Raw genomic sequence first — 234,797 nt, forward strand, 5'->3', positions numbered from 1 at the left:
CAGGCCCGACTGGCGTTCCTGCACTGCTGTCTTTTCAGGTCATTGTGCAGAGGTCTCTCTCCGCCAAGAGTCTGTCCCACGCCAAGGGGGGCTCCGTCCTGGGGGGCTACCTGAAGATCCTTCCAATGTTCTTCATCGTCATGCCTGGCATGATCAGCCGGGCCCTGTACCCAGGTAAGAGCTAGTCTCCCTCTGGGCAAAGTTGGACCAGAGCAAGGGCCACACACTTTCTATTAAGAACACATAGTAAGGGCTTCCCTGGTGGCGCAGTGGTTAAGAATCTGCCTGCCAATGCAGGGCACATGGGTTCGAGCCCTGGTCTGGGAAGATCCCATATGCCACGGAGAACTAAGCCTGTGAGCCACAATTACTGAGCCCGTGAGCCACAGCTACTGAGCCCGCGTCCCACAGCTACTGAAGCCTGCACGCCTAGAGCCCGTGCTCCACAACAGGAGAAGCCACCGTAATGAGAAATTCATGCACCGCCACGAAGATTAGCCCCTGCTCACCCACAACTAAAAAGAAAGCCTGCGCGCAGCAACGAAGACCCAACGCAGCCAAAAATAAATAAATAAATAAATTTATATATAAAAAAAGAACACATAGTAAGTTCGTTAGGCTTTGTGGGCCAAACATACAGTATTTATATCAGTAGAAGAAATATTTATCTGAATGTCATTTTAACATCCTGCTTTCTCTCTATAAGGGAAAGACCAACTGAGGCATTCATGGTGCCTTATAAGGATATTTGCCTTTTATTAAGATATAAGGCCGGGCTTCCCTGGTGGCGCAGTGGTTGAGAGTCCGCCTGCCGATGCAGGGGACACGGGTTCGTGCCCCGGTCCGGGAAGATCCCACATGCCGTGGAGCAGCTGGGCCCGTGAGCCATGGTCGCTGAGCCTGCATGTCTGGAGCCTGTGCTCCACAATGAGAGAGGCCACAGCAGTGAGAGACCCGCGTACCACAAAAAAAAAAAAAAAAAAAAAAAAAAAAAATGATATAAGGCCTAAAACCCAGAGGAGTCTATCAGGTTTTGCAGGGTAGTATGTGGTTGAGAAGTCTACCAGACACTCTGAAATCACAGGACCCAACATCCACCTGCCCTTTGACCCTCTAGATGCTGACTCCCGGCACTCACCAGTGAACACTTTCCCTATGGGGTCAGAAAGCAGGTACTGGGCCAGCAGAGAAGGCACGGGATGATTTAGCTCTGACTGCCATCACTTCTTCTGCAGATGAAGTGGGCTGCGTGGACCCTGACGTCTGCCAGAGAATCTGTGGGGCCCGCGTGGGATGTTCCAACATTGCCTACCCCAAGCTGGTCATGGGTCTCATGCCCGTGGGTAAGTCCCATCCCCCCACACCAGGCTGCACACCAGCTTTCCAGCCTCATCCAATCCCCACTTCCCAAGAGGGATTGCATTAGGATGGTCGTGGATGGGAAGAGAAAATGAAAACATTCACCTCCACACCCCCGTTCCTAATACACACACACACACACACACACACACACACACACACACTTTTCACAAGCATCTGTAGGACACTACTCTGTTTCCTGGTTCTGGACATGCAGAGATAAAAGGCAGGCCCCTGCTCTTGGGCTCAATGCAGGCTGCAGGGTACCCAAGCAGAAGGCACAGTACAATGGGACCAGTGTGGGGACACGGTGCGGCTGAGGGAGCCCTAAGGAGGCACCTGACCCACTTTGGAGGAATGTGGAGGAAAGTTTCCCAGAGGAGAGGAAATGGAACTGAGTGCCGGGGCACATCTTAGGCAGACAAAGGCGGAGGGGCATGGGAAATATCATTCCGGGGATGAAGGCCCGCATGTGCAAAGGCCCAGGGATGAGAGAGTGTGAAGTCTGAACTGAAAGTCGCCATTGCAGGCTCAGATGCAGCAGGAATGAAGACCGCCTTCGTGGGGAGGACTTGGTGGCCATGCCCCACTGTGCAGCGTGACCTTTACTCTGAGGGCAGTGGAGGGTCACTGGGGGTTTCAGGCCAGCATGCATGATTGGATGTGTTCTTTAGAAGGATCACTCTGCATGGAGGATTCAGCTTAGGGGGAGGCAGGGAGGTAGATCCCGAGGGATTTTCAGTGGTCAAGGCAGTAGTGGTGGCTTGGACCAGGTCAGTGTCTTTAGGGATGGACAGAAAGGGTTAGATGATATTTGTGAGATAGAATTGGCAGGACTTGATGACTGATTGTATTTGAAGGACAAGAAAGACAGAGGGATCCAAACAGGGCTTGCAGGTCTTGAGTTTACAATGATATTGAGACTGGGGACATAGAAAGAAAGGGAGGTTTATGGAGGGAAGTTGAGTTATTCCCTCCCTCCAGTAAAACAAGAAATGAATAAAAGAAATAGTGGAGATGGGGGTGGAGACCCAGCTATGATAGAGCAGCCACAGAGGGACTGGCTGAGGGAGGTGGGGTAGGAGGAAGGCAGAGGAAGGGGTCCAGAATAACTTGGAGGTGGCTTGTTAGAGACCAGAAACATATCATTAATCAAAGGAAGAAGCAGGGGCCCCAGAGGAAGATGCTGGCCTAGATTTGGGAGACTTTGAGTCATGCAGGAGGTGGTTAAATATTTGGACTGAGGAGAAAGAGGACTGAGATGGGGCTGGCCAGGGAGTCGTGTTTCTAGATGCTTCCTCATCAGAATCATAGAGACTTGAGATATCAGTGGGCCCCCCCATCCCTTGTTACAGGTTGAAAACAGGCCCAGAAAGGGTCAGAACTAGTCCAAAGATCACACAGCTAGTTTCTTGCAGAACCAGGAAACAAACCCATGGCTTCTGCCTGTGGAAAACAGTATAGAGGTTTCTCAAAAAATGAAAAGTAGAACTACCGTAAGACCCAGCAATGCCACTCCTGTGAGTATATATCCAAAAAAACTCAAAAATACTAATTTAAAAAGATACATGCACCCCAATGTTTATAGCAGCACTATTTATAATTGCCAAGATATGGAAGTAACCTAAGTGTCCATCAACAGATGAATGAATAAAGATGGTGTATATATATATATATATACAATGGAATATTACTCAGCCATAAAAAAGAATGAAATTTTGCTATTTGCAGCAACATAGATGGACTTGGAGGGCATTATGCTAAATGAAATAAGTCAGACAGAGAAAGACAAATACTGTATCATATCACTTATATGTGGACTCTAAAAAACCCAACAAACTAGTGACTATAACAAAAAAAGAAGCAGACTCAGATATAGGGAAGGAACTAGTGGTTCCTGGAGGGGGAGGACATTGGGGTGGGAGACTGAGAGGCACAAATTACTGGGTGTAAGATAGGCTCAAAGATGTACTGTACAAAATGGGGAATATGGCCAACGTGTTGTAGTAACTGAAAATGGAAAGTAACCTTTAACATTTGTACTAAAAATTTAAATAAATAAATAATTAATTAAAATAAAACCTTCAAAAAATTCCAGGGCTTCTGCCTCTCAAGCTGGGGCTTTAGCCTGGTATCATAGCGTCAATGAAAAAGGTACAAAACACTGAAAAAAAACACTCAATAATTAATAGTCACCCTCCTCCCTATCAGGGCCCACTAACCAAATGTCTACAAGGTTTAAAACCCAGACCGAGATGTCCAGTCTGCAGAGAACCTTAAAGACCAGCTAGTCTCACATCCCTTAATAGTGCAGATGAGGAAACAGAGGCTCAGGGAGGGCAGATGACTCGGCCGAGGCCACAGGTGGCGGCAGAGGTAGCGTGTGGCCAGAACCCGGCCTCTAGTGCTATGGGTCTCCAGGATTCCTGGTTGGGCACCTCATTCAACACCGTCCCCATCCCTTCCCCTCCCCTACACTGATTCTGCTGGATGCTGGCAGCCTCCATGGTTGCTGGCAGAGCTGACCTTAACAGGCCAGCTGTCCACAGAGACCTCATCTCTCCCCAGGTCTGCGGGGCCTGATGATCGCAGTGATCATGGCCGCCCTCATGAGCTCACTCACCTCCATCTTCAACAGCAGCAGTACCCTGTTTGCCATTGACGTGTGGCAGCGCTTCCGCAGACAGGCAACGGAGCAGGAGCTGATGGTGGTGGGCAGGTGCGCTGGCCCATCCTTCCGGAGCACCCCCTCCCTGTAGGCAAAACCTCTCTCCCCTCTCCTCCCTGCCCCGGGTTACCCCCAAGGAGATGCGGCTGGGTCTGGGCCCTGCCCTGGCAGTCAGAGCCCCTGGTTCCTAGCGTCAACTTTCTACATGATCTCAGGTGAGTTCCTCCCCAGCTCTGGACCACTCCCCTCCCTCCAGGATAAGGAGAAAAAAATCTCTTCCCTGCCTGTTCAACTTTATCTTGGAACTGATCAAGAGGGTAAATGAGAGAAGCTGACAAAGCATTGAATCAATGAAAGATGAACTGTATCGATGGAAAGCAGTTAGCAAGCAGCTCGCCCCCAGTGTCTTCCAGACCAGCTCTGGATGTCATCCCAGGATAACAGGAAGACTATTTACTCCTTCAGTCTCACCCCGAGCATGCGTCCTGCATCATACCTTTGTGCTGGTGACACAGGGGCGACTTATATGGTCCTGCCCTGAGGGTGCACGCAGTTTAATGAGAAAATCAGAAACATGTAATTCAGTGAGGGGCCCGCATCGATGGAGGTGTTCATAGGAAGGTTGTCTCCCAAGGGTGCAGGGCTTTGAACACTCAGCTGAAAATTTTGAACTTTATCTCATAGGTATTCATTTTATGCCTTTCAAAATATAACTTGGTGGCTATTTTTTCTTTTTCTCCCTGGGTTGGGCATTTATAGCTTACACAAAGTTAAGAGGCCCTTTCTGAAATCTTTGCTTCATAATTTAAGGCTCTATCACTCAGGTTTCTGGACTAACGTGTTCATTCTCTACTTGAGTTTAGATAACTTGCTCTTTTCCATCTCCCTGCCTTTGCATTCACTGTTCCTTCCATCACGATGCCTTCTGCCTACGGCTGCCATGGATCCCTACGTCCCACTCATCTGTGCATCCCAGCCCTATGCACAGGGACTGACCATCAAAGGATCTGAGTGCAGGACAGATTGTACAAAGAGGTGGGGGATAAGAGGGGAGTGAACGGCAGGTTTGGCTGCTGCTCTAGTGTGGCCTGAGAGAGAGAAAATGGGAGGGAAAGGAGAGAAGAGGACAGGTGTGCAGAATCCTTTTATCTCTTTGCTCACCTGCCAAGTCTTACTGCACCTGATTTCATCAGTCAGTGAGGTTTGGGCACCATCTCCTGGCAATATACATCATTGCACCCAACACACCCAAGAAAAGTTTTTCAACCAGAGGCCATTTACTCAGGTGGGTGGTGAAGGGGAAAGGAACGGATTTCTTCCTGAAAGCAGATGGGCTACACACCTTCAAAGGGACCTAATTTAAAATTTTGGGGTTTTTGGATTCTATAATTCTGATACTCTGGGATTCTAAGAGTCTAACTTTCTGGAATCTTGGCATTTGTGATCTTGTCTTCTCTGATTCAGCGACCATGCGTTCCCCTCCTTTCTCCCTTCCTGGTTCCCGTACATCACCTTCACCTGCCCCCCTGCCATGCCGCTCTGAGCGCTATTCACGGTGCCCTGTTCTCTCCTGGCAGAGTGTTTGTGGTGTTCCTCGTCATCATCAGCATCCTCTGGGTCCCCATCATCCAAAGCTCCAACAGCGGGCAGCTCTTCGACTACATCCAGTCTGTCACCAGCTACCTGGCCCCGCCCATCACTGCCCTCTTCCTGCTGGCCATCTTCTGCAAGAGGGTCACAGAGCCTGTGAGTGCAGCAGCGCACCTGTCTCTCCCAGAACACCAGAGGGTCAGGAGAGCTAGTCTGTCCATAACCTGGACTGCCCCCTCCAGGCTTCCGTCTCCCCAGCCATAGCATCAGGTCTAGATTTATTCATTCACTCAGCAAACATTAATCAATCCCACTATGGAGGCTCCAGGGATGCAGTGGTTTACAAAGTTCACTTAGGTCTGCCATCACTGGGCCAGCGGGAGGAAAGAGGTTTCGATATGCAATAATAGCAAAGTATGATAGCTGCCATGAGAGCAAAGAGCAGGAACACCTAACCTATGGGACGCCTGGGAGGGGGGTCACAAAGTGACTTCTGAGCTGAGACCTGAAGGATTAATGGGAGAGGAAAGAGTCTTCCAGACATGAGGAACAGTGTGTGTAAAAGCCCAAGCAGATGGGAAGCTCTCTAACACGGTAGGGCTCTACGTGTCGGCAAAATAACAGCAAAGAGGGTGATGAAACAAAGTGTGAGCTTACAGGGGAGCCTGCACATGTGCCATTTATGAAACTGCCCTGAAATGTAACAGACCCTGGGAGGTACCAGGAGGGTAACCTTGGTCACTCCCCAGGATAGCCTAGAAAAGACATGCCCAAATTGCTGGCTGTACCTTGGGAAGGTAAGGAGCATCATGGACATGATTGCACAGGGGCCACGTGAGAGCCCAGGGTCATCAAAAGGGGGACCGTAGAAACCCCTCCCCCAGTGGAGTAGTTAAGCCAGGCCTCTGCTGGGTCTACTGTTTGCAGAGCTCGAGCCCCCTGCTGATAACCAGAGTGCACGCCAGGACTCGGTTGAATTCTAGAGGTTTCTGTTCATTCCAGAATTTTTGAAAATATAAGCCTTCTGACCCTTATACATGGGGAACAGGTAGAGGTTAGGGTCCAACAGTGCTACAGAGAAGATACAGGAGGTGTCAGAGCTTTTCTTTAAGAATAAAAAAGGAAGAGTTCTAATTCTGATTTCTGGTTTGTCAGAAACCTGGGGAGGAAGATCCTGGCTTTCCCTGCTGATTACAAAAGCAAATTCCATTCTAGTTGAATATTAAGCAGCTACCCTTAGTACTTATTAATTTGCTTATCATTGCATGCGAGTGAGGTCGAGTCACTGCTTCAGTCATAGTTCTGCAGTGGAGCCTAGTCTGACTCTGGAACCCATGCCTTTTCCAATAAACTGCTCTGCCTGCCTTTAGGTTAAGACAAAGCCTCGGCATTCATGGGGAACTTACTCAGGCAGACTAGCAAACACGGAGATAAACCAAACCGTGGCTTTTAGCTTCCTAGGGTTTCCCTGCTGGATCCCACCCCTGGACTGCCCTCTCTCCGCAGGGAGCCTTTTGGGGCCTCCTATTTGGCCTGGTGGTGGGGCTTCTGCGCATGATCCTGGAGTTCTCGTACCCAGCCCCAGCCTGTGGGGAGGCAGACCCGAGGCCGGCCGTGCTGAAAGACTTCCACTACCTCTACTTTGCACTCCTCCTCTGTGGGCTCACGGCCATCGTCATCGTTACTGTCAGCCTCTGCACAATCCCCATCCCTGAGGAAAAGGCAAGTGGAGTGTTCAGAACGAGTCCCCCTCCCACCAAGTGTTCCCCTACCCACAGTGCCTAGAATTCCACCATCGACTTTTACTCCACTGAGGTGTGATCACAGATGGCTGGGGATGGTGAGCTCCTTGGGCTGTTAATTCCCAAGTGAAAAGTAATTCATTCAATTGGAAAATTACTCAGTGGGCACCTACTCTGTGCCAGGCACTGTACTGGGCTTACAAAGATGAATGGTCCCTGCCAGCAACTGCCCGTGGGGAGCAGGGATGGGGAGGGGGGGGAGGAAGACCCCAACACCAACAGTTACTCTCCCAAGAGAAGGTAGAGAAGGCCCAAGCTCAAAGGGAGCGGCTGAGGGCAGAGGAGAGGTAGTCACCCCTGGGGGGAGGGGGAGGGTCCCCGACAATGTCACTTGAGTTGGACCTTGAAGAAACAGGTTTATGAGAAAAGAAACAGTCTAGCAGAGTAAGAGCTCGATTTGAAGCCCTCTCCGCTCCCATGCTGATGGATTCACCAGTCCTCAGACACTGATGCTCAGTCTTTTGAAAGCTTTTTTCTTTAGAGCAGAAGGGTATTAGTTTGCTCAGGCTGCCATAACAAAGTACAACAGGGTGAGTGGCTTAAATGACAGGAATTTATTTCCTCACAGGTCTGGAGGCCAGAAGTCAAGGGGTTGGTCGGTTTGCTTCCTCTGAGGCCTCTCTCCTTAGTTCATAGATGGCCATCTTCTCTGTCTTCACGTGGTCTTTCCCCTGTGCCTGTGTCCAAATCTCCTCTTCTAAGGGCACCAGTCATAGTGGTGTCCTTAGGGCCCACTCATCAGAACTCATTTAACCTTAATCACCTCTTTAAAGACCCTCTCTCCGAATACAGTTACACACTGAAGTGGGGGGTAGGACTTCAACATATGAATTTGGGGGAACAGTATTCAGCCCGTAAGAGAGCCCATGCCAGAAGTTGGTCCTTGAAACACTGGGTGGAAATAATTAATAACACTCCTTACCTTTAGAGTTTGCAAAATGACCTATACCCTTAGTGTCACGAATTCCTACAAACAAGCAGCGTATTCACAGGTGAGCCAAGAGACTGACTTCCCCAGGGGCTCACTCCTGAAATGATCTCCCCCCACTGCTTGATCCTTCAGCGTCCCCTTTGTCTGATGTCTCATTCCCACACTGAAATCCTTCCCAGTTAAAAATCGCCTCCCTGCTCCTGTTCTCCTCCAGGTACCATTGTCTCCCTCTCTGACCCTCAACAGCCAACTTTGTGAAGAGTGGTGTCCATCGCCAGCCTCCACTTCCCCCTCATCGACTCCTCGACCCGCAGAGTCGGCCTGGTCCCAGTGCCCTCCGGCATTGCTCACACCAACATTCCCAACAACCTTGTTACTGGTCACTTCTCCATCTTCATCTCAAGCGAATTCTGAAGAGAACCAGACACTATTGCCCACATCCTGCATCTTGGAGACCTCTCTTCTGCTCACTGTATTTTTTTCTACCCTTCTGACTGCTCCTTTGTCATCTTCATGGGATTTTCTTCCTGCCCCTTAAATATCATTGTTCCGTAGGGACCCGTGGACGTCTCCGCTCTGAGGTCCTCCAGGCTCTTCAAGCTTCTGCTGTGTGTGTGTGTGTGTGTGTGTGTGTGAATGTCCACTCCCCTGCCCCCAGGCTTTCTCTCTCTCACTCTCTCTCGCTCCCACCATCACCAAGCCCAGTCGTCCCCCTGCAGTCTCGAGCTCCATGAGGGGTCCCCCTACCCATCTGAAGGTCCAGGGCAGCCCTGAGAGCCACGGCGGCTGCTTCCAGTCAGTCACCACGGCCTGCAGATCTCACTCCTCAGCCTTGGCACTGCCCCCCACCCCGTGACCTCAAATGCTCATTTTTTCTGGTTTCACTTTTGCAACTGTCTCCAGGCTGGATCTCATCAGTTCGCTCCGAGAGATCTTCCCGAAGCCCAGAACTGAGCCTCTTCCCTCTGCTTCCCGCGTGCGGTGACTCTCCACTGCCTACTAGTTGCACGTAGTCTCAGCTTCTCAGCCTGACCTCGGGAGCTGCTGCTGTGGGCTGCCTGCCTCCCTGTGTCCGGCCTTGCTTCTCCCTGCCCGTGAGCTGTGGGAGGTCAGGGGCCCAGCCTGACCCGTGGTGTTTTCGGCCCCCGGCACGAGCCCTGTATGGAACAGGTGCAGGGAATTCAGATTTTCCAAGGACAGGGAAGTCGGGCCTCAGAGGCTGGCCTCGTCCTCCAGCCCTGTGCTCCTTTCTTGTTCTCCTTGCTGCTCTGCCGGCCTCCCGGGAAGGGGAGTCCTCTCTTTCTTTTTTTTTTTTTTTTTTTCGGTACGCGGGCCTCTCACTGCTGTGGCCTCTCCCGTTGTGGAGCACAGGCTCCGGACGCGCAGGCTCAGTGGCCATGGCTCACGGGCCCAGCCGCTCCGCGGCATGTGGGATCTTCCCAGACCACGGCATGAACCCGTGTCCCCTGCATCAGCAGGCGGACTCTCAACCACTGCACCACCAGGGAAGCCCGAGTCCTCTCTTTCTACAGCCCGACTTCCTTCCAAAGGTCCCTGAGCCGAGGCTGTTTGCTCTCCTCCAGCTCGCTCGCCTGACGTGGTGGACACGACACCATCCTCACCCTGAGCTGAAGACGGAGGCGCGGGAGAACACAGCAGGGGCAGCGGACATGCCCTCTGGGGAGGGTCCTACAGGGGCCGGAGGGACAGAAAACCCCAGGCACGGCCAGGAACAGCCTGCAGGTAGGCTGAGGGCACATGGGGGGAGCAGTGGGGATGGACACCAGGTCATGGGTCCCAAAGACCCCATCTGGGGGGTCACTGGGGATGGGGTCTCTAAGGGAGTCCCCAAAGTATCACCCCTCCTCCCTTCCCAGATGGCTATTCAACGCGTAAGGCAGATGAGAGTTGAAATATTGCCCTCATTACTGATAAAGCTTAGTGCAAGGATTTGGTTTATATCACTGTGAAGTGTGCTTCCTCACGTTGAGCTGCTCGGTCCTCAGGCCGGGCCGTGCGCTCTGAACTGGGTTGAACTGTGTTCGTTATCCTCGCCCCTTAACACCCCTCTCCCTGCCACACGGGGATGCTTCCGCTAGATGACGGTTTGGGGGTTCAGCGTGGCACCCCAGCTCAGCGCCCAGCCTGCGGCTGGCACCCGGGCTAAGCTGACTGTTCCCCCTGCCTCTGCCCCCTTCTGTGCGCCTCATTCCTTTCTTGGGTTTCTCGCCATCTCTGTCCTGGCCCTGCTCTCTCATCACCTCCTTTCTCCAAGCTCGCCCTGCCGCGCCCCTGCCTTCCTCCCCTCTGACTTCTGTCTCTCAGCCCCACGCAGGTCATGGGGACAGCTGCTCTGGGGCTGGCTGTGTGGGCTCTCGCCGGCCCCGGAGCAAGCGCTGAGCCCCGCGGAGAAGGCCGCGCTGGAGCAGAAACTGACCAGCATCGAGGAGGAGCCGCTCTGGAGAAGCGTCTGCAACATCAACGCCGTCCTCCTGCTGGCCGTCAACATCTTCCTCTGGGGCTATTTTGCGTGACTCTGCAGGCCTGGTATCAGCCAAGGCAGGTTAAACACAGCCAGGCCTGGCTGGCCGGAGACAGGCTCCCTTCCCACCTTGCTGTCCACACTGAGCCCTCAGAGGCTGAGCCTGCAGAAGCCCCTAAAGAGCACCCCATCTGGCCAGTACACTGACGGGTGGAGCCAGGAGGCCCAGAGAGGGCCCTGGGTCTGCTCAGGCCACACAGTAGGACTCGCACTGGGTTGCCTGACTCCATCTCTTCTCCACTACAGTACCTTTCACTCCTACCTCAAAAACACTATTTCTGCCTTCTGGTGAGTCTGTGCAGGAGCTTTTACTCTACGTGTGTCATGAGGTCAAAAAAGTGGAAGATACAAGAAAAAGAGTGGCAAGAGAGTTGCAAAAATCCTCATGCATCTTTGCTCCCTTCCTTGTCCCCCCTTCTCCCTCCTTTACTCTCTGGCTCCCAATCCCCGGTCACCTATTTCCAGCGAGAATCTCCCCAGGGAGGCCTTACACTTTCACTGGTGGCTCCGCATGGGTGGCTGTCAGACCTGAAGGAGCAAGGGACCGGGGTGGAGGGTAAACAAGGTGGCAGATGGCATGTGGGCAGGGAGCTCTCCTTGGCACCACTCAAATCTGCCTCTTCCTACCCTCACATCCAAACATGCACCAAGTCTCCAGGCCTCGAGGAACTTAGAGGCCAGCTGGAAAGACACGACTTGTTGGAGACCAGAGGATTCAAGACGGGCTGCTCGGTGCTATGAGCAAGCCCTGTGGAGGGGCAACACGGACAGCCTAGGAGGCCCCACTGCTGCGCCTGTGCCCCCTCCCTCTGCCTGCCAGATATCTGGCTACTCTGGAAAACACCATGACCTTGCCTGGCTGTCCCTCCTCCAGGAAGCTGCCCGATGCCCACAACTGGATCAGAGTCCCGTTCCTGCTCGCACAGCCTCTGGACCTGCTTCTGTGGCAGTACTGATCGCTGTGCTGTGAGGTTTGCCTCCCGGACCAGACTGAGTGCTCCAAGGGATAGGGACCAAGGGCCGCATGCCAAGTGACTTTGTACCCAGAAAGTAACAGGTGTTGCTTTAGTAACAGTAAATGTTGAATGGGTAATTCTCCAAAGTCCTGGTAGGCTTTGTGCTGCAGCTGGCTGGGTGGTGAGCTTGGGAACCAGGAGTGGGGAGGAATCTCCTTCAGTCGGAGTTTACACGCTGAGTCTCAGATGTCTAGAACAAAACCAGAGCTTCGTCCCATTGCCAAAGTCATCCGTGAGAATGTCCCTTCCTTCCTCTATCTTCCTGTCTAGGCTGTCCCTACTTTCATGGGATCCTCTTTAATGCTGCCCCTGATCACTTTATACTAATCACTCATCATAACTGAATACAAATAAAATTCTTGTTTTGAGGGTTTAAATACATCTGAGTCTATGAATACCTCCTATTGCTGCTGTCCCCTCCACATTTCTGTGTCCACTGACCTTTTCTCGTTCTGTGTCACCTCACGTGGCTGTGCAGTCCTCATTGTTTCTCGGCGACCCTTAATGAGAACTCAGCTATTTCCCCCAAACCATCTACATAAGGCATTTGTGTGCAACCGATCATTCTGAAGGTCGGGGGAGGGGAAGAATTGTAAACCACAGAAGCACAATTAAGATGAAATATTGAACACCCCTGTTTCCCAGAGCTCCTCAGAACTTCCCACAGGTCTCGCAGTGTCCAGCCTCCCGCTCCCGGCCGTGGTCCCCAGCCCCCTCTCCCTGCAGCCGCTCTCACTGAGTCCCTCTTCTCCTTTCTCTGTTGGCTGCCTCCCCCTTGGTTCCCCCTCCCTTTGTTATGCTGGGTCTCCTCTGGGCTCCAGACCTATGTGCTTTAACCCAAGGATTCATGAGCACGCTGTTAAACATAGGAGGACTTCAGGAAGCGTGGCCATTCTCCTTCCCTACACTCTTTGCCTGGTTAATTCCTACTCATTCCTCACATCTCAGCATAAAAGTCATGTCTCTACAAAGGGAAGCTATGTCATCCCAGTTACGACCTTACCTTGGCCACCTGCATCCCAGAGTGGATAAGTCTCCAGCACCCAACATATAGTCTCATGGTCCCCTGACTTTACCTTCAAAGAAAGTGTCAGAATGACATATTTTTATAAGTATTACATTAACATTTATCTCATCCCCTAGACTGTAAAGTCCCCATCACCTAGAAAGGTGCCTGGCCCATGTTGGGTGTTAAAAACTGTGTTGTGAATAAGTGAAAGAATGAATGAATGAATGAGTGGAAGATCATCCTTAGCAGAGGAAAGCAAATATTCACAACAGAGCTGGGGAAAATCATGACATAAGTAGGAAACAGAAAGTTGTTTAAAATGTCTGGATTGGAGGGAAGATCGGGCAGGGCCACTGCTAGTCCACATGGCTTCTCTGTGCAAGCAAGCAAAGGGCACCACCCTTCCTTTTTGTATCTGTGACGCCTCACCAGGGCTCAGGGTGGTAGCCAGAGCCCAGGCTGCATTTCTGCCCCCACTTGGCCCTTGGCCAGGTGCAGTAGTAGTAGCCCTGCCATGTTGGGGAGAGGCTGGGGAGGTGAGTGGGGATTAGTCCAGGGAACAAGATCCCTGCTAAACTTGGGACTTCGTCATCTCTTCCCTGGATTATTGCACCAGTCAAAACACTGTTATCTCTGTTCTCAATCTCTCCTCCTCCAAGTCGCCCTATGCACAGTGGTGAGAGTGATCTTTGTAAAACGCATATCTTGGGTCACCTACCTGTTTAAGATTCTCTGTAGACAATGTTTCCTAGCCTGGCCTGAGGCCCTACCAAAACTGCCAGAAATACCCCCAGGGTCCAGTCCTTGGTCCCCCTTCTCTATTCCGGTGAAAGAGAGCTTATTCTGTGCAGTAGTTAGGAGCAGGGGCCTGGAAGCCTGACCTTCTGGAACCAAATCCCAGCTATGCCACTTGCTGACTACATGATACTGGGAAAGTTGCTAATCTCTGCCCTAGTTTCCGTTCTACAAAATGGAGATGGTGATTGTAGCCACTTCATAGAGCTGTTGAAAGGATTAAATGAGTTAATTCACATAAATTATTTTAAAATGTGCCTGGAACAAAATTAAAGTCAATAAACATTAGCTATTATTACCACTGTTAGTAGTAGGTGAGATGGGCACTGCACAGTCATGTTAGAGCTGGCCCGACATGCTGTCAGAGCAAAGTGGGAGAGCAATTAATTCTTCCTGAGCAATCAGGAAAGGAAATAACAGAAAGTTCTTATTGGAGCTGGAGTCTGTAGGATGAATAGGAGTTTTCTAGGAGGTCATACAAGGTAGAGGGACAGCATGTGCAAAAGTGCATGCTGGGTTCTGTAAAATAAGGATACTATTTACTCATTTGCAAATACCAACCTGAACATTTCATTTCTCCTTATAAATCATGTTTTGTTTCGGCCTCTCACCTCTAAGGCAGTCAAAGTTTATTGACGGGGACAGGAGAGAATGAGCAGTTGGCGGGTGCAGCAGAGGGTGTCACTGCCCCACGCATATCCCCTTAGGCATGTTTGCTGGGTGACTTCCATTGAAAGACCCTGCAACTCTGCTGAGGGCTTTCCCAGCTGCAGAAAAATGCTTGACCCCCTGCATAGGACATAGGCTGGAAGTGCTGGGGAATTAAGAACCTGACAGCAGGCTTCAACCAACGACAAACAAGAGCTGGTGGGTAACTGTGGAACCACTAGTTCTTTGCCCCTCCAGTGGGACAACTCTGAGGCTTGTTTTAAACCATCTTCAGAGGTTCTCAGGGGGATTGAGCCCCAGGTGCCCACAGAGTTAACGTGCTCATTACCACATCCCAAAAAGCTGCCTTCTCTTCCCTGTCCCATGTCCCCACTCCCCTGCTATGTTTCCTGGGATCACCTCCTAAATAAACTACTTGCACTTGGTTTCATGTACTACTTCCGGGGAGACCAAACTAAGAGAGTCTTTAGGGACTAGAAGGCCCTCACGTCCTGGCTTAATTTTGCTACTTGCTTTGGGACACCCCATACCTCAGCTTCTTTGTCCTTAATAAGGGAGGTGCAAGGGTTTGAATTAGTTGAGATGAAATCTTGGGAGCCCTCTAATGCTGACATTGTGTGCTTCTGATTCAGTTTCACAGGGGTCTCCTCGGGGTCGGGGGCAGAGGGGTGAGCGGCAGTGGAGGGGGAACAGGGAAAGCAAGTCACGAGCTGGCACACTTGAGGGGAAACAGCACAAAGAGAAAAACTGAAAAGCAGTTTTCAGAGAACTGAAATGGGCTTGTCATGAGCAATAATAACATTAAGAAGCAGCTTTGGACGGTGAAAGGACGATGTTTAAAGACAAATAGGTGTTAAAAATACCATGAAGAAATGTTTCTTCAAGTGATTTGCAATTGAGCTAAGATCCCAAAAGCACTCAACTTAATATGTGAGACTAGTAACTATGTCCCTGCGTGTGAGAGTTCACATCAGTTAGAAGGGGGTGGAAACTGCCAGAAGCCCAGGCAAAACAGTGTCAGTTTTCCATCAACCTAAGTGTCTCTCTAGACTTCCAGCCCTAAGTAAGATGACTGTAATTTCTTCTTTTCTCCAGGGTGAAAAGTTGGGAGAACTTTAAAAGCTGATATAAATATAAATCCTAGAGACCTTCATTTAGGTAGTTACAGTTTACTTTCATATTTCAAGATCAAACTCAGCTTTAGCCAGGATTCACAAAGTAGAAATGTCAGATTTTTTTTACTGTGATCTCACATAAACTCTACAACTTTCACTTAAAGAGAAAAGGAAAAAAAACCACCATTATAACTTCCCCAGAATAGAATACAAAATCCTTGGTCCATCTCTTGGGATAGTTTGTATGTAACGTTTAGGATAATATACATCCAGAATGGGAAGGACCCTCAGGAGTCAGCTAGTTTAGCCTCTTTCCCTCCTCAGTCCAGGTCAGAATAGCTCTGACAGCTTCCCTGACAGGCAAGGTTAGCCCGCATCTGCTTGCCCGCCTCCAATGAAGAGAAACTGACTGCTCCCAGAGATAGAGCGTCCACCGTCAGGTGACACTGACGATAAGAAAGTCCTTTCTTTTGCTGCCTAAGCTTTGCATCCCTGAATTTCCACCATTTATACCACAAACCAAACAATGTTAAATGAACAGTTTACTCTAAAATTACACCCCCACTAGTTGTGATTTATTCTTTTTTTTTTTTTTTTTTTTTTTGCGGTACACGGGCCTCTCACTGTTGTGGCCTCTCCCGTTGCGGAGCACAGGCTCCAGATGCGCAGGCCCAGTGGCCACGGCTCACGGGCCCAGCCGCCCCATGGCATGTGGGATCCTCCCGGACTGGGGCACGAACCCGTGTCCCCTGCATCAGCTGGCGGACTCTCAACCACTGCGCCACCAGGGAAGCCCCGTGATTTATTCTTAAACAAATAATTCGCAAAACTGGGAACACCCTGCAGAAGTTCACGTTTATCTGGGATGGGAAGTACACGAAGACTAATGAAATAGGTCATTTTAAAAGCCCTCATAACTATTTTGTAAAGAGCACTTTCATTTCAATCATCTCATTTAGCCCTCAATCCCACTCTAGGATGTTGAACTATTTACAACTGAAGAAACAACTCAGACAGGTGAAGTGATGTGGCCGAGGCCTGCCACTCAGCAGCTGCGTTGGTCCTTGAAACCAGAATTCCGTCTCCACCTTCAGGCCTCCGCCCCTTGCACTACTCATGTGGGCAGCATTCTTGGGAAATGCCACTCTAGGTTCTGGATACGTGAAACAAATGTGCAAAAAATCTACAGCCCCAACAGAGGTCAATCTAATAAAAAAGGCAGATAAGTAAGTAAGTTATTGAAGTCCATTGCAATAAGGACTGAGATTAGAGGCAGGAACCAAGTACTTTGGGAAAACAGAGAAAGGAGCAACCAATTGCCTGGTAGGGTGGGGAGGGCTTCACAGACATGACACTGAACTTGGATTTTGAAGGGCGAATAGAGATTTCCGTGTGGAGAAATGGAATCAATTCTATTTCAAGCAGAAGACACAGCACAAAGTGAGACAAGGAGGGCAAAGGGCATGGCGTATTTGGGGTAGACTGAGGTACATGGTGTGACTGAATCATCTGGCGTGTAAGAGAATAAAGCAGATCAGCTCAGAGAAATCAGTAGATGTGATCCCGAGGACACAGAATGTCACTATGAATTGGGCGTGTGGTGTAACCAAGAATGGGACAGGGTCAGGGAGGGTGAGTAAAGGCAATGAACAGATCCAAGGAGCATCCTATTATTTGTTTTAGAAAGAGCATTATGGCCACAGAAAGAGAAGAACTTAAAGGGTCAGAGGCTGTTAAGGGAGGGAAATTTATGAGGTTTTTGCAGTATCACTGAAAAGAAATAAGGAAAAGTCCATTGACAGATGACTGGACAAACAAAATGTGGTGTACACATACCCTAAAACACTATTCAGCCATAAAAAGTATGACATTTTGATGTATGCTATAACCTGGATGGGCCTTGAAAACATTATACTTGGTGACATAAGCCAGACACAGAAGGACAAATGTTGTATGATTCTACTTTATGAGGTACATAGAATAAGCAAATTCAGAGACACCACATAGAATAGAGGTTACAGGGTTGGGGGAGAGGCAGGAATGGGGAGATATCGTTTAATGGGTATAGAGTTTATGTTGGGGATGATGAAAAAGTCGGCATAGATAGTGGTGATGGGTACACACAGTATGTGAATGTATATAATGCCACTGAATGGTACACGTACAAATGGTTAAAATTATGTTATATATTTTACCACAATTAAAATAATAAGGATTGGTGGATGGATACCCTAAAGCAAGTATTTGAGCACACTGACCTTGAGGTATCTGCAGGATAGCCCACCGGAATTGCAAAAGAACTTTTTGTATCTGTGGATCTGGAGCTTGGTGAAGAGATCAGGGCTTAAAACTTCCTTAAAATTCTTGCTTGGGAAAAATGTAACCTACCTCATAGAACTCGTATTAGATCTGTGCTTCTGTGTTGGGGGTGATAGTACTGCCTAGTGGTGTAAAATAATTTTAGGACTGTGAGTTACTTGAGACTTTATTTTGTGAGGGAAACTGGGAAAGGGAGGGGTGGAACCTCTCTTTGTCCAGTTAGACTTCCGGGAACTGGTTGGTTCACATATGTTATAATAGAATGTGGAGGTGGAGGGGGGAGACAAGGACAGGGCTTGTTGCCCAGCTGCTAGCAGTTCTGGGGGCAGGCAGCCCCAGCAGGGACGGCCTCAGCTGCACAGCCACCTTGCCCGGGGTCCCACCCGGGCAGATGTTTCAGCCATGAAACATGTTTCAGATGTTTCAGCCATGTCAGCCTAACGTGAAACAACTCTGATGGGTCATTTTGTTCCAGAGCCCCGCGGTGGGGTCGGCCAAGGCTGCTATCAGGTCTACATCACAGCTCAACCAATCCTCCATTCCACTGGTATGGATCCAGGGCACTCCCTCATAAACACCCTGCACGTTAAACTCCAGTCTCAGAGCATGAACCTCACCTGCGACAGAGGTCCAAATGACTAACCCAGCTCCTTTGACTTTACCTACTATGGTACTCACTATAATCCCAAACTATGCTGACTAGATCCCTGAAGGCAGCCCTTAACTCTGGATTCTCCACACATGTACTGGTGAGTAGCTAATGGCTGTTTTCTGTTTTATAAGATAGTGTTAACAGGCTTCAATTAATCCAGTTGGACAAGTAACAAAAAGACCATCATGTGTTCAGAAAATAATTCCATCCTGGCTGCCCCAAAGACTCCCCATAGCAAAAGCCATTAAACCTTAATGTGTTTTATTTTCTCTCCTGCAACCCTGAAGTGTTGGCTGACACTTGAAGTCTGGTAATAATCATTGTCCCCCAGCCATGTTTCTGAATCTTCAGGCAAATTCATGGCTGTCCCATTTTCTGAATCAGATGTTCTAATCAACATTCTAAACAACCTTGCTCCTGGATATAAAGAAGGAAGAAAAAATAAACCTCTTTAAACTTCAGGGTCACAAAATTGCACTAGAAAAAGTCCCCAGTGGAAACACTGGATAGTCACAGATTATAGGTTTTATTAATAAAAATCAATATAGTTGAGAAGTTCATGCATTTGGCATGAATCAAATGAACCAAGACGGAAGACAAAAAAAAAAAAAATTGTTCATTCAAAACCTCTTTGAGCGATTTAATGTTTTGGGTTTTGTTTTGCTTTGGTCTTTGGTTACTTCTTTCACAATACATTTTAAAGCCCAGTAAATGAAGCAAAGTAAATCTTGCATTGTATTTAAAATAATCTCAGGAACACATAGATTGATTAACAAGGATATATATATATATATATATATATATATATATACCCTTATAAAAGAAGGGATTTCAAATGCATTCATTCTTTAAAATTGTAGCTGCCTGATTAACAGGAGCAAATGTTTATTGAGCATTGACTCTGTAGCTACCATGCTAAATGTTATATATGTATTGTCTTGTTTAATTCCCCTACCCACCTGAGACAGGTAGGGCCTCTGGGTACAATGTGAGTGATGCCACCCACAGTTGTACAACATGGTAGCCCTGGGGATAGGTTCATTTTCTCTTCTTCTGATGAGGAAGTGAGGCATGGATGCACAGAATGATTCAGCACCTTGCCACCAACTCACACAATTGGTGCATGATACCGATAGGACTCAAAACTAGGCTGATTTAACTAAGCCAGGGCTCTTACTACATTATACTGTACCTTGTCCTCTGCTATAAGATACAAGAGCTCATTGTGGCAAAGGAGACAGTGTCATGTCTGTTATCCGACTTCCTCTTTGTCCTAGCTGTTCCCTTTGCCTACACTGTCCTTTTGCACATCTCTGTCTCCCAAGATCCCATGCATCCGTTAGGGTCCACAGAAAATGTCTGTAAAAATTTCCTGGACCCCCTCTTCCTGTAGCAGAATTAATGACACCTTCCCTTTGTCCCCAAAGTACTCTGTACCTGAATATTTTCTGGTTTTCCAAGATAGAGTAGTAGGAGCATTCAAAACTGTTTAATGGGGCTTCCCTGGTGGTGCAGTGGTTGAGAGTCTGCCTGCCAATGCAGGGGACACGGGTTCGAGCCCTGGTCTGGGAGGATCCCACATGCCGCGGAGCGACTGGGCCCGTGAGCCACGACTGCTGAGCCTGTGCATCTGGAGCCTGTGCTCCGCAACAAGAGAGGCCGCAATAGTGAGAGGCCCGTGCACCGCGATGAAGAGGGGCCCCCGCTTGCCGCAACTAGAGAAAGCCCTCACACAGAAATGAAGACCCAACACAGCCAAAAATAAAAAAAATAAAATTAAAAAAAAATGTTTAATGAATGCAACTCTAGTATTTGTAGCACTGAATTATCTTGTTCCTTGAGACAAGAAAGGAGCATTTTCTCTTGTCCCTTTACCCACCCGCCACCCCCCACCTCTCTCTTAACTCTTCCTTTAGCCTCTAGAATTCACAACTGGACTTGTTTATACTTACTATAGTATCTTCCTTGTTGAAGTGTAACCCACCTGTCTGTCCCTTTCTCCTTAGGACTCAATAAATCTTGCATCATAGGTTGTGTGTTACCATAGTTAAAAACATGAATTGTAATCCATCTGAGGGTGGAAGGTGTATGATATAGTAAATCATCATATAAAGGAAACTCAGTGTAGTCTAAATGCACTTATGCTTCTCTCATATTAAAACTTATGTGAAATTAGAACATTAGGCCAAAGTAATTTTATCCTTAGACATTCAAATGGATTTGGAGAGACTGCTAAGAGTTACACTAACACCTACACTCTGGACACAGCAGTTCATCCACGTGTGGATGGAGTAAGAAGCAAACAACTCCTCGTAATAGCCAAGTTGATGACATAAGATCAGTACCTAAAAGCTCCCGAACAGGACATTTTCATTCTTGTTTTATACAGTCATATCAAACTGGTAACCTGGTCCCCAAGCCCACTCTACATCATAAACAGAAAATCTGAGGAGGAAAGAAATTCTGAAATAATGAGACAAAGTGTCAACAAGGGAAGGACTAACACCAAAGCAGCATAAATGCTAAAAACTAAACAAAACAGAGTCAGAATAGTGTGGAGGCAGTCATTGCTGGCACAAATGGCTCTCCTCTACCTTCATAGCCCTGCATTTACATTGGCTGATACAATAACTGATGTTCAGATTGGGAAGCCAAAGTCATCAAGAATGCACAGAAATATATCCAGGATCCTTTGTTTTACGGAGGTTAGGAAATAATGTGAAACATTTAGAAGATATTCCAGTCAATAGTTAGAAGAATATTATAATTAAAGTATAACAGAACTATTGGGAAAATTCAGATATTCAGAAAACACTCATTAGGATTCAAACAGTAGAGGTTTTCAGTTTGAGGACTTTGCACTATGGAGAATGTCCTATCCTGACTAATAGTTTTCTTTAAAGGCAAAGCGAACTTTCTAATGCCATCAGCGCTAATCCCTTTTCCAATTCAGATTCAACTTGAAACATCATTGCTTTTTAACTTAGTTCGTCTCTGACTACACCTACTTTGAAGTGTAACACCAGTCATCTCAAAAACCACTTATATGGTGCGGACAATCCTGCAAAGAGACTTTCAGATGAGAGCATGATGGTGTGGGGCTGAAAAATAATCTGATTTTTATGCCTCCTGCCCCCTCCACTCAATCTTCACATTTGGTTTAAAAAATCAGTACTAAAGAATTGCAGTTTATATAGTGTATGCTATTGCCGAGCAGCATCAGTAGTATCTTAATTGTAATTATTCACATCTGGCAAGACTTCAGATCTCACTGGACACATTTTCTTTTCATATTTTATAAACATTAGGAACTTAAGAGAGGCTACATCCTTTAGCATCATGTATAACCTAACATGTCAGAGAATATTTGGTGTTTCCAGTTTGCTAGTTTAACTTCTGACAAGTTTTGTGAAAGAGACGGGAATAAAGCTAACTTGCATTACATACAAGATGCTGCCCACACAAATACCAGAAAAGGAAGCAAAATGAACAGCCAGAACATATGGCATGAGCTGACAGCATAAAGAAACTAGTTCTGCATGAGTAACAAGGAACATCTTGAAATGTACAAGACATATGTGTTTTAGGAAGAAGGCTGAAGTGTTTCATAATAAAAACAGGACAAAGTGAACCACGAGTGCTGAATAAAGTTTTAATTAAAAATGGGTTTTTAGCCTTCAATGTGAATATACAATATGCTTCGCAGATGGATCTTATATTTAAGTCTTATCCAAACCAAAAAGTAAGTGAGAAAAATAAAGCTTCTGAAAATGACACAGAGGCTAAAATGTATGTAAACAATAGACGATTCTGGTACAAACAAACAAGAAAGGAAGAACAATCCTTCTGTCACCCATTTTCTGCTTGCACATTGCATAAGTAGATCATATAACCTACCTTTGGTGCAAACATGTTTCTTCTTGGTTTAAATACATAATAGACACACACACTTAGGAAACAGCTGAAATGTCCAACCACAGAGGAATGATTAAATTAATTCATAGCACATCAGTGCAATGTGAGCTATTAAACATACATTTATGCATCATTTTAGAAAAATGAAGACATGTGTATGTGTCACCATTAAACTAGTAAGATATGAAATCTGTTTAAAGAAACAAATGACTGTAGAAATGCACAGAATACTGCAATAAAACATACAAAAATATTGCAAGTTATCTCAAGTTTTTATTGATACTTTCACATGAGTACTTTATAAATCTTCCAATTTTTATGCAGTATTGTTTTTTAAGATCAGAAAATAATAACATTTGAAAAGTCCAATTAAAGTTGCAATATTTTCCTAGAAAAATTGATATAAAAACAATGATTATAAGTTTATTGGAAAATGTTTTTATATTAATCTTTGATGTCTGACTTGTGGAACTTATCTATAGTTTTGTTCTTGGTCCAAGGTAAGAAAGAATTATCCCTAAGGTTCACTGGCTATGGGCAAACAATGAATGAAATGCAGATATCTAGCAGACAAAGACATGACAGTTATGCTCTTTGTGTACACAGGACCAATGGCTACACTTTTCTGTTTTTTCCTTGAAAAAAAAAAAGTCTAGGGGGCTTCCCTGGTGGCGCAGTGGTTGAGAATCTGCCTGCCAATGCAGGGGACACGGGTTCGAGCCCTGGTCTGGGAAGATCCCACATGCCGCGGAGCAACTGGGCCCGTGAGCCACAATTACTGAGCCTGCGCGTCTGGAGCCTGTGCTCTGCAACAAGAGAGGCCGTGATAGTGAGAGGCCTGCACACCGTGATGAAGAGTGGCCCCTGCTTGCCACAACTAGAGAAAGCCCTCACACAGAAACGAAGACCCAACACAGCCATAAATAAATAAATTAGTTAAAAAAAAAAAAAAAAGAAATGACCTATGGGCACTAAAAAAAAAAAAAAAAAAAAAAAAAAGAGTCTAAACCAAACATAAAAAGCTATCTAAAGCTCTTTCCAATGCATTTCAACAACTGAGTTTAAGCTGGAAAATCTCTGGCAATGATTTTAGTGTTTGAAAGTATCTTAGTGCCAGGAAATACTCTTCTATTACAAAATATTTATTTTTTAAAGTTCAGCTGCGGTTTGAGTTTTATTTGATATCTTTAAGTTGGATCAAAAGCAAATTCAGGAATAGCCTTTCTTACGAGGTTTTCTAAAGGTTTCATTTCATTTTGAAGCTGTATTTACTTATCGTCAATGCTCCTTCCCTATGTGAAACTCTATCCAGGCAAGTGATCAACTTGCTGTCCTCAAACACACTTCGTGAACCCTTATTTCCACACCTTTATGCCACTGTGCAATGTTTTTCCACTTAAAGTACTCTTCTCTTTTCCTAGCTATTCTAACCCAACCCATGCTGCAGACTGAACTCATATCCTTCCTCTGTACTCATGAAGCCTTTTCAGACAAATGACTAGTTCTCTCCATCTTTTGAACCCTTATTACTCACTGACTCTTCAGTAATTATAGATTCCTATCTCTTTACTGTGGTCTTTTCAAGTATTTATGTCATCTGCTAAATTAGACTGAAAATTACATGAGAACATTTAAGAAGTATTTTTTATGTCATCCAAAGTGTTTGACATGCAAGTGCTCAATTAATATGTTGAAAGATGAAAAATGGCTGGAGAAACACAGGTTAAAAAACTCTTACCTTTGGTCTTAATATGACCTTTGGGGTGTCAAATATATCTACTAATGATATTATGAGGATGAAATGGCATTACTTGAGCCCCTAAATATTTTTTTTGGTTTGAGTACAGAATTCAAATTCTATAGCAAGGCATATGAAGAAGTGCCTTAATGTAATTTCAACATACATTTCCCCCTTATCTTGGGCCCCCATTTCACCCTACACCCTTGTACTCTAACCACAGTGAACTCCTTGCAGTTCCTTGAAGATGCTGTGCTTCTTTCATGCCCACGCCAGCCCCGATGCCCTGCACCTCCTCTTCTGATGAAATCATCCATTAAGATCAAGATGAGAGACTGATTCCTTTGTGATGCCTTCCTTCACTCATTAAGGACGTGGTTGCTTCCCTCTTCCATGCTCCTAAAGAACCCACCCAAACATCTCCTTCATATATTTACTTGTATTATATATTTATAATATATATATTTGTTTATATATATATATATATATCTACAATAAACATTTTATAACAGACTGTATTATAATATGTCTGTGAGAGGTCAGGACATATTTTATATTTGCCCAATGCCACTCACAATATTTAGTTCATAATAGGTACTTGATGTCTGCTTAATGAATGCATAAATAAATGTATGAGCTTGATAACTGTTTAGATGAAGGGAGAAAAAAACCTGGTATTTAAAGGTTAGCCACTGATACCCCCAAAGGTATATAATTCACATGGAAATCAAGAGACAGCCATAAACCTTCTTGGAGCTCAAGGTATTTTGTGCCTACAATACAAAAACATTCAGATGATGAAGAGGTTAACAAAATGATAACATTTTAAGAAGGAGAAATTTAAACCAGCTGAAAAAAGGCCTTCTTTCTTCTTAATAGAGAGGAAGCCATGAAGAGGTGATAGACTCATGGTTCACCAACCTGGGCAAACATCACAATCACCTAGAGAAGCTCAAAACTCTTAAAGACTCTTTAAAAAAGTTAAAATTACTGCATCAGGATCTCCAGAGGCTGAGATGAGGAAACTGTTTTTAACTGCTTCCTAAGTGACTCTCATCAGTCAGGATTTGGAAATACTGAACTGGAACACAACCAAAATCTTTACCAGCTTTAGATCTGGATGGTACATAGTCATGCATGTTCCACTAATGAGATGAATGTTACGTACATCTCAGGTACTCTACATCTGCATCCTATGCCTGAGGAAAAGTTACTTCCAAATTATGACAATTTCCAATTATTTGTGGTAGCTAGATCACTGAATTCTTTAAATCCCATGGAACTTTTTTTTTTTTTTTTTGTGGTACGAGGGCCTCTTACTGTTGTGGCCTCTCCCGTTGCAGAGCACAGGCTCCAGACGCGCAAGCTCAGCGGCCATGGCTCACGGGCCCAGCCGCTCCGCGGCATGTGGGATCTTCCCAGACTGGGGCACGAACCCACGTCCCTGCATCGGCAGGCGGACTCTCAACCACTGTGCCACCAGGGAAGCCCCCATGGAACGCTTTATTACTAAATCTTTCTAGTAGAGCTGTTAACTAGTTATAAGCTGGCTAGTTTAATTTCCCTCACTGTTCAGTGGACTGGAGGTGTGTTCCTAAGTGGGTGAATTGGCCAACAAGTAGGGACAGAGCAGGGAGAAGGAAAAACAAATGGTTCAAGCTATTTACAAACATACCAAAAAGTCTGAATAATGGAAAATAAGCCTCCTCCATATATAGGGGTGATCAATCACTGAGAATCAAGTATCGTCTCTTAAAATTCAAGATGAAATCCAATACTTAAGGAAAATCAAGCAATAGTAGGAAAAAGTTCAATAGAATATTTATGAGAAAATACTAATATATGGGTTTAAGTACTCATTCAGCCACTTATACCCCGCACTGTGTGACCTGCAAGAGACATTTAACCCAAATTTGAGTTTTCTCATTTGTAAAAGTATAGATTACAACCCCTGCCCTACCTAATTCATAAACATGTATGGAGAAATAGAAGTTATTATTTATCACAAAAGTTTAGTGGAAACAGTTTTTCTAAATGTTTGGTGGATAAAAATTCACTGAAGTCAAATGTTCTTTTTCTTCCATTTTCCCAACATAAACACTTGAAAATACTTTCTAATTCAAAAGCTGGTATCTTTTCTCTCAGTTAGTAAAAACAATTACCCCCCTGGGTTTCCCGTGGAACTGAAATTAGTTTGACTGTTTTTGTTTAAGATTATCAACAAAAACCTCTCCAAATTATGCAGTTTCTATTGCAAAACACATTCTTTATGCTGCATAGCTGTAGGAATGTATCATAAGTGAACAACTGCTGGGCCACAAAGGACAGTCAAGATAGAATATTTTTTCTATCCTCCAGGATAACTTGAACTATTTTTAACACGTTCTTCTTGAGTGGTAGATTCCTTTCAAATATAGTTTTTTTATTTAGCAACAGAATATTATTATAAATAGAGAAAAGGAGGCTATACTAAATAACTGTTTCAGAAAACATACATGTTTCAGATGAGTCCAATAGATAATCAGTCAGCTATGTAACAACAATAATAATTGTAGTAAATCATATCGTTTATACAGCCCTTACCATGTTCAAGGCCTTGTTTTAAGCACTTTCTATTTGTTAACTAATTTAATATTCATAATGACCCCATGGGATTGGTAATAGTATCTTCATTTTATAGATGACAAAACTAGAAACAAAGAAATCAGGTAATTTGTCTAAGGTCACACAGTTATTAAGTGGTTGAAGTGTGATTGGAATCTATCAGTGTGACTCCAGAGGCTGTGTATTTAACCACTAGGCTATGAATAATTTATATGCAGTAAGATGCAATAACTAAAATATAACACTCATTAGCCAGCAATTTCCAAAAACATGTAAATATATTTTAAAATTTATTTTACGTATATCTTAGGTTGAGATCGCTAAAGAAAATTTTTGTAATTAACATTTTTTAAATTTAAGACTTCTAAAAAATTACCTGGTAAACCTTAGTCTATTTAAAAAAAGTTTTGTGTGCATGTGTATATGTATGTAAGTGCACGCGCACACACAAACACACACACACACACATACATATATCTCTGTGACTAGGGTCAAACAGTATAGTTTTCTGAAAAACGTGATTGCTCAATCACATTATTATAAATTCTTAAGACTTGCAGGGATGTGCATCTGGCTGAGATGATCCAGGGTTACTTCTATTGAATTAGGGTGATTTACTTTAACTTCTACCTCTAACATCCCCCAAATCAAAAGGATATGGTTAATTTACAAAACATAACTGTGCTAAATCCAAAATAAACGAAGGACAAAATAAACTTCCTACTATCAAAACTGGTTAATAGGACACACCCTCAAACTAAATTTATTTTTGTTTTAAAAATAATACCTTGACAAGTGAGAGAAGTCACATATAAAGTTGAAGTGGACAATATTCTCAAAGACTAAAGTCATGTGTTTAGTTTCACTTGTAAAATCTATGTAAAACCTCTACCGAAGTGCACAACATATACAAGGTTAACAGGATTTTAAATATTATAGTAAAAATAATGATGCTAAGGTAGCTGTCTATGCTTGGGTGGATTTATGCACAAAATGATGAAACTAATGAAAGGGAAAGGGTATTAAATCAATTTTAAGCATGTACTATTTTTCAGGTACAATGCTAGTCACTTTGCATCATTTACCTAATATGTTCTTCATAGTAACCATCCTAGGTAGGTATCATTCTCATTTTATAAATAATAAAATTAAGGTTTAATATCTCCAGACAGCACCACAGTATAGAATACAAACCCAGGTATATGACTCTTCTCATAATACTATACAACCTACATAAACTAAATACCTGGTAAATTTAAAAGCCATACCAAACAAATCTGAATAATTTGGTCTTATGTCTTAAAATAATTTTGAAAAAAATTTTACATTTATTCCATTTTTTTCCTCCAATCAGATCCTCAAGATCTTTCAGAATACCACCTATATATTGACCTGGAATTTTAGTTATTAAAGTTACCCTTTATTGAGCACCATGCAGTGTACAACATGTTCCACATGCATTAACTCTTTAAATGATCACAAGAAACCTATGAAAATAGCTTCCATTTTACAAGTGAGAAAACAAGTTCAGAAAAGTTAAGTAACACAGAGGTGACAAGGAAACAGAGAAAGAAATCTGAGGTCTGTTCAACTCTACAAACAACAGTATTGCTATTATGCCAGATGGAATATTTTTCAAACTGCAAATTTCTTTTCCCAGATCACTTCCAAAAAGTAATTAGGATAGTGCCTAATATATGTAGAAGAATGTCCACATTTACTTTCCTATTTAATCCTAATACTCTATGAGAAATGGAGGGCAGTGTTTATTAATATCCTTTTTCACAGGTAAAAAAAATGAGGTTCAGAAAAGTTGTGAAGAAAGTGCTTTTTCTACTATTCAATGTTGTTGTCAATGCCCTAGAAATAAAACTTTCTGAAAACATATATACATAAATCCTTCTTCAACATTTTATTTGCATATATCACTAATTTTACTAAAAAACAAACACACAAAAACTCCAGTGAAAAATGACTTTCACTGATAAAAGTAAGCCTCTAACAGGATACACTTAATCTCAATTCTATTACATATATAAGGCATTAAAGATTTTCTCTCACTTTATTTCTGAACTATATCATAAACTCAGAAAGCTAAACTTCTTTAAACTTATACTGCAACAGAAATGTAGTGATGCTTCTGACACTTAAAGTCTATTTTTTCTGATATTAATATAGGCACCTATGCTCTCTTGTTTACTATTTGCATGGAATAGTGTTTTTCCATTCCTTTATTTTTAGCCTATGTGTGTTCTTAAATATAAAGTGAGTTTCCTATAGACAGCATATAGTTGGATCTTGTTTTATTATCCATTCAGCTACTCTATGTCTTTTGATTGGAGAGTTTAATTAATTTATGTTTAAGGTAATCACTGATAGGAAAGGACTTACTTTTGCCATTTTGTTGTTTTCTGTTTTATATTTACTTTGTTCCTCGATTCCTCTCTTGCTGTCTTCCTTTGTGCTTTGTTGATTTTTTTATAGTGACATTCTTTGATTCCTTTCTTTTTTTATTTTGTGTATCTTCTTTATGTTTTTAGGTGTTTTTTGTGGTTACCATGTGGCTTGTTAAAATGTCCACTACCCAAAATCATATACAGATTCATTGTTATGCCCATCAAAATCCAATGACATTTTTTATAGAAATAAAAAAAAATCATAAAATCATATAGAACCACAAAAGACTCAGAATAACCAAAGTGATCTTAAGAAAGAACAAAAAAGCTGGAGGCATCACACTCCTGATTTCAAACTAAATTACAAACCCATAGTAATTAAAACAGTATGGTACTGGCATAAAGACAGACAAATAGCAATGGAACAGAATAGAGAGCCCAGAAATAAAGTAACACATACAGTCAACTGATCTTTGACAAGGGTGCCAAGAACATACAATTGGGAAAAATTGTCTCTTCAAAGTGGTGTTTGGAAAATTGTAGTATCCACATGCAAAAAAAAAGAAAAAAAAAGAAATTGGACCCTTACCTTACACCATACATAAAAATCAAGTCAATGTGGATTAAAGATTTAAACATAAGATCTGAAACTGTAAAACTCCTATAGAAAATATAGGGGTACATCTTCTTGACATCAGTCTTGGCAATGATTTCTTGGATATGACACCAAAAGCAAAGGTAACAAAAGGAAAAATAGACAAAGTGGAACTACATCAAATTAAAAAGGTTCTGCACAGCAAAGAAAACAATCAACAGAATGAAAAGATGACCAATGGAATAGGAGAAAATATTTGCAAACCTTATAGCATTTCTATCTATTATAGTACTTCTCTCACCGTTAATAAGTAAATGCCAGTCTCCTCCCACAAACTAGGGTCAGGAACTAGGTTTATGTTTATCTCTAGATGTCAGTCAGTGCCTTGCAGATTGCCCGAAACTGAGTAGACCTTCAATAATATTTGTTAAATGGGTGAATAGTCACAAGTTCTGGCTGTCTAAGGAACTTCATAAACTCAAAGTATATCATTCAGAGATAAATAATACTCATAACTCAATAACAGAAAGTTTGCTTTTCCCTCTTACCTCTTCATTTTGTACATAAATTTCTAGCTAGTTAGACAATCTGGGATTGGGAGGAGAATATCTTTCTTAATTTCTAAAAGGGTGGCCCTCAAACTAACTCACTACCACGATGGCCTCAGTAATAAGTAAAAAGCACAATTGCTTGGGTTCCACTACTCTCAGGGCGCCTATTATGGTCACATACAAATTAGGACATGAACAACATAGAGCTTTTGTTTATTTTGATCTGAATTCATTATTTTGATCTGACTTCAAAAATCCATTTTGTATTCTTGAGTTCGCCCAAGTTCTAGATCTTTAACTGATTACTGGATATTTTCCTCAATCCCACCTCCACCCTCATAAAAGCTGATCAATATTGAGTTCATTCCATCTTGGTTTCCTGTTCACAAAAGTCCTTCCCATCTTTCAACGTCCAGCTCAAAGGTTACTACATCTAATGCTGCTCCAGGCCTGTTGTTCTCTTTACGGTCCTCTTAACTTTCCCACCAAAGCGTTTGCAACCTTGCGCACAATCTCCAGCTAAAGCACTTGGAGCTTCCTGAACAATCATACTCTCTCCCATTTTCACACTTTTGCAGGTTCTGTTGCATCAAGTTAGCATGCCCTATCCTCATTCTTGCATTCTTATATCACAGAAGTTACCAAACCACTGTAAATGTTGAAATACACTGTTATTTGTCTCTCTCAATAGAATCTGCATGCTTGTGGAAAGATATATTTAAAAATTTTATACTCTATATCTAACACAGTGCTCAATAAATATGTGATAAATAGGTAAATGGGTGCTTGAATGTGTAACTAGCCTAAGTTCCTAAGGTAAGATAAAAATAAACATAATAATTGTAAAATGGTTGAGTCGCTTTGGGAAACAGTTTGGCAGTTCTTCAAAATGTTAAACATAGAGTTTCCATATGATCCAACAATTCCACTCTTAAGTGTATACTCAAGAGAAATAAAAAGATATGTCCTCACAAACTTCACAAATGTTAACAGTACCAGCATTTTTCATAATATCCCCAAAGTGGGAACAATGAAATGCCCACCAACTGAATGGATAAATAAAATGTGATATATCCATACAATGGATTATTTTTTAGTAATAAAAAGAAATGAAGTACTGATACATGTTATAATAGGGATGAGTCCCGAAAACATTATGCTACATGAAAGAAGCCAGACACAAAAGTCACATATTATATAATCCCATTTATATGAAATGTCCAGAATAAGCATAGAAACAGAAAGCAGATTAGTGGTTGCCAGGAGCTGAGGGGAGAAGGGAATGAGGAGTGATTGCTAATGGGTACAGGATTTCTTTCTGGAGTGATGAAATACTTTATAAATAGCTAGTGGTTACAGTTGCACAACTCTGTGAATATACTAAAAACCAATCAACTGTATACTTTTAAAGGGTGAATTTTGTAGTATATTAACTATCTCAAAAAACCTATTATTAGAAAATGAACACAATAATGAAAATTCTCCATTTGGTACAGATTTTTAAGCAAGGGCTTAATCTTTGAAATCACAACACAACTCTGCTGCCTAGAATTTCCTAATCTTCTATATTGATCAGTTATAGAACTAGAAAAATGTTGGAACATTAAAAGGTCATTCTAAATTAACCCCTTCCTCACTTTACAGGTAAGAAAACTGAGCTCCAAGAAGGATAAATGACTTAAAGTTATACAACTAGCAGTGAAACCAGGGAGAACTCATTCTCAGTCCAATGATTCATCTTTTTTCTTAGTTGAATTAACATTTTCCTTCCTAAAATTCCCAGGTTCTTTTTTTTTTTTTTAACTTAAAGGAAAAGTTACATTAAAAAAAAAGAAGGGCCTCCCTGGTGGCGCAGTGGTTGGGAGTCCGCCTGCCGATGCAGGGGACACGGGTTCGTGCCCCGATCCCGGAGGATCCCACGTGCCGCAGAGCGGCTGGGCCCGCGAGCCATGGCCGCGGAGCCTGTGTGTCCGGAGCCTGTGCTCCGCAACGGGAGAGGCCACAGCAGTGAGAGGCCCGCGTACAGCAAAAAAAAAAAAAAAAAAAAAAAAGAAGACAGACCTATTTATCTTTCATATTAAGCCTAGTAGCTATTACTAGATTTTAGGGGATATTAAAAAAAGATTAAGAGAAAAAACTACTGTACCTTTTTGATTCTTTCAATGAGAAAAGGCAACTATTAGTACTTAAAGGTTTTACTCTTAAAAGATAATACAGGGCTTCCCTGGTGGCGCAGTGGTTGAGAGTCCGCCTGCCGACGCAGGGGAAAACGGGTTCGTGCCCCAGTCTGGGAAGATCCCACATGCCTGGGAGCGGCTGGGCCCATGAGCCATGGCCGCTGAGCCTGCACGTCTGCAACGGGAGAGGCCACAACAGTGAGAGGCCCGTGTACCGCAAAAAAAAACAACAACAACAAAAAAGATAATACAACATAAGAATTCACAGTAATAGTTAAGGATAGCAACAAAAACCACTCTTTCCCCCAGGGAATGGAAATAGACACTTAGCAAAGATGTTACATATGTGGAAATTTACATCTGATCCTTCAGAGAGATGTCAAATTTAATCCATAAGAAAATGTCTTTCAAAATATCACTTTCTAAAGTTCCCCTTTGAGACCCATTTTTTGGTGGCCTTTGTATGACAATGGCAAATATAGGTGCAATAAGTAATTTTTGTGATACTTATTCACTCAGGAGATTTTATATGAGAGCAAATATTTTCCTTAAAGTTCGTATTTGTTCTTTTCACCAGAAGCAACTGTTAAAGGGAGGAATTTTTCATTTGTTTCTACCAAAGGGGAAAAAATACTAAGTTTCGTTGAACATATGATTTTTTTAAAAAAACATCATTCAGTGTTGACCTTCAAAAGCTTATACAAAACATCAACATATAACTTATAGTCAGAGGGTAGCTCAGTGATTGTGTAGTCCAGTATTTCCCTGACTGTGTCCACATGTACCTGCAGATGGCATTTCAGAGGAAGTATGGGGAGTTAGGGGAGGAGAATGGGAAGGGAAAGATAACCATAACAACAGATATTGTTACACACTCAATTTAGTTTAGGAAATTCTGGGTTAATTCAATAAATATTTAATGAGCACCAACTATGTGTCAGACTTTCTTCTAGATGCTAGAGCAAAACATATTTATGCCAAGATTTCTTAGAGCCTCTAATGTGCTACTGTTTACTATGACTAAGATGACCATATGTAGTTTGCCCGGACAGCTCCAGTTTACCACTGTTTTTTCAGCATCAGTAGCACCCCCTTTCACTCCTGTTATCATATGCACGACTCTCTAAGTTTGAGGGGTGTGAATATAGTGCATAGATTTTTCCTAAACTTACATGACCAATGAAATACTTATATTTCCTATAGACATCTCCTAGAACAGTGGTCTACAGAACATGGTTCAGGAAATGCTGACCCACTCCATTCTCTCCATTTGATAACTGAGGAAACTAAGGACCAGAGATCTAAAGCCTAGGACACCTGGCTCCTATCTCTGATGTGCTTTCCAATACCTTGCAGATTGCCGCAGATAAAACACTCAAACACAAAGTAAAAAAGTCTTATTATTGGATAACAAGTAGTATGTATTTTCTCCTATTACAAAAATAAATCCCCCTATTTTACATGCTGATTCCAATTTAAATAGAGCTTAACTCAAGTTTTTTCTTTTAAGATCATAACTATAAAATTAACCAAAGATGGAGTCAATGAGAAAACATTACCTTGTAGTCAACTCTTTAAGCTTATAAGCCAAGTTTACCATTTCCTATTCTCTGCTTTTCTTCCACTCACTCTGGTGAATACAAGGTAACGATTTCTTCATATCTTCAAAGCCTCACAGGCCTCACAGGTGTGTTTGGGGTGTGGGGGAGAAGCTAATTTTATCAACTAACAACTTTCTAGTACAAAGAGTTACGCTCTAATATTTTCCTCCCCTTTATGGTTCCAAGTGTCCTTTAAAGTAAGGATGCTACTTTCTTGGGCTATTTGATACCTATGAAAACTCTAAAGAGATGAAATTACAATATAAGTCCCTTATTCTTTCTGAGTCTCTACAGGCTTATTAACGAAGGCTATTTGCTGATTCTGGATGCACCAAAGATATGGCTCTAGAAGAAAATCATGCAAAAAATTCTGTCTTTAAAAATCAGTTATTCACATTGTGGATCACCCATGGCCATTCCTATTTCTAGCTAACTGTTAAGCATTTTAAGTAACTTAGGTAGTTCTTTTAGAGAAGAGGGAGTGAATGATTATAGAAACTTTAAAAAGAAAGCTGTATCTTAGGAGCTAAGACATATCAATAGCCTTTTCTGATGGAGCAAACGGTAGAAAATACTGGTTAAAACAGGGTTTAAACTCCTGGGAAATTCACCTTCGTACAGTGTATCTTTTTGCTCATGACCAAGAAAAGCGAGTTAATAATAATAATTAAATCTTAGACAAGATAACCAGTCAAGTAGGTGAAAAGAAAATTACAAGGTGATTAAGGCAGAAGAACATTTCTAGAGAGAATCTGTTTTTGGATTTGTAGCTGGTGATATGAGACAGATGTGACAGAACAGCCTTCTCAGAATCAGAATGGAGGTTGTGATTGTGTTGCAGAGCTTTGACTTTTAGAATATAGCATTCTTTACTGTGATTGGAAAAAGAAGGTTTGCCCATGATAGTTTATCATTTGAAGTAATAAACTTATTCAAGTCTAACTACTGTACTCAATTAGAACCACCTGTTTAAAAGAAAAGGAATACAGAGACTGATCACATCAAACGTTTTCATTGAGAAGTTGACAAGGACACTCATACAGTTTATCACCACTGGTCTCAGCAGCTTTCCTGTGTATGAGAAACAGAACTACAGGCCTTTTTGTATAAGTTCCTGTACATCTTCTCCATGCTGTTCTCAAAGATGGGTCGGTAGGATTTTCCTTTATAAGAGGCTGCCCTGTTGGACCAGTATTCGCCATCATCCAAATGGAGAGTGCCATGTGGCTGCTGAAGTGAGCTATGAAAAAGGATATAAAAGATTAAAACAATGAGGAAACAAAATGAGAGGTAGTACTATATAAATCAAATATTTACTAAGTACTTTATAGGTGGGTGGTACTCTGTTTGGGCTTTGAGATATAAAATGTGACAAGGCTTATGCCTTCAAAGAGTGACACTATTTGCATGAAACAATTACGAAACAATAAAATGAAAATGGTATGTGAGAGTTAAAAAGAAATTCTGAGAAGAGAGAGAGGTGCGGCAAGGTAAAAGCAGGGCACAGATGGTATGGTATGGCCAGTTGTGAGAGTGCTTGGCCTCTAAAGTCAGGCAGACCTGGAACTGAATTCCAGCTCCGTCTTTGTAAGCTGTGGGAACCTGGGCGATTTATTCAATTGTCCAGGGTCTCAGCTTCCTTTATTGTATTTTTGCAGTATTGTTGTAAATATGTAAAGTGAATAGTACAGTGCTTACCTGGCACACAAAAGTTATTAAATATAAGGCACTGAACTACTAGGTACTTTATATATATTTATACATATTTATAAAAAATCTTACAACCCTCTGAAGTTGGTAACTGTGGAAACTGAGACTCAGTGAAGTCAAGTGACTTGCCTAAGACTATTCAGGTAGTAAGCGGCAGAATGGAAAAGGATACCATTTCTGTGGCTCTAATGTCCTTTCCACTGTGGCATGCTATTGTCCTCAAGGAGGAGTAGAAAATTCGACTGAATATGAATCAGTTTTAGAAAACGGAAAACAAGGTGGAATAGTCTGTATTTGAAGCGATAGAGAAATACTGTTATTTTGAGGGTGTTGAAGAAAAAAGAGAGAGAACAGATAGAAGCTATAAAATAGACCAGGACTAGGCTCATCGTAATGGGAATAGAGAAGAAAAGGCAACTCTTTCTGAAGGCTTGATAGTGCTTTTTTTTTTAATTTGCTAGAAATAAAACATTGACTTTTTAAAAGACTGAGTTTATTTTATTTTTTAAACAAATAATGAACCTAATTTAACAAATTAAGTACTTGTTATAGATAAGACCTCTCAGGCATGTTAGAGATTATGGAGTTTGTGCCATATAAAACTGTATGTCCTTGCTATTAAATGTTACAAATATTGTCTTCATATATTTGGAATCTCACTCCACACAAAGCAAACAATTTCCTCCCTGACTTATCAGTCCCATGATGTTACTTGTGAATTGTGAAATATCAACTCTTGGAGCTGGATATCTGTAAAAAGAATTTGCTATTTCACCCGAAGTCAACCTACCACCTGAACTCAATAAAAGTGGTCACAAAAAAAGGCACAAAGTGGCTGTGTTATCATTCTTAGAGCTTTCCACAGTGTCAATGAGGATGTAAAGTAATGAGAACACTTACATACGTACTTTGTAAAACCATTTGGCATGAGTCAGTAAGGTTAAATATGCAACTTCAACCTAACCACTTGGCTCCTAGGTACCCTGGCAAAATTCTTGCGTATGTGTACTAGGAGACATGTACAAACATGTTCATAATCACACTCTTCATAATAGAGCTAAGAACTGCAAGCAACCTAAATATCCATCTACCTTAGAACAAATAAATCAAGTTGTAGTGAATGTATACAACAGTATAGTATACAGCAGAGAAAATGAACTATCTATAGCTACATGCATCAATATAGATGAAACTGAAAAATCAACTGAGTGGAAAAAAAGGAAACACAATACACAGTTATAATTACATTTATATAGAATAGTTTAAAACAAGGAAAATTAAATAATTTATTGCTTAAGGATAGATACATGTGTGGTGTAACTATAAAGAAAAAAAAGAGAAGGGTTATCAGAAAAGTCACAATAACAGTTATCTCTATGGAAAGAGGTGCAATTGGTTAGGGGCATAGGTGGCTTTATTGGTATAGGTTAAGTTCTATTTCTTAAGCTGGATGATGAGTAAATGGATATTCATTTTATTGTTGTTGTTATTTAGGACACACCAATCTTAAATATATTCCTCTGTTACAGTTGATATATTTTATAATAATATTTAAAAATTCACTTCTGTGAATAATGACAATAGGTCTATTTCCTGATGGCTTTGCTAAAATGGGATTCTACTTCATACTTTCCAGCAATATTACTAGATCCTATCAAACTTTCTTTACACCTGGCACCATCTCTTTCACACTGGAAAATTTTGAAAATAACAAACATGATTATCCTTATTTTTACCTTGTTCATTCAGCTTCAGAGAGGTAATTAACACAATTTCTAATAATGTTAGTATAATCTTTAAAATTTTTCAAAAGGCCTTAGCCAAGTCTCAAGGCTATTGCTTTCATATAGTTTCCACCTTTCTTTCATTAGCCTTGCTTAAGAAATAGTCTAGCCAACTGAATACAATGTCTTTCATAAAATTTCTCACCAAGCCTAACTCTTGCTGAAACAGTCACTCAAAACACTTTTTTGGACAATTTGAGTCAAGTGATAGAGAAATCACACACACAAATACATTAATAGAACTTCTTCTGCACGTACTTTGTACCTCTGCAAGTATATCTATCAGCCTAAGTCCCCACATTTGCCTCTGTTCCCTGATATTACTTCAGGAGTCCCACATGTGTTTTGTTTGTTTAGCTGTATTTGGTTTATTTATTGCTTTTTTTGTTTTATGTCAAGTCATGCACTAATTAATATTTCACAAAACACAGATCTGTCCCTAATCTCCCTGTTGTCCACAGTCATCAACTTTACTGCATACTGATGGTCAGATGATAATGTTCTTTTCTGAACTCTATATTTGCCGGGCTAGTTAGTTCTACCACAATAAACCTAGTCAACAGAAATTTGAATTTTTATTAAGCTACTACCCAAATCTCAGAAAGGTAAGTAATAGTAGGGCTGCTAACTTTAAAAATCATTGTGTAGGTTTTTCTGAGATTGTAAATCAAATTCCTATTCCCTGTCATAAATTATCATATGAATGAATAAATGAATAAATAAAATTCAGAAATCTTTTTAGGAGTAACTGTGAACCTGATAAGGGTCTGTAAAAAAGAGTTAAAGTGGCCAAAACAGACATCCTAATGCTTTTAAAATCTTGCAAGTTTTGACAGGAAGTTTATTTCTATTTAAAATTGCAAAATTTTCAATTTAGTAAACAGTACTGTAGTTCTCTAGAGAGAATTTGGGAATTGGCTCATCCTAGAAGTCTGAATTGCAAAACAGAGGTGTCTGCAAAACAGAGGTGTTTGCAGAACAGGTTCTAATATGCATGGACAGGTGCAAACAAAGAGTAGCAGAATCTTAAAAGCAACATTTACTTCTAGACATGGAAGTATCTGGCTATCTAACTAATAAACTGTGAACATAATGAGTCAGTTCTGATTTTCCATTATTGGGAATATTAATAAGTTTACAATGTGTAAGCGACACTTAAAAAGTCTTATTATAGTAACACTTTTAAAGACTACACTTCTGTATTTTACCATGAGTATCTCCAGCATTCATTCATTCAAAGCATTCAAAGTTCCTACTCTACAAAACACTGCATTAGTGCTATATAACATAAAATGATTATCTTTAAAGCAGGGATAAAATTGCTATTTTATTAAATGCAGTACATTTTTCGGCAATTTACTCTTGTTACTTGAATAGGGAGCCCTCTATTTAATAATAACAAAGCTATTAAGAAAAAAAAAGACAAAAAAGAACAGAGACCAGAATAATATCTGAGAACCGAGCACTTTCAAATCTTAAATGTTGCTAAGGTACAAATTATAAATTATATACAGAGAAGAGAAAGGTCTCAGGCAGCTTAACATGGACTAGGATACTAGTATTTTGCTTACAGAAGGGTAAACTCACTTGAAACCCTGACAGTGCTTTCTATATCAGTATGAAATGAAGACCAAGTACATACTACTTTACACATAGTTTTCAGATAAAATATCTATAAGGTGATATACATGAAAACGAAGGTCAGAGGGTAAGATGGATATGCCACACAGATAATATTAATTCTAATAAATAACTGGAAGGTCATGAGAATAAAAAAATTGGCCATTTGCCATTTGTACTCAAATAACTAGAGTTGAAAGTAACATTAAAAGATGATGATGGGGGCTTCCCTGGTGGCGCAGTGGTTGGGAGTCTGCCTGCCAATGCAGGGGACAGGGGTTCGAGCCCTGGTCTGGGAAGATCCCACATGCCGCGGAGCAGCTGGCCCCGTGAGCCACAAATATGGAGCCTGCGCGTCTGGAGCCTGTGCTCCGCAACGAGAGGTCGTGATGGTGAGAGGCCCGTGCGCCGCGATGGGGAGTGGCCCCCACTTGCCACAGCTGGAGAGGGCCCTCGCACAGAGGCGAAGAGCCAGCACAGCCATAAATAAATAAATAAATAAAAATTTAAAAAAAAAAAAGCAAAATTCCTTTAAAAAAAAAAGATGATGATGCATATTCTATACTTTAAACTTGTGATCTAAGATTCAATATAAAGACATAATATAAGAGATGAATTCCTTCCCATAATACTCTATAAAGGTTCCTATCAAGCAAAACTTTGACAAAACATGTACAATAGTACTGAGGATGTTATGTATGCTCTATAGACATTGAATGGATGGATGATGGATAGATTGACGGATGGATGGATGGAATGTAGGAAGGAAAATACTCAAAATCTTGGAGTTCAGAATAGATGATAGGGAGAGACTAAACTATGGTCTAATAAAATCTGTAAAGCATTTTGTATCTTTAAATACACCACACAAAGATAAAATGTCATTAAAGACATCAAAATTTACTGATAAATTATAGCAGTAATTCTCAAACTTTAACACACATCAGAGTCATCTGGAGGGCTTACTACAACTCACATTACTGAGCCTCACCCCCAGAGTTACTAATTGAGGATGTCTGAGATGGGTCTAAGAATTTGGATTTCTAACAAGTACCAGGGTCATGCTGATGCTGCTGGTCTAGGAACTACACTTTATAAAGAACTAAATTAGTGGCTTTTCTATAAAATTTTAAAAGCTTCAGGAAAAAAATTGCATGTTACCATTTATCTTCTTTTATTATTCACAGAAACTATACAGTAAACATTGATAGAAGTCTATTCAAATGAATATACTGAAGACTGGTTACTTATACGTTATTTACTGCCCTTCTCTGAGTGAGGATGTGCAGAAATGAGCCACTGACAACAAATAAGTTCTAACAGCTTTCATCATTATTAATTCCACTGTTGATTCCTTATCTAGAGATGTTATTAAATATCACAACCGTAATATGTGATATTTAATAATAAAGAGTTTCAGCAAATGCAACTGATCATTATTAATAAAAGACCCAATTATAATATTTGAACTAGTTTTTTTAAATTGAGCTCCTACTACATGTCAGAGACCTTGATGGGCAGTCAAAAAACAAAAGTAAGCAAAACATCTGTGCCTCACACTTAACAGAAGGGGGCAAAACAGACATATAATGAAGTGATCACTGTGAGATAAATATTGCTAATTGAAATTATATATGTGAGAGGAAGTGGCAGGATAAAGGAGAAAATGACTAACAGTCTGCTGAGGTCATAAAAGGTATCTCAGAAGAGGGAATAACTTGAATTTAGTCCTAAAGAATGAGTAGGCATTCATTAGATGAACAAGAAGACACTGGTTATTCCAGACATCATACTGTAACAGAACCAAGGCACAAATTAGTCTGAAATATCAATAAAAATACCAGGTAACAAAAAATCCAAAGAATTCAAATTAGATTTGAGCAATATTTTCTCACTTAAAACTGAAAGCTTATTCTTAGTTATTCAAGAGACTTTAAGTCTATATATTATTTAGACTTCTTTTCTTTCATTTATTAGTACTAAAGACATCTTGGTAAATTCATCAAGTTAATCAGATAGTGAGCAATGGGCAGGAAATGAAAACTATAGTCAATCTGTGTTATTCAAAAATATATAGTCAAAGTTTAAATTACTCAGTTTGAGATTCTATTATAAACAATTTCATAATTAAAGCATTTATATTGAGCATATTCTTACTGTTAATAACCTGCAAAACATGCACAATAGAAAACAGTTTATATCAATAGCTAGTTCCATAAAAGAATAACACAGCTAAAAATTTGGGGCAATAGTCATAAAAGGCCAAGTCATGTTCTAAACATGAAATTAAAATTATTTTTATCTTCCCCTCTCTTTTTGTGGCCAACTCCCATCTACATGAAGCATCACCTCATGCCTGGTCTTTAGTTAGGACTAATGATCAAATTGAATAATGATGCCAGAAGTGTACTACAGTATAGAGAAATTTCAACATCTTGAAAACTGAAGAAATTTGAAAAATATAGAGAAGGTACTAAAAGGAGAAAGAGCATCCCAGGGCCCTGGAAACTGGCAAGGCTACCATAGCAAATGTCTAAAATTTTCTGAAACATAGGCAATATGAAAGTTGAAAAGGATGTCTTCATGGGTAGTAAATTCTTTCCCCAATCCAGCTCTCAAATCCGAAATTATTGGACATAAAAGGTCACTTAATAACTCCTTGATAAGAGATTTCTTTCAAGAATTTCATTCTCAAAGGTGATGGAAAACACAGGACAGCTAGCATGGATAGGCTGATGCCCGGAAGATGAAATAACAAGCACTCTAATTTGCCATTCTGCTCTTCCTGCAGAAAACATGGAACATCTGCTGTACTCCATGGCTGATAGCCACAATGTATATCTAGATCATAAGATAAAGGATTGACTCCTGGGCATAGTTTTTACTGGGAAAAATATGAAAGAAAATAATTTCTATCTCTTCATGAATATTCTCTATTTGACTGTCATTATACTTATCTTTAGTTCTTTAAACATAGCTGCTACATCCCCAGGGCTGCCTCAGGGGGTTTCTAGTAACACATTTTTCATGTGTATGGATCACACTTTACTGTTTCTTTGCATGTCTCATAATTTTTTGTTGAAAACAACAATTTAGATAAAAATTGTAGCAACTCTGGGTTCTCACTCCTTACCAAGTTGTTTTGGATTATTTGTTCAGTGACTTGCCTGGACCTATGCTGTGAAGTCTGTTTCCCTTGCACTGTGTAGCTGCTGGTGTCTCTTCATTTTTTTTCTTTTTTTTTCAATTATTGTTTCTATTTTTAAGCTTGGCCTCCTAGGGGTTGCCCCTGCGTCAACACAGCTTGATGACCAACAAATGATTGGTCAGAGTCAATAACCCTATAACGTTTCCATCTTTTGCCAGTGGACCTATGTGTGGTTTAGGGAATACATTCAAAGTTTATCTGGTTGATAAACCTGCCCTGGAACTTGCTTTCTGCCTTCATAAGGCCTCACACTCAGCCATGGAGTAATGGCTCCCTAACATGCTCTCTGGTCTCTCCTGAACACATTTACAGCCTTATACATACACATAATGTTCTGGACTACCAGGGATACATAGAACTTAATCAAGGACAACTGTGGCTATCTTGTCCTTGGATTTTTGTTGTCTGCCCCAGTAAGCAGTAAGACCTCAAGCCCTCCCTTATTGTTTGCCAGTGGGATCATTATTGTTTCCATTAATCCCCCCACACATGAAATTTCCTATGCTATGCGCCATATAAAGTCAGTCCCCTCTAGCAGCAGAGTTGCCTGTCTTTTGGCGTGACTGCCCCAGTAGAACTTTTGTGCTGAGGAGCTGGGGGTTGGGGGGTGGGGACTGGAGCTCCAGGCAAAATGCCACAGACTCCTTCTGCCCTCATTGAGCTTCAGTAGATTTTCTTGATAAACGCTTCTTAATTTGTTATATTCCTTTGGTCAATTTCCAGAGTTCTTAAATTGTTGTTTTTGACAATTCTGTTCAATTTTGTTGCTTTCGGAGGAGAGGATTTGCTGAGCTCCTCACTCAGCCACTCCAGAGGTCCATGCAGACTTCCTCTTGACCCCTGTGTCAATGGATGTCTGCAGAGGGGTAATTTTTAGCCAAGATCTCAAGTTCCCTCTTGATTTCTGCTGATAGAAGCCTTAAGGCAGGCAAGTGGGTGACTACTTTGAGTGTGGGTTCTCTCATCTTTGAGATGGAAAGTAGAATGGGGTGACTTCTTGGCCTACTATATAATATGACTTGGGGATAAAACTAAAATAATACCCTGATCAGTTCAGTAGCTTCTGGAGCTAATATCAAAGATACTCTTATAAAATGTCTTGAAGCACTGACCACTGTGTCCTATTGGTCCAAGTATGTCCTACTGGTCCAAGAGAAGCAGCAAGGAATATAAAGTAATCTCAGAAATGTGTAAGCAGAACTTTCCTGATGCTCTGCTTAACTCTCTCACTTGAGAGGTACTAAAACAGTCTCAGGTGACCAAAAGCTTAGCCATTAACATTGCTTGGTGAACTGGAAAAAGAACCAATACTAAGGTTTATGGCAAACTTTAAATAGAAACCAATGTTTTTCAAAATATGGTCCTTATATTACCTTCACTAGAATCATTCATGATATTTTTTAAATTGCAGATTTCTAGGTCACACCTCTGTATGTTAGGAACCAGAATCTATGGAGGTAGAAAGTAGAAATCTATATTTTTAAGGAGCATATTATTCATACAAAAGTTTGAAAATCAGACCCTTTGCTTTATCAACCCTACTCACTTCTTACCCTAATTAGAATTAATTACGTGGATACAGAACCCAAAATTGGGATGTTAATACATATAAAGGAAATCTAAGAATTAGAAGTGTAAGTAACAACAATAAAGGGTACAAATTCTTCCTCAAGGTATGCACTTTCTTGGCCCTTCATTTTCCCATTTGGATTGCTTCTTCTTCAAACTCATTTAAAATACACTACTTTCCTTCATGAGAGACCCAGGTTTCCTCAAGGATGGGAAGCAGTAACTTTGGACAGGAGTTCACACTTATACTCTGTGTAAGGGACAGAAGGAAGAGTCCTCACATGTTTAAGGAATGCCTAGCCTAGTTTACCAGGGCAAAGATCAGAGATTTCAGTCCAAAACACCAGTTAGCAATAAAACATATTCCACTATCTGGAGCTTTTTTCTTACACGTGCTTTTCAGGAAACTCAGGAAGGTGGAAGCCATATAGTAATCAGTGGCATAGCATCAAAGGCCTCAGAGAAACTTTAGTTATATAAACTCACAATTTACATTCAGTTTTTAATACCACACTTATTGGCAATTAACACAAAGTTTTCAAAAGCTTTCATGAGATTTGCTAGTATAATTTTGAAAAAATTGTATTATTACTAACATTTCTGAAATTTTAGGCTAGAAGAACTGAATTTCTCTTATTAACATAAGAGAAAAATAAAAAAATAAAAATAAAAAAGGCTTACTCATGATCTAAATTTTTTTTTTTTTTTTGTGGTACGCGGGCCTCTCACTGTTGTGGCCTCTCCCGTTGCAGAGCACAGGCTCTGGACGCGCAGGCTCAGTGGCCATGGCTCATGGGCACAGACGCTCCATGGCATGTGGGATCTTCCCAGACCGGGGCACGAACCCGTGTCCCCGGACTCTCAACCACTGCACCACCAGGGAAGCCCTCATGATCTAAATTTTGAAACCTGTTGCTTCCTCATTTATTCAGGATGAGAATAAATACATCCTGAAATAAGTTCTGAATATGTGGATTTGCAAGGCAGCCAAATACACTAGAAATCTTAAGTAGGATGAAAGGCACCACCATTAATTGACTATATTTGTTTTCACTGAAAATTTTCAGTAAGGCAAACATTAAAATACTATAATAGGATTTTATATAGTTAAAATAAAATATAAATAAATAAATAAATAAATATTGAGTCTAAATTTGCCACAAATCCTGCAGATTAAAAAGCAGGTTATTTTTATACTAACTATGAGAAGATCTCTATATACTGTATTAATCAAGCTCATACCTATACTCTGGGTCACTGTCATAGGCAGAGTCTCTATATAAAAGACCTCTTTTCAGTTCCAGTTCATCTTCTTTTTCTGGGTCTCCCTCATCCTGAAAAATTTAAAGATTTCCATTAATTTATTTTATAATTAAATGATACTCATGTTTCTGTGGTAATTGTTCTCCCCCTCCCCCAATGTAAGGAACTGAATTAAATGCTAGATTTCTTAGGAAAGGAACAAAAGGGTAAGTGAGAATTTACTATTCTGTTCAATGAAACTAATAGAGTTTTATTATAGTATCACTAATATTGCTTATCAAAGAATAGAAACGCAGCAGATGTTTCTTGAATCAATGAATAAATAGGAATGGATACTGTGTCAAGATATGTAATAAGATGTGTAGTAGGTAATAGCTTACACATTGTTATGTAGACTCCTAAAGATTATACCTGCACTCTGAAAAATAAGTATTTGGGAAAACTATGTAAATCTAAGCATTTTAACACATACCTATGACTTACAAAGGAAGTGATTTAGAGTTATTACTTGTATACCAAAATGCAGTGACAAGCCACAAGAAGTAAAAATGAAAGGCAGGGAAGTTGGAATCAAAACACATGGCTCCTCCTCCTTCTATGGGCAGCCTGTTCTTTACTTCTGAGAGATCAACTCAAGGGCATAAGAAATAGAATTCTAAAGAGATAGCTTTGTAAACTATGTCATTCACAGTAAGGATGTTCTCACATATGGTAATTTTATATAATTTAGTATCAAATATCTTTCTCAACTACTAGCTAATACCCTTGTTCTGTAGTCAAACAGGAACAGAAATAAAGAGAACTGATGGTAAAAGGAACCAGTAAGCACAAACAGATTGCTGTAGGGGTTAGTATTAATAAGGTGGTCATTCACTTTATGTAAGAAATCAGCTGAACAAAGATTATCAAGAAAAATGATTCTAAAAATTTGGTGATGGCATGAAATTAGGAAGAGTTAAAAAATGTTAAGCAATAAATAATAGAGCAAGTTCAAAAATCACAGAAAATATGAATATATATTTAGAATTATTATAACTTCTAGGTGAACTGAGCCCTTTTACCGTTATGAAGTAACTCCATTTATTTCTATTAATGATTTTTCCCTTAACATCTTTTTGGTTTACCATTAATATAGCTACAATAGCTTTCCTTTAGTCAGTGCTTGGATGATATATATTTGTACTTTATTTTTAACTTTTCCTTATTATTATGTTTACATCTTTTACTTAAATAGTATATACATGGATGTTGCTTATTTTTGTCCAGTCTGATAAGCCAATGAAGTAGAGCATTTACTCCATTAATATCACAGAAAATATAATCAACTGTAATGAGTACAAAAGACACTGCAAAGGAAAGTGTAAGAAATAAGACACTATGTTAATATGTTTTCAATCTTCAGAAATAGAGTATATTGCAAGAAAAAATAAATGAAAGAGATTTAAATGATGTTGAATTTTAAAATTCTATCCTTGGAAGAAATATTAATTTCTAGACTATATGATAAGTGATATCAGACATAAACATAAATCAATATTCCTTGTTTAATTTTGTCAATACAGTTGAAAAAAATAATTTTTGACCAGGAGTAGTAAAAAATGTAGACTAAATTTTAAAAGTTTATATATGAAAAAAATACAAAAGGGCCTTAGAAATCTGAACCTCAATTATTCATTGAATAATATCCCTATTTTGAGCTGGGTACTTACTATCCTAGACTCTGAGGATAGAAAGATGACTAAGACATGATTCCTGCACATATGTGGAATAAAGTTTGTCTATTCCGTGAATCTCTATGAGTAGAATGGATCAACAGGTAGAATTATTATGAGATATAATAAAGGAAAAAATGAGGAAGAACTTCCTAGTTAATAGAGCATTCTAAAAACAGAATGACTGTCTTAAGAGGGAGTAAGATCACAATCACTAAAGCTATTCGCATAGAGCACTAATACCTATCTAGAATCAAGGAGTTCAGGGAGGGGAATTCTGCCCCAAGAAACAAAATGGACTATATGGCCTTCATGGTTATTCTCTTCAAATTTCAAGACTATTTTGTGACATTTATATATATTCAAACACATACATATCTCTTATAAGCATCCTTGTGTAAGCATTTTTTTAAAAGATCAAGTTATAAAAAAGCAGAGAGGCAACAAACATCATACCTTATCATAAGCCATTAACTATGACTAAAACAAGTACTAGAAGAGATATATCATTCCCATTAGTGCCAGAAAAATATATTTCCAGAGCATAGGGTAGTGATTCCCCTCTTATTTCTCATCAACATTCCCATTTGTCCACATGTAAACACAGGAAAAGATGGATGACACCAATATTTGTTCAGTTCCTTCACGGTATCTAGGACTGAGTTAGGTACTTCTTAAATGAATATCTTGTAAGCCTTCAATAACCTTATGAAAAAGGCACTGCAACTTGGAAAAATTAACAACATGCCCAAAGATACAAGTTATTAAGTGGCAGAGCTGGAACTTAAACCCAGATCTAACTTTATTTACATTATGCTGCCTCCTGAAATGCAAATAAGCTGGACTATAAAATCAAAATCTCCGTTCCAAACCATTAGATTATTTTCCTGTATGAAAATTAAGCTCAAACTCTTTCAGCTAATATCTCTTCAGTTAGTTTTTTATGAGGGTATTCTGAAATAATTTAGCCCAGAAGAATCTTTTTTAGGATTTCCATGAAGAAACAGTTTTCTTTCAGCGAAAGTCATTAATAAAATGACGTATTATTAAAAGAAGCTGTGGGCTCTCCTTCCCTGAAACTGGCAATAAGTTAAATGTTCTCTTAAGATTCCTGTCACCAACGATCACTATCTTATACATGTAACTGACATCATTCTTAGAACACCCCTGGAACAAAGAAATAAAAGATACCCATACATGCTTGCAAACTGAAAAATTTAGGACAAAAGTGATTCAATAGTCTATGATAGGGCTTCCCTGGTGGCGCAGTGGTTAAGAATCTGCCTGCCAGTGCAGGGGACATGGGTTCGAGTCCTGGTCCGGGAGGATCCCACATGCCGTGGAGCAACTAAACCCATGGGCCACAATGGCTGAGCCTGCGCTCTAGAGCCCGCGAGCCACACCTACTGAGCCCGTGCGCCTAGAGCCCGTGCTCTGCAACAAGAGAGGCCAACGAAATGAGAAGCCTGTGCACCACAGTGAAGAGTAGCCCCCGCTCGTCGCAACTAGAGAAAGCCTGAGTGCAGCAACGAAGACCCAATGCAGCCATAAATAAATAAATAAAGCAGCAGCCAATCCACAGCTGCAGTCAGTTTGAAAAAAAAAAGTCTATGTATGATAAAGCAAGAACTAAAAGGTAGTCATCTCACTAATTAAATAGTACTTAATAAAACATACACCTGTCATTCTCAAATGAAATTCTCATATATAGCTAAAAAACCTATAAGATGTGTTTCATTGCTATCAAATTCAAAACATTATTTATAACGAAGTGTGTACAAGAACAAGAATTCCAATAGAATTTAACCACTAGTTCTAATTTGCATTATCACCCTGGACAATTAATGCTTCAATTTCCTAAATCGTAATGTAGAGAAAATTTAGAGTTGTTCAAAGTCACAAAGATAAGAAGTTGCAGAGCCAGCCTTGAACCAGGTTTTTCTAATTCTATAAACTGATTTATATTGTAAGTATAACAGAGGATAATAAAGTCTAAAGGGAAGACCACTTAAAGAACACTTAAATGCTAATTTTTACAAACTTCTGGAGGCAGAGTGTGGAAAAGCACATGTGATGGTTAATTTTATGTGTCAACTTGGCTTAGCCATGGTACCCAGACATTTGGTTAAACATTATAATGGATATTTCTGTGGCACTTTTATGGATGAAATTAACATTTAAATCACTGGATTCTGAATAAAGCAGATTGCCTTCCATAATGTGGGTGGGCTTCATCTAGTCAGTTGAAGGCCTTAATAGAATGAAGACTGATCTCTCCCCAGGAAGAAGGATTTCTGCCAGCAAACTGCCTTTTTTTGTTTTTTTTAACTTTTTATTTTATATTGGAGTATAGTTGTTTAAAGATGTTGTGATAGTTTCAGGTGTAGAGCAAAGTGATTCAGTTATACATATACATGTATCTATTCTTTTTCAAATTCTTTTCCTGTTTAGGTTTTACATAATATTGAGCAGAGTTCCCTGTGCTATACAGTAGGTCCTTGTTGGTTATCCATTTTAAATATAGCAGTGTGTACTTGTCAATCCCCAACTCCTCAAACTATCCCTTCCCCCCACTCTTCCCCCCTGGTAACTATAAGTTTGTTCTCTAAGTCTGTGTTCATTTTCAGTTTCTGTTTTGTAAATGTTCATTTGAATCATTTCTTTTCAGATCCCACATATAAGGGACATTATACTATATTTCTCTTTCTCTGTCTAACCTACTTCACTCAGTATGACAATATCTAGGTCCATCCATGTTGCTGCAAATGGCATTATTTCATTCTTTTTAATGGCTGAGTAATATTCCATTGTACATATGTACCACATCTGCTTTATCCATTCCTCTGTTGATTGCATTTAGGTTGCTTCCATGTCCTGTCTATTGTAAACAGTGCTGCAATGAACACTGGAGTGCATGTATCGTTTTGGACCATGTTTTCCTCCAGATATATGCCCAGGAGTGGGATTGCAAGATCATATGGTAGCTCAATTTTTAGCTTTTTAAGGAATCTCCATACTGTTGTCCATACTGGCTGTACCAACTTACATTCTGACCAACAGTGTGGGAGGGTTCCCTTCTCTCCACACCCTCTCCAGCATTTATTGTTCATGGATTTTTTGATGATAGCCATTTTGACTGGTGTGAATTGATATCTCAGTGTAGTTTTGATTTGCGTTTCTCTAATAAGTAGGCATGTTGAACATCTTTTCATGTGCCTCTTGGCCATCTGTATGTCTTCTTTGGAGAAATGTCTATTTAGGTCTTCTGCCCATTTTCTGATTGGTTGTTTGTTTTGAAGATATTAAGCTGTATGAGCTGTCTGTAAATTTTGGAGACTAATCCCTTGTTGGTCACTTCATTTGCAAATATTTTCTCCTAATCTGTGGGTTGTCTTTTCATTTTGTTTATGATTTCTCTTGCTGTGCAAAAGCTTTTGAGTTTAATTAGGTCCAATTTGTTTAATTTTGTTTTTATTTCCATTACTCTGGGAGACAGATCAAAAAAGATACTGCTGCAATTTATGTCAGAGAGTGTTCTGCCTATGTTTTCCTCTCTTGACACTTTATTCAACATAGTTTTGGAAGTGCTAGCTATGGCAAACAGAGAAGAAAAAGAAATAAAAGGAATCCAAATTGGAAAAGAAGAAATTAAACTGTCACTGTTTGGAGATGATATGATACTATACATAGAAAATCCTAAAGACACTACCAGAAAACTACTAGAGCTCATCAGTGAATTTGGTAAAGTTGCAGGTTATAAAATTAATACACAGAAATCTGTTGCATTTCTATATACTAGCAATGAAAGATCAGAAAGAGAAATTTAAGAAACAATCCCATTTACCATCACATCAAAAATAATAAAATACCTAGGAATAAACCTACCTAAGGAGACAAAAGACCTGTACTCCAAAAACTATAAGACACTGATGAAAGAAATCGAAGACAACACAAACAGATGGAAAGATATACCATGTTCTTGGATTGGAAGAATCAATATTGTCAAAATGACTATAATACCCGAGGCAATCTACAGATTCAATGCAATCCCTATCAAATTACCAATGGCATTTTTCACAGAACTAGAACAAAAATATCTTAAAATTTGTATGGAGACACAAAAGACCCCAAATAGCCAAAGCAATCTTGAGAAAGAAAAATGGAGCTACAAAAATCAGGCTCCCTGACTTCAGACTACACTACAAAGCTATAGTCATCAAAATACTATGGTGCTGGCACAAAAATAGAAATATAGATCAATGGTAGGATAGAAAGCCCATAAATAAACCCACATGCCTATGGTTAATTAATCTACAACAAAGGAGGCAAGACTATACATGGTGGAAAGACAGTCTCTTCAAAAAATGGTGCTGGACAGCTACATGTAAAAAAATGAAATTAGAACATTCTTTAACATCATACACAAAAATAAGCTCAAAATGGATTAAAGACCTAAATGTGAGACTGGACACTGTAAAACGCTTAGCAGACTGACTTTGGATTTGAACTACAACTCTCTCCTGAGTAACCAGCCTGCGTATCAGATTTTGGACTCACTAAGCCTCTGCAATCACATAAGCTAGTTCTTTAAAATTTCTTTCTCTCTCTCTCTGTTATACACATGCACACACACACACACGCACACACACACATCCTGTTTCTTCTGTTTCTCTGGAGAACCCTATTACAGCATGAGAATGAGAAACTCCTGCCACATATCAGTTAGAGCCTTCAGTACCTCACTTTCAACAATGGATAGAACAATCAGAAGATCAACAAATAAACAGAAGACTTGAATAACACTATAAACCAATGAGACCAAACAGGCATCTACTGAACACTCTATCAGACAACAGCAGAATATACATTCTTCTCAAATATACATGGGAAATTCTCCAGAAGAGACCATATTATGTTAGATCATAAAATGAGGCTCAATAAATTTAAAAGGACTAAAATCATACAGAGATGTTTCCTGGCCACAATAAAATGAAATTAGCAAATTAAATCCATTATTGAAAACTGTCAAAGATGGGCTTATTTAAAACATTTAAGAAATAAATAATCTTACACAAACTCTTGCAGAGAATAATTGGGAATATTTTCCAACTCATTTTTATGAGGCCAGCCAAAACCTGAGAAGGACATCACAAGATAGGAAACTTACATACCAACCACTATCATTAACTTAGATGTAAAAATCCTGGGAAAAATATTAGCAAATTGAAACCAGTGGTATATTTTTTAAAAATTATGACCAAGAATTTTGTTCCAAGTATGCAAGTATGGTTTAACATTTGAAAATTAAGTAATTTACTGCATTAAAATAAGGAGAAAAAGCATATAATCACCTCAATAGATGCAATATGATAAAACTCATACATTTGTAATTTTTAAAAAATGCTTAGAAGATAAGGAATATAAGAAACTTCTGTAATCAGGAAGAGAATGCCCATAAAAAATCTACAGAAATCATCATACTTAATGTTGAATTATAAAAAGCTTTCTTCTTTGGATGGCAAACAAGACAAGATACCCTTTCTATAACCACTTTTATTGGATATTGGAAACCCTGGATAGTGTAATAAGGCAAAATAAATAAATAAATAAATAAATAAAAGGCATAAAGATTAAAGAGGAAGAAATAAAAATGTCATTATTTACAGATGTTATGATTACATATGTAAATACCCCCAAATCTACCATCTATTAACATTAATATGTGACTTTAAGGAGGTCACTGGATACAAGGTCACTATACAAAAATCTATTCTAAGAAGTCATCATACCAAGAATAAACAGATGACAGAATTTTGACAGATACAATTTATAATAGCATAACAAATATCAAACATCTAGGATTAAATCTACCGAAATACATGCATGCCTTCTAAAATAAATCTGTGACATAATTGGAAGAAATTCTTTAATTTTAAAAGTCACCATTTTTAGGAACTGAAAGACTCAGTGCTGGTAAGATATCAGTTCTCCCCTAATCAAAGCACAGATTTAATGTAATCCCAACAAAATCCTAGCAGGGTTTTTAAAACTGAAAAGTTGACTCTGGAATGCAGATAAAAATACAGAGAACCAAGAATAATCACAGCAATCTGCAAGCAAGAATAAAGCTGAAGGACTTATGCCATGGGATATCAAGAGTTATTATAAACCTACAGCAATTGAGAAAGTATGGTATTAATACAAAATTAGACAATTAAACCAATGAAATAGAAGAAAATTCAGAAACAGACTCGTATCATATGGGGATAAAATGAATCTTGATCCAAATCTCACATTATACATACAAATCAAATCCACATGCATTGTTGATTTAATGTGAAAGGCAACACAATTAAAGATTTTTTAAATAGGAGAATATTTTTAGAACCATGGTTAGCCAAAGTTTTCTTACATGGGGTAAAGAAAGTGCTAACCAAAATACTAACCAAAAGAACCAAAGTAACCAAAGAACCAAAGTAACCAAAAGTAACTTAGCTACATTAAATTAAGAACTTGTATTCACAAAAGGACTCTTGTTAAAAAAACAAATATGCAAGTCATAGATTGAAATATATTCATAATATAAAACATGCCCATCAGAAAATGCCCAGGAATGAAAATAAAAGACCTTAAGAGACATATGGCACACAGAAACCAAGTCTAATGTGTGCTTTTTGAGAAGCACTATAAATGTCAAACTGAATAAATAGAAAGAAAACCACACCTAAGTGTATAATATTTAACTGCTCAAAATATATGACAAAGAAAAACAAATCTTTTAACAATTGCCAGAGAAGGGTATTCCAGGAAGATGTTAGTGGCATTGTGGTGGGCAAAATAATGGTTCCCAATGGTGTCCATGCCTTAATTCCCAGAATCAGGGAATATGTTACCTCACATGGCAGCAGGGGATTTTGCAGATTTGATTAAGGTTAAGGATATTGATAAGAAGAAACTACCTTGGATTATTTGGGTGGGCCCAATCTAATCAAATGAGTTCTTTAAGGCAGAGAAAACTTTGTGGCTGTGGTTAGACAGAGGGAGATGTGACTAAGAATAAGAGTTAGGGAGATCCAATGTTGCTGGCTTTGTAAATGGAGGAAAGTGGCCACAAGCCAAGAAATGTGGGTGGTTGCCAGAAGCTGGAAAAAGCAAGGAAATGGATCCACCCCTGGAAACACTAAGTAGAAAACAAACACCTTGATTTTAGACCAGTGAGACACATGTTGAAATTCAGGTCTACTGAAATGTAATATAATTAATTTGAGCCACCAAATTTATGGTAATTTGTTATGGCAGCAATAAAAAACAAACACACAAGAGGTACAACTCTCCTCGTAAAACACATAGAAATTTTTTTTAGGTTAGGTGAAATAATTCATGGCAGACCAATGCTCTTGCTAAAAACTAGAAAAGCCAGAAAAAAATTAAAAGTTTATATTGTTTAAGTTATTAGAAAGGTGCAGACAAGTGGGCTAACGATATGCACTTCTGTTTTTCTTCAAAGCATTTGCACATTCTGAGCATGGACAAGAGGCTGAGAATCAGGGCTTGGATTAGGACAAGGGTCATTGCTGTGACAGAGAGAAATTAAGAAAGCTTTTGATGGCTGTAGGAGAGTGGGGTGATGAAACTAGAGTTTTATGAGGCCTTAGATATACAACTGGTTTCTCAATCATGACATTTATTGATTTATGAAGCTGCCTGGGACTACTAGGTAGATAACTCAAAAGTATCTGAAAAGTAGAGCAGATATTAGTACAGTCTTATGGTGCTTAAGAAATAAAGATCTGCCAGGGCAAGAGGCCTTAAAAACACAAGAAGCAAAAACTCTAAAAGTAATATTGACACTTAAGGAACTGTATTTTTAGACTGAAGACTCTTAACAATCTGGACTAGCTAAGCTAAAAAACTTGGTCTTGGCTCAGGCAAAGCTTATTTCTGGGGACAGAGTACCCAGCAATTTTTTTTTTTGTGGATCACACTAGGCTAGAGAGGTAAAACTGAAGACTAGAAGAGCCTCAAACACATGAAAGGTCCTTGTCAAGATATTTGCTAAATTTTGAAGGTGTGCCAGGTTGGGGGCAAAAAGTTAATCCAAAAATGACTGAAAAGCAAAAGAACTATCTCTTATAATCAGATAGTACTTAAAAGACAAACATCCATCAGGAAGAAAGACTTTGATAACACAGCAGGTGAGAGTTGAAAGCCCTGGAAAGTAGCGAATTGACAGTTGACCATTTGCAATCACATTTTCCCTGAGGACACCTATTTCTGAGAATAGCTGGAACTAGCCATAAAGCTGGTGCTGGTGGACAGAGAAACCAGCAGACATCTTGGTGACTATGCAGAACTGGTGTCACAAAAACAGAGACTAGAGGGGACTCAAATACATGAATAATTTCTGAAGCTCCCTGCTGTGGAAATATAAGGAACTAAGCCTAAAACCTCTGACAAGCAAGATGGAAACTGTCTCAGTTTCTTGGTACCGAGAAGACAAAGACATGAAAAGCTCTAAATTGAAAACACTGGAGGCTCATGCCTAAAAAAGAAGGCTGAACTGAGATTCAGCCAAAGTTTGATTAAAGGTAAACTGAGATTTACCAAAATATCAACATAGCCTCAACCCAATTCAGTCTCTTTTAAATCAAGGTTATCTGTCTATGATGCTACATGTCTAGTAGAGGAAAGAGGGAACCCTTTCATCACCTGGAAAAATCTGAACTTGTTGTAAACATAATATCTAAAATTTAATTATAGAATAAGTGGTACATAAAGAGTCAGAACAACGTGACTAGTAAGCAAAAGTAAAAAGATGAAGCAGATCACAAATTTAATCCAGGTATTGGAGTCAGGAAACAAGAACTTTAAAATAATTATGATCAACATGTTTAAGAAAATAAATGAAAATTTGGACAAAATAGAAATAAAGATTAAGGAGTTCAAAAAATTGGCATCTATAAAAATACATCAGAGCCATTTTATATCTAAAAATTAAGTAGCTGAAATAAAAAAAAACTTAATAGATGGGTGAACAGCATATTGGAAACAGCAGAAGACAACATCAGTGAACTAGAAGATAGGTTCACAGGAAACATTCACAAAAAAAGACAAAACAGAATGATAAATACAGAAAGGAATGCAAAACACATGTGGGAGACAATCAAAAGGAATAACAGATGTAACCGGACACACAAAAAGTAAGGAATAAAGGAGCAGTCATACAGCATATATGAAGAGATAACAGGATAGAATTTCCCAAACTAATTTATGTCAGGAATTTACATATTCAAAAAGCTCTGAGCATCCTGAGCATAAAACCAAATTTTTGAAAACAAAGGCAAGAGAAAATATTAAAAGAAGCCAGAGATAAAGGACATTACCTTCAACGTAGCAGGGGTAAGACTGACAACTGACTTCTCAAGGAAATGATAAAGCCATAAGATAACAGAATGACATTTTTAAAGTACAGGAAGAAAAACATCTGCCAACAATCTTTCACAGATTTAGTAAATATGTGAATAAATAATTAATAAATAGTAAGTAAATGAAAATAAGCAAATTTTCCAACTGTAGGCCTGCATCAAAAACACTAAAGAGAATTCTTCAGGCAAATGGAAAATGATCCAAATTAAAAAAAGAATCCAAAAATAAAGAGCAACAAAAAATATGAATATGTAGAACAATATAATTATTACTATAAAAAACAATATAGAGGCAAATATAAATGAATATTACTGTATATCAGTACTATCAATGCATTGTGGGATCTAAAATGCATGGCAACAATAACTTTAAAGGGGAAAGTGATGTAAATGGGGTGTAAGTGTTCTAAAATTCTAGCTTTATCAGGAAACTGGAAAAATAAAAAACTTAGACTATAATAAAGGATAGATATATTTTATAGTAAAACTATTAAAATAATAATAAGCAAATATATACCCTAAATTAAAAGGAAAAAAGGGAATAAAAAGTCTGCTTGCTAAAGGAGGCATGAAGGAGATAAAAGCCCAACAATATCAGTAAATTAAATGATGACACCAAATAAAGCAGGGGAAAACTAAATAATGAAAAACCCAACTATATAAGACACATACCTTAAATGTAAGGACAGAGAAAGGGTGAAAGTAAAAGGATGAAAAATAAAAAGCAACATTAACAAAAAGAAACTTGGTTGGCTATAATAAGTCAGATAAACACTATTTGAAGGCAAAATCTTTCCTAGAGATAAAGACATTTTACAACAATGAATAGGTCTATCAGTCAGAACAAAAACACACTCTAAACCTGTATGTACCCAATAATAGTTTTAGAATATGCAAAACAAAACCATGAGACATTATCAATTCATACCTTCTGGAATAGCTATAATGAAAACAAACAAACAAACAAACAAAAAACCTACAAAGTACAGTGAATTAGCAAGGATATGTAGAAATTGGAACTCTCAATCACTGATACTGGAACAATTTGAAAATCTCTTTGGCAGTGTCTTCTAGAGAAGAATATGCACATTCCTTATGATTCAGCAATTCTATTTCAGGTATATGATGAAGAGGAATATGTACACATGTTCATCAAAGAACATATACAATAATGTTGGTAACAGCACTATTAGTATTAGCCCCAAATAAAAAGTAGAATAAATTGATAAATTGTGGTATTATTATTAGAATAGTATTAAAACAGGGGCTGACAAACTCTTCTTGTGAAGGGCCAGATAGTATATATGTTTTGTATGTTATGTGGTCTCTATCACAATTACTCAACTGCTGTTGTAGCTTAAGAACAGCCATAGATAACATATAAATAAATGAGCCTACCAATGTTCCAATAAAATTTTAAATGAAATTTAAAACTCTGAATTTTGCCTATAGGCCATAGTTTGCTGACTCCTGCTATATAGCAATAAAAATGCAGTATATGCATGTCACAAACATAATGATCAACCAAAGAAACCAGATGCAAAAGAAGAAATACTGTGTGACTCCATTTACGAAATGTTCAAAACCACACAAAACTAATCTATATGTGGTTAGATATTAGAACAGTGGGGCACATGATGATGGAAACAAGGCACCAGAGGCACTTCTGGGGTGTTAGTAATGTCGTGTCTCTGACTCAGATGCTGTTCACACATGGGTTCACTTTGTGAGAACCTATGCTGTAGAATTTAGGATTAAAGTATGTTATACTGAAATTTTTTAAAAAGTTAAGGACCTAGAATATAGTACGTTAAAAAAATCAATGGAAAACATCTGCAACAAAATGAAGTGACAAGATATTCACATGAACCCCAAAATATGAGATGAGAACAAACCACAGTTGTTACAAGAGACATTTTGGTAACATTATCTCTGGAGGAGAAATCAGAGGAAAGCATTGAGGTATCTGATATATCAGGTAACTTCAAAATAACAAAAGAGAGTTTCACTCAAAAGCTCAGAAGTGGGGAAAAAAACCATCAGTAGGCCAATTTAAGAAGAGCAACTGGAAGAAGTTTTCCTACTTCCATAGTGATGAGTATGAAGGGTTTACAGGAAATTCTGAAGGAGCTAGAGCAGTCTGGGACCCATTACCTCTCAAAACTAACATGCCAAAGTCACCTTTCAAGATAAAACTTTACATTGAATAAAAACATCTGGGAAAAGAATCCAAATCGATCAGGGAAGCAAAATTAAAAGAAGAAAAATTCTATATAAAAGTTGGGAAGAAAAAGCAAGCCTGGAAATCTCTAAGTTGCCATATTTAGGAACAAATGACAAAAACAGAAGAAAAGAGCTCTCAAGCTACAAAGTTAGAAGAGTAAATCTAAATCATATGTCCCTTCTAAAAGTTCAGGAAAAAAAATTCACACACACACAAATCATCATACATGGGTAAACTTCATAAAAAGTTTTAGGAGGGGAAAAAAAGACAAAAAAATCTTCATTATGAAAACTAGAAAAGAGATAATTTATTTTGTTTCTCAAATATGGACAGTGCCACAGAGAAAACAAACAGATGAAGCAGTTTCTCTTTTTAGAAGTATTCCAGAAAATAAAGAATGGATGTCAAAATTGTAATAGTAACAGTTTTGTATGTCCTATGCAATGCATCTTGGAATTGGAATTGCTATGAAGAGACAGAGAGACATAGAGGTAGAGATAGAGAGAGAGAGAGAATATGAATGAATATGAATGGATCAGGCATTATATGGTCAATGATGAAAGACACACCATGACTCTTGAAAATAAAAACTGAATCTGATTAAGCTTCTAGATACCCTGACAAATTTAAAGGTAATACTGAAGACAAAAGAACATGTTTAACAACACCAAGGGAATGATATCAGCAAAATCTTATGAGAAATTCAACAGGACAAATGATACAGTGCTTTCAATAAATAAAATACACCAGAGGAAAATACAGTGCAGAACAAAAGAGAAATAGAGAAGGAGCCTATGGACTAATAGAAAATTAAAAGATACATTAAAAGAGGAAACAAGATGGTGGAGTAGAAGGACATGCTCTCATTCCCTCTTGTGAGAACACAAGAATCACAACTAGCTGCTGGAAAATCATTGATAGGAAGACACTGGAACTCACCAAAAAAGATACCCCACATCCAAATAGAAAGGAGAAGCCATAATGAGATGGTAGGAGGGGCACAATCACAGTAAAATCAAATCCCATAACTGCTGGGTGGGTGACTCACAGACTGGAGAACACTTTCACCAAAGAAGTTCACTCACTGGAGTGAAGAATCTGAGCCCCACTGCAGGCTTCTGAAACTGGGGGTCCAGAAACGGGAGGAGGAATTCCTAGAGAATCAGACTTTGAAGGCTGGTGGGATTTGATTGCAGGACTTTGACAGGACGGGGGGAAACAGAGACTCCACTCTTGGGGGGAACACACAAAGTAGTGTGCGCATCAGGACCCAGGGGAAGGAGCAGTGACCCTAGGGGAGGCTGAACCAGACCCACCTGCTAGTGTTGGAGGGTCTCCTGCAGAGGTGGGGGGTGGCTGTGGCTCACCATGGGGACAAGAATACTGGCAGCAGGAGTTCGTGGAAATATTCCTTGGTGTGAGCCCTCCCAGACTCTGTCAGTAGCCCCACCAAAGAGCCCAGGTAGGCTCCAGCGTTAGGTTACCTCAGGCCAAACAACCAACAGGGAAGGAACCCAGCTCCACCCATCAACAGTCAAGCAGACTAAAGTTTTACTGAGCTCTGCCCACCAGAGCAACAGTCAGCTCTACCCACCACCAGTCCCTCCCATCAGGAAGCTTACAAAAGCCTCTTAGATAGCCTCATCCACCAGAGGGCAGACAGCAGAAGCAAGAAGAGCTACAATCCTGCAGCCTGTGGAACAAAAACCACATTCACAGAAAGATAGACAAGATGAAAAGGCAGAGGGTTATGTACCAGATAAACGAACAAGATAAAACCACAGAAAAACAACTAAATGAAGTGGAGATAGGCAACCTTCCAGAAAAAGAATTCAGAATAATGATAGTGAAGATGATCCAGGACCTTGGAAAAAGAATGGAGGCAAAGACCGAGAAGATGCAAGAAATGTTTAACAAAGACCTAGAAGAATTAAACAACAAACAAACAGAGATGAAGAATACAATAACTGAAATGAAAACTACACTAGAAGGACTCAATAGCAGAATAACTGAGGCAGAAGAATGGATAAGTAACCTGTAAGACAGAATGGTGGAATTCACTGCTGTGGAACAGAATAAAGAAAAAAGAATGAAAAGAAATGAAGACAGCATAAGAGACTGCTGGGACAACATTAAACACAACAACATTGGCATTATAGTGGTCCCAGAAGGGGAAGAGAGAGAGAAAGGACCAGAGAAAATATTTGAAGAGATTATAGCCGAAAACTTCCCTAACATGGGAAAGGAAATAGCCACCCAAGTCCAGGAAGGGCAGCGAGTCCCATACAGGATAAACCGAAGGAGAAACATGCCAAGACACATAGTAATCAAATTGGCAAAAATTAAAGACAAAGAAAAATTATTGAAAGCAGCAAGGGAAAAATGACAAATAACATACAAGGGAACTCCCATAAGGTTAACAGCTGACTTCTCAGCAGAAACTCTACAAGCCAGAAGGGAGTGGCATGATATACTTACAGTGATGAAAGGGAAGAACGTACAACCAAGATTACTCTACCCAGCAAGGATCTCATTCAGATTCGATGGAGAAATCAAAAGCTTTACAGACAAGCAAAACTAAGAGAATTCAGTACCACAAAACTAGCTCTACAACAAATGCTAAAGGAAGTTCTCTAAGTGGGAAACACAAGAGAAGAAAAGGACCTATAAAAACAAACCCAAAACAATTAAGAAAATGGTAATGGGAATATACATACCAATAATTACCTTAAATATGAATGGATTAAATGCTATAACCAAAAGACACAGGCTCGTTGAATGGATACAAAAACAAGACTCATATATGCTGTCTATAAGAGAACCACTTCAGACCTAGGGACACATACAGACTTAAAGTGAGGGGATGGAAAAAGATATTCCATGCAAATGGAAATCAAAAGAAAGCTGGAGTAGCAATACTCATATCAGATAAAATAGACTTTCAAATAAAGAATGTTACAAGAGACAAGGAAGGACACTACATAATGATCAAGGGATCAATCCCAGAAGAAGAGATAACAATTATAAATATATACGCACCCAACATAGGAGCACTTCAATACATAAGGCAACAGCTAACAGCTATAAAAGATGAAATCGACAGTAACACAATAATAGTGGGGGACTTTAACACCTCACTTACACCAATGGACAGATCATTCAAAATGAAAATATATAAGGAAACAGAAGCTCTAAATGACACAATAGACCAGATAGATTTAATTGATATTTATAGGACATTCCATCCATAAACAGCAGATTACAATTTCTTCTCAAGTGCACACAGAACATTCTCCAGGATAGATCACATCTTGGGTCACATATCAAGCTTCAGTAAAGTTAAGAAAATTGAAATCATATCAAGCATCTTTTCTGACCACAACACTATGAGATTAGAAATGAATTACAGGAAAAAAAACGTAAAAAACACAAACACCAAAAAAAAAAAAACAAAAAAAATTGGGCTTTCCTGGTGGCGCAGTGGTTGAGAGTATGCCTGCCAATGCAGGGGACACGGGTTTGTGCCCCGGTCCGGGAAGATCCCACATGTTGCAGAGCGGCTGGGTCTGTAAGCCATGGTCGCTGAGCCTGCGCGTCTGGAGCCTGTGTTCCGCAATGGGAGAGGCCACAACAGTGAGAGGCCCGTGTACTGCAAAAAGAAACAAAAACAAAAACAAACAAACAAAAATACCCACAAACACACGGAGGCTAAACAATACATTACTAAATAACCAAGAGATCACTGAAGAAATCAAAGAGGAAATCAAAAAATACGTAGAGAAAAATGACAATGAAAACACGACGATCCAAAACCTATGGGATGCAGCAAAAGCAGTTCTAAGAGGGAAGTTTATCGCTATACCAGCCTACGTTAAGAAACAAGAAAAATCTCAAATAAACAATGTGATCTTACACCTAAGGGAACTAGAGAAAGAAGAACAAACAAAACCGAAAGTTAGCAGAAGGAAAGAAATCATAAACATCAGAGCAGAAATAGATGAAATAGAAAGAAAGTAAACAATAGGAAAGACCAATAAAACTAAAATCTGGTTCTTTCAGAAGATAAACCATTAGCCAGACTCATCAAGATAAAGAGGGAGAGGACTCAAATCAATAAAATTAGAAATGGAAAAGGAGAAGTTACAACAGACACCGCAGAAATACAAAGCTTCCTAAGAGACTACTACAAGCAACTCTATGCCAATAAAATGGACAACCTGCAAGAAATGGACAAATTCTTAGAAAGGTATAACCTTCCAAGACTGAACCAGGAAGAAATAGAAAATATGAACAGACCAATCACAAGTAATGAAATTGAAACTGTGATTAAAAATCTTCCAACAAACAGAAGTCCAGGACCAGATGGCTTCACGGGTGAATTCTATCAAACATTTAGAGAAGAACTAACACCCATCCTTCTCAAACTCTTCCAAAAATTTCAGAGGAAGGAACACTCCCAAACTCATTCTATGAGGCCACCATCATGCTGATACCAAAACCAGACAAAGTTACTACAAAAAAAAAAAAAATTACAGACCAATATCACTGATGAATATAGATACAGAAATCATCAACAAAATACTAGTAAACAGAATCCAACAACACATTAAAAGGATCATACAACATGATCAAGTGGGATTTATTCCAGAGATGCAAGGATTCTTCAATATACATAAATCAATCAATATGATACACCATATTAACAAATTGAAGAATAAAAACCATATGATCATCTCAATAGATGCAGAAAAAGCTTTTGGCAAAATTCAACACCCATTCATGATAAAATCTCTCCAGAAAGTGGGCATAGAGGGAAGCTACCAACATAATTAAGGCCATATAGGAAAAACCCACAGCAAACATCATTCTCAATGGAGAAAAATTGAAAGCATTTCCTCTAAAATTGGAACAAGACAAGGATGTCCACTCTCACCAGTATTATTCATTGTTTTGGAAGTCATAGCCATGGCAATTAGTTAAGAAAAAGAAATAAAAGGAATCCAAATTGGAGAAGAAGTAGTAAAGCTGTCACTGTTTGCAGATGACATGATACTATACATAGAGAATCCTAAAAATGCCACCAGAAAACTACTAGAGCTAATCAATGAATTTGGCAAAGTTGTTGGATACAAAGTTAATGCACAGAAATCTCTTGCATTCCTACACACTAATGATGAAAAATCTGAAAGAGAAATTAAGGAAACACTCGCATTTACCATTGCAACAAAAAGAATAAAATACCTAGGAATAAACCTACCTAGGGAGACAAAAGACCTGTATGCAGAAAACTATAAGACACTGATGAAAGAAGTAAAAGATGATACCAACAGATGAAGAGATATACCATGTTCTTGGTTTGGAAGAATCAATATTGTGAAAATGACTATACTACCCAAAGCAATCTACAGATTCAATGCAATCCCTATCAAATTACCCATGGCGTTTTTTACAGAACTAGAACAAAAATCTTAATATTTGTACGGAGACACAAAATACTCTGAATAATCACAGCAATCTTGAGGGAAAAAAATGGAGCTGGAGGAATCAGACTCCCTGACTTCAGACAATACTACAAAGTTACAGTAATCAAGACAATTTGGTACTGGCACAAAAACAGAAACATAGATCAATGGAACAAGATAGAAAGCCCAGAGACAAACCCATGCACCTATGGTCAACTAATCTACGACAAAGGAGGCAAGGATATACAATGGAGAAAAAAGTCTCTTCAATAAGTGGTGCTGGGAAAACTGGACAGCTACATGTAAAAGGATGAAATTAGAACACTCCATAACACCATACACAAAAATAAACTCAAAATGGATTTGTGACCTAAATGTAAGACCAGAAACTATAAAACTCTTAGAGGAAAACATAGGAAGAACCCTCTTTGACATAAATCACAGCAAGATCTTTTTTGATCCACCTCCTAGAGTAATGGAAATAAAAACAAAAATGAACAAGTGGGACCTAATGAAACTTAGAAGCTTTTTCACAGCAAAGGAAGCCATAAACAAGACGAAAAGACAACCCTCAGAATGGGAGAAAATATTTCCAAATGAATCAAAGGACAAAGGATTAATCTCCAAAATATATAAACAGCTCATGCAGCTCAATATTAAAGAAACAAACAACCCAATCCAAAAATGGGCAGAAGACCTAAATAGACATTTCTCCAAAGAAGACATACAGATGGCCAAGAAGCACATGAAAAGCTGTGCAACATCACTAATTATTAGAGAAATGCAAATCAAAACTACAATGAGGTATCACGTCACACCAGTTAGAATGGGCATCATCAGGAAATCTACAAACAACAAATGCTGGAGAGGGTGTGGAGAAAAAAGGAACCCTCTTGCACTGTTGGTGGGAATGTACATTATTGATACTGCCACTATGGAGAACAGTATGGAGGTTCCTCAAAAAACTAAAAATAGAATTACCATATGACCCACCAATCCCAGTACTGGGCATATACCCAGGGAAAACCATAATTCAAAAAGACACATGCACCCCAATGTTCACTGCAGCACTATTTACAAGAGGCAGGTCATGGAAGCAAACTAAATGCCCATTGACAGACAAATGGATAAAGAAGTTGTGGTACATATATACAATGGAATATTACTCAGCCATAAAAAGGAACGAAATTGAGTCATTTGTTGAGACATGGATGGATCTAGAGACTGTCAGAGTGAAGTAAGTCAGAGTAAAGTAAGTCAGAAAGAGAAAAACAAATATCGTATATTAAAGCTTGTATGTGGAACCTAGAAAAATGGTACAGATAAACCGGTTTGCTGGGCAGAAGTTGAGACACAGATGTAGAGATCAAACATATGGACACCAATGGGGGAAAGCCGTGGGGGGGTGGGCATGGTGGTGTGCTGAATTGGGCAATTGCGATTGACATGTATACACTGATGTGTATAAAATTGAAGACTAATAAGAACCTGCTGTATAAAAAATAAATTATAAAAAACACTAATACTAAACTTTCTTTGGGCTATTTGTATGGAAATATGTTAATATAAATGTTTCAGACATTACGTGAAATTCCTAAAAATGTTATATGTTCTGGTATAATGTTATAAGTCATAATTCTAGTTATTTTAAAATGTATATCTCAGAAATAACTAAATTCCCTTGTCAATTGCATTATTATGAACTTTCATCAAATCTTTAACTGTGGTCATTTTAAAGTCTTTTGTCATTTACAGATAGTTCTGGGTGTACTCTGATGCTTTTGCAAAAATATTCCTACAAAAGGGTTTCATCTTCAAGGAATTCATGGAAAAGACTCTGACAAGTACAGGTTTCTGGTAACTGATTATACTGCTGAACAGAATGAATAAGCATTTTCAGAATTCTAATGGAAAACTGATGAATTCATAAAAGTGCTAACAAAAGATCAAGATAAAAAAATTAATTACATGGGACTGAGTGAACTGATGAGGATGATTATAATTTTGTGACTTTCTGTTTGAATAATAAAAAAAAAATACATTAAGAATCAATATTGTTAAAGTGACCATACTACTTATGGCAATCTACAGATTCGATGCAATCCCTATCAAAATACCAATGGCACTTTTCACAGAAATAAAACAAATAATTTTAAAATTTGTATGGAAACACAAAAGACCCCAATTAGCCAAAACAATCTTAAGAAGAACAGAGCTGGAAGAATCAAACTCCCTGACTTCAGACTATACTACAAAGCTACAGTAATAAAAAAAAAATATGGTACTGGCACAAAACAGACACATAGATTCATGCAACAGGATAGAGAGCCCAGAAATAAACACACACCCTTATGGTAAATTAATCTTTGACAAAGTAGGCAAGAATATACAATGTAGAAAAGACAGTCTCTTGAATAAGTGATGCTGGGATAACTGGATAGCTACATGTAAAAGAATGAAATCAGAACATTCTCTAACATCACATACAAAAATAAGCTCAAAATGGATTAAAGACCTAAATGTAAGACCAGATACTATAAAACTCCTAGAGGAAAACATAGGCAGAACATTCTTTGATAAATCACAGCAATTTTTTTGGATCCACCTCCTAAAATAAAGGAAATAAAACCAAAAATAAATAAATGGGACCTAATTAAACTGAAAAGCTTCTGCACAGCAAAGGAAACAATCAACAAAACAAAAAGACAACCTACTGAATGGGAGGAGAAAATATTTGCAAATGATATGACGGATAAGGGATTAATATCCAACATATATAACCAGCTCATACAACTCAACACACACACACACACACACACACACACACACACATCCAGTTAAAAAATGGGCAGAAGAACTGAAAAGACATTTTTCCAAAGAGGAAATACAGATGGGCAACATGCACATGTCAATATCGCTAATCATCAGAAAATGCAAATCAAAACCACAATGAGTTATCACCTCATAACTGTCAGAATGCCTATCATCAAAAATAACACAAATAACAAGTGCTGGTGAGGATGTGGAGAAAAGGGAACCTTCCTACACTGTTGGTGGGTATGTAAATTGGTGTAGCCACTGTGGAAAACAGTATAGAGGTTTCTCAAAAAACTAAAAATAGAACTACCATATGACCCAGCAATTCCACTCCTGGGTATAAATCTGAAAGAAAAAGAAAAACCAAAAAGATACATGTACCACAATATTCATAGCAGCATTATTTACAATTGCCAAGATATGGAAGCAACGTAAGTAGTCATCAAGAAGTGGCCGTAAAGAAGCTGTGGTATAGATATATACAATGGAATACTACTCAGCCATAAAAAAGAATGAAATTTTGCCATTTGCAACAATATGGATGGACTTGGAGGGCATTATGCTAAGTGAAATAAGTCAGACAGAGAAAGACTAACACTATATGATAGCACTTACACGTGGAACCTAAAAAATACAACAAACCAGTGAATATAACAAAAAAGAAGCAGATTCGCAGATGTAGAGAACAAACTAGTGGTTTGCAATGAGGGGAAGGGTAATATAGGGATGGGAGAGAGGGATGTACAAACTACTGGGTGTAAGATAGGATACAAGGATGTATTGTACAATACAGAGAATATAGCAAATATTTTATAATAACTGTAAATGAAGTGTAGCCTTTAAAAACTGTATTAAAAACTTTTTTTAAAAAGAAAGAAATGCTCACTTGGGGGATAATATTATAAAAGTAAAGAAATAATTTCCATAAAAATCAGGATACTGGATTGTTCTTATGGATGAGGGAGGGTTGTGATATTAAGGGACTACAGAGAGGGCTACTGGGATGGCTGGCTAGATTCTATATCCTGATGGGACAGGTGGTTAAGATGCTCATCTTGGAAAAAATCATCTAGCAACATATATCTTATGCAATATTCTGTATTTGAGTTATAGTTATGAGTTTTAAAAGCATAAAAATTAAAAATGACGTGTTCAGGACTTCCCTGGTGGTCCACTGGCTAAGGCTCTGTGCTCCCAATGCAGGGGGCCCGGGTTCGATCCCTGGTCACAGAACTAGATCTCATGTGCCACAACTAAGAGTTCGCATGCCACAACTAAAAGATCCCACGTGCTGCAACTAAGACCTGACACAGCCAAATAAATAAATAAATTTAAAAAAAATGACGTGTTCAAAGTAGCAACAATATGACTGATAAGTTTACCAAAACAATAGAATGATAGCTTGAAAGTGCTGAAAGAAAATAACTGCCAACTTAGAATTCCATAATCAGAAAAAAGTATCTTCCATAAACTGAGTTAAAATAAACTTTCAAACAAAAGAAAAAACAAAACAATAAACCTGGGAGAATTCATCTGCAATAATGAATTGAAGGCTAAAGGAAATACTAGAATTCAATAATGAATTGCATGCTAAAGGAAATAACTAGAGTATTATGAAAGAGGAAGTCTGGAGATGCAGTGCAGAATGAAGAGCCACAAAATGGTAAAATATGATTAAATCTAAATGAGCATCACCTATATAATATATAATGATGCAATATGATACTTAAAACATACAAACAATAAAAACAGGATAATCATAGTATGTTAAGTGAGGAGGGAAATAAAATTAATATGTTCATTTATATTCAACTTTTAAAAAATACTTGTTTTAATCTTTAATGTAACCATCAAAAGAATAAAAAAAGAAAGTAGCACAAGTTAATGTGGTAGAAAATTAAATAATACATGCTCAAGCCAAAAGGGGGCAAAATAGAAGGAAATACAGAATATAGAATGGGTAGAATGAATAGAAAACAGTAGATTTATATCCAAATATATCAGTAGGTATGTTTAATATGAACAGACTAAATACTACAATTAAAACACAATGATTGCCACATTGTATAAAAATGTCAATATATGCTATTTAAAAAATCCCCTTAAATATGAACAGAAAGGTTCAAAGTGTAAGAATGAAAATATATATTTTCATTCCTCTAAAACACTAAGCATATAAAACTATTTTAGCTATAGCAATATCAAATAAAGCAGACCTAAAGAAACATTATTACTAGAAATAAAGACATTAAATAAATACTATAATTCCATTTATATGCATCTAATCACATAGCTACAAAATATACAAAGCTGAAATTGTTAGAACAGGGAAATTAAAACAGGCAAATTATATTGGGAGATTTTAAAGAAGTGTCTCTCAGTATCTGATAGAATTGGCAGACAAGAAAAAGTCAGTAAGGATAAAGAAAAACTGAACCACATTAGCAAATGTGACCTAGTTGTCAAGCACACTAAACTCAACAAAAACAGATATCATGTGTTTTTTTCTTAAGTGCACTTGGAATAAAAAATGACCATATCTGGGCATAAATAACATCTCAAAAATTTCAGAAGACTGAAAAATCAAGTGTTCTCAAGACACAGCGGAATAAAGAAAATATTTTTTTTAAAAAGAAAAAAATAAAATTCCCCCACCCAAAGAATGTTTGGAAATCTACCAATACACTTTTAAATAACCCAAAGGTAAAAGAAAAATTACAATGGCAATTAGAAATAGTAGTGAAAATATGACACTAGTTAGAAAGAAATCTATAGTCTTAAATACATGTATACATTAGGAGAAAGCTTAAATTTAATGATGTGAATAGTCAGCAAAAGTTTTTAAGAGAAAGATCAGCAAATTAATTCCAAAGAAAGGAGAAGAAAGGAAATTATATAGACCAAAAATTAATAATGTAGGAAAAATACATACAATAGAGAAATAAAACCAAAAGTTGGTTTTTCAGGGGAAAAAAAGTAATAAATTCCTTTGTGAGACTTATAATAATCTCCCTTTTATTACCATCATAGAGAAATGATTTAAAAAAAAGAGCAAACATTTATTAAACACTTTCTATATGCCAGTGTCATTCTAAGTATGTTACATACACTAATTCTACTAATACAAGAAGCCTATCAGGAAACTGTTAACAGAGGAGTAATTTGTTGAACAAACTGGTTCCAGACAGAGCCTTCATAAAACAGCACACAGCTGGTATGTAGTAGCAACTCAATTCATCTCAGCTAAACTAACTAATCAACTTCAAACTATTAAAATTTAAACCATACTATTCCCTGGCAAATCACATATGCTATCCTTCCTGATTTATTCTTTCATTATACTATTTTGGCATATTTATATAAAAATCAGTACTTTTAAAAATAATTGGAAGATCTGGCAACATTGTGCCTGAATACCTATATGGCAACACTTAACTAGGGCTGAGTAGTGGCTTTCTCCTGCAGAGAGGTCACAGACTACTTTCTCTATTGGTCACAGTACTCAACACCTACCCTAACTTTTGAATGCATCTGACTTTATGACTTCCTGGATTTCAGGATAAAGTCTATGCTTCCTATTCTGTTTTTTCCATGATTTGGCCCAACAAGAACTTTCTGCTTTAACTGAATTATACCTAACAATTTCCAGAATGAGTTTTATATAAAAACATGAATTTCTAGAGAGTATAGGCTTATAGGATTAAGCCACCTTCTCTTTATTTCTGTCAAAAGGCACCAGAAACTGGGGTTCAGATGTGATAGCAAAAGGACTGGGGTCTTTGTTGAAATGATATTAGATTTTGTTGAATTAAGTCAAAATGCTGAGTGCTTTCTCCTCATTCAACTGGGTTTTATTTTCAATAGGATCTTTTGTGATCACTGACTTCCATTAGCTTGTTTGACGTCGGTTCTCTTCATTTATAAATAATTGGCAAACTATGTTTTACACTTCTCTGTACTAATCAAATATTTAATGATTTTTGAAGGACTTTTTCAATGTCCCAGAAGAGGCTCATATTTAAATTCTTTGTGAAATAAAAATACTTTTTTTACTTTTAAAAATTCTTTGTGACATAATGTAAAAAAACCTAGTGTTTATATTTAATAAGCTCTACCTTTTCCTGTGAGTATCCTTCAATAGGACCAACGTGGACTTTGGTCTGACCTGTGTCTAGGGAGTGTGTTTCAGTGTACGGCTCACAATGTGTGTCTCTGGTATGTTACTGTTTGTTTCTGAACATGGATCTTGTTTTCACATGTTTAGGTTTAGGCATATTATTAGGCTTATATGTATCAGATTGTACTTTGTGGGTTTATCTCTGTAGAGCTTAGTGGTTAAGTTCAAAGAGCATTAATCTGGATTCAAATCTTGGCTCCAACCAACCTAAGTAGCCATATGACCTTATATAGAAGTCACAACTGTTCTGAGGCTCAGTTCCTCATCTTTAAAATAGTACTTCTTAATAGTACGTACTTTGTAAGATTATTGTGAGGATAAACTGGAATAATAAATACATGCATAGTGGCTGGACTATAGTGAGTGTTTAATAAAGTTATTATTCCTATATAATCAACTTCAATTTTTCTCTGGAAGAACAATAACATTTCCTACTTATGCTTTTTATTCATATACTTAATCGTATACTGTGCCACACTGTTTTAACCTTTCATATTCATTTTGTAGTTTATAAAATAATCATTGGATTATACAAGTTCCTTATGGAAAATGTGATTTCATGAAAATATCACCAGTGCTTTGCATAGCACAAGGCAGAGAGCATGTAGATATTAGATGAAAAAAGTTAAATATATACTTAATGAAAGAACATAGGCAAAAAAAAAAAAAGACTAATTTAAAGAGTTTGAGTTCAGGCTGCTCTTAATGTAAAACTATTTAAGATACTGAGATTTAGTGTCCAGTGTAAGCCAACATGAGCCACCTTACTGCCTTCCATTTGAGAAAGGCAGGTCAGGGACAAAACAAATTAAGGTAATTAAAAGAAGTGATGTGACACATGGAGGCTAAACAATACACTACTTAATAACCAAGATATCAGTGAAGAAATCAAAGAGGAAAAAAAAATACCTAGAAACAAATGACAATGAAAACACGACAACCGAAAAACCAATGGGATGCAGCAAAAGCAGTTCTAAGAGGGAAGTTTATAGCAATACAATCCTACCTTAAGAAACAGGAAACATCTCAAATAAACAACCTAACCTTGGACCTAAAGCAATTAGAGAAAAAAGAACAAAAAAACCCCAAAGTTAGCAGAAGGAAATAAATCATAAAGATCAGATCAGAAATAAATGAACAAAAATGAAGGAAACGATAGCAAAGATCAATAAAACTAAAAGCTGGTTCTTTGAGAAGATAAACAAAATTGATATACCATTAGCCAGACTCATCAAGAAAAAAAGGGAGAAGACTCAAATCAATAGAATTAGAAATGAAAAAGGAGAAGTAACAACTGACACTGCAGAAATACAAAGGATCATGAGAGATTACTACAAGCAACACTATGCCAATAAAATGGACAACCTGGAAGAAATGGACAAATTCTTAGAAATGCACAACCTGCCAAGACTGAACCAGGAAGAAATAGAAAATTTGAACAGACCAATCACAAGAACTGAAATTGAAACTGTGATTAAAAATCTTCCAACAAGCAAAAGCCCAGGACCAGATGGCTTCACAGGCAAATTCTATCAAATATTTAGAGAAGAGCTAACACCTATCCTTCTCAAACTCTTCCAAAATAGAGCAGAGGGAGGAACACTCCCAAATTCATTCTACGAGGCCACCATCACCCTGATACCAAAACCAGACAAAGATGTCTCAAAGAAAGAAAACTAAAGGCCAATATCACTGATGAACATAGATGCAAAAATCCTCAACAAAATACTAGCAAACAGAATCCAACAGCACATTAAAAGGATCATACACCATGATCAGTGGGATTTATTCCAGGAATGCAAGGATTCTTCAATATATGCAAATCAATCAACGTGATACACCATATTAACAAATTGAAGGAGAAAAACCATATGATCATCTCAATAGATGCAGAGAAAGCTTTCAACAAAATTCAACACCCATTTATGATAAAAAACCCTGCAGGAAGTAGGCATAGAGGGAACTTTCCTCAACATAATAAAGGCCATATATGACAAACCCACAGCCAACATCGTCCTCAATGGTGAAAAACTGAAACCATTTCCACTAAGATCAGGAACAAGACAAGGTTGCCCACTCTCACCACTATTATTCAACATAGTTTTGGAAGTTTTGGCCACAGCAATCAGAGAAGAAAAAATAAAAGGAATCCGAATCAGAAAAGAAGAAGTAAAGCTGTCACTGTTTGCAGATGACATGATACTATACATAGAGAATCCCAAAGATGCTACCAGAAAACTACTAGAGCTTATTAATGAATTTGGTAAAGTAGCAGGATACTTAATGCACAGAAATGTCTGGCATTTCTATACACTAATGATGAAAAATCTGAAAGTGAAATTAAGAAAACACTCCCAATTACCATTGCAACAAAAACAATAAAATATCTAGTAATAAACCTACCTAAGGAGACAAAACACCTGTACGCAGAAAATTATAAGACACTGATGAAAGAAATTAAAGATGATATAAATAGATAGAGTGATATACCATGTTCTTGGATTGGAAGAATCAACATTGTGAAAATGACTCTACTACCCAAAAGAATCTACAGACTCAATGCAATCCCTATCAAACTACCACTGGCATTTTTCACAGAACTGGAACAAAAAATTTCACAATTTGTATGGAAACACAAAAGACCACGAAGAGCCAAAGCAATCTTGAAAACGAAAAATGAAGCTGGAGGAATCACGCTCCCTGCTTTCAGACTATACTACAAAGCTACAGTAATCAAGACAGTATGGTACTGGCACAAAAACAGAAATATAGATCAATGGAACAGGATAGAAAGCCCAGAGATAAACCCACACACATATAGTCACCTTATCTTTGATAAAGGAGTCAAGAATATACAGTGGAGAAAAGACAGCCTCTTCAAAAAGTGGTGCTGGGAAAACTGGAAAGGTACATGTAAAAGAATGAAATTAGAACACTCCCTAACACCATACACAAAAATAAACCCAAAATGGATTAAAGACCTAAATGTAAGGCCAGACACTATCAAACTCTTAGAGGAAAACATAGGCAGAACACTCTATGACATAAATCACAGCAAGATCCTTTTTGATCCACCTCCTAGAGAAATGGAAATAAAAACAAAAATAAACACATGGGACCTAATGAAACTTAAAAGCTTTTGCACAGCAAAGGAAACCATAAACAAGACAAAAAGACAACCCTCAGAATGGGAGAAAATATTTGCAAATGAAGCAACTGACAAAGGATTAATCTCCAAGATATATAAGCAGCTCATGCAGCTCAATAGAAAACAAACAACCCAATCCAAAAATGGGCAGCAGACCAAAATAGACATTTCTCCAAAGAAGATATACAGATTGCCAACAAACACATGAAAGAATGCTCAACATCATTAATCATTAGAGAAATGCAAATCAAAACTACAATGATATATCATCTTTCACTGGTCAGAATGGCCATCATCAAAAAATCTAGAAACAATAAATGCTGGAAAGGGTGTGGAGAAAAGGGAACACTCTTTCACACTGTTGGTGGGAATGTAAATTGATACAGCCACTATGGAGAACAGTATGGAGGTTTCTTAAAAAACTAAAAATAGAATTACCATAAAACCCAGTAATCCCACTACTGGGCATATACCCTGAGAAGACCATAATTTAAAAACAGTCATGTACCAAAATGTTCATTGCAGCTCTATTTACAATAGCCAGGATATGGAAGCAACCTAAGTTTCCATCAACAGATGAATGGATAAAGATGTGGCATATATATACAATGGAATATTACTCAGCCATAAAAAGAAATGAAATTGAGTTATTTGTAGTGAGGTGGTTGGACGTAGAGTCTGTCATACAGAGTGAAGTAAGTCAGAAAGAGAAAAACAAATACCGCATGCTAACAAATATATATGGAATCTAAGAAAAAAAAAAGGTCATGAAGAACCTAGGGGTAAGACAGGAATAAAGACACAGACCTACTAGAGAATGGGCTTGAGGATATGGGGAAGGGGAAGGGGAAGGGTAAGCTGTGACAAAGTTAGAGAGTGGAATGTACATATATACACTACCAAACGTAAAAGAGATAGCTAGTGGGAAGCAGCCGCATAGCACAGGGAGATCAGCTCAGTGGTTTTTGACCACCTAGAGGGGTGGGATAGGGAGGGTGGGAGGGAGGGAGACGCAAGAGGGAAGAGATTTGGGAACTTATGTATATGTATAACTGATTCACTTTGTTATAAAGCAGAAACTAACACACTATTGTAAAGCAATTATACTTCAATAAAGATGTTAAAAAAAAAAGAAGTGATGTGAATGTCTTTAACTTCTGAGTAGTAGGGGGTTGTTTGTGTGTGTGTGTGTACATGTATACTTATATATATATATATATATATATATATATATATATATATATATATATTTTAAGGCATTAGAAAGCTGCTTAAACAACAGTACTAGTGATGCCAAGATTCCTGAGGGGAGAGGTGAGTTAATAGGCTGCAGCTGTTATTTTCCTGGGGGCATTTGTGGGTTCTGAGAATAGAACAAAATGTTGAGAATCTATGCTTTGTCCCAGGTCCACTGCCAGAGGACAAATAAACCAGCAGTGTTTTGGCAGTCTTACTATGCTAGATGGACAAAGTTAAAAATCTGAGGGGCCAAAACCCAATGAGACACGATGGGTGCTAAACTGAGATGATGGGTCCCTCAAGACACTCGCAGAATGTCTGAAACTATGCAGGGTGAAGGGACAAAAAAAGCTCAGCAAAAGCCTCTGAAAAGCAGAAGGGATTTTCAGCTGTCTTGCCTGAGAAGGTGAGTCATAAATAGTACCTATGAGAAGGAAGGGGCCTAGAACCACACCAACTCTCAGGTAAAAGCCCAAAGGGCTGAAAATTAAGAACTCGACAGTTTTGTTTGTTTGTTTGTTTGTTTTTTTTAAATATTTAGGACTTAGAGAAAAGCTGCAAAGATAGAGTTCCTGTACACAGGAACTTCATCCTTCACGCAGCTTCTCTTAATGTTAACATCTCATATAACCACAGTAAATTTTGCAAAAACCAAGAAATTAACATTGGTACAATACTATTACCTAAACTGCAGACTTTATTTGGATTTCCCCAGTTTTTCCAATAATGTAGTTTTTCTGTTCCAGGATCCAATACAGGATACCATGTTGCATTTAGTCATCATTTCGCCTTAGTCTCCTCTAATCTGTGACAAGTTTCTGTTCTCCGTGTTTCTCATGATCTTGACATTTTCGTCAGGTATTTTGTAAAAAATTTCTCAATTTGGTTTTGTCTGATGTATTCTCATGTTTAGACTAAGGTTATGGGTTTGGGGGAACCATATGACACAGATGTGCCCTTCACATCCCCTGATATCAAAGGATACATGCTATCAACATGAGTTATCACTAGTGATGTTAATCTTGATCACTTTGATAATAAGGTGGTGTCATTTGCCAGATTTCTCCACCTAAATTACTATTTCTTTTTTCCATGCTCTATTATTAGACATAAATCAAGTCCAGCCCACACTCAAGAGGAGAAGAATTAAGCTCTATCTCCTGGAGTGGGCAATATCAACAATTATTATTTAGGATTCTTCTGTAAGGAAGATTGGTCCATTCTCACCGTTAGTCATTCATTGTTTCACTTACATCAGTGTGGACTCATGGATATTTATTTTATTGTTTGGATTATAATTGATACTAATGCTGTTTATTTCATTGCTCAAATTATTCCAGAAATGGTCACTGGGGCTCATTCAGGTTACTCCTGTGTACTTTATTTTTTTGAATTTTAATTTATTTTTTATACAGCAGGTTCTTATTAGTTATCTATTTTATGCATTAGTGTATAGATGCCAATCCCAATCTCCCAATTCATCACCCCCGCTCCACCTTCCCCTCTTGGTGTCCATACGTTTGTTCTCTACATCTATGTCTCTATTTTGATATGCCCCTATTCCTCTCACCTTTCTTGAACAATTCCTCACTTTCCACATTACAAGATGTTCTATGCTAATCTTCTGTTTTTCCTGCTCCACCCCGAGAATTAGCTATTGCTCCAAGAAAAAAGCCCTGGTAACTTTCATAGAAAATAGGTATTTAGAAATACGTGATAGGTATTAGATCTGGGAGCTGGGTGTCCTTGTTGCTATTGGGTTGTCACTCCTTCTAGGCCCTTTCAGAGGGCAAAGACAGGAAATATGTGTGTATACTAACCCACGTATATTCATATATCTATATCTCTGAATTAACCTATCTGTATATATTAAAATGAACATGAATTAAAACTGTCATCTCAGACTCTAATCCAACTTCCCACGGTTCATTCTAGCTTTTTCCCATCCTGTTTCTTTATAACTTCTTTTTTCTGACAATAAGAAACCTGGTTGTTTTATCCACAATTTATTTACTTATTTATCCAACTCTCATATACATGTATTTTCAGAATTGTTAATCCATATCCCTGTGTGAAACACATTTATTTACTAGAGCAGGGGTTGGCAAACAGCTCCCAGGGCAATTCTGGCCCTTTGCCTGTTTTGGTATGGCTGATAGCTTTGAGTTATTTTTACATTTTTAAATGACTGGGGGGAAAAACAGAGTATTTCATGAAAATTACATGAAATTCACATTTTAGTGCACATGGATAAAGTTTTATTGAAACACAGTCGTGCTCATTTGTTTATGTGTTGTCTATGACTGCTTTCGTGCCGTATCAACAGAACTGAGTAGTTGTGACAGGGATCCTATGGCACACAGACACACAAAATATTTATATCTGGCTCCTTCCAGAAAAAGTTTGGTGATCCCTAAACAAGAATATAGTGATCATGTAGTTCTTTTTGGCTTTAGTGTTACAGTATCCAGCCAAAATACCATATTCCAAAGTAACTTAGATAAGCTAATTTAAAGATGTCTTGTATTTTTAATACTGCTAGTGTATTATAATCTACATTAAATCTTCAGAAGACCCAACATCACACTTTTAATTTTTAATACAATAAATTTAACTCTTTCTAATGTACATTTTTCTAGGAGTTTTGACAAATGCATAAAATTATATATCAGTCACACCAGTATATCAGGCAGCTCCTGTACCCTAAAAATTCTCCTGTGAGGCTGGTTTCTTTGTAGTCGACAGCTTCTGCATCTGCTAACTTGCTATTTTAACAATGTCATATAAATAAAATCATACAATGTGTAGCTTTGGGGTTCTGGCTTCTTTCATTTAGCAAACTAAATTTAAGATTCATCATGTTGTAGCATACATTAATAGCTCATTCTTTTTTATTGCTGAATTATATTCGATTGAATGGCTATACCATAGTTTGTTCACCATTCACAATTAAAGTGCATCTTGTTTGCTTCTAGTTTTTGGTAATGATGAATAAAGTTTCTATAAACATTCATGTACAGGTTTCTGTGTGAAGATATGCTTTCAATTCACTTGGATAAACAGCTAAGAAAAGGACTGCTGAGTCATATAAGTGTATGTTTAAACTATACAAAACTACCTTCAAATTGTCCTCAAAAGTGGCTGTACCTCTGAGCATTCCCACCAGCATTGAATGAGAATTCCTGTTGTTCCATATCCTTGATAGCATTTGCTACTGCAAGTTTTGCAGGGTTTCTTTACGGCGCTGGGGTCAGGGGATGTTTCTGTTTAACAAATTCTAATATGTGTGTAGTGCATCTCAGGTAGTTTTAATTTGCATTTCTGTAACGACTATTGAGCATCTTTTCATATATTAATTGGATAAAAATGTTCAGATCATGTGCCCATTTTTAATTGGGTTATTTATTTTCTTATTGTTGAGTCTGAAGAGTTGTTTTTATATATTTTAATTATGGATATAAGTCCTTAATTATAAATGTGATTTGCAAATATTTTCATTCAGACAAGGCCTCGTCTTTCTATCCTCTTAACGGTGTCTTTCACAGAGCAAAAGTTTTTAATTTCAATAAAGTTTAATTTATCAATAATTTTGCTTTTTGTTTATGGATCATGTGTTTGGTGTCATATCTAAAGTCATTGCTAAATATAAATTAAATGGATTTTCTACTAGGTTTTAGGTCTAGGATATATTTTGAATTATGTGTCAAGGAGTTGGGTTTTTTTTTTCGTTTATCAACAACCATGTGTTAAAAACACAACAAATGCAAAGACTCCATTTAATTGACTTTGTACTTTTGTCAAAAATCAATATTTGTGTGGGTCTATTTCCAGAGTATCTCTCCTATTCCTTGATATCTGTGTCTATAATTTAGTCAATACTACAGTCTTCATTGCTATGCTTTACAGTATGTCTTAAAATTAGGTAGTGGGTCCTCCAACTTTGTTCTTTTCAGAACTGTTTTGGTTTTTCAAGTTCCTGTGCTTTTCTATACATCCTAGAATCAGCTTGTCAACATCTATTTAAAAGCTTGACGGAGTTTTATGATTTCATTGAATCTAGAGTTCAAACTGGGGAAAATTGACATCTTAATTTGGAGTCCTCCAATCCATGAATATGGTATATCTCTGTTTAGTTCTATCTTCTTTGATTTCTTTCAATGGTGTTTTGTAGTTCTCAGAATGCAGATCCTGCATTAGGTATAATCCTGTTAGAATTATACCTAAGTACTTCAATTTCTGGTGCTATTGTAAACTGTATGGGTTTTCTAAATTAAAATTCCAATTGTTCATTGCTGGTATACAGGAAATATTACTTTCTTTGTATTTTGTGACATTGCTAAACTCACTTATTAGGAGCTTTTAGGTTGTTTGGAATTTTCTACATAGATAACCATATCCTTTGCAAATACAATTTTATTTCTTCCCTTCTAACCTTTATGTCTTTTATTTATTTTTCTTGCCTGTCTGCAATATCTAAGACTCCCAGTATGATGTTAAAGGAATGGTGAGAGAGGGCATGCTTGCCTTGCTTCTGAGCTCAGGGGGAAAGTATTTAGTCTTTCACCATTAAGTATAATGTTAGCTGTAGGTTTTTCAAAGATGGTCTTTATTAGGTTAACGAAGTATCCTTCTACCTCAACTTTACTAAGAGTGTTTATCATGAATAGAATTGAATTTTGTTGGATACTTTTTCTGCCTATTGAAATGACACTGAGAACAAATATGTATTTAATCTGTTAATAGGAGGAATTTACATTACATTTCTGGAATAAGCCCACATGATTAGGATGTATTTTCATTTTTATATACTGCTGGTTCTAATTTGCTAATATGTTGTTAGGGATTTTTACATATATGTTCATGAAGGATTTTGGTCTGTATTTTTCTTTTCTTGTAATGTCATTGTCTGGTTTTGGCATCAGAAGAAATGTTGATATCATAAGATGACCTGGGGAGTATTCTTTCTTCTATTTTCAGGAATGTGTAAAACTGGCATTATGTTTTCCTTAAAGGTTTGGTAGAATTCACTAGAGAAAGCCTCTGGGCTAAGGGTTTTCTTTTATGGAAGATTCCTAACTTTAAATTAAATTTCTTTAATAGATATACAACCATTGCAATTATCTATTTCTTTGTGAGTTAGCCTTGGTAGCTTATGTCTTTCAAGATGTTCTTGAAAGTTATGTCTTTCAAGAAGTTTCAAATAGTTTCAACAGCAATGTAAGCAGAGCAGAAGACAGGATGAGCAAACTAGAGGACATTTCAAAAGAAAGTATCTAAACTAGAAAGAGAGAGAGAGAAAAAAAGAATTAAAAACATCAAAATAAGCATAAGATACATATGATATACAGTCTAAAGACCCTATATAAATGTAATTGGAAATTCCAGAGGGACAGTAAATAGATATTCGGGCAGAAGCAATGTTTAAAGAAAGAATGAACAGGTTTTCCCAAACTGATGAAAGATATCAACCTAAAAGTTTAAGAAGCTCTGCAAACTTAACGTAGAATTGATCCAAGAAAATTACATCTAGGTATATCACAGTATGATTACTAAACACAAAGTTGAGCAAATCTTAATTGCAACAGAGGGGGGAAACCCCACATTACTGCAAAGGAATGACAGCTGACTTTTCAACTGACACAAATGAATGGCTTCTTTAAAGTGCCCAAGGAGGGAATTCCCTGGCGGTGCAGTGGTTAGGACTCCACTTTCACTGCTTTCACTGCCGAGGGCACAGGTTGAATCCCTGGTCAGAAAACTAAGATCCCATAAGCCATGTGGTGTGGCCAAAAAAAAAGTGCCAAAGGAAATAACCACCAACCTAGAAATTTATAACTTTATATCTAGGAAAACCACCCTACATAGAAGTAAAACAATGATGTTTTCAAACAAACAAAACTGGAATTCAAAGCCAGGATAATAACATGAAAGAAAGTACTAAAGGGAGTTTTTTGGGCAGGAGGAAAATGACTCAAAAATCCAAATGGGAATATGGAATTGCAGGAAAGGATGAAGAATAATAGAAAGGGTAAATATGTGATTAAAATGAATAAACATTACTATGCAAACAAAATTAATTTGTTGTGTGTTTTATATATGTAGAATCAAAATTCATGATAATAGATGTTCAAAAGAAGAGGTGGGGGCTTCCCTGGTGGCGCAGTGGTTGAGAGTCCACCTGCTGATGCAGGGGACACGGGTTGGTGTCCCCGTCCGGGAAGATCCCACATGCCGCGGAGCGGCTGGGCCTGTGAGCCATGGCCACTGAGCCTGTGTGTCCAGAGCCTGTGCTCCGCAATGGGAGAGGCCACAACAGTGAGAGGCCCATGTACGGCAAAAAAAAAAAAGAAAAAGAAGAGGTGGGTTAAAAAAAAGAGTTAAATGTTTTTAGGTCCCAACATTACTGGGGAGGTCAACAAAGAAATAATTTGTTATATATGCAAGTTGAAATCTCTAGGGAAATGAATAACAGAATAGTAAAAAAATGAATAACGAGTTAATAAAAAGGAAATGGATAATTAAAAAGTTACTAATCCAAATAAAAGCTGCATCAATCTACATAAAAATTATAGATTTTCATTATTGGAAAAAAATCTCATGTGCTATTCACAAGATATGCACTTTAAATATATTGATAAAAAGCAAAGGATGGAAATATATACACCATGCATATACTAGGGAAAAGAAAGCTGCTATAACTATACAACTAGTAGACAAAACATACTTTGAAACAAGAAATATTACTAGAAACAAAAAGGGAACCTTTACATAAGGGGTTTGTATCGTAGTCTGAAATCTGTATCCAACTAAAAATTTGGCTTCAAAATACATAAAATAAAATTAACAGAACTAGAAAGAAAAACAGACATATTCACAATCATAAAACTTGAAACTTTCGTGAAATTTGACACCTACCTACCGCTATACAGAAAAAAATAATTCCAACAAAAAGCCTTTAGAAGAAAACATGATAGAATCTTGAACTAGACTGATGGAAGAAATTTTCACATATTGAGGTATGGGGAATCATTCTGGCTTGTACATCATTTGGCTTGAACTTTATGCTAACTAGAGCAAGCAGTCTTATGGTCTGTCAAATGTACATTGTACAATTGTTTTAACTAAAAACAACAACAACAAACAACAAAAATGCACTTTGCACTTACTAGACTGTTTAGAATATCCACTTGGAAGATAGGGATAAATGTGGGCCCTTTCTATGACACTAATGCTAGTACTCCTTCGAAGATGCAGTTCCCTTCTCAGACACTGTGGTCATGCTGACTCGCTGTGTATGTGCTAATCAGTCTCTTTGGAAACTTTGAAGGACTGTACCCCTGTCATGTCTGATGTTTGTTCTTTGTTCTGACAGGATATGAAAATGCGGTTCAGGCATCCAAAATGGAGCCAGTTGGTCACTGTGGATGTGGTTTCAGACATGTTCCTGCATCACTAAGACCTTGAAATTTTCTGAACTGTATCAAACTCAAGGATACCACCAGCAGTTCTCAAAACAACATCTGCAGCAGCAGCCAGCTGCAACCTTAAGTTCTCAACGTCTCCCCCTGTGACTATACAGCCATTTCGGACCCTAACCAATCCTTACTTAACTCATCTATCTAACTGTAACTCTGCGGTTTTTGCTGATATAAGCCTCCTCCACTTTGTAGTCTGGCAGAACACAATTCAAGTGCTTCTCTTTCACAATTCAAGTGTCCTCGGCTATAGTCCTCAGTCTGGCTCTAATAAAACTCTTTTCTATTCCTATTTTGGATTGTTTATTATTTCTGTTGACAAGACAAAAATTGTAAAAACGCTAATAAAAAGATAAATTTGATTCATTGTACTTAAGAACTTCTTTTCATCAAAAGATACCATTAAGAGAATGAAAAGGCAAGGCACAGAATGGAAAAAGAAAACTGCAAAACATATACCTGACATACCAAAAATCAATATGGAACTTTAACAAAACAAAAAAAGAGACAACTTGGTACAAAAATGGGCAAATAACTTGAACAAGTACTCACAAAAGCAAATATCCAAATAGCCAATAAACATATGTACTAGTCATCAGGAAACAGCAAATTAAAACCATTATGTTATAAAACTACTTCTCACTAACAAAATGCCAAAATTAAAATACACACACACACACACACACACACACACAACCTATAGTAGTAGTGAGGACAAATTGAACTCACACACGCTGGTAGGGGGAGTGTAAACTGTTAAAATCACTTGGAAAAGTCTTTGGTGGTATCTAGTAAAGCTTAATGTTTACACACTCTGTGAGCAATTCCACTGGTAGGGACATACCCAAATAAAATGTATACAATGTTACCCAGGGATACATAAGCTGTTCATAGCAGTTCTAAAATAGCTCAAACCAGAAACAACCCAAATGTCCATAAATAGAGGAATGCATAAATCAATGGCAGTATTTTCACACAATGAAGTACCATGCAGCAGCAAGAGTGTACAACTATATAACAAGATGTCTGTATTGCAAAAATGTCTGAATTGAAAAAACAAAATGAAATAATTAAGAAAAAAAGGGAAAAGACATGGTTGGATGTCATTTGTATAAAGATCAAAAATATGCAATACTAATCTTGCTATTAGAAGTTAGGATAATGTTAACCCTGGGAGTGACAGTCACTGGGACTATCTATATTACACTTTGAAAACAAATTTAATTTAAAATCAATATGCATACAGAAATTTTCAACAGTACAAACTGATGTCAATGTCACATAATCCAGTTATATCCCCAGGACTAAGCTTGGTATCCAACATGACTCATGATAAACAATTGTTTTTAAATTAATGACTGAAACAAGAAATCAAACACAAAAAGAATAATATACTGTAATTATTTCCCAGCTGTTGTTCATATATATGTTTATTTGCCTTAAGTCAGAAAGTATTCTCATACTCATCTTCTCTAATATTAAAACTGATAAACCTGACCTCTTCTTTTCCTCTTTTAAGTTTTAATTAACATAAAAATCAGCTGGGAAACTTCTCCAAAATACATATGTCTCATCCCATCTCTCGTTCTACCATTTAATCAAATCTGTTTGCAGGAAATGGAATTGCTTTATTCTGGGCCACAAAACAAGGGTTCCCATATTTTGAAGGCTGTGAAAAAATTATCATAAAGTCACTAGCTACTGACTCTTTATGAGATAGTTATCACTAACATTTTTTATAGTTCACATGATCTGTGTCAAACATTTTGCATAATGACAGGTCAAGCAGGAAGTTAGATACATAGCCTTTAGCAAAACCACTGACTTCCATTAAATGGAGGTTGTATCTTTTCTATTCCTTCCCAGTGATTAAACTTTGCGAGTTTTAAGCATTTTGGGTGGTTTTCATGCCTAATTATAAAAAGCCTTCAAAAGAAAAATTTAGAAACTAACATATAAATGTCTCTGATGAGCCTGATGTGATTTCAAGACATTCTTTACCCGGTCATGGATCTCATCACAGTTTGAAGTTGAACACCAATCAGAATGGAATCTGTAGACATAAAAAACAAAGGTGACTTGTAGCCAGAGGGAGAGAAAAGTAAATCTTTCCAAATGCCAGACAAAGAAAGTTATTTTTTCTTATCTCTATGTGATAACATAAAAAGATTAAAATAACATATTTTCTTTCTTTGACTGAGGATGAGAGGCAGATATAAAATCAGGTACTAATTCTCAACTGTAGTATTAAGTCCTCACAATATGTTCAATTAACAGTCTTAATAATAAAGTTTGACATGATTTGGGGAGAGCATATCTATATATATGACCAATTTAACAATTTCCATATATAATTCTTTAGAGGTTTATCTTTAAATAAAGATATAAATTTTTATATTAGAGCAATAACTCCACCTATAGTGCCTTTAAAATTAGTTCTTATTTTCCAGTCTTGGAATTAAACATGTCAAAGAAGAAGGAAAGCAACTATTCCTCTTTCTCATGCCCTTCTCAAACTCAAAACTGGCACTTGTATAATTAAGCTACTTTATTTGTTTTATACAAGTAATAATGAAAATTTCCACATCCATCTGATTATAATGCATCTACATGACATATTCTTTTTTTATTTTTTTATTTAAAAAAATTTTTTTTACATGACATATTCTTGATAATTCCTTTATAAAGGAATGAGTACTAAAATGTTAATAGGTTGCTTAAAACTTTCTATCTCCCAGTTTGTTCTTACAAAGTTATAATTTTATGTCTTTACACAAAGTATAAACTGTTAAGCAGGATAAATGATTTACATAATATGTTTTAAAGAATGCAATCAGTAATGGATGATCAACTATATAAATTTTATCTCCTGCATTTGTAATAGGAAGTGTTGCTGCATTTATGGAAATATATTGGCAGACCTTGCTATTTGGTACATATGTAACACATCTTGAAAATCAGAGACCCAAATATGCAGCTCCAAGAGGATCTCTTCAATAATACTATGAGAGGATCCACTAGTCTGTGCTGTGGTATAAGAAATGATTACCTAGCAATCTAACTCCATTTACAAAAAGCAAAACCTTTAGCATGATTAAAAAGAATATCAGCTCCTTTTAAATTAGATTTTCTATTATTTCTTAGTCTGATTTTAGTAATAACACTACAAGCTAATATAAATTATAAGTCATAATATTAATATTTATACTTCAAGGAGAAAACTGCTTCTGAAATGTAACACTTATAATGAAAATTGAAACCCTTGTGTGGTGTGCTAACCCTACTGGAGATATTCTTTAAATAGGCTTAAAGCAAAAAGTACTTTCACTACAAATAAATTCATTTGCTTAGAGTCACTGATAAAGTTGTCAAAAGTCTGTTTATTCATATACATGATTAAGGAGTCCGCTTTTTACAGCAATCTTAGAGGAAAACTTATTTAATTTTAATGAATATTTACCCAGATAAACTAGAGCTGTATGTTCTGTCATATTCCCAATTTTGCCTGGGACATGAAATCTACATTTACATCAGTTTAAATTGTTTATTGATTCCAATGGATTGTATAAACATAGCATATTTCTCAGTGACCTAAAAGCCAGATCAGAGAATGTCTTACATTTAAAGATGTGGTACTGAGTGTGCTACAAAGAACAAAATGTTTTTTGTTCCTAGTAATGTCTTAAAGACATATTGTTTGACATATTTTACTTTATTCTATAGACTAGATCTAGATCTTTTTTAGAAAATACACTCAAAGTAGAGGTGTTCTACGTTAGTGAAAGTAAAAAAGTTTATTTACCCTGGAAAGTACCCCAATAAAATTTTATTAACTTATTTAGATGTATTCAAACTAAATTGCCATTATATTCTTTTATTTTAAAAGTACCTCAGATTTCCTCAAGTCATAAGTAAAATATGTAATGTTTAATATTTGAATCACTGACAGATATCCTTCTGGCAAAGAAATTATTTATCTTTATCTACTATCCAACATCAAAATAAATGTGTAAATGCTGTTACCTAATCTAAACCATCCCCTGCATTGAAATATGAAAAAGGGACAGTTGACTTTAGATATCTTCAATAAAGAATTTTTGAAAATAGCCTCAGTGAAGAATTTATCAACCTGGCTTCAAAAGCTGGGACAATTATATACAAGGATAAAATAACACAAGACTAAAATTGATATTTTACTATAGTAGTAGACAACTGGAGAGTTCTGCAAAATATGCAGAAAGGTAGAAAAATAAATCAATATTTATAAAAACATATCCAAGGAGATACAGGTAAAAAAAAAATTCTTGAAAACCTACAGTTATGGCAAAGAATCTAATCAAGAAAACCAAAAGTGTTTAGTTCTAAAAGTAGGGAAAAAGAGTGTAGCACCAACTGAATATCTGAACATCTGAGCAGACATGGAAATCAAAGAAAGTCCCTGATAAACTGAGATGCAAGTTACCAGACTTCAGTAGAAAAACCTCTCTTCAAGAGCTTCTCTTGAACTTTTAAAGCCTATAGATACATATATTTATATTAAATTTTTAAAATTAAATTAAATTTATTTAATTAAATAAGTAACTTTAAATAAATTAAATTTATTTAATTAAATAAATAATTTTTAAAATAAAATAAATTTATATTAAATTTATATTAAATTATTTATATTTATTTATTTAAAGCCTACAGACATATATCTCCCTATGTAAATATTCAGATGTATCTATCTATGTATCTATGTATGTATCTATCTATCTATGTATCTATCTATCTACCTACCTACCTACCTACCTACCTATCTGAACTTGACCTCTATGGGCATAATTCTAATACACTTGAAGGAACATTCATCAAAATTCCCTATCTCAGGATGAGGGTCTCTAGCATACCTTCATATGCCCATTTCGAATGCTTACAGGGCTAATGAGGAAACAGATAAATCTATCTGTTCAAGACAGAGATGTTTTAATACAGTTTCCAAACTGATATACTCTTGTTTGAATCATCAGTTTTGAGACGAACTTTTGATAGACTCTCTACAGCTAATTTAAACTTTCTTATTTATGCCTGGTAGCGCTAAGTATGCTGCAGGAATTTAGTGTGCTACTTTAGTTTTTTGATACCATTTGTAAAGATAGGTTTTATTTCTATGTGTTGAAGGCATATCTCTTAGGTTTTCAAATTTCTATAAAATTTCTTAAATACCCAGGGTGGGGTTTTTGGTTTTGTTTTTTAATTTATGACAACTCTTGTTTTTATGTTACTGTGAGGGAGGCAAGGAATTTCCAATTTGGATTCAACAACAACAAAAACAGATGAAGAGGAATTATTTCTTTCACATTCAAATTATAACAAGTGTCTAACTTTGTTTGCCAAAACATTTTTAGAGGGAGAACTAGAATCTTTACATAAGGTTAAGAAAGATAGCCTATTAAGATTCTCTTGGCAAGTTGGGGGTAGATAATTTGAGGAAAATAGGCGCCATGTACCAATAATATATAGTATCATCATTATCACTAAAAGGAAAATATAACCTATGCTATTTTTATACATAAGCCATGACTATAATATTAAATCTCTATGAATCCACTAAAAACAAACTATCATGTTCTCTATGTTTTACTTTGGGAACTACAACATTTAATTAGGGTTAGAGTGACCCTAATTAATAAACTCACTAATAATTAATAAACTCACTTTGAGAGAACTGGGCTGGGGAGGAGTATCTAACATTGTATAATATGCAATATGTTCTAAACAAAAACAATTTAAAGTAAGTCTCTTAAAATCAGATTATCCCTTTACAAATAATCACATCACATACATAATTACTGCCTGCTCTTTTCTAATGATGATTATTCAAAAATTTAGTACAGAAATAGAGACCAAGCATTACCTTTCCCTGAGAGAAGCACGATTTAACACAGGGCTTGGAGAATGCTTCGGCATTGCAGAGGGTGCTGAATGAACGAGTAAGGTCCTGGATGAATGCTGGGGCTTGCTACATGACCTTGAACTCAAATAGTCATCACATCTTTCCAAAGAGTCATCGAAGTCTCTCCCATGAGGTGTTCTGATGACCTGTTTAAAAATTTTTTATATATATATACATACATATATATATATATATATATATACACACACACACACACACACACAGGATATATATAGTGACATTATACACACACAAACACCCTTTGTAAAAGTAAAAAAATCAAATATAATGCCACAGCTATATTTGAAGGTAAATTTCAGAATGTAGCAATCATTACTACCACTATATGACTAGACATTAAATACATATGATTATTCATTCCACATGTCCAAAATCTACAGAACTTTATCAATTCCAATGGCTTTTGAGTAGGAATAGGGTAAAGGTAGGGATGTATATATAAAACAAAGGACAAATACACATGAACTAATGATAGTCTAGTTTATCTATGAGGCCAAACAGAACAGAATTCTAGTCCTTATACTCATTCATTGCTTCATAATAAATCAGGGTAGATAAATGAATAAATTCCTACCCTTGTAGAACTTATATTCTAGTAAAATTTACATTCTAGTAAGGAGAGAGAGATTTAAAAACACACACCTGGAGTCTGTCATACAGAGTGAAGTAAGTCAGAAAGAGAAAAACAAATACCGTATGCTAACACATATATATGGAATCTAAAAAAAAAAAACCAAAAAACATGGTTCTGAAGAACCTAGGGGCAGGACAGGAATAAAGACGCAGAAGTAGAGAATGGACTTGAGGACACGGGGAGGGGGAAGGGTAAGCTGGGATGAAGTGAGAGAGTGGCATGGACATCTATACACTACCAAATGTAAAATAGATAGCTAGTGGGAAGCAGCTGCATAGCACAGGGAGATCAGCTCAGTGCTTTGTGACCACATAGAGGGGTGGGATAGGGAGGGTGGGAGGAAGATGCAAGAGGGAGGAGATATGGTGATATATGTATATGTATAGCTGATTCACTTTGTTATAAAGCAGAAACTAACACACTGTTGTAAAGCAATTATACTCCAATAAAGATGTTAAAACACACACACACACACACACACACACCTGCCCGCCCAAAATAGATAGGTAAAATATACAGTATATCGAAGGAGGTAAATACCATGGGAAGAAAATAAAGGAGGTAAGAAGTGCTGCTGGGTGGAGTGGCAGGGGTATGTAGGGTAGGAGCTGTAATTTTAAATACAGTAGTCAATTGGGACCTCACAGAGAAGACTGTCCTAGTAAAGATCTAGGGAGTAAAGGCCTGAAGACCCTAGTGAAGACCATAAGACCTAAGTCAGGGGGACATTTGTGAGAAGAACATTCCAGAAAGAGAGAAAAATAAACACAAAGATCCTGTGGATGGGGTAGGGTGCATGCCTGATAGTTAGAAATAGCAAGGAAGCCAACAGGGCTAGACAGAATAGTAGGAAATAAAGTAAAAAGGTAAATTTTAAGGATTTAGCCTTCTATTCTAAACAGAGGAAAAATAAGCTCTTTTTATTTTTTTGTAAATAGGATCTCCTCGGCTACTGTGTCGAGAACAGTCTATAGTGGGCACAAGGGCAGAGGCAAGGAAATCAGTTAAGAAACTATTACAACAAAGTATGGAAAGAATGCTGCCTTGATTCTGAGTGATAGCAGTGGAGGCAAAAAGTGATCAGATCCAGAAGTCATCTGGAAGATACAGCCAACAGGATTTGCACAGACTGACTATCAATGATAACATCAAAGTTTTCTGGTGAAATCAACTGGAAGAGTTGAGTTTGTATGAATTAGCTATACCCTTCCAACTGGACAGGTGGAAGAGTAAGATATTAGGAGTCTGGTTTTGGACATGTTGAGCTTCACACATCTATTAATCATCCAAACTATTAGAGCAGAGGTTCAGGAGAAGAGTCCAGGATACACATACAAGCTGGTAATTTCCAGAGTCTAAATGGCATTTAAAAGTATGGCACTAGGTGATATAACCAAGGAAGTGAGCATAAATAGGAAACATCTGAAAACTGAGACCTGGGAAGACTCCATTGTTTAGAGGCTGGGAAGATGAGAAGGAAACAAACTGAGGAATGGCCAGGGAAGAAGTGGAAGAAAAAGGAGAATGTGTTATTCTGGAAGTCAATTAAATAATGTATTTCAAGGAAGAGGAGTAACTAGCTTGGTCAAGTACTGCTGACAGGTCAAGGCAGAAAAGGCTAGGAATGAAATTCTGGATTTTAGCAGCAGGGGGATCATAAATAATATTTATAAGAGTAGCTTTGGTGGGGGCTTCCCTGGTGGCGCAGTGGTTAAGAGTCCGCCTGCCAATTCAGGGGACACGAGTTTGAGCCCTGGTCCAGGAAGAGACCACATGCCGCAGAGCAACTAAGCCCATGTGCCACAACTACTGAGCATGTGAGCCACAAATACTAAGCCTGTGTGCCACAATTACCGAAGCCCATGCGCCTAGATCCCATGCTCTGCAACAAGAGAAGCCACCGCAATGAGAAGCCCATGTACCACAGCGAAGAGTAGCCCCCGTTCGCCGCAACTAGAGAAACCCCGTGTGCAGCAACAAAGATGCAACACAGCCAAAAATAAATAAAAATAATTTTTAAAAAAGAGTAGCTGTGGTGCAATGACGGGAGTGACAATCTGGAGTTAAGTTCAAGAGAGAATGAGAGAGACCTAAATGTAAGGCCAGACACTATCAAACTCTTAGAGGAAAATATAGGCAGAACACTCTATGACATAAATCATAGCAAGATCCTTTTTGACCCAACTCCTAGAGAAATGGAATAAAAACAAAAATAAACAAATGGGACATAATGAAACTTAAAAGCTTTTGCACAGCAAAGGAAACCATAAACAAGACAAAAAGACAACCCTCAGAATGGGAAAAAATATTTGCAAATGAAGCAACTGATAAAGGATTAATCTCTAAAATTTACAAGCAGCTCATGCAGCTCAATATTGAAAAAACAAACAATCCAATCCCGAAATGGGCAGAAGACCTAAATAGACATTTCTCCAAAGAAAATATACAGATTGCCAACAAACACATGAAAGGATGCTCAACATCATTAATCATTAGAGAAATGCAAATCAAAACTACAATGAGATATCATCTCACACTGGTCAGAATGGCCATCATGAAAAAATCTAGAAACAATAAATGCTGGAAAGGGTGTGGAGAAAAGGGAATCCTCTTGCAGTGTTGGTGGGAATATAAATTGATACAGCCACTATGGAGAACAGTATGGAGGTTCCTTAAAAAACTAAAAATAGAACTACCATACGATCCAGCAATCCCACTACTGGGCATATACCCTGAGAAAACCATAATTCAAAAAGTCATGTACCACAATGTTCATTGCAGCTCTACTTACAATAGCCAGGACATGGAAGCAACCTAAGTGTCCATCGACAGATGAATAGATAAAGAAGATGTGGCACATATATACAATGGAATATTACTCTGCCATAAAAGGAAACGAAATTGAGTTTTTTGTAGTGAGGTGGATGGACCTAGAGTCTGTCATACAGAGTGAAGTAAGTCAGAAAGAGAAAAACAAATACCGTATGCTAACACATATGTATGGAATCTAAAAAACAAAAAGAAATGGTCATGAAGAACCTAGGGGCAAGATGGGAATAAAGACGCCGACCTACTAGAGAATGGACTTGAGGATATGGGGAGGGGGAAGGGTAAGCTGGGACAAAGTGAGAGAGTGGCATGGAACATATATACACTACCAAACGTAAAATAGCTAGCTAGTGGGAAGCAGCTGCATAGCACAGGGAGATCAGCTCGGTGTTTTGTAACCACCTAGAGGAGTGCGATAGGGAGGGTGGGAGGGAGGGAGATGCAAGAGGGAAGAGATATGAGGATATATGTATATGTATAACTGATTCACTTTGTTATAAAGCAGAAACTAACACACCACTGTAAAGCAATTATACTCCAATAAAGATGTTAAAAAAAAGACATTAGGTAAATACCAAGGAAATCTGAGTAAATTAAGGACTTTAGTTAATAATAATATATCTATACTGACCCATTAATTATAACAAATGTACCATACTAAATAAGATGATAATAATATGAGAAACTGGGTATGGAGTATATGAGAACTCTCTGTACTATCTTTGTGTTTTTTATGTAAATATAAAACTGCTCTAAAAAAAAAAAAGAACTGCCATTTTAAAAAAAATTTAGAATTAAGCTATGCTAGGTAAAATTTTAAAATTTAACTTGCCCTTTTTCTTACATTTATTTTCTTTATGCTTCCAATCCACCAATGTTCTTTTTGTTCCTTTTTTATCTTATGGTTTTATCCCATAGTTCAGGTATTGTTTTATAATGCACATCCCTACTATATCATGTACATATCACAGAGAAAGTGGATTAGTTGTGTTGTAATACACAAAAACATCACCCTTGGGCAGACTTTTCATACCAGGCACATCTCATAGCCCCATCCTTTGTTGGTTGCCTTTGGGTTCCTATTCCTGATCCAATGGTGTCTGGATGATAGTGTTGACGTAACTCAAAACATGGTGACACATGGCTGCGTTTTCACTAGAGGCCCCAGAGATATGGCAGTTATCTGGTAAACCTAACCATCCTAGATCCTGATTAGGGTAGACTTCAAACCCTCTTTTGTATTGACCCAGCTTTCTTATCTCTTCTCTGGCATATATTCCCTGCAAATACTATGCCAATGTACCCAAGACACTAAATGCTTCTAGAAAAAAAATTAAATTAACCATATAGATTGGTTAGTTTTATTATGAATTTATTATTGTCAGTATGATATGGACACTCAAATTACTTTGACATTCTCCAATGCCAGCATCCTCATTGGAATTAATACATCCTTCCCATAATGTTCTTTAAATCTTCTGACACACTCTCACACAGATGTTTCTAACATGCTACCTCTGCTCTCCTGTGAATCTACTGATTCCAAACATGTATGCTCCCTTCTATCTAATCTCAGAAGTTTCTTCGATCCAAGAATAACACCTACCTCCATCTGTGCTTTATCCCAATTCTTTTTCACATCCTTTGAACTTCCCTCCATTAATTACTAGCATGCTATCTGTATTTCCAGCTTCTTCCCTTCAACTGGCTCCCAACTTTTAATGCAATTCATGCCTGATCTCTCCCATTTTTATGGCTCTTCTTTTGTACATTAAAAAAAACTCATTGAAGGTGCAGACTAAACATATTGCTGCTATTATTCTACCTTTCCTGTACTTATAATGTTTCATCAAAACCTACTCTTCCACAACTTATTTTATAAATCCTGTCCTTTCCTCCCAGTTCTCATACTACTTGGCCTCTGCAGCATTTGTCACTGATCAGTCCTCTTTTAGCTTTTCTCTTCTGAATTTCTCCTCCTCTGTTTCCTTAGTCACCTCTTTTTATGGTCCAGTGGACATTCTTCATCCTTCATCTCATCACTGAAATCAGTGGCTGTTCTCCAATGTCACACTTTCTGCCCCTGTCTCATGTACCTTCTCTTTGGTTGATTTCCTTTGCTTCTATTATCAAGTGTATAGTAATCTTTGAAACACTTATCTCTGGACAAGACTTAGCTTTCCAAGACTTATCTCTGGAAATCCAGAACTGAATATCCATTTCTCTGTTAGGCAGCTCTACTTGGATTTTCCACATGTAACCAAAACTCAGTAAATTTAAAATTTTTATCTCCACCATGCTCTTACATCTGCTATTCCAGATTTCATCATTATCTTAGACCTAAGCTAAAAATCCATAATTCGTATTTCCACAACACCAAGTATGGTCCATCTCTTTATTCACTCCAGAGCAAGCTATTTATGGACAACATAAATTTTAGAATTCTGCTGTCTTGAAATCTTAAATAAATTCAAGAAAATGTCAATTCTATCAATGAAAAAAAAAGAAAATTGAGATGATTGATTGAAAATGTAGGGGACCTGTCAGATCAAATGAAAGAACTGAATAAAGTAATAACTCTATAATATCATTTAAATGGCATTAGACATAGGAAAAAGTAGAATTGGCACTGGCTTTATCAAATTGACAATGTAATGTGCACAGTTTTGAACTTTCCCAAAATATAGTGAAAGAGTTAAAAATTCTAAGACTAGAAAAATTATTGAAAGACAAAATAGAAGAAAAACTTTCCTGAACTAATGAGATACATCACAGGGGATATTATGAACTAGCAACATTAATTAAAAGAACAAAAACACCACAAAAAAAAAAGAGAATGAGAGAGAGGAACTGAATTTAATTAACAAATATTTAACTTCCAGTCACCACGTTAAATGTTGGGATTATAACAGTGAACACAACGAAGTCCCTGCCGTTATGAGCTTATGTCTTAGCAGTTACTATCAACGAAATATTTGCCCTTTTAAGAAGGTCAATTTGACCTTTAATCTTTCTCAGACTCATTTCCCTTGTATGTAAAACAGGGTTAATAACAGCTACCTTACAGATCTTCCGTCATTTATTTAAAGTATCTTGCAGAATGCCTAGGTGTGTGAATTAGTTATACAACAAATATAAGTCTTTCATTATTAAGACACCATTCCAACACGGCTTCTTACTTCAACACTACCACAATTTTCACTGTTTTCCAGAATTACAGCAACATATGGTGAGCCAGCAGTCAGCTGAGAGAATCAAGCTTTCAGCCCAGAATCAAACAGCATGTAATTCAAATGACTCAGTTACAGTCCCAAATAACTGACCAAGAAATATGTGATCCAGATTGAATAAAAGAAAAAACTGAAAAGTGCTCTATTGTTGTTAGCTGTTCACAGATACAAAGTAAAAACACAGTGAATGTCAAAAACAAGATCAAAGAGGTCCATGACCAATAAATACAAGTGTATATATTAAGAGACTGATAGAATAGAAAAAAAAGTGCTATAATGCTGTTTCTAGAATTATATTCAAACATGAGCCACTTGGCTTATAGTAGAGAGATTATTTTCTCTTCATTAATTTCAATGCCATTTGAGTCATGCTGGCTGGCAGACCATTTCATTTTTTGTGTACTAAAATTTCTCCACAAACTAGTCAGCAACGCTTTAAATAAAGCCTCCTCTAGGTGACTACAACTGACTTTTTTTCTCTTTATCAGAATATTCACTGAGAATCTCTTGAACAACATGTTAGCTAACACACAGATCTAGAGAGGTACAGGGATTTGAACTCACAAACCAGATGAGACAGGGTATTAACACAAAGAAAACTGACAGTGAGATATGCTAGGTGGCAACTATATCCTAACGACAATATATGCAGAAGGACATTTATAGACTTCTAATGGTCTAAATGGTGGAGGTCTCATGGAGGAGGTGGATTGGAATCAAGCCCATAAGTATAGAAAAGGGGCAAACAGGGCATTCCAAGTAGAGGAAGAGGCACAAGGAAAGATAAACAATGAGTACAGTCACTTGGCTAGTTCTGTAGGAAAGTAATCAGAGAGAATATGACAGAGGTGGGGAGGGGCACACTGTAGAGAACCTTCAATGCTGCAACTCAATACTATCTGACATTTATTAAGCATCTTCTATGTATCAAGTACTGAACAAGGTAGGAGACAGTAGTCACAGGTAAATATAACAGGAGACCTCAAAGATACTACAATCCAGAATGAGAGACATGAAAAAACAAGTAATGATGAAACAATGAGGAAGGAAATTAGAACTAAATAGATATACAATAAGTAATTGTGCAGTGGGGACACAGCTGGGATGTATTATTTCCATGGAATTAGAATAAATATTTGTTTTGGAAAATTATTTATCTAAATGGGGAATGGAAGGTATAATAAGGGGGTAAGTCTTTGATAAGAATCCACTTCAAATTTTCAACCTTAAAACTCAGCTTAAGAAACGTTTTCGTAGCTCTTGTGAGTTTTCCATAGGTTGCTTATTCACTTCGAAAAACCAAATGGAATGTTATCTCTTTGGCTCATAACAGAAGAGTTACATTTCTTGGATGACTCCTCAAGAACCCTGCCTTAGAGTGTTCAAAGAACAGGGTTCAAATCCCTGCTTGTTATGTGACCCCGAGCAAGTCATGTACTCTAAGTTTTCATTTCCTTCTCTATAAACTGGGGAAATTATCTTACAGGTTTGCTACAGAAAATAAAGGAGACAAAATTAGTACAAACACAAAGCAGAGGGCTCGAGTTATGAAAGACAACAGTATTTATTTTCTCTGTTTACAGCAACCTTCATATTTAGCATAAACAGGTTTTTTTTTGTTTTACATTTATGGAAATAGTTCTTTAAATGCCATTTCTAAGATCTCAGAAATGTAATAATTCCAATATTGCAAATGTTGCAATGTATCAAGATAAAATCTAACATTTTTAAACCAATCTGAAATTGTTACAGTTAGAAAAGAAAATTTCATACCCCAAACTCATTGTAATTATATAAATGTAATGTAATTAAATGACATACTTTTCAAATATGTGATACATAATGGTTTGGTTATACCATACTTATGAAATAAGTTTCCTGAAAAGTTGTTTACACAATAAGTTCATAAGTTAAATAATATTTATGCCCATGAAAATTTTATATTTATAGGAACTTCAAGGTCAAATTAATGGAAGAGAGAACCACTAAGTATAAATAGGAACCAGGAAATTCACTTATCCAACAAATATTTGTTGAAAGCCCATTTAGTGCCTGGTACTACACACCATGCTTTAAAATTTCTCCTTTGTCATGGGACATAAAACTTAAGAAATAAATAAAAATAATTCTAATGGAATTTGCTGGGAAGTAGTTGAGAATGAAGACTATAGGAAAGAAGTGCAGTAGAGGTACTATTTTCAGGATAGTAAGAACAAAGCACAGTTCTGATTCAAAAGGGAGAGAAGCAGATATTGGCAACTGAGATCAGTTTCTCAATTTTGCTGAAAACATTCCTTTTGAATCCTACTGAAGGGAATGATCCATTCCTACCTTATCCAATTTAAAAATACATATGCTCAACTATCTGGTTTGGTTTAAGGAAGATGTACTTTCGTTACACTGAAGAAAAATTTAGAAGAAATTCCAAAATAATGCAATGAAAATGATAAGTAATTCCTAAGTGTGTCCATCTTTAGGGGGCAGGGGGAAATTCCTCCTTTCTTAGACCACTGTTCAATGCACTTATATAAGTAACTTGTTTAATCCTCACAACGACCCTATGTGGTTTTTTTTTTTTTTTCGGTACACGGGCCTCTCACTGTTGTGGCCTTTCCTGTTGCGGAGCACAGGCTCCAGACGCGCAGGCTCAGCGGCCATGGCTCACGGGCCCAGCCGCTCTGTGGCATGTGGGTTCCTCCCGGACCAGAGCACGAACCCGTGTCCCTTGCATCGGCAGGCGGACTCTCAACCACTGCGCCACCAGGGAAGCCCCCTATGTGGTATTTTTATTACCTACACTTTACAAGAGAGGAAACTGAAGCAAAGTCAAACAGCTATTAAGTGGTAGGGGTCCCAGGCCAGTGAACTATGAGAGATCCACAGCAGAAAAAAATGGAAAATTCCCACAGCCCAGGCCTCACAGGATGCCTATAAGGAAAGTTCCACAGAAGATGCACTAACAATCTGATTTACTAACAACCCAATAAAAAGAGCCAAGGAATAAACCGACAGACTGTTCCCAAGGAAGAAATAAAATATCCCCAAATTAATTTTATGATGTGATCATAACATTGCTACCAAACCACTCAAGAAAAGTACAAGAAAGGTAATTAGAGACCACTCTTACTAGTGACCATATGTGAGAAAATATCTTAAGTAAAATATTAACAAATTAAATTTAGTGATGTTCAAAAAAAGAATACAACATGATTAAGCTGGGTACATTCAAAGAATACAAGAATGGGTTATCAATAGAAAATCTATTAATTCACTATAGAAAAATCATTATCAACTCAATAGATGCTGAAAAAATTATTCAATAACATCCAACATCCACTCGTAATTAAAAAATATACATACCTTGCAAACAAGGAATTTCAAAGGGAACTTCCTTAACTTGCTAAAGGATATCTAACAAAAATCTACTGCAAATAACATTCATAGGTGTGAAACCTTCGACATGATCTTATCAAAGACAGGATCAAGACAACACAGTATTAGTTCATGCTGCAGCATATCAGGCTGCATTGAAAGAGCAAATTAAGTTTGAAAATTAGTGGCTTAACATAATAAAGGTTCATTTTTCCCTATGCTAGGTTAGCAAGAGAATCACACTTCACAAAATTGCCCAAGGACCCGGGCTGATGAGACAGGCTGAACAACTTATAGCTGTACCATCTAGAACATGAGACCTCATTATCACTGTTAACAAGAGAGAGTTCATATCAATTCTTCTATGCTGCACCCTGGAAGGGATCCACATAATTTACATGTATAGTCCATTGGCTGGAACTAGGCCCTATACACCTGCAAGAAGGCTTGAAAATATGGGAGAGGACATGAATAGCCAATAAGCAATAAATGTCTCTGCCACATCCTGATCACTACTTTCATTTAACAATGTATTGAAAATCCTAGTAAGTCAAGACAAATAAATAATTTGAAAGGCAGAAATAAAATTCATTGTTTGTTGAGGATATGGTTTTCTCTATTTAAAAAATTCAAGAATATCTAAGACAAGAATGTTACATAAAAATGTATTGAAGACCCATACATCAGTAAAACACATAAAAATGTAATTTTACATAATCTTTCCTAATGGTAAGAGAGAAGTTGGGAGTGGAGAGGGACAAGGCATTCTAGAGGTGACAGAAGAAATGACTAGCTTTCCATCACAATTCATCTTTCCCTCCTCCAGAGCAGAATTACTGCTGAGAAGCAATCCTTGCATCTAGGTGTGGCCATCTGATTAGTTCTTGGCAAACAGAGTGTAGGTAAAAATGTTATGTGTCAATTCCAGGCCAAAGTTTTTAAGAAAGAGATATGCCTCTTCAGATTCTCCTTCATTTTCCACCATGTGAAGAGGACAGCAAAGCTCTAGAGTAAGGCAAAGGCACAGAATGGGGTCACTGCACGGAAAAATAGTATGCAGATTAGAGGCACCCTAAATTAACTATTATGTGAATAAAAACTAAATTTCTATTATATTAACGTCCTGAAGTTTGTAGGTTTATTTCTATAGCAAATAGCATTATCCCAAACAATTCAGAAATCAGTATCTTACTGTACTGGTATTAACATAGACCTAAATATGTATTGGCTTGTAAGTCAGGAACAAGAAGCAAGGGAATAGATACTTGAGGATTGAAAATTTAAGATCCAATAATGCAGTAGCAAAATAAAATTGTGGCCTGCAACAGCTTGGAAGATAGACCACATAACTTTCAAGCTTATTATCTCTAGGAAAATAGCTGTAAAGGGCAAGAGATGTAGTGTTGGATTTTACTTATACTGAGCAAGGGATTTCAAGAATGACGAGCTCAGGAGAGATTGGTTTGAGAGCAGAAATGAAATAGTATAGAAAGATTTTAGTAATCGAGGGCCTCTCAGGGCCAGGAAAAGTGAGTGCCAACTGCATGTGGACACAAAATGTGGAAGGTTAAGACAGAAAAAGGCTTTGAGCTTTGAACAAAGGGCCATTAAAACTTTTAAACAGAGAAATGAAATCCTAAGACAAAAATCAGATTGAGGAGGTTGCTTCCCATCTGAGCCTACTTCAAAGGGCCTCAAGGTAAGTGCCATTAAAAGGCATAAGAACTAAAGAAATAAATCAGACTTCAGAATTGTATTTAGAGGGAAAAAAACAACTTTGTGTGTATTTACTGAAACATTAAACTGACTGGAGGCAAATAAATGAGAAGTTGATACTTGCCTAAGTCTATATTGCCTAAGAAATCAAGAACCTGGCCTTTAAGACCCTAAGTCTATAAAATAGCTCTCAGGCCCCAAAACTTTTAACAGCAGGAAGTGGGCTAGAAAACTATGCAGTCCCAAGAGATCAAATCCTCCAAACCCATTTCAGAGAGGATAACTCACTGCCATGTGGGATAATAAATGGACATGGAAAAACCAGCTGCAGGGTAGAGTCAGGGTCCATGGAGAGTAAGGTCTAAGAAAGGACATTCCTCTACTATCAGCATTTAACATTGCTGTAGACTAGTAACTGCTCTTCATTCTCTATTTCTCCCTTTTGCAAGTAAGAGCACCATTTTTTTCCAGTTATCCTATCCCTGCTCTAACAAAACATACCAGAAATGAGGTTCAGGTAGAGTGAGAAGGTGAGGGAGGGGAGAAGTAACTTGTCTTGGTTCACAGGTCACTGGATCACAGGGAGTCTACCTGGATCTGGCTTATCCAACACTCAAAGATCCTGAACTTCAAGCTAGATTCAAGTGGAACTTGAATGATGGAACTTCAAGTGATTTTCCTGGAAGAGGACAAAAGTATGTTCTGTGTGAGGGAAGAAAGGGATATTTGGTGGCAGATAGGCAGACTATGACAGATATGGTCAGTGGTCTACTAAAATCTATGACCCCTCTTCAGTGGAAAACAGCTGCCTAACTAGGATCTCTATTTGCCAGCCACCTTCCTCATCTTGCTTCTAGATGTGACTAGTTCTTGTCAATGGAATATAAGAAGTGAGTTAATTCACTTCCAGGGTTTTTTTAAAATTAATTAATTAATTTTTGGCTGCATTGGGTCATTCATTTGAATGTCTAGCAATGAAAGGACAAAGAAACAGGGAACAATAAAGATATAGGGAGGCAGGTTGAGAGGTGTGTTCTTTTTCTGAGAACTTTGTATTTATAGAACAGCTGATTATAATGCATCCAGGGTGAAGAGAGGTGACTTTGGCCAAAAGAACAGCTAATGACCAAGTAACTAGAAATCTTAAAGAGGGAGGTGGAAGATATAATAGGTATGAAGAAGTAGGAAAGACAGAAAATAAATATGTTAAATAGCCATTATCCCTCAATATATGCCCTCCACTCAAGCCAGACCAGTAGTTTCCCCCCTGCCTCCAGGACAATGTACTTAAACTCCAAGGCTTTTTCATGTTGTTTTCCTTCTAAGACATTTTTCTCTCTTTTCCCTTGCCTCTGCAGAATGTATTTCTCAACAGAACTCAGGCCAAGTCCCACTTTTCTAAAAAATTTTTGCAAGCACTCCTAGTTTCATAATTCTTCTCCTTGTAGAAATCCTATAGTGTTCCACTACCAGTTACTGTATGCCTATAAGAAAATAGCCCTTAAGTTTTTTCATAGAAAAGACAGAACTGTTCAATGCTGCATATGTATTTCTGTGAAAATCTACCTCTTCAATACAGAAATAATCCCGTGCACTTACCACCCACAGCCTTACAAAGGTAGTATGAATGATCAACTTCTACTCCAACTCTAAAAGTGAAGAATACAGAGGTGAGGGTGGGTGGATATTAAAGATAAATAGGGGCTTCCCTGGTGGCGCAGTGGTTGAGAGTCCACCTGCCGATGCAGGGAACGCGGGTTCGTGCCCCGGTCTGGGAGAATCCCACATGCCGCGGAGCGGCTGGGCCCGTGAGCCATGGCCACTGAGCCTGCGTGTCCGGAGTCTGTGCTCCGCAACGGGAGCAGCCACAACAGTGAGAGGCCCACGTACCACAAAAAAAAAAAAAAGATAAATAGAAGTGAAGTTCTTTTAAAGAGTTCATTTAGAAAAGAGGATTATAAATATATCATCTACCTTTAAATGGACCAGTCAATGTAGAACTGGATTATAGTTACCTTAGGATAAAGATTAGTGTCCTATAAACTTTATACCTTTCTCCCCATTCTATACTTTTGTATATTTGGTTTACTTGTTTTCTCTTCATAATCCACTCACACAACACATATTTTAGGAATCCACACTGTATATCAGACAATATCTAGCAACTGTCAATAAGCAAGATCAATAAGATCCTTGCCATTCTGGAACTTACAGATTAGTAAAAAAAAAACAAAGATGCAAATAAAGAAGAAAATAAATAAAACTTGTGAAACATGACTTGAAGATAGGCTTGTCCCTTAGGTATTACAACTAAGGTAACTTCCCTGGGCCCCATGCAAGACAATAAACATTATGCTTTTTGATGCGTGTGTGTGCGTGTGCATGCATGCACATATATATCACACAGATCAGTACCCATGTATGTGTCTGAATAAATTCCACATAATAGGGTGGGTCTGCACCAGGGGAATTATGCCAGGCCCACACTCCTCTAAGGACAGCCTTAAGCAAGGGCATGACCCTATACAAATGCTATACAAGGAACCGTTCTATTCAAGTGCCATATCCACGTCTATACTAGTAGTTCTCAAATGCCAATCCTTGGATAGACAGCAAAAGAGTTGCATAAGAATGACCTGGAAACTTGTTTAAAATAAAAATTTCTAGTCTACAGTCTCAACAATTTTAATTTAGTAGGCCTGGAATAAACTTTTATAAAGTTCCACCTTGATGATTCTGACAATCTGGTAGATCTGGCCCCTTAGTCACATGGTGCCTTGGCTTGTTCCATATTTCTTTTATCACAATCAAAGCATGGCAAAGAGCTATGCTGTTCAGTGCCAGTAAGCATGGGATAAATTGTTTTCAAGTAAATAAACAAGGGTTTTATAACGAAAGCTATGTTTTTTGTTTTGTTTTGTTTTCCCAACTATGATGCCTCTTCTTATTAAGAAGCTTACACTTAGGGACAGAAAAGAAAAACTCTGGGGCAGTGCTTCTCAAAATGTAGAACATGAACTACTAGTGGTATAGCAAATAACTTAGTATGGTACCCAAAATGAATTTAGATGATACACAAGATTATTTTATATAGCACATGGACATACACTAAAAGGGTACTGAATCCCAAAAGAAAAAATATATTTTCTTTTCAATTCTCTTTCAATCAGAAATCTTCAGTTAGCTGTTGGTATGTCTCCTATACCTGTCTATCATTGTTTATCTCATTTTAAGAAAAAGAGAACATGTCTCAGAGCCTTTGGAAAACAATAGTTTTCTAGCCAGAATTTAGTAACGTTGTTTTGTTTTTGCTGTATTTTTAAGGCTATCATCCATTTAAAGTATACGACACTGATTTTTCATTTACACTGGTGAAATAAATAAAAACAAGGTGAATTTTTAAAAGACAGCATAAATTACATGCAGGTATTGTAAAAATTATGAGGATGCTCTATGAATGACTGAAATTTAGAAATACTACTGTGTGAGGTATCACTAAAAGTAGCAACCAATTTCTCTCTGTCTCTGTCTCTCTCTCACAGACACACACACACATATGCACATACATAAACAAGTAATGAACAATCAAAAGTCACAAAATATTTGTAGCAAGACACTCAATGAAAAGTCTATCCTACCACCTGACAACATACACAACATAATGATATTCCATAATATGACAATTATTGTTTGTAAATTTCTTGACTAAATGAATATGATAATATTTGACCATACATATAAGAAATTTACTAATGCTCTAATCTGAAAGCCAGGATAATTACTGTTCTGCAATTTATACTACATACCTTATAATCCTTGGGTCGGTAGCAGCCAAGATGAGAATGATCTAAAAAAGGATGTACAAAAGAAACTATAAATATTTCCTATCAAAAAGAAGAAATTTGTTTTCATCTTTGATTTTTTCCTACAATCACTCTGTTTCTACAATTATACTTCATACAGCAGTTTTCAGAAATAACTTAAAAATTCTTCAATAATGTTACAAAGATGATAAGCAACAAGTTAAAATCTGTATCAGTTCTTCAGCAATTAAGTGATTTCAAATAGTATTTTCATTACAGTAGGAGATATCTGATACAGGCCAGATTAATTTTTAGTTGATAAACCAATTTGTCTACATGAAATGGATAATTTTTAGTTGACAAACCAGTTTATGATGAAATATAATTTGAATATATAGATTTGATAGATACTGCCAAACTACATGTGTTCCTAATCTTGGAGTCCATGCTTGAATTAAGTGAGCGTAATGGAAACAGGACCAGCTTTAGAGGGCGGGAGCATACTGTCCTGTAGTGTACAGCTCTTGCTGACAAATAGATGTGCATTACAGTGCAGGCTCCAGCACTTCCAATATGGCCCTGGGCACATTATCTAATCTTTCTAAGTCTCAGATTCCTCAATTTTCTAATGCAGGGGTCCCCAAGCCCCAGGCCACAGACTGATACTGGTCCTTGGCCTGTTAGGAACCAGGCCGCACAGCAGGAGGGGTGAGCAGCGGGTGAGTGAGCAAAGCTTCATCTGCCAGTCCCTATTGCTCGCCATTACCGCCTGAACCATCCCCCTTCCCCACCCCACCACCACCTCCGCCAGTGGAAAAACTGTCTTCCATGAAACCAGTCCCTGGTGCCAAAAAGGCTGGGGACCACTGGTCTAATGTACCTCTTCCGTAATATTGTTTTAAAGATTATTACATTAGATATTACATGTAAGGCAATACCATAAATGTTAACTATTATTACTAACAACATCATCAACATCATTACTATTGAATTCTAAGTCAAACAAGGCCAGGTTCAACTTCCACCACTTATCATACATGTTAGTTTCGTCAAGTTATACAATTAATCTGTTTTTCATTCCTCATTTTAAGAGTATGAAGACAATGCTTACCTTACCTCAGAGAGTTATAGTGATGATTAAATTATACAATTTATAAAAGTACCTAGCATAGCATCTACAACAGTGGACTATAAAGCTATTCCAAATCTCTCCCTAAGCCAAAGACCACTACATTGTAGATGCAGATCTGGGGTTTTACTCATTACTTGAAGGAGTCAAGTTTTAAGTATTATAATCTCTGTTATATTGATAGATAAGAAAATCAGAACCATAATTTGCAATTCTACTGCTTTACTAATACATTCCAGTCAAAAACATTCTATATTTTACCTTCCCAAACCACCTTGTACAGAAAAAAAAAAATGCTATATGGATAGAGACCCAGGATAGTCTATATTCAGTCAATTAGCTTTCATTTATAGCACAAGATGTTTGTTTTCCAAGTGTCCTGAGCCATTATAGAGGGTAGCTGAAACATTAGTGTCTTTCACACAAGGTCAACTTCACCATTTAATTCAGTAAGATCCAACTTACTTCAACTGCTTTTCAAAATTCAAAATAAAACTAACTCCCAACCTAACTCCTCTTCTGTAAAGTCTAATGTACAACATGGCCACAAGTAGCAGAAGAAATAAAAGAATGATAAGGACACACTGAGTCTAATTCTCCAAACATGCTAACTTTGAAAATTAAGGTAATAATTTCTATACATAATATATATTCGTTTTGGTAGCTAATGTAATATTCAAAATATCAATATATTAAAACACAGGAATGTCTTCTGCTCTCCACAAACCATTTATAAACTTATCCTAATTCAGACAATTTTATATAATTTTCTTTCACCTTTATAAATTAAGCTATTACTTTGATCTGAGGTTTCCTAATGTTCACATTTAATCACCTTTACCAACAATTAGGTATTAACTATATTCTAAATGCAGGAGATAGAGGAGATAAAAGTCACGGCCCATGGTCATGAAGTGCTTATAATTTACTTTAGTTAAGTTATACGAAGTTGAATAACAGCAGCATAAAAGAACAGGCTAAATCAGAATGGTACAGGCAATTAATGCTATTAAAAAGTCATATCAGGGATACATCTCTCAAAGTTGAAGGCCATCAGGAAAAACTTCCTAAAGGAGGAAAAAGTTGAGCTGGGCCTTAATGAGTGGGTCACACTTAAGAAAAGTATGAAGAACAAGAGCTAATTTAGATCGTGTGTGTGTGTGTGTGTGTGCGCGTGCACGCGCACGTGTATGCACGACCTTGAACAACTTACTCTACTTCCTTAAATCTCAGATTTCTTCATCTATAAAATGAGGATAAATAATAGCACCTAAAATTCTTGAGGTTACTGTGAGTAATTAATCAATAAAATATTAAGCATTTAGAATAGTGGCTAGCAGGAAACACAATAATATTAGTTATTATTTGATTCTCCAATAATCTCATGAAATCAGTGTTACAAACTGAATATTTGTGTCCTCCCAAAATTCATATGTTGAAGCCCTACCTCTCAAAGTGATGGTATTTGGAAATGAGACCCTTAGGTGGTAATTAGGGTTAGATGAGGTCATGAGGGTGGGGCCTCATAATGGAAAGAGTGCCCTTATAAGAAGAGACAGTCAGATCTTGCACTTGAGCTCTGGTGTGCTCACTCATTCACTCATGCTCTCTCTCCCCTTTTATTCTAAAAATAGATATTAGTGATTTCACAACTGTGCAAATTTATTAAAAATTATTTAATTGTAAACTTATAACAAGTGCATTTTATGATATATAAATTATACCTCAATAAAGCTGTTAAAAATGTTTTTTAAATAATAGAGAATTAAAGAAACTAAAAAAGGAGTTCCTAAAAATGACACTCTGCAAATTAAGGAGGCACACAAACAAATGAGATATTTTGCTGGTAAGTATATACATGATGATTACATGCATTTTATTCAGAAAAGAAAATATTACCATTTATTGCTATCTACTCAAGATATGACCTATTAGGATTTGGGATGTTATTTCCAATTTATTTGACATAAAAATAATAACCATTCTAACAAAGGGACTAGTGGAAGCTCATAAAAGATTACAGTCTTGTGTAGAATTGAAACTCATGACAGAATCTTCAAATGAAGAGAATAAGAGACGTTTCCTCCAAGGGGGAGACAAGAGTCTAATATCTTTCCTAAATCCTAAGCAAATTTTAAAAAGGCCAGGATGTTGCTCTTGATTTCCTCTTTAAAATGCACAAATGATTGGATAAAGCTTCCATATATTCTTGAGGTGTAAGAGATACTGAGTTTCTTCAAAAGGACTGTACAAATTACAATTAGAATTATATATCAAGGAAATTCCAGACGGAGAAAATTTGAAAATTTTATTTAAAAAAATACACTCAAATGAAAGTAGGAAAAGTGGTAGGAAAGTGGTGGAAAAGAAAGGAAGTTGGGGTTAGAAGACCTGGGTTCTACACTGTACACGGCTATTCTGTAGCTCTCCAAAATGTTACGTAACCTCTCTAAGCCTCTGTCACTCTTCCTGATCAAATATAGTTACATCCATCTTCACATTATTATGAGGACTAAATAAATCAATGTTGGTGAAAATGGTAACCTATAGGAACTTAAGAATTATTAGGCAAGATAATTTGGTAAGAAAATGTTCAAGAAGAATTTTCATTAAAGATAGTCATAAGTGAAAATTCACTATGTGTAAGATATTCTATCATAAGAAATTCACATATGTATTTAAATAGCTGATAAGAACCCAAAGCACAATTGCTCAACTGCCAACCAGAAAAAAAAAAAAAAGTAGTCCAAAGAATAGGGGCATTAAAATTAGAGAAATGAGAAGGGAAAACTCTTTATAGTAAAAGGCAAATAATAAATGTATAAAGAAAAATGAAATTTTAAAAAATATTTGGTAAACATCACTGTAATAAATTGTTTCAGGCAAGAATCATCAATGATGCTAAAGGGGTCGAAGTCGAAGAGAATTACATAGTTTCAATCTTCCCATAATTACAAAGGGAAGGAAGAAAATAGCACCTTCATGCTGGAGAAACCGAGCAGACACCATCTTAACCAAGTGAGCAAATCAACATCACCAGTAACAAAGCAACATCACATACATCCTGACATGATGCACTGAGAGTAATACATCACTTCTGTTGTATTCTGGGAGAAAATGAATAAATCTAATCATGAGGGAAAAAAATCAAACAAACCCAAATTGAGGGAGATCTATTAAAAAACTGGCCCTTATTCTTCAAAATTATCACACCATTAAACACAAAGAAAGACTAAGAAACTGATCCATATTAAAGAAAACTAAAGAAAGAGACATGGCAACTGAACCTTATGTATGTTGTGGAATTTCTTTTGCTATAAAGATATTACTAGAACAAGTGGCAAAATATGACTTAGGTTTACAGTTTAGTTAACATTATATCATTAATTTCCTGTTCTGATACTTGCATCACATTAAGAAAACAACTGTATTAGTTTCCTCAGGCTGTTATCTACCATAGACTAGGTGGCTTAAACCACAGACATTTATTTCTCATAGTTCTAGAGGCTGGAAGTCTGAGATGTGGGTGCCAGCACAGCCAGGTTCCAGTGAGATCTCTCATTCTGGCTTGAGGATGGCTGCCTTTTGGCTATGTCCTTACATGAGAGAGAGAGAAAAGCAAGATCTCTGGTGTCTCTTCTTATAAGGGCACTAATCCTATCATGAGGACCCCACTCCATAAACTCATCTACACCTAATTACCTCCCAAAGGTAATGACCCGTCTCCAGATACCATCACTGGGGGGTTAGAGTTTCAACATATGAACTTTGAGGGACACAATTCAGCCCATGGCAATGTCCTTGTCAAGAAAAGTTTATACACAGACACTCATACAGAGATGGAGGCAGGGAGGAGAAAGAGAGAGAGGAAGAGAGAAAAGCAAATATTAATATTTGTGGACTCTGAGTAAAAGGTGTAGGGGAATTCTTTGTACTATCTCAACTTTCTGTAAGTCTGAAATTATGTCAAATTAACAAGAAAAAAAAGCACCTCATTATTGACCTCTCTGATTGTACCTCTACACAGGCAGCTGACTGTTTTGATTAGAAGTTACCAGAAACTATAACAGTTCTGCTGGCAAATACATAATTGTCAAGGGAAATCAGACATTTAAGTGCATTCTACAAACATCTTCCAAAGAAATGTCTATATTGAAGCTATTTTCATTTTTCTGGTTCTGAAAACTTATTTACTCTATGTCTATAAATTTAGTCCAAGAGGGGAAACATCTGTTGGATGGGGAATATCCCTTGGAGGGGAAAGTCCAAGAGTATAACATCTGTTCCTAATTTCATATAATCTGCTATTCTGAGTATGAAAGACTTATTGATCACCCCATTTATCTCCCAGTTAGTGCTGAAAAAGCAAAATAAATGAGCACAAACTCTTCATGTTCTCAGATAAGAATGTTTCATATCCCAATTTTTAAAAACAGACAGATTATACACTAGCGTTTAGAAACAAAAAAGAGACAGAGCTCACTACATGTTGATTGTATTTTTTCACTCTCACTTTTCTATGCCTTTTTTTTTAGTGTGCAGTAAATTAACTTAAAGGCTGCTGGTAGATACTTGGTAAACTGACTAGCTAATGTCTACAGATATTAACACTTACATATGTCTAATTATAAAATACTATTTAATCTCCTTCATAAAAATCATCTTCATATTAAACTTAAGAAACATGGGCTTCCCTGGTGGCGCAGTGGTTGAGAGTCCGCCTGCCGATGCAGGGGATACGGGTTCGTGCCCCGGTCTGGGAAGATCCCACATGCCGCGGAGAGGCTGGGCCCGTGAGCCATGGCCGCTGGGCCTGTGCGTCCGGAGCCTGTGCTCCGCAATGGGGGAGGCCACAACAGTGAGAGGCCCGCGTACAGCAAAAAAAAAAAAAAAAAAAAAAAAGAAACAACTTATCTAACCATCAGGACCAGGCCTAAAAATGAAAAAAAATTATTATAAACTAAATCTAAAGGATGTTATCTTTCCAGAAATGTAAATAATAAGTATTATTTTGACAGCTGATATTTATTAAGTGTCCAGTGTGCTAGAGCATTTTACATGGTAATATTTATCATGTTATCATCATTCTTCAATAAACTAACTGATTATCAGAGTAGTTAAAGTGATTTGCTCAAGAGTGCCCAGCTTATAAATAAGTGGTAGAGAAAGTATTCAAATATATGTGTAAATGTATGTCCAAAACCTATAAACCTGAACTCTTTTTACAACGGTGTTTCTCAAAGCCTGTTCCATAAACTAAGTAATATATGTTAAGGAGAGGAAAAGCTTTCATGGTCAAATAAATTTAGAAATTGTTGAGCAAAACAAAAGGTTTTTAAAAAAAATTTTTTTACTAAAAGGTATATAGTCTTTAATATGCTAATATGTGTTTTGAATCTCAAAGATGAAGATGGTTTATAGCAGCACAGAAATTCTATTATTTTTAGAGAGTACTGACATGGGTGTCCCACAAGTTGTAAAAGGTGGCATTATACCATATTTTCCAATACAGCCAAGATTCCGGTTTTATTAATTGATGCCAAGATAAAGACTTGAATGTAGCCAAGAGAACTAAAACAGATGAAGAGAGATAACTTGTAGCTAACCATTGTGCAGCCTGGACCATCCATCTCTTTCACAGTCTCTGCCAGAAGATCCAAATAAAGCATCAGCCCTGGGACTTGGGGGATCAACCTAGAATAAGGAAGATTTCAATGTAAAAAAGAGCTTAAATATTTTTTTCAGTCTCATAGCATCAGAAAATCAATTGTAGTACATAGATCCCATATCATCAAGTTAACATGATACTGCCTATACAGTTGAAGGATGTTCCAAGATCAGAGCTTAGCCGAGTATTTTGCTGTTTGTTTTTAAATAAAATTTAAGTTAAACTCCAGAAATTTTAAATTATATTTTGAATCCACTCTAAAATGAACAGATTTACAGTTGAAATGTCCATTACTTTATTGCCTAGTTTGCTTCCTATTACAAAGTTAAAAACAGGGAAATCTTACTTTGCCACATTTAAAAAACAAGTTTAGCCATTTACTACTTATCTCCTTAGCATATAGATTTTGAATTTAGTGTCTTTACTTGGTTGTGTTCAGGAGTCAGCATTCTGAGTATAGTAATAAAAGATATTAACAGTTATCCACATTTTCTAACAAAAAAAAGTCAGAATGATATAAGTCTGTGCAAAAAAGACAGCTCTACTTACCAAAATTAAAAAACTTTGTACATAAAAGAACAATATCAAGAAAGTGAAAAGGCAACCCATGTAGTAGGAGAAAATATTTGCAAATCATTATCTGAAAAGGCATTAATATCCAGAATATATAAAGAAACATCTAAAACTCAATCTAAAAAACTCAATTAAAAGTTGGGCAAAGGACTTAAGAAGACATTTCTCCAAAAGATATACAAATGACCAATAAGCACATGGAAAATCATTCAACATCACTAATCATAAAGGAAGTACAAATCAAAATTCTAGTTTACCTCCATCAGGATGGCCATTATCAAAAACCAGAAAATAACAAGTGTCGACAAGGATATGGAGAAATTGAACCGCTTGTGCACTCTTGGTAGGAAGGTAAATTGGTGTAGCCACTATGGAAAACAGCATAGTGGAGCCTCAAAAAACTCAAAATAGGATTGTCATACGATCCAGCAATTCCACTCCTGGGTATATACCCAAAAGAATTGAAACCAGGGCCCTGAATAGATATTTCTATACTATTTTCACAGCAGTATTATTCACAACAGCCAAAAGGTAGAAGCAACCTGTGTCCGTCAACAGACGAATGAATAAACAAAATATGGTATATACATGTAAAAGATTATGCAGCCATAATAAGGAAGAAAATTCTGACACATGCCGTAACATGAGTTAACCTTGATGACTTTATGCTAAGTGAAACAAGCAATTCACAAATTGACAAATATTACATATATTAGGTAGCATTTATATGAGGTACCCAAAATAGTCAAATTCATAGAGACAAAAAGTAGAATGGTAGTTGCCAGGGCTGAAGGGAAAGAGGAATGGGGAGTTACTGTTTAACGGGTACAGTTTCAGTTTAGCAAGATGAAAAATGTTCTGGAGATAGAGGGTGGTGATGATTACACAACGTGAATGTACTTAATGTGTACACTTTAAAATGTACACTTAAAAATGGTTAAAATAGTAAGTTTTATATTGTGCATATTTTACCACAATTTTTTTAAAATTTAACTTTTAAAAAAGGAATGTGAAAAGACAAGCCACAGAATGAGAAAAAAATATTTGCATATCATATAACTGATAAGGATCTAGAATCCTAAATATATAACAGAAAACTTACAACTGAATTTAACAAAAAGGCAAACAACTCAATTAAAAATGGGCAAAGGACTTGAATAGACATTTCTCCGAAGAAGATATGCAAATGGCAACAAGCACGCGAAAAGATGCTCAGCATCATTAGTCATTAGGGAAATGCAAATCAAAACCATAATGAGATACCACTCCACACCCTCAGGATGGCTACAGTAAAAATAAAACAAAACAAAATGAGAATGTGGTGAGAATGTTAGTGAGAATGTGGATAAATTGGAACCACCACACATTGCTGGTGGAAATAAAATGGAGCAACCACTGTGGGAAACAGTTTGGCAATTCCTCAAGAAGTTAAACATAGAATTTTTACCATATGGCCCAGCAATTCCACTCCTAGGTATTAAAGCAGTTGGGAATTAAAACAGGTATTCAAACAAAAACTTGTGTATGAATGTTTATAGAAGTACTATTCACATAACTAAAAGTTGAAAACCCAAATGTCCATCAACAGATTAACGGATAAACAAAATGTACAATGGATTATTCAGTCATAAAAAGAATCGAGTACTGATACATGCTACAATATGGATGAAACTAGAAAACACTGTGCTAAATGAAAAAAGACACAAAAAGCCAAACACTGTACATCCATAGAGATAGTGAGCAGATCAGTGGTTGCCAGGGGCTGGGGCAAGAAATGGGGAGTGAATGCTTAATGAGCATGGGGTTTCCACTTAGGGTGATGAAAAAGTTCTGGAACTAGATAGTGGTGACAGCTGCACCACAATATGAATATACTTGATGTCACTGAATTATACACTTTAAAATGGTTGAAATGGTAAATTTTATGTTATGAGTATTTTACCACAATAGAAAAAATCCTATTCTACATAAATAAAAAAGCAAAGAATGCAGTTTAACTCTTATAGGATGGTTGTGCCAGTTTGAGAGAGTACTAGTTAGGTTCTTGAAACAGCTTCTTATTCTTTAAGATTACTTTTTATACAGTGTTTGTAAAACTAGAACGTCTTTCCTAAACATATTACATTTTGCATATTTACGTATCAAATTAAAATTTTGTTTGGTTACCAATTTTGTTAAGTGCTTTTAAAATCATGAATGCCTATGGGGCCAAGAGAGGCATACATTTATAAATACAGTTGGAAAAAATCTAGTCCTATACAATAACGTAAGCAATTTTCTAATTATAAGCTTAGAAGTATGTATTTCTTTCTGTTCAATGGAAAGCTGAAAGGGAAATCATTTAAATAAAAATGTGAAGATTTATACCAAGCATTATTAAAATTATTCTATTTTGAACAGTGACATGAAAATAATAATAAACATTTTAAGAGCAGTTATTTCCCTAAGCAACTTTTATGTGGCTAAAGCTCAAAATATTCCTGGTTATCTTCATACATAGGCATTTTAATTAAGATGCTAATATTCCTTCACATTAGAATTTAGCATGTCCTTTCTTTTCAATTTAATTTGCAATTATGAGCAAACAGAATTAAAGGCATTCCAAAACTGCTGTCAAACAAGCAAGTAAACATATCTGGATATTGTTCAAACAACAAAAAAATGTGACCAGAAGCTATAAACAAGTTCTATAGGAATAAGACAAGTATAATCACAATAATCTCAATAAAATATTATCATTTAAAAGTGTCCATATTATAAATTTTCTTTTTTACAATAAAAAATCTGTTACTTAGGCTAAAATAATAAAGGATTCATAGTCAAAATATGAAAATGGAATGAAATATTATTTAAGGCACAGCTAAATTTTTTTAAAAAGGTATCACAAAGAAAATCTGAACTCTTAGGTGGTGTATGTTAAAGAAGCTATTCGACCCTCACAGGAGCATGTTTACATGTTTGTATTGATATTTACATTTTAAAATTTGGAAAAAATGCATTAGAGACAAAGTCAGAAAGTGTCTCATAGACATCCCAAAAAGTTGTTTTGCTTCTATAGGCACTTAAATCTTCAAGTTTATTATTATATAAAGCAATTTTTATTAATTTGCAATCTTTTCTTAAAGAAATACTTTTAAGGTAAAATCTTTTGATAAAAATTAAAGGAATTATGAAGATTCTGAGAAAGTCTTTTATTAAATATTCTGATTATAGACCCTTAAAATTAGCCAGAGTCTATTTGACTATCATATGGACACAAGCTCTAAACTCAAACCATACCAAAACAGGCTTCCATATAGAAAGATTAGCAACTATGTTACCCTTGAAGTTAACTCTTTCTTTCAAAGCCCTTCCTCTTCCCATCAAATAAAGATTTACTTCAAAGATCCATTATATAAGGTTTATCCAAGGGACATAATTTCAAGAGAAACTTACTTTTCCATTATAATTTTTTAAAAGGCTGGGGGAGGAGGGTGTCTTCCTTTCCACAAAGAAAACTTGGTCCTCTTTTAATACCCTACTCTGCCATTTTAGAACTAATGTCAATTACATCTCGGTTCAATTTGTAAAGTTATTACACAGTCCACTGTATGAGAGGAAAGGAAATGGCTACTGAGAGGATTTAACGTGGCATTCATAATGGAGCTTGATCTCTGTCAGGTTAAAAAGGCTGCAAAAGAATGTTCTTTTATCAAGTTAATTTTCCATTTTAGATTGTTAGGCTAACAGTTCAGGAAAGAAAATTATTAATATAAGCTAGAAGTTGAAAGAAATTTGAGAATAATATTTTAGTGGAAGAACAGATTAGATCAGTTTCAAATGGAAATGTTTCAGAGAACACATACATGTCTAATCACAAACGGAGGTTTATCTGTTTCTTTTTTGAATTCATAGGGCCCCAGATTTAAATGGGCCAGCCGCTGCCTTGTGTCTTCAGATAGCTCACACATGCGTCTTTTTGTGTAAGGAGATGGAGAGTGTGATTTTGAAGAAATTGTAGGCTGTTCGTAGTTTTTTGCATTTATGCAATATTTATTTCTCTCAGGTGATTTGGATTTTTTCTTTTGTGACCTTGATGTTCTGGTTTGCAGTCTGCCATGTGATTTTTCAACTGGAGCCGTATGGTGAATAAATTTATCCTAAACATAAAAAATAAAAATTCATTTGGTCAGGAGAGATATATTTTATACATATTATGACCCTTGGGTAAACCACATATATATATATATATATATATATATATATATATATATATATATATATAACTACAGGTAGAAAAAACCTTAAAAAGTAATTTAAGGCACATATAATCTATCAAAGCCAACTAGATCAGGCTCTCTTATCCATGTAAATCCTGAGGGAAGTCAAATCCATATCCTCCGAAATAATTCTGTCTAGTAGTTAATAAAATATACTGTACCACACTTCTTAAGTATAACAAGTACTTTAAGAAAGTTAAAGCCCAATATTTAATCATTTGAAAAATCTAAGAAAAAAAGTTAAAAAAATTATTTTTTAGTATACTAAAAAACTAATGCAAACATTGGTTTATCATTTATAATTATGTATTCAAATAATTGGCTATATAATTTAAGAGAGTTTGTTTAGTAATCTTAGCAACACACATGTCTAATTAGTTGATTATAAAATCTTTATGGAGAAAACTATACGTTTCATTCATACTATTATGATTACATACATTTGCACAATGTGAAAATCTGAAGAAAAGCTTTATACATATTTTCATAAAATGTATAATTTGGATTACACAAGGTGATTAGGATTTTTAAGATCTCTTCCCAGCTAAAACTTTACAATTCAATGACAGATAACCATAACATCTTAATTCTGTATTTTTATAAAAGTAAAAATGTACAAAAGACACGTTACAAACTTTAATGACTAGTACTGTCTTCTAGTAAAACCGCTAACACTCTAAAATTTTAAACACAAATGATATTTCTAAATATTTTGTGTCATTAGGATACTTTATTCAAATAGTCTCTGCCTTAAAAAAGTTGGATTACAAGTAAATAATTTAAGACCTCGTCAAGCTTTGTCTAGATTTATAAGCTTTCCAATAGTAGAGAAAATGGACAGTTGAGAATCTTTGAATGTCCTAACTTTATCACATTAAAAAACCACCGGGCTTCCCTGGTGGCGCAGTGGTTGAGAGCCCGCCTGCCGATGCAGGGGACACGGGTTCGTGCCCCGGTCCGGGAAGATCCCACACGCCGTGGAGCGGCTGGGCCCGTGAGCCATGGCCGCTGAGCCTGTGCGTCCGGAGCCTGTGCTCCGCAACGGGAGAGGCCCGCGTACCGCAAAAAAGAAAAAAAAAAAAAACCCACCAATCCTACCTCCCCTCTTCTTCTCTACTTTCTCAATCCCCCTCCCTACTTGCTGAGGGTATCTATTTCTAAGTAAATAAAATACAAATGTGAAATAGGAGAAGAGTCAAATATTTTTTAAAGTAGGAAACTACTTTTTTTTTTAAACAGGAAAGAAAATAGGAAAACAAGAAAACATATTTTCCTGATTAGAAAAATAAGTCCACAAGTTTCATACAGACCAGCAGCATCAGATTATTTCATCATCTTTCTTTCTTCTCTAGCTCTTGTTATGCTCCTGGACCTTCTCCCACCTTGTTCAATGACTTCAACAAGTAATTCAGAATTTTTCATCCCACTTCACCCATCTCTATGACATCACACTGACTCACAGAAGCAGCATTATTAACACATGAAAAGAACCTTTGAGGTTTAATAAAATGTTCAAGCAATGGATCTTTCCAAGAACTTAGACTTTCTATTTCTGAGCTTTAACTGTCTTTTTCTACTTCATCTTAGATTTTATCATTATACAGATCCATTGCACCCTAAACTCTGAAAACCCCTTGCTGACCAAACCTTTTCCTCAACCTACTTCTTTTATTTTCACTGAATCTGTTACTTGTCCTCCCCATCTCCCTCAGCCCCTAGATCTCCTTTCCCCAGATCCTCATACATTTTTAGGATCTCTTACCTTTAGACCCGGATGAACCCATCATCACCTATTTCAGCAATGCTGTAAAGTTCCTTCTTGCCCACCTCTTGTTTATACCAAACTGAAAGGAACTCCATCTTCTTTTTTTGATTACAGCTTTTGAATGCTGAATACCACTAGAAGAAGTTAGAAACGGTGCTGTATCTACCACAGATTCATATTTTCTAACCTAATCAATCCTTAATGCATCCTATTAATGCCCAATAAAACTTAAAATAGTGGCTGTTTCATACTGTTTTACACAAAATGGCTCCCTACATCAGCCACGAGGACAATAGTACTTGTGACAAAAGGAGACTTGAAAAGTGCTAGTCTTCTTTTACTCCAGAAAACCTTCCTGCCCCATGTGAATGAGCTGAAATTGCCTGCTAGATGATGAGAGTCTGTGGCCATCACCCCAGCTGAAATCAAGCCAAACACCAGGAATGTAAAGTCCCTCTCACACCAAGAAGTCAGCCAACTGCCAGACATGCAAGTGAAGCCCTCCTAGACCACTCAGCCCTAGCCTAGGCAGCCCAGACCAAAAGAATCACCCAGCCAATCCACACAACTGTGAGAAACATCTTATTTTAAGTAACTAAGTTAGTGTGGCTTGTTACACAGCAAAAGCTACCTGATATAGATTATCAAACATATTAATAAAGTTACTAGTAATATTTAACTATTTACTAATAAATTCTACTTTGCAGTAGGTAAAATAGACTACATAGAAAACTAGATATATTCCAGAAAATCTCAATAATATATTTATTTTTTTCAGTCCATTCAATTGGTGGCAAAACATCAATTGTGACAAAAAATTTGAAAATAATGTGCCAAAAGGAATAAAGATCATTATAAATATTTATAAACCTAAATGATTTTAAAGAGTTTATTTCACTCACTCCTCTCTTAAAAACCAAAAATGGTTTGTCTAATTATTAAACTGTATTTGAACCTGAAAATGCTGTTTTATAGCCATTAAAATTTTAATTGTAACTAATATCCACTTGGAAAAAAAGTGGATTTAGCATGTTCTCAAATAAGATCAAATAAGATTAAAATTCTGGCTGTTACCATTCAGAATTTTAATGTAAAAGTGTATACTCTGTTGTGCCTACCATACAATGTCTTCATCTTATATTTCATCTATGTCTTCTATATCTCAATTATCTTAATCAAAAAACTAATAAGCTCGGGCTTCCCTGGTGGAGCAGTGGTTGAGAGTCCGCCTGCCGATGTAGGGGACACAGGTTCGTACCCGGTCCGGGAAGATCCCACATACCGTGGAGTGGCTAGGCCCATGAGCCATGGCCGCTGAGCCTGCGTGTCTGGAGCCTGTGCTCCGCAACGGGAGAGGCCACAACAGTGAGAGGCCCGCGTACCGCGAAAAAAAAAAAAAAAAAAAACACTAATAACCTCAGTAACAGCCACAAAATTTATTAATTATATATTATGTGCAGACATATATATTCTCTAATTTAATCTTTAAACCTTTTGAGTCTTTTGAGGAACTTGAACCCAAATCTGTCTGATTCTCAAGAATATTTTCTTAATAACACCAAAGCCTATTCTTCAACAAAAAATTTGTTCAACAAAAAACAAATGACAAACATTGAAATAGCAAGTTAGCCAAAAGCTTACAGAGGAAAATGCTAGTCCAATGAAACTACTAGTGGGGTGAAAGTTCTACATTTAGTAAGGAATCTTCCACCAAGCTGTACACTTAGAATGTGTGTACTCTTCTGTGCATATACTACACTCCTGACAAAAAAAGAAATTTCTACCCACCCGGTAAAGGCATACCCCAGTTTGGAGAGGAATCTTTTGTGAATCCAGAGGAAGCATTTCTGACAATTTACAAATGTGCACAGTGCATATCTCCAAACAAGTCAGTAACCCAGCTCTGCATTTGGCAAGTATGTATCATTAGATCTGTAGTAGCAGTGTTTCAGCTTGCATTTAAAAGATAAATAATTAGGCCAAACTCTAACATACCAAATGTCTTGCTACACAAAATAAGAAAGATCCCCTTGATAATCTTACAATTATATTTTACTTTTGTTAGCTTGTCAAGTTACCACCCTGAGCAAATTCACTCTGAAACTGATAATGCAGGAAATTAACATTCTACTTTTTCCACCATAGGTCCAGTTCTGCCCTGTTTGGGTCCTCTAGGCTTTATATATTACTGGCTCATCATCACAGGCTGGCCATTGTTACCTGGTCATAATGCAGTCACATATGTATGAGTGATGCCTAGACATTATTAGATAACCTGCGGTCAGGGTAGCAAGATGATCCTGTGACTCAGTAGGAAGTTAGACCAGAATGTAATATTAGATCCAGATATCTGAGTTTACTGAAGGCAGTTTTTACAAACATAAAAGGTACTTATTAGGCTGAAGTATCGAAGCTTCTCTTGATCTGATAGCACTAGAACAGCCACCAAACTAAGCAACAGTCCCTTAAGGAATTAGAGACACTCAAGAAGCTATACCCACTAACCACCTATATCCCAGCCTGAGAACCTCTGGTCCCATTTGCTAAAAAGGTATCCTTTGAACTTTAACTTCTTTAAGATTCATAGAAGCCTCCAATCAAGTTCTCTGTGGAACTTCTTGAAACCAACATCTTTCTGGCAGCCTGATTTCTTTCCATTAAAGAAAAAAAAGTACCATCTACCATGTATACCAAGCTTTTCACTTCCACACTTATTAACATGTAACCAAACAGCTAAATACCTAAGATAATTGTTTTACTTAAACTAGAGATTGATGAAAAAAATGTGAAAAGAGTTGTAGCCAAAATAAAAGAATAATGCTTGCCAAATGCCCAATAAATACAAATAAATTAAACCATTAGATATTTTAAATAAATGATTTTAACCTGAGTGTGGCACTTCCTTGAATTTATCAGACATTCGGTAATCACTGAGGTTGTAGAAAATTCCAGCTTTGGAGCAATTCCCTGAGGAAGAAAGAGAGGGTATTAGTAGATATTTTAATTTTTAAAAAGCTAATTATTACTGGTGAAAACACAACCTATAGTAACAAACACTTACCAAGGTTCAGCTGCTTTATTTGTTAGTTTGAACTTATTATTAAGGATAAAGACAACAAATGAATGTTAAATGTTATCAAGAAACAGTTTCACTGCTGATGATTCACTTACAAGTGATTATATCACTTTTATGGAAAAATTCAGATATTTTTCATTTTCAAGTATTTCCCTGTCAATTTTTTAAAGATTTTTAATAATATTAAAGTCCTAAATATTTGAAAATACTTAATGGATTCTGTCTCTTTTTACTTTTACAGATTAAGATGTACTTAACTACATAATCCATAAATACTTTGCATAGTCTCCACGTGTCAAAAAAAAAAAAAAAATCACAGCTCCTGGGTATGCAGTTTTTGAAAACAGAAGAGAGAGAAGTCTCTACCAATTCTTCCAACAGTTTTTCCCATAATGTAGCTTACATTCAGATATATGAATGAATGAATCTGGTTTCTATTTCTTGCAACATTTCAATCATCAGCTTAAACACTGTTTTGAGATAAGCAGAGACAAATAGTAAAATTCAAAGGAACAGTCCACAAAGCACCTGAGAAAATATTTGGAAGCACACAAGTTACATATTCACCAAAACACTAAAAGGTACAGTATTGTCTGTGCCCAGGGCAGCTTCACTCTAATATATTGGAGGTCAGATATCTTACCCAGTCTTTGACCTACTAACTTTAAAGTTTCAAACATTACACACTACAAAAAGGTTAAATATGAGTTACCTATGAATTAAATGGATGACTGTTTTTCTGCAAACATACTTTTATTGATAATGCTTACTTGTTAGTTATCCATTGCTGCATAGCATATTACTTAGCAGTTTAAAACATCAGTACATACTATCTCACATAGTTCCTAAGGTCAGGAATCTGGCAGAGGCTGAATTAGTTGGCTCTGGCTTGAAATCTCTCATGAGATTGCAGTCAAGATGTTGTTTGGGCTGTAGTTTTCTGAAAGCTTGACTGAGGCTGGAGGATCTGCTTCCTGAGATTCACACAGCTGTTGGCTGGAAGACTCACTTATTTTCTATATTTTAGCAAGAGAACTCAGCTCTTTATCACACAAATCTCTCCATAGGACTGCCTGAGTGTCCTCATGACATGGTAACTAGTTCACCCAAAGCAAAGCAAGGAGGAAGACATCATCCTTTTTATGACTTAGTTTCAGAATTCTAACACTGTCACTTCTGTCACATTCTATTCATTAGAGCTCTTAAGTACAGCCCATGTTCCAGAACAAAGGAAACTACCTTTTTAGCAGAGGAGTATCAGAAATTTGGGGGACATGTTTTTAAACCACCACAGTTCACTCTCTGACCACAAATTAAATTCCTCTCATGTGTAAACTAAACTCATGTCCTACTGAAGAAAAAGGAAAAGGAAAAGGAAAGGAAAGGGGAAAAGTCTCATCCTTTTATAACTTCAGCTTGAAATCCAGGATATTGGCATCTAAATCAAATTGTTCTTCAGCTGTCTCAGGTATGATTCTTTAAATACAGTTTTTAGGATACAGTTCCTCACAATTAGAAGACCTATGAACTAAAGAAACAAGTTATGTGCCCCACATATATTCAAGGTACACATGTGCAGCAGGCAGAGGATAATCACTATAGACATTCCTATTCAAAAAAAGAGAATATAAGAGGCAAATAGAAATCACTGGTCCACAGCAATTCTGAAATCAGCCAGGAAAATGTTAGAAGTTTCTCACTTAGAAGTTTAGTCCTATTTCTGCTCAGAAATAACTATCCATAGTTTTTGGCTCCACTCTCTGGGCCCTTGCTTCCATCCTTTGAATTATCATTCCTTTGCAACAAGAGGTAGACAATGTTTAGAGTTATACAGTGTTCTGAGCTTGGGTCCTGTCAATAGAATTTTGGGGGCCCAAAAGCCTTTTCATTTTGTAAGGTCTCTCTCAATTTCAGACCATGCTGGTGGTGCTTCTGCCAATATAATGCTCTTAAAAATGTATTTGGTTCTCATGTGAACATAATTGGAGTTCACTTCCTTAGACAAAAGCCACACCCACCTCTACAGGGCTTCTGCTGGTCTTCAATTGTCTTCAAGAACATATGTTTAAGCAGCATTATTTACAACTGCCAAGATATGGAAGCAACCTAAGGGTCCATCAAGAGATGAATGGATAAAAATCATGTAGTATATACATACACACACACAATACACTACTACTCAGCCATAAAAAAGAACAAAACTTTGCTATTCTCAGCAACATGGATGGACTTGTAGGGCATTATGCTAAATGAAATAAGTCAGACAGAGAAAGACAAATATTGTATGATATCACTTATATGTGGAATCTAAAAAAATACAACAAACTAGTGAATGCAACAAAAAAAAAGAAGCAGACTCACAGATACAGAGAATAAACTAGTGGTTACCATGGAAAGGGGGGAGGGCCAATATAGGGGTGGGGAAGTAGGAAGTATAAACTACTAGGTATAAGATAGGCTCAAGGATGTATTATACCACACGGGGAATATACCCACTATTTTGTAATAACTATAAGTGGAAAGTAGCCTTTAAAAATGTGATAAAATTCTACATCTTTTTATGATAAAAACTCTGCCAGAAAGTGGGCATAGAGGGAACACACCTCAACATAATAAAGGTCATATATGACAAACCCACAGCTAACATCATCCTCAACGGTGAAAAGGAATGCTGAAAGCATTCCCCCTAAGATCAGGAATAAGACAAGGATGCCCACTCTCATCACTTTTATTCAACATAGTTTTGGAAGCCCTAGCCACAGCAATCAGAGAAGAAAAACAAATAAAAGGAATCCTAATTGGAAGGAAGAAGTAAAACTCTCACTATTTGCAGGTAACATGATACTATACATAGTAAATCTTAAAGACACACCAGAAAACTACAAGAGCCCATCAATAAATCTGGTAAAGTTGCAGGATACAAAATTAATATACAAAACTCTGATGCATTTCTATACATGAACAGCAAACTACAGAGAGGGAAATTAAGGAACCAATCCCATTTACCACTGCATCAAAAAGAATAAAACACCTAGGAATAAAACCTACCTAAGGAGGCAAAAGAGCTGTACTCTGAAAACTATAAAACACTCTTGAAAGAAACTGAAGACAACACAAAAAGATGGAAATATATACCATGTTCTTGGATTGGAAGAATCAATATTTTTAAAATGACCATATTACCAAGGCAATCTACAGATTCAATGCAATCCCTATCAAATTACCATTGGCATTTTTCACAGAACTATAACAAATAATTTTAAAATTTGTATGGAAACACAAAAGACCCAGAATAACCAAAACAATCTTGATAAAGAAGAATGGAGCTGGAGAAATCACACTCTCTGACTTTTGACTATACTACAAAACTACAGTAATCAGTACAGTATGATACTGGCATAAAAACAGACATATAGATCAATGGAACAGGATAGAAAGCCCAGAAATAAACCCATGCACTCAAGGTCAATTAATCTATAACAAAGGAGGCAAAAATATACAATGGAGAAAAGAGTGTCTTCAATAAGTGGTACTAGGAAAATTGGACAGCTACATGTAAAAGAATGAAATTATAACATTATCTAACACCATACACAAAAATAAACTCAAAATGGATTAAAGACCTAAACGTAAGACCAGATACTGTAAAATTCCTATAGGAAAAGCATAGGCAGAACACTCTTACATAAATCACAGCAATTATTTTTTTGGATCCATCTCCTAGAGTAATGGAAATAAAGGCAAAAATAAACAAATGGGACCCAATTAAACTTAAAAGCTTTTGTATGGCAAAGGAAACCATAAACAAATGAAAAGACAATGTACAGGATGGGATAAAACATTTGCAAACAATGTGACCAACAAGGGCTCATACAGCTCAATATAGCTCAATATCAAAAAACAAACAACCCAATCAGAAAATTGGCAGAAGACCTAAACAGACTTAAACTGCCATCTGTATGTCATCCAAAGATGACATACAGATGGCCATCAGGCACATGAAAAAATGCTCAACATGACTAATTATTAGAGAAATGCAAATCAAAACTACAATGAGGTATCACCTCACACTGGTCAGAACTCCCAAGTTAGGAGTTTGGGATTAGCAGATACACACTACTATACATATAATAGATAAACAACAAGGACCTACTGTATAGCACACGGAGCTATATTCAATATCTTGTAATAACCTATAATGGAAAAGAATCTGAAATATATATATATATATATATATATATATATATATATATGTAGATATATAACTAAATCACATTGCTATACACCTGAAACTAACACAACGTTGTAAATCAACTATACTTCAATTATAAAAATTGTATGAAAAATATTTTTAATTAAAAACTTTTTTAAATGTAAAAAATAAAGTAAAATAAAACCTATGTTTAATTTAATTATTTTCTGAGGCAACATCTTGGATCTTTTGGAGATTTTAATAAAGGATTTTACAGTCACACCCCCTTGGTTTCACCATCAGACCAAAATTTCCTGAACATACCCTAGAATGATTTTTGCTCATAAGTCATTCCTTAATTTCAACATTATCTGCCATTGGGGAAGGCTGAGAATCCTCAAAAACAGTAAGTTCCAACTCCTTTTTGTGTTATTAACAGGCTTTCCTTTTGCTTCTCTCTCCCCTTATATTTTGCTATAAGCAGCAAAAAGAAACCAGACAGCCCCTCTAATACTCTGTCTGAAAGTCTCCTTACAAAGACCACCCATTCCATCAGGTATTTTTTTCTATATCCCACATTCCAGCTAAACTTTACACCATTACATAACAAGGGCTCTTTTCTCCCTTAATTTCCAATAAAATTTGCCTCATTTTCTTCCAAACACTCATCTGACAGTTTCTTCAAGGCTCTTCAAGCTTTCATACACACTCCAGCAAAGCTGTCCCAGCTTCTGCCCTCTCCAGGGGCTTGAGTGTCCTCACACATGGCAGTTGGCTTCCCCAGGAGTGAGTGATATAAGAGTGAGAGCAAGGAGGAAGCCACAGTGCATTTAATGACCTGGTCTCAAAAGTCTAAAACTGTCACTTCACCACAGTGTATCTGTTAGAGTCACTAAGTAGAGTCCATACTTAAGAAACTCTGCCTTTGGAAGATAGGAGTGTCAAATCATTTGTGGACATATTTTATATGTACCACAGCCTGGACTGCAACTTATCACTTTACCCCTCCCCATATATTGCTAGTCATATAGTAAATACTCAGTGTTTTAGCCATTATTTTTAGATCTTTCAAAACCCATGTGTATCAACTGGGGTTTCAGGGAAACAGAACTAACAGAATATATACACAGAGAGATATTTATTTTAAGGAATTGGTACATGCAATTGTGAGAGTGACAAGCCCAAAATCCACAGGGAAAGTTGGCAGGCTGGAAACTCAGGCAAAGTTGATACTGTAGTCTTGAGTGTGAAATATGTAAGCAAGCCAGCAGGCTGGAAACTCAGGATTTCTATATTACAGTCTTGAGGCAGAATTCCTTATTCTTTTGGAAACTTCAGTTTTTGCTCTTCAGGTCTTCAATTAATTGGATGAGGTCTACCTACATTATCAAGGGTAACCTCCTACACTTAAAGTCAAGTGATTGTAAATGGTAGTCAAATCTACACAATACCTTCAGAGTAACATCTAGCCACAACCTAACCAAAATAAATTTAAGCATCATACATCAGAAATGTCACTTTCCTCTATGAAGTCTACAATAAGATGCAATTCATTCAATTCAACCAAGTCATTTAAGTACATACAAAGATCTGTGCTAAGAGGTAAGATCAAAGATGAGAAAGTCACAGATTCTGATTAACATCACTGCCACCAACAACAGCACCTTGTCATGATCTCCATGGCCATCATCGTATCACTAACATTTACTGATCATTCTCTATGTGCCAGGTTGCCGGAGTCCAGCTCCAGCGAGTCCAGGGATACTTGAGGGATGGATAGCCTCGGCAAAGGAAATAATTCTATTACACTTCTTAAAGTATCAGCATTGCATGTTTCTCTTTCTCATTCTTTATTCTTCATTCTTCTTTATTGTTTACGATCACAGGTTTATATATTGTAGTTGATTACACTACCAGGTACGTGGCCAAACAACCTTAGCACAATCAAACCTCAAAATGTTCTATAAAGGTTTTTTAAAACAAATATCTCCTAGTTTCTAGATGTCCTATTAAAATATTTCCCCAAGTTCCCATTAATCACAGGTTGTTTCTTAGTAACCAAGCCAAGCAGTTATATGATTATTTCAATTGTAAAAGTTGGAGCTACTTGTTCCTATTTTTCTTCTTGCATGAGCAACCTTTTACAATGGTTCCATGAAAATATTTACAATGTACCTGCATGCTCTTTCCCGTTGTTTCCTTCAACTGAGACAGTGTTTTCTCCCTATCCTGGCAACGAATTCTGCTCTAGTCATTTGTTTTTCTATAATTAATCTTCCTTTATAATAGAACCATAAATTTCCTATGTCGTCATCAGGAACTCCGGCCCATGGCCTAACTCCATACTAGAGGGTGTTTTTCATAAAAACATCCCCTTAGTTCCAGGCTCTTAGTTCTTTACCCATTTCCCCGGAGCTTTAGTTGGTACTTCCCATTCTATGGTAGTTTCAGGAGGGGGAGTCCTAGAGGAATTTTTCTTTCACGTGGAGCAACATCCCCCCAAAACTGCCCCTGTATGTAAATTTATTATCATAGAACGTAACAACGGAGCTGTAGTCCACCTTCCTGGCACGGCACTGCCTTGCAGTTTCGCCTTCCGTTGCTCATGACTTTGTCATGGTGCAATGGCTCCAGGATGGCTTCCGACACCAGGTACTAAAATAACCATTTACAAGTTTTCATTAACCCACCAAACAACGTTATCTCCATGGTATAGTGATAGTTGTAGCCTGTGATAGTGCCAGGATTTAACCCCAGATGTGACTTGAATCCTTGCCACAGTGATGGGTTCAGGAAGACAGCCTAAGACTCAGATGTCTATGCAGAATCATCAGAATTCTGAGGAAGCGTGCATTGTTGCCTGCCAGGACAGCAAACTACTGATTGGAGTGTGTTGTCCACTCACATCTAAATACAGTAACTGATATGACTGAATTTACAACTGCTATTTTGCTGTTCAATTTATATATATGCCATGTCTTTTTATGCTTGTATTCGTTCTAGTGATCTCATCTGAGTATGCATAGCTTAGTGGTCATCCAATGAACGTGTAAGGGTTCCACTCTTTGTTGATTATCAGTGTGTGGGTTGGGGAATGCACTCAAAGGTACAGCAGGTCTCTAGTCTCCCTTGGCTTTCACTTTTTGCTGGACTCCCACTGTCTCCCCTGAACGTGCATAGTTTCAGTCAGCCAGGAATGAGTGGAAAGCTCATCTCAGCCCTTCTATTGCTCCCTTACTTCCAGGGTCTCCTGTCAACTTTCTGGCAGGTGTGCTGCTCACTCAGATTGGAACTGCAATCGGCTTAGCAAAGCTGTGGGTTTTTCTCATGCGCTTCTAACCGAATCCACCACATTTAGCTGGCAAAGACACAATATTTGCCCCTATGATTGTGACACCAATTCCAATGTGTGGGTTTTCCAACACCACCAAGAAAAGTCTCTGCGACACCATTTGGGTGTCCTGCAATTTAACTCAGCTCTGACACTACCTGGAGATAGTGTCAGATCCCACAGGTTAAGGGCTCAGTTCCACAAGACCACTCCTATCTGACTTCAGATGCACATCACAAGTCCAGGTTGTTACCCACAGGCTACAAATAAGAGGTTCCCACGACCCCTTCCTTGGGTTCGATCAATTTGCCACAGCTGCTCAAAGAACTCAGGAGAGAGTTTACTTAGTTTACCAGTTTATGTAAAAGGATATGATGACATCCAGATGGAAGAGATGTCTAGGGTGAGATATGTGGGAAGCGGGGAGAAGTTTCTGTGCCCTCAGCAGGTGAGCCACTCTCCCAGTACCTCCACGTGTTCACCAACATGGAAGCTCTCCAAACCCCATCCTTTGGGTTTTATAGCCGCTTCATTACACAGGCATGACATTAAATCACTGGCCATTGGTGACTGAACTCAATCTCCAGCACCTCTACTTCTCAGGGGTGGGGCTGAAAGTTCCAACCCTCTAATCACCTGGTTGGTTCCCCTGGCATCAAGCCCCATCCTTAGGTTCCCAAGGAGCTTTCCAAAAGTCTCCTCATTAACGTAACAAAAGACACCTTTATAGCTCTTAAACACAGGAAATTCCAAAGGTTTTATGAGCTCTATGCCAAGAATGGGTCAAGAAGACCAAATGTATGTTTCTTATTACAAATCACAGTATTACTGCGTCAAATTGATTCTGACCTCTCTGGTAGCAAAGCTACTCATTTTTGCAACATGCCCCAGGCTTAGTGAAGCTACAATTCTCACTGGCTATGCAGGGTATGAGAGCTGTCCTAGTCAAGATGACCACATACTTCTGCCATTTTTACCCAAAGTTTTAGCAGCTATTCAAGCACGGATACTTCTTAATTTGTCTTACTTGTCTTAACTGCCAATAAGTTTCCAGTGCCCTAAAACTGCAGCTTGTGACAATTTTGTCCAGTTTTATACTTGTGTGGAGAGAGTAATTGACAGCCCCTTCACACCATCAGCACCAGAAGTCTCACTTTTTATATTGTTAAAAACAACAGGCCCCAAATTGAGTTGCTTACACTAAGCCCCATGTCACCAAACAGATTTAAATTAATTCAGTTTCGGATCCCCCAGAAATGGAATTTTAAACCAGTCAATCAGGAATCGCCTGATTAGCACTCACTAGGTAATCCATCTAGATTAGACCCTCTGCCATCCCCTAAATGAAAGGAACCTTGCAATAATCAACATACTTTTTGGCCTAGTATAATTTCCTTGTTCCTGCTCCCTTCTGGATATAAAAATCTTTCATTTTGCACAGCTCCTTGGAGCTTCTTTCTACCTGCTAGATTGGATGCTGCTTGAATCAAATCAATTTTTGCTCAAATAAACTCAAAAATTTTAATATGCCCCAATTTATTTTTTAACAATATATATAGACTTTTTGCCTTAGTAATCCAAACTTTTTTGATATATGTGAAAGTAACTCAAATTAAGTAAAGAAAAATACCTGCTAATGGTCCATATTCTTATGTTTATATTGCCAATTTGGTATAATACAGCATTTTAAATTACTTTAAAAAAATTTTAATTTTAAAATCAGATTTTTTTTTTTCATTGCAGGCTTCTAGAAAGTCCCTGAAACATTCTTGGAAGACTTTTTGGGCTAATGGACACTGAAAATATCCCAAAGGAGGTATATTTTAATAGATTTGCTAGTCAACTTTTATACTTTCAGCAAGCTAAAATTTGTTATTTCCTACAGGAAATACATGAGAAGTTACTTAATTCACCATATTGGCTTATGAAGCACCCCAATTTCCTTACTGCTCTAATATCTCCTAAAGTTAGTGAAAAATATTTGTCCAAATAATTTCAACCTAGACAACTTTTACTTTTTTTTTCTTTGAAACAGCAGGGGCTTCACTCAGTCTCTCTAGGCAGAAGGCATTTTCAGGAATAAAAATATTATTAATTATCCAATAAAACTGAAGAAGTTGCAGGAAAAGATGAGAGCTGGCTATCACTTAATGCAGCTTTCACTTTTAGGTGTATGAATAAGTATTTCCATTACATGAACATATAATAATTATTCTATCCAAACTCCTACTAATGGACATTTCAATTATTTCCATTTTTTATTATTATGAACAATGCTACAAACGAACATTCCTAAGAAGGCTCTTAGTATGCCAGACAGAATACATCTTAAAGCTATATACCTAGAAGGTCATAGGCTATGAGAATCTTGGCCTTCACTAGATAATCCTGAATTGTGGTTGTTCCAATTTACATGACATAGCAACATATACAAGATTCCATTTTTCCATGCTTTTGACATTTGTCAGATTTATTAAATTTTACCAATCTTATGGCTATAAAAATGAAATCATATGATTGTTTTAATTTGAATTTTCCTAAATGTTAATGGGATTGCTCATGTTTTCAAATATTTATTGGCCATTCTTTTGGGAGAAAAATAAAGAGAAGAGAGACAAAGACATAGGGACAGTGGGGAGGGGAGGAAAGGGGGAGAAGAAGAGGAGAGAAATCTGAAGAATATAAAATAATGCTTGTTAATTTTGGAAGGTAGATGCGTGCATTTTGGTAAAGTATTTTCATTTAGGTTTCAGTATGTTTAAAATAACATCATAATTTCATAAAGCAATTATGTTTTAAACTAAATTAAACTTTGAATTAGGTCTTCACATTTCAGATATTGAGGGCTATGTGGTGGTTTTTGACAATGATCCTGCATCACGATTTGATTCAGAAAATAGTAAGCACTTACGCAAAGGCCAGAAATCCTCCTCATGGTAACCTGGCGGTTTGAGTCATGGTGTCCAGAAATTTGATTTGGACCCGGAAACATGAAATCTCGTGTATTCTCATCATATGTAGACAGTGTTTCACTCACTACAAGAAAGATATCCTATGATTCAAATTATAACAAAATATGCTATTTAAAAACAATATCATCAAGTACAAATATATAATGCCTGATGCCTTAATGAAATACCTGCTTCAGGGTCATGGACTTAATTTTTTCTCTATGAAAGGGAAATTAAAATAAAGTTATGTTAAATGAATTAACACATTTCCTTATTCAAAAATGTCATACATACTACTAATTCTCCCTCCCCCTTTTGTAGAAAGGGGATGTTCATGTAAACTTTTTAAGTGCATGAGTTCCTAAAAAAGAAAATCCTTTTAAACATATCAAACTGACATAACAGTTATACATATAAAACTTAATTACCATCTCCAGATTTTTTTTTCTATCTTCCATTCTTTTCTGCCTGCCATTATGAGATATTAGATTACATACTGAAAAAAATATAGACATTTTATAGAATTTGTGGTTACCTGAATTAGGTATACATGTGATATTCAAAAATTTTAGACTACTAGCTTTCAATAAAATATAGTTCCCTATTTCTCATATAAAATAAGGATTTATGATAGAGTCTTCTATAATCATAGAAATCAATAATAAAAATAAAACTATCCTTCAGATTTTAACTCTAACTACTGCAGAGGTCTGTACTGTTTATTAAGTAGGTACAGTTTTAATTCCCCTACATTCCCCAAAACAGTCAATACACAAAAACAAAGATAGTGAACTACTATATCAGCAAAAGCATATTGGTTTAGAAAAATCACCAAAACTTAAAGAAGTTAATTTTTATGAATGTCACATAATATGCTAGGATCATATCGGGTTATTTCCCACTTTAAATTATGACTATTCAATTTTAGAACAATATGTTCAAATATAATTTATGTCAATCTTTCTGTATATATTATTTTGGCCTACTGACATTTTACACATAGTAGACAAATGCTAGAGACTCGCCATTGCTCTTAATTTGGGAAGAAGGGGAAAAGATGAGATTTTTTAAAAAGCATTTCATTGAAATGAGTTCAGATGTCAATTATCTTATCAAAATACAATACAGTACCTGGTGGAACTAGCTGAATCAACTCAAACAATGCTGTATCATCTGAAAGTTTAAAGAAAAATTTCCTTAAATAAACAAATTTATAATAAACAATAACTAATTACTTTATCACAGAAGTACCTAAAAGCCAAAGTAATCTCCCAGTAGACTACATATATGTTTATATATTAGTATACTGTGTATATTTTTTGGTTGCTATGTATCTTGTGGATTTATTAATCTCTGGTAGAAATTAATCTTTCTAGGTTATTTTCTGATTTTTTTAAGGCTTTATTTTTTTACAGCAGTTTTATTTACGTTGACAACAAAATTGAGAGGGAGGTACAGAGATTTCCCCTATATCCCCTGCCCCCCAAAACATGCATAGGTTCCCCACTATCAACATCATTCACAGGAATGGTACATTTTTTACCAAGGATGAACCGACACTGACACATCATAATCACCCAAAGTCCACAGTTTACCTTAGGGTTCACTCTTGGTGATGTACATTCTGTGGATTTAGATGAATATATAATGACATTATCCATCTTTATAATATCATATAAAGTATTTTCACTGCCCTGCTCCTCTGTTCTCTGGTTATTTATCTCTCTCCTCCCCACAACTCACCCTCCGCCCACCACAATCACTGTCTTTTTATTGTCTCCATAGTTTTCCCTTCTCCAGAATGTCATATACTTGAAATCATACAGTATGTAGCCTTTTCAGATTGGCTTCTTTCACTCAGTAATATGCATTTAAGGTTCCTCCATGTGTTTTTATGGCTTGATAGCTCATTTCTTTTTTTTTTTTTTTTTGCTGTACGTGGGCCTCTCACTGCTGTGGCCTCTCCCGTTGCGGAGCACAGGCTCCGGACACACAGGCTCCGCGGCCATGGCTCGCGGGCCCAGCCGCTCCGCGACATGTGGGATCTTCCGGGATCGGGGCACGAACCCGTGTCCCCTGCATCGGCAGGCGAACTTCTCAACCACTGCGCCACCAGGGAAGCCCTCATTTCTTTTTAGTGCTGAATAATATTCCATTGTCTGGTTATTCCACAGTTTATTTATCCATTTACCTACTGAAAGACATTGGCTGCTTCCAAGTTTTGGCAATTATGAACAGAGCTGCTATAAACATCCACGTGCAGGTTTTTGTGTAGACATAAATTTTCAACTCTTTGCATAAATATCAAAGAGCAGTATTGCTGGATCATATGGAAAGAGTATGTTCAGTTTTGGAAGAAACCGCCAAACTGTCTTCCAAAGCGGCTGTGCCATTTTGCATTCCCGCCAGCAATAAGTGAGAGTTCCTGTTGCTCTGCATCCTCACCAGTATTTGATTCTGTCACTGCTCCAGATTGTGGCAATTCTAGGAATGTACAGGTATCTCGTTTTAATTTGCGTTTCCCTAGAGACATATGATGTGAAGTATCTTTTCATGTGATTATTTGCCATCTGTATATCCTCTTTGGTGAGGTGTCTGTTAAGGTCTTTAGCCCATTTTTTAAAAGGGCTGTTTGTTTTCTTATGGTTGAATTTTAAGAGTTCTTTTTATATTTTAGATAATAGTCCTTTATCAGATGTGATTTTGCAAATACATTTTTTCCAACCTGTGGCTGGTCTTCTAATTCTCTTGATTTTGTCTTTCCCAGAGCAAAAATTTTTAACTTAACTGCAATCCAGCTTATCAATTATTTTTTTCATAGTTTCTTTCAAAGACGACACTATGGTGTCTTTGGTGTTGTATCAAAAAAGGCATCACCATACCCAAGATCATCTAGGTTTTCTCCTATGCTATCTTCTAGGAGTTTTATAGTTTTGCATTTTCCAGTTAGGTCTATGATCCATTTAGAGTTAATTTTTGTGAAGGGTGTATGGTCTGTATCTGGATTCACTTTTTTTTTTTTTTGCATGTGGATGTCCAATTGTTCTAGCACCATTTACTGAAGAAACTGTCTTTGTTCCATTGTATTGCCTTTGCTCCTCTGTCAAAGATCAGTTGACTATAGAGGTATATTTCTGGGCTCTCTGTATATTTTTATAAAAATAAATTATGTCTATTTCTTAAGCAGAGTGGTGAGTACAGCTAGGTGTATTACATAACTCACACTTTTAATATGTCTGAAGTACTTTATAATAAATTTTTTAAATAAAAATAAAATATAAATTATGCCCTTTCTACCTTCTAAGAACCCATGAATATAATCTTTTTCTTTCTTTAAATTCTGCTATTTTTTTTCCAAGGGAAATCTCAGTCATTTAACCCAATACTTATATGTCCAGTTTTTGAAGAAATATTAAATATTCCTTGTGGCTTATCATTCGGGTCTGTAATAAGAAAAAAAAATTGGTAACAGTCCTATTCCTCAAGCACCTGACATTGTGTTGAAAAGGCAAACATTAAATGAAATAAAGACACAAATAAATATGTAATTATAAACTACAAGTACAATAAAGACATTCAGGTAGTGCTATAAGAGAGTATAACAAGATAATCTTGTCAGGGAGTCAGTGAAGGCTGAGGAAGAGCTCTTCAGGACTTGACCCATAGCATGAATAGGTGTAAACTAAGAGTTAGGGGGGTGGGAAACTAGAGATTTTCAAGCAGGAGGAACAGGATGTATGAAGGCTGTAAATGGAACATAGAAGGGTAATGTGGGAGATTAGAAGGTTCAAAAACAAACCTCCTGCTAAAATTGACTTGAAAAGGTAGATAACTAAAAAATCTGCTTGAAGGCAGGAGAAACCTAACAAGGTAAGTAAAAAAATTACAAGTCTGAAACTCAGTATATGAAGTAAACACAGGACTTACCTGGTGACGCAGTGGTTAAGAATCTGTCTGCCAATGTAGGGCACATGGGTTCGATCCCTGGTCTGGGAAGATCCCACATGCCACAGGGCAACTAAGCCCATGCGCCACAACTACTGAGTCTGCGTACCGCAACTACTGAAGCCCACGCACTCTAGGGCTCACATGCCGCAACTACTGAGCCTGTGTGCTGCAACTACTGAAGCCCGTGTGCCCAGAGCTCATGCTCCACAACAAGAGAAGCCACTGCAATGAGAAGCCTGTGCGCCACAATGAAGAATAGCCCCCGCTCACCACAACTAGAGAAAGCCCACATGCAGCAACGAAGACCAAATGCAGCCAAAAATATATATAAAATTTAAAAAAATCTGTATTATTTTAAAAAACAGAAGTAAACACAGAGAGATAAGCCTGGTATTTGAGGTTACTTTTCTTTTTGGGTATCTGACAGTTCTGACAGAGGTAGCTAAGAGGCTAAGAAGCTGAGTATAGATTTTGATAAGCTCATACAAAAATTGGAGTATCATGACCTTGGGAAGAGATGAGAAGGGAGGTCTGCAGGTAAGAGAAAATGGCCTGATAAAATGGCTAGGCTATAGGACTGAATCTTGAAAAGGTAAACCAATTCAAAAAAACACATGCACCCCGATGTTCATTACAGCACTATTTACAATAGCCAGGACATGGAAGCAACCTAAATATCCAGTGACAGAGGAATGGATAAAGAAGATGTGGTACATATATACAATGGAATATTAGCCATAAAAAGGAATGAAATTGGGTCATTTGTAGAGACACGGATGGACCTAGAGACTGTCATACAGAGTGAAGTAAGTCAGAAAGAGAAAAACAAATATCATATATTAATGCATATATGAAAAAATTGGTAGAGACAATCTTATTTACAAAGCAGAAATAGAGACACAGATGTAGAGAACAAACATGGATACCAAGGGAAAAAGGGGGATGTGGGATGAATTGGGAGATTGGGATTGACATATATACACTATTGACACTATGTATAAAATAGGTAACTAATATGAACCCACTGTATGGCACAGGGAACTCTACTCAGTGCTCTATGGTGACCTAAATGAGAAGGAAATCCAAAAAAGAGGGGAAATATGTATACATATAGCTGATCCACTTTGCTGTACAGTATAAACTAACACAATATTGTAAAGCAACTATACTCTAATTTAAAAAAAGTTTTAAAAAAGAGAGTAAAGAGTAAACTAAAAATAGATAACCAATGTTATACACTGAATATCTGTATCCCCTCAAAATTCATATGTTGAAATCATAACCCCCAATGTGATATTTAGAGTTAGGACTTTTGGGAGGTTATTAGGGAAAAGCCTTCATTAAAGAGATTAGTGCCCATTAGTGCCACTGGTGCCCAAAAGACCTCAGAGAACTTCCTTGCCCTTTCTGCTACATGAGGACACAGAGAGAAAATGGCATTCTATGAACAGAAAGGGGACACTCACCAGACACCAAATCTGCTGGCTCCTTGATCTGGGATTTCCCAGCCTTCAGAAGTATGAGAAATAAACTTCTATTATTTATAAGCCACCCAGTCTATGGTATTTTGTTATACCAGCCCAAATGGACTAAGACAGCCAACTAAGAACTTAGGCTTAAATCTGAATCATCCCAAATCCTGTCTAAATTAAGTTGATTCAGAATTGCTAGTGCCCTCTAGAAATAATCATAAATCTTGTCTGAAGGAAAATATCTTCATCTAAGGTTTCAAATTATTTCTAAAATTCTTACATACAAAATCTGACATTTAATGAAAATTGACCAGGTATATAGGAAAAAAAGACCATTGGGATCAAAACACAAGAGAAATACAGGAAATAAAAACAGATCAACAAGAGATCCAGAAAAATTAGTTATCAGACTGCAACTTAAAATATGCTTAATATGCTCAAGAAAATAAAATATAAGATTGAGAATGTCAGCAGAGAACTAGAAACTGTTACAAAGAACCAAGTGGAAATTTTTTAGCTAAAAAATAACCAAAAATTAACCACAATGAACGGATTTACCAGCAGATTACAAATGATCCAAGAGAGAATTATGGAACTGGAAGACAAAAATAAATATCTTGAGAGAGGCACAGAAAGCCTGAAGGTTGGAGTAACAAAAAAAAAAAAAGAAAAAAAAAAGGATAGAGTAAGAGGTTCTAACAATGTGCAACTGGATTTATAAAAGGAGAGAAGAGAAAAGGGCAAAAGAAATATTTGAGAAGTTAATATCTCAGAATTTATCTGAAGAAAGATACCAAGATACAAATACCAAGCAGAACAAGTTTTTAAAACACACACACACACACACACACAGAGTTGGGCACATCAAAGTAAAACTACAGGAAAACAAAGACGTAAGAGAATATGTTAAAAGAAGCCAGCAGAAAATGACAAAATACCTTCAAAGAAGTAACAATAAAATTAACAGATGATTTCTCAACAGAAACTAAGGGAGCAAAAAGACAATGGAACAGTATTTTCTAAGGGCTGGAAGACAGTCATACCAATATTCAGCAAAAATATACTTCAAAAAAGGTAAAATAAAGACATTTTCAGATAAATAAAAATCAAGATATGTATCATCAAAAGACTATAAGGAAGGAATTATGAAAGGATATTCTTCAGAAAGACACAATAAACTGAGAAGCTCAAAAAATGAAAGGAAATAAAGAGCAACCAAAAAGGTAAAATACAGTTGTAAAGTGAAATAAATGATGCCTATACAATAATAGCAATAATATTCTGTGTAGTCTCATTGCACACTAAGTTAAAATGCATAACAAAAAATAACATATAATCTAGAAGTTAAGTAGCTGTAGGTTCTTCATTGTCCTAGAAGAGGTTAAAATTAAAATATGTACACAACTCTGAAAACTCAAGCATGCATGCTGTAATCTCTATACTAACCATTAAAAAAATAGTTAAAGAACATGTACCCTCAAGCTAATAAAAGTGCAGAAATGAAAAAGCAAAAAATAGTTAATTCAAAGAAAAGTAGAGGACTTCCCTGGTGGTTCAGTGGCTAAGACTCCATGCTCGGTTTCTTTCCCTAGTCAGGGAACTAAATCCCACATGCTGCAACTAAGAGTTTGCATGCCACAACTGAAGATCCCTCATGCCGCAACTAAGGATCATGAGTGCCACAACTAAGACCTGGCACAGCCAAATAAATATTTTTTTAAACTATTAAAAAAAGAAAAGTAGAAACAGAAAAGCACTAATATTCAACAATCCAAACAAATAAAAAGTAGATATCAATATGGTAGATTTATACCAAAATACATCAGTAAAAACATTTTTTTAATTTAACGTTTTTAGATAATGAGGATTCACAACAAATTGTCAGAATGCAGAGATCCCATATACCCTTTATCCAGCTTCCCCCAGTGGTAACACCTTGCAAAACTATAATAAAATATATCACAACCACTGTGACACTGATACAATCTACTTATTTTATCCAGATTAAAAGTTTTAATTGTACTCATTTGTATGTGAATGTGTATGTCTATATTTAGTTCTATACACTTTTATCAGGTGTGTAGGTTTGTGTATTCACCACCACAGCCAGGATACAGAATAGCTCCACCACCACATGATCTCTTATGTTGCCCTTTTGTAACCACATCCACCTCCCTCCCAAACCCATCCCTAACCCCTGATAACCACTAATCCCTATAATTATATCATGCATTTTTAGAAGTACTCTAAATGGTCCAATTAAAAGACAGATTAGATTAAAACAAAACAAAACAAAACAAAAACCTCTCTCCAAGTACCACTCATAAGATACATGTAAAATGTAAGAATACAGAAAAACAGAAAACAAAAATATAGACAAATATATAACATGTGACAACTAAAAGAAAGCTGGTTTGGTTATACTATAAAAGATAAAGTCATCATTAAAGCAAAAGCATCAAAATAATAAAAGGTTCAATTCACCAGTTGATACATGCCTGGCAAGACTGGTCAAGAGAAAAGACACAAATTACTAATATCAGGAATGAAAAGAAAGACATAGAGATATTTTAAAATCCTAAGGCATTATGAATAATTTTATGCTACAAATGTATTGAATGTGTCTTATCTGAATCACTGTCAAACAAAATATGATTAAACAATTATAGAACAATTGGGGAAATGTGAGCTGAGTGGATATTTGATGATACTAAGAAACTGTTAATTTTTAGGTGTTCCTTTATTTTAGATATCCATATCTATAAGTGAAAGGATATATGATATCTGAGATTTACTTCAAAATAATCTGATATATTAAAAAAATCAAGTTCCTACAAAAAGGAAACTTAAAACTTATGCAGATATAGAAAAAACTGAATAGTTGTGTATATATATGTGTATATACAGATATATGTGTAGATGCACACACACATACACAATCCATTATTTAAAACCTTACAACAAAGAAAACACTAAGACAGATGACTTCATTGGTGAATTTTCAAACTTTTAAGGAAGAAAATAATGCTGATTACATGCATACTCTTTTGCAGACCAGTAAAAGAAGGAACACTTCTCAACTTAATTTATAAGCCCAGCAAAACCTTGATACTAAAACCTGACAAGAACCTTAAAAGAAAGGAAAATGACAGGCAATCTATTTCATAAACAGAAATGTGAAAATCCTATATAAAATATTATCTAATCAAATCCATCAATATATTAATATGGTTTAATATTCAAAACTAAAGCAACATAATTCACCACCTAAACAGAATAAAGAAGTATTTCATAAAAGTTAATAATCATTCATTTTCAAATAAAAATCTTAGCAAACTAGAAATAGAAAAGAACTTTTTAAATCTAATAAAGGCTATCTACCAAAAACCTAAAACAAACATCATACCAAGTGATGAAATGTTGAAGCTGTCTCTCTAAGATCAGGAATGAGACATTCACTTCATTCACTGCTATCACTACTATCATTCACTTCAACATTTTATTGGAGTTCTGAACCAGTGAAAGCATAATAAAGCAATAAAAAGAAATAAAAGATATAACTATAACAAAAGAGAAACTATAATTCTCATCATTTACAATGTGACTGTGTACATAAAAAGTCCAAAGGAATCTAAAGACATTTTTTAAATCAATACATATAGCGAGGTTGCTGGAAACAAGGTAAATATGTCAAATAATATTTTTTTATATATCAGCAACAGTTAGAAATGACATTATAATCTTGTTTAAAAGTGTGAAATACCTAGAAAAATAATGAATTAAAGATATTAAAGACTGATACATAAAAGAAAAAAATTAACAGAGGAATATACATGCTTGAGAGACATCAACCAATCATAATGTATGGACCTTATCTTTACCCCAATTCAAATAAAATACTTATTTTTTAAGTTATAAGATAGTTGAGGAAATGTGAACTGAATTGATATTTAATATTAAAAAATTGTTCATTTTTAGGTATGATATGGTACTGTTCCTATATTTTAGATATTGATATCTAATAGATAAAAGCATATGATGTCTGAGAGTTGCTTCAGAATAATCTGGAAAAGGGTGATGAAGTAAGAGATATAGTTAAAACAACATTAGCCATGAGTTGATAATTATTGAGCTGAGTGATGAGTACGAGGGGGTTCATTATTCTCTTTTAGTGTCCACTTTTGTATATTTATAAAATTTTCTCTAAAAAAGTTTTTTTAATGTTTTTGATTAGAGAAAGTTGTGTGTGTGTGCTCTAATAGCATCACCGTGAGAGCTCCCATTATGCTGTTTTTTGTTAAAGTTCTCTTCTGCCTTTTCCATCAGAAATTCTAAAATAAGAGACACACATTCTACATGTTCAACTTCACATTCCTCCTTCAAATGTTATTTAGTTATCTAAATAAAATCAGTTTAAAATTTTCAGAATTCCTCCATATTTCCTATAATTTGTAAACTGAACATATATTAATTTTTCTTTAAAATAACAATAATAAAAGTTTTAAAAAGAGGATAGTACAAGCACTAGGCTCTTAACAAGAAGTTAATCCTCTCCTTTTAGTCTCATGCCATCTGATTTGTCAACTGCTCATCCTCCTTCTCACTACAATCTCTTAACTTCAAGGTCCCTACCACTTTTTCACCGAAGATAAAACAGGCTTATCTTCCTCTCAAACCTAAGACTTGCCATAATTTTGAACAACGTCAACTTCCATGTGAATATTGTATCCAACAGTTCTCTGACCTCCTCAAATCCAGTGCACATATACAAGGATTCTGATTATTGATTTACATGTCTGATCCTTATTTTATTAAGATGGATGCCCATTTGAACCAACGGCCTATATTTTATTCACTTCTGAATCCCCTATATTCTCTCACAGTGACTGAATCTGCACAGGCAATCCAAAAGTTTAAAAAAACAAATTTTATCATAAGCCAGTGGATAAGCAAGTTTTGTTTTGGAAGACTTTTCTATCACCCCTTGAATCACACAGCATATTCCATGAATACATCATGCTGTTTCTCATCCTATTATCAATAAATGGAAGAACAGAAAAGAACTAATGCTAAAGATGATACTGAAATAAGAGATTGGCATTTAAGAAACTTGGTCTATTGCACTTACAATAATTTTAATATCTGATCACAAAGTAAAACCCTATCCTTTAGAAAATATCTGAACATAAAATTTTATTAGAAATCAAACAAATTAAACAAACTTAGGATAAACATACTAACACTATATTTTTTCTGATGTCACTTATTCTGTAATCTCAACTATTTGAAAAACATTATTACAAAGTAGAAAACTACATTTTTTAAAAAAGGATATGGGTAGTCAAAATAATAGTATTTACTACCATTTAGAGAACATCTTCTGTGTGTCAGGACTGACTGAGTTCCTATGAGCTTCAAACAAATCCCTAAAACAACCCTAACAAGCCATTATTTCCATTTTACAGATAAGAAATAGAGACTAATGGTTAAGGTTACCAAACATAAATTCCTGAGCTGAGATTTGAGCTCAGCCTGCACTGTTTTCATTAACAATTCTACTAGAACTAGAAAGCAGTAATTTACAAAATATACAGTGAGGTAAGGAAGTTATATTTTGAATGAGGAGTAGAATAAAGAGATAGGATAGTAGCTAAATGAGGGTGAGGATGAAGACAGGAAATATCTTTTAAAGATGTAAACATACAACATATTTATTTAGTGTGAGGGTTAGCAAGAGAGACATTGCAAACACAGAGGGAAAAAAAATCTAATGATCAAGATACTAGAGATGGTACAAGGAGATGAATAAGAGGGACAAGTAGAATAATCTTGAGCAGAATGCAGAAACCTCATCCTCCAGGACCAGGAGAAAGGCGATAAGAATGAGAAACGATGTAGATGACTTTTAGGACAAGGGAGCAGTGAACTGAAGTGATTCACTAACATGGCCTCAATTTTAGTTAGTGAAGTAGGAAGTAGTCATCTGTTCATCTTAAGAAGGCTGGAGTTTAAACAGAGACATCTAATAAGAGAAATGAATATGTTTAAAATATCTACAAGATAAATTTAAAAGGAAGTTCTCCAAGAAGTAAAGGACTGAAAGGTAGCACTGAGAAATAACTTGTGTTAGCATCAATCTGAACGTTATGAGAGCCCATCAGCAATACCAGATTAACCTAGTATAAAAAGCCAGGAAGGCAAGTTGTAGCACTGACCCACGAATGGACATTTATTAAGAATCTCCTATATGTCAGCATTGATGTAATACCTGACATAATGAAATAAATAAGTTAAAGTAAGATATAGAAAGTTTCAAATGTTTTTACCAACACAAAAAGGATATAACTTTTTAAGCAACCATGTCATGATTATATTTGATTCCTATCCCAGATGCTCAGGGAAAACATCAATAAATTCCAAGAAGCAGTAATATTATAGGGTGTGCTCTGATTGAAAGACAAATTAACAATATTTTTAATATTTAAACTAATCATGGATAAATATTTGAAATACACTGAAAAGACATTAGCAGTCTTCAATATGAAGGTTCAGCAAAATGACTGGATACACAAATATTTTTTATCACTTTCTGGTGATAAAAAAGGGAAAAAAGGAAAATTAGGTGAAGAACCTTATTCTCTAAGGCCACAAAATATATAACAGTTAGAAATAAACATAATAAGAAATGTATGGCAAGTATACGTATACACACACACACACACACACACACACACACACACTCACACACATACCCCAAAATCTTGGTAATATGTTGAAAGAAAGCATAACTTTAGTAAATCAATATACATCATCTATCTACATGGTAAGAATGAATAATGTAAAAATGCCAATTCTCCCAAAATACAATTAAAATTAAAATTCAAAGAGGTTTATCTTAGACCTTAAAAAATGATTTTAGGTTCATCTAGAAAAATAAACATGTAGGAATATAAATGTGTGTTTATTAAATGAAAAGAACATGGATTATATAAAGCTGTAATAATTAACTGTGCACTACTAGCCCAAATACAGATACTTAGAATAATTAAACAGATATAATGGGGGGGGGGGACAAATGGGAGAGTACACAGAGACAGGATGAGGGTAGAAAGGACATTAACGGGGAACAGGTTTCTGCCTCAGATAATGGCAATTTACATAAAGCAGACCAATCATCTTATTAGGAAGACTAAGAAAATCAGGTCAAGTTATTTTTTAAAATCCACTTGAAGTCACAGAGAAGATAATACGGCAGTGAAGAATTACAGGGTCAAGTTGTAGGAGAAGAAAGAAAAGCCAGGGAGATGAGACAAACACTGGAGCTGCTTTCTCCCCAAGGGCATCTGCTAATTCCAGAAATGGCAAATGAAGGATTGGTAAACTTAGCTGAGATTTTGATGGTCTCACAGACCTAGAAGCAAACTATCACTACAGGGGCTATACCAAGAAGGACAGGTCTTCATAAATTCTCCACAGTTTGGATAGAGCCTGTAAAAGACAACATCACAGGAATAAGGATGAACTGGAAATACCCTGGTGTTGTACACGGATTGAAGCCCAGCATCAAATCATCTTAATCTCTGACATTAGATTGACATGATTGAGGATTCTTAGTATCACTAGCAGCCTACAGAAGGGAAATAAAAGTCAAACATAAAGCCTACCTGGAGAATGACAGCATGATGTTATACCTCCAATTACTTCTATAATTTTTCACATATAATGTTCAGTACACAAAAGGAATTGTACAATTATTTTTAGGGAACTGTTCAGCAGTATCACCAAAAGCTAAGTATACACCTATTCTATGACTCAGAAATTCCACTCCAAGAGAACTAGTATAAATGTTTACCAAAAGATATTTATAAGAATATTCATAATAAGCCAAGACTAAAAACCATCCTCATTAACAAGAAATGAATAAATTACAGTACATTGATATAATGGAATACTAAAGAGCAATAAAAAAGAATGAACTACTGAAATACAACAACGTAGGTGACTCTCACAGACATTTGGCTGAGTGAAAAAAAAGCCATATTCAAAGAATACATATTCATGATTTAATTTATATGAAGTCCAAAACCAGACAAAAGTAATCAATGCTGACAAAAGTCAGAATAGTGATTATCTTGAGGGGGGTGTGACTGGTAGAGGCACAAGGAAACATTTTTGGATGCTGGAAATGTTCTCTATCTTGATGAATGGTGCTTATGGATGTACACAAATGTGAATAATCATTGAAGGGTACACTAAGGATTAAAATTAGTATACTTTAGACACTAAGAACAGTTAAGAAAATCTTCAAAAAGAATAAACCTGGGATAAACAACAAAGTCCTAATGTATAGCACAGGGAATTATATTCAATATCTTGTGATAAACCACAATGGAAAAGAATATTTTAAAAAAGAATGTATATATGTGTATAACTGAGTCCTTCTGCTGTACAGCAGAGATTGGCACACCAATGTAAATCAACTATACTTCAATTAAAAAATAATAAACAGGGGCCTCCCTGGTGGCGCAGTGGTTGAGAGTCCGCCTGCCGATGCAGGGGATACGGGTTCGTGCCCCGGTCTGGGAGGATCCCATATGCCGCGGAGCGGCTGGGCCCGTGAGCCATGGCCGCTGGGCCTGCGCGTCTGGAGCCTGTGCTTCGCAACGGGAGAGGCCACAACAGTGAGAGGCCCACATACCGCAAAAAGAAAAAAATAAATAAATAAATAAAATAAACAAGTAAATGTGAAAAAAAAGAATAAACCTGGAGGGCTTAAACTATGAGATACCAAAACTGAAGCTCCAGTAATTAAGAAAGCAAAATATTTATGCAAGGACCATGAAACAAAAATAGAAGATCTATTTTTAAAAATCCACATGTATGTAGGCATTTAATTTGTGATAAAGTAAACATTACAGAGCAATGGGAATAAAAGTTTCTTCACCAAATGGCATTGCCCAATTAGGTATACATAAAATAAAAATAAAATGTTATCCCTTCTTCATACCATATATAAAAATAAGAGCCAAGGGGACTGTAAATCTGAATGTATATGGTAAAGAAATAAGGTTTCTAGAAAATTATATAGAATATCTTCATAACTTGGGGTAGGGAAAAACAATTCTTTAACATGACCCAAGAAAAGCACAAAACATAAAGGAAAAGATTAATAAATCAAACTACATTATTAAGTCAGACTATATTAAAAATAAACTTGTTCACCAAAAGAACAAGAATCACTAATGGATTAAAAATGCAAGCCACAGAGTGAGAAGCTACTTGCAACACATATAACTGACATAAAGCTGTTAACTAGAAAATATAGAGAAGTCCTACAAATTAGTAATAAAGTAATAAACAACCAAAAGGAGAAATGAGTAATAGACAAGCATTTCACACACAAATACAAAAAGATGTCCAAAAAAGATGATGTCATTTATTTTCACGGAAATGCAAAATGAAACCACTGTTCACTCATCATAATGACTAAATTGAAAAAGTCTGGCAATGCCAGGAGTTGGCAAGGATGTGGAGAACAGAACTTTCATCAATGGCAGAGTGTATACTGATAGAGAAACACTGGAAAACTGTTTGGCATTGTCTACTCACATTGACCCTAAGACTCAGCAATTCCACTTCTATATATATACCAAATAGGTGTGCATGCTCATGAACATCAAGGCATGTAATCAAGAATGTTCATATCAACTTTATTCATAACAGCAAAAACTAGAAATAACCTAAATGCCCATTAATATCTGTAAATAACAGAATAAATGAATTGGAGTAGAGTCACATAATGAAGATACTATATAGCAATAAAGATAAATGAATTAGTTATCAAAACACAAATCAATTTCTCAGCAAAATGCTGAGCAAGAGAAGCCAGGAACAAAAGAATTTGCACATTACAATTCCATTTATTTAGTTTTCAAAAATAGGCAAAACTAAACGACAATATTAGACATTAAAATGGAAATTCCTTTGTGGAACACAGAGGAAATAGAGATTAGGAGGTGGTATAAGGAAGGCTTTCTGAAGTTTTGGCAATGTTCTAATTCTTGACCTAGGTTGTAGTTACACGGGTATTCACACTGTAATATTTCAGTGAGCTACAAATGAATGCTTCCAGTTAGAGACAGTAGGTTAAATGTATGCATTAGCTTTTGTTCCCTTCTGAACCCTCACTAAAAGAATAAAAGGATTAAACACACACACATACCAACTCACAATGACAAAACTAAAGAGAAAACAGTTTGAACAAAAGTGGTAACTGAGTTAGCAGCCTGGAGAAAGAATCTTAAGCCAATAGAGAGGAAAGCTTAGAAGCAAACCATTTTATACTAAGGAACTCCTAAGAGACGTAGCAATTGGTGGTGCTAGGTACCTCTGGAAATGACAGAATCAGTGGGGCTAAAAACTAGAGTAATAATTGAAAGTTGAAGAAGCAGTCAAACCCCAGATCCTTCTTCCAATTTACACCGGTAGGAAACTGCCCTTCCCCATTCCCAGGCAGGTGACTGGAAGTTATTCTCTAGAGAGTTGGAGCAGAGGTGGGAGTGAGGGGAGGAATGGAAGTTTATTAGGGAAAGGAAAAGAAGAAGGAGAGGGAAGAAGAGGGTTAGGAGGAAGAGAAAGAAGAGTAGAAGTAGTAGTAGTAGTAGCTGTCTTCATTGGAATGGAAACAGCAGGTACAACTGACAGCAGGGGTAATACTATATGAAAACAGGTAGATTAAGAGTCTGGGCTATACAATGAGATTTTACTACAGCTTCTTCCACTACAAGGTTCTATAAACAGGTCTCCAAGTATATAGCCTCTAGGAGAAATATGTGAATGATTCTTCTACTGAATATGACCAGCTGAAGAGAAAAGACATAAAAAGATAGTGACATAATTTCCAATAAAATGACCCAGAGAAATCACCTACAATAAAGTACACATTGACAATCTGCATCCAGGAGGAGCCCCAACAGACTTAGCAATTAGTGGTACCAGGCACCTCTGGCACATAACTTTCAAAAGCATTTCAGTCTTCTACTCTTAAATATGAATAGATGGCCAATGAGTTGATGAAATATGAAAGGCAGAATATGAAAGGCAGAAGCAAAAACACAAAACACAAAATAAAAGCAAAGACAAGATTTTTCAAGTCTCTCCAAACCTCCCTTCCATAAAAACATGTGCAGCAATTACACAGCAGAAAACTACAGACGTTTATAATAAAATAAGATGACAAGATATCTCCACAAACCCTAAGATAAAGCAGATGATGACAAACCACCAACAACCACAAAACCTGTGAGGTATCAGCATCTATCTATGCAGGAGAAGCAGAAGAAAGTAAGGGAGTACCTAAAGGACCTGGGAAGAGATACCCTAAATACCCAACTGGTACTCAGTAGGAAGTAGTAGATCAACCTGAGAAAAGCAGTTGAAATTGGAAGGGTATTTGCCCATTCCAATAGCGGGTGAATTCAAAAGAGTACAGTAAGGTCCAAAGGTGGTAAAGTAGTCTGGTAGCCTGTAAGAACTATAGAAACTGAACACCCAGGGTTCCTGGACAGGATGGAGCACAAGAAACCAGGAAAAACTGTAGAGAACAGAATACAAAATAAACAGGATAAAAATGTTGAAAGAGACAATGCAGAAAAAGAAACACCAGCAGAAAAAAACTAACAAAAGTGGAATGGAACAAAGGCAGAAAATTCCAGAAAGCAAGCCACCATACTTTGAACACTACATAAGGGAGCTTGGTGAAACTATAAAAAATTATCCTAAATCATGCTTCCTTCTAAGAATTCACGGGAAAAAATCTAAATTAAGAATAAGCAAAGAAAAGGATCACAGTCAAACACATACCAAGTTCCTGTTTAAAAGATAATAATAATGAGCAAAAGAAAAAAGTTCCTACAGTGAAAGCATCCAAAAGACATGCTTGCAAAATAAATAAAAACTATAATCTACTACTTGAAAATTAAGGAAGTAATATAAGATACTAAGCAACTACATAAATCAAGAAGAAAGATGGTATAACTTAGGAAACAAGCAGCAATAGAGAAGGAAGTTGTTTCAGAAATGAAGATTAAACTAAAACAAAAGCAAATAATCACAACAGATAGTATCTTAAAAGAAATAAAAGAACAAAAAGTTTTTTAATCAAAAAGAAACAAAAAGATTTTAAAATACGAGTAAAAATAACAAATACTAAACATGCAAAAAATATCCAACATAGACCCTGATGAAAAACACTAAGGCAAAGAAAGAAAATAAATATTAAATGGTATATATAGTTCATGAAACTTTACAGAAATGAAAAAAGATTACAAACTACAAATGAAGAAGAATGCACTGTACCTAAGAGTACCAAGCCATAAAAAGCATCTTTTCTAGTAACATTACTAGACTTTAAAAATAAATTAAAAAGTTTTAGGCCTCTAGGCAAAAAAACAAAAATGATTCATAAGTGAAAGAACACTAAACTGTGAGAAAATAATGTAAATACCTGAGGGAGAATTGGGGTTAAGCAAAAACAAAAAAACTAAAACTATAAAACTAAGCAAAGGAAAGTAATTTTTAGTTCAAGTGAAAACAAAATCCTTGCAGAAAAAGTATGATAGTATATATACCACATGGTTCAGCTATAATACTTTTTACATGATCTTAACAAGATAATCTAAAATTATGCTATAACTGTATTAAGAGAAGAGAAAGACAGAAAATAGGCATGTATATATTTTGAGAGCAAAGAGAGAACACATGAAAAGTGTTTAAATCCTCATTTTCCATAAGGGAAAGTAGAAATAATGTCCAATATTTAAAGATCAAACGTTTCGAATGCAGTATAAGCATGTTGGAGACACGGAGGTGAATACAAAGAAAAACAATTTAAAAAAAAAAGAAAAGCAGTCCTTAGGGGAGTAGGAAATGATGGAGGATAGGGATGTTACAGGACTGCTGGTTGCAATCAGCTCTGTAGACTATATGTAACTCTGCTATGAAGAAAAATAAAATAATTCTATAACCAATTAAAAATATAATTTCAATATAAGTAAAAACCAGACTTAAGACATTAATATTTACATATATGCATATATATGTATGTATATACCTTGTCTGAGAGCAAGTCCTACAGAATAATAAAATTAATTGCCTGGTAGTTCTCTGGGTGAAAAGTTCTAACACCATGTGCACAATGTGCTTATCCTTTCCAATCTGAAGAACTTGCCTTGCTTTGACACTGCAAATTCAGTACTTGTAAATTGGATAGAAGAAAAAGGTCCACTTTCTTTTCAAATAAATAAAAAAATATTAAAAACAAAAACCATTTCATAAAGGAAAGTAAAAGGCTAATAATAAAGCCAAAGAAGGAAATAGCCCTTTTATAAGGGATATAAGCAAAACAAAAGTACCCCACACTAGCCAGAATCATTCTGGAAGGGGCCAAACACAAGCAGAATATAGCCAATAAAACGTCCATCAAAATATTACATGGGTGTTTAGTATTGCCAGGTATTATTTCTGTGAACAAATTACAGTGAAGAAAGAAAAATAAACACAGCTGTTAACAAAATATATTTCCAAATATAGTTGTTAATTCCAGTAAGTTTGCTAAAGGTATCAGTGGTCTCAGAAGTATCAGTGATTTCAAGAAGAGTATAAAGTTTAAAAACAAAGGGTTTAAGTAGAAAACAAATTTAAGATTTGTGTCAATATACTATATACGTTCTGAATCTACCATTGACACAATGAATCACTGCCACACAAAGTGAAGTAATGAAATAAGCAATACAGGTAGAATTGTTATTGAAACTCCTCAACTGTAAAGAAGTGGCCTGAAAAGTAATTGCTTGGGTTTAATTAGTTTATATTTTATCACAAGAACATAGATTAACTTCTAAAGAGAAAACTATTTCCTAATTTCTATAAAGAATTTCTATTCTTTTATATTTAAAAAATATATATTTTGGCAAAAATACTTCAAGAAGAAAGGACCTTAATTTATTAATGGAAAAGTTTTTAGAGAACTAATGTGCCTGGAAACCAAATAGTAGGTTCATGTAAATTACATCTCCTGGAACATATAGTATAATTAATCCCATTTTACAGTTGTTCTTTCTTATAACTAAATAATGACAATTTCCCTCCTTCTTCTGTAAAAATTGTCATTTTCACATGTACTTTCAACCCAAATTACAAAGTAAATGTACTCCAGTACTCCAGAAATCTTAGTCACATGGAGCAAATCAAAAGCTACCATAAACACCTTGAGAGAGAGTGCCAGAATGCCATTAGCACTCTGTACCAGCAAGAGTAATTGCTATAACAATTTTCAATAAATGCCTATTTACCTGCCCTAACTGCAAGGGCGAACTTCTGGGAATGCATCTGCCATCATGGATTTAAAATATGAATCCTGAGTCCTACAAGCTCTCCTGACCATTGAGGCAGGGACTCTCTCATTCATAGACACTGAAGGATTTATTCTCAGCCTTCAAATCTTCACCTGAAAGCATTTTGAATACCCCAGACACCAGGTAAGCACTAATTTCCAGAAGCTGAAAAGCAGAGGCTATAATGAAACTGCTATATTTCCCTACAGGCGAGAGAAAACAATAGGGACAGCTAGTAATCTACTGCAATATAAATAAAGATTGCATCTTCTCTTTATCCAAACTAGAATGAAGCCAGAGCAGTTATTATTATATTACAAATTTTCAAATACAAAATACATTTCCTAGTCAAAGGATTATATACTACAAACAGGTATCTCTCAGTAGGACAGTTCCAACACTCATGAAAACAGTAATGAGAGGCAGTTCTACGATGCATTTATGATATTTTATTTAACTCCTTGAACATCAAATACCTAGTATGTGCCAAGTATTGTCATATGCACACAGCAGGTACAAAAAAGGAAAAGTCAATGCTCTTATGAAATTATCATTCTAATGAGAGAGAAATTTTAAAAAATAAATAATAGGGCTTCCCTGGTGGCGCAGTGGTTGAGAGTCCGCCTGCCGATGCAGGGGACGCAGGTTCGTGCCCCGGTCTGGGAGGATACCACATGCCGCGGAGCGGCTGGGCCCGTGAGCCATGGCCGCTGGGCCTGCGCGTCCGGAGCCTGTGCTCCGCAGCGGGAGAGGCCGCAGTGGTGAGAGGCCCGCGTACCGCAAAAAATAAATAAATAAATAAATAAATAAATAAATAAATAAATAAATAAATAAAATATCAGTGCTAGGAAGAAAAACAGGAGGACCATTCATCCATATTTGCCCTGAGCAGTACCCTTTTCACAGCTGTTGTCTTGGGGGAAATACTAAAAAAACACTCTTTTACTCTCAGAGTATTCTGATGTAGAAGATATAATAACCTTAAAGATAATGGGATAGAGATTGAGATATTGACCAAAAGGGTGAGCTATTTTTAAATACTTTGGTGAGAAAAGATCTCTCATTATAATGATAAATTTGAGGAGTGACCTGGAGAGAAGTGAGGGAGCAGGCAAATCCATATCTGTGGGAGGAGCTTTTCAGGCAGTGTATCTGTGGCAGTATGTAGCTGACCCCTGAACAATGCAGAAGCTAGGGGTGACCATCCTCCTGCAGTTGAAATCCGCATATAGATTATAGTCGTCCCTCCATATCAGTTCCTCCATATAAATGGTTCCTCCATATCTGCAGTTCCTCCGAATCTGCAGTTCAGCATCCACGGGTTCAACCAACCACAGATCGTGTGCTGTAGTATTTACTATTGAAAAAACTCCATGTATAAGTGGATCTGCACAGCTCAAACCCACGTTGTTCAAGGGTCGAGTGTACTGTGTACGTGTGACAGAGTATGTTTGTGTGTGTGTGTGTGTGTGTGTGTGTCTGTAGAAGAAAATCTACAAAGCTTCAGTGAGAAAGGATGAAACTCCAGTTTCAATAGGGTAGTCTATAAAGTAGAAAACTTTTCATTCTCTTTCTTGCCTAAAAATGGTTCCCAGGAAATGGCTTTAGTCATAATTAATTTTAGTCTGGTAGATTCCAGGATTAAAACCATTTCCCTAAAGAGAATGCCTTCTCTATGAATGTAAAATAGCCCTATCTGGCTTTTAATGTCATTGGCCCTTAATATCACTTTATATTTATATATCATAAATATATATTTCCCCAGAAGCTTGGTGATTCTAGGGTGCAGATATGGTATGAATGGAACTTGGCAGTTCCCCAATAATAAGAGTAATAATAATAACACACCACCAATAAAAATAAACAAGGGACATTTTAAGTGTTTACTGTGTGCCAAGGACTGTTCTAAGCATTTTATCTGAGGTTATTCAAGTATCTGACCATTTATCAGACTGCCCAATTAAGGGGGTCCTTGAATCTCCTTGAGCATTTGTACCATCTACCAAAGAAAAAATAGATCCTTACCTCGCAACATACACAAAAATTAACTCAAAGTGGACCATTGGCCTAAATGTAAGAGATAAAACTATAAAATTTGTGGAAGAAAAGAGAAAATTTTTGTGACCTTGGGTAAGGCAAAGACTTTGTCAAAAATATGATACATAAAAGAAAAAAACTAATAACCTGTACTTTATAACTTTTGTTCTTCAGAACACCCCATTCAGAGAATGAAAAAAATAAGCCACAGACTGGGAGAAAATATTTACTAATCATATATCTCATAAAGAACTTATATTTAGAATATTAAAAAAAAAAAACTTGTAACTCAGTAAGAAGACAAACTACCCAGTTCAAAAATGGGCAAAATATTTGCACAAGCATTTTATAAGAAAAAGCTACCTGAATAGCTCATCTGCACTTGGAAAGATGCTCAACATTATTAGTCAGTATTAAAATGCAAATTAAAAATACATTGAGATACCACTACACATCTATATATTCCAAAAAGACTAAAAAATATCAAGTCTTGGGGGGTGATATGGAAAATCTTCATACATTGCTGGTGGTAATGTAAAATGGTACAGTAACTTTAGAAAACAGGCTGACAGCTTCTTAAAAAGTTAAACATATACTTAGGATACAACCCAGCATGTATCCATATACTCATAGCAACATTGCTCATAATAGCCAAAAACTTGAAACAATCCAAATGTTTATCAAATGGTGAATGGAAGGGGAAAAAATTTCCATACAAGATGAATATTATTCATAAATAAAAAGGAATGAACTACTAATATGTAGAACAACATGGATAAACCTCAAAAACATTATTCCAAGTAAAAGAAGCCAGGCACAAAGGACTAAATGTTATAAGAATCCATTTATATAAAATTTCTAGAAAAGAAAAATATACAAAGATAGAAAATAGATCAGTGGTTGTGGGGACTGGAAGTGGGCATAGAGATTGAGTACAAGCAGGCGTCAGAATTTTTGGGGTGATGGAAACATGCTAAATTGGATTGTGATGACGGCTCACAACTATATACATTTTCTAGAAATCACTTAACTACAGTTACAGTGGGTAATTTTGTGATATGTAAGTTATACCTCACTAAAGCTATTAACGTAAGGAAAGGAAAGATGACACTACCTTTCCTACAAGAACAGTATTTCAGGGTCATCACATTGCTGATAAGGAAAATATCTTTTACAGAAGAATTCCAGGTAACACATATAGAAAAAATTAACAGTATTAGAAAAATCACATTTGGTAACCCCTAATGAAAAGATGGGTCTCAAGGAATGCTGAAGCTGTTTGATGAAAGGCAGTAGGGGAGGTTAATCATGGAGGAATCAGGCTGATGCTGCCTGGAGGCAAAAGATAAATCTTAATATCACTAAACTTAAGAAAATCAGACATTATATGCCACTTGATATGATGCAATAATAAGTACAGCTGTGCGGCGGCGGCGGCGGCGGCGGTGGCAGCGGCGGCGGCCTGGGCCCGGGCGCGGCGGCGGCGGCGGCGGCGGCGGCGGCGGCGGGGCCTGGAGCCGGATCTAAGATGGCAGGAACGGCGGCGGCGGCGGCGGCGGGGCCGGGCGTGGGCGGCCCGGGGGTGGCCGGCCCGGGTGTCACGGGGCCCTGCGGGGCCGTGTCCGTGTTCCCCGGCGCCCGCCTCCTCACTATCGGCGACGCAAACGGCGAGGTCCAGCGGCACGCGGAGCAGCAGGCTCTGCGCCTCGAGGTGCGCGCCGGCCCGGACGCGGCGGGCATCGCCCTCTACAGCCATGAAGACGTCTGTGTGTTCAAGTGCTCGGTGTCCCGGGAGACGGAGTGCAGCCGTGTGGGCAAGCAGTCCTTCATCATCACCCTGGGCTGCAACAGCGTCCTCATCCAGTTCGCCACGCCCAGCGGTACGTCTCCCTTCTGTCCCAGCAGCACACGGAGCGCCCAGAGCCAGGGGGCTTAGGCTCTCAGCCGTGGCGGGCGGGGGGCCTAGAGCCCGGGTAAATCATAGCCCATTCATCTGACCCAGCGAATGCCCCACCAACATCAGAAATATTCCCAAATAGAAATATGTCCACGGTAAGAGTACGTGCTCGCTGCCTGGACACTCTGCCCCAGACCTCGCCGGCTCCTTTGGGTCCTTCTGGGCTCTGCTTATATGTCCCCTCCTCTGAGAGGCCTGTCCTGACCTGCCCACACCCCAGGCCTCTTGGAGGAGCCGGTCAGATGGGGGTCAGGGGCCCAGCCCTCCCGCAGCAGTGGATGGGGGTGAGACAAGGTCCTGAGGTTGGCAAAGGCTTTGTTCCGAGTGCAGAGGACTCTGGAGGGTTCTAAGTAGACCCATCTGGGGGACACACGAGCAGGGACGGCGGAGCCCCAGGCGAGTGCTGCTGGTGACGCTGGGTGGGGGTCAGCAGTGGAGGTGGTGAGCCGCCCTGGGCTGGAGACCCCTCGAAGGGTCCAGCAACCGGGCTTGGTCCCTGCAGAGCCGAAGTCAGTGGGCCTGGTGGTCGGCACAGGGGCTGGGGCAGGAGAGCCCAGGATGGAGAGACCGCCTGCCCACGGCTGCCCCCAGCTTCCCCAGAGCCCTCTTACTTGCCTCAGTGCCCCCGATAGAGAGAGGAGGCTCCCCCAACCCAGACCCTCAGGACTACCCCCCATCAAGTGGCCTGGCTTCAGAGCTGAGAGAAGGCCGGGCTGGGAGAAAGCAGCCAGGTGGCTGACCACCTCCCGCCAGAAGCTCCACATTCCGTTTCCTTCTTTATCCAAAATCAATCCCAATTCAATGTTTAAAAAAATAAGTTACAGAAACACCACCAGGGTTATCATTAAGAGTTGATGTTTTAGATCCGCCTAGTCTTTTTCTGCTTCATGGATAGTTATATTCTGATTTTTTTCCTTTCAGTCCTATCAGTTTCTTAAATTGTGGTCAAGTACACATAGCAACAATTCTGCCATGTTAATAACCCTTTTTGAGTGTACATTTCAGTAGTATTAAGTATATTCATTGTGCACATTGTGCAACCATCACCACCATCCAGCTCCAGAACTGTTTTATCTTCCCAAACTGTATATTTTTAAGATATTGTCTTTTAGGTGGGTATTTTTTTTAAATTTATTTTTGGCTGCATTGGGTCTTCATTGCTTCACGTGGGCTTTCTCTAGTTGTGGTGACCGGGGGCTGCTCTTCGTTGAGGTGCGCGGGCTTCTCAATGCGGTGGTTTCTCTTGTTGCAGAGCACGGGCTCTAGGTGTGAGGGCTCAGTAGTTGTGGCGTGCAGGCTCAGTAGTTGTGGCGCATGGGCTTAGTCGCTCCACGGCACGTGGGATCTCCTGGATCAGGGATCGAACCTGTGTCCCCTGCGTTGCAGGTGGATTCTTAACTACTGCGCCACCAGGGAAGTCCTGTCTTTTAGTTAATTGTGTTAAAATACGCCTAACATAAAATTTACCATCAACCATTTTCAAGTGTCCAGGTTCCAGAGGTATTAAAGCACATTCATGTTGTTTTGCAACCATCTCCACCATCACCCATTTTCATCTTCCTAAACTGAAACTCTGTTCCCATTAAACACTAACTCCCCCTCCCCCACCCCCTCCCCTCCAGCCCCTGGCCCCCACCGTCCTATCTGTCTTCATGATTTTGTTTTGCTTCTTTTTCTTGATGCAATTTAGTGGTCTGTGTTAATAAACATAGTTCATTTGCCACGTAAAAAAATAATAATAATAATAAGTACAGAGCACGAATTATGAAGGATTCTTGCCAAAAAAACAAAATAAGCCTGAATCGAACCAAACCTTTAGGTCTAATTTTCAGTTTACATAATATAAGTGATGAATAAGCTAAACAACACTTTAAGGAAGCAGTAGCCAAATCCAAACTGTAGGACATTCTAAAGGACCTGATTTTTCTAACAAATTCACAGCATTAGAAAAAAAAAAAGTGAGGGACACTACTACAGAAAAAAATAAACTTAAGAGCTAAACAGCCATATACATATGTGAACCACACCTTGATGGGATCCTGATTTTTAACAAACCAACTGTATAAAGACATTTTGGTGGCAATTGGAGAAACCTGCATAATGACTAAGTATTCGATGTTATTAAGGAATTATTATTAATTTTGTTAGGTATGATACCAATATAGTGGTTATATTTTTTTCAGAAAAGCCTTTATCAATTAGAGGTCATGCCAGAATATTTGCAGTGAAGTAATGTATGTATAGAATTTGCTTTTAAATATTCCAACATTTTTTTAAGTGGCAGGGTAAACATATAATACAGTGGGCAAAATGTCAAAAACTGTTGAAGCTGACAGGTATATGAGACTTCATCATTCCATCTTTTCCACTTTTAGTATAGCTTTAATTTTTCATATTAATAAGGTTAGGGGACAACAAAAAACTGCAAAGCTGAGAGGAAAATAAAAGTAAAAGAAAAGGGGCCCAAAGCTTACAAGAGAGATCAGAATAAAGACTGCTGTGGAAGTCATCAGAAGATAGGTAAAACATGAAGCCAAGTCTTTGGAGAATATCATATAAGGAGAGAGTATAAACTAAGTAAAAAGAGATCAGAGAAGTGAAGCCAGAGGATTTGAGAAAGATACCAAAAATTGGAATGTCAGAGTAGAAACTAAGTAAAAAGAGATCAGAGAAGTGAAGCCAGAGGAATTTGAGAAAGATACCAAAAAGCGGAATGTCAGTGATGAAGGAGGAAACCTAAGAGAAAAACTGAATCAGGGAAATCAAGACAAGAAAGATTGCAAATAATAATAACCACCAAGTACTCTTAGAGACTCTGAATTTCAAATAAAATAGGAAAAATTATCTTTTTTAACAAAAGAATTTCAGAATGATAAGGGAAATAATTATCTTCATATTTTCTAAGATACACAATTTCCCAGATACTGAACAAGATGTTCAAGAAAATTAAAAGTCATTACGCACTGGCACCAAGTTGCCACCTCACTGGTCTGCCATAGTGGAAGACAGAATACCAAGTGCAAGAACAGCTACAAAAAAAAATACGATATTGACATTAGCCATAAAGAGTTCTTTAAACTATTAACTCCCTGATGGTAAAACAATGAGCCAGCCCTATTTCTACCCATATGCCCAGATTCTAGCATGGTTCCAGGCTGCATGTTCCTATATTGCTAGAGTCCCAACGGGGTGCAAAAGGTATGGAAGGGACAGTTGACATTGATGATGCTCAATATTGTTGGCGTTTTGAGCCACAATTATATATTAGACCAATATGGTAATCCCTAATCCCTTTCAGATTACAAGGATAAATAACAGAGCTTTTCATTTCATACTCAGAGCTCAAATAACGTATTCCCAAACGTATACCTTTGCATTGCTGCTCTCACAAAAAACTGGATCTTTTTATAGTTGATCCCTAGTACTTTGAAGAATTTACTGTTAACCAAAGCCTTGAATACGTCACTTTCAAATAATTTATTAACATATTGTATATAATACAAAATGCAAAAGCATATATATTTTAAGCTACTATTACTTCAGTCTTCTATTATTTACTCTCTTGATTTGCAACACAGTGAGGTTAAAGACATATTTTTGTTTGCAGGGCAAAGTCCCACCTAACATGAATCTCGGTTCTTACATCATTAACAGCCCATATCATTTTAATCAATAAATAGTTCAGATAAGTCTTTTTGTTATTCACAGATCAAACACAGAAAAAGGAAAAATTCCCCATCTCTCTGCAGCACACGTATTTTTTATTATTTCCAGGTATATTCCAAAATTCTAAAAAGCGTAAAAAACTTCTCACCTCAAGATTTTTGAAGTTCTTGTTTGACCCTTTTTGACTTTTATCTAACTCAGGATTAAAGAGCATGATTCTAAAATCTCTTAGAATCAGAAATTAAAAGTTGAAAACTTACATTCAAGCTGTGCAACCACATCTCCAGGGTCTACTGCTTCAGGGAACACCTAGAGTGAGAGAAGGCAGAGGGAAGCAGGATAGAGAAGAGAACGTAAAAGGAAGACATACATGAAATAGTTTTTGTGTTTTCCTTCTCATTCCCAAAATATTCCTTTCCCAACCAAAGAAACTTCTGACATTATTGAGAACTGTCACTTCCTCTCTGCTTCCCAGGATCACTATACAAGATTTTACCAACCAACAAAAATTACAGCTGGCTCTGCCTCCCTCTCCAATTTGATCTGCTAGCAGTCCTCCCTTTGTTACCATGGTCATACTTGCCTTCTTGGTGTTCCTCCAGCTCATCAAGCTTATTCCCAACAAGACACCTTTATATTTTCTGTTCCTCTGCTTAGAATGCTTTTACCCTAGACCTTCAAATAACTGATACTGTCTCATCATTCAGGCTCGGTTTCAATGTCATTGCCTTCTCTGACCACCCTTTAAAATAAACAATCCCCCTAATCCTTCTGTTCCCTTACCCTCCCTTTATTCTCTTCATGACACTTACTATTTACTTGATTATTGTCTGTTTCACCTATTACAATGAAAGCTCTAAGAGGGGAGCATGTTTGTTTTTTTTTACCCAGTGCCTAGAACAGTGCATGGAACAGAGCAGGTACTCAGTAACTAACTGTGGAGAAGAGGAAGGAGAAAAAGGAAGGAAGGAGGGAAGGAGGAAAGGAAGAAAGGAGGGAAGGAAGGAAGGAAAGAGGGAAGTAGACAAGGAGAGAAGGAAAGAAAAAAGTGAGAAATACAATTGGTAATAATTACCCAAAAGCACCAGATTCAGGGGGAAAAAAGAAAAGAGACTTATAGAAAGAAGCACCACATGACAGCCATAAGCAAAATATGACCTATTCTTACCTATTAATATCTCCCCCATCTCTTTTATGAAAATGATTACTTAGAATTCAAGGTGCTATATTTTATATAAAGACCACTAAGACAATTTTAGAAGTAAACTGATCCATCACGAAAAAGAGGCAACTGATTCAATGTATAATATAATGCATATTTATTTTCAAGCTTCCAGATTTAAGTTACAAATCTCCTTTTGAATTAAATCAAAGTGCATAGTCAACAATAGTAATATGTGTTATTCAAAATTGTGAACCACTTTGATTTTTTATTGGTTAACATTTGACTGGATATTTGAACTCACCTTTTCAAACACCATTCTGGCATTGAAGACCAGTGGAAAATTGGCTGGGACACATTGTGTCTTTCTGTATTGGCCAAACACACAGATGCTAAGATAGATGTCCTCCTTGTCTTTCAGCACCACTCCTGGGCAAGTTACCTGAAAGAAATTAGACAGATGAATGTGACTGCTTCATGAATTCCCTGAACTACTGTACTAAAATAACTTACCAAACATTACATAAAAACACTAGCCTGCTAAGCTAATAAAAATATGCACAAGTTTAAAAAAAAAAGAGATTCTAGTATTTACAGAGTTAAATGAAATGCCTTTATAACTTCCATCCCTCTGAGAAATCTATGACTTTCCACTTGGTTATTTGTGCTCTATGTACTGGCTCTTGGGACAGATACTAATAGTTTTAAACAGTAAGCCTCAGGCTCCCACTTTATGTAGAATGCTGACATAAACTTGTTCAGCATCATTTAATCACAAAGGATTAAGACTCAGCAGAAATAAAGCACAATACTAGAGGACAAAAAAAATACAAAAAAAGCACAAATCTGATCTGTATCACCCTAAGTCATAGCCCATACACACCCTCATCAAAAGAAATATGACAAACTTTCAAAGCAAGTGAACTGTAAGTTTCTAACCCAATGAAATATTTTTTAAATATAAAACTGCACTTAACTATTCTCAGGACTGACACAAAGTATAGGTATAGGGCCTCCCTGGTGGCGCAGTGATTAAGAGTCCGCCTGCCGATGCAGGGGATACGGGTTCGTGCCCCGGTCTGGGAGGATCCCATATGCCGCGGAGCGGCTGGGCCCGTGAGCCATGGCCGCTGGGCCTGCACGTCCGGAGCCTGTGCTCCGCAACGGGAGAGGCCACAACAGTGAGAGGCCCGCATACCGCAAAAAAAGAAAAAAAAAAAAAAAAAGTATAGGTATAAGATGTAGGGTTTCTAAAAAATACATAGCACAGTCTCTCCAGTTCCTGCCGTATTTCATTGTCAGTGATCAACCATACACTTAGTAGGCTATTGAAGATTCTCCAAGATTTGAATCCAACTTATCACATAGCAATATTACTTGACACCTCCTAAAAATACAATCAAAGTATATTTGTTATTGTTTTCTGAACACACACATTACTTTCTTGCCTCTCATTCTTCCATTATCTGGATTACTACTCATTTCTACTCCATGCCATCTCCTCCTCATCTACTTCTACCTCCCAAGGCTTACATTAACTGCCATCTCATACACAAAACTTCTCTTGATTCACCAACTATCACTATTCAATTCAATCTAATTCAAACATTTATTGTGAATTTATTATATTCAAGTAAATAGTTTTAAATTCTCACAGCATTTTATAGTTCTCTTAAGGCCCTAATTATTGTCTCTATGCATTTTAATGAAGTGGGTACACCTCACCTATTTTATTTGATTATAAATTCCCTGAGAACAGAAATTCTAATTTCCTCATCAATGTATCCAAAAACACAGACTTCCCATATTAAGAAGCAGCTTAGAAATTATCTAGTACAGCTTCGAATTTTTTATATAGGGAAACAATAGAGCCCCACTAAAGTGAAGGTGATTTACTTACTTAAAGTCACACAATAAATGAGTCAATACAATACATTCAAAGTACTTAGAACAGTGCCTGACAGTGCATTAAATAAATACTAGTGGGCTTCCCTGGTGATGCAGAAGTTAAGAATCCACCTGCCAATGAAGGGGATACGGGTTTGGGCCCTGGTACAGGAAGATCCCACATGCCGCAGAGCAACTAAGCCCATGTGCCACAACTACTGAAGCCTGAACGCCTAGAGCCCGTGCTCTGCAACAAGAGAAACCACTGCAATGAGAAGCCCATGCACCGCAAAGAGGAGTAGGCCCCACTCGCCACAACTAGAGAAAGCCCACGCACAGCAACAAAGACCTAACGTAGCCAAAAATAAATAAATAAATTAAAATAAATGTATTGAAAAAATAAAATAAAAAAATAAATACTAGCTATAGTTATTATTAGAATGAAAACCACTATCATCTACCATCTTAATATAGACTATTGCACTGAATAAATGACTAAGACTTCATGTCCCTCTGTATACAGCAGTTAAGATTATTTTCTATGCTAGCTATTTTGACTCCATCTTCCCCTTATTCTATTTTCTACTTCTGTTCTAATAATTCATTATTGATTATTAAAATCAAGGCCCTCAGAAATCTCATTCTGTCCATCAGCTTCATTTTCTACTCTGCCTGCCTCATTTAAACCAAACCTGTTAGAGTCCCTCTAAGTCTGTGTTATGCCTACAGATGTGGCTGGTCCAAATTGAGATGGACAGTTAATGTAAAATACAAGATTTTGAAGATTTCTGAAGACTTGTTCAAAAATATTTTAAAGAATATTTACAAAAAAAGTGTAAAAAAACTCATTAACAACTTTTATATTAATTACATGTTGAAAGGATAATACTTATAATATACTGACTTAAATAAAATTACTGTTAAAATTAATTTTATCACTTCTTTTAATTATTTAATGTAGCTAGGGGAAATTTTTAAATTATATCCTTGGCTCAAATTATACTTCTATTGGACAGCACAGCTCTAACTGTCCTCAATGGAAAATACTGAGTCTCTTTCCAATTTGTAGTATATTTAAGAAGACATGACATTTTTCCTTATCCACAGTTCTATAAATTCTGCCATTCTTTAAAGGAATACCATGGAAAGTTCCAAAAAGAAGGCATTAAAAGAGGGGTTAAAGAAAATCCGACGGAACAAATATAAAATAAATAGCACACTGGCTGGCTTAAACCAATCATATGGATAATTACATGAATGTAAATATCTTAAGTATTGTAACTAGAAGGCAGAAATTATTAGACTGGATAAAAGAGCAAAACACAATATGCTAGTCTGCAAAACCACAATTTTAAAGATTACGACATACATAGAAAAAGTATTTTCATAATAGTAGAGTAAATATCTCCAAAATCAGCCCCTCCACAGAGAAGCTGAATAGACATTTTTCCAAAGAAGATATACAGATGGCCAACAGGCACATGAAAAGATGTCCAACATCACTAATTGTCAGGAAAATGCAAATCAAGACGACAAGGAGATACCACCTCATGCTCGACAGAATGGTTATTACCAAAAAGACAAGAAACAACAAGTATTGGTGAAGATATGGAAAAAAGGGAACTCTCACACACTGTTGGTGGGAATGTCAACTGGTGCAGTCATTATGGAAAACAGTATATCGGAGGTTCCTCAAAGAACTAAAATAGAACCACTTATAGGATCCAGCAATTCCACTCCTGGGTATTTATCTGAAAAAAAAGAAAATACTAATTTGAAAAGGTATATGGGGACTTCCCTGATGGCGCAGTGATTAAGAATCCTCCTGCCAATGCGGGGACACGGGTTCAAGCCCTGGTCCAGGAAGTTCCCACATGCCATGGAGCAACTAAGCCCGTGCGCCACAACTACTGAGCCTGTGCTCTGGAGCCTGCGAGCCACAACTACTGAGCCCACATGCCACAACTACTGAAGCCTGAGCACCTAGAGCCCGTGCTCCACAACAAGAAAAGCCACTGCAATGAGAAGCCTGTGCACCACAACAAAGAGTATCCTCCCCCGTCATAACTAGAGAAAGCCCATGCACAGCAACAAAGACCCAACGCAGCCACAAATAAATATAAATTAAAAATAAATAAATAAATAAATAAATAAATATTTTAAAAAAGAAAAGATATATGTACCATGTTCATTGCAGCACTATTTACAATAGCAAGATATGAAAGCAACCTAAATATCCATCAATAGATGAATGCATAAAGAAGGTGATACACACAAACACATCTCCCCACACATACACATAGGGATATTACTCAGCCATAAAAAAGAATACAATATTGCCATTTGCAACAACATGGATGCACCTAGAAGGTATTATGCTAAGTGAAATAAGTCAGATACAGAAGGAAAAATACCATAAAAAAAACAAATGAACAAAACACAGACACATAGATACAGAAATAAACTGCTGGTTGCCAGAGGGGAGGCGGTTGGGGGGGGGACAGACAAAGTGGGTGAAGGGGATTAAGAGGTACAAACTTCCAGCTATTAAGTAAATAAGTAATGGAATTAATGTACAGCATAGGGAATATAGTCAATAATATTATAATAACTCCATACGGTGACAGACGGTAACTAGACTTATCCTGGTGATCATTTCATAATGTATAAAAATATTGAATCACTATGTTATACACCAGAAACTAATATAATATTGTATGTCAATTATAATTAAAAAATTATTGTAGCAAATGGTGAATATTTACTATGAGCCCTAAATTAGACACTATTGTATAAACGCTAAATTTATTGTGTGGGGGATTGTATTATAATTTATATAGGAGAATGTCCTTGTTCTTAGGAGACTTACCCTAAAATATTTAGTGGTAAAGTGTCTGAATGTAAGCAACTTCAAATGTTTCATCAATATATTTTTATGCCTATATCTCTACTTGTATCATAGAGAGAGATAAATAAATCATATGTGAAACAAACAAAAAATCAGCCCTCTGTAAAAGCAATGAGAACACCAACAAAAACTGTCAAAATCAACTTGTTAGAGGTCTAGAAATAAACCAGAAGTTTGCAACAATCTGAGGAGCATTTATTCAAGAAAAATAGCTGAATTTTGGTAAAAACAGTGATATTGTGGTGTTTTAACATACTTTATTCCCAATCTCCTCTACTCAGGTCTGCTATAGCCTTGACAACCAAGACCCTTACAATCATGGTAGCCATGAAAACTAGCAGCCCTACAGCCACTGTAGGAAATCAGGTATAAAGCTACCCAAAAGCCCTATGCCTAAGGAATTGTCAACCCCCATTCACAGGGCTTCTGTTTATTTGACTTGAATCAGAGCTTAGTCACAACAAACATCCTTTACCTGCAAGGCATTTGTCAGAAAAAAAAAAGCAACTATTGTTTAACATCATGGATGCCTGAGGCAGTGCCAGTTGGAGCAAACAATAAGTGACCAAAACACTTAAAAGGCAAAGCTGGAGAACTCTGTGTGTGTGTGTGTGTGTGTGTGTGTGTGTGTGTGTGTGTGTGTGTGTGTTGGGGGGCTGTCTTTGACAAGCTATGATACATTCTTGGCAATTCAGAAGGTCATGCACACATGCAGGGCTACAAGCATACCCAGAAATTACTTAAGGAAGTCCTAATCTCTCACCTCTGGTTGATCTTGAGGCTTTGAAAATGTTGGAAGTGAAGACTAAGACAGAGTTGTACATTACCTGCAGGGCATAGAAAGTATGTCCCAACATACTCAGCAATAGACATACTCAGCAAAGACTGGGGGACTCACTGGTTCAAAACATTTAAGGAAATATAAGCCCTGTCATTAGAGGGCCATGAAGCTAACTGAGCAGAGACTTCAGTGGCCACACACAACAAAGAACATAGACTTTACAGAATATAGACATTGCCTCAGGAAAGTAAATAAACAAACAAAAAGCAACAACAACAGCAAGAAAACAATAAACTCTGGGAAATAGAGGAAATCTGATTTACACCATTCCATATTATATTATTTAAAATGTCCAGTTTTCAACAAAAATTATGACATTTAAAGAAACAAGGGTATGACCTGTACATGGAGGAAAAGGCAGTCAGCAGAAAATGTCCTTGAGGAAGCCCAGAAGTTGGGCTTACTAAACAAGAGCTTTAAATCATCTATTATAAATATGTACAAAGGACTAAAGGAAAACTTATCTAAAGATCTAAAGAAAAGTATGGCAATGTGGCAAAGACGTCTCATCAAATAAGTAATATCAATAGATAGACAGACATTATTTTAAAAAATAGAGATTTTAGAGTTGAAAAGTACAAAACAAATGAAAAATTCACTAGAGAAACTCAAGAGCAGATATAAGATAGCAGAAGAAAGAATAAATGAACCTGGAAATTTGTCAATTGAGATTATCCAGTCTGAGGTACAGAAAGAAAAAAGAAAAATGAATAGTCGCAGAGACTTGTAGGAAACCATCAAGCACAGCAACATAGATATAATGGGAGCCCTAAAGTAGAGGAGAAACAGCCAGAAACAATGTTTGCAGAAATAATGGATGAAAACTTCTGAAATTTAAAGGAAAACAATCTATACATCCAACAAACTCCAATAGCTCCAAATTACACACATTGTAAACAGACTGTTCAAAGACAAAGATGAAGAGAGAATCTTGAAAGCAGCAAAAGTTAAATGATTCAGTAGGTACCAGAAATCCTCAACAGGAATAACAGCTGATTTCTCATCAGAAATATGAAGCCAGAAGAAAGTGCAATGACTTATTCAAAGTACTTAAAGAAGACTTTCAATAGTTCAATATCCAGGCAATTCTCCTTCAAAAAGAAAGACTATTAAGACTTTCTCAAACAAAAACAGATAATCCATCACAAGCAGAACTTCCCTAAAAGAATTATTAAAGAGAATCCTTCAGAGACCTTCAAGATGGTGGAGGAGTAAGACATGGAGATCACCTTCCACCTCACAAATACATCAGAAATACATCTACATGTGGAACAACTCCTACAGAACGCTGGCAGAAGACCTCAGACTTCCCAAAACACAAGAAACTCCCCCACGTACCCGGGTATGGCAAAAGATAAAAGAAAAAACAGAGACAAAAGAATTAGGATGGGACCAGCACCTCTGGGAGGGAGCTGTGAAGGAGGAGAAGTTTCCACACAATAGGAAGCCCCTTCCCTGGTGGAGATGGGGGTGGCAGCAGGGAAGCTTTGGAGCCACGGAGGAGAGCACAGAAACAGGGGTGCAAAGGGCAAAGCGGAGAGATTCCCGCACAGAGGATCAGTGCCAAACAGCACTCACCAGCCTGAGAGACTTGTCTGCTCTCAGTGGGTGGGGGCTGAGAGCTGAGGCTTCGGCTTCGGAGGTCAGATCCCAGGGAGAGGACTGGGGATGGCTGCATGAACACAGCCTGAAGGGGGCTAGTGTGCCACAGTTAGCCGGGAGGTAGTCGGGAAAAAGTCTGGAATTGGATAAGAGGCAAGAGACCACTGTTTCGGGGTGCGCAAGGAGAGGGGATTCAGAGTACCGCCTAAGCGAGCTCCAGAGACAGGTGCGAGCTGTGGCTGTCAGCGTGGACACCAGAGACAGGCATGAGATGCTAAGGCTACTGCTGCAGCCACCAAGAAGCCTGTGTGCAAGCACAGGTCACTATCCACACCTCCCCTCCTGGGAACCTGTGCAGCCCACCACTGCCAGTCCCGTGACCCAGGGACAACTTCCCTGGGAGAACACACAGCACGCCTCAGGCTATTGTAACGTCACTGTGGCCTCTGCCGCAGCAGGCTGGCCTCGCATTCTGTACCCATCCCTCCCCCTGGCCTGAGTGAGCCAAAGCCCCCTAATCAGATGCTACTTTAACCCCATCCTGTCTGAGCGAAGAACAGACGCCCTCAGGCGACCTACACACAGAGGCAGGGCCAAATCCAAAGCTGAACCCCAGGAGCTGTGCAAACAAGGAAGAGAAAGGGAAATCTCTCCCAGCAGCCTCGGGAGCAGCAGATTAAATCTCCACGTTCAACTTGATGTACCCTGCATCTCTGGAATACATGAACAGAAAACGAATCATCCCAAAGTTGAGGTGATGGACCTTGTGTGATTTTGTCTGTATAGCTTTGCTTTTACCATTTGTCCAACGGTTCTGTCTGTCCGTTTTTTTGTTTAGCATACATTTTTAGCCCTTGTTATCATTGGTGGCTTTGTTTTTTGGTTTGCTTGCTCTATTCCTTTTTTTTTATTACTTTTCAATATTTTTTATTTTTAATATTTTTTTAATTTTTTATTTTAATAACTTTATTTTATTTAATTTCCCTTCCTCCCTCTCTCCCTCTTTCCCTCTGTCCCTCCCTCCCTCCATCTCTCTCTCTCTCTCTCTCTCTCTCTCTCTCTCTCTCTCTTTCTCTCTCTTTCTTTCTTTCTCCCTCTTCTTCTGACCTGTGTGGCTGACAGGGGTCTAGTGCTCTGGCCAGGTGTCAGGTCTGTGCCTCTGAGGTGGGAGAGCCGAGTTTAGGACATTGGTCCAACAGAGACCTCCCAGCTCCATGTAATATTAAACAGCAAGAGCTCTCCCACAAATCCCCATCTCAATGCTAAGACCCAGCTCTACTCAACGACCAGCAAGATACAGTGCTGGAGACCCTATGCCAACCACCTAGCAAGACAGAAACACAACCCTGCCCATTAGAAGATAGGCTGCCTAAAATCATAATAAGGTCACAGACACCCCAAACCATACCACCGGATACTGCCCTGACCACAAGAAAAACAAGATCCACCCTCATCCACCAGAACACAGGCACCAGTCCCCTCCACCAGGAAGCCTACACAACCCACTGAACCAACATTACCCACTGGGGGCAGACACCAAAAACAGTGGGAACTACGAACCTGCAGCATGTGAAAAGGAGACCCCAACCACAGTAAGTTAAGCAAAATGAGAAGACAAAGAAACATACAGCAGATGAAGGAGCAAGGTAAAAACCTACCAGACCAAAAAAATGAAGAGGAAATAGGCAATGTACCTGAAAAAGAATTCAGAATAATGATAGCAAAGATGATCCAAAATCTTGGAAACAGAATGGAGAAAATACAAGAAACTTTTAACAAGGACCTAGAAGAACTAAAGAACAAGCAAACAACGATGAACAACACAATAAATGAAATAAAAAATAATCTAGAAGGAATCAATGGCAGAATAACTGAGGCAGAAGAATGGATAAGTGACCTGGAACATAAAATAGTGGAAATAACTACTGCAGAGCAGAATAAAGAAAAAAGAATGAAAAGAATTGAGGACAGTCTCAGAAACCTCTGGGACAACATGAAACACACCAACATTCAAATTATAGGGGGCCCAGAAGAAGAAGAGAAAAAGAAAGGGACTGAGAAAATATTTGAAGAGATTATAGTTGAAAATTTCCCTAATATGGGAAAGGAAATAGTCAATGAAGTCCAGGAAACGTAGAGAGTCCCATACAGGATAAATCCAAGGAGAAACACGCCAAGACACATATTAATCAAACTGTCAAAAATTAAATACAAAGAAAAAATATTAAAAGCAGCAAGGGAAAAACAAGAAATAACATACAAGGGAATCCCCATAAGGTTAACAGCTGATCTTTCAGCAGAAACTCTGCAAGCCAGAAGGGAATGGCAGGACATATTTAAAGTGATGAAAGGGAAAACCCTACAACAAAGATTACTCTATCCAGGGATGATCTCATTCAAATTCGATGGAGAAATCAAAACCTTTAGACAAACAAAAGCTAAGAGAATTCAGCACCACCAAACCAGCTTTACAACAAATGCTAAAGGAACTTCTCTAGGCTAGAAACACAAGAGAAGGAAAGACCTACAATAACAAACACAAAACAATTTAGAAAATGGTAATAGGAACATACATATCGATAAGTACGTTAAATGTAAATGGATTAAAGGCTCCAACCAAAAGACACAGCCTGGCTGAATGGATACAAAACAAAGACCCATACATATGCTGTCTACAAGAGACCCACTTCAGACCTAGGGACACATACAGACTGAAAGTGGGGGGATGGAAAAAGATATTACATGCAAATGGAAATCAAAAGAAAGCAAGAGTAGCAATTCTTATATCAGACAAAATAGACTTTAAAATAAAGACTATTACAAGAGACAAGGAAGGACACTACATAAAGATCAAGGGATCAATCCAAGAAGAAGATATAACAATTGTAAATGTTTCTGCACCCAAAATAGGAGCACCTCAGTACATAAGGCAAATGCTAACAGCCATAAAAGGGGAAATCGACAGTTACACAATCATAGTAGGGGACTTTTAACACCCAACTTTCCCCTTTGGACAGATCATCCAATTTGAAAATAAATAAGGAAACACAAGCTTTAAATGAGACATTAAACAAGATGGAATTAATTGATATTTATAGGACATTCCATCCAAAAACAACAGAATACACTTTCTTCTCAAGTGCTCATGAAACATTTTCCAGGATAGATCATATCTTGGGTCACAAATCAAGCATTGGTAAATTTAAGAAAATTGAAATTATATCAACTATCTTTTCCAACCACAAACCTATGAGACTACATATCAATTACTGGAGAAAATATGTAAAAAATACAAACACATGGTGGCTAAACAATACACTACTAAATAACCAAGAGATCACTGAAGAAATCAAAGAGGAAATCAAAAAATACCTAGGAACAAATGACAATGAAAACATGTTGACTCAAAACCTATGAGATACAGCAAAAGCAGTTCTAAGAGGGAAGTTTATAGCAATACACTCCTACCTCAAGAAACAAGAAACATCTTAAATAAGCAACCTAACCTTACATCTAAAGCCATTAGAGAAAGGAGAACAAAAAAACCCAAAGTTAGCAGAAGAAATCATAAAGATCAGATCAGGAATAAATGGAAAAAAATGAAGGAAATGATAGAAAAGATCAATAAAACTAAAGGCTGGTTCTTTGAGAAGGTAAACAAAATTGATAATAACCATTAGCCAGACTCATCAAGAAAAAAAGGGAGAAGACTCAAAACAATAGAATTAGAAATAAAAAAGGAGAAGTAACAACTGACACTGCAGAAATACAAAGGATCATGAGAGATTACTACAAGCAACTATATGCCAATAAAATGGACAACCTGCAAGAAATGGACAATTTTTTAGAAAAGCACAGCCTTCTGAGACAGAATCAGGAAGGAATAGAAAATATAAACAGACCAATCACAAGCACTGAAATTGAAACTGTGATTAAAAATCTTCCAACAAACAAAAGCCCAGGACCAGATGGGTTCACAGGCAAATTCTGTCAAACATTTACAGAAGAGCTAAGACCTATCCTCTCAAACTCTTCCAAAATATAGCAGAGGGCGGAACATGGGAGAAAATGGAAGAAAATATTTGCAAATGAAGTAACTGACAAAGGGTTAATCTCCAAAATTTACAAGCAGCTCATGCAGCTCAATATCAAAAAAGCAAACAACCCAATCCAAAAATGGGCAGAAGACCTAAATAGACATTTCTCCAAAGAAGATACACAGATTGCCAACAAACACATGAAAGGATGCTCAACGTCACTAATCATTAGAGAAATGCAAATCAAAACCACAATGAGGTATCATCTCACACCGGTCAGAATGGCCATCATCAAAAAATCTACAAACAATAAATGCTGGAGAGGGTGTGGTGAAAAGGGAACCCTCTTGCACTGTCGGTGGGAATGTAAATTGATATAGCCACTATGGAGAACAGTATGGAGGTTCCTTAAAAATCTAAAAATGGAATTACCATACAATACAGCAGTCCCACTACTGGGCATATACCCTGAGAAAGCCATAATTCAAAATGGTCATGTACCACAATGTTCACTGAAGCTCTATTTACAATAGCCAGGACATGGAAGCAACCTAAGTGTCCATCGACAGATGAATGGATAAAGAAGATGTGGCACATATATACATTGGAATATTACTCTGCCATAGGAAGAAACGAAATTGAGTTATTTGTAGTGAGGTGGATGGACCTAGAGTCTCTCATACGGAGTGCAGTAAGTCAGAAAGAGAAAAACAAATACCATATGCTAATACATATATATGGAATCTAAAAAAAAAAAAAAAGGTTCTGAAGGACCTAGGGGCAGGACAGGAATAAAGACGCAGACATAGAGAATGGACTTGAGGACACGGAGAGGGGGAAGGGTAAGCTGGGACAAAGTGAGAGAGTGGCATGGACATATATACACTACGAAATGTAAAATAGATAGCTAGTGGGAATCAGCCACATAGCACAGGGAGATCAGCTCAGTGCTTTGTGACCACCTAGAGGGGTGGGATAGGGAGAGTGGGAGGGAGACGCAAGAGGGAGGAGATATGGGGATATATATATATATATATATATATATATATAGCTGATTCACTTTGCTATAAAGCAGAAATTAACTCAACATTGTAAAGCAATTATACTCCAATAAAGATGTTAAAATAAACAAAAAAAAGAATTCTTCATATTAAAATGAAAGGACACTAGACAGTAGCTAAAATGCTCATGAAAAAGTAAAGAACACCAATAAGGGAACTACACTGGTAAATTTAAGACAGTATAAATGTATTTTCTCTCATTTAACCATTCTTATTTAAAATAAAATTACATAAAGCAACAATTATTAAACTGTGTTGAAGGGTGTATATGTATAAATATGTCATCTGTATGATTATAAAATTATAAGAAGAGGAGAGAGAACAGAACTAAATAAAAGCAAAGGTTTTATGTATTATTCAAATTAAATTGGTATTAATCCATACTATATTGTTAAAAATTAAAATGTTAATTGTGAGCCCCAGAACCATTACTAAGAAAATAACTCAAAAAACCTAGTAATAGAAACAAGGGAATTAAAATGGTCCACTTGATAATAGTTAACACAAAAGAAGTCACTAATGCAGAAACAGAGAAACGAAAAAGACATTAAGACAGAAAAGACAGCAAAATGACAGAGGCAAATCCTACTTTATCTTACATTAAATGTAAATTGACTAAACACTCCAATCAAAAGGTAGAGTTTAGCAGAATTGATTACCAACTATAATCCAACTATATGTTGTCTACAAGAGACACACTTTAGATTCAAAGACACAAATGGGAAAAAAATAATCTATGCAAGAAGTAACCAAAGGAGAGTTGCAGTGATTATCCTAACATCAGACAAACTAGACATTAAAACAAAAATTGATACTAGAAGCAAAGAAGGACATTTTATAATGATGTGACAATTAAAAACATAGGTAAATATATTCCAAGAAGACACAACAATATAACCATTTAAGTACTTAAATGAGCCCCAAAATACATGATGCAAAAACAAACAGGCATCTCTAAAGAAGATTCACAAATGGCCAAAAAGCACATGAAAATATGTTCAACATCATTAGTCATTAGGGAAATATAAATCAAAATCACAATGAGATAGCTCTTCATACTCACTAGGATGGCTATAAGTAAAAAAAGATGGACAAAACAAGTGCTGGGGAGGATGCCAAAAAATTGGAACCCTCCTACTGTGCTGGTGGAAATGCAAAATGGTGTAGTCACTGTGGTAAAAAGTTTGGTAGTTCCTCAAGAAAAGTAAACAGTTACCACAAGAACCAGCAACTTGCTAGGTATATATCCAAGAGCACTGAAAACATACGTTCACACAAAAATAGGTACAAGAGAATAACAGCGTTATTCATAATAACCAAAAAGTGGATACAATCCAAATGTCCATCAACTGATGAATAAGCAAGATGTGGTATATCCATACAATGGAATATTACTTGGCCATAAAAAGAAATAAAGTACTGATATATACTATAACGTGGATGAATTTTAAAAACATTATGCTAAGTGAAAGAAGCCAGACACAGAAGGCCACATATTGTATAATTCCACTTATAGAAATGTCCAGAGTAGGCAAATCCATAGACCTAGAAATTAGATTAGTGGTAGCCAGGGGCTGGGGGGAGAGGGAGATGACAGTAAATAGGAATGGGATTTCTTCATGGGGTGATGAAAATGTTCTGAAATTAGTGGTGATTGTTGCACAACTTTGTGAATATATAAAAATTTATTGAACTGTATACTTTAAAAGAGTGGATTTTATGATATGTGAATTATATCTCAATTTTTTTAAACTTAAAAATTCAGGACTAAAGTAAAATTATAGAAAAAGATACACCATGCATTCACTAATCATAAGAAAGCTGGGGTGGCTATCTTGATATAAAGTAGACTTCAGAAAAAGAAGGATTACCAACGTTGATGTGGAACATTTCATATCGATTAAAAATCGGATTTATGAAAAGATATACAAAATTAAATTGTATGCACCTAATAATACAATGTCAAAGTAATGAAGCAAAAAAAATAACTGAATTTTGACACTTCCCTGTCAATAACTGATAAAATAAGCAGTCAAAAATCATAAAGGGTATAGAAGATGTGGACAACAGCGTTCAAGTAATTTGACCTAACTGACATTTACATAATACTCCATCCAACAACAGAAGGATACATATTTTTTCCCAAGTGCACATGAAAACATTCATCAAGATAGATGATATCATGAACCGTAAAACAAGTCTCAATAAACAAAACGATATAGGGTCAATAGGCAAAAAAATCAACTTTATTTCTATATATTAGCACATTAAAAAATTTAATACCGGGCCTCCCTGGTGGCGCAAGTGGTTAAGAGTCCGCCTGCCGATGCAGGGGATACGGGTTCGTGCCCCGGTCTGGGAGGATCCCATATGCCGCGGAGCGGCTGGGCCCGTGAGCCATGGCCGCTGGGCCTGCGCATCCGGAGCCTGTGCTCCGCAACGGGAGAGGCCACAACAGTGAGAGGCCCACATACCGCAAAAAGAAAAAAAAAAAAAAAAAAATTTAATACCATTTATAATATCATTAAAATCTGAGACATGTACTACCTAGGTATAAATTTAACAAAATATGTGTAAGACATGTATTCTGAAAACTACAAACATCATTGAAAGAACCTGAAAACCTAAATAGATGGAAAAATATACCAGTTAATGGATTGAAAGGTTCATTGTTAATTCTCCCAAAAGTGGTCCATAATCTCAGTGAAATCCCAAGCACTAAGAAAAACAACAAAATTGACCATCAGGAGATAAATCCACTTTACATGAAAATTAATTTACACAATCTGAAAATAATTTTAAAATAAGTATTTAGAATCTTTCATCTAATAAGGGGAGAAAACTCCATAAAAAACAAAATTTATGTAATTAAAACAGGTAAAAATGTAAATATTTGGCATATGTTTAAAAAGAGACACTGAGAAATCATGGAATATGTAGTCAATGAAGTTAAAAATCTCAATAGAGAAGATTTAAAAATTTAATTTAATAAGTAAATAAGAATATAATACTGAAGAATTCTCCCAGAACAGGAGGATATAAAAATATTACACACAAAAAAAGCACTTAAGAAAGCAGAATAGATAAAAGTTCCAATATATGTCTAATAGCACTGTCAGAAGAAAAGAGAGAACAGCAGAAAAACAATATTCAAAGATATAAAAGCTAAGAATTTCCCCAAACTGCAGAATTCCATAAATTCTCAGATGGAAAGTACAAACTCAGTGGAAAACAATAAACAGAAATGAATCTATAGTTCTATAATCATAGTGTACTAGAATACAACAAGGATAAAATGAACATACATTATGATAGTAAAGATTTTAATATCTCCATTACAGTCTGGGAGAGATTGCATGCAGACAAAAAATTTAATATGGAACTGAAGATATTTCAGAGAAAATAAGTTTGATCTGATAATGGCAGATAGAGCCCTACATCCAACAAATAAATTTATATATTATTTTAAAGTACATAGAGAATATTCACAATAATTGGATTATTCATAAATATATTATATATATAATAATTGGATAATAACACATAAGAAATTGCCAACAAAAGTAATCAATATCACACAGACTTCATTCAATATCCCCAATGCAATTAAATTAAAATACTACAATAAAAGAATGTATGTATGTGTGTGTATGTATGTGTGGTGGGAAGGTGAGGGAGAAAAAGAGTATATACACACATATAAATCCTATACATCTTGAAATTAAAACAAACTCCTAAATAGCTCATAAGGTAAAGTAAAACGCATAAAATAAATTTTATAAAAATTATAAAATATCTAGAACCAAATAATTTTAAAACAGCTTCATCAATCCCCTTAGGATGCCAGTTAAGCAGCACTTGCAAGTAAATCCAATGCCTTAAAGACAGATACTAAAATGAGAAAAGCAATGAAAAATAGGGAGAATAACACAAAATTCATAGTAGTGACTAGCCAAAGGAAGAAGGGAGGAGGGATTCTATTAGAGAGTGAGATACAGGAGACTTCACCTTATCTGTAATGTTTTACATCTTAAGCTGATGGGGAGGAATATGGGTGTTCATTATGTTACTCTTTATAACTTTTTGTATGTCTGAAATATTTCAAAATAAATGTTTTAATAATAAAAAGCAAAAGTTAAATAAATATTTGACTTATAGAGCTAATATCTCATCTATGAACACAAATGAAAGATGCTAAATATAAAATTATGGATCAAATCCAACAAAATATAGTAAAAATAATACACCCTGACTAAAAAGAATCTATCATAGGAATGGAGAAGGTGCAACATCACAAAATGTGTCCCTTCTATAGAACATGGGAGCAATGTTATATAATAATCTCATTAGACTGAGGGAAAAGCATTCAATATAATTCAAAGCTCAGGATATTTTAAAAATTAGGGGGAATTCCCTGGCGGTCCAGTGGTTAAGACTCTGCACTCTCACTGCCGAGGGCCCAGGTTCAATTCCTGGGCAGGAACTAAGATCCCACATCCCACAAGCCACGGTGCAGCCAAAAAAAAAAAGAATAGAAGGGAACTTTCTTAACTCAATAAATGAAAATCCTACAGCCAATATTATATTAGGTTGCAATATATGAAATTGTCATTTTTTTTTAGTCAAAAAATGGCCCATTGTCAGCAATTTCATAAGATTCAATCTAATACTGGTGAAACATCAGCGGGATAACTTAAAATAAAATGACAAGTATATGTGCTATTATTCCCACTATTTAACATTATACTGGGGATTCTAATCAAGGACATAAGTAATAAAAAGGGGAAAAAAGAAAAAACATTGTACAAGAGAAGTCAAAACTGACTTTATTTACAACCATGATTTCCCACATAGAAAATCCAAATATCTTATATGAGATTTCAGCAAGTTGCTGAATACAAAATATGCAACAAAGACATGTACAAAAATGTTCACAGGAGCACAATCTGTAATATCTCAATACCGGAAGAAAAATGAAAATGTCATCAACAAAAGAAATGGAACAGAACAATTTTCCAACGAAGACATACAAATGGCCAATAGGCACATGAAAAGATGCTCAGCATCGCTAATCATCAGGGAAATGCAAATCAAAACCACAATTAGATATCACCTCACACAAGTCAGAGTTAACTATCATGAAAAAGACGAGATAACAAGTGTTGGTGAGGATCTGAAGGGAACCCTAAGACATTTCTGGTGGGAATGTAAATTGAGCATAGCCACTATGGAAAACAGTATGGAGGTTCCTCGAAAAATTTGAAATAGAATGACCATATGCTCCAGCAATCCCACTTCTGTATATACATCCAAAGCAAATGAAATCAGGATCTCATATCTGCACTCCCATGTTCACAATGGCATTACTCACAACAGCCAAGATATGAAAACAACCTAAGTGTCTGTCAATGGATAATGGATGAATGGATAAAGAGCATGTGATATATATGTACCAATATTATTCAGCCATCAGGAAAAAGGATATCCTGCCATTTGTGACAAATTGGATGGACCCTGAGGGCATTACATTAAGTGAAACAAGTCAGAGAAAAACAAATAACTGTAAGATATCACTTATATGTGGAATCTACAAAAGATAAACTCAGAGAAACAGAGAGTAGAATGGTATTTACCAAGGATTCAGGAGGTGGGGGAAATGGGGAGATATTGGTGAAAGGGTATAAACTTCCAGTTATAAGATTAACAAGTTTGGGTACCTAATGTACAGCATGGTGACGATAACTAATAACACTATTATATACTTGAATGTTGCTGAGAGAGTAGATCTTAATTGTTTTCACCACACACAAAAAAAATGGCAACTACGTGACAGGATGGAGATGGTAGCTAATACTATGGTAGTAATCATTTTGCGATTTATAAACATATCAAATCAACATACTGTACACTTTAAACTTATACAATGCTATCTGTCAGTTATATATCAGTAAAGCTGGGGGAGGAACAATAGAAAGGATAAAGAATTACTGCTTCACATAACAGCATGGATGAATTCTCACAAAGAAGTTATACGTAAACGTCGAAGGAGGGAGGGAGGGGAGGGAAGAAGGGAGGGAGAAAGAAAGAGGCTGACTTCAAAAGTTCAAAATTTGTTGTGATAGAAGTCAAGATAGTGGTTACCTCTGGGAGGGGAAGGGGGTGGGCAGGTGGAGTGGCTGGAAGGGATGGAGCACAAGGAAGCAACCTGGGGTGCTGATAATATTCTAATTATCCATTTGGGTGGTGATTACACACTTTGGATTTGTGCACTTTCTGAATATATGCTATAGTTCTGTAAAAAGTTAATTTAGGGCTTCCCTGGTGGCGCAGTGGTGGAGAGTCCACCTGCCGATGCAGGGGACACAGGTTCGTGCCCCAGTCCGGGAAGATCCCACATGCCACAGAGCGGCTGGGCCCGTGAGCCATGGCCGCTGAGCCTGCGCGTCCGGAGCCTGTGCTCCGCGACGGGAGAGGCCACAACAGTGAGAAGCCCGCGTACCGCAAAAAAAAAAAAAAAAAAAAAAAAAGTTAACTTAAAGACTCAGCATTCTTTGTTTACCAGCAACAATAACAACAAAAAATAGAAAATAAAAACAAAAGGCATTACTAAAAAGAGCAAAAACAAGTGAAAAATAAGCTTCAACTAGAAGATTTTTGACATTTACATTACATATAACCAACAAAGGTTGGTGGTGTTCAAAATATATTTAACAAGAAAAAAAAAACTCTTATGTTCCTAAAGGCAAAGGATATGAACTGGCTATTCACAGAAAAGGAAACCTCTAGGATTGGAGATTGGAGTTATGCAGCCCCATTCTGGAACTGCCTGGAGACACTGAAAGCTAGAAGAGCCTTCTAAGGGAGCGCTGCCCTGCCAATACCTTTGTTTTAACTTCTGGCTTGTGAGAGAATAAATTTCTGTCCTTTAAGACTCCAAGTTTGAGGAAATTTGTTATGGAAGCCCTAGGAAATTAAACCAATTCCCTAAGACTTGGTAGTTCCATTTCTAAATCTATTCCCTAGAGCACTGGGTCTCTACAAGATCCAACACCCTCCTTTTACAACTAATATTTTACAGTTTACCCATACACATAAGTAAAAAATAAACCAATGCCATAACTGAAAAAAATACAGAAATAATTTATAATAAATTATATATTTCTATGTGTAAACGCTCAGGCAGAACTAAGCTAGAAGATACAATATTTGCACTTATTCACAGAATCAACATGAACTGGTCTGTTTCAAAAGCTGAATGATAGGTGTCACGTATTGGCAGCTCAAACACAAGCAGAGTTGCCACTGATGCCATGATTTTCTGAAAGAGTAAACTCTTACCAGAGTTCCGAACAAAACAAAGTACACTCTTTCCTCAATTTACATGGTAATTGCATTACTGGAAAATTCACTGTATTTAAAACATTTTTTTCCCAAAAAAAACAGACTTTGTGCTTATACATAAAACAGAGTTATGTTCTTAATCTCTAATAATTATAAACAAGTTTTCATATACATATTCAATGGGACAGTCAAGTCATGCAGAATACCAGATAATCAACACCAGTAGGATCTCTCCCAACCACTATGGCAAACAAGGTAGCCCACAAATTTCTAGAATGCTCCCTAGGGCACAATACCTGCCCTTGAGAACAACTGACTCATGGACACCAGAAGGTATGTTCAAATATTCTCATTGCAACATTGTTTGTAATATTAAAAAAGAGGAAAACTGGTATTTAAAAGTCCATCAATAGGGGAATAAGAATTAAATCACTGTCATATAAATATACAGCATTACATAACAATTAAGGAAATTAACTAGATCTGTAAGAATCAACACTGACAAATTTCAGAAACAGTGAAGTGGAAAAAACAGATCTGCAGAAGGATATCTACAGTATGAAACCATTTGTGTAAAGTTTTAAAACAGAACAATAGTATACGTAGTACGTAGGCGTACACAAATATGTAGTAAGCTTACAAAAACCTGAATGAAAAGAATACACTCCAACTTCAGGATATTGATTATGTTACCTCTAGGAAGGGAGGGAGGAAAATTGGCTTCAGCAAGAGGTGCAAAGGAGCCTTAACTACATCTGTAACATTTTATTTCTTAAAAATAAAAATTTGCAGGAAACATGTAAAATGAGGATTTATTAAATCAGGATGGGGGTAGATCACAGTATTTAGGTTTTCTTTTTCTGTAAGTTTGAAGTACTTTAGAGTTAAAGTTTTTAAAAAGTCTGTATTCCAGGGAAATTTACCACCAACTGCAGCATAACTGAGTAAGGAAACCAGAAAACGATCACGAATATTCAGATGAACTGTGATTGAAAAGTACCCAGATCTCTTTGCCTCATTGCTATCAATAATTTGAGTGAGGTAACGAGGTGAGGTGAGTACAGAGAAGAAAAATGGGAATTATACAATACAGACTAACCCAAAACTGACACTATTCAGGTAAAGCAAATTGGCTGATTTTATTGCCCAGGCATTGGGCTTTACTCTTGTACCTCCAATTTCTTCCTTCTATATACCTAAAAACATCTCATGAAAACTTCACTACTGAATAAGAAGAAGAAGGTAGAGAGAAGAAGCAGCAAATATAGTTTTTCATATCAAAGGTAAGATGTTTCAAATATTAAAAGTGTAAGTGATGGGAAATATAATTTTTGGCTGCTCTTTAAAAACAAGTTACTTTGGCATATTACATCATTCTCCCAAGATTCCTTGAGAAAAGTCACACTTTCTTCCCAGCAATATATTTTCTCTCAAGTCACGGCTCTGTTGAGCAACACAAAATATTGCATTATACACCAAAACCTTTCATGTTTACTATGTTTTTGCTCTCATATTACCACAGTATTAAACATGAGATACCACAAATACAAGACTACAGCAAAAAAATAAACATGGAAAGGGGAGAAGGGAATGAAGTGCCACACTTTCAATAGGCAGGTAGAAATAAAACACCTAATTTCCAGTTTAGAAGAACAAATTAAATATCACCACGATGGGGAAAAATTCAGACAATAACACAACATGGGATATTCTGTATCCGAGCCTGGTCTCCAAAAGGTAACGTGCATAAAAAAACTTCTATAGGAATGAATGTTCATAGTAGTTTTATCCATGACAACCACAACTTGGTAACAACCCAAATAATCAACAATAAAGAGAATGGGTAAACATGTTGTGGTGTATGATAGAACATGATACAAACCATATGATAGAATGCTACCCCACAATATAAAGGAACTACCAATAGGCACAGCACATGAATGAGTCTCAAAAATACGAAGAACAAAAGAAGCCCACATAAAATATTACACATTATATAGCTCATTTAATATGATGTTCAAGTACTGGCAAACTAATCTTCCCTGATAGAAATCAGAAGAGGAGTTCCCTCTGCGTGGGGCTTAAAAGGGGGAACAAGGGAATTTACTGTGGCGATGGAAGTGTTCTAAATCTTGATCCAAATAATGGTTGTATGAGTGTGTGAATTTATCTAAATCCACAGTGTGGGGGAAACATTGTGGGAATGAAACAGTAGAACTGCTCTATGTTAAAATGGACTAAAACAACCTAACGACCAAATGCAACATGTAAACTTTGAGTGGATCCTTGTTTGAAAAAGTTAACTATACAAGCCATTTTTGTTGACAACTAGGAAAACTTGAAAATGGACTAGATACTAAGAAATTATGGATAATTATCTTAGGTGTGATAATAGTATTGTAGTTATTTAGAACAATGTCCTTATTTTTAGAAGATATATGCTGAAGTATTTAGGAGTCTCATGGCAACAATTTACTTTCATATTTTTAGTAAAAAATATTTATTATTATACATATACAAATATACAGATATATCAAATTAATGTACATAAGTCATGAAATATAGTCATTGTACTATTCTCCCAACTACTGTGTATGTTTGAAAAATGTCAATAAAAAGTTGAGGGAAAAGAAGATGCCCACTTACCTAGAGTGATCTTCAGGATACATTAAGGAAAGAAAACAAGCAAAGTGCAGACCAGCTTATATAATATGCTACCTATTGTGAAGGAAGGTAAAAAAATATATATGGGAAGGGGGGAGTGTACAGTGTGTGTGTGTGTGTGTATGTGTGTGTATGTATCTATTTGATTATATTACAAAGGGAAATACTAGAAGAATAAATCAGACACCAATAAAAATGGTTACCTACAGCAGATGAAAATAGATGGAAAATAGGTTTGAAAAGGGCTGGAAATGAGACTTCTCAGAGTGTATCATTTTATACAGTTTTGACTTTTATACCCCATAAATGTAAAGAATTAAATGAAATTGAAAAGAATGAAATTGAAAAGATGTTAAAAATATCTATGCTCACATTAATTCCTCCATTCAATCAAAGCCAAATCAATCAAGCTTGTTTAATGTGTGTGGTTATTAATGGTCTTTTTTGCTCCTTCTGCGCATCACAGTCATTTAATGGGGTTTTTCCTGGTCAGAAAACTTAGCATCTTGCTGCAGATCTGCCCCTAAATAGTTGCGCAAACCTAGAAAATATTTAGTCAAGCTAAGCCTCAATTTTCTCACCCATAAAAAGAAATTCAATCCAATGAAAGCTAAGATTTCTTAGAACTGTAAAATTCTGTAACTCAAATGTCTGTTGAAAAAAAAATGAAATAGGAATGTTTCCACCTGCATAATTTCTTAAGCCACGATGAACAACAAAGCTCCATTATACAGCCATTCACTTTCCGCCTGACAACTAATACTGGGGAGAAAGGGTAGTGAAATAACTCTCTCTGACCCCTTCAGGCAGTAGTCAGTACCACCAAGTGCTTGCTCTAAGCAGGTCTGGATTGGCCAAGGAAGGAAAGCAACATCCGGCCTGTCAGGCAGCTGCTCTCACCAGGCTGCTAAACTGCATTGGTTAGCAGAAGAGGAAGAAGCAGCCAGTAACAAAGTCTAAAGAGGCTGAATTCAGGAGTTTTACTAACTGCCCTGGGCGCAGCGGTTCAGGAAACTTCATGTATTCTTTTGCCAAATGAATCCTCCTTTACAAAAAGGCTGCCAAGCTTTGGCAGCTGTGGGATGAGAAAAACATCTGGAGCCAAAACTATAGAGTTTCTGACACTGCAGTGAGTAAGATCGCTGCAGCCTTAAAGATAAAGCGACAGTGCCAGAAACTTTCTTCTCCACGCCTGCCTCACACTCTGCCCTGCCCGGCCTTCCTTTCTTTAAGACCTAGCCAAAGACCTAAAACGGTCCTGTGACTTCCCTGGAGGTTTCAGGGACTGTGCTACAGCGGCCTCATTGTAATGTGAGGAAAGACAGCAAGGAAAGCAGAGGATGCTTTGTGGTGGGGGGATGGAGAGCCTTGACTGCAGAGCCTGAAGGAAGGAAGTGGGGAGGGCTACTCCATGCAGCACCCAGAGGAATGGTGTTGGCTATTTAAGCACACACACACACGTGCACACACACATACACACACACCCCGTTTTGCTGGGAGATCAAAGAGATGAGAAATAAAAGGACTTAGAGAAGTGGAAAAAGAAAAAAAGTACTGAAGGCGGAATTTTGTTTCCAAACTGCCTACAGGTCTAAAATGGAGGCATGGAAAGACTTTTGGGGGGGATTTCTTCTAGAAGAGAGAGGCTGGAGATTTCATCTGAAGAGGAGAATGAGAGGGTCCTGTAAAGAATGAGGGGGAAGGAGATCAAAACCCCTTGGAAGGGTCTTGTGAGATTATTCAGAGGAATGGCGTTTGCTCATGGCATGGAGAGGTCCAAGGCCTTTCACCTGAGGAAGGGCAGTGGGTTCTCTGCCTCAGCTGGATTTCCACAGCAAGCTGGGGGGACACTATCCTCTTCAGCATGTCTGGAGTGTGACTGGGTGGGGCTGAAGGTCCTCTGGAGCAAGTTTAGGGAATTAGTAGTGTCCCTCTAAAAGCTGGTGCCTTTCTTGGACTGAAGGGAAGGATAGGGGTTCCTTCTCAACATCGGGAGAGTTTGGGGGCTGGAGGGACCTGAAATGGTTTCCGAGGTATTGGCCCTGGGGTAGATGGCAAGGTGCTGTGTGCAATGCTGACACATTTCGGTTGCGGGGTGTGGAGACTCCACTTTGAGAGGAAAGGCCCCTTCACTAATCAGAAGCTTGTTAATCTGTCTGAAAGAATCCGCCAGCCGTGATCTGGGAAGAAAAGCACCCCTCCCCGCCCCCGAAGGCTGGGGAGAAGTCGGGCCAGTAATACTCTCACTAAAAGAACTGGAGCAGAGAAGAGGAATTTTAAAAGAAGCCTCTTCCCCCACCCAATTCACTGGAAAGTTAAGAGAGGAGAAAGGAGGACTTTCTAAAGTGGTTTGGAAAGGATTTGAAGGAACCCGAACTGGAAGTTGGGAGGAAGCTAGGGGAGCTGAGGTGGAGGGGTTCGGTGGGGGGCGTCAGGCCTCTGCGTGGCTGGAGTGGAGGGCGTTCGTGATTTTGAGGTTGGGGAAGAGCCAAATGACACGGGATCAAAGCTCCATAGGGACGATTCGAAGGGTGGAGGAGGTTTCGTGGTGACCCGGGGTCCTCGGAAGTGAACGGAGGCGGCGTCCCTAGTAAATTCCGGGGGCTGACGACACCCAGGCGGCGGCGATGGGGGCGCGAGCGGTACTCACAGAGTGGATCTCCAGCGCCAGGGCGCACTGCAGCGCCTTTACTTTCGGCATCCGCGCAGGGTTGGGGCGGCGGGGAGGGACCCCGGCCGCGGACCCGAGGGAAGCGAGGAGACGCGGGGCGGGGAGGGGAGGAGACGAGGTGGCGGCGGCGGTAGCAGCTGTGCCCCCAGGCCGGGGTCCGCGGTCCAGCCTGGGTCCCGCCCGAGCGGCAGCCGTGCGCGGGGCGCGGACTCGTTGTCTTGGCAGCCGGGAGGGGCGGGGCCGGAAGAGACGCTAGCGGGGACGCGCCGGAGCCGCCGCTCGAGGGCGAGCGGCTGGGGGCGGGAGTCAGCGAACGCCGGGCGGGGCGGGGCGGGGCCGCTCGAGGAGGCGGGGCTACCTAAGGGGCGGGGCAGGGCGGGGCGAGGCAGTTCGTCTGTGACGTCAAACTATGAGCCCAAAGCCAGAAGAAGAGAATAGCTGTATAATAGGACAGTGCGCAGGTCAGGGTGCTGGACTCAGGAGCCCTGAGTTACAACGTGGCAGTGGCAACTTGGGCTAGTGGCGTCCCCCCGCGGCCTCAATTCCCCAACTGTAAAGAATAATAACGATTATTCGTTCTCTTATTTGAATTTCCTTACGGTGTTCAAAGCCAGCATGAGAAAACAGGATTGGAGAAGAGACGTGCTCAATTCAAAGGCAGAACCAGGACTGGACCTCAGGAGCTCTCATGTAAAACTCAGGTTGCCTCCCTGAGAAGAGGGGCCTCAATCAAATCACCTTCCTCTTCAAAGTCTCCTATTCTGCGATTCTTTGTTAGTGCGTCGCCCCCCTCCCTTCAAGGTTTCCCGTCTAATCACCTGTGTATGCAACTCAGTGTATATTGTTTTAAGTTGAACTGTCAATGAGGGGCCAAAAATAGGTCCAGTTGCAAAGTGGGTGGGCCATAGACCATCGATGATTAAGGAAATCTAAGAGATTGCCCAAGCCAATCGTTTTAAAAATCATTTTTAGTGCGAAATACATTACACATACAGAAGTATATAAAACAATTTCATCTTAAACAATAATAACAATAAAGCACATACCTGTGCAACTAACACCCAGCTTAAGAAATAGAACGTTACGAGCACCTTAGAAATGTTGCAACCATTGCATTGCCTTCCTTGCCCTGGAAATAACCACTACCCTGACTTTTGTTACAATAATTCCCTTGCTTTTCTACATACTTTTGCGATTCATGATTGCATCTCTAAACAAGGTGTTGTTTAACTTTTTCCTGTTATTGATGTTATATAAACATAATTAATACTATATGTATTCTTCTGTGACTTGCTTCTCTCATTCTTCTGCTGTAGGATCCTCCCAACTTTGATGCTGTGTAACAGGAAGTTTTTTCCATTGTTAGAAAGTGGAATATGTCCAACATAACATATGAATATACATTGATTTATTTATGATTTTTACTATTGATGGTTATTTGTATTCTTTCCATTTTTAGCTATTGTCAACAATGTTGTTATGGACATTCTAGTACATGTCTACTAGTGCATGTATGCTAGAGTTGGAGTGATTGACTGGGTATTAAGTTTTGCACGTGTGGGACTTTAATAGGTAATGCCACACCATTTTCCAAAGTAGTTCTACCAATTAATGTTCCTGCTGGGAGTGTGTAAGTGTTCTTATTTTTCCACATCCTCACCAACATTTGGCATTGGTATTGAATGTTGAATTTTTGTGTGTTTGGACTTGTGTAGTCTAGGTATCTCATTGTGGTTTTATTTTGCATCTCATTACTTTTGAGGTTGAGCACCTTTTCATGGTTTTATGAGTCTTTCAATTTTCTCTTTGTGAACTGCTTAGTAGTTCTCTTGCCCATTTTTCTACTGGATTCTTTCCATCCCTCTCCCTCTCTCTCTCCTGAGTTCTTCAGATATTCTAGATACTAACTCTTTGTCTATTATATGTTGCATATATCTTCCTAGTTTGTGCTTGGTCTTTTAATTTTCCATATAATGTGTCATGAACAGAACATAAATTAAGTCATGGGTTATGAGTATTTTTAGTTTGACCAAATAATTCTAAGTTGCTGTCCTCAATGCCACACTAGTCTACACTTCCACAACCGATGCCTGAGTGTAACTATGCCCTCACATTCTTCCTAACCTTGGCATTATCAAGCTTTCTTGTTTCCCCTAGTGTAACAGATGTAAAGTACCATCTCATTGTTGAATTTCTCAGATTACTGATGCATCTGAGCATATCTTTACATATTTATAAGATTTTAGCTTTCTTTACGATCGTCTGCTCAGATTCTTTGCCCATTTTTCTATTGGAGGTTTTGTCTTTCTTACAAGAACTCTTCTGTACTCTAGTTATGTATCTCTTATCAGTTTCAGACATGCAAATATCTTCTCCCTTTTTCATCTGTTTATAAACTTTATCCAGGGTATACTTCAGTTAATAGAAATACCTAAATCAATCAATCATTTTTGCCTTATGTTTTGTGCTTGTGTTTCTGACATTTTAAAAGTCTTCCTTATTCCTAGGTGACAGAAATATATCCTATATTTTCTTCTATCAACTTCATAGTTTTACTTTTCACATTTTGACGTTTAATCCATCAAGCCTCAATTCTTGTACATGGTGTTAGGAATCCAGGATCCAGGTTTTATTTTGTTTTGTTTTTTCCACTAGAGAGTAAGCTAGATTTCCCAACAATACCTACAAAACATTCTATACTTCCTCTCATTTATTTGTGGCAGCACCTGTATCATATATTAACTACATAAAGTTCTGTCTTAAAGCTTCCTATTCTGTCCCTGTGTTCTATTTTTCTTTCTTGCAACAATATCACACTGCTTTATGTCTGGACTTAACATCCTGTTCAGCAAGTTTGTCTCTCTCTCTCTCTCTCTCTCTCTCGCTTTTTCTCTCTCGATTGTTTAGTTATTTGTGATCCTTTATTGCTTCTTTTTATTTTAGAGTAAGTTTATTAAATTTCTCAAGCAGCCCAACTGGAACTTTTATCATGATACATTAAATTTATAGAATAATTCAGGGAATTGACATCTTTGTAATATTGCATCATCCCATCCAAGAACATAAAATGTTTCTCTATCAGTTTGTCTTCTATGTTCTTTACTAGCGTTTTCAAGTTTTCTGCATAAAGGTCCTACTTAATTCCTAGGTGTTTAATTATAGTTTTTTCTTTCTACTATTGAAAACAGTTTCTTATTTTTCATTATATTTGCTAGTTATTGCAACTGTAGAGAAAATTTTATTTTTATAAGTTTATCTGTCAAACCTATTAAACTCTTACTGTTTGGAATATTTTCTCTGTTTGTTTCATTGTTGTTATTGATTTTTTTCTTACAGAGATGATATGCACTGTATTGGGTTTCTATTCCCACCATAACAAATTACTACAAACTTGGAAGCTGAAAACAACCCAAATTTATTATCTTACTGCTGTGTAGGTCAGAAGTCTGACACAGGTCTCGCTGGGCTAAAATCAAAGGATCAGCTGTGTTCCTTTCCGGAGGCTGTAGGGGAGAATCCGTTTCCTTTTCAGCTTCCAGATGCCACCAACATCCCTTGGCTCATAATCCCCTTCCTCCATCTTCAAAGCCAGCAAAGAAGAGTCAAGTTCTTCTCACAGTGCATCACTCTGGCCTACTCTTCTACCTCTCTCCTTCCACTTTTAAGGACTCTTGTGATTACATTGAGCCCACCCAGATAACTGCTGTTTCTCAAGCTCATGTGATTAACAATTCTAATTCCATAACCTTAACTCTCCCTTTGCCATTTTAGATAATACATTCACAGATCCAGGGATTAGGATACAGGCATCTTTGGGGGATTATTATTCTGCCTACCACAAGCACCAAAAGGAATGATAATTGTATTGCATCAAAACACATCAGATGTGTTAAAAATCCATCAGGTGGTAAAGTTACTCAAAGGGGCAAAAAAGCATGAGTCAGCTTTGGGTGATTTAAGAACCAACTAATTCTGAAATCTGATAAATAAAAAGAAAGAATCAAACATTCATACTGAATTTCTTGTTGGAACTATACCTCAGGGTGACCAAAGAGTTGATGAGTTTTCTTTATAGAAAACTCCCAGAGATAAATGAACAGGAAGAATAAAGAATAACAATATTTATGGCTATTAAAACCATCAGTGAAAAGCTGATGAGGATTTTTATCATGGGTAGGTCAGTCTGACAACACTTAAACACACTGACCAATCTTAACCTCACAAAAAGAGAGATAATCAGACGTTATGCCCCTTCTGGGATAATGCAATAAAATACCACCTTTCAAGCCAAAAAAATGAAACTTGAATCTGACCAAGCATCCAAATAAATCACCAATGTACAGGAAATACAATATTTAAAGTAACTAACTTGTTAAACAAAATAAGGATATAAGCAGCAAAATGAAGACAAGATGATTTTTTTCCAACAAATTGAAAAGGAAAAATAAAAACAAAAAGGGAGACCCTTGGACCCTGTGTATTAAAAGAGACTAAAGAGACATAACCTAATATAAAGTATTTATGAGGCAAGAGGGAAAATTTGAATGCTCACTGGATATATGAAGATCTTAAAGAATTTTTGATATTTTTTTTAGGAATAATAAGAGTGCCCAGGGTCTGGTTCTTAAAAAAAAAAAAAAAAAAAAAAAGGAGCCTTTATCTTTTATAAAGTCATACACACTGAAGTATTTATGGATGAAATATGATGTCTGGGATTTGCTTTAAAAACCTCCAGTGGAGGTGGGAGTTTTTAGTGATGGACAGTGGGTAAGGGTATGGATAAAACAAATCAGCCATGTAATTGTTGATGGCAGGTATGTTGGAGTTCATTATACTATTTTTTCTTTGTTTTTTTTTTGTATATACTTAGTTCTATATTAATTCATACAAAAGAAAGTAGGTGTTGAATAGTTTCAAATGCATTTTCTACACTGATTATTGAGATAATCATATGGGCTTTCAACTTTAGCCTATGTGTGAAATGAATTACATTGATAGTTTACTGATATTGTACCTTCCTTGTTGTCTTACACTGTGTTATTTTGTGAATATGCTTTTGTATTATGTTAGCTAATATTTTATTTAGTTTTTGGCATATATGTTCATAAGAAACTTGGACCTATAATTTTCCTTTCTTTGTTGTCTTGTCCTGGTTTGGGAATCTGGATTATAAAATAAGAGTATAGGGCTTCCCTGGTGGCGCAGTGGTTGAGAGTCCGCCTGCCGATGCAGGGGACACGGGTTCGTGCCCCGGTCTGGGAAGATCCCACATGCCACGGAGCGGCTGGGCCCGTGAGCCATGGACGCTGAGCCTGCGCATCTGGAGCCTGCGCTCCGCAACGGGAGAGGCCACAACAGTGAGAGGCCCGCGTACCGCAAAAATAAAAAATAAAAAAATAAGAGTATATATTAGACTGCATACTCTTGTCCACAGATCTCTGATGTTCTCTTCATTTTTCTTCAATCTTTTTTTTTCAAATCCTTTAGATTGTACAATTTCTGTTTATCTGTCTTCAAGGTAACTGACTCTTCTGCCGTCCCTAATCTGATGTTAAGCCCATCCAGTAAAATTTTCATTTCAGTTAATGTGTTATTCAGTTCTAAAATTTCCATTTAGTCTTTTTTTTTTTTTTTTACTTTCCACATGTCTGCTGAGATTTCATGTTCACTCATTAGGACCATATTTTCCTTTACTCCCTGAACATATTTTCCTTTAATTCTTTGAACATATTTACAATAGCTGCTTTAAAGTTGTAGTATGCTATATCTGACATCTGACATCTGACATCTATACCATGTCGAGTTCTGTTTCCATTAGCTGCATGTTTTCAAGACTATGAATCACATTTTCTTGTTTCTTTGTGTGTCTAATGATTTTTTTAATTGAATACTGGATATTTTGAATAACACATTGTAAGACCCTGGATTCTGGGTTATCTATTATCTTTTCTCTGAAGAGTGTTGACTCTTGTTTTAGCAGGCAGTTTAATTACTGGCTGATTACCTTAAACTGGTGGAGACTTAGCAATATGTTTTTACTGCAGGTATGTGGAAAGCCCAAGATGTTTCTATAGCCCCTCTAACTTGGTAGGACCCAGCTTTCCAAACTCTGTCTCTCCTATGGGTCTTGCCAGGCTTGGTTATAGACTTTGTTAAGGCAGGTCTAGTGTGGGCCTTACTATAGGACATGGTCCTTTCTTCTAAAGTGCAGCCTTTCTGGTGTATCAGCTGGATTCCAGGAGTATTAACAAAGTGTTAAAAAGGATCTCTCCACAATGGAAGTTTCAGAAATCCAGTGTCCCCTAGCACTGCTTGATCTCAAGTATCTCTCTTCTGCTCCCAACCCTGTAGCAGCTGCTAAGTGGCAAGCCTCAGGTGGTCTCACCTGTGCATGTAAAGCTCATCCCTCAGCCTTGAAGTTTTGGGGAAACCCCTCATCAGTTTCTGGGCTCTCTCTGCACAGCTCCTGTCTTCGTTCAGGCTGCTAGAACAGAACACCATAGATCGGATTGCTTATAAACCACAGAAATTTATTTCTTACAGTTCTTGAGGCCAGAAGTCTGGTCAGAAGTCAAGATCAGTGTGCCAGCACAGTTGGGTTCTGGTGAAAGCGCTTTTCTAGGCTTCAGATAGCCATTTTCTCGTTGTATCCTCACATGGCAAAGAGGGTGAGAGAGCTCTCTGGGGTCTCTTTTATAAGAACACTAATCACATTAATGAGGGCTCCATCCTCATGACCTAGTTACCTCTCAGAGTCCCCAACCACAAATACCATCGCACTGGGGGTTAAGATTTCAACATGTGTACTGGGGAGAGGACACAAATATTCAGTCTACATTGACTAGTTTGAAGGTGTTGCCTCTGTCACAGCCTTCAAGTTTCAGCCTCATGCAAAAATTCAGCTGCCAATTTCTAAGCCCCAGGTGTAGAATTTTTGGTGAAAATTCTAGCAGGCCTGAATAAAAGCATTGTGAATGGCACCACTATAATTAATGATATCTCAGGAAGATGTATAACTGCAGGTAGCAGATAAAACAGAAATAGTACCACTTCTACACTTCCTCTCCTTTTATCCTCTATGAAAATTTATGGGAAGTAAGTCCAATAAAAAATGTAAGCTCTTAATCTTTCCCAGAGATCCTACCTCATTTGATGAATACTTGGTGGGAATAGATTAGAACATTTTTTTTCTTTTTATATAGTCAACTTTGCATTTATGAAGTGAGAATGGTAACTTAGACTCCCTGGCTAAATGGTCAGAAGGTCAGAAACATTTTTAAAGACCTCTGTTATCTTTCATTCATGTTCAGTCTCCATAAAGGAACTGATGTAGTGGCAAAGTCAGTGTCTTCATTAGTTATAAGCCTAATAACAATAAGAATAGCCATAGTAACCATTCAGTGATGGTTCATTATATACAGGCATTGTACAAGGTACTTTATATACACAATTATATATCCCACACATCTGTACAAGGTATTTAAATCCTCATTTAACAAACAAGGAAGCAAAATCAGAGTAAATACTTGCCCACACTCACACAGATAGTACCTGGCCCAGCAGGAATGTAAACTTTAGTCTGCCCTGTTCCAAAGGTAGCCTTCTTTCTGCTATAAAATACTGGTTCTCATTATTTATTAGTTTAATATTATCAATATCAAACATGCCACTTAGTTTAAGATACAATACAACCAGGTAATCATGATGACAAAAGTAACTGTTATATTAATAGAATATGTTATATATATTATTATGATCTTGCGTCTGAATATAAATTTGTGTTTCTGAAAGTACATTTCTATCACTTAAGCTGATTCTCAAAATGGTTCTGTGTATTTTAAAGTAGAACTATTTCTAAACCTCTAAGGCTGGACTGCCGGCTTATTTATCACTGAGCATGGTATGGAAGGTTTACAAGAAACAAGACTTTTAAAATTTCTGATGGAGTTTGAAATGAAAAGATAAAGCAGGAATCACTCTGTGGTAAGAATTTTTTTATATAGAACAGTATGAATTGTACCCCTTGGAAAAATGTGTTTTGTCTTGATATGTATTATGCAGCTATAATAATACATATCCAAAAGAATACTTTGTTTTATTAAGCTTGTCTCCCTATGTAAGATATGCTGGTTCAGCCAATAATAATTAGATTGCCATTCCCCGGACTGAGTTTTAGAAAGTATTAAGCCAATGAGGTATCACTTCCAATTTCTCATACAACAGCCTTAGAGAAAATGGCCACGTAACAGGCCAGCTTACTTTAGAAAAGCAAGAAGTGGGTGTGGGAGGAGACACTGTAAAAGTTCTGAGCCCTAGTTACAAATTGGGTCTGCTGGAATTGGGATTACTTCCAATGTGGGGGGGCAGCCTCCTGAGACTGAACTGTACTGGCTCCATTGCAGGAAAGATAAGGACCTGGGTACGCGTATGAGGGTCCCCAAATAGCTACGAGCATTGCATTGATGGTAAGCCACATCCATCTTAGAGAAGACTTTCTGAACAAGGAAGGGTCCTCTTGTGACGTTGGAGCTAGGTAGCTGCTGGGGGAAGGAGGAGATGCTGATGTAGATATCATTTGGTTTTGTCCACAGCTACCAAGCTTTAACCTCCTGGAGCACTGAGTCCTCGTGGTGAACTGAATAATGGCCCCCTAAAGACATCTAAGTACGAATCCCTAGAACCTATGAATGTTGCTTCCTATGGCAAAGGACTTTGTAGATGTGATCAAGTTAATGACACTTAGATGGGGAGATTGTGCTGCGTGATCCCAGTGGGCCTTATGTAATCACAAGGGAACCAGGAGGAGTCAGAGTCAGATAGAGGGCAACGTGATAATGGAAGCAGAGGGGGAAAAGTGATACAGGACGGCTCGGAGGCCACGTGGAGGAGCGGCGGCATGGCGGCGGCGGCCGAGGAGCCGAGTCGGGGGTACTGGGACGAGGAGGAGGAGGAGGAGGAGGAGGAGGAGGCAGAGCAGTTGGTTCTGGTGGAATTATCAGGAATTATTGACTCAGACTTTCTCTCAAAATGTGAAAATAAATGCAAGATTTTGGGAATTGATACTGAGAAGCCCATTCTGCAAGTGGACAGCTATGTCTTTGCTGGAGAGTATGAAGACACTCTTGGGACCTGTGTTATCTTTGAAGAAAATGTTGAACATGTGGATGCAGAAGGCAATAATAAAACAGTGCTAAAATATAAATGCCACACAATGAAGAAGCTCAGCATGACAAGAACTCTTCTGACAGAAAAGAAGGAAGGAGAAGAAAACATAGGTGGTGTGGAATGGCTGCAAATCAAGGAAAATGATTTGTCCTGTAGACCCAACATGATTTGTAGTTTTCTGCATGATCATGAAGAGGATGAAGTTGTAGCTCCAGACCCAGATAAATCTTTGGAGTTGGAAGAGCAAGAGATTCAAATGAAAGATAATTCAACCCTGAGTTATGAACAGGAGAAACCACCGAACTTGGATATAGAGGATTCTGGTCCTTTTATTGATATCCCTTCTTCTGAGACAGAAGGCTCTGTTTTTATGGAAACTCAAGAAACTGCCTTAGAAATCACTCCTAGATGAAATGTTTCTCATAAAAACTAGTCATGAACTTTTTAAAGTTTTTATATAAAATAACAGGCTTTGTAGTTTTCAGTTCACAATTTTATTTTTTTTTGTTGGCTATATACACATTTCCAATTATAATATAGTTTAATATACTAGAATCATTAAGGACCAGATACGAGTTTTTAAAAATATGGTTTCAATGACTGTAGCGACCCTTCTGTGATGAGTCCTTTAAAATGGGGGTTTTACTAAGGTAACTGTGGGTTTCTATTGCAGCCATCACAAATTACCACAGACTTAGTGGCTAAAGTGTATTAAGCTACACAAGTGTATTGTCTTTTAGTTTTGTAGGTCAGCCGTCTGATATGGGTCTCACCTGGGCTAAAATCAAGGTATTTGCAGAGCTTCATTCTCTTCTGGATGTGGCGTGGGGGACTCCATTTCCTTGTTCATTCAGTTGTTGGCAGAATTCAGTTCTTTGCAGCTGAAGGATCATGGTCCCATTTCCTTGCTGTTAGCTGAGAGCCATTCCCAGCTTCTAGAGGCTGCCTGCATTCCTTCACTCATGGTCCCCTTCTCTTCAAAGCCAGCAATGGTCAAGTCCCTCTCAGTCTTTGAACCTCTCCTGCTTCTTCCATAATCCTATTGATGGTGGACCCTCCTGCCTCCTTTTAAAGGTCCATTTGATTACACTGGGCACATCTGGGTAACTTCCCTGTTTTAAGGTCTATAACCTTAATTCCATCTGCAAAGTCCCTTTTGCCATGTAATTTAAACAGGCATAAAACTGAGAATTATGGCATGAAAATATTTGGGGGGGCCATTTTCCAGTCTACCAAAGTCAGTATTACTCCTAAGAACAGAAAAAGAATTCAGAAGTGCTAAGGGTGAAGGTACAGTTCTGATATTCCAGCTGTAATTTCACTTCTTTCCCACTGAAGAAAGATGATTGGAATTCAGCTATAATATTCTACAATATTATGGTGATAACCTAGATCTACCCTAACTTGTATTTTTTAAGTAAATTAGTCACAAACTTTGATACAGGTTGAAATTATATGAAACTACCAATATTTGTTTCTGACTATAAAACTCTGCAATTTTATATGGTTTAACCTGGTACTAATAAGTTAAAACACTCCTCACGTTAATTATATCTCACAACTATTGGAGGTGTAACTTTGTTGTGACAGATTAGAGAACTAATGTTCTAGGATGAGGAATTTTTTCCTTCAGTAGGCTTTGTAAATCTTTACTGTTTATTTGGAAAACAACTTACCCTGATTAAAAGCATTTCCAAATCAAAAAAAAAAAAAAAAAGGTGATATAGGACCATGAGCTAAGAAATGAGGACAGCCTTTAAGAACTGGAACCAGAGGCAGCAGATCTGTCAACACCTTGATTTTACCAGACTCATTTCAGACTTATGACCTCCAGAAATGTAAGATAATAAATTTGTGTTGTTTTAAGCCACTAAATTTGTGGTAGTTTGTTACAGCAGCAGTAGGAAACTAAAAATGCAGTACTTACTTGATTTGGTCAAATTGCAGTTGGATAGAAATTCCCTGGCAGTCCAGTGGTTAGGACTGGGCATTTTCACTGCCAGGGCCCTGGGTTTGGGGAAAAAAAATTGCAGGTGGACTAAAAGTTAAAAAGGCTGACTGTGAATTTCTTAAACGAATCCAGAATTAATTTTGCAACAGAAATTACAAATTTAAAAATCATGACACAAATAGTGACCTCAGGGGACTTTTCAAGTCCTGCTCTCGGGAAACAAATAACTCCTGGCCAGTGTCTGTTGGAGGTGGTTTCCTAGCACACTAGGTGATAAGTAGCCCCTTCCAGTCCTTCCTAGGCACCTGCAAGTTTCAACAAAATGTAAGTCTAATACCAGTCCCAGAAAATAAATCAGGCCTATTAATTGAGAGTGTAGACAAAAAACATAAGGCCGTATTGGCACCAAATGACTGCCCTCCCAGCCTGTGCATCCCTGGGCATTCCATTTTGGATATTCTTTCTCAAACGGATGTGGCTGCCAATGCCTCTGGGCGTCTTCATTTCCCCTTGTTCTTATAAGAAAGAAGAGTGGAGATGAGTTGGGTCTCTCCCCATTTCCTGAACAAGATATGCAGCCTGACCCCTACACTGAAGACCCCTTTTTATACTGCTCCTCCCTCACTGTCTACCAATCAGAACAAGCCTGGCTTCTCACCTCTCCCTCAAAGTTCTGGGGATTTTTAAAAATAAATAAAGTTGGTTTAACCAACTCTCACTTAGAGAAATAATGGTTGACAATATGTAAAAATATATATCTGGTCCCACCCTGATTAATTAAATCAGCACCCTTGGGAGCAAGGTTTAGGCATCTATATATATATATATATATATATATATATATATATATATATATATATATATATATATTTTTTTTTTTTTTTTTTTTTTTTATTTTGCGGTATGAGGGCCTCTCACTGTTGTGGCCTCTCCCATTGTGAAGCACAGGCTCCAGACGCGCAGGCTCAGCGGCCATGGCTCACGGGCCCAGCCACTCTGCAGCATGTGGGATCTTCCTGGACCGGGGCACAAACCTGTGTCCCCTGCACCGGCAGGCATACTCTCAACAACTGCGCCACCCAGGGAAGCCCAGGCATCTATAGTTTTAAAATTTCTCCAGGTGATTAAAGTCAGGATTGAGAACCACTGATCTAAGCCAATCATGAACACCCTATTCCTGGACAAATTGTAGTCACCAGTATTATGGGCTGAATTGTGTCTCCTAAGATTCATAGGTTGAAGTCTTAACCCCCACTACCTCAAAATGTGACTGTATTTGGAGAGTGGGTCTTTAAAGAGGTAATTAAGGTTAAATGAGGTTGTTGGGATGAGCCCTAATCCAATGGTGTCCTTCTAAGAAGAGGATTTTGGGACACAGACACACACAGAGGAAAGACCATGTGAAGACACAGAGAAAAGATGGTCATCTACAAGCCAAAGAGAGAGTCTCAGAAGAAACCAATCCTGCTGGCACCTTGATCCTGGACTTCTAGCCTCCAGAACTATGAGAAAATAAAATTCTGTTGTCTAAGCCTCTCAATCTGTGGTACTTTTTTATGACAGCCCTAGCAAGCTGCAATCAGTAAAAAAATGGATCTCAAATCCATTGTACATTGCCATTCTAGGAACACTCATTTTCTGAACTCTGAACGTTAGCATGGGCTATACTTCTCTTTTTTTCAATCATAATAGCCTTCGTCCTAAGAAAATACCAAATACTCAGGTAAATTGCTTTTACTTGCAAATAACAGAAAACTCAATTATCATTGGCTTACAGAATAAAGATATTTAAGAGTTTCAAATAACAAGAAGCCTCGAGGTGGTCAGGAGAGGGATGTTGCAGATACTTACCTGGTTTGAAAACTCAGGCCTATCTTTCCCTTTCACTGTCTTTAGCACATTTTTGTTGATATCACTGTTGCTGTTTGAATTGTTTTTTGTCTTCATGCTGGCTGTCTTCAGGCTGGTTGTTCATAGTCACACCAGGAAAAAGGAGAAAGGGCAGCACCCATAAACCAGAATGTCATGCCTGTCCCTTTTTATAGGAAAATAAAAGCTTTTCCAAAAGGATCCCAACAGACCTCCATTTGCTAGGTCACACGGCTTCCTCAAGCTGTACAGGAGGCTAGAGCGGAATAGCTCACAAATGGGAAAAGAGTGTTACTGTCAGAGAACCAGTGGGTCTCAATCCTGACTGGAATCACCTGGGGGAATATTTAAACTATAGATGCCTGGGCTTCAGTCTCAAAGGTTCTGATTATATATATTATACATATATATATAAGTAAATTAAGTTATACATAATATAAATATTACAAATATATATAATTCTATTTAAAATTTGCATAAATATTGATATAAACATGTGATGTAAATATATAAAATATAATAGTAACAAATATATAGATATAAAAATACTCAAATTTAATATAAATATTAATATAAATATACAAACACAATTTTATATAAATATTAATATAAAAGTATAATATTAATAAATGTATAAAGAAATATAATGTTAATATTTAACATTTATATAAATATGAAATATAAATATATACAATTTGATATAAATTTATATAAATATATACAATTTGATATATATTTATATAAATATGTATAATTTTTAACTCTACAGCTGATTCTACTGTGTAGCCAGGTTGAGAACCACTGGCATAGACCAATTATTGTTCATCCCATGGTACCACCTGGAACAAAATTGGGACTCAAATAGCAAACAGGCGAGACAGGAAAATAACTGGATAGGAATTAACATCTTGTGGCAGACCCAACTAGAAATTATTTGCTCATGAAACAGGGAAGATGCAGCTGGATTTGGGCATATTTAGGTACTGTAAGACTAAAATGATCAATCAATCTCTTTCTCTGCTCTCTCTCTTCCTCTTTCATCTCCCTTCCCTTTCATCTCTCTTCCCTTCCATCTTCCTCCCTCTCCATCTCTCCCCCTCCCACTCCATTGTTTCTTCCCTTCATCTCCCTCTCCCTCTATCTCTAGTACATCTTCATAGCCAGGTTAGATCATTGTAAGCAGGATTTTAAAAAATATTCCCTAAAGAACTAAAACAGATCATCCAGTCATTGGCTGAATGCTCCCAGTGACAGAAAGCTCCCTGCCTTCCACGGAGTTAGTATATAAGATGGTATGAGTTATGCTCTGCACGAGGGCACCTGCCCAAAGTAGTGGGTGAGCGCTGAGTGCCATTGTGTCAGGCTTCAACCTGCTACAGAAAGCAGCACCTTTCTCTAATTCACATGAAGATGCCACAGAGGTTAGCAGAGGCCCTGGTGTTATGAGGCTACCCTTTCCACTGCTATATGGCTGTGACCTTTATGAAGTTCTCTTACAATGAGGCAAAACCTCCCTCCTCAGATAGTCCACTCAATAATCCATTTAATAGCTTGAAGCTGCTTAGAACACATTTGCTTCTTCCTCTCCAGTCTCCATGACATCTTTTCTTCTCCAGGTTTCTCAGCCCCTGTTCCTCTTCCTGCTTTAACATGGCTCAGATTTCCCGCCCATCATCTCCCCTCGCTCTTCTTTGGATACACTGTTCAGTGGTTAGTGGCCCTCTAAGCCACAGCACCCTGGCCTGACCATTGTAAGGGGGAGAGTCTGCCCACAGATGGGGTGACTTCATTGCTCTTGAAGGGGAGAAAGTGCAGGCCTCATTCACAGAGATCACCTTGCTGCCAGCCGTGAAGTAGGTAGACCTGGGAGGCACAAGAACAAGCAGCAGTTTTAGTGGAAGCCAATCAAGGAAAGGGTTTTCAGGGATGGGGTGTGGACCGTCAGTGCCTATGCTGTTAGGAGTTTGGTAAAGTGAGTAAAGAAAGGGCTTCATGGATGTGGAAATTGGTCATCAGTGACCTTCAGATAAGTTTCAGTTAATGGATAAATGCCAAATAAGGCAGTAGAGACAGCTCGTGCAGCAGAATGGAGAGCTTGTAGATGGCAGTTACAGGGGGCATATAGTCCAGGAGGTGGAGGGCAGCGGGTGTGTGTATATGCTTAAGGATGGGTGAGGTTTGAGTGTGGTTATAGGATGAGCAAAGAGAGGCAGCGGAGAGTTGGAGAGAGGCTGAAACTGGGAGCAGGAAGATGATTATTGGAGCTCTGCCTGGAGGACTCAGGAGAGTCTGAGGTCAAGGGCACAGGTGGAGGGACTGTCCCTGAACAGGTGGACTAACACATGTTCCTTAGAGCCTGAGGGAAGGAGAAATAATGTGTACATAGAAAAGGGGAAGACTTCTGACTTCTTTGAAATGAAGACACAGAAAGGATTACTTTTATAAGACAAAGAATCTCAGTGCCAATATGTCCCTCAGTCTCTCTCTTCTCCCTTCATCAAGTATTTATTGAATCCCTGCCTCCCAGAATTATGGATACAGAGAAAAACAAGACAAAGCCTTTGTCCTTACAGAGCTCCCAGTCTGGATAGTGACGGCCCTGCTCTTCACTTGTCGTTCTGCACCAAAGGGACCCAGCCCAGCACTGCGCTTGGGCCACTCTCCCCAGTGCTCACGACATCTTATTTCCTCTAAGTCTCTCTAGATGCTCTTGATTTCCTAATCATTTTTTCAAAGCTGTGCAGGAGAGAACACAGCTCACTGAGATGGCTGGATGAGGGAAGAGGAAAAAGTCAGGAATAGACTAAGTGGGGAAGAAATAAAATGTTATTTTAAAGCCGATGGCCTAAGTCCCCTTCTGGAGAGAACTGTGTGTGTTTGGAAAAATAATTTCAAGACCTCTCTGCAGGTTTGAAGAGGGAAACCCGGAGGACACACGCAGCATAGTCTAGCGCAGTGAAAAGAGGAGAAGTGTTTTACACAGGAAGTGGGATGAGTTCTGAGGCTTGGGTGTGGAGAAGGGGCCTGAGAATGCCTCAGGTGTGAGGCGGGGAAGGGAGGGATGGAAGCACCTCTAGAGTAAGGTCTGTGAGCTCCTAAAAATTCATATCTGAATAGAAAAACAAGCAGAATGCGTTGAGGGTTGGAAGTGAGGTAAAGACCCTGAACTTCCTGGTGACACTCTGTGTAATTGCTGGTTTGTGTATGAGGCTGGTCCAGTGACCTGGGAGACTCTCGAAGTCAGGGGCCAGGTCTTGGCTATTTTACGTGCAGTAGTTATTATTGAGTCTGAGTGGTTTGGGGTTTTTTGGACCCTGAAGCTTATATAATTTGGAGGTCCCTTTAAGAAAAAGAATACAAAATTTATAATGAAAAGTAAGAAAGTGAATATTTATTCAAAATGGAACAAATCACAGACTTTTTAAAAATTTCAAAATCCAGAAAAATCACATTATTTTTATTAATTGTCTGATATACCTCTAGACTACCTTTCTCCAGTATTTCCTGGATTTTCTCTTTGATCATCTCTTCATTTGACAACAATTTTTGTAAAATGATTTTCCTTTCAGAGAACAGAAAGATAATTTGGTCTTTCTTCTAGCATCATTGATCAAAATTGGATTTTTATTTTCCAGAATTCAGAAGAGTTCATTTTAGCTTTGGAACTCCTTACCTGTCATGTTTTGTAGAATTTTCAGACTGTTGCTTTAGAAACCTCTATTGAATTCCTTGTATTAGGTGCTATAAGAATTCAGGGCATCTTGCATTGCCTTGTGCAGTCCTAATCTTCACACTCTCTAAATTGACAGCACTCACTCATCATGTTGTTGCCAGTGTCTTTGTTCTTGAGGCCCTGAACCTTTGGTGACAACGTTTGGTGAGTCGGTCCCGTGGTCAGTGGCAGTATTCCTGGAAGCCATTCCTACACTGGGGATGGCTAACAATAACTGAACAGTTCACGGAGAGTGGCTGTGAATCACATAAACATAACCCACTAACCCAAACTTCAACTCGACTTCCTAAAATGCCTATGGCCACCTCATTGCCTCCGTATGTGAAGGCAAGTGAGGCAAAGGGGAAATTGGAGTGGAAGAGACAATGGTCTTAGAAGACTGCTGTTAAAATCTTCATGCTACTTACAAAAACATATCCTCAGGTGAACACAGAACAGGGGAAGGGTCTAGGGCTTCTTGAACATACAATAAATCTCTGGGCCTGGTACATAGTGGACAGGTGCTCAATGAGTGAATAAACATGAAAGGGAGGGAAAGGAGGAAGAAGAGGCTTGAACAGGAGCAATAGTGCTGATGCCTGAAAGGAAGGGGATGCCCGATACGGTTGGTTGTAGGTGAGGTGTCATCGGTACCCTGCCTGACCTCAGCAGGGAAGTTGGCTTTGCTTGTCCACTGGGGCTTCTGACCTCCTGGGTAAGCTGCCTGTGTTCCTCCCCTCCCTCCTCTTCACCCCTTCTGCTCTGGCCACACAGAGGGCTATATTCTTATCCCTGTGACAGAAAGTTTGCCAATCACCAAGGCCCCTGTGTACCTTTTTGATTTGCAACATTTAAAGGGCATGAAGAGATGCATTCAGAGGCAGGCTTTTAAATCTGAAGTTACCCTAGTGTGAGTCCCAACTGAAACATCCTCGCTGGCAGGCACCGCTGAGCGCAGCTGGACGGATGGCAGCATTTGCCCTATAAAACATTTGATACTTTGCCAATAAACTGTAAAGAAGAAAAGAAAGCCCCTGTCTACTTTGAAGTTACAGGGCTGCCTTGGAATGCGCTGACAGAAGCAAAATGTGCCGCTTGCTCTGTCAGATCAGAGTCCCCCTGCCCTGCTGATGAAAAGGAATATAGTTACCTACTGGTATATGCAGGCCTCTGACTCAAGTCCCCACTCAGCAAAGCCACTGGGACTCTGGAGCCTGCCCCAGATCTCTCCCTTCCCCACTGGGGCTGGGTGGTTTAGGGTGCCCTCAGGAACTACTGAAGCTGTTCAGTCTTGGGTACCACAGTCGCTCTCCACTCCACCTCTTTGTGGTCTTGTTTGTCAACTGGAACTACTACCACCACAATAAAGAATGGTGACCGGAACCTCTGCGGCCATTACTGTCATTCTTTTAGAGCTGTTTCTTCACTTGTACCCTTGTTTTTCTGTTTTCTCTGTAAAAAATTGTCCTTGAAGGGGAAGTCTCTCCAGCCAGTGAAAACTCCCTCAGTCAGACTTCAGAGGGTCTGGCAATCTACTGAAAACAGCTTTTTGTAAAGTTTACCAAAGGTTAATGCCCTTTCTGATTTTCATATCTATTCTTGATCAGTGTGGGTCATGTTATCCAGGGTCCGGTTGGAAGACAGTTAAATAGTAGCATCCGGTATCAAGTGCAAAACACCATTCCTCCCAGCCAACCCACAAATTACAAACATTCCAAGGCAGGAGCCATTGGTCTCCTACTTTAGGATGAATTCCTTGAGAACCTGAGCATTCTGCTGGAGGGCACTCTGCGAGATCCAGTTTACTTGTGGATTCAAGTGTCAGGAATCTGGGCTCAGCCATCAGGTTCAAGTCTCAGTCACTGTTTCTCCCCAGGAGACCTAAGAGAACTTATGTAAAAAGGATTCCTGGAAGCATTGCTCTCCCAGAGTTCCTGTCTTAGTTTGGGTTCCCCAAGAACCATCAGACAATTATTTGAGTATAAGTAGTTTATTGAGGGGTTGATCCCAGGAAACTAACCAGAGAAGGAAGGAGGCCAATAAAGGGTATGTTTTCAAGCAGGTTCCCATCATGGGCTACTGGGGTTAAAGCCCACTCAGAGCCAATGTACAGTATACATCTTACAGTTATCCTGTCCTAGGGGTGAAGAATCTGAGGTCTTTATCTATCCATTCCCATCAGCCATTTGTTGAGAGTGTTAATTCCAGCCCTTCTGGCCTGCCATGAGGGTTGAGTAGGCTCCAGCCACTGGAAAAAGCAGAGAATCACAGGTGTTGGCAGTTGGAAATCTGGCCAGTGAGCACAGACATGGTGCATACGAGGTAATAGTGGTGGGACACTGACATATTCCCAAGGGGACATGCAGGACCTCTCATGATCCATAAAGAAGACCATAATCAAGGAAAGGGAACTTTCATGACCTTCAGAGTGTGCTGACTGTCTGGATGAGACTCTTGAGTAATCTATTCAGGAAGGAACAGCTAAGAATATAGGAACTGGATCAACCCTACATCCCTAGGCCACTGTGCACTGATAAGAGTAAGGCAGGGAGTTGGGTTCAGGATAGAAATCCTAGTTCAAAGAGGAATTGGGATCAGAAGGAAGAGAAACTGAGGTATCGATCTGCATTGCTCTAGATGAGTGGTTCTTCATGAAGATGATATCACCCTGTAAGTATTTCAGAAATACGTGGGTCTTTTAAAAATGGCTATCACAAGGGCTTCCCTGGTCACGCAGTGGTTGAGAGTCCGCCTGCCGATACAGGGGACACGGGATCGTGCCCTGGTCAGGGAAGATCCCACATGCCGCAGAGCGGCTGGGCCCGTGAGCCATGGCTGCTGAGCCTGCGCGTCCGGAGCCTGTGCTCTGCAACGGGAGAGGCCACAACAGTGAGAGGCCCGCGTACCAAAAAAAAAAAAATGGCTATCACAATAGTTGGGGGGTGCTCCTGCCACTTAGTGGGAAATATTCAGAAAAGTCAGGTAGTCCTACACACCGAAGAATTGTCCAGCATCCCCAAATCCTATCCCTCCACATATTCTTAGAAGTGAAAAACTTATTTATAAATATCTAGAGTTCACAGCCCAACTTCATTTCACATGTAAAATCGAAGTCTTTTTCGCATGATTTAAATACAGAGCAGTTTTTCCCTAACCCTAACCCTGGGATAATGCGACTTCCTTTTAAATCAAGAGAAAACTACATTTTGTTCAGAACTCTATTGAGAGTTGTACAAAAGTACATCATTCTCAGTTAGTGGTAATATTTCAATCACCAATTCAACATACCTGCCTGAGTCAGTTTGCATTTGTAGGTCTGACATTAACGTAATTTTATAAAGAGATGAAGGCATATGCTCCTTTATTATATCTTTTTTGTAGTCCTGCCAGAGTATTTACATATGGAAAATCATCATATTCTATTTTACGTTACTCCTCTTTTATTTCTAGTTTATAGTGCGGTTAGAATAATAATTCTATTTTTAAAAGTTGTACATGTAGGCAAGTTTTATTTTCTGTGAATTTTGTATAGATAAGAAAGTGATCAAATATTTATTATAAAAAAGGAGTGTGGGGTCTGGTAGGGCTGAGAGGCACTGCTCTAAGCTAAATACCAGGAAGAGCAAGAGTAGCTCCAGACACTCCCTGCTGGTGGGGAAGCAGCAGCTGTTGCCATCTTCACCCTGCATTGTGCTGACAGATTCTGGAATTTGTTTTCAGATTTTGGTATCTGCTTTAAAAAGGCTAATCAATAAATCTGATAACTTCCAGATAAGAATGTCTAAGGTGTCAATGGACCTGAAAACCTTAACCTTAAAAAAAATAGTGGTTGCCAGGGATTGAAGACATTTACCTTGGAAATGTGATTCAGGAATGAGCAAAGGTGGAATGAGGGACCTAAATCCTATCATTTAATCTCTGAAGGGCTGAGATGGACAAACTGATTCCAAGTTGGCGGAATAGAGGAAAGCTAAGACTAGTGGTCTTATGACTGGAAAAAAATCTTCCAAAATATTAGGGTGAAAATATGGTCACTTTTTAAAAAAATTAAATAATCAAATTCTCCTTTCCCTCTCCCCTTAGATGAGTTATTTTCTGGAAGTCCAATATGTTTTTCTTGAGTCTTCCCTTCATTCATCTTCTTGTCTAAGTATAAACTTCAGAGATTGGTTCAAGATGGTGGAGTAGAAGGACGTGCGCTCCCTCCCTCTTGCGAGAGCACTGGAATCAAAACTAACTGCTCAGTAATCATCGACAGGAAGATACTGGAACTCACCAAAAAAGATACCTCACATCCAAAGACAAAAGAGAAGCCACGATGAGACGGTAGGAGGGGCGCAATCACAATAAAATCAAATCCCATAACTGCTGGGTGGGTGACTCACAAACTGGGAGAACACTTATACCACAGAAGTCCACCCACTGGAGTGAATGTTCTGAGCCCCATGTCAGGCTTCGCAACCTGGGAGTCCGGCAATGGGAGGAGGAATTCCTAGAGAATCGGACTTTGAAACCTAAGGGGATTTGATTGCAGGACTTCAACAGGACTGGGGGAAACAGAGACTCTACTCTTGGAGGGCACACACAAAGTAGTGTGTGCATCGGAACCCAGAGGAAGGAGCAGTGACCCAATAGGAGACTGAACCAGACCTACCTGCTAGTGTTGGAGGGTCTCCTGCAGAGGCAGGGAGTGGCTGTGATTCACTGTGGGGACAAGGACACTGGCAGCAGAAGTTCTGGGAAGTACTCCTTGGTGTGAGCCCTCCCAAAGACCACCATTAGCCCCACCAAAGAGCCCCGGTAGGCTCCAGTGTTGGGTCACCTCAGGCCACACAACCAACAGGAAGGGAATCCAGCCCCACCCATCAGCAGACAAGCAGATTAAACTTTTACTGAGCTCTGCTGAACAGAGCATCAGCCAGCTCTACCCACCACTAGTCCCTCCCATCAGGAAACTTGCACAAGCCTCTTAGATAGCCTCATCCACCAGAGGGCAGACAGCAGAAGCAAGAAGAACTACAATCCTGCAGCCTATGAAACAAAAACCACATTCACAGAAAGATAGACAAGATGAAAAGGCACAGGGCTATGTACCAGATGAAGGAACAAGATAAAACCCCAGAAAAACAACTAAATGAAGTGGAGATAGGCAAGCTTGCAGAAAAAGAGTTCAGAATAATGATAGTGAAGATGATCCAGGACCTTGGAGAAAGAATGGAGGCAAAGATCGAGAAGATGCAAGAAACGTTTAACAAAGACCTAGAAGAAGTAAAGAACAAACACCTAGAAAAATTAAAGAACAAACAAACAGGACTTCCCTGGTGGAGCAGTGGTTAAGAAACTGCCTGCCAATGCAGGGGACATGGGTTTGAGCCCTGGTCCAGGAAGATCCCACATGCCGTGGAGCAAGTAAGCCTGTGTGCCACAACTACTGAGCCTACACTCTAGAGCCTGCAAGACACAACTACTTAGCCTGAGTGCTGCAGCTACTGAAGCCTGTGTGCCTAGAGCCCATGCTCCACAGCAAGGGAAGCCACCAAAATGAGAAGCCCACACATCACAGTGAAGAGTAGCCCCTGGTCCCCAGAACTAGAGAAAGCCTGTGTGCAGCAACGAAGACCCAACACAGCCAAAAATAAATAAATAAATTAAAAAAAGAACAAACAAACAGAGATGAACAATAAAATAACTGAAATGAAAAATACACTAGAAGGAATCAATAGAAGAATAACTGAGGCAGAAGAATGGATAAGTGACCTGGAAGACAGAAGGGTGGAATTCACTGCCACAGAAGAGAATAAAGAAAAAAGAATGAAGAGAAATGAAGACAGCTAAGAGAGCTTTGGGACAACATTAAATGCAACAACATTCACATTATAGGGGTCCCAGAAGGAGAAGAGAGAGAGAGAAAGAACCCGAGAAAATATTTGAAGAGATTATAGTCGAAAAATTCGCAAACATGGGAAAGGAAATAGCCACCCAAGTCCAGGAAGTGCAGAGAGTCCCAGGCAGGATAAACCCAAGGAGAAACACACCAAGACACATAGAAATCAAACTGACAAAAATTAAAGACAAAGAAAAATTATTGAAAGCAACAAGGGAAAAATGACAACATACAAGGGAAATCCCATAAGGTTAACAGCTGATTTCTCAGCAGAAACTCTAAAAGCCAGAAGGGAGTGGCATGATATATTTAAAGTGATGAAAGGGAAGAACCTACAACCAAAATTACTCTACCTGGCAAGGATCTCATTCAGATTAGACAGAGAAATCAAAAGCTTTACAGACAAGCAAAAGCTAAGAGAATTCAGCACCACCAAACCAGCCCTACAACAAATGCTAAAGGAACTTCTCTAAGTGGGAAACACAAAAGAAGAAAAGGACCTACAAAAACAAACCAATAACAATTAAGAAAATGGTAATAGGAACATACATATCGATAATTACCTTAAGCGTGAATGGATTAAATGCTCCAACCAAAAGACACAGGTTCGTTGAATGGATACAAAAACAGGACCCATATATATACTCTCTACAAGAGACCCACTTCAGACCTAGGGACACATACAGACTGAAAGTGAGAGATGGAAAAAGATATTCTATGCAAATGGAAATCAAAAGAAAGCTGCAGTAGCAATACTCATATCAGATAAAATAGACTTTAAAATAAAGAATGTTACAAGAGACAAAGAAGGACACTACATAATGATCAAGGGATCAATCCAAGAAGAAGATATAACAATTATAAATATGCAGCCATATAAATATATGCACCCAATATAGGAGCACCTCAATACATAAGGCAACTGCTAACAGCTATAAAAGCCGAAATCGATAGTAACACAATAAGAGTAGGGGACTTTAACACCTCATTTACACCAATGGACAGATTATCCAAACAGAAAATTACTAAGGAAACACAAGCTTTAAATGACACAATAGATCACATAGATTTAATTGATATTTGGACATTCCATCCAAAAACAGCAGATTACACTTTCTTCTCAAGTGCTCATGGAACATTCTCCAGGACAGATCACATCTTGGGTCACAAATCAAGCCTCAGTAAATTTAAGAAAATTGAAATCATATCAAGCATCTTTTCTGACCACAATGCTATGAGATTAGAAATCAATTACAGGGAACAAAAACGTAAAAAACACAAACACATGGAGGCTAAACAATATGTTACTAAATAACCAAGAGATCACTGAATAAGTCAAAGAGGAAATCAAAAAATACCTAGAGACAAATGACAATGAAAACACGATGATCCAAAACCTATGGGATGCAACAAAAGCAGTTCTAAGAGGGAAGTTTATAGCTATACAAGCCTACCTCAATAAACAAGAAAAACCTCAAAAAAAAACAATCTAACCTTACACCTAAAGGAACTAGAGAAAGAAGAACAAACAAAACCCAAAGTTATCAGAAGGAAAGAAATCATAAAGATCAGAGAAGAAATAAAAGAAATAGAAACAAAGAAAACAATAGCAAAGATCAACAAAACTAAAAGCTGGTTCTTTGAGAAGATAAACAAAATTGATAAACCAGACTCATCAAGAAAAAGAGGGAGAGGGCTCAAATCAATAAAATCAGAAATGAAAAAGGAGAAGTTACAACAGACACCACAGAAATACAAAACTTCCTAAGAGACTACTACAAGAAACTCCATGCCAATAAAATGGGCAACCTGGAAGAAATGGACAAATTCTTACAAAGGTATAACCTTCCAAGACTGAACCATGAAGAAATAGAAAATATGAACAGATCAATCACAGGTAATGAAACTGAAACTGTGATTAAAAATCTTCCAACAAACAAAAGTCCGGGACCAGATGGCTTCACAGGTGAATGCTATCAAACATTTAGAGAACAGCTAACACCCATCCTTCTCAAACTCTTCCAAAAAATTGCAGAGGAAGTACACTCCCAAACTCATTCTATGAGGCCACCATCACCATGATACCAAAACCAGACAAAGATACTACAAAAAAAGAAAATTTCAGACCAATATCACTGATGAATATAGATGCAAAGATCCTCAACAAAATACTAGCAAACAGAATCCAACGACATATTAAAAGGATCATACACCATGATCAAGTGGGATTTATCCCAGGGATGCAAGGATTCTTCAATATATGCAAATCAATTAATGTGATGCACTATATTAACAAATTGAAGAAAAAACCATATGATCATCTCAATCAATGCAGAACATTTTTTGATGAAATTCAGCACCCATTTATGACAAAAACTCTCCAGAAAATGGGCATAAAGGGAACCTACCTCAACAAAATAAAGGCCATATATGACAAACCCACAGCCAACATTATTCTCAATGGTGAAAAACTGAAAGCATTTTCTCTAAGACCAGGAACAAGACAAGGACGTCCACTCTCGCCACTATTATTCAACATAGTTTTGGAAGTCCTAGCCATGGCAGTCAGAGAAGAGAAAGAAATAAAAGGAATACAAATTGGAAAAGAGAAATTACAACTGTCACTGTTTGCAGATGACATGATACCATACATAGAGAATCCTAAAGATGCCAGCAGAAAACTACTAGAGCTAATCAATGAATTTGGTAAAGTTTCAGGATACAAAATTAATGCACAGAAATCTCTTGCATTCCTATACACTAATGAAGAAAAATCTGAAAGAGAAATTAAGGAAACACTCCCATTTACCATTGCAACAAGAAGAATAAAATCCCCAGGAATAAACCTACCTAGGGAAACAAAAGACCTGCATGCAAAAAACTATAAGACACTGATGAAAGAAATTTAAAATGATACAAACAGATGGAGAGATATACCATGTTCTTGGATTGAAAGAATCAATATTGTGAAAATGACTATCCTACCCAAAGCAATCTACAGATTCTGTGCAATCCCTATCAAATTACCAATGGCAATTTTTATGGAACTAGAAAAAAAAATCTTAAAATTCATATGCAGAAACAAAAGACCCTGAAGAGCCAAAGCAGTCTTGAGTGAAAAGAACGGAGCTGGAGGAATCAGACTCCCTGACTTCAGACTATACTACAAAGCTACAGTGATCAAGACAATATGGTACTGGCACAAAGACAGAAATACAGATCAATGGAACAGGATAGAAAGCCCAGAGAGTAACCCATGTACCTATGGTCAACTAATCTATGACAAAGGAGGCAGGGATATATCATGGAGAAAAGGCAGTCTCTTCAATAAGTGGTGCTGGAAAACTGGACAGCTACATGTAAAAGAATGAAATCAGAACACTACCTAACACCATACACAAAAATAAACTCAAAATGGATTAGAGACCTAAATGTAAGACTGGACACTATAAAACTCTTAGAGGATAACATAGGAGGATCATTCTTTGACTAAATCACAGCAAGATCTTTTATGAGCCACCTCCTAGAGTGATGGAAATAAAAACAAAAATAAACAAATGGGACCTAATGAAACTTAAAAGCTTTTACACAGCAAAAGAAACTACAAAGACGAAAAGACAACCCTCAGAATGGGAGAAATATTTGCAAATGAATCAATGGACAAAGGATTAATATCCAAAATATATAAACAGCTCATGCAGCTCAATATTAAAGAAACAAACAACCCAATCCAAAAATGGGCAGAAGGGCTTCCCTGGTGGCGCAGTGGTTGAGCGTCCATCTGCTGATGCAGGGGACACGGGTTCATGCCCCAGTCCAGGAGGATCCCACATGCCGCGGAGTGGCTAGGCCTGTGAGCCATGGCCACTGAGCCTGCGCGTCCAGAGCCTGTGCTCCACAACGGGAGACGCCACAACAGTGAGAGGTCCATGTACCACAAAAAAAAAAAAAAAAAAAAGTAAAAAAATGGGCAGAAGACCTGAATAGACATTTCTCCAAAGAAGACATACAGATGGCCAAAAAGCACATGAAAAGCTGCTCAACATCACTAATCATTAGAGAAATGCCAATCAAAACTATGAGGTATCACCTCACACCAGTTAGAACGGGCATCATCAGAAAATCTAGAAACAACAAATGCTGGAGTGGGTGTGGAGAAAAGAGAATCCTCTTGCACTGTTGGTGGGAATGTAAATTGATACAGCCACTATGGAGACAGTATGGAGTTTCCTTAAAAAACTAATAATATAATTACCATATGACCCAGGAATCCCACTACTGGGCATATACTCAGAGAAAACCATAATTCAAAAAGACACATGCACCCCAATGTTCATTGCAGCACTATTTACAATAGCCAGGACATGGAAGCAACCTAAATGTCCATCAACAGACAAATGGATAAAGAAGTTGTGGTACATATATACAATGGAATATTACTCAGCCATAAAAAGGAACGAAATTGGGTCATTTGTAGAGACGTGGATGGATCTAGAGACTGTCATACAGATTGAAGTAAGTCAGAAATAGAAAAACAAAGATCGTATATTAACACATATATGTGGAACCTGGAAAAATGGTGCAGATGAACCAGTTTGCAGGACAGAAATTGAGACACAGATGTAGAGAACAAATGTATGGACACCAAGGGGGTAAAGTGGCAGGGGGTGGTGGTGTGATGAATTGGGCTATTGGGATTGACATGTATACACTGATGTGTATAAAATGGATTACTAATAAGAACCTGCTGTATAAAGAATAAATTAAATTTAATTTTAAAATTAAAAAAAAAAAGAAAAAGAATCAACTTCAAACTAGGGTCTGTTATGCTTTCTCAACCAAAGCGGTACAGAACCTGGCCGGGTATTCCGGTCCTGCTGTGCGTCTTTCTCCCACGTGGTGGCGCTGTTGAAGACAACCGAAGGGAGTATAAAAGACATGGCAGGTTAGTTGCAGCATTGACCGCAATGATTGCCCTGGTTTTTTGAGGAAAGATAACCCTCACCTAAAGTAACCCCGTACTTTGGCCCTGAAGTTTTCAGTTCTTAGTACTTGCTCTTTCAGATGAAATGCCCATTCCCCCTTTCAAGGAACAAGCCAGCCCTATCTGCACTGTGACTCTGGTGTCTGACTCTTCAGACCCAAATTTCTATCCCTTCCCCAGCCCTAGTTTTCACCCTGGCTGTATGGCAGCTTCCCCCTTGAACTCGCAGAATACAGAGTCTCATTCTCCCCATTTCTCAGAACATTTGCTATCCCTTCAACAGTTCCCAGCTCATTTCTCTTCCTGCCTATTCTGTGCTATCCGTTTCTCTTAATATGTGATTATGGTTATATAATAATTATACCTCTGGCAAAACATCATCTCTAGCTGGCACCTACCACAATTGATTCAAAGAGGGGGCAGATTTTAACTTAAGAAAGAACTTTTAAAATCCAGAGCTCTATAATGTCTGCCTCAAGAGGTAGTGAGCAGCTCCTCCAGAAATACTTAAAAGAGGCTGTTTGAGCATCCGTCCAGACCAATATCCCAACAGGCTTGCAAAACAGAGTCACCTGCCATCATGATGCTGTCTGTGCCCCAGAGAGGACAAGGCTGGCCTGTAATAACTGTCAAATCCCCCAGCTCCGTAAATGTGTCTACTGTCACAGTTTTACCCCTCTTTTGTCGAAACTAATGAGTCACGATTCAAGTAACGTTTTTCTATGGCTCCAAAACCGTTTTGCTTAATGAGGTACTAAGTCTTCATAATTAGGCCCAGAAGGGAATGAGGACGTGGGCCTTAAGAGCAATAATTATTTCAGTTATTTATGGTAATAAAAAATTGAAAATAGGAATTCTTCCTCACAATGCAACTATTTATTCTCTTACATATTTCCTAACAGGCAATTACCCTATTAAGGCTGTGTTTTATTGCTAAAGACAATTAATTGAAATGTAAATTAAATGTAAATCAGCTAATTAAATTGATACGTAATGAACTTGTCAGGCTGGCCTCTCTGATCAGATGCATTTCACTAATAAACAAGCATTGCAGCTGGCCCAATGAGCAGCTGGGGCCAAGGGTGCCTGCGCTGTTCCCCGCCAGACACTCTGGTGAGGAAGGGAGGGTCTGCATTATCCAGATCTTCAGGAAGAAAGGGGAAGAGTTCAGTCAGGCCCTCAGAAATATGTTTTCCTTCCGATACCACTCCATGGCCTCTTTTTTTTTGTGGTTTCAGATGCAATGCTTTCAGATGCAATAGCTAGAGAATTCAACTCAAGCTGAGTCAGGTAAATGGAACATCCAGAAGTAGGGTGAGTTTGGAGTGGCTCCTCAGGGATGCAGTTCCATTTCTCTCTCTCTCAGCTGTGCACTCCCTGTGTTGGCTTCATCTTTAGGTTGGTATCTTCATAGACTACATGCTTATCACATGCAGTGGAAGGGCAGGGTGTCGTTTATACAGTGACTGGAGGAAAATATTGTCTTGTGCCTATTAAACCAGGGCAGCTTTGCAGCTGGCATGCACTGGTACAGCTGTTCCAGTTGTTAGAATAGTGAAACACTTCCCTACAGTTGGTAAATAGCTACTTCCCCCAATAGCTGCTTTCCCCTTAATGGTCTCTCCCTTTCCCTGGTGCCTCCAGCTTCTCCCCCAGGACCCTTCAGTAAGAAAAGGATTAGGGTCTTCAGAACCCTGCTGTGGAGCCACGTCTGGCACCTATTCTGATTGGTTGATGTCCTTGCTCTGCTGCCCGTTAGATATTTGGAAAATTTTTCCATATTGGATCACTCCTAAACCAATCCCTGTGATTAGGGAAATTCCATTTACTGCCTAGCTACACCCCTGAATTCACACTGTGGCAACAGGAAGAATTTTCCTTGATGACTCTAGACTCTAGAGCAACCTTGAATGTGTACCAGAATCACGTGGAAGACTCATAAAAATGTAGACTACTAAGCCCCACCCCCAGAGCTTCTGATTCAGGAGTGGGTCCTGAGACTTTACCTTTCTATCAAGTTCTCAGATGATGCCAATGCTGCAGGACTGAGGACCACACTTTGAGAACCACTGCTCTGGGTCTTTGCCATCCTCAGGAGAATTGAGAGCAAGGTCATTCAAATCATTTTCTGTGTTGGGCAGTTCAAATGAGGAACCTGGTTGACAAAAGCTGTTCTAGTCTAGGCAGTCAGAAAACTATGTGCACAGACCAAATCCACCCTATCACATGTTTTTGTAAACAAAGTTGTTTTGGAACACAGCCATATTCATTTGTGTATGGATTGTCTCTAGTTAGTTACTTCTGTGCTGTGGTGGCAGAGTTGAGACAGAGATCTTATGGCCTGCAAAGTTTAGAATGTTTACTCACTGCCTCTCTCAGAAAAAAGTTTGCCAACCCCTGTTTTAGACTAATCAAGGTCCGCCTCTGCAGTTGAAAGTGAAGGGTCCATCTCATCCGTTAGCCTGGCTGCTACACAGCTGAAGACAAGTAAAATGGATGGAAAGAAAACAAGCCACGTTCACCATACTCCTCATCGGCTAAGTGGGTATGACAATCCTCGCTGTAAAGAAGGTTTATTTTGCAATCAAATGATCAAAGTTACAGAAGTATGAGCAGAAGCAAACAGAAAGGATTCTGTAGCGTCAGGGATATGGGCACGAGGCATAGTATGATTTACTTTAACCCAGTTCCCTAGCTAGCTCAGAGACCCATTCAGCAGCAGACTGGGCTCTCGGCTCTGTCTGCAAATCTAGCACCGCACAGGTCTGGGGAACCTAAGAACTTCCCTCAGACTTCTTCTACATACCATGTTCTGGGGAGGGAGGCATAAATGGTTCTTATCAAGACAAGGCATATCTGAAAACATTCTTTTATTTAACAAATATTTACTGAACACGTACCTGCTTTAAGGAAAAACTGTTGAAGGGACGAGGGATTCAGCAGTGAACAAAATGGATCATCCTGTAGTAAAGTTCACAGGCGGTTGAGCTTTGCCCAGATCCACAGAGCTTCCAAGCAATCTTTTAGTGACTACCCTTTTTAAATCTCATTTTTAAAACATAAAATGTAACACATCCTGGTAAAGAAATAGAACATTTCCAGCATCTCAGGATCAGCCTCCAATACCTCCTACCCCTGTGATCCTTTCTCCCAACATTCTCCTCTCCTTAGAGGTAACCACTATCCTGACTTTTATGAAATTACTTTCTTGCTTTGTTTTATACTTCTACAACCTAAGTGCATATGCCTAAATGAATCAATTTCATTTTCCCTGTTTTGTAACTTCATGTAAATATAATCGCACATTATATACTTTTTTGTCTTATTATTTTCAGTCAGCAATGTATTAAGATTCACCCGATTTTGTGAGTGGCAACATTATCATTTTTGAATAGCATTTCATCATGTGGATCTGCCACACTGTAGACATCCATTCTGCAGGTGGGATGTTTGCAGTTTGAGGCTATTGCAAATGGTGCTGCTATGAGCATGCTTGTGCATGCCTCCTGGACACTTGGGCATGGGTTTCTCTCGGGTATATACCCAGGAATGCAATTGCTGGGTTACAGTGTAGCAGTATCCTCAACTGTATTAGGTAATGCCAAATAGTTTTCAGTCTCACCAATTGACATACTTACTAACAGCGGAAGAATGCTCCCCTTGTTCCATATTCTTGCCAACACTAGATACCATCAGACTTTTTAAAAAATAAATTTATTTATTTATTTATTTTTGGCTGTGTTGGGTCTTCGTTTCTGTGCGAGGGCTTTCTCCAGTTGCGGCGAGCGGGGGACACTCTTCATTGCGGTGCGCGGGCCTCTCACTGTTGCGGCCTCCCCCGTTGCGGAGCACAGGCTCCAGACGTGCAGGCTCAGCAGCCGTGGCTCACGGGCCCAGCCACTCTGCGGCATGTGGGATCTTTCCGGACCGGGGCACGATCCCATGTCCCCTGCATTGGCAGGTGGATTCTTAACCACTGCGCCACCAGGGAAGCCCCCCATCAGACTTTTAAATTCTTGCTAATCTGTGTGTTTAGAGTCACCTCATGTGGTTTGAATGAGCATTTCCCTGATTACAAAGAAAGTTCACCTTTTTGTATGAGTTTTGGCCATTTGGGTTTCCTTCTTATGAACTGCTATTTAAGTCTTTTGGCCATTTGTCTAATGGGCTGAGATGCTGGATGTCTTTCACTTGCCCCTCCAGATCCACTCACAACTTCTTCACTCTGCTCTATGTCCTTGGGGGCGACCCAGATGGATTGCAGCCATGGGTTCCCTGATCCTCTGACTTCAGCACTGGAGCACTGGAGAGCACTGGAGGGAGAGACAGAGGGAGGGAGGGAGGGAGGGAGGAAAGGGGGGAGGTGTGGGGGGTTGGGTATTTAGTTCCTCAATTCTCTCTCTGCTGAGTCACGAGGGGCTGACTGTATCCTTTGATCCAAGGTCACAGCTCCTGGCAGGCAGCTCTCTCCAACAGCTCTTTCTGTTTCTGAGTTCTAGGAACTGTTACCTCTCCTTGTCCTTTTAGACTTAGAGGGCTAATCTTGTGATATCCCTACACAATGCTCTCAGCTTTGTAGATTGTCTATTTATAAGGCTTTCCACGAATTTGCCAACATGACTTTGCCAGCTGTTTGCTGATACAGTTGATTATCATTTTGTAATGAATTTTCAGGAGTCCTTTATTGTGTTTGGGATATACTTCTTTGTTGGTTATATGTATATAAGTATCTTCTCCCACTCAAATCACTTTCTTCATAGTGGTTTAAAAAATTTTTTTTATCGCAAAATAAAATGCAGGTATAGAAAATCACGTGAAACAAAGAATCACTTAATGGATTGTTTTAAGGCAGACACCCTTGTAAATACCAGCTGATGTCAAGTAATAAACTTCACCAGCTAACTCAAAAGCCCTCCCTGTACTCCATCCCAATCGCAGCCTCCTCTCAAAGAACCATTATCTTTCGTTTTTATAGTTTTTCACTCCTTTGCATTTCTTCAGAGGTTTATCATTTAGGGCGAATCCCTAAATAATTCAGATTAGTTTTGCCTGTTTTGTGTGTTTTGTGAGTCTCTTCAAACTAAAATTTCTCCCTCTGCCCCCACCTTTTGACTTGCAATTTATTTGTGGAAGAACTTAGGTTATTTGGCTTTTAGGTGACCTAAGTCTGGATTTTTACCTGCTTCCTCATGGTACAAGTTAATATGTTCCTCTGTCCTCTGTATTTCATGAAAATTGGTAGTTGAATCTAGAGGCTTGATCAAATTCAGGTTAATTAAAAATATATATATAGATAAAACAGAAAGTACATAATGTCTAATTTTCTTTTTGGTGTTAGCACATTTCCTAGTTTGCACAGGAAAGGCAGGTTAAATTTTTCATTCTTTCCCTCTATTTACCAGTTTTTGAGATAATGAGTTTTCTAAGATAATGAGATTTCCTATCTTTCTACAAAATTGAACTAATTTTTTTATGAACTAATAATGTATTTAAACATACTTGGTGTTTTCCAGCCAGTATAGTTGTTATTATCCTAAGTGAAGCCCATTCGTGAGGGCTCCAGCCTCATGACCTCAGCACCTCCCAAGGCCCCACCTCCTAATATTAGTCTGCTGGGCATTAGGCTTCAACACATGAATTTGGGGGGATGCAAACATTCAATCTGTAGCAGATGATATGATTTATGATTTTTTAAAAAGAGCACTTTGGGGAAGACGGACTGCAGGGGAATGAAGGTGAAAGCAGGATTCTTAGGGGAAGGTGTTGCATTCACACAGGTTGGAGATGGTGGTGGCTTGCTCTGAAGTGGCTCTAGAGGAGACAGGGAGGTGGATGGATTTCGGGTGTATTTTGTAAGACTGTTAATGTATTAGATATGAAGGATCAAAAGGGAAGTATCAAGATTAACAACAAAATATTTGGCCCAGGCAACCAGATGGTATTGCCTTTTGCATGGATAAGAAAGACGGGAGGTGATTTGGGGCAGGGATAAAAAAATACCTGGAAATCAAAAATTCTGTGTAAGTCTGAGATAGCTGGTGATCCACTGACTATATGAATCTGAATTTTTGGGGATAGTCTTAGGCTAGAGATGAGAATATGGAATTAGCACAATTCATGGGTTTGCAAGGTGGGGAACATCTAGATGGTTGGAGGTGTTATCACGGTGTCAAAGTGCTTGGGCTTTGAAGCCAGACTGAAGTATGTTTGAATCCTCCCTTTACCACTTACTAGCGTTGTGGCCCTGGGCATGTTACTTTTCGTGTCTCTGACTCCTCATCTACAAAATGGGGACTGTATACCTTGCTCTCAGGGCTGTTGGGAAGATTAAGAATGCATGTAGGGCTTCCCTGGTGGCACAGTTGTTAAGAATCCACCTGCCAATGCAGGGGACACAGGTTCGAGCCCCGGTCCGGGAAGATCCCACATGCTGCAAAGCAACTAAGCCCAGTGCACAACAACTGCTGAGCCTGCGCTCTAGAGCCTGTGAGCCACAACTACTGAGCCTGCTAGCCACAACTACGGAAGCCCACGCTCTTAGAGCCCGTGCTCCGCAACAAGAGAAGCCACCGCAATGAGAAGCCCGTGCACTGCAAGTAGCCCCCACTCTCCACAACTAGGGAAAGCCTGTGCGCAGCAACAAAGACCCAACGCAGCCAAAAAGAAAATAAATAAGATTAATAAATTTATTTTTTAAAAAAAGAATGCATGTAAATCTCCTGGCATTAGTAGTAGTAGATGGAGGCATGGGCACCATCACTCACCTGGTGAAAGCTACTTGAATTATAACCATAGTGCCTAGAAGTAAGTAAACTTGCTAGTTTTTCAAACCCAAATTTTTGAAATATTAACTCATGTTCCATACTACCAAAATAAAATCTAGATAAATGCTTACACAGGCCTGGCAGGGTATAGGAATCGGTGTAGATAGCTACCACTTAAGAACGGTTTTGAGCAGCTAATTCATACTTACTTTCTGGTGGTTGGTAAAGCTGTAAAATATCGACAGGAGAGAACACAGGGGAGAACAGGTCTTATAGAATAAACATGGATTTTGAAGTCAGACAGACCAGGGTTCAATCTCCAGTTTGCTTGACCTTACCCTTAAATGTGAACTTCAGTCAGCAGGGAAGGGCTGCAGAAACACTGACTTCCTATTGGTAACCTCCTTGGCATGACCAGCCTACATCGGCCCCTTCAGGAGCCACATATTTCTTAAATATGTCAACTGGCATCTTTGTCATTTTTACTCTAATGCAGGTCGTCAGAATCCTAGCATTGAGGAGCCCTTGAATTTGAAGCTTGTGGAGCAATTAAACTTCCTCCTGGGAGAATCCAGACCTGGAGATTGTCACTGCTTAGAGATAAGCAATTGTGTATTCATCTCCCTCTTGCCAGAAAAATGGACTGCTCCAGAGTTCATCAAGGACTTATATTTATTTCAATGAGCTGTATGTACATTGCATTCTATGTAATTAATCTAGAAAACTACTCAGCTAATAAACTCAGGGAACCGGCCCATCTTCTATTAATTTCCTTTAATTAGCTATATCATCAGGAGAGCACTGAATGTCTGCTTGAAGTGATTCCTACCCATCTGATGGGAATGGTCAGTAATGCTGAACCAACCTTGGTCTTGCTGATAAGCAAGGTGCTGACACATCCATGCTGTCATCTCAAGACAGTGTTTTGAGTCAGATGTGGCAGAGAGCATTATTCCCATCAGATCCTGGAGCTCAGAGAGATGAAGTGACTTGCCCAAGGTCACAGGGAGTTTTCGTGAATCTGTAAAGCCGGGTCATTAAAAGTATGGGCTCTGGACTTAGGCACATCTGTGTTCAAATCCCAGCTCTGGGGCTTCCCTGGTGGCACAGTGGTTGAGAGTCCGCCTGCCGATGCAGGGGACATGGGTTCATGCCCTGGTCCGGGAAGATCACACATGCTGCGGAGTGGCTGGGCCTGTGAGCCATGGCCACTGAGCCTGTGTGTCCGGAGCCTGTGCTCCGCAAAGGGAGAGGACACAACAGTGAGAGGCCCGTGTACCACAAAAAAAAAAAAAAAAAAAAAAAATCCCAGCTCTGATGGTTACTAGCTATGTGACAGATCTTAGTGGCCCCGGTCAGCACCCACCCCTACCCCCTTGCCCTTGTCATTGCAGGGAATACTGCCCAACTTCTGACTGCCAGCACCTGCATTTATGTGGCCTCCAGAGACTGCTTTGCTCCCTCCCCCAGCAGCCTAGAAGTGACAGAGAATTCAGGTTCCTTGGGAGCAACCTCAACCAAGACTGACTGGAGCTGGTGAAAAATACCCAGCTCTCTCATCCCTGGAGTGGGATAATCCTGAGACATGAGTACACTAGCTCCCCGAGCTTCCCCAGCAGGGTTAGGCTCTGGTTATCCACGGTGGCAACTTGCTTGCTAATAATGACCATTTCATTGGCTGCCTGCCCTCCTCATCTCATTTTCCATTTCTCTACTGTTTTTTCTTGAGATCCCTTCTTAAAGAAATCCCTTGTACTTGGGTCCTTACCCCAGGGCCTGTTTTAGGGTAACCTGAACTAAGTAACCTTTAACAAATCATTTAGCTCCTCTCAGATCCTCAGTTTCCTAATCTGTAAAAAAGGAATCTGTATAATACTCACCTCATAGGTTTGTAGGGAAGCTTAAAGGACACATTGCATATGAAGGGTTTTGCACATGTGTGTTCACACCAGCAAAATTTTAACATTAAAAAAATGGGAAATGACCTAAATGTCTAACAGGAGGGAATGCGAAAATAAATTAGGCTTTACCCATATGATAGAATATCACATAATCAGTAAAAATTATTTTCAATGAATATTCAATGACATGGAGAACTGTATATGAAAATTATATATTACACAATCCAACTGGGGAGCTCAATGGGGGGAAATGTCTAAAATTGTTAATATAACATTATCTAAATTTTGTTAAAATATATTTAAAATACATTGAGTTATCTATCTCTTGGTGGTGGTAAGTTATTTTCTTTAGGCTTTTTCCTATTTTTCAAATGTCAAAGTTTTCCAAACAAGCAGTATTATGTTCATAATCAGGATAAAGGAAATGTTACTTGTAGAAACTGATCAAGATTTCAACTATAATAAAAAATAAAGATGCCTACAAAATGTATAATATCCTAACACTTTGTTTTTATTTTCCTTTTCCCTGGTCAAATGCACTAATTACTAAAAAGAAATTCAGCTTTCATGCAATATCAAAGTGGACAGTAAGTAAGGGCAAGGCTGTGCAAAAGCCTAAAGAGTGTCTAAATCTGAGGTCCTTTGAGTCCAAGCTTCAGGCTACGGCCCTTCCCTGCCACCACCACCCCGCCCACACACACGCAGTCTCTCCCTCTTTTGATCCTGCCCTGAGACTACTTTTCTTCACAATTTCATTTCAGCCACTCTTCTGGCTACCATTTGTGGTGTGGATTCCAAGCTGAAGTATCAGGTTGAGGCAACTTCGTCAACAGGCCCAGCATCGATGATGACCCATTTGGTGCAGCTCGCTTGACTCAGCTCTAGATTTATTTCTTCTGAGGACTCCTTGACCTACTTGCCCATGCCCCATGCTGATCACCCCAGTACATCAAACTCTATCTGCATCCCACCTCCCCCAGCCTCCATTTACCCTCTACATTGTAGGTAGAAATTACTCTTACAAGGGAGAAAGTCCCTCTATCCATCCATATGTCCCGCTATCCATCCATCTATCCATCCATCCATACATACCTATATACATACATCCTTTCACTCAGCACATAATCACTGGGTATGCAATGCCGTGCAGACACTTGTTAGATTCTTGGGATACAGAGTTGACTCAGACACTGTCCCTACCAAACTTACCAGCCATGGGACAGCAAAGTCAATGCACTCAGGCCTCACTTGACCCTCTTGTGCCCATGTGTGGCAGATGCCTGTGCTGTCTGCTTCACATCTCCTCAGTTCACCTGATTTCAGCACAGCCGTGGTGGACAGTTCCATGCACTTGGAACGGGACCAGGGCTGCCTCAGGGATCAGCCTTACAGAGGAGCAACTAGGCAGTGAAGGGGAATTTACACCCAAGGGGGCAACCCTCAGTTGTTTCCCTGTCTTCTAGGGAGACAGCTCTGGGGAGTGCTTTTATACCAGTTCCAAGAAAGTTCCTGGAGGGATTGAGGCCCTTTCCCCTCAGTGGTAATTAGCTCATTAATACACACTTTACTGGGTTTTCTCCCTGTTCTGTCTCACTTTCGCCTCTCCCTTATATCTACTTCCAGGTATCACCTGGTGAATAAGCTGCTTGCTCTCAGTTTCTTGTCCAGGTCTCTGTTTTTGAAAGGACCCAAACTAAGATACCATGGCAGGCATTATGAATGGAAGGAAGGAAGGAAGGAAGGAAGGAACGGAGGGAGGGAGGGAGGAAGGAAGGGATGGAGGAAGGGAGGAAAGAAGAAAGAAAGAAAGAGAGAGAGAGAAAGGGAAAGAAAGGAAGATTGATGGTATTATAGTGAGAGGAGAGAAGGACACTGTTGGAGGTGGACCAATGACCACCTGCTGTTGATGAAGGTGACCCTGTCACCTCAGTATCCATTCACAATGAGGGACTGTGTGCCAGCCTGTTGGCTTGACTGATTACCTTAGAAATTCTAAGCCTAAGAGTCATGTGAATGTGACTAATAATAATAGTTACCTTTGAAGGACACTTCCACTTGCCAGGGACTTTATTTACATCATGTCATTTATTCTTCACAAACCTCCTGTGACCCAGACACTAATTAACCCCATTTTATAAGTGAGGAACCTGCAGTTCATAGAGGTGGCTCAAGGTCACACAATGGCAGAGCAGATCTCAGCTGGGTCTGTCAGATGCCAGAGTCCATAGTCCTGTGCTCCCCTCTCTATATGAGTCTATTACAGCATCCAGTCAGGGTCCCAATTCTCCAGCTGCTTGGCAAGCAATTTATAGCACATGCTCTTGAAATGCAGGTGTGCATTCTAGGGTAGCCTTAGTAGGGCTGTGCAGTGAAATGCAGTAAATAAAGCACAAGTCCATTTGTTACTCACCGTTAACCAACACTTAAGATAAAACATTGCTTTATTTATTCTCTCTGGCAGCTCAAACACGCTCCATGGTATCTATTACATGGTGATGTTAATTAAATCCACAGCATTGCACCTTCTGTATGCAAGGTTCTCCGTGTCACCCGCTGGTCCCATCTCTCCAGAGGCCTCTGGTTCAGCATCAGTTCTGAGGACAGAAAGAATCTTTGGGAGGCCCGCCTCACCACCAGTGTTGCTGAGTTGAGTATGAAAGTTTACTACCTACACATCCTGCCCAAGCATTGGTCTAGAAACCTGACATGGTTTTCAAGGTCGATATGAGATCATCTTTCAGGGTGGGCAACTGGGTTGGAGGGGTCCTAGAACTCCCCAAATGTCAGAATTGTAGGAGCCTTTAGGGATTGCCTAATTCAACAGGCTCATTTTATAGATGTGCGAACTGAGGTTGGGAGAGGGAGACTTACTTTTCTAAAGTTGCATAAATGCTAGTAGACTGGGATTTGATTCCAGGTATTTTTGCTTCCAGTTCAAGCTCTTTCTAATGGACCATTTCGAGACCCCCTTGCCCTCACCCCCCTCCACTTGTGTGGCTGTAGAATGGATGCATGTGGAGAAGGCTAGTTCCTTCTCCCCACTAAGTCCATTTCCCCTGAAGTTCCTTAAAGCAATCCCATGGATTAGGCAGAACACTCCTTTTTAATTCCATTCTGCAGGGGAGATTGAGTTTCAGAGGGAAGAAGACAGCAGCTGAATCAGGCTTAAATCCAAGCCTCTGAGTTAGCGCTCTTTCTAATAATCACATGGTCTCCTTAAGGATGAATGAATGAGTGAACAGAAGAAGGAATGAATGGATGCTAAATGTGCTAAAGAATGAATTTAGCTATGCACAATGAATAAGGCTTAACATTTGAAAGTCCCCATTCTGTGTATCTGCATTTCAGCAAAGTCAAAGTCTCAGGGCCCCTGGAGCTGCTCCGTGGAGCAACGAAGTGTATATTCACAGTGGCGCACTCTCCACTTCCAAACACCGACCAGGACTCAGCCTACTTTAGAGCAGGTCCTCAGTGAGTGCATCTAAAATTGAATAGAAGAGAACGTTCTGGAATCGTGGCTCTGAGCCATTCAGTTCCCCAGGAGCAGCTTGGAGAGGAATTGGGGTATTAAGGAGAGTAGTCTCTCCCTTCCCAACACTATGCCACAGTTGTGTTTTCAACCTTCAGTCGAGGCTGGACTGAAGAATGAGAAAGAGAAAAACAGGCAGAAGCACGAAGAAGGCTGAGATACAGGAAAGAGCCGTCGGCACGAGGCCACCTACTGATGGGGTTAGGAAAGGGGCTCTTGGTGAATTTCTTACCCTGAGGGACTGGTCTGGCTGGAACCCGCATCAGCCTTCCCCAGGACTGGGAAGGAGGAGAGGTGGCCCTGACATCCTCTGGGTACAGTCTCTGGGAGGCTGGGCAGAGGGGATGACCCAATAATATGGATGAAATGTCAAGAGATTAGATAGAATTTCAAACAGAAACTTAGCCCAGGACCTCAAACTAGGAGGCAATATAAAAACGTGCTTAGAATCGACAATGATCTATAATCTAATGCTGAGTTATGCAAACATACATTCACAACTACACAAACCCAAGTGTCACAAACTCAGATATAAGGAGGTTACTCATAAAAGCCTCACACACAATGCAAATATACCATTACACACACACACACACACACACACTCACACACACACACTCACACACACACACACACACACTCATGCACTTACACCCATCACAGTCACTTTACCTTTTCTACATCTCCCATCCCACTCCTTTCTTTTTTTTCTCTCCCATGAATGCTCTTAGCCTTAAAGTTTGACAGCTTTCTATATGGGCCTGTAAGCTAGGTTTGCTCTACTTTTCCCAGAAATTTAAGGAGTTGCCCTTATTTATGAACTTCTGGAGGGAAGAGGGTGTGGGAAGATGGAAGGAGGGACATGAGCCTCGCAGAAATGTTCTGCTTAGAGCAGGCATCTCATCTTCGGGCCCATCATCATCATTATCGTCAGCAGCTGCAGCAGCGGCAATACCTGCCAATTCTCAGTGAATGGTTACTTTCTGCAGGGCCTTTGTCTGGGCCCCGGGACCTGAGCAATGAGTAAGACTGGTTTTGCCATCTCTAATCCTCTCACCCCAGGAACAAGGCAAAGTAGAGCAGGGAAGATGGAGCTGATAAACAGGAGAAGTGAAATACCAAAGCCATTGCTAAGGGCCCGTGAAAGGTTTAGACACTAGTTCTCTAGAAGCTCAGAGGATGAGTTAGCACTGAGGGCTGGGAGGTCAGGGAAGACTTCCTGGAGGAGGGGACTTGAAGGACAGGTAGAAATCAGGGCAGCAGACAGAAATGAGAAGTGGCTAGCAAACACAGGTGTTTAATACATTTCGCTGGATGAATTAACAACAGAACAATCCAGGTCAAAGGCAAGGCATGGACCAGGTAGGGGACCTTTATGAGGTCTCAGAAAGAGGGGAGAAAATACTGGGAAAGACTTGTCAAAATACTGTACTTTCCCAGTTATCCTCTCTTTGTATCCTCACAATACTCTTGAGAGTAGGTTGGTTGAAGATTATGTCCCCATTTTAAAGAGTAAGAACCGGAAACCAGCCGAAGCTCTGGGGTAACTCCAGACAGGGCAAGAGGTTTTTTTTTTTTTTTTTTTTTTTTAATGTCATACAGCGAGGCAGTATCAGAGCTGGGAGCAGAAGCCTGTATCCCAGTGGCTACATTTTTAAATCCTTCTCCCTTTACAATTTGAATCCTGGGGGCAGGAAGTGGCTTGGAGTGGAGGAAGAAGAAGTCTGTAGGATACTTAGTGGGGAAACTCCCTCTAGCATCTGCTTTTTAATGCAGGAGGTGGGTTAACAGAGGCCTCCCCTGCATTACTCTATCCTGACCTCCTGGCAAAACCTCCCTCTTGTCGTTAGAACTCTAAGGGTAGTGCCAGCTCTGCCTGTAAGACAATCGTTTCTCAGCAGTTGTTTCAAAGGCAGAGACTCAGGCACGGAGGACGCGCAGGGACAGACATCTAGCTGCAGAGGAGAACGCCTAGAGCCAGGCTCAGGGGAATAAGGCAAAATGAGGTCGTACACAGGAACAAAGATGAACCGGTGAGCTCCCTGAGGCAGAGGCTTTTTATAACCAGCATTACATATGTATCGTTTTGTCAGTCTTAGGACTGTACACATAAAGGCAGAGGGGAAAATGGAAAGAATGGAAGCACTGGGGGTCTGGTGACAACCAGGCTCCTCTTCTTAGGAGCTGTGTGACTTTGGACAGGTTCCTTAACCTCTCTGAGCTTCTGTTTCCTTCTCAGGGAGCAACACCTGCTTCGTAGGGTTGCTGTGAGGATTACATGTAAAACAAAGCAACCTGGAGTGCAGGGCCTGGAGCTGAGCAGGCACTCAGCTGGGGCAGGGCAGCAGCAGCAGCAGCAGCAGTAGTAATGGTAGTAGTCGTAGTAGAAGATTAGCAGTAATGGTAGCAGCAGTAGTAACAGCAGCACCAACAGGAATAGCAGTAGCAGTAATAGTAGTAGTAACAATGGTAGTAGCAGATTAATAATAATAGTAGTAGCAGTAGCAGCATCAGCACCAATAGTGATAGTGGAAGCAGTAGTAGTAGCAGCAGAAATAGTAGTAGCAGTCATAGCGGCGCCAATAGTAGTAGCGGCACCAGCAGTAGTAGCAGTAGCCACAGAAGCAGCAACGATAGTTGTTTTTATGGTTACGAGAAGCATGATCTAATTGCCTTGGGCTCTAAAAGTGAATTTGGCCTTCAGGAAAAGACTGGAGATGAAGTATTGGGTTGGCCAAAAAGTTCGTTTGGGTTTTCCTTATATTGCCATTATTCTGCTTCATAAAAATAGTCTGAGCAAAATTCACCGAGCTTAATCCTTTGGAGCTACGATAAATCCAAAAAACTTTTTGGCCAACCCAATGAATCTATCTCCTCCATCTGTCCTTTGAGAGTGGAGCCTTGAAGACCACCCAGGACTTCCGACCGCAAGTCCAAAGCCCCTACCATGCATGCTGCCTTGCATGTGGAGTTGGAATTTAGTTCTGGAGGTAAGGGGAGCTATGGATGAAGTCTGAGCAGTGGAATGTCTCAGAGAGGTCAGTGCTTTGGGAAGATAGATTTGTGATTAGGATCCAGTTATTAGGATAAGCTCAGAATGGAATTTTGGATTTAAGATTTGTCCATTCTTTTGTTCTGTTACATTAACTGAGTGCCTCTGATATGTCTGGAGCTGTGTTGGGTGCCATGAGAGGTATGGAGATGAATAACACCTAGTTTCTGCTCTCAGAACTTAAATGATAATGAAGGAGGTGACTATCATCTCAGTGAAGTAATTGATAAATAGATAAGTCAGCAAAGTGCTAGGGGACACAGGAAAAGGAAGCAATTCATTACAACTCTGCGACTGGGGGGGATGATGTGGAGTTGGAATATCTGAGCTAAGTCTTGAAGGATGAGAAGGATTTTCTTTAGTTAAGAAGAGTGGAGATGGTAGATGGATACAAGAAACGCTGAGCAAGCAGAGCCAGCAGGATGTGGCAACTGATCGGCAGGGAGGTGAGAAAGACACAAAAGTGGCATGATAGCCAAGCTCCTGGCTCGGACGATTGATTTGAAAGATGTGCCATAAACATGGGGTCATGTTTTATAGAGATCGTGGACATTCCTTTGGAGAGAGGGAGAATAGATTAGAGGAGAGCATCGGAAGGCAGGGAGGTCAAGGAGGGGCTGTTCCAGCAACCCAGGCAGGACATGATGGTGGGAGTGAAGTGGAGGAAGAGCATGGAAAAGGCAGAGGAAGGAAAATGCACAAAAACCCTGCCAATAAGTATTATGTCCCCATTTTAAAGATGAGGAAAGTAAACTCTGCTTTAAGGGATTCACAGGACAACAATAACAAGTGGTGGAGTTGACATGAAAACTCAGGACTATCAAACTCCAAAGTCATGCCATTATACTGCTCAAAGGTAGACGCATCATAGAGGCAGAAGCAATGAACCTTGGTGACTGGCTGGCTGTGCGGAGAGAGGAAGGGATGGGAGTTAAGACAAGCACAAGGTTTCCAGCCTGGGCAACGAAGCGGGAAAAGAGGACACTAACCAAGACAGCTGGTGACAGAGAGAGAAGCAGGTTTGGATTTAAGGCTGACACGGGGGCAGCCAAAAAGAAACCTGAGGTCTTTGGGGAACAATTGCATTTTAAGCATGAAGGAGTTAAAACAGGTGTCATAGGAATGTCTTCCTGAATTGGTCAGCTTAGTGGTGAGGTTTGGGGTTGATCACAGAGGTAGTGGGATGTGGCAGAGTCAAGCGTGTACCCAGGTCCTGTTGTAGTTATTTACGAGCTGTGGACTATGGGCAAGGGACTTAATACACCGATACCAGTTTCTTCTTTCTGCAAAATGGGGAAAATAAGCCCTGTCCAGCATGCACCCTGAGTTTGATGAGAGCACATAGAGTTAATACAGGTGAGAGTGCTGCAGGGAAGTCCTGAGTTTCAGCTAGCAGAGTGTATTGGTATGATAACTTCACAGAGATGACCCTGGAGACATTGTAGGGTCAAAAATAGCAGAGAAAGAGCCTCTTATAAATCTTACTAAGATTTGTTTGTCGTTATTTTAATAAAGCTGGTATCTTGCAGAACCTCTACGCCCCTCTCTTTTTAGTCTTATCAGTTCTGCCTCAATTCAGTCTAGGAGAACATTGTGTCCAGCACTGTCTTCCCACCTGTTCTGAGCCCCCAGCTTACAAAGACACTGATCCCTCTGTGTGACTGTCATTTGCTAGATGCTTCTCTCATTCCTGTCCTGGGGGGGTTGGGGGGGTGCGTTTCTACTTCTCTCTGCACTTCATTTGGGAGTAAGAAAAGCTATGGCTTCAAGGAAAGGGGTTTCTAATCCTGGCAAGTTAAAGGTAGAGGTTGGGGAAAGAGTTCTACTCTATGCCAGGTATTTTAGAGATGTTGTTATAGTTTGAAAACAGCTTTATTGAGGTATAATAGATATACAAAAACCTGTATATATTTAATGTTTACAATTTGGCAAGTTTGGTCATAGGCAGGTTAGGTATCTGCCTATGTTGCCATCATCATAGTCAAGGTAACAGACATATCCATCACCTCCAAACATTTCCTTGTTTTTCTTCTGTCTTTTGTTTATTTGTTTTTTTTTGTTGTTGTTATAAGAACACTTAACATGAGATCTACCCTCTTAACAAATGTTTCAGTGCACAATACATTACTAACTAGAGGCACTGTGTTGTACATAGATGTCATTATATTTACTTTTCACAATAACTGTGAGAGGTAGGTATTATCATTCCCATTTTACAGATGTGGATCCTGAAGCTTAAAGAGGTTAAATTCTTTGCCCAAAGCCATACAGCTAGTTAATGGAAGAGCTAGGATTCACATTTCAGTTTACCTGAGCCTTTCAGCCCAGGCTGTCCCTATTATGTTATAATGTCTCCCCTATTCTGTCTGTCCTGGTACCCCAGTGGCTGAGCTGAGCCATAAGGGAAAGAGCCTCTAATCTTGGTGCCCTTAAAGTGCTCAGGAGGCAGGACTCAAAGAAAATATCTGAACAAAAATTGAGGGACACAGTGGGCTCAGCTCACACACTGAGGAGGGAGTGATACAACACTTGAACTAGATTAGCTTCCTGGGGTCAATAACCCAGAAAGTGCCAGGATGGGCCCGGTAACAACTACCTTGCTGAGCTTTCAGGAATTCTGGAAGATCTAGAAGCTTTTGCATGTCAAGTGATAAATGAAACCCTACCCTGTTGGAGTGCCCAGTAGGGACTCAGACAGGTGTGTGGGAATGAGAGATGGGAAGAAGGCAGGGTTTCATCAGCAGGTGCTAACAAGTTCCTGAAATCTTGACACATACACCCAGCCTGGAAACTTACTTTCTGCTTTTTTTTTTTTTAAATGGCATCAGTACAGTTTAATAGAATATTGATTTATTGCAAGGTACAACGTACAGTGACATGCCATTCTTTTGTCTGTGTGAGCTTCATTAGTGTGGAGAGCAACTGTTGAATGTTTGCTCTCGTACCTTTATTTCTTCAAAATTCAATCTCTGATTCAGCTTTTTCATATACCTAGCTGCCAGACTGGGTCAGAGCAGGGTTACATCAGTGAGCAACTGTTAGAAGCAAGCATTACACATGAAGAGAGGGTCCAAGAGAAAGGAGGTGAAAACTTAGAAATTCCTCTAGGATTTGGATCAAGTAAGTATAACTAGCCAAACTTTGCAATACATTAGGAAAGGATTTGGCCTGATTTTTTCCTGTTTTGGCCTGATTTCACCTGGAAACTAATGGAGAAGGTCCCGTGTAGGGTAGTGGGAAGGGAGTTGGTTTTGAATCCAGGATCTCACTAGCCATATGAATGCAAACAAAGTATTTTACCTTTCGGGGTCTTCATTTTCTCACCTGAGAAATGAGAAAATGATACCTATCACAGGAAGCCGTCGGGAGTGTCAAATGAGGCAATGGGTGTGAAGGCATCTGGCACAATGCCTGGCACACAGTACATGTTCAAAAATATTTATGAATTGAATGGAGGCTCGACAAATGTTAATCACTCCAGATGTCCATGCTTGGCACTGCACTCACTACTTAGGAAAATGAGTTGGGGTCCTCTTAGGCAAGTTTCAGGTGTGTCATTGAATTACAGTGAAAGGACAAAAGCTCATCCTGTGCCCCTCCCCCATTCAGAGGCAACTGGGAGAGTAGCCGAGGGCCTCCCGCTGCTGCAGCAGAAGCAGCAGCAGCAAAGCAAACATCATCAGAGGCAGGTGACCCAGCCTCTACTGTGGGCTTCAGCACGAAGGATCTGGGTGGCCTCCGGCTTGTGGCTTCTCTGCCACAGCTGTCTCTGAGCCTGTGGACTAAGGCAGAGCAAAACTGGCACTGTTTATGGAGATTTGTGTGAGAGCCAGGTAGAGGCCCAGCGTGTCCCTTCACTCTCCTCCCCTCCTTTTTGCATAGTTGTCTCACTCTCCTTAGTACGCTGGTTTGGTAGCCGGTTCTACCCACTGTGGCTCTATCCTGAGAAGGAAGAGAGCAGACAAGAAGAGAGGCTAGAGCGCCCCCTGCTGGGGCTGGGTGGGCTGGTAGCTTCTAGCCAGTTCACCTGCCGGCTTGGTGCTGTCCTCCATCTCAGTGCTGAAACTCTTCCCCTCTAACCTGAGACCATTAGGTATAACCTGGCCTAAGAAAGCTAGGGAGCTGCTGATCAGGCTGAGGCCACAGGGAAGTCCACTGGCAACCGCTGGCCCCTTACCCTTAGCCTCCCTGCTTTGCCAATGTGGAGAAGCAGATATCCCTTTTGCAAACACATCCTACAGTCTGCCTTATAGCCATGTATTTTTCCCTCATAAGGATTGCTGAATGTTAGCAGGGTCCATGTTCTGTAATTCAGAGACGTTTAATGTCACTCGTTTAGTGTTAAATGTTACTTTTTGTATTGTACACTCCATTGTCTGACATCAGGAATGTACCTCCCATCTCATGTCATTTCTCTCCAGAGTTATAGAATAGGAGGTGAGGCCACTGAGCATCCAGCATCCCCCTAGAGTTCCTCCAGATGCTCAGTCAGATTCTGCTTGCATACCGCTACTGTTGGGGAACTCAGTGTCTCTCATCAGAGCCCATCCAATGGTTGACAACTCTATTCACTAGAAGGTTTTCCTCACGTTTGACCTGAAATTTGTCTTACTGAGACTACCTCCCTGGATTTGGTTCTTACTTTTGGTAACATAGAACAAGTTTGCTTTTTTGGACAAAAAGAATGTCCAAGATGTTTTCTTCAACTTTGTAGAGATTGCGATCTTGCTTTCCTAGCCCGGCTCCCTCTTATTTTTCATCTCAGGGATAAACAGCTCCAGTCTTCTCATCCGATTCCAATGGGAAATGATTTGCAGACCCCTCACCATCCTGGTCACACTCCAAATAACAGCTATCATTTATTGAGCACCTTTGCTGGCATTCCCCATACCTAAGTTCATCAAACCCACATAACTACTGTAATGAGGTAGACATAACTATCACCATCTTACAGGAAACTAAGATTCAGAGAGGTTAAATAACTTACCCAAGATCACACAGATATTAAGAGACAGAACCAAGGTTTGAATGCAGAATTAGAACCCAGAGCTGCCTGGCTCCAAAGTTTTGCTCTTCAACCACTAGCATGCCTGAGCTTATAAAGCCTGTGATCTAATTAATCAACGCAGTTTTTAAAAAGTGGGTCTGTAACTGAGGGTATTCTACTGATAAAAAGTTGATGAAAATAAATGATTTTTTATGTCAATGAACATTTGCTAAAATGGGTATCAGTTTACTCCCAGTAAAATGTAAATTGGAAATGTACTATGCCATTATTTAATATGCAGTATAAATCTATAAAATGATCCACCTTAGCACCAAAAAAAAAGGGGGGCCTAGGGCTTCCCTGGTGGTGCAGTGGTTGAGAGTCCGCCTGCCAATGCAGGGGACATGGGTTCGTGCCCCGGTCCGGGAAGATCCCACATGCCGCAGAGCGGCTGGGCCCATGAGCCATGGACGCTGAGCCTGCGGGTCCGGAGCCTGTGCTCCGCAACGGGAGAGGCCTCAACAGTGAGAGGCCTGCATACCGCAAAAAAAAAAAAAAAGGTGGGGGGGCTAAATATGGTCACGTTATGGAAGCAGTCTGACCAGGGAAAAGCAGATCTGGACTATCATCTCTGATTTCATGCGATCTGTCTCTATTTATGCCGTCTCAAGAGATGCTCTCATTTCTGAAAGCTCTGCCACACGGTTGGCTCGTGCTGAGATGGTTGCATTCAAATAAACTCCCCAGGACTCTGCAGCAGGAACTGCTGGAAAGTCAAGCCTTGACTGTTCTTCCTTATCTTGATGACAACAGTCCCTGACAGCAAAGTGAGGGTTACACCAAATTGGGTCAACCGGCTTGTTCTTGAGGGAGTGAGAGACCTAGAAGGAAAGGTGCCAAGAACGCCCAGAGGAGCAGAGAAGCTGCATAAAGCACTTTATTTGTGTTCTTCTGGGCAAGAAGAACCCAGGGGAGAAGCTGTATATACAACACAACATTTGTAGCCGATTAACATATGGTTCTTTGTTTTCATTTCTGAAAAGCAATAAGCAAAGGGAGAATAAGCTTTGCTCTCGATTTTTGCAACAAAGTTTGAAAATCTCCAACCCAAAACAAAAGAATGCTAAACTGAAGCTTTGCGCTAAAGGCCCTACCTCCCTTGAGCCTCCCTTCCTCTCTCTATCTCCTAATCCTCATTTCCGGGAGGTCATTTTAATTAGCAGGCTGTCATGGTGACTCAGCCTGCTGCTTCACAGACAGGAAGGGAGCCGACTCCCCTGGACCCATTCATCATGCAAAGGCACTTTACTCTGTAGAAAAATGCACAATATTGAGCTTGCTCCACCTTGGGAATTGTCCCTGCTGTTGTTTTATTTTATCATCCCCACCTGCCTCAGAGTGCATCCTTTTGTCTTTTGCATCTCCTGTCCCTGGCGGTCTGCCTCCTCCCCCCTGTTGCAGATTTTCCATGTCCTTGTCTTCAGTGGTCAGGTTTGATCTCAGACACCAAGATCTAGAGATCTTAACCATGATGGACCTTTTGGAATGTGTGGCTAATACTTTTTGTTTTAGGAGGTAAAGTTTCAATGAAATGACCCAGGTCATTGGGACATAGCTCTCAGAGCAGTTTTCTGAAGTTGCATGCTGGGGTTTAGGGGAGTCAGGGAGCATGCAGCTCATAAATTAACCGTATGTCTAAGACCATCGTGATCTCAAAAATTCGGTCCCATTGTTCCCAACAGTGCATTTGTCTTCCTGTTGTATGTGTTGCTGCTATTGTTCTGGGTCAGCAAATGTGGACACTGCATTTCTAAAACCGAAAACAACTATAGCCTAGTCTAAAAGGCAAACATCTGTAATAACTGCACAACTTAGAACAGTAAAGGGGCTGGAAAGCACTGACCTGAGAAGGGATGTGTGGGTTTTCTCTTCCTGTGAGGGTCTCTGTGTTGTGGAAAATAGCATCTGTACTCATCTGGTTTGAATCTCCT

The 234,797-nt window shown here is 38.2% G+C and overlaps 3 protein-coding genes across 6 annotated transcripts in view; 2 read left to right on the plus strand and 1 right to left on the minus strand.

Annotated features, from left to right (window-relative positions):
- Positions 1 to 10,884, plus strand: part of SLC5A9 (solute carrier family 5 member 9) — a 20,124-nt gene extending 9,240 nt beyond the window's left edge. For both annotated transcript variants that reach the window (XM_060083302.1, XM_060083312.1), the window contains 7 exons: positions 39 to 174; positions 1,236 to 1,343; positions 3,928 to 4,078; positions 5,605 to 5,773; positions 7,124 to 7,339; positions 9,934 to 10,093; positions 10,676 to 10,884. In XM_060083302.1, coding sequence (XP_059939285.1) covers positions 39 to 174; positions 1,236 to 1,343; positions 3,928 to 4,078; positions 5,605 to 5,773; positions 7,124 to 7,339; positions 9,934 to 10,093; positions 10,676 to 10,884 — 1,149 coding nt within the window. The remainder of the gene's footprint in view (positions 1 to 38; positions 175 to 1,235; positions 1,344 to 3,927; positions 4,079 to 5,604; positions 5,774 to 7,123; positions 7,340 to 9,933; positions 10,094 to 10,675) is intronic.
- A 24,156-nt stretch (positions 10,885 to 35,040) lies between these two features.
- Positions 35,041 to 185,238, minus strand: SPATA6 (spermatogenesis associated 6). Of its 3 annotated transcripts, none has more exons than XM_060089776.1 (13): positions 184,988 to 185,238; positions 160,301 to 160,438; positions 159,095 to 159,143; positions 132,493 to 132,534; positions 131,322 to 131,446; positions 120,698 to 120,778; positions 115,633 to 115,926; positions 111,153 to 111,240; positions 104,421 to 104,461; positions 88,774 to 88,958; positions 84,879 to 84,930; positions 45,178 to 45,269; positions 35,041 to 35,284 (listed from the first exon to the last, which is right to left on the minus strand). In XM_060089776.1, exons 1-13 carry the CDS (start codon positions 185,036 to 185,038, stop codon positions 35,104 to 35,106), a joined length of 1,419 nt encoding a protein of 472 aa, XP_059945759.1. In that variant the 5' UTR covers positions 185,039 to 185,238; the 3' UTR covers positions 35,041 to 35,103. The 3 variants fall into 3 exon arrangements, with proteins under 3 accessions (XP_059945759.1, XP_059945758.1, XP_059945760.1); XM_060089775.1 differs by having other exon boundaries at positions 84,831 to 84,930; XM_060089777.1 differs by lacking the exon at positions 184,988 to 185,238 and adding an exon at positions 136,776 to 136,818 and having other exon boundaries at positions 84,831 to 84,930; positions 160,301 to 160,387.
- Positions 185,239 to 193,904: 8,666 nt separating this feature from the next.
- Positions 193,905 to 194,585, plus strand: LOC132502885 (general transcription factor 3C polypeptide 6-like). The gene has a single exon (XM_060119150.1). It carries the CDS (start codon positions 193,905 to 193,907, stop codon positions 194,583 to 194,585), a length of 681 nt encoding a protein of 226 aa, XP_059975133.1.
- The last annotated feature ends 40,212 nt before the right edge of the window (positions 194,586 to 234,797 follow it).

This window comes from Mesoplodon densirostris, chromosome 2 (assembly GCF_025265405.1).
Source record: "Mesoplodon densirostris isolate mMesDen1 chromosome 2, mMesDen1 primary haplotype, whole genome shotgun sequence".
NCBI classification, from domain to species: Eukaryota; Metazoa; Chordata; class Mammalia; order Artiodactyla; family Ziphiidae; genus Mesoplodon; species Mesoplodon densirostris.

Bases quoted from the DNA above. Each gene is read 5' to 3' on its own strand.
- LOC132502885 (XM_060119150.1), top strand. From the start codon at position 193,905: ATGGCGGCGGCGGCCGAGGAGCCGAGTCGGGGGTACTGGGACGAGGAG.
- SPATA6 (XM_060089775.1), bottom strand. From the start codon at position 185,038: ATGCCGAAAGTAAAGGCGCTGCAGTGCGCCCTGGCGCTGGAGATCCAC. The intron at 159,144-160,300 runs GTGAGTTCAAAT...CTCTCACTCTAG, and splicing joins CCAGAATGGTGTTTGAAAAG to GTGTTCCCTGAAGCAGTAGA. The intron at 131,447-132,492 runs GTACTGTATTGT...TCTTTCTTGTAG, and splicing joins GATTCAGCTAGTTCCACCAG to TGAGTGAAACACTGTCTACA.